This window comes from Oncorhynchus clarkii, chromosome 30, assembly GCF_045791955.1.
Source record: "Oncorhynchus clarkii lewisi isolate Uvic-CL-2024 chromosome 30, UVic_Ocla_1.0, whole genome shotgun sequence".
Classification (NCBI taxonomy): domain Eukaryota; kingdom Metazoa; phylum Chordata; class Actinopteri; order Salmoniformes; family Salmonidae; genus Oncorhynchus; species Oncorhynchus clarkii.
This window is the reverse complement of record NC_092176.1, coordinates 727173-998423: the sequence shown is the minus strand read 5'-3', so window position 1 is coordinate 998423 and position 271251 is coordinate 727173. Positions and strand designations below refer to the sequence as shown.

Here is a 271251-nt window from a genome sequence, read left to right as displayed (position 1 = left end):
CATCGAGGCCTCTGAGAATTAAATATTATCCTGAAAAACAAGTTCAGATTATCTAACATATCACACCTGGGGCAAAGCTTTTTAAACGTTCTCTAGCATTTCTCAGTCAGTGCGTTTCTATTCCAAGTCTAATTCCAAGTGTAAAAAACAAGCAGATATTATCAGATGGTGTGACATGTTTATTCTGAGGGAGAAGAAACCTACGTGTGTGATCTAACTTTACTATCCTTTTTGGTTCCAAAAGTCCTCACAAAGATAGTAAAAAATGACAATTCTGACAAGTGGGGACATTTCGCTGGCCCCCGAAAAGGAAATATGCTACTTTAGGCTTAGGGGTTAGGTGTAGTGTAAAGGTTACAGTTAGGGTTAGAATTAGGGTAGGGTTAGGAATTATGGTTACATTTAGTATTTTGTTTAGGGTTAAGGGTTAGTTTTAAGGAAAATGGGATTTTGAATGAGAATACATTTTTTGGTCCCCACTTGGATAGTAAAACCAACGTTTGTGTGTGTGTCCGTGTGTGCATACTCATTTGTGTGTCCGTGCGTACGTGTGTGTGAGTGTATGTGTGTGTAATATTTAGTAGGAGGCTTGAACTGCATCTTTAATAACGTTGTGACCTACTTCAGCACAGTCAATAGTTTCACCAACTGTCATATACTTTTGTTTAATAAACCATCTTAATGTCAATGACATGTCAGCTTTTTAATTATTCATGAGGAGATTGTCTGTCCCACTTATCTCTGCACCACTTAATTGAGCTTGAAAAACCCTCTCTGCACTTCCACTGTGACAGCCTTGACAATGGAGGCAGACACACTGTCAGACAAGAGGTAGTTGACCAAAGATCCCTGCCAGGATACAAACTGCAATAAGACCAGACTCCCTGCTGATACCTCTGGCTAGATTGCAGTAACCACTGTGCATACAGATCAATATTTTTTTATAGATCATGCAAATATAGACCATATTGGCACTAATCTAAATAGCTTTGCTTTATGTTAAACATTATTGACCATAATATTGGTTATCCCATTATGAAATGTAGTGTACAGTATTACACTATCTGGATGGACTCAATCTGAGAATTAAGTCTATTGATGCACCCATGCGTCAATCTAAAGTAACGTAATAAACAAATCCCCAGTCAAGAACATTCAGAGACTTGTCCAGAAGCCACTCCTGCGTTGTGTTGGCTGTGTGCTTAGGGTCGTTGTCCTGTTGGAAAGTGAACCTTCACCCCAGTCTGAGATCCTGAGTGCTCTGGAGTAGGTTTTCATCAAGGATCTCAAATCAAATCAAATTGTATTAGTCACATGCGCCGAATACAACAGTGAAATGCTTACTTACGAGCCCCTAACCAACAGTGCCGTTTAAAATAAAATATGGATAAGAATTAAATGTAATTAAAGAGCAGCAGTAAAATAACAATAGCAAGACTATATACAGGGGGATACCGGTACAGGGTCAATGTGTGGGGTTGAGGTAATATGTACAGTGGGGAGAACAAGTATTTGATACACTGCCGATTTTGCAGGTTTTCCTACTTACAAAGCATGTAGAGGTCTGTAATTTTTTATCATAGGTACACTTCAACTGTGAGAGACGGAATCTAAAACAAAAATCCAGAAAATCGCATTGTATGATTTTTAAGTAATTCATTTGCATTTTATTGCATGACATAAGTATTTGATACATCAGAAAAGCACAACTTAATATTTGGTACAGAAACCTTTGTTTGCAATTACAGAGATCATACGTTTCCTGTAGTTCTTGACCAGGTTTGAACACACTGCAGCAGGGATTTTGGCCCACTCCTCCATGCAGACCTTTTCCAGATCCTTCAGGTTTCGGGGCTGTCGCTGGGCAATACGGACTTTCAGCTCCCTCCAAAGATTTTCTATTGGGTTCAGGTCTGGAGACTGGCTAGGCCACTCCAGGACCTTGAGATGCTTCTTACGGAGCCACTCCTTAGTTGCCCTGGCTGTGTGTTTCGGATCGTTGTCATGCTGGAAGACCCAGCCACGACCCATCTTCAATGCTCTTATTGAGGGAAGGAGGTTGTTGGCCAAGATCTCGTGATACATGGACCCATCCATCCTCCCCTCAATACGGTGCAGTCGTCCTGTCCCCTTTGCAGAAAAGCATCCCCAAAGCATGATGTTTCCACCTCCATGCTTCACGGTTGGGATGGTGTTCTTGGGGTTGTACTCATCCTCCTTCTTCCTCCAAACACGGCGAGTGGAGTTTAGACCAAAAAGCTCTATTTTTGTCTCATCAGACCACATGACCTTCTCCCATTCCTCCTCTGGACCATCCAGATGGTCATTGGCAAACTTTAGACGGGCCTGGACATGCGCTGGCTTGAGCAGGGGGACCTTGCGTGTGCTGCAGGATTTTAATCCATGACGGTGTAGTGTGTTACTAATGGCTTTCTTTGAGACTGGTCCCAGCTCTCTTCAGGTCATTGACCAGGTCCTGCCGTGTAGTTCTGGGCTGATCCCTCACCTTCCTCGTGATCATTGATGCCCCACGAGGTGAGATCTTGCATGGAGCCTCAGACCGAGGGTGATTGACCGTCATGTTGAACTTCTTCGATTTTCTAATAATTGCGCCAACAGTTGTTGCCTTCTCACCAAGATGCTTGCCTATTGTCCTGTAGCCCATCCCAGCCTTGTGCAGGTCTACAATTTTATCCCTGATGTCCTTACACAGCTCTCTGTTCTTGGCCATTGTGGAGAGGTTAGAGTCTTTGAGTGTGTGGACAGGTGTCTTTTATACAGGTATACTTTTATACAGAGTTCAAACAGGTGCAGTTAATACAGGTAATGAGTGGAGAACAGGAGGGCTTCTTAAAGAAAAACTAACAGGTCTGTGAGAGCTGGAATTCTTACTGGTTGGTAGATGATCAAATACTTATGTCATGCAATAAAATGTCAATTAATTACTTAAAAATCATACAATGTGATTTTCTGGATTTTTGTGAAGTGTACCTATGATAAAAATGACAGACCTCTACATGCTTTGTAAGTAGGAAAACCTGCAAAATCGGCAGTGTATCAAATACTTGTTCTCCCCACTGTACATGCAGGTAGAGTTATTAAAGTGATTATGCATAGATGATAACAACAGAGAGTAGCAGCGGTGTAAAAGAGGGGGTGGGGGACATTGCAAATAGTCTGGGTAGCCATTTGATTAAGTGTTCAGGAGTCTTATGGCTTGGGGGTAGAAGCTGTTTAGAAGCCTCTTGGACCTAGACTTGGCACTCCGGTAACACTTGCCGTGCAGTAGCAGAAAAAACACTCTATGACTAGGGTGGCTGGAGTCTTTGACAATTTAGGGCCTTCCTCTGACACCGCCTGGTATAGACGTTCTTGATGGCAGGAAGCTTAGCCCCAGTGATGTACTGGGCCGTTCACACTACCCTCTGTAGTGACTTACGGTCGGAGGCCGAGCAGTTGCCATACTAGGCAGTGATGCAACCATGCTCTTTATGATGCAGTTGTAGAACCTTTTGAGGATCTAAGGACCCATGCCAAATCTTTTCAGTCTCCTAATGGGGAATAGGTTTCGTCGTTGTCGGTGATCAGGCCTACCACTGTTGTGTCAACTGCAAACTTAAGGATGGTGTTGGAGTTGTGCCTGGCTGTGCAGTCATGAGTGAACAGGGAGTACAGGAGGGGACTGAGCACGAACCCCTGAGTGGCCCCTGTGTTGAGAATCAGCGTGGCGGATGTGTTGTTACCAACCCCTACAACCTTGGGGCGGCCAGTCAGTAAGTCCAGGATCCAGCTGCAGAGGAAGGTGTTTAGTCCCAGGGTCCTTAAAGGCACTATGGTGTTGAACGCTGAGCTGTAGTCAATGAATAGCATTCTCACATAGGTGTTCCTTTTGTCTAAATGGGAAAGGGCAGTGTGGAGTGCAATAGAGATTGCGTCACCTGTGGATCTGTTTGGGCGGTATGCAAATTGGAATGGGTCTAGGGTTTCTGGGATAATGGTGTTGATGTGAGCGTTGACCAGCCTTTCAAAGCACTTCAGGGCTACAGACGTGACTGCTACGGGTCGGTAGTAATTTAGACAGGTTACCTTAGTGTTCTTGGGCACAGGGACTATGGTGGTCTACTTAAAACATGTTGATATTACAGACTCGGACAGGGACAGGTTGGAAATGTCAGTGAAAACACTTGCCAGTTGGTCAGCGCATGTTCGCAGTAAATTTGTCTGGCCCTTTGGCCTTGTGAATGTTGACATGTTTAAAGGTCTTACTGACATCGGCTGTGGAGAGCGTGATCTCACAGTCTTCCAGAACAGCTGGTGCTCTCATGCATGTTTCAGTGTTATTTGCCTCGAAGTGAGCATAGAAGTAGCTTAGCTCGTCTGGTAGGCTCGTGTCACTTGGCAGCTCTCGGCTGTGCTTCCCTTTGTAGTCTGTAATGTTTTGCAAGCCCTGCCACATCCGACGAGCGTCAGAGCCTGTGTAGTACGATTCGATCTTAGTCCTGTATTGACACTTGCCTGTTTGATGGTTCATCGGAGGGCATAGCGGGATTTCTTATAAGCGTCCGGGTTAGAGTCCCGCTCCTTGAAAGTGGCAGCTCTAGCCTTTATCTCAGTGAGGATGTTGCCTGTAATCCATGGCTTCTGGTTGGGGTATGTACGTATGGTCACTGTGGGGACAACGTCATTGATGCACTTGTTGATGAAGCCAATGACTGATGTGGTGTACTCCTCAATGCCATCGGAGGAATCCCGGAACATATTCCAGTCTGTGCTATCAAAACAGTCCTCTAACTTAGCATCTTCTTCATCTGAGCATGTTTTTTATTGATCTAGTCACTGGTGCTTCCTGCTTTAATGTTAGCTTGTAAGCAGGAATCAGGAGGATAGAATTATCGTCAGATTTGCCAAATGGAGGGCGAGGGAGAGTTTGGATGTGTCTCTGTGTGTGGAGTCAAGGTGGTCCAGAGTTGTTTTCCTCTGGTTGCACATTTAACATGCTGATACAAATTTGGTAAAACAGATATGTTTCCCTGCATTAAAGTCCCCGGCTACTAGGAGCACTGCCTCTGGGTGAGCGTTTTCTTGTTTGCTTATGGCGGAATACAGCTAATTCAATGCTGTCTCAGTGCCAGCCTCAGTCTGTGGTGGTATGTAAGGGAATACCCCCCTGAAATTGACAAAAATGAATGGCAACATATTGGCATTGGACAAACCATATTCACAATGTCCAATACCACCCATTGATTCATGCAAAGTATATTGCAAATGCCATATGGCAATTGCCAGTTGTAACACTTCAAAAATCCAAGTGCGCTCCACCAGGGTTTTTCATATTGTAAACAACTACGAAAAGTACAGATAAAAACTCTCTAGGTAGATAGTGTGGTCTACGGTTTATCATGAGATACTCTACCTCTTTCTTAGTTACCAGCTGTTATTACAATCGCCTACGAACTCTCAGAAGGTAGCCCACCCTCTGGCCCCTTTTTCTCTGCCTGCTCTTCATGCAAATCACAGGGATCTGGGCCTGTTCCCGAGAAAGCAGTATATCATTCAAGTCGGGCTCGTCAGACTCGTTAAAGGAAAAAAACGATTCTGCCAGTCTGTGGTGAGTAATCGCAGTCCTGATGTCCAGAAGTTATTTTCGGTCATAAGAGACAGTAGCGGCAACCTTATGTACAAAATAAGTAAAAAAATAAGTTCAAACAAAGCAAATAAACAAACAAAAAAACACAATCGGTTGGGGACACCTAATATAGTGACTTCCGGCGCCGAGAGAGATGGCCGCCTCGCTTCGCGTTCCTAGGAAACTATGCAGTTTTTTGTTATTTCTTACATTGGTACCCCAGGTCATCTTAGGTTTCATTACATACAGTCGGGAAGAACTACTGAATATAAGAGCAACGTCAACTCACCATCAGTATCAGGAATATGACTTTCCCGGAGAGGATCCTGTGTTCTGCCTTTCACCCAGGACAACGGATTGGATCCCAGCCTGCGACCCAAAATAAAGACGTCGTAAAAGAGGGAAACGAAGCGGTCTTCTGGTCAGGCTCCGGAGACGGGCACATCGCGCACCACTCCCTAGCATACTTCTCGCCAATGTGCAGTCTCTTGACAACAAGGTTGATGAAATCCGAGCAAGGGTAGCATTCCAGAGGGACATCAGAGACTGTAACGTTCTTTGCTTCATGGAAACATGGCTCACTCGAGAGACTTTAACGGATTCGGTGCAGCCAGCTGGTTTCTCCACGCATCACGGCGACAGAAACAAACGTCTTTCTGGTAAGAAGAGGGGCGGGGGCGTATGCCTTATGGTTAACGAGACGTGGTGTGGTCACAACAACATACAGGAACTCAAGTCCTTCTGTTCACCTGATTTAGAATTCCTCACAATCAAATGTCGACTGCAATATCAACCAAGGGAATTTTCCTCGATTATAATCACAGGCGTATATATTCCCGCCCAAGCAGACACATCGATGGCTCTGAACAAACTTTATTTGACTCTTTGCAAACTGGAAACCACATATCCTGAGGCTGCATTCATTGTAGCTTGGGATTTTAACAAGGCTAATCTGAAAACAAGACTCCCTAAATTGTATCAGCATATCGGTTGCGCAACCAGGGCTGGTAAAACCTTTTATCATTGCTATTCTAACTTCCGCGACGCATATATGGCCCTCCCCCGCCCTCCTTTCGGAAAAGCTGACCACGACTCCATTTTGTTGCTCCCTGCCTACAGACAGAAGCTAAAACAAGAAGCTCCCGCGCTGAGGTCTGTTCAACGCTGGTCCGACCAATCTGAGTCCACGCTCCAAGACTGCTTCCATCACGCGGACTGGAATATGTTCAGCATTGCGGCGAACAACAACATTGACGAATACGCTGATTTGGTGTGCGAGTTCATTAGAACGTGCATTGAAGATGTCGTTCCCATAGCAACGATTAACACATTTCCAAACCAGAAACCGTGGATTGATGGCAGCATTCACGTGAAACTGAAAGCGCGAACCATTGCTTTTAATCAGGGCAAGGTGACCGGAAACATGACCGAATACAAACCGTGTAACTATTCCCTCCGCAAGGCAATCAAACAAGCCAAGCGTCAGTATAGAGACAAAGTAGAGTCGCAATTCAACGGCTCAGACACAAGAGGTATGTGGCAGGGTCTACAGTCAATCACGGATTACATTACAAAAAGAAAACCAGCCCCGTCACAGACCAGGATGTCTTGCTCCCAGGCAGGCTAAATAACTTTTTTGCCCGCTTTGAAGACAATACAGTGCCACTGACATGGCCCGCTACCAAAACATGCGGACTCTCCTTCACTGCAGCCGACGTGAGTAAAACATTTAAATGTGTTAACCCTCGCAAGGCTGCAGGCCCAGACGGCATCCCCAGCCGCGCCCTCAGAGCATGCGCAGACCAGCTGGCTGGTGTGTTTACGGACATATTCAATCAATCCTTATCCCAGTCTGCTGTTCCCACATGCTTCAAGAGGGCCACCATTGTTCCTGTTCCCAAGAAAGCTAAGGTAACTGAGCTAAACGACTACCGCCCCGTAGCACTCACTTCCGTCATCATGAAGTGCTTTGAGAGACTAGTCAAGGACCATATCACCTCCACCCTACCTGACACCCTAGACCCACTCCAATTTGCTTACCGCCCAAATAGGTCCACAGACGATGCAATCTCAACCACACTGCACACTGCCCTAACCCATCTGGACAAGAGGAATACCTATGTGAGAATGCTGTTCATCGACTACAGCTCAGCATTTAACACCATGGTACCCTCCAAACTCGTCATCAAGCTCGAGACCCTGGGTCTCGACCCCGCCCTGTGCAACTGGGTACTGGACTTCCTGACCGGCCGCCCCCAGGTGGTGAGGGTAGGTAACAATATCTCCACCCCGCTGATCCTCAACACTGGGGCCCCACAAGGGTGCGTTCTGAGCCCTCTCCTGTACTCCCTGTTCACCCACGACTGCGTGGCCACGCACGCCTCCAACTCAATCATCAAGTTTGCGGACGACACTACAGTGGTAGGCTTGATTACCAACAACGACGAGATGGCCTACAAGGAGGAGGTGAGGGCCCTTGGAGTGGCCCACCGCCTGGTATGGCAACTGCTCCGCCCACAACCGTAAGGCTCTCCAGAGAGTAGTGAGGTCTGCACAACGCTCCGGGGGCAAACTACCTGCCCTCCATTATTGCTCTGAAATTCAAATGGTCCATGTGACCGGAGTCACTAGTTCTAGATTCCTGCTCGCTTTCAGAATCTCCCATTGACTCGGTATCTCCATTACACTCTTCTCCTATCAACGATGACCATAGCCTCATCGACTACTTTTTGAACTGCAGAGGATCCAGACTGCAGTTCTCTGGTCATCACTGCCCCCATCCACATCCGGTAGTGGGTTTGGTTTCATAGTTCTGTGTTACTGTAATTTAATTATACCAATATGTATTCATTAATTGAATTCCCTTAATCTATTTTATGAGAATTTGTAATATTCTTGTTTGCATAAAATAGACGGAGACCAGTCTTTTCAATAATAGGTAACCAAATTTATTCTCGGAGCGCGCTGCCACGTTACCACAAGCAACAGTTTATATACAATAACATGACGTCATTTCATTGCTTAACAGAATCCCTTCCTCTCGACCGGGACAAAGGGAACTTTAAAAGTTCATTCTGACCCCCCTGGCACATACACAGGAGACACAACTGAATTAACTTTTGACCACTCAACATTATCGATCACCACTTAGCTGACAGTTCTAACAGAAAACCTAGGAATGCACTCACAGCCTTATCTAAAACACCCCAGACCCCAGTTTCGTCGGTTCAACCATAGGTTAATAACTACCTTATCTGCTTACTTAATCCACAACCCATTCGTTTCTGCCTAGTTGGAATGGTGTTCATTAACTTGAATTACTCCTTGTTCGTGTCACACAATCCGTTCTTATGAACTCATATTGTTAATCAGATATAAGAAAACAGAGTATAAGTTTACTTAGTTACAGTTCCATTTAAAATGATTTGTTCAGTCATTTAATCATAATTTTCCTAACATTCTGGCATCTGCAAAACTCTCCTCTGAAAGGATGGAGGGAACGGTTGTTTCCTCTTCAGCCTCTCCAATCAGAAGAAAGTTCACAGGAAGTAAGAAGTTGCGGTGTACAACCTTGCTCTTGTCTGTGAAAGGGTTGATTACTCTGTAGATGTGCAGATCTGGGTTGCTTCAGCTGATTACATAGGCGGTAGATTCCCACACATCTGCCAATTTCCGTTTTCCCCGTTCTGTCTTGTTGGCTAAGAGAACTTTGTCACCGACCTCCAGGGTGCATCCTCTCACCTTCTTGTCATATTCTCTTGCCTGCTTTTTCTGTGCCTTTGATGTGTTCTTCTGTGTGACACGCACGGCCTCCTGAAGATCTCTTTGAAAGTCTACAAATTCGCTGTTACCCAAAACGGTCTCCTCTCTCAGAACACTTCCAAACATGGCGTCAACCCGGAAGCTGTGGGGTCCTCCCAAATATTAAGTAAAAAGGGGCAAACCCCGTCGTCTCATGTGCGGTACAGTTACATGCAAACATGAGAGTTTGTATCATCTGAGGCCATTTCTCTTTTGTCAATGGAGGCAAGGCTCGAATCGTATTCCCCAAAGTACTATTAAATATTTCTGTTTGTCCATTGCACATTGGGTGACACGGAGTTGTGTGAACTTTCTTCATTCCTGCCAGGTCCATTAGCTCTGATATCAGCTTGCTCTCAAAGTTGGCCCATTGGTCGCTTAAAAGACACTGAGGAAAACCGTAACGACAGAAAAAGTTGTTCCACAGTTTCTGGGCAACTTGTTTTGCTGTCTGATTTGTACAAGGGAAGGCATGAGCTACTTTGGTAAAATGGTCTGTTACTACTAGCATGTCAATACTCTCTCCATCCTTTCCTTCAGCCAACCAGAAATCGAAACAGACCAACTCTAGTGGCGCACTTGTCTTAATCAATTGAAGAGGAGCACTTGCCTCAAGTCTTCTTGAATTGCTCACAACACAGCGTCTACATCTCATGACAGTCTTTCGCCTGTTCATCCATACCAACCCAAAATAACCTCTTTCTGATGAGGTGTAAGGTTCTTGCTTGACCTTGGTGTGCAGCATCATCATGTGTTCCATTCAACACATCCACCTTCAGGGACAAAGGTAAAATGAACTGATATCTCTTCTTTACGGTTTTGTCCTTTGATTTCCAGTACAGTATTCCATCCTTGTATTCCAACTTCTCCCAATGTTTCAAACGTGTCTGCACGTTTACTGTTTCATGTTCTCTTTCACGATGTGATGGTCTCCGTTTCCTCTCCACATAATAGGTAGCACGAGCCAATGTCTTATCTACTTGTTGCATCTCTTTGAGATCTCCTAGTGAAAAAGCGGGGAGTGCTGGAAACCTCCCTGCAGCAGATGTTGGGATAGCTGCATCAGAGGGACAGTGCACATGGATATTACCCCCTTTTGGTACAAGTTGTTGTCTATGAGTGCCTTCATGTTAAGGGAATTTTTATCAATAATGGCTAACTATGTATACATTTCAATCAGGACTGACCAATCAGAATACTATTATATTACTGTATATGTATGAATTTTCTTTATAATCCTAGTACTGAATATGTGTGTAAATATAATCAAGAATTAGAACAATGACTGTCTGTTCCTTGGTAAAAATTAATGAACTTATAGCCAGACTGGCGAGAATGCTTATCTACACAGGCAGACCTTGGCTCTGTTCATAAATTATCTTAATAGGGAGAGACATGTGGGAAAGCTTGAGAACCATACAGCCATTGTACTAGTACAAAAACTAATGACGTCATTTTCAGTTTATAACCTGTGGTAAAATGTATCTTGGGCAGTACTCTCGAGAATAAACGCTGCTGGTTGACTTTTAAGACTGGTCTCTGTCCATTTTATACAAATAAGAGTCTTACAAATTCTTATGAATTGACAGAGTGTTTAATTTTAATTGGGTATTAAAACATAGAGGAATATAATTCCTGTAACACTTCACTTCATCACCAGAGACCTCAACAGCCTTTGCACCTTGATTAGACCCTGTCATGCCACTGTTTGGCAGGGCTTGACAATTCAGACAGCCGGGTATTAAAACATAGAGGAATATAATTCATGTAACAATTGGTCCTTCGAACGCCGGATCTAAATATCCTTCCCTGCCATCTAAAGGTAGTACGCCGAAAATCGTACACGAGCGGGTTGGGTCCCATTATTTAAGACCTGGCCTCTGAATTGAGGGTGAAAAGACCAGGCCGGTGTACACCCCAGACCGACAGGGACGGTGACTAGATCCAACGAACAGTGCTTTTCCCAGTCGGCGGCAAGGTCAGTAGCCTATATTCTCGTTTCTGGGGAGAAAAACTTAAGTTCTTTGATTTGATATTCTAAAATGTTTAGAATTGATCAATAATGGGAGCTTTGCTATTCCCACAGGGTTTTGTATGACCAACATACACTGGGTTTTGTATAACCGATATACACTGGGCAGGTTCGAAAATAACCTGTGGTAATGTGCACTACCGTAAATAAAATAAACTTAATCATGAGAGGCATGTTCGCCCGAGATTAAGAAGATATTAAATAGGTGCTGGGGGATAGGACGGTGATCTTGTACAAGTAGGATATTAACTAGGTGTGGGGAGACAGGAAGGGAATTCTATGCGGACAAGATAACTTAAATGGTCATTTGAATTGTGGGAGTATTGACCATCGTTCCGATTCAACAAATAGTACTGAAATATCCAAATGAGGAGGAGAGGGAAACCAACATCTAGAGGAATGGGATAAAAGCCAAATCTATAGACAAGAGGTTCCATGCGAGAGGGAAGCCTAAGAAATAGTGGCGTGAGATAACGATTATTAGTGTTCTTTAAAAGCCCTCTGACACAACCGGAAAATAAGATATTAACTAGGGATTTACGACCCCTGGGCTTATAGTTGTATAGGTAAGACCTAATATCTGATTCAACAGTCAAAGCTATTGATAAGGTTTCCATAAAGGAGAAAACACAAATAGAAATCCATACACATAGATACTGATAAATTACATAGCTACTAGACACGGCAAGGATTTATAAAATATGGTTAGCCTAGGCAAGGAAGGGAGCTGAGAACAAAGAGAATGGAAGGGCGGCGTCCAAAATCTGACTCAGACAAAGAACCTGAATAGAAGCTGATATTACTAAAATCGTCAGGAAGGGTTTAAATTAGGACTATTTTCTGGGAATTCTCGGTGCCGGAGTTTGCGACTACAGACAATTATAATAATTTAATTATTGGCGGGGAAACTCCATCATTTCAATAGCGGGACACTAAGTTTTGTATCTCAGCTTTGAAACTGATAGACTAAAATTAATTTTAGATTACAATTCATCTATTTGTATGTTTTGCCTGAAAAAATATGATCGCTAGTGTTTGTATAAGATATGAACTGAACGCTTAATATGTTGTTTAGATTGAATTGAAAAAAGAAGTCATTAAAAATAATGGCGAGACACTTTCGATGTAACACGCTATTTTTCCCAAAATGATCTGCTAGAATAATGTATTGAGATGGGAGTTGTATTTAAATAAATGTATCATAGAAGAGAAAGTCACCTAAACCTGATTAAATGTAGGGAATAACGGAGAGATACAATACAGTTTTGTGCTACCAGGATGTTATATTTTTTTATGAATCGACTGACATACGATAAATTTAGCACAGAACATGGTACGTTTAAATGTTAGGGTATAGAAAGTTGAGAAGTTTGGTTGGTTTTACTTTGTCGATAGAATTTAAAGCAGAACTCAATCTGAATAGGGAATATATATTTTACAGAGGCAGGCTGACTTGCAGCGTCATTTTACGTTGGCTACACAACAACGTTCCTCAGATTATGACAGAGAAAATGGGTTGTGGAATTTAGAGGGAAAATGTGTGCATTATAGCTTTGAGTTACTTTTCAAAAGTGGCTAATAGTTCCAAATACATTTTTTAAAAAGGAGCTGAATATCATAAGGATAGTCTGAAAAGATGCTACAGCTAGCAACAGAATTGCTAGGCGTTCCATTGGGCTATATTTGGCTATAATATAAGTAGGTAAGAATAGTTGAATCGTAAAAAGTTGTGATTGTTTCCCGAGTATTGATTTTTGGTTAGGTAACGCCAGTGAATTCGAACAAGAAGTAAACGTATTCTAAACATTATCTGTTTTCATTACGGGGAACAATGAAATATCTACAGTAGGGTATGGCTGGCTAGGAATGTCTTATTTTAAAGGGACAGTGCACGTTTATCACAGTGGTTTGAGTGTATGGCAGTGTATAAAATATTTTGGGGCGACAATTTGGAGGTAGACTGAATGAGTTACATGAACCATCGAGGGATTTAAAATGAATGATTTGAAGGGATTATCATAATTATTAGGTTTCGTTGTTGTAGTAAACGTTTGGGTTAAGGGGATTTCCCTGTTCCCAGAGACAAGATATCTTAAAGGGGTACACTCACATATGGAATATTAGGAGTTTTATTTTCTGAGTTTTAATTAGACAAGTGAATAATGTATTGGGAATAGAGTCGTAATTAAAATGCTAAATCAAAGACGAGACAGTTACTTAAATCAAATTAATTCTAAATAATAACGAAGAGACAATTACGATAGATTTATGCCCATCGAAATGTTCTTATAAATTTAGCGAATTGAGAGATGAGAGATGTTGATTGATGTTGTAAATTCTAATTCAGGATTCAACAGATGTGATAAATTAGGTTTGGTTTATCGAACCCGTACTACTGTTGCTGCAGATGTAACAGTATAAATTTAGACCGTCCCCTCGCCCATACCCGGGCGCGAACCAGGGACCTTCTGCACACATCAACAACTGACACCCACGAAGCATCGTTACCCATCGCTCCACAAAAGCCGCGGCCCTTGCAGAGCAAGGGGAACAACTACTTCAAGGTCTCAGAGCAGGTGACGTCACTGATTGAAACGCTATTTAGCGCACACCGCTAACTAAGCTAGCCGTTTCACATCCGTTACACAGACAGCCAACAATAATTTACAATTCACGAAAGTCGTTGCGGCTCGGCTCTAGGTTGAGCGCTTGTTGATGACATCACTCGCAAGGCACTTTTGTCGCCACAGAAATGATGTTGTGACTGGGGGAAATGGAGAAAATTATTTGCTGATAAAAGTGTTTTGTTTATTTGGTTACTGTTTATTGTTTATTTTAGGAGTTGATTTAACTTAATTAAACATTGTATTCTGGTGTGTTTAAGTAGGATTCCTTCTTCCGGGACGGATGGAAGTTATCTAAAATATGTAAATTGAAGGAGCCATGGGAGAATGCGTTTACATTTTTATTAAATATCTGGGATTAAATTACGGATTTCTTACACTGAGAAATGTACGACATTTGCGGCAGAGGGAAAAAGTAATACATTGGATAATAGTGTTATCAGGTTCATCTTAAGGTTAGGCAGAATACTGCCCCCTTTGGAGGAATTGCGTGCCCATAGTAAACTGAAAAAAAATCTGTCAAAAATTGCTAATATATGCATATAATAATTATCATTGGATAGAAAACACTCTAAAGCTTCCAAAACCGTTGGAATTATGTCTGTAAGTATAGCAGAACTCACAGGGCAGGCATTCTTCCAAACTAGTTTTGTGGTCATGAAAGTTGGGGCAACTTTGACGTGATCGCCCCCACCCTTCCCAACCAGCTATGGATCTGGGGACTTTCTATGTCTTCCACTAGATGTCCTCATTCAGTAGAGCGTTTAATAGTTCAAATCCGGCAAGTTTTGGCCCTATGGGAGTGAATTGAGTGAGTGCCGCGAGAAAATAACTGTGCGTTAGAGCGCGAATTGGTCCCAGCCATTCCTTTGTTCCAGCACTCCGGAGGAGAACTAACAATGACCGGTTGAATTGAAAATTGTTTTGTACGTTTAGAACATCCTAAAGCTTGATTCTGCACTTAGTTTGACCTGTTTAGTCAACATATAATATGTAATTTTGAAGTTTTGATGCGCAACTTTTCCGGACCAGAGGAAATTTTGGGTGCATTTCAGCTGATATTGTTAGCAGATGCTAATACAAAGACACAAGACTTGAAACCAAACAATGTTTTGGGTAAGTATGAACCCTTCCAGTACATTCTGAACAAAGACCATCAAAGGTAAGGGAATATTTATGCTGAAATTGTGTGTTTCTGTTGACTCCAACATAGCGGAGAAATATTGCTTATGTCTGAGCGTCGTCTCAGACTATTGAATAGTGAGCGATTTCTGTAACGTTAAAAAGAAATGTAACAAAGCGATTGCATTAAGAAGCAGTGTATCTTTCTAACTATATGTAGAACATGTATATTTAGTCAAAGTTTATGATGTCTATTTACGTTATCTTGCGGCGCTATCTATATTTTCTGCTGACATTTTTCAGTATTTTCTGAACATGAATTCAATGTAAATGGACATTTATGGATATAAATGGCATATTATTGAAGAAAAAAAAATGTACTGTGTAACATGTCCTATTACTGTCATCTGATGAAGATTTTCAAAAGGTTATACATTGACGTTGTTTAAAACTTATGGTTAATGATTTGAGATAAAGGGGAATTATCATTAGGTTTAGTTTATGTTTCACCTTTGAGTTTCTGAATCGAAGTAGCATAGTGAATGCTAGTTAGGCATTTTGTGTTCTTCTGGGAAAATGGGAGTTTTATTGTCTCTCTTTTAGATGTTTCCTGGGATTATAATCTTGGGGAGAGTGGATGAGATTGAGGCCATAAACGACCAAATTGAAAAAGGCCTGGAAGTTTTGTTTATTCATTAAGGTTTGCAAATATATACACATAAAACATTTGTTAGGACTACTTGTTTTAGTGCAAAGGTATTTTAAAGAGGCACGCTCACATATGGAACTTTGAGTTTTTATTTTATGAGTTTTAATTACACAAGTGAATTTTGATTTTAAGGATAAAGGGTTCTTTAATAGGTCTAATGTGGTATGGAACATGACTATAAAAGGGTGGTATAACCATTGACCAAGCTTCCATGGCTCTCCCAGTTGGTCTCATCAGCCACAGGGGGAGCCATTTGAATAATTAATTTGTGGTCATGGGACATACTGGTTTTTAAAGTAAATGTATTATAATGGAGTTTATAGTACTGCAACAGGAACAGAAATCATATTAATCATCGATAATAAATGGAGGTGGATGGTCCTTTGAGGTTTGGACAGGACACCGTATTAAGCCAATAGGGCAGGAAATTAAATAGAAAAATAAGTTTCAGTTCTTAGGGGTGATAAATTACTGTAGATAAGGTATTCCACACACTATGCAACATATATTAAATTATTGATGAAATTGATTTTAAGATTAATTCATGTTATTGTCAGATAAAATACTGTGGATCCCTGAAGGAAAAAGCTCATTAGTGTAGGAAGGATTTGATATGTTTAGCATTTATTTTGGCTTTGTTTGACTATTAGGTTTTTATTTAAATAGTATTACATTTGACGGGAATATATGACATCTGTGATGATTTAGGATTTTTGTTAGGATTAAGATATATTGATTAAGGAAATGTAAGGACTTTAGAGATTGCCACTCATAGACATGTTTTTTCTAAAATCAATGATGTTAAATAAAGTCAAACAGTGAGACGCTTAGTGGTATTTGAGAGATAGGAGAGAAAGGGGTTACTGTTTAAATCGGTAAATATATATATTTAAGAACATATATAAGTAGCACAGATACTTCTTAAAGTAGATAAGACACTTGACAGAGAATTGATACAGGATAGATATGAATGGATGCCCAAGGGAGAATTGGACAATTGGATTGGATAATGTCAGAATATAAGGATAATTTACTAATCCTACCTAAGTCATTATTTAGGGTAGATAAGGTTGTTACCTGGGCAGAGCCAGGTATCAAAAGGGGGATGGGTAAGTTTGTGGTCTAGGATAGGACACTTAGTGGCCTATTGGATAATAAACTATTAATAAAAAATAAATTAGCTAACATAGGCATAGAGGTTAAAGATATAATCAGATAAAACATATGAGAAACTGTTTGTTAACCAAGCCTGTATGTCCATGATTTTATGCATTACAAGTGAATTACAGGTGAAGCCACTCAATCCAGTCCCTGAGGCCTGTTGGGGGAGCCATACCAAGCACTCCTGGTGACTGCCTTCGCGGTGAGGATAGCCGAAAGAGCTCCCGGGGTGCGTATCACACATTGTGGGAGGGTAGGACACACTAACACTGTCGAACAATCACAGGAGTAAGAGAGGAACCGTGAACCCATAAGGTACGGGGGTCAAACTCCTTCTGAAGACTTCCCTAATACCCGACTTTTCCCCAGCTGTGAGCATTCATAGAAGTGAAGGTATGTCTCGGCCTCTTGCTGGTGATATGTTTTCTGGGAAAAGGGTGGGGCTTCATCGGAGGGCTGTTCGTCTGAGCTGTCTTATCGTGGGTGCCATATTCCTGATACAGCACGTCCCACCTGAGTATGCGGAGAGTGGTAATTTGACCCATGGTTTAGACGATGAGGATTTTGTTCCAAAACAAGCATAAGAGATCCCTAGATCTGGGTAGACAGGAAGTTAGAGTAGAGGTTGGGAAGGCTCTCTCAATGGAGTTTTATGTAGACAAAATGGGGTCTTTAACTACATGGCAGTCTAGGACTCTGAGCCATTATGGTATATATCGGTGCAGGTCCCCATGTTGGTCGTGGGGACAGGCCATAGCTCATTCGGAGAGAGAGGGCTATATGAATCCACTCACCCAGTATGGAAGAAGGTAGAGTATAGTGAAGGTGAGAGTTTTTGACTGTAATCCGGAGAGAGGGATCTATTGCATAAAGATACGCCTTACCCTTTAAAAAGTAATGAAAGAGCATCTAGGGTTATTGTATGTTGGATATGACCAGTTTTCGGTCGACACCCTAGTACGGTTCCGGGTAGAGGAGGTTAGGCCAGTATGGTAAAGCTGTTGACGAAAGCAGGAATGGCAGATAATGACAGTTACAGTTACTATTTATATCCACAGGTTCCCCTTTTAAATCAAGACTTCCTCCCTTTACAGTGACCGGAGGAGATTATTACCGTTTGGCCCGGTACAGTACTCTTGGGAAATATGTAGGGGAAGTTAGTACCTGCAATATTACCACTGACGAGACCATGTCTAATTTGATAGGCGGTTTGAACTCTGGGGATTTCAATAAGGTAAAGTGGGCCAGGGCTGACATTTGGAGGTTGTGTGGGGGAATGATGTCAGGGCAAGGTTTTACCGGCAGATTGGACAGGATTTATGCTCCCTTGTACATTTGGGAATGCCTTTTACACTCATTCAACACCAAGATATGAAGTTGGCCAAACGGGAGAAAATAAGTACTCCATCTGGGTCTTTTGACGAGAGAGTATATATTGATAACATTGGGGTTCTACTGGGGATACAAGACGTGTTCAAAGCAAGAAATCAGATCGTAACAGGATTAAGTTAAGAGTTAAGCATTTCCTGGTGGTCTACTCTCAATAAGAACATGGACTGGATTGATTATATTTATTATAATCAACAGCGCTTTACCAATTATACCAGAGATGCTATTAAAGGCTTGGCAGAACAGACTGAAGCAATCAGCATGATGGCTTGGCAGAATAGAATTGCATTAGATATGTTGTTGGCTGAAAAGGGAGGAGTATGCGTGATCTCCGAGACCATGTGTTGTATTTTCATCCCAAAAGACACAGCTCCGGACGAATCAGTGACCGAAGCCTCAGCTGGTTTGACCACCCTGGCTCACGGTTTGGCAGAAAACTCTGGGGTGGATACTTATCTGACTAATTGGTTTGATAGTACGTTTGGAAAATGGAAAAATATTATGATCACTGTGTTATGGGCTACATTCACCTGTGTGACTGTTTTAGTTTTATGGGGCTGTTGTCTAATTCCCTGTGTACGAGACCTTATTTCCAGGGCTCTGGAGAAATCGATGACACAACAGATGTGAGGGACGGGCCGAATACAAGTTCTGACCCGTGTAGTGCTGAATGCATGTCTACAGAACAAGTAGACGAATCTGGATCCTTCATTTGCGGGGAACTTATGTTTGATGAGACCATGTTTGATATTTAGGGAGGTTAGGTTGTATCTTGTTTCAATATTAGACTGTTTTAAAAAATATATATATATATATTTTTTTATGAAGATTGTAACGGAAATCCTGATAAGAAGAGTTATGATTCTAGGGCCTCCCGGGTGGCGCAGTGGTCACTTCATCACCAGAGACCTCAACAGCCTTTGCACCTTGATTAGACCCTGTCATGCCACTGTTTGGCAGGGCTTGACAATTCAGACAGCCGGAGCGTCTCTTGTATGTTCTCTGCTGTGACGTGTTGCGTGGTACCATCCCTGACGAACGGTCTGTGGCCCAGGTACAGTGGGGCAAAAAAGTATTTAGTCAGCCACCAATTGTGTCAGTTCTCCCACTTAAAAAGATGAGAGAGACCTGTAATTTTCATCATAGGAACACTTCAACTATGACAGACAAAATGAGAAGACAAAGTCCAGAAAATCACATTGTAGGATTTTTAATGAATTTATTTGCAAATTATGGTGGAAAATAAGTATTTGGTCAATAACAAAAGTTTATCTCAATACTTTGTTATATACCCTTTGTTGGCAATGACAGAGGTCAAACATTTTCTGTAAGTCTTCACAAGGTTTTCACACACTGTTGCTGGTATTTTGGCCCATTCCTCCATGCAGATCTCCTCTAGAGCAGTGATAATTTGGGGCTGTTGCTGGGCAACACGGACTTTCAACTCCCTCCAAAGATTTTCTATGGGGTTGAGATCTGGAGACTGGCTAGGCCACTCCAGGACCTTGAAATGCTTCTTACGAAGCCACTCCTTCGTTGCCCGGGCGGTGTGTTTGGGATCATTGTCATGCTGAAAGACCCAGCCACGTTTCATCTTCAATGGCCTTGCTGATGGAAGGAGGTTTTCACTCAAAATCTCACGATACATGGCCCCATTCACTCTTTCCTTTACACGGATCAGTCGTCCTGGTCCCTTTGCAGAAAAACAGCCCCAAAGCACGATGTTTCCACCCCCATGCTTCACAGTAGGTATGGTGTTATTTGGATGCAACTCAGCATTCTTTGTCCTCCAAACACGACGAGTTGAGTTTTTACCAAAAAGTTATATTTTGGTTTCATCTGACCATATGACATTCTCCCAATCTTCTTCTGGATCATCCAAATGCTCTCTAGCAAACTTCAGACGGGCCTGGACATGTACTGGCTTAAGCAGGGGGACACATCTGGCACTGCAGGATTTGAGTCCCTGGCGGTGTAGTGTGTTACAGATGGTAGGCTTTGTTACTTTGGTCCCAGCTTTCTGCAGGTCATTCACTAGCTCCCCCCGTGTGGTTCTGGGATTTTTGCTCACCGTTCTTGTGATCATTTTGACCCCACGGGGTGAGATCTTGTGTGGAGCCCCAGATCGAGGGAGATTATCAGTGGTCTTGTATGTCTTCCATTTCCTAATAAATGCTCCCACAGTTGATTTCTTCAAACCAAGCTGCTTACCTATTGCAGATTCAGTCTTCCCAGCCTGGTGCAGGTCTACAATTTTGTTTCTGGTGTCCTTTGACAGCTCTTTGGTCTTGGCCATAGTGGAGTTGGGCGTGTGACTGTTTGAGGTTGTGGACAGGTGACATTTATACAGATAACAAGTTCAAACAGGTGCCATTAATACAGGTAACAAGTGGAGGACAGAGGAGCCTCTTAAAGAAGAAGTTACAGGTCTGTGAGAGCCAGAAATCTTGCTTGTTTGTAGATGACTAAATACTTATTTTCCACCATAATTTCCAAATAAATTCATAAAAAATCCTACAATGTGATTTTCTGGATTTTTTTTCCTCATTTTGTCTGTCATAGTTGAAGTGTACCTATGATGAAAATGTCAGGCCTCTCTCATCTTTTTAAGTGGGAGAACTTGCACAATTGGTGGCTGACTAAATACTTTTTTGCCCCACCTCTCCTCACAGGCATCAAGTTTAGGCTTTGTCAGTATGTGAGTGAGTGGGTTATTATCTGTCAGGACAGTAAACTGGGCACCTTTTAGCCAGTGACTACATTTTAAACGCACGGCCCATTTCAATGCAAGAAACTATAGACAACGGGCTGGATATCTTGCTTGAGGTATTTACTAGCAAACGCAATGGGTCTAGTTTTACACTTGCCCTCTGGGATCTGGCTCAGAATAGCGCCTAGGCCATCAATTGAAGCATCAGTCGAAAGTATGAAGGGTTTACTAAAGTCTGGGTGAGCTAAAACTACAGCATTTATCACAGCTGCTTTTAACTCATCAAATACAAGTTGACACTCACTCGTCCAGTCTTCGGGTGTCAGCCTACCGGACGGCCTACTCAGTCTTGCCATTTTTATCTTTTCGTTTGGTTTTATGTCCCGCTGTTAAACAGCACAGTGGCTTGACAATTTTTGAAAACATGTTGATACAATAAGAGTAATAGTTCATCATTCCAAGAAATGACTGGACCCTCTTCAGTCCAGGATTTTTCCCATCCATCTCCATGAGATAAGTGGATGTCATTTCACTGATGCCCGTCACTTTTCCCTCGTCAGTCTGGATCCCCTTTTGAGATATCACATGGCCTAAGAATTTCACAGAACACCTAAGGAAGTGGCACTTCTTTTGGGCAAGCTTCAAGTTGTTGTTTGAGATTCTACTGAAAACCAACTCCAACCGTTCAAGTGCTTCTTGTTCACTTTTACCAAAGACTAGTAAGTCATCTAGATAGTTCTGAACCCCAAAGATTGACATCATCATCCTGGCAAACATAGCTGGGCTGTTGCAGAGGCCCTGAGCCATTCTGTTATATTCGAAAAGGCCAACTGGTGTGGAAACGGCTGTGTATTTACGATCTTCATCGTATATGGGAATATTGTAAAATCCCGATGTCAGATCCATTGTGCTGAATAGGCAGTTTCCACCCAATGTTGACCTCCACATCCAACGAGTCCTACAGGACAGGGCATTTTCGAGCTTTCAGTTAAGAGATGTTTTCGAAGCAATTAACTTAACATACAGGCCATTGAACCACTATTAGTTCTACTGATCATTGCACAGTCACTGGTGCATAGAACAGACTTTCATTGCCTGTTATTCTCCGAGTTCGTTGATATATCGCATTTGTGTAGCCTTGATTTTTCTCTTTGCAAACTCAGTAAAAAAAGAAACGACCTCTCACTGTCAACTGCATTTATTTTCAGCAAACTTAACATGTGTAAATATTTGTATGAACATAACAAGATTCAACAACTGGGACATGAACTGAACAAGTTCCACAGACATATATGTCCCTGAACAAATGGAGGGGGGGATCCAAAATCAAAAGTAACCGTCAGTATCTGGTGTGGCCAGATACTGACTGACTAATGCCCCATCCTTCGATGATAAACGTAAATCCGCGAATAGTCAGTGGAGAGCACTTTTTACCAGTCCTATCTAGTCCAGCGACGGTGGGTTTGTGCCCATAGGTGACGTTGTTTTCGGTGATCATTCGGTGGACATCCCTTACAACAGGCCTACAAGCCCTCAGTCCAGCCTCTCTCAGCCTATTGCGGACAGTCTGAGCACTGATGGAGGGATTGCGCATTCCTGGTGTAACTCAGGCAGATGTTGTTGCAAGACTGTACCTGTGTCGCAGGTGTGATGTTCGGATGTACTGATCCTGTGCAGGTGTTACACGTGGTCTGCCACTGCGAGGATGATCAGCTGTCCATCCTGTCTCCCTGTAGCACTGTCTTAGGTGTCTCACAGTACGGACATTGCAATTTATTGTCCTGGCCACATCTGCATTCCTCATGCCTCCTTGCAGCATGCCTAAGGCATGTTCACGCAGATGAGCAGGGACCCTGGGCATCTATCTTTTGGTGTTTGTCAGAGTCAGTAGAAAGGCCTCATTGGTGTCCTAAGTTTTCATTACTGTGACCTTAATTGTCTGCCATCTGTAATGTGCATGTTCATTAATTGTTTATGGTTCATTGAACAAGCATGGGAAACAGTTTTTAACCCCTTTAAAATGAAGATCTGTGGATTTTTACAAATTATCTTTGAAAGACAGGGTCCTGAAAAAGGGACATTTATTTTTTTGCTGAGATTATGAAGACAGTTCTATTTCAGGATCATTCATTTATAGGGGCTGAGTTTTTAGCTGCACCTTTCCCCTCAAGGTGCAGACCTATTAGTTTAAAGCTGGAACTTGATTTTATGGCCGCTGACCAACTGGTGCCTCTTTTCTAACCTACTGCTTTGTGGGAAGTCTATGGTTTGATGGCCAGGATTGTGACATTTGAAGCACATGCTGTCATTAAGACAGTGAGACCGAGTGGAGTGAGCCACATCTTTACATATAGCACATGGGAAGGAGGGAGACAGCTGTGCAGTTCTGCGGGGCCCTCTTGTGGTGGGGTGAGCAGAGTTTTGGTTAATAATAAACTGTTCTAGCAGTGTTACAAGTTGTCATTGTCAACTGATCATTGCTACTCAACTCCTTGAACCGCTGAGGTAAGGATGGGGCGCTCTGAGCTCTCCTCTGTTTTTTGGATGTCTTCCTGTAGTGTCAATATGTTTTGTTTCCCCCTTGTAGCACATCTGTCATTTTGGTGGCTGTCTATCAATTCCTGAACTTCACCCACTGTTCATTTCTCCTTAGGATTGCATCCGAATTCTGTGTACAGTTCATGATTGGGGCAGTGCTTCACAAACATCATGGCGACCGCATGACCCACGTCATCCATCTGTCTGCCCTGTTTTTGTAGACATTCATTAGCTAGATCTGCTACTCGGTTAAGGCGCACCCAGTAGTCTAAGCTACTCTCCTCGTTTCATAAAAATCTTGAAGCAACGTATTAGAGGAGATGGCCTCACCATAATGCTGTTTCAAAATACTGAAAATAACCTCAGGGTCTCTGCTGATGTTTACAAAGGGGTTACTGCGGATTCCTATCTTGACTAAATTCTTGGCCCTCCCCATTAACCGTTCCATGATTTAATGACCTTGCTCTGGCGTTTTGTAAGTCTTCATCATTTCCTGCCACTCATACACAGTACATATTTCTGTTCCATCACCTCTGAAAGTGGGTGGCTCACACATGTCAGATTTCATGAAAGTTTACCTTGGACCAGTCTGGCATGCACACTGGGATGGTGTCGGCGGCGACCTTGGATGGAGTGATATTACTGACAGACTTGAAACAATACTGTTACCAATCTCTTGACCCATCAGTTTGACCAAATCAAACATAACACTGCTGCGTATGGTATTCATGATCATTGGAGTGATTATCATCTCCATCACTCTGACCGGTTGTTTGATCAATAACATCGTCTTGTTCATTTACTGACGTTACACCAGCACTCCCAGAAAAGCTATGCTCTACCATTCTAGCTATCTGAGCCCCCCTACCAATACTGGGGGTAACAATATAACAGTTAACTCCCCTAGGTTGTAAGTCCTCAGTCACCATTAAAAGTGGTGGATCACCATTGGGCTTGACCAGAGTACCTGGATTTTTGGTGTGGACATGTTATTCATGACAAATATTTAAATCGACTGTCTCTTGAAGTTGACGGGAGTTGTGGTCCTCCTCTCTGGAGCGCTGCTGTATTCCCCGGTGATCGGCGATAACTGATCTTGGCACCAATTCTGTAACCAACTTCACATAGCCCCCCAGAAGGAAGGCACACGGACACCGACACTTCAGGTTGACTTGGTTTTTATCTGCAGAAAAATATATCAAACAGTGATGACAGGCATTGACAGGACGGTCCCAGCCACACGTTCACTGCTCTCAGAATATATCCACAAAGTGATCGTATAGTATAAATGCATTGTGTTTAGAAAATAACAAAAATACAGAAAAGCATACCTGCAGTAAAAGATATCAAACAGTGATGACAGGCATTGACAGGACGGTCACAGCCACACACTCACTGGTTAGGTAGTACACAATATATATTTTAGATAGGAGCAACAGTAATGATACATGCCCTCAATGTGAAGTGATATTATAATCCATAAATACAGAGCACAAGTACAACCCTTTTTGTTTTTTTACCCCTTTTTTCTTCCCAATTGATAGTAGTTACAGTCTTGTCTCATCGCTGCAAATCCCATACGGACTCGGGAGAGGCGAAGGTCGAGAGCCATGCGTCCTCCGAAACACAACCCAACCAAGCCACACTGCTTCTTGACACAATGCACATCCAACCTGGAAGCCAGCCGCACCAATGTGTACAGTGTTTCCCCCGACACCTGGCGACCTGTTCAGCGTGCACTGCACCTGGCCCTACACAGGAGTCGCTAGTGCGTGATGAGACAAGGATATTCCTGCCGGTCAAACCCTCCCTAACCCGGACGACGCTAGGCAAATTGTGCACCGCCCCATGGGCCTCCCGGTCGCGGCTGGCTGCGACAGAGCCTTGGCTCAAACCCAGAATCTCTGGTGGCACAGCTAGCACTGCAATGCAATTAAGGTAGTAAGAAAATAAACATTCACTTAATATTTTGATCAATCACCTGATAGCAATAGCTAGCGTGACATTACAGTGCACTGATTGACAGTGCTAGTCAGCTCGTCATTAACATGGCTAGCAAAGCCAGTAAAAACTTGGTTAACTTATCGAAATAGGCCTTAAATACATTAACGGTAAGATAAATATATACATAGTCACATTCACTATTGAATATGAACCCGTGTAGATTTTTTAACCGTTTTTAATGTAGACACGAACCTGCTCTCAGAATATCTCTCTGACTGAAGAGCAGGCAGACAAACTTGAAACCCGCTAGTTGTTCTTTCAAGGAAAATAATCCGATGGACCTCTCGTATTGCCAACGGCAGCAAATATTTTTATGAATTCGACAACACATAATGAAAGGAATCTTTATTTATGTCACACCTTTTCCTGAAGTGAATGGTTTCACCCACTACTCTACCCACGAACTGGTGTGTTCTTTGATATCTACAGGTTGATGGAAACTCTACATTTTCACTTTGTCACACAGGCATGCCAGCTAAGATAGCTACACTCAGAATAAAAAGCATTCCAAAAGTGTTGTGTCTGTCCCCATAGGAGATCCCTTTCTCGTTTCAGGTAGAACCCTCTGTGGAAAGGATTCTACATGGAACCCAAAAGGGGTTCTTCAAAGAGTTTTCCTATGGTTTTTGGGTTTCAGATAGCACTTTTCTCTCTGAGTGTAGACAAGCTAGGGTCTATAAAGCCTTGTTCGCATAGGTTCACATTGGCTCATTTAAAGTGACTCAAATGCAATTTGTTTGCATATCCGAATCGAATCTTTCCTGCAGTGAGAACAGACAAAAAGCACATGGAATTGGATATTTCAAGCCACATTTCACCCCACCTTCGTAGGTGGTTTGAAGTCAGATCCAAATCTGATTCCTAGACATGCGATGTGTGTCTGAATGGTAAAATACGATTTTTTGGGGCATGCTCTACATTTTTGGGGCATGCGCTACATTATATCATTCTGCTAATACAGGACTAGTAAAGGCCAAGTGAACTACTTTTGTGATTTTTTTATATTCAGATTTTTCAGGGGGTGCTGCAGCCCCCTCAACCCCTACTTCCCGCAGTTATGAGTCTATTCAATATCAAGCCAGGTTGGCAGCAAAAACGCATTTTAATGTTATTTTCACAGAAAATGTACAACCATATGTTTGTTAAAAAAATAACAAATAATTACTCAGATAAAAAACTGTATTGATTCTGAACACTCCCAAGTCCCAACTTCAGCAGGCAAGTTTCAATTTCCACTGAAGTTTCTAGCCACTAGCATACACTAGCTCGTTGGAAAGGGCTAAAAACAGAAATACGAGATTTGACTGCAGGAATGTCCACCAGATCTGTGCATTGCTCTACCATAAACCGCTTCAATGTCGTTTTAGAGAATTTGTCAGTATGTCCAACCAGCCTCACAACCGCAGACCACGTGTAACCACGCCAGCCCAGGACCTCCACTTCTGACTTCCACCTGCGGGATGGTCTAAGACCAGCCAACCGGACACCTGTTGTTTTGAACAACCAAAGAATTTCTGCACAAACTGTCAGAAACAGTCTCAGGGAAGCTCATCTGCGTGCTCATTGTCCTCACCAGGGTCTTGACGTGACTGCAGTTCGGTGTCCTAACCAACTTCAGTGGGCAAATGCTCACCTTCAATGGCCACTGGCACGCTGGAGAAGTGTGCTCTTCACGGATGAATCCCGGTTTCAACTGCACCGGGCAGATGGCAGACGTATGTGGCATGGTGTGGGTTTTCTGATGTCAATGTTGTGAACAGAGTGCCCCATGTTGGCAGTGGGATTAAGGTATGGGCAGGCATAAACTACAGACAATAAACACAATTGTATTTTATCGTTGGCAATTTGAATGCACAGAGATACCGTGACGAGATGCTGAGACCCACTGTCATGCCATTCATCCGCTGCCATCATCTCATGTTTCAGCATGATAATGCACGGCCCCATGTAGCAAGGATCTGTACACAATTCCTGGAAGCTGAAAATGTCCCACTTCATTCATGGTCTGCATACTCACCAGACATGTCACACATTGAGCATGTTTAGAATGCTCTGGATGGATGTGTACGACAGCGTGTTCCAGTTCCGGCCAAATATCCAGCAACTTCTCACAGCCATTAAAGAGGAGTGGGACAACATTCACAATCAACAGCTTGATCAACTCAATGCGAAGGAGATGTGTCATACTGCATGAGGCAAATGGTGGTCACACCAGATACTGACTGGTTTTATGATCCACATCCCTACAATTTTTAAAGCTATCCGTTTCCAACAGATGCATATCTGTATTCCTAGTCATGTGAAATTAGGGCCTAATGAGTATGACTGCTTTCCTTATATTGACTGATTTCCTTATATGACCTGTAACTTTAAAATATTGAGAATATTGAATGTTGAGTTCATATTTTTATTCAGTGTAGTAGCCTTGTGCAGGAAAATATGATGCTCATATTAGTAACAAAAATCTGGTAACTAAATATAGTAACGAGCAATCATTTGCTGTTAATGAGAAGAGCGAAAAACAATTCATTGTATCTTTGCATTCTGAAACAAATAGGCATATATTTCCTATTATTGATTTCATTTCAATGATCACTGCAGAATAAATTCCTCACCTTTTCTGGCCAAATTACCATGCGCATGTGCCTATTAGATTTTTTTGCATTGCATCTGACAGAGAGCGCTGTTTATAACATTCAGTAGAATTTAACAGGTGAACAGACAGTTGATATTTTGCATTGAAGTGTGTAGACTCCCACTGTAAGTAGGCCTACTGTAGATTTACTTTTTTTAACGAGAATTAGCGGGCAGTGCAGCATAGCCTATATACTCTAGGTTCGAGAAAAAGTAAATGCAAAACATTATTGAATTCAAACGATCTGTTTACAGGTTCACAACAATGTGCAATTGTTTGTGTCTGTCTGACGTTTAAATAGGACAAATGTCACTGCAAAATAAAAAAAATTGCCAACCCCTCCATAGACATTTGATCAAGTTTGCCATTATTTGTAAATTCCTTAGATACTGTCTTGTCATAATTCCAATACTTCCAAAATATACAGCAAATAAAGGCGTTGTCACCATAAAAGATGAACAATGGGCGCGTTTCAGGCGAAGTTATGACGCTTGTTCACGCGCGCAGAGTTTCACGACAGGTCTGATTTATAATGGGAAACATGTCTATGTGAATGGCGTGCGCCAGGTTTTAAAAATCTCAATAGGTTTGTGTGTGTGTGTAGTCTTTTCAGAATGGCACACGCAGATATTTAGTGTTCCATTTACACAATGATTTTGAACAAGGTCCCAGGTGCCTCGTTTATAAACCAGGCATAATTACAAAATATACCCCAACATGTGCATGTGCCAGTTTTCAATCAAAGGTCGGCATTTCTAATAATTGAACTTGACACGAGAATTTGCTCACCTCCCCGCAAACTTTAGACCAAGCGGTTGAAATATTGTATTGCAAGCTGGCAAGTATTTTGTGCAAAAGTGGGAAGATGAACAGCTTATACATTAAAACAAAGAACAAAATATTAACAAGAATGCAGCCATTTAGTGAGATGGGCAAAAATCTGTTTTATTTGTAGAAAATTGTATTTTCATAACCATTGCATAATATATTCCTCACATTTTCTGGATGTGATGGGTTCATATTTCCGAAGAAGCCATATTCTACAACAAATTACCATTAGCATCTCATTGAATTGGACCTAGTAGCCTTGTAAATAGATAAACAAATAGACCTTGCCTTTCAAGTCCTGCAATATCATAGGCAGCGCGGTTTATAATACCGGTATACAGTCGATTTTAACAGCTGATATTTTACATTAAAGTAGACCTATGTATGCTTTTGTAAGTACTGTAATAAAAATTGTGCCTGCCCTAAAATGTTTTAAAATTGCGGGTAGTCCATCATATTTAGGTTTGGGGAAAAGTCCATTGCAAAACATTACTGAATTCAAACGTTATACTTATGTTCACAGCGATTTTCCATAGATTTCTCGTTCAGAAACTGGCAGTCCTATTCCAGATTCAGTATAAATTTCTGCAAAAAAATGTAAACATTAAATAGACCCTTGTAGTTATGTATTATGTAAAATAATTTAGAGTATGGGTGATAGACTGACTGAATGATAGTCTATAGGATTGATGTGCGATAGGATCCCGACATCATTCCCTATTTAATCTCAGAGCCTATATCAAGGCAGGACATATAAAGACAATAATATATTGATAAACAATATTTTGCATGCCTTAGTCGAATACCAATAGTTCAAACCTATACAGCAAATAAAAGGCATTATTGTCACCATGGAAGGTGGACGGAGGGCGTTTTCAAGGCGGAGTTTTATAAGGTATGGCTTTAATGCTCGCTCACGCGCGCACAAACATGCGTATGTGTGGCGTGGGCCAAGTTTATAAATCTCTATATTTTTGTACGTGCGCAGACTTGTCAGAAATGGGGCACGCAGAAATGTCCTGTGACATTAATTAATTATGCAACGGTTATAAATGAGGCTCCTGGCAAGTCGTAGAGCATCTCCCAGTTAAAGGGCATCCTCCATCCATACAGGGCAACCCATTCTGCAAACAGCATCATCCTTTATGCGCCATCAACTACAATGATCAGAATGCATAGCACGGTTTCATCAGCACAACCACTGTTGGCGATACTATTTGAGCACAGTTAGTTAAATGTTTAAACGGTTTCAGCATATCACTTTAAATTGTCCCTTTATTTGACATTTTGCAAGAACTAGCTAGGTACTATACCAACGTGACTGAAAGATAGACTGCTTGTGCTAGCAGTCATTTGCTAGCAGGTCGCGAGGTGGCAATGCATGCATGCCATGATAAACCGACGAGAAGTGCATTTTTACAAGACAAGCTATGCAGTCTTGCTGTTATAAGCTAGTTACGTATATGTAATCTATATATTTATGTTGCTAGCATGGCAAGCAGTTGGCTAGCTGTGTTGTCATCTATTTCCAATTGGTGGCGTCACGTGAGTTGGCACCCGGATTTGAATCACCTCTTCCAGTTTAGAAACGCTTGCATATGTTACGTGTCTGGTGTAATTTGGCCGGAACAGCAATTTATAGGCCTATTGCTGTTTGGTAAAGCACTAGTTGAGTTTGCATGCTACTATGACCCTGCTTGTGGATCCATCCATGTCATATTGTTTACATGGCGTTGCTTTGTATCAATATTGACGATCTAGGTCACAGGTGTCAAACTCATTCTACAGAGGACTGTGTCTAAGGGTTTTTGCTCCTCACTTGTACTTCATTGATTAATTAAGGTCACTAATTAGTAAGGAACTCCTCACACCTGGTTGTCTAGGGCCTAATTGTAAGGAAAAACTCAAACTTGCAGACACTAGGCCCTCCATTGAATTAGTTTGACACCCCTAATCTAGGCCTATTTGCTTTAGGCTATATTGTAGCTAAGCAATATTGACCAGCCATTTGCTAGGCTATATTGTAGCTAAGCAGCTAAATGTGTGCGTCATGAAGCAATTACAAACGCTGTATGGTCTCCCAAATTCGGGTACATTTTAACGAGCTGGAACGAATTACAGCACAGTGGCTTTTTGTTTTTATTGTAATGCCATATTGCCTGAAACTATGGTTGGGCGGTATCCTTGTCATCTATGCATAGTCACGTTAATTAACTCTACCTACATGTACATACTACCTCAACTAACCGGTGCCCCCACACATTGACACTGTACCGGCACCCCCCATATATAGTTATTTTTTACTGCTCCTCTTTAATACTTGTTACTTTTATCTCTTATTCTTGCCATATTATTTTTAAGCTGCACTGTCGGTTAGGGGCTCTTAAGCTCGTAAATTACAATGACGCCCTTCCAAAAGGTCTCCTACGGGGTCTGGGATCAAAAATATAGGACAAAACATACATCATGACAAGTGAGACAACACAATACTACATAAAGAGAGACCTAAGACAATGTAGCATGGCAGCCACACAACATGGTAGCAGCACAAAACATGGTACAAACATTATTGGGCAGAGAGAGACAACAGCACAAAGGGCAAGAAGGTAGAGACAACAATACATCACGCAAAGCAGCCACACCTGTCAGTAAGAGTGTCCATGATTGAGATATAACTGTCTAGTTTGAGTGTTTGTTGCAGCTTGTTCCAGTTGCTAGCTGCAGTGAACTGAAAGAGGAGCTACCCAGGGATGTGTGCGCTTTGGGGACGTTTAACAGAATGTGACTGGCAGACCATGTGTTGTATGTGGAGGATGAGGGCCTCAGTAGATATCTCAGATAACTGGGAGTGAGACCTAAGAGGGTTTTATAAATAAGCTTCAACCAGTGGGTCTTGCGATGGGTATACAGAGATGACCAGTTTACAGAGGAGTATAGAGTGCAGTGATGTGTCCTATCAGGAGCATTGGCATGGAACGCTGTTTGGGTCATTGCGTGTCAAAAAGATACACGTCAAATAACAATATGTAAACTATATGCAAATGTTGGCCAATCACTATATGAAAAACTTCTCATTCATCATCACCAACAAATGACTAAGTCATGTCGAACCTTGAACATGACTGCTTTTTACATTTTGCCTGCGAAGTCCATCCACCTTTACAACCACCCCAGGAGGATCGGCTGGTTCAAAGGTAGGATTAATTCTGGTAGGTTAGGTAATACCTGACAAAAGTCAACATTAACCGGCACAACTACCTAGTAACGTTAGCTAGCTAATGATTGCAACAGCTAACGTTACCGTGGGGTGCGCGAGTATGGGCGGCGTCGACTATGCTGAGTGTCATTATTGTAACTTTTATAACGTTTGCACATGTCAGATTTCAATCGTTCAGGAGATGGAATATTGCTGGAGTCCAAAGGTGGCAAACCGGGAGAAGCGTCGCTGACCCTAACATCCTGCAGCTGAACAGGATAGGTACATTTTCCCTATATGCATGAGGACAGTGCTTGCTTTGTAAGTAAGCTAGGTGTGAATCTGTCTTGAGATTAAACAGACTTATTGAAGGTTATTTTACTGATTTAAAGATCATGGACTGTCCCCGTTCTATATTAGGATAATTTTTTATTAGATTTAAATAATGTTTCCATATCTCAGTATCTTTAGAGTATCCTGTGAGGCAGATCAAAGTGCCCTATGGTCAGGAGGAGAGCAGCTTCTTGAAGGTTGTCGGAAACATTCCCCCAAATGAATCCAAATGTGGAGGCCTTTAAGACAGACAAAAAAAGGATTGTTGTCAAGACAATGGAGGACAGAGATGGTGTGGTTGAATTGGTGGCTCAACAATTTGTCCAAGGGAGCATGCAGGTGGCCTTGGAGCAGTAAGTCAACTCTAGTCATAAATCTGTACAGAAGTTGAGTGAACGTCTTTCATCGGTACTCATACGAGTCAAGATTGTCACTGATGATCACATTTGCATTAAGATCGTTTGGACTCTTTCCCATTTCTCAGGTACTGATGAAAGACGTTCACTCAACTTCTGTTCTTCCGAGGTAAAATTATCTAGCTAGTTAACAATGGCTGCCTAATGTCTCAATGGTAAATCTGCCATCTCTGATTGCACCAGACTGCTGACCACAGACAGAAGAGATGGACTGCAACCATCAATAGCCAGGTAACGTTAACTTAATGTTAGTATCGGTGAATCGTTGTGACATATGAAATACGAGTGATAGTGTAATCAATGTGTAATAACTACGTAAAAAAATGAATGAGCGTGTTAATGTGATGTGGTCATATTCAGGTCCTGATTGGTAAAGAAGCTTATTTGACGTGTATCTTTTTGACACGCAAAGACCCAAATGGCATTCCATACATTGGTGGCAAATCTGATGGCCGAATGGTAAAGACCATCTAGCAGCTCGAGAGCACCCTTACCTGCTGTTCTATAAATTACGTCTCTGTAATCAAGCATGGGTAGCAACAGGTCGCAGTAACTCGTAACTATGACTAGTTCGTCAAACAACAACACAAAGGGCAGGAGTGATACAGCCTGGTTTGGCAGTTGATTGCTGGCTGATAATGTTAAAAACTTTGCCAACATATTTCTAATAATAAATCATTTTACAAAATCAGTTAATCATAGTTAGATATCAAGATTAGAGCAGGTAAAAATAGAGCATCTGAGATTTTAAAAATATGTTGTGATTGTACTGGTTGTCGACTTACTGATATCTCAGGGTTGTGGAGCTCATTGAGTAGTTTCTTGGCTTCAATAACCGCCTGGTAGAGCCTCAGTGAGTGACCATCACTGGCCACGAAGCAGGCACTGGGTGAGTTGCAGGAGACACCTGCAGTGGAAAAAACAATTACAACCTGACAGTAATTGTAGCTACAGGGTTTTCAAAGGTCAATCCACTGACTGTCTCCTTCCTTACCAAGGCAGTTGCTAGGGATGAGTGTGGGCAGCCAGGCTATGTTGGAGAAGGCGTAGGAGTGGAGAAGGTTTTTCCTGGCTAGCTCAGATATCCCTCCAGAGAAGGACAAGGGCTCCACCGGGTCCACCTTCCACAGGATGAGCTTGCTGTAAATGGCACTTCGACATGGCACCCAGGGACACCCGGCAGGGCCTGCCCCTGATGGGCTGGGAGAGGGCGGCCATGACACTGTCCACGTCGGGGGTGCGCATGGCATTGTGGTGCGAGGTGGTGAGGAGCAGGGGCAACAGGGAGTGGCAGGCCAGGTTGTTGAGGTGGAAGCAGTGGCCGCAGTAGCGCTACTTGTGCGACACGCTAAGAACGGTTGAGAAGGCCGACTCCTTGGCGAAGCTGACCGCCCACTGGTTCAGGGAGCCGTTTGCGTGCATGGCGATCATGAGCGCATTGGGGGTGAAGATGCTGAGGATCAGGGTGCTGGAGGCTGCCTTGCTCTGGCCGTTGGTGATGAGCCCCGAGGAGGAGTGGATGGCCAGTTCCACATTCTTGTTGCAGGCGTACATGACCAAGCTGCGGCTCAGAGAGTTGGCTTCGACCGTGGGAAGGCCACAGGAATCCGAGACAAAGGACACCTGTCACGGGCCAATGGAAACACATTTTCCAGTCAGTGCTACATTAGTTCCTCACAAAAATTCCTTAGCATTATTATGCACTGCGTTTTCCTCTGTAAAAAAATAAGAAATATTAAGGCAGCCAGCCTTAATAAACCTGTATGTCACTTAAATAGAGATTCCATCAGCAGCGTTGACTGCCGGATCAAGAGGCCCAGTCATTATACTGCAGAGAAATGCATCAAGGGAATTTCCAATTTCATATAATGTAACACTTAATTCAAATATACAGTAATTAACCCAGTGTCAGTGAGAATCCATTAAAATGGAAGCTGTACAATGCAACTGTTAAAATGAAATCAGTGTTACAGAGACAGCTAGTGTTGTTTTCAACATTGCATGTATAAAAAGACACGCAAAAGAGAAATTGGTCAATCGGTCACAGGGCACAATCAGTCACACCACATATACTACATCTAATTTATCTTCTATTATGATGGAGAAACCATAGGAGATGTCAGTTTTGCTCGTTTGCTGATGCAAATACAACATTGACAGAGTGCATCAGTCAAAGATGAAATGTATCGTTCTATTGTAATGTAAAACAGAAATGTCAGGTTGCTTTCCTAATGAAGGTAACGTACCTGGACCTGCCGGGGTGATACTCATCCAGCATGTCAACGTGCCACTCCAGCAGAGCCGTCCATGGGGTGTATACTGAACAGCATGTCTGCCCCTCTGTCTAGTTATCTAGTAGAATCTGCACCTGGTCCTTCACCGCTGCAGCAGGCAGCTGGACGGACGCCACGTTGGGTCCTCGTTCTGCCACACGTCTAGCAGCCTCCTCTACCTCCTGCTCATAATCAGACATACACACAGGAGAAAGCTCACAGCCTAGTCCTCATATCCACACCACTAAAGGGTAAATACATGATAGGCTTTCGCTTTCATTTTGGTAGAAATCAAACTGCTCTAGAATTCTAAAACTGTTTAGTTAGAATAGAGTTACGGATAACTTCTTGTCATTGTCAAACAATTTATCAAAAGAGGTATATTACACCACAACAAAAATTGCACTTTCATTTCAAGGTTAAAAGTTAATCATATTGGCCAATGCCTTTTTGAACGACATGTTGTGCAATCTGGTCAAGTGTGAGAATGCAGTCATTTAGAGCGCTGGGGTGTGTTCCCTAGGAACCAAGCAGAAGCAAACAGCCAAAAACAGTGAGGGACTAACCTGAACTTTTCCAATAAGAAAATGCTACATTTTATTCCAAAACGTTTTAATAGCGAAATGTTTTTCATTAAAAAAAATGTTTTCTATTGCATAACGTTTTGCACTAATGAATACACCGCTGCACGCTACCTACCCTCCTGGGATTATTATTTTTTTTTTTTAGTTGTGCTGCTCCATGCTGCCCCTGAGCTGCTGCAGGAACACCTCCATGGTTAGGGTGAGGTACAGCTCCTGGTTGTTGAGCCAGTGCACGGTGAAGGGCCCGCCAGGCTCCTCGTCATCCCACCCACACAGTGACGTGATGGAGGGCAGCAGGAGGATATCTGCACCAAACACACATATCATCACTAACTCTGTACAGTAATGTGTGTGTGTAGGGCCCAGTGTTAACCCTGGTCAGGTTACATTGCCAGGAAACACTTTAGACCCTCAATATGTGCAACGATGACTGATCCGTCAGATGTGCTTGTAAGACCAAGTCTAATCCTATTCTTAACCATTAAGTACAGTAGAGTTTGAAAGAGGCTGTTAAAGATACGTTTTATCCTAAAATGAACTGTTACGCAATGTAAACAATGCTACTGAACCTCTTTATTAATGGTGACAGTTGGTTTGTGTCTTGAATACCTGTGGCAGGGTTGATGCTGGCAGCGATGTGGAAGTGGCAGAGAGAGTTGGCATGGAGCATGCTGTTGTAGTGTGTGCTCTGCTGGTACGGGAGGCAGCCGTCAGGGAAGGCTGGGCCACACCTCTCAACAGGGCTCTGCACAACTCCTGCAGGTTCAACTGAGGCAAGAGACAAAATGGCTCCTAAGTAGGGCTCCCTCTCTTTGGAAAGCCAGAAGAACTAAAATAGTAGCTCTGATATCGCAGTCAGTGATTTTAATAAATTATTCTGCAAATGTCAGACTTTCATCACATTTCCATATCGATTTTTTTCCCCAATGTATTGTGTCTCTTGCTTATGTGTGTCTGCATTTCTGGCGAGGCGCATAACCATGTAATGACCACCTTCAAGTTTTGTACACCAGAAGTAATGAGGAGAGTGCATCCGATCATACAACTAGTTACTAGGTCACCTCAACAAAGGCCAAAATACATTAAGAAAAAAAAGAGCGGAGGTACAGTAATTCAAGGGTGTACTGTACAGAAACAAGGACAATTTTCTTAATGAAGTTCTCAAGGGCTGCAAATCCTGGAAAACAATCTTCCTGACAGATATCCAATTCATTATGCCCTTTAGCTCTAAGCAAGCTGCTCTCACATCTTCTCACCAGCCTGATGGACTATGAAGCTGCGCTGGAGACACTTTTCCTACCTCCAAGGTGTTCCTGCCCTGCATTTTTGATATGAGAGGGAGTCTTGTCGATTTGAGCATGTCGCTGTTCTGGCTGTTATTAACATGTCTGAGCGTGTGTCCGGACAGCAAGGTGGCACTGGGAAGCAGGGTCTCGGCCCACAGGCGACACGCACTGTCCTTACAACAGGTCAGTAGCATATTACCCACAGAAGCCCTGGAGGGAAGGGAAACACAGAGAATAGAGCTTTGTCAGATCAGGCATGGACAAACAAGGACAATATCAGTGCTTCTAAAACCTTTAATGATGGGTATTACTGTGGCATGTACTTGCTGGTCTTTCTCCAGAAGAAGCCTGTCACAGATCGTGGGTGGGCCAGGTAGACAAATGAGAAGTCCAGCTCCCACTGGGATTAAGTACACATTTACTACAAAGGCTAATGGCTATTTGAGTGTGCACTTAATGAGTCATGTGTTTCTCTGTAAAGTCTTTCCTTTAAAACAAACCGAGTGGCGCAGCAGTCTAAGGCACTGCATCTCAGTGCTAGAGGCGTCACTACAGACCCTGGTTCAATCCCAGGCTATATCACAACCGGCCGTGACCACATTAAAAATGTGAAAAACACGTTCTTATTCGAAAAGATACAAAATACACTTATCAAAATGGTTTGACCTGTGGGGTCCCAGGCCAGGTTGCGTTCTAAACTGCAAAACAAACTGTCCAATCGTCTGCCACTGGTAGCTCAGTTTCTATACGCGCACAAGCATTAGAACAATCAAATCCAAATGTTAATATCAACTCATTCGGAACAATAGATGTGTAATTTCCTTGCATATGTAGTATTTGAACTAATAGTGCAGTCATCAAGAATCAATGACTTCTTTAGAATCAATACAATTAGCACTTAGAGCTGATGCCCGGTCTTTCTGGTTCCATATTAAGCTGCAATCCGTCAGCAACAATGAAGAGGGGGGACATTTTAATCAACGTGAAGACATTGTTGCAGACCAATGTGGAGCATGAAGATGATCAAAGACGACAGTACTGAAACATGCATCAAAGAAATTAGTACATAAACTAGCCCAATTGTTAAGGAATCCTCAGATTGTTTTTAGCCACATGTTCAGGGAACCGAACAGAATAAAATCATACCCAAGGAACAAATATCCAAAAAGCATAAAAATGTATTGGGACCTTAGAAATGTCGTAATTGTACAATAAGCATTTTACCACATGCTAAATGTTTTGTCTACTTAGCATAATTTGAAATCTGACCAAATAAGTCACACAGATATGTTGGCCTAACTAATGACTGATCCAAATGAGGTATTTCCATGGCTATGCACAAAATTAACTACAGGCAAATGCTTACTTCCTTAGAGAATATAGGTTGTCTAACAGAATATTCCAACTGTCAGGAAGACTAAATGTCAGAGTATTGAGTCTGAGTCAGTTGTTTGTCTATTTATTGCTACATTGACAGATTAAGGCTCATGGGACAAAATTACGTATCAGGACCTTTTACGCCGTCTTTAGTCGCTGGCTGGGTTTGCTTCTGTTCCTTCATTTCCTTTCAAACAAACATTGACATCTATTGTCAGCGTAGACAGCCAAGCTCAATGACTAGTACATAACTGAAAATGTATTGTTAACCTAGGAGGAAAGCACAATGGATCCATGCAACATGGCATTTAGACAGATTTAAATGGGTTTCAGGCAGGCTTTGTGCAGTACCCCATGTATACTGGGCTATTTTATTTTTAGTCAGATGTTTTTTTTAAAATACATACAAAAAAGACAACATACACCGAGTATACCAAACAATAGGAACACCTTCCTAATATTGAGTTGCACCTCCCCTTTTGTCCTCGGAACAGCCTCAAAATCGTCGGGGCATGGACTCAATGGATACAAGGTGTCGAAAGAATTCCACAGGGATGCTGGCCCAAGTTGACGCCAATGCTTCCCACCGTTGTGTCAAGTTGGCTGGATGTCCTTTGGGTGGTGGACCATTCTCAAAACAGGAAACTGTTGTGGAAAAACCCAGCAGCGTTGCAGTTCTTGACACAAACCGGTGTGCCTGGCACCTACTACCATACCCTGTTCAAAGGCACTTACATTCACAAGCCATGTCTCAAGGCTTAAAAATCCTTCTTTAACCTGTCTCCCCTTCAGCTACACTGATTGAAGTGGATTTAACAAGTGACATCAATAAGCAATCATAGCTTTCACCTGGTCAGTCTGTCATGGAAAGAGGTGTTAATATTTCATATACTCAGTGTGCAGATGCACAGAAACATCAACGACATCACACCTGCACAGCCCCACCTGTTCTCACCCCCATCTCCAGTGCCTACACTACTCTATAACCACTTCCTCAAAGTGCACCATTTTGTTCCTCTTTGTTGCCCACACTTTCAATATTTAGATAATGAAGCACCACATTTCTCCATTGCCTTAACGATGGAGGATTGGTTGATTTCCAGTTAGGTATACATTTTCTCAAGATAGTTGATGAGTATCATCCAACCCATCGGGTCTCTCTGCACACTCATATGACATGTCTTGAAATCTGCAGACAAACGATTAAAAATAGCATTTACATTGAAACACTGACAGCCAACTTCCTAACTCCGCCGATAACGTTGCCTTTATAGCATTCCCAGAAGGCATAGATAGTTACTGTTAGTTTACACTTAAGACAAGACTGTCGTTATGCTGTAAAATGTGTGCATTTTGTTTCTTGTATAATACATTCTATACATATTTAATCCAGTTTAAACTGTACATTATTTCAATAGTTATGTTCCAACATTCCCCCCCCCCCCACCATCTTGTGCCAATCAGTTATTTTTAAGTCTTGGTTCCAATAGTTCATATTTTTTTTCTAAGAGGTTGTCAGTTGGATAGCCTCTCTGCAAGGTTTTGTATATCTTACCCATCAAATGAATATCATTTTCTGACTCAAATAGAATTCCCTCAAAATTGCGCTGATGTTGTAATGGCTGTTTGAAGAAGTGGACCAAAGTGCAGCGTGGTAAGTGTTCATGATTTATTAATCGAACTGACCACTGAATGACATTTCAGACACTTCTGTCTGGTGCAGACACAAAAACTACTCACAAAACACAGGTGGGAAAAGGCTACCTAAGTATGGTTCTCAATCAGAGACAACAATAGACAGCTTCCTCTGATTGAGAACCACACCCGGCCAAACACAGAGAAATAGAAAACAAAACATAGAATGCCCGCCCCAACTCACGCCCTGACCAAACCAAAATAGAGACATAAAAAGGATCTCTAAGGTGAGGGCGTGACAGATGTCCAAATGATTTCAAAATAAAATTGTGATATGAAACTTAAGTATTTAAAAAAAAATCTACATTGGTCAGTCCAAAATTGCATTTGAATTCTGTCATGGAAATACAGTGCCTTGCGAAAGTATTCGGCCCCCTTGAACTTTGCGACCTTTTGCCACATTTCAGGCTTCAAACATAAAGATATAAAACTGTATTTTTTTGTGAAGAATCAACAACAAGTGGGACACAATCATGAAGTGGAACGACATTTATTGGATATTTCAAACTTTTTTAACAAATCAAAAACTGAAAAATTGGGCGTGCAAAATTATTCAGCCCCTTTACTTTCAGTGCAGCAAACTCTCTCCAGAAGTTCAGTGAGGATCTCTGAATGATCCAATGTTGACCTAAATGACTAATGATGATAAATACAATCCACCTGTGTGTAATCAAGTCTCCGTATAAATGCACCTGCACTGTGATAGTCTCAGAAGTATACATCTATGGAAGATGGAAACAAGTTCATATGTGAGCACATGCAGATTTTCACTGACCTTTTTCAGCTCCATGTTTGGGGTATGTTGGCATAGCAAGCGCACTCGGATATTCAATACTGAATTCTATGTTAACATATTGTTCTATGTTAACATACTGCTCATAATAATGTCCAGAATAGAGTAAATGGAAGGGTATCAAACACATGGTTTTCATGCGTTTGATACCATTCCATTCACTCCATTCCAGCCATTACACTCCATTCAAGACAGTATTATGAGCCGTCCTCCTCTCAGCAGCCTCCACTGATCTAAATAAAAAGGTCAGCCATGCCATAATGTTTTACACTGTAGCCTAGCCAGTACGCCTTAAATTAGGCGGCACTACCACCAATTTTCCCTTGGGGAAGATAGTCTATCCTATTCTGTGCTTTGCAGCAGGGGAAGGAGACTCTGCTGCAACGTGTATTTGAGGAGGATCTCATTCTGGGCAGTGATTGGACAGATGCCACTCAGGAAGCTCCAGCTACAGACACTGGTAGGATGAGGAAACACACACTACTATAACCTTCACTTTGCTCTTGTGTCCCATCTTATTCAGTGTAATAAACGTGTGTGTTTGTTTTTCTCCTGCAGCCTCTCTGCCCGCTTCTTCCTGGTAGTGGTAGAGTTTACCCAGACTGGCAGGTCCCTCCTGCATATGTGGCATCTGCAACTGGCAGCTCTCCCAATCATTATGGGTGTGTACCAACAACTACACTCAAGGATTAATTTATATCTTAAAGCGTTGTGTGCAAGTCAGCTAGCTTTATCTTGGCTCCCAATTTTTGGCTTCCATCTGTTTTTGTGTGTCCTTACAGACGAGACCAGTGGTCCGCCTGAGAGGGCGAATGTAACCTCATCAACTCTGAATTGCTCCTTTAACTTTGACATGTTCACTTCCCCTGAGGCCCAGAAGAACAAGCCTTGCACATCCAACCTGCAGAGTGCCTGCCGCCTCACCCTGACCACTCACAGGCTGTACAGCTAGGAGCTGGCTCTTCCAGACGGTGTGAAAGTGATCAATGTCACGCCTTCAGCAGGTAAGAGAGAGCACTGTACCATAGTCACACTGCCCTTCACTCCTGTATAACGGGACAGTCCAGTTTGTTCCTCCATGGGAATGTAATCAACTCCCAAGGCGTTGGCTAATTCTATTGAATGGAACCAGTTACACTGAAATTGGATTAGTGTGGGGGGTGGTCTTAATTGCTAGGCTGGTGTTTTAACTGTAGATTTCCGGGTTCATATAGCCCAAGTCAATTGTATTGAGTGTTTGTACGAGCTTACCCATGAAGTGTGGCTAAACTAACTACCTAATTATTGTTCTTGTTTCAGGTCATCTGAGCGCATCCTCCCTGCAGCCGGCCGGTGGCGCTCCGTATCTCCTGGCCACGTTCTGTTCAGACGTGAAGGTGAGGTTCTGGAGATGCAGGGCGGCTGCAGTGGAGCCAGACGCCCAGGAGCTGACGTACATCTGAGATGAGTGGCCTCTGCTGGTGGAAGAGGGGCTAGGCAATAGCCGCGCCATTACTGTGCTGGGCACACCAGTAGAGCTCAGCTGTTGTCACACCAGCCGCATCGCAGTGGCCTACCGATACAAACCTAGCCCTCACCTAACCCTAACCACCTAAGTCATAAGAACCACTGGTCCGCGTAGGGATATTCCAGTGTGAGTCCACAGGCAGCTCCCACTGGGTGCTAGACAACAACATGAAGAGTGGTACCAAGAAGCTGAATCTGCAGAATAATAATCTGGACATCTACCTGCCCAGCGTTGACTGCCAGGGGACCTCTGGTAAGAGTCTGGTCCACCTGGACTGGGTCTCCAGGGAAGACGGCTACCACATTCTCACTGCAGGGATTGGTTCCAAAATCTACATGTATGGCCTGCTCTCTGGTAAACCTCCCGAGCTGGGACTCTCTGAGGGCCACAGGGAGTAGAGCTCCTCCCACCTGGTCCTACTGCGCTCCGCGGACCTTGTCTCCTCCGCGGAGGGCTCCCTGCCCATCCCCGTCTCCCTGTCCTGGGTGAAGGATGGCATCCTGGTGGTGGGCATGGACTGCAAGATGCATGTGTACACCCACTCCTGCCCTGGCCAAGTCCACGGCTCCCAACACCATCACGACAGAAATGGTCATGCTTCCATGACCAGCCTGACCCAGAAACTGAGTGCTAAGAGGACAGCTGCTGTTTGAGGCAGGGAACCACCTGTTCCCAACGCTGCTCCAATACCACCCGGTACAGCTGCTGGAGCTCATGGACCCGGGGACGGTCCTGCGGGCCAAGGCCATCCTCTCCCACCTGGTCAAGTGCATCGCTGGAGAGATCGTGGCCCTCAAAGACGATGACACTAACCAGGTGGAGCGTCTCCGCTTCCGCACCGGCGGCAGCACCACCAGGGACCCCAAGCCCTTCAGCAAGGGTGAGCGTTACTCAGAGATTGAGTCCATCACTCCACTGCCCTTGTACGTGCTGCTGGTGGCTGACGAGGACTGCTCTCCCAAGCCCAAAGACAAGGTGGCCAGCTTGAGTGGCCACGGGTCCATTCAGCCTACAATGAACTTTTCCAGAGCAGTGGGGTGTGTGTGGAGCACCTGGAGCCCATGGACAGTGACCAGGAGGATGGTGGTGCTAAGGTCATAGACCAGTCCCAGTACAGTCCCACCTTCTTTGGGCCCGGGCATGCCCAGGTCCTATCCAGCCACCTGCTCCCCTCCAGCCTGCCGGGTCTGACCCGCATGGAGCAGATGTCCCTCAAAGGCCTTGCCAACACCCTCACCACCACAAGCACCAGCATCAGGGCGAGTGCACAAACTGCCCTCCACAGTCCTTCTCTAAATAAATGTTGTTTTATGGACTAATATAAACCATATCTCAAAGTGGTGTATTTGTTTTACTCTGGTAGAAGGCCTGTGAGGAGAAGTACTGCAGATGGTAATGTTCTTTTCATTGACTAGGTGGAGAAACTTTGGATGAGTGCGGTCTGAAGTTCCTGCTGACCACCCTGCCCATTGCGCCCAGCTACTCCGACAAGGTAGGCAAGGCTGAACTCAACAGTATAGCATACAGCACAGTGGGTTTGATTCCTGCATGGGCCACCTATTCTGATTTAGCCAATTTATTGTGGGGTTTTCCCTTGACATAGTCAAATATACTAAAAAGACTTTTAAAAATATTTTCCTGAACCATGGGTCAGATAGACTCCAGATTTGGTAATAGACTCAATGATTTGGACTCTAATTGATTTGAGAATGGTTAGATGCGACATTCAAAGTCTGCCACGCTACACCACTAGATGGCACCGTATCACACAAGGGCTTTAAGAACTGACCCGATGGACATGGGGCCATGAAGTTTGGTATGTTAGCCTTATGTAAATCTCCTTAGAACATCGTTTCCCAAACTCTGTTTCCCAAACTCTGCCCTGGGGAATCCAAGGAGTGCACGTTTTGTTTTTTGCCCTTGCGCCAGTGGTGGAAAAAGTACCCAATTGTCATGCTTGAGTAAAAGTAAAGATACCTTTTAATAGAAAATGACTGAAGTGAGTCACCCAATAAAATATTACTTGAGTAAAAGTCTAAAAGTATTTGGTTTTAAATATACTTAAGTATCGAAAGTTAAAGTAAATATTTTCAAATTACTTATATTAAGCAAACCAGACTGCATAATTTTCTTTTTTTTTCAAATTTACAGACAGCCAGGAGCACACTCCAACATAATTTACAAATGCAATATGTGTTTAGTGAGTCTGCCAGATCAGAGGCAGTATGGATGTTCTGTTGATAAATGCATGAATTGGACCATTTCTGTCCTGCTAAGCATTCAAAATGTAACGAGTACTTTTGGGTGTCAGGGAAAATGTATGGAGTAAAAAGTACATTATTCATAAGTTGTCAAAAATATAGATACTCCAAAAAAACTACTGAAGTACTTTACAACATTGCCTAGCACTACACAGCTGATTCAAATAATGAACACATCACGCTTTGATTATCTGAATCATCTGTGTAGTGCTAGGGTAATAACCTTAATATGCACCCCTTGAGGTCCCCAGGACCGAGTTTGGGAAATGCTACCTTAGAGGCTGTGTGAATATAAAGTTACTGCAACCCATAGAGAATTATAGAGCCTCTAGCATGGGCAGTGCCATTGAGGGCTTCAACCATTTTAATGTAGTCAACTGGGTGGGACTTCCAACTTCATTGGAGCCATGTCCAACAGGGTCATCAGGAGGAATCAGCCAGTCGTGAGGAAGAAAATTGTCTACTTCAAAATGGAGATTGCTTCAAAGGTGCGGCCCATGTGCACAGACGCCATAATGGGATCTGTATAGGGATGCTTATTTTTATTTATTTGTATTAGCTGAAATCACTTTGGATAAATGACCATAATATTAGTATTATATGATCAAGTTTCAAAGTGTACTCGTCACGTGCACAGGATACGACGGGTGTACAACAGTACAATGAAATTCTTACCTTGAGAGCTCTTTCCAACCATACAGTGATAATAATTATAATAATAGAAAATTGAATACAAAAAAATAGAAGTAAGAATAAAAACCACACAAGAACAACAATGAGAGGTAAAGAAACATGAGAATGCAAGTATATACAGGTCAGTGCCAGTACCTTATTCAATGTGCAGGGGAACTGGAGAAGTTGAGGTGGGTATATAAATACAATGACAATAAAAAATATGTGAACCCTTTGGAAATACCTGGATTTCTGCATAAATTGGTCATAATTTGATCTGATCTTCATCCAGGTCACAACAACAGACAAACACAGTCTGCTTATACTAATAACACACAATTATACGTTTTGATGTCTTTATTTAACAAACAGTGTAAACATTGACAGTACAGGGTGGGAAAAGTATGTGAATCCTTAGATTTAATAACTGGTTGACCCTCTTTTGGCAGCAATAACCTTAACCAAATGTTTTCTGTAGTTGCGGATCAGACCTGCACAATGGTCAGGAGGAATTTTGGACCATTCCTCTTCACCAAACTGTTTCAGTTCAGCAACATTCTTGGGATGTCTGGTGTGAACTGCTCTCTTGAGGTCATGCCACAGCATCACAATCGGGTTGAGGTCATGACTCTGACTGGGCCACTCCAGAAGGCGTATTTTCTTCTGTTGAAGTCATTCTGTTGTTGATTTACTTCTGTGTTTTGGGTCGTTGTCCTGTTGCATCGCATCAACTTCTGTTGTGCTTCAATTGGCGGACAGATAGCCTAACATTCTCCTGCAAAATGTCTTGGTAAACTTGGGAATTCATTTTTCCGTTGATGATAGCAAGCTGTCCAGGCCCTGAGACAGCAAAACAGCCCCAAACCCAGATGCTCCCTCCACCATACTTTACAGTTGGGATGAGGTTTTGATGTTGGTGTGCTGTGCCTTTTTTTGTAAGTAAGTAAGCAAGTAACAGGAGTAATAGTGCCCAGTAGCAGGATAAATCAAACAACCGTAGCTCCTGAGGCCTGGTGCTGTGTAGACTTGTGTGATGATGGATTGTCTGATAACCTGTATTTGGTTCTCCAGGCTTGTCCACCTATCAATACGCCTGGGCTTTCAACTCTGAGGCTGAGGAGGAGCTTCTCAACATGCTGCCTGCCCTGCAGAAGGGAGACCCCACATGGCCTGAACTACACGCCATGGGCGTGGGCTGGTGTCTCAGGAGCACCAATAAACTTAGGCGGTATATTGAAAAGGTGAGCACAAGTGCTTTCAGAAAGTATTCACACCCCTTGACAATTTCCACATTTTGTTCCAGCCTCAATTTAAATGGATTAAATTGAATGCATGTGTCACTGGCCTACACATAATACCCCATAATGTCAAAGTGGAATTATGTTTTTTAAATGTTACAAATTAATTTAAAATGAAAAGCTGAACTGTCTTGAGTCAGTAAGTATTCAACCCTTTGTTATGACAAGCCTAAATAAGTTGAAGTTAGAATTTGCTTAAGTCAAATAAGTTGCATGCACTCACTCTGTGCAATAGTGTTTAACGTGATTTTTGAATGACTACCTCACACATACAATTATCTGTAAGATCCCTCAGTCGAGCACCCACAAAGACCAGGGAGCTTTTCCAACCACAAAGACCAGGGAGCTTTTCCAATGCCTCGCAATGAAGGGCACCTATTGGTAGATGGGTAAAAATAAAAAAGCAGACATCGAATATTCCTTTGAGCATGGTGAAGTTAGTAATTACTCGTTGGATGGTGTATCAAAACACCCAGTCATGACAAAGATACATGTGTTCTTCCTAAATCAGCTGCCGGAGAGGAAGGAAACCGTTCAGGGATTTCACCATGAGGCCAATGGTGACTTAAACTTAAAACAGTTAGCGTTTAATGGCTGTGATTGGAGAGAACTGAGGACTGAACAACATTGTAGTTACTCCACAATACTAAGGTAAATGAGAGTGGAAAGAAGGAAGCCTGTACAGAATAAAACATATTCCAAAAACATCCATCCTGTTTGCAATGAGGTACTAAAGTAAAACTGCAAAGAAATTAACTTTATGTCCTGAATAAAAAGCATTATGTTTGGGGCCACTTTTTGTATTTTCAAGCATGGTGGTGGTTGCATCATGTTATGGGTATGCTTGTCAGCGGCAAGGACTATGGAGTTTTTTAGGATAAAAATAAAGGAAATAGAGCTAAGCGCAGGCAAAATCCTGGAGGAAAACCTGGTTCAGTCTGCTTTCCAACAAACACTGGGAGACATTCACTTTTCAGCAGGTAAATAACCTAAAACACAAGACCAAATATATAAACTGGAGTTGTTTACTAAGACGGCATTTGAATTAAATCGGTTTGAATATCTATGGCAAGACTTAAATGGCTGTCTTGCAATGATCAACAACCAACTTGACAGAGCTTGAAGAATTTTGAAAACAATAATGTGCAAATATTGTACAATCCAGGTGTGCAAACCTCTGACTTACCCAGAAAGACTCACCGCTGTAATCGCTGCCAAGGGTGATTCTAACATGTATTGACTCAGGGGTGTGAATACTTATGTAAATGAGAGATTTCTATACTTAATTTTCAATACATTTGCAGAAATGTCTGAGAGCATGTTTTCAATTAGTCATTATGGAGTATTGTGTGTGTGTGTGTGAGAAGAAAATAATGTAATCCATTTTGAATTCAGGCTGTAACACAAGAAAATGTGGAATAAGTCAAGGGGTTTGAATACTTTCTGAAGGCATTGTACATCTTTATATATGTAATTATTGATTGATTGTCCTACTTTTATATCTCAAAGAATAAGGCAAAGTCCGGTTTTGCTGCACTACTGAATTCAGTATTGTAAATGAGCGTGTGTGTGGAATGACCTATATACTTTTTTTTATACCTCTGTTATTCATCAGGTAGCAAAAGCATATTTTCAAAGGCAGAGCGATCCTCTGGACGCCGCAATATTCTCTCGCTATGTAAAAGAAAGCGGTGGTCTGGGGACTGTTCAGGTAATGTCTTTGAGAAGATTTTGAATATCATTCCCCAAAACTCCTGACAAGATTGGAACAATTCTTTCACATTATAGAAAGTCAGTCAAATGACAACTTGTGTTGTTCTATCAGGGTCTAAGAATAATGTCAAAATGACAGCTTTCTTTAGCAACAACTTCAGTGAGGACCGGTGGAGGAAGGTTTCTTTAAAGAACGCCTTCTCTCTGCTGGGGAAGCAACGCTTCCAGCACTCTGCATCCTTCCTTCTACTGGCAGGCTCCCTCAAGGATGCTGTGGAGGTAATAATGTCCTCATATCGCTGTAAGCAGATAGATATATCTGTAGTGTGCTTTTTCATAATTTTGTATTTTTTTTTCTTCTTAAACAGTAATAAAAAATATGTTTTTGAGCATTTTATGCAAATTATGTCTTGCCAGGCCAAGGGTAGAGCTGACCTTGTTGGATATTCCTGATGTTCTGCTACTGCAATTGCTTTCAACACAAATGCTGGGTGGGGGTTGGCTTGCCTTGTTCAGGTTGGCCTGGAAAAGATGCAGGAACTGCATCTGGCCAAGGTGATCTCCCGGCTATACGAGTCTGAGTTTGAGACGTCCTCCACCTACAAGCGCATCCTGCAGAAGCACATGCTAGGCCAAGCCCGCCAGCTGCCTGACCACCAGGACACTTTCCTGTCCTGCGCAGCATGGCGGAGGACTACAGCCGGCCACTTCTCACTCTGCTTGATAAGCCTGCTGCCCTAAACCCAGGCTCCTCCTAGGCTGGCCACACCACTCAGTCTGGTAGTAGTCGGAGAATTATATTTTTCAGATTTGAGGTTCAATCATTTTGTCAGTTATTTTGAGGTTAATTAATGATAGAGCTGTGGTTTGCAGGTACCTCGTCCATGTCTCCCTGTAACCCTGAGGTTTTCAACTTCTACACCTACCTCCGGACACATCCGCTACTGCTGCACCGCCTCACCAAGGTTGGTCTGATGGCGGTGGGCCGCATTGCCCACTCCATCAGCCTGGTGGAGAGGAGGCTGTTCTTTACGGCAGCCTACTCTCACATGCAGGCCGGCTGCCCTATGCTGGCTATGGAGGTCTTCTCCAAAATGCCCAAAGTCCTCAAAAGATCCATGGGACAGCGACAAGGAGGAGAAGGACAATTATTATGAACCGAAGGGTTTGGCCATGAAAAACACCAGCACTAATAACAACTGCAGCGTCTTCCAGGACGCAGTCTCTCCGTTGACGGAGACACCACTAGAAGAGGACGACATACTCATGCCCTCAGGGGACATCCTGGCCAAGTTCACGGGGTACGAGCTGGACAGGGGGAAGCTGCGCTATCAGCTGTGCCAGTGGCTGAAGAAGGAGGTGGTTGCCCTGCAGAGGTGTTGCAGCTACAAGCCCTGCCTGCTGGAGCTGGCCCAGGGCATGGCAGGACCAGGGAGAGAGGAGGCCCAGGCCCAGCCTGGAGAGGTCCAACACACTCGCAGATACTGGCTCCAGAGCAACCAGCCTCTCCTGCCCATGTTCCTCAGTTACTGCAGCCTGCACGGCTCCCACGGGGAGGCTTGGCCTCTGTGCACATGGAGCTCATCCTGCTACTGCAGGAGTCCCAACAGGTACAGCACACACAATGTATGTTGTAATTCTTACACATAGGCTACATGTTGTCAATCGTATCATAAATAGGAACAAATTGATGCCATATCTGCATACTAGTGTCTGCATATCTGCAAACCCTTCAAACAAAAAACTACGAACACAACTAAGAAAGAGGCTCTTGCATCTCAGTACTTGACAGCAAGTGTCAGAGGAGGGATAGGGAGGAAGAGTAACTACACAAACACTAAAGCAAAGAACCATAACAAAACTAAAGTGTGTTGTTTAGTCTGAGGTTGGTGTTTGCCTTAAAGCAGCAAACCGTGGTTTCCAGGGTAGCTGTGGTTTCATGTAGCTGATCGGTGCCATCAATGACATCTCCAGTGTGTGGCTGTGTGACAGGCGGGGCTGATTTTGATTCTCAGCTCTCTTCCCTTCTGAGAGGCCTCGTCTTACTTTTAGGGAGATATGGAAAAATATGATTTGTGTCACAGACACCAGGAACACACACACTGCTCTCCTCGGAAGTCTTCGTAACATCATACCATGACAGGAACTCCTCTGACTCGACTGTCTGAGATTACTTACTTTTTCTTTGACATCAAAGCAGAAAGTCTCTGATCTGATGCGTGAACCGCAGTGTGGTAGCCAGCATGGAATTTATTAGCAATTTTTATTTCCAAGCTTGAGAGTTGTTTATGATGTTCATTCAGTTTATGTATTTTCTTTGTAAGTGTGTGTGTGTGTGCTGATGTGTAATGATCGTTAGGAACAGGAGGGATCAGACCAAAACGCAGCGTGGTAAGTGTCCATGTTAATTTTAATAAATAAACTGAACACTGCAATAACAAAAAAACAACAAAACGAAACAGTTCTGTAAGGTGAAGACACACAAAACAGAAAACAACTACCCACAACCCATAGTGGGAAAACAGGCTGCCTAAGTATGATTCTAAATCAGAGACAATGATTGACAGCTGCCTCTGATTGGGAACCATACCAGGCCAAACACCTAGAAATATAACACACAGAACCAAAACATAGAATGCCCACCCCAACTCACGCCCTGACCAAACTAAAATAGAGACATAAAAATGGATCTAAGGTCAGGACGTAACATGGTCTTCATTCATTCGCACCACGCAACTCTATGTCCACAGGATGACCATGTCCAGAAGCCATAGCCTCCTACCTCCACCACGGCTCCATCCCACTCCTGCTGGCGTGCACTGCCAGCGCTAAAACGGTGGTGACCAACCCCATCGTCCATCTGACCAACCTCACCCACGATATCCTGCACACCATCAATGCACTGGACTCCCCACCATACCCAGACAACAAGGTCAGACACATTCCTATACACCCCCCAAGGCTATCATGCACTTTATTGAACTACACACAAAGATCATGTTAGTAAATTGGAGTAGTAATTGTGTCTTGTCCCTTTTGGTAGTAATGTGCTTTAAATATGAGAACAGGGGGGGAAAAAATTGTCTGAGCGTTTGAGTTTAGATTTTGTGATGTAAAGATCAGTGATTGGGTGAGTTGGCTGATTGGAGGGAGTGTTCCACTGATCTTAATGTATCTGTATGAATGTATATGTATTAATTCCTCCTGCTCTTTCAGATCTATGTGATGCACACACTTGCAGCCTCACTGTCTACCTGCATATACCAGTGTCTCTGTGATGGCCACAACTACAGGTGAGTCTAGATCCTAACACCCACCTCTTTGCTCTGTGCACTTGATGTCTGTACTAGAACGGTACATAACCATGAGCATGCTGGGAAATGCACATTAGGCAACATTTCAGACATTTGAGCTACACAGTGCATCTGATTTTGAGAATCTACCTGTCGCAACACATTTTTTTGAGATACCTCCAAATCAGGAATTTCGTAAGGACACATATCCCACAGTATGGCATGAAGCCAAATAGTCTTACATTAGATAGCTTGATCCTTGTCAAACCCCACCGGGGACGGTCCTGCGGGCCAAGGCCATCCTCTCCCACCTGGTCAAGTGCATCGCTGGAGAGATCGTGGCCCTCAAAGACGATGACACTAACCAGGTGGAGCGTCTCCGCTTCCGCACCGGCGGCAGCACCACCAGGGACCCCAAGCCCTTCAGCAAGGGTGAGCGTTACTCAGAGATTGAGTCCATCACTCCACTGCCCTTGTACGTGCTGCTGGTGGCTGACGAGGACTGCTCTCCCAAGCCCAAAGACAAGGTGGCCAGCTTGAGTGGCCACGGGTCCATTCAGCCTACAATGAACTTTTCCAGAGCAGTGGGGTGTGTGTGGAGCACCTGGAGCCCATGGACAGTGACCAGGAGGATGGTGGTGCTAAGGTCATAGACCAGTCCCAGTACAGTCCCACCTTCTTTGGGCCCGGGCATGCCCAGGTCCTATCCAGCCACCTGCTCCCCTCCAGCCTGCCGGGTCTGACCCGCATGGAGCAGATGTCCCTCAAAGGCCTTGCCAACACCCTCACCACCACAAGCACCAGCATCAGGGCGAGTGCACAAACTGCCCTCCACAGTCCTTCTCTAAATAAATGTTGTTTTATGGACTAATATAAACCATATCTCAAAGTGGTGTATTTGTTTTACTCTGGTAGAAGGCCTGTGAGGAGAAGTACTGCAGATGGTAATGTTCTTTTCATTGACTAGGTGGAGAAACTTTGGATGAGTGCGGTCTGAAGTTCCTGCTGACCACCCTGCCCATTGCGCCCAGCTACTCCGACAAGGTAGGCAAGGCTGAACTCAACAGTATAGCATACAGCACAGTGGGTTTGATTCCTGCATGGGCCACCTATTCTGATTTAGCCAATTTATTGTGGGGTTTTCCCTTGACATAGTCAAATATACTAAAAAGACTTTAAAAAATATTTTCCTGAACCATGGGTCAGATAGACTCCAGATTTGGTAATAGACTCAATGATTTGGACTCTAATTGATTTGAGAATGGTTAGATGCGACATTCAAAGTCTGCCACGCTACACCACTAGATGGCACCGTATCACACAAGGGCTTTAAGAACTGACCCGATGGACATGGGGCCATGAAGTTTGGTATGTTAGCCTTATGTAAATCTCCTTAGAACATCGTTTCCCAAACTCTGTTTCCCAAACTCTGCCCTGGGGAATCCAAGGAGTGCACGTTTTGTTTTTTGCCCTTGCGCCAGTGGTGGAAAAAGTACCCAATTGTCATGCTTGAGTAAAAGTAAAGATACCTTTTAATAGAAAATGACTGAAGTGAGTCACCCAATAAAATATTACTTGAGTAAAAGTCTAAAAGTATTTGGTTTTAAATATACTTAAGTATCGAAAGTTAAAGTAAATATTTTCAAATTACTTATATTAAGCAAACCAGACTGCATAATTTTCTTTTTTTTTCAAATTTACAGACAGCCAGGAGCACACTCCAACATAATTTACAAATGCAATATGTGTTTAGTGAGTCTGCCAGATCAGAGGCAGTATGGATGTTCTGTTGATAAATGCATGAATTGGACCATTTCTGTCCTGCTAAGCATTCAAAATGTAACGAGTACTTTTGGGTGTCAGGGAAAATGTATGGAGTAAAAAGTACATTATTCATAAGTTGTCAAAAATATAGATACTCCAAAAAAACTACTGAAGTACTTTACAACATTGCCTAGCACTACACAGCTGATTCAAATAATGAACACATCACGCTTTGATTATCTGAATCATCTGTGTAGTGCTAGGGTAATAACCTTAATATGCACCCCTTGAGGTCCCCAGGACCGAGTTTGGGAAATGCTACCTTAGAGGCTGTGTGAATATAAAGTTACTGCAACCCATAGAGAATTATAGAGCCTCTAGCATGGGCAGTGCCATTGAGGGCTTCAACCATTTTAATGTAGTCAACTGGGTGGGACTTCCAACTTCATTGGAGCCATGTCCAACAGGGTCATCAGGAGGAATCAGCCAGTCGTGAGGAAGAAAATTGTCTACTTCAAAATGGAGATTGCTTCAAAGGTGCGGCCCATGTGCACAGACGCCATAATGGGATCTGTATAGGGATGCTTATTTTTATTTATTTGTATTAGCTGAAATCACTTTGGATAAATGACCATAATATTAGTATTATATGATCAAGTTTCAAAGTGTACTCGTCACGTGCACAGGATACGACGGGTGTACAACAGTACAATGAAATTCTTACCTTGAGAGCTCTTTCCAACCATACAGTGATAATAATTATAATAATAGAAAATTGAATACAAAAAAATAGAAGTAAGAATAAAAACCACACAAGAACAACAATGAGAGGTAAAGAAACATGAGAATGCAAGTATATACAGGTCAGTGCCAGTACCTTATTCAATGTGCAGGGGAACTGGAGAAGTTGAGGTGGGTATATAAATACAATGACAATAAAAAATATGTGAACCCTTTGGAAATACCTGGATTTCTGCATAAATTGGTCATAATTTGATCTGATCTTCATCCAGGTCACAACAACAGACAAACACAGTCTGCTTATACTAATAACACACAATTATACGTTTTGATGTCTTTATTTAACAAACAGTGTAAACATTGACAGTACAGGGTGGGAAAAGTATGTGAATCCTTAGATTTAATAACTGGTTGACCCTCTTTTGGCAGCAATAACCTTAACCAAATGTTTTCTGTAGTTGCGGATCAGACCTGCACAATGGTCAGGAGGAATTTTGGACCATTCCTCTTCACCAAACTGTTTCAGTTCAGCAACATTCTTGGGATGTCTGGTGTGAACTGCTCTCTTGAGGTCATGCCACAGCATCACAATCGGGTTGAGGTCATGACTCTGACTGGGCCACTCCAGAAGGCGTATTTTCTTCTGTTGAAGTCATTCTGTTGTTGATTTACTTCTGTGTTTTGGGTCGTTGTCCTGTTGCATCGCATCAACTTCTGTTGTGCTTCAATTGGCGGACAGATAGCCTAACATTCTCCTGCAAAATGTCTTGGTAAACTTGGGAATTCATTTTTCCGTTGATGATAGCAAGCTGTCCAGGCCCTGAGACAGCAAAACAGCCCCAAACCCAGATGCTCCCTCCACCATACTTTACAGTTGGGATGAGGTTTTGATGTTGGTGTGCTGTGCCTTTTTTTGTAAGTAAGTAAGCAAGTAACAGGAGTAATAGTGCCCAGTAGCAGGATAAATCAAACAACCGTAGCTCCTGAGGCCTGGTGCTGTGTAGACTTGTGTGATGATGGATTGTCTGATAACCTGTATTTGGTTCTCCAGGCTTGTCCACCTATCAATACGCCTGGGCTTTCAACTCTGAGGCTGAGGAGGAGCTTCTCAACATGCTGCCTGCCCTGCAGAAGGGAGACCCCACATGGCCTGAACTACACGCCATGGGCGTGGGCTGGTGTCTCAGGAGCACCAATAAACTTAGGCGGTATATTGAAAAGGTGAGCACAAGTGCTTTCAGAAAGTATTCACACCCCTTGACAATTTCCACATTTTGTTCCAGCCTCAATTTAAATGGATTAAATTGAATGCATGTGTCACTGGCCTACACATAATACCCCATAATGTCAAAGTGGAATTATGTTTTTTAAATGTTACAAATTAATTTAAAATGAAAAGCTGAACTGTCTTGAGTCAGTAAGTATTCAACCCTTTGTTATGACAAGCCTAAATAAGTTGAAGTTAGAATTTGCTTAAGTCAAATAAGTTGCATGCACTCACTCTGTGCAATAGTGTTTAACGTGATTTTTGAATGACTACCTCACACATACAATTATCTGTAAGATCCCTCAGTCGAGCACCCACAAAGACCAGGGAGCTTTTCCAACCACAAAGACCAGGGAGCTTTTCCAATGCCTCGCAATGAAGGGCACCTATTGGTAGATGGGTAAAAATAAAAAAGCAGACATCGAATATTCCTTTGAGCATGGTGAAGTTAGTAATTACTCGTTGGATGGTGTATCAAAACACCCAGTCATGACAAAGATACATGTGTTCTTCCTAAATCAGCTGCCGGAGAGGAAGGAAACCGTTCAGGGATTTCACCATGAGGCCAATGGTGACTTAAACTTAAAACAGTTAGCGTTTAATGGCTGTGATTGGAGAGAACTGAGGACTGAACAACATTGTAGTTACTCCACAATACTAAGGTAAATGAGAGTGGAAAGAAGGAAGCCTGTACAGAATAAAACATATTCCAAAAACATCCATCCTGTTTGCAATGAGGTACTAAAGTAAAACTGCAAAGAAATTAACTTTATGTCCTGAATAAAAAGCATTATGTTTGGGGCCACTTTTTGTATTTTCAAGCATGGTGGTGGTTGCATCATGTTATGGGTATGCTTGTCAGCGGCAAGGACTATGGAGTTTTTTAGGATAAAAATAAAGGAAATAGAGCTAAGCGCAGGCAAAATCCTGGAGGAAAACCTGGTTCAGTCTGCTTTCCAACAAACACTGGGAGACATTCACTTTTCAGCAGGTAAATAACCTAAAACACAAGACCAAATATATAAACTGGAGTTGTTTACTAAGACGGCATTTGAATTAAATCGGTTTGAATATCTATGGCAAGACTTAAATGGCTGTCTTGCAATGATCAACAACCAACTTGACAGAGCTTGAAGAATTTTGAAAACAATAATGTGCAAATATTGTACAATCCAGGTGTGCAAACCTCTGACTTACCCAGAAAGACTCACCGCTGTAATCGCTGCCAAGGGTGATTCTAACATGTATTGACTCAGGGGTGTGAATACTTATGTAAATGAGAGATTTCTATACTTAATTTTCAATACATTTGCAGAAATGTCTGAGAGCATGTTTTCAATTAGTCATTATGGAGTATTGTGTGTGTGTGTGTGAGAAGAAAATAATGTAATCCATTTTGAATTCAGGCTGTAACACAAGAAAATGTGGAATAAGTCAAGGGGTTTGAATACTTTCTGAAGGCATTGTACATCTTTATATATGTAATTATTGATTGATTGTCCTACTTTTATATCTCAAAGAATAAGGCAAAGTCCGGTTTTGCTGCACTACTGAATTCAGTATTGTAAATGAGCGTGTGTGTGGAATGACCTATATACTTTTTTTTATACCTCTGTTATTCATCAGGTAGCAAAAGCATATTTTCAAAGGCAGAGCGATCCTCTGGACGCCGCAATATTCTCTCGCTATGTAAAAGAAAGCGGTGGTCTGGGGACTGTTCAGGTAATGTCTTTGAGAAGATTTTGAATATCATTCCCCAAAACTCCTGACAAGATTGGAACAATTCTTTCACATTATAGAAAGTCAGTCAAATGACAACTTGTGTTGTTCTATCAGGGTCTAAGAATAATGTCAAAATGACAGCTTTCTTTAGCAACAACTTCAGTGAGGACCGGTGGAGGAAGGTTTCTTTAAAGAACGCCTTCTCTCTGCTGGGGAAGCAACGCTTCCAGCACTCTGCATCCTTCCTTCTACTGGCAGGCTCCCTCAAGGATGCTGTGGAGGTAATAATGTCCTCATATCGCTGTAAGCAGATAGATATATCTGTAGTGTGCTTTTTCATAATTTTGTATTTTTTTTTCTTCTTAAACAGTAATAAAAAATATGTTTTTGAGCATTTTATGCAAATTATGTCTTGCCAGGCCAAGGGTAGAGCTGACCTTGTTGGATATTCCTGATGTTCTGCTACTGCAATTGCTTTCAACACAAATGCTGGGTGGGGGTTGGCTTGCCTTGTTCAGGTTGGCCTGGAAAAGATGCAGGAACTGCATCTGGCCAAGGTGATCTCCCGGCTATACGAGTCTGAGTTTGAGACGTCCTCCACCTACAAGCGCATCCTGCAGAAGCACATGCTAGGCCAAGCCCGCCAGCTGCCTGACCACCAGGACACTTTCCTGTCCTGCGCAGCATGGCGGAGGACTACAGCCGGCCACTTCTCACTCTGCTTGATAAGCCTGCTGCCCTAAACCCAGGCTCCTCCTAGGCTGGCCACACCACTCAGTCTGGTAGTAGTCGGAGAATTATATTTTTCAGATTTGAGGTTCAATCATTTTGTCAGTTATTTTGAGGTTAATTAATGATAGAGCTGTGGTTTGCAGGTACCTCGTCCATGTCTCCCTGTAACCCTGAGGTTTTCAACTTCTACACCTACCTCCGGACACATCCGCTACTGCTGCACCGCCTCACCAAGGTTGGTCTGATGGCGGTGGGCCGCATTGCCCACTCCATCAGCCTGGTGGAGAGGAGGCTGTTCTTTACGGCAGCCTACTCTCACATGCAGGCCGGCTGCCCTATGCTGGCTATGGAGGTCTTCTCCAAAATGCCCAAAGTCCTCAAAAGATCCATGGGACAGCGACAAGGAGGAGAAGGACAATTATTATGAACCGAAGGGTTTGGCCATGAAAAACACCAGCACTAATAACAACTGCAGCGTCTTCCAGGACGCAGTCTCTCCGTTGACGGAGACACCACTAGAAGAGGACGACATACTCATGCCCTCAGGGGACATCCTGGCCAAGTTCACGGGGTACGAGCTGGACAGGGGGAAGCTGCGCTATCAGCTGTGCCAGTGGCTGAAGAAGGAGGTGGTTGCCCTGCAGAGGTGTTGCAGCTACAAGCCCTGCCTGCTGGAGCTGGCCCAGGGCATGGCAGGACCAGGGAGAGAGGAGGCCCAGGCCCAGCCTGGAGAGGTCCAACACACTCGCAGATACTGGCTCCAGAGCAACCAGCCTCTCCTGCCCATGTTCCTCAGTTACTGCAGCCTGCACGGCTCCCACGGGGAGGCTTGGCCTCTGTGCACATGGAGCTCATCCTGCTACTGCAGGAGTCCCAACAGGTACAGCACACACAATGTATGTTGTAATTCTTACACATAGGCTACATGTTGTCAATCGTATCATAAATAGGAACAAATTGATGCCATATCTGCATACTAGTGTCTGCATATCTGCAAACCCTTCAAACAAAAAACTACGAACACAACTAAGAAAGAGGCTCTTGCATCTCAGTACTTGACAGCAAGTGTCAGAGGAGGGATAGGGAGGAAGAGTAACTACACAAACACTAAAGCAAAGAACCATAACAAAACTAAAGTGTGTTGTTTAGTCTGAGGTTGGTGTTTGCCTTAAAGCAGCAAACCGTGGTTTCCAGGGTAGCTGTGGTTTCATGTAGCTGATCGGTGCCATCAATGACATCTCCAGTGTGTGGCTGTGTGACAGGCGGGGCTGATTTTGATTCTCAGCTCTCTTCCCTTCTGAGAGGCCTCGTCTTACTTTTAGGGAGATATGGAAAAATATGATTTGTGTCACAGACACCAGGAACACACACACTGCTCTCCTCGGAAGTCTTCGTAACATCATACCATGACAGGAACTCCTCTGACTCGACTGTCTGAGATTACTTACTTTTTCTTTGACATCAAAGCAGAAAGTCTCTGATCTGATGCGTGAACCGCAGTGTGGTAGCCAGCATGGAATTTATTAGCAATTTTTATTTCCAAGCTTGAGAGTTGTTTATGATGTTCATTCAGTTTATGTATTTTCTTTGTAAGTGTGTGTGTGTGTGCTGATGTGTAATGATCGTTAGGAACAGGAGGGATCAGACCAAAACGCAGCGTGGTAAGTGTCCATGTTAATTTTAATAAATAAACTGAACACTGCAATAACAAAAAAACAACAAAACGAAACAGTTCTGTAAGGTGAAGACACACAAAACAGAAAACAACTACCCACAACCCATAGTGGGAAAACAGGCTGCCTAAGTATGATTCTAAATCAGAGACAATGATTGACAGCTGCCTCTGATTGGGAACCATACCAGGCCAAACACCTAGAAATATAACACACAGAACCAAAACATAGAATGCCCACCCCAACTCACGCCCTGACCAAACTAAAATAGAGACATAAAAATGGATCTAAGGTCAGGACGTAACATGGTCTTCATTCATTCGCACCACGCAACTCTATGTCCACAGGATGACCATGTCCAGAAGCCATAGCCTCCTACCTCCACCACGGCTCCATCCCACTCCTGCTGGCGTGCACTGCCAGCGCTAAAACGGTGGTGACCAACCCCATCGTCCATCTGACCAACCTCACCCACGATATCCTGCACACCATCAATGCACTGGACTCCCCACCATACCCAGACAACAAGGTCAGACACATTCCTATACACCCCCCAAGGCTATCATGCACTTTATTGAACTACACACAAAGATCATGTTAGTAAATTGGAGTAGTAATTGTGTCTTGTCCCTTTTGGTAGTAATGTGCTTTAAATATGAGAACAGGGGGGGAAAAAATTGTCTGAGCGTTTGAGTTTAGATTTTGTGATGTAAAGATCAGTGATTGGGTGAGTTGGCTGATTGGAGGGAGTGTTCCACTGATCTTAATGTATCTGTATGAATGTATATGTATTAATTCCTCCTGCTCTTTCAGATCTATGTGATGCACACACTTGCAGCCTCACTGTCTACCTGCATATACCAGTGTCTCTGTGATGGCCACAACTACAGGTGAGTCTAGATCCTAACACCCACCTCTTTGCTCTGTGCACTTGATGTCTGTACTAGAACGGTACATAACCATGAGCATGCTGGGAAATGCACATTAGGCAACATTTCAGACATTTGAGCTACACAGTGCATCTGATTTTGAGAATCTACCTGTCGCAACACATTTTTTTGAGATACCTCCAAATCAGGAATTTCGTAAGGACACATATCCCACAGTATGGCATGAAGCCAAATAGTCTTACATTAGATAGCTTGATCCTTGTCAAACCCCATTCAAAAAGGGTCGGTCTCTAGACTGTATGATGTGCTACAGGCCCACATAGAGGTATCTACAGACACCATTAAAAGGGTCGGTCTCTAGACTGTATGATGTGCTACAGGTCCACATAGAGGTATCTACAGACACCATTAAAAGGGTCAGTCTCTAGACTGTATGATGTGCTACAGGCCCACATAGAGGTATCTACAGACACCATTAAAAGGGTCAGTCTCTAGACTGTATGATGTGCTACAGGCCCACATAGAGGTATCTACAGACACCATTAAAAGGGTCGGTCTCTAGACTGTATGATGTGCTACAGGCCCACATAGAGGTATCTACAGACACCATTAAAAGGGTCGGTCTCTAGACTGTATGATGTGCTACAGGCCCACATAGAGGTATCCACAGACACCATTAAAAGGGTCAGTCTCTAGACTGTATGATGTGCTACAGGCCCACATAGAGGTATCCACAGACACCATTAAAAGGGTCAGTCTCTAGACTGTATGATGTGCTACAGGCCCACATAGAGGTATCCACAGACACCATTAAAAGGGTCGGTCTCTAGACTGTATGATGTGCTACAGGCCCACATAGAGGTATCCACAGACACCATTAAAAGGGCTTGGGAACAAGAACTTGGGCCAGAAATCTCAGATGAGGACTGGGTAGAAGCTCTCAGGAATATAAACCACAGTTCAGTGAATGCCAGACACAACCTTGTACAGTTTAAGGTGATACACAGGTTACATTACTCAAAAGTAAAACTGCATAAAATATTCCCGGACACCTCACCACTGTGTGAGAGGTGCAAGCAGGATGAAGGGACGTTGACCCATTTATTCTGGACATGTCCTAAGTTACATGTTTACTGGGCTCTCATTTTTGATTATTTATGTAGAGCCTTTGATAGAGTTCTAGCCCCAGACCCATTGACCGCTCTGTTTGGTACAGTTGATGGGAATAACCACGAAGGGAAAGCTGTCTCTCTTTGTACTCTATTAGCCAATTTTGGAAACTGGAGACTGTAACCACCTTTGAAATGTGGTTACGGGATTTAGGGAATGTAATACATATGGAAAAGATTCGATACAATACCTCCAATAGAAGTCCAATGTTTTACAAAATATGGCAGCCGATACTGGATAAATGGTCTAGTCCCGCTTCATAACTGGGTTGACGATCTGCTGCTACTCTGTGCTGTACTCCACTCAATATTTATTTTTGGCTTAACTACACTGCTTGTAATGACTATGCTGTCTTCTTATACATGTACCACCTAATAGGATTTTGTTTTATTTTGTGTATGTGTGAGTTAAGTTTTGTTTTGTCCTCTAAATTGGCTATCCCATTCAACAGTACAATGAATGTCATTGTTAGTATTGCTGTCTTTTTTATTTGATTTTTTATTGTAAAATAATAAACATATTATTAAAAAAAAGAGAATCCACCTGTCAGTGTATGTAATAATTATCATAAAAATATATAGTTCTGTTATCTGATCCTAGAACAGCAGTTCTGCAACAAGGAAAACGTGTGTCAAGTTAGTGAAGATGCTTTATTTCTTACTCGTCTCGAGTGACATTATTGAAATAGGACCCATGTTATTTATTTATTTAACCTATATTTAGCTCGAGCCCATGTGACCAGTCTAATGACATGTGACCAGGGCTCGAGAAGTGTGATTTTAACCACCCCAAATTAAAATGCTTACCTTTTTTAATGATTTGATATGCCAACATGGGTCTACTTTAGGACATAGGTTTAAAAGGCTAATAAGAGTAGCCTACTACTGAAATAGATCTGTCAACTGAACCATACATTTGCATGGCCTTGTTTCTATTACAGCATATTGGATGACTATCATTCATATTCCATTCACCCAGCTCAATGTTACATCGATAGGTTTAGGCTACTACAATGATACTCAAATTTCCCCTGTACCCATCATGACGTTGCTACAACCTAGCCTATGAATAAACGTTTATAACATAGGTGTACAGATCGATAGACATTTTAGTAATCAAGGTGACAGACATTGACACGTTCAATAACGCCTTGAACACTCTTGGCTGCATCTAGCTGATCTAGGGTGTAATCATTAGTCCAACAGTTGCAAACAAGAGTTTCTATTGGACAAATTCCGGTATGTCTATCTTCGTTCCGTTTGCTTCCGTTTAAGAAAGTTTTTCATCAGAACCGGTGGAATGAATGCACCCTTGATCATACGCAAACACAGTTCACTTTAATAGCAGCCTCATGATACCTGATACCTTGGATCGTTGTATTCTTTCTCGCATATACACACTTCCCTCTCACTTTTTCCCTCCGCTTTTTCCCTCCGTTTGTGGACTTCAGTGCATAACATATCAGCTTCCTGTGACCAGGCGGAAAAACCTTGCAAGCCAAACCATATCATAACCGCTAACCACTACACACAACCTACATCTTTGTCACCATATTACTGTCATAGTTCTAGTAGCTATGTTGACTAACGTGTTAGTAAACCCCCTACAATCCTTTTTGTGCAGTACAGTGTAAAGTCAGCAGCAAGCAGTCTAGGAGTTACAACGGTGTGCCCCGATGGAAATTAATTAATAAAACCAAAAGCTTACCTTGACCTGGAAGAGTTCCAGTGTTGTATAGCCAGCTAGCTAACATAGCATCCCTGTCTGTTTGAGCTGGTTGTTAGAGTAGGCTAAACTAGCTAGCTGCATTTGTTAGCTAAGTATGTGAACGTTTTAAAAGATTCTAGCTCTCTTGCTTCTCCATTTGTAATAATAAATGTATTTGTTCAAAACTGTTGTCTTTCTCTCTTGAGTCAACTACTCACCATATTTTATGCACTCCAGTGCTAGCTAGATGTAGCTTATGCTTTCAGTACTAGTTTAATTCTCTGATCCTTTGATTGGGTGGACAACATGTCAGTTCATGCTGCAAGAGCTCTGATAGGTTGGAGGACGTCCTCTGGAAGTTGTCATAATTACTGTGTAAGTCTATGGAAGAGATGAGAACCTAGGTTATGTATTGAAGTCAATGTACCCAGAGGAGGACAGAAACTAGCTGTCCCCCGGCTACACCATGATGCAACCCTACAGAGCGCTGTTGAGGCTGCTTCAGACCTTCAAGGCAAAATAGTGTGTTTTAATCAATTATTTGGTGACATGATTATATTTAGTATAATTTCCACTGCCTAGTTGACTTGCGTATTGGCTACAGCCTCATGTCCACACACACACACACGCTCGCGCACAAGGGATATGCCAGAAAATGTAGCCAAACTTGAATGAGACTTTTTTATTACATAAATATGTTAAACGCCAGTCATGTTAGACCAATATAATGCAGAATAATTAACATTAACGTCTAAAGAATTGATTCTGTTCACATACTCCAGGCACGTTTCGTTCAGATCAAATGGTCACGAGTGGTGAGAAAGACAAGTGCCTATTGACATCACCCACCTTGCAATCTGAGTGGAGGCAGTCAGCATTTTTAAACTACACTGAACAAAATATAAATGCAACATGTAAAGTGTTGGTCCCATGTTTCATAAGCTGAAATAAAAGATCCCAGAAATGTTCCATACGCACAAAAAGCTTATTTCTCTCAAATTTTGTGCACAAATTTGTGTTACATCTCTGTTAGTGAACATTTCTCCTTTGGAAAGATAATCCATCCACTTGACAGGTGTGGCATATCAAGAAGCTGTGCAGAATTTGGCGGTATGTCCAACTGGCCTCACAACCGCAGACCAAGTGTATGGCGTTGTGTGGGTGAGTGGTTTGCTGATGTCATTGTTGTGGACAGAGAGCCCCGTGGTGTGGTTATGGTATGGGCAGGCAAGCTATGGACACACCCATTGACACACACACACCCATTGATTCTTAAAGAATATAACCCAGAAATTCCTCATAAGCTTAGTTCAACAGTCATACACCATCACAACCCAAAATATAAGCTTATTTTACGCCAATGTTTGTAAATCATGATATAAAATATATAATTTTGATATCATGGATGGTCAGTCCTTGCATCCAAAGCTCTGTCTATGAATTTGAGAGTGGGCACATTTCTCCTACCCCATCCTTCAGCTTTTTACAAAAACGGGGGGCGGGAGTGGCCTTTGTTTCAACAGTTGATTGCTGCTTTTAGGAAACTGGGCTCTGATCTGTTGCATCAGCCTCATTCATTTAAAGAAAAATGTACAGCGGTTGTATGAATTGCCCTTGGCATTTCAAGCTCACAGATCTGTAAATGAGTAAGTACTTTGTTTTGAAGTGTGCCCAACAGTTCCCCCTCACGTGTGTACAATGAAGCAATGCAGTCAGACTAAATTAGCTTTTTCTAATGTAACACTTGCTTCGTGCTAATGCTTTCGAATACACCCACAACAGTCGTGTTAAGAGGTTTGTCAAAAGGTTCACTCTAAAGTTAACCCATAGTCGATGATTCCGTCTGGCGAACATCTGAACATTTTTGTTAGAAGTACGCTGGGCTTTTTATATTGTCACGCCACAGACATTTTCACAGTTCATTCAATCTGCTCTGTCCACCAAAAAAAGCCTGTAGACTTGTGAAATCAGTGTAATGTTACAGCAAACGGCTCTTTTCATGCAAGCTTAGAGGATTTAGCAGGTACAATGCACTATAATAGGCCCTTCAGGATAGCAGTGTTAGCAATTTTCCCCCTGTAAGAAATGGAACTCCTCTGCCTCCATCTCAGTCCCAACTCATTTAATATCTAATGAAGGTTCTTTGATGTCAGAATACACTTCTGCGCTTTATCTATACTGTAGCTTCTGAATTCTTTATTGTAACCAGAGGGTGAGCAGCACTGTATTTGTATTTAATAGTGTTAAATGGATCAACACTTGACATTTGCCTCCGGCCATCTGCTGTGCAAAACTTCTCCTCATTCAGATAAGATTAAACATTTACAGTGTGCTCCATATACAGTACCAGTCAAAATTTGGACACCTACTCATTCAAGGGTTTTTCTTGATTTTTACTATTTTATACATTGTATAATAATAGTGAATACATCAACACTATGAAATAACACATATGGAATCATGTAATAACCAAAAAAGTATTAAACAAATCAAAAGATATTTGAAATTCTTCAAAGTAGCTAACCTTTGTCTCAATGACAGCTTTGCACACTTTTAAAACTATAATTTTGATATCATGGATGGTCAGTCCTAGCATCCATAGCTGTCTATGAATTTTAGAGTGGTTACATTTCTCCTACCCCATCCTTCAGCATTTTACTTAAACCAGCTTCATGAGGTAGTGACCTGGAATGCTTCCTTCACTCTACGGTCCAACTCATCCCAAACCATCTTTATTGGGTTGAGGTCGGGTGATTGTGGAGGCCAGGTCATCTGATGCAACGCTCCATCACTTTCCTTCTTGGTCAAATAGCCCTTACACAGCCTGGAGGTGTGTTGGGTCATTGTCTTGTTGAAAAACAAATGATAGTCCCACTAAGTGCAAACCACATGTGATGGCGTATCACTGCAGAATGCTGTGGTAGCCATGCTGGTTAAGCGTGCCTTGAATTCTAAATAAATCAGTGTCACCAGCAAAGCACCATCACACGTCCTCCTCCATGCTTCACGGTGGGAAGCACACATGCGGAGATCATCCGTTCACCTATTCTGCATCTCACAAAGACACAGCGGTTGGAACCAAAAATCTCAAATTTGGATTCATCAGACCAAAGGACATATTTCCACCAGTCTAATGACCATTGCTCTTGTATCTTGGCCCAAGCAAGTCTCTTCTGATTATTGGTGTCCTTTATTTGTAAATATTTTTTTGCAGCAATTCGACCATGAAGGCCTGATTCACGTAGTCTCCTCTGAACAACAGTTGATGTTGATGTGTCTGTTATTTGAACTCTGAAGCATTTTTTGGGCTGCAGTCTGAGGTGCAGTTAATTGTCGATTTCTGAGGCTGGTAACTCTAATGAACTCTAATCCTCTGCAGCAGTGGTAACTTTGGGTCTTCCTTTCCTATGGCGGTCCTCATGAGAGCCAGTTTCAATATATTGAATATATTTTGATTTGTTGCTTACTACATGATTCCATACAGTATGTGTTATTTCATAGTTTTGACGTCTTCACTATTATTCTACAATGTAGAAAATAGTAAAAAAAAATAAAGAAAAACCCTTGAATGAGTAGGTGTCCAAACTTTTGACTGGTACTGTATGCCTCATCACAATTCTCTCGAAGATTTGTGTACAGTTCCTTGGATTTCATGGTATAGTTTCTGCTCTGACTTGCACTGTCAATTGTCGGTACTTATATGGGCGTTTCTTTCTAAATCATGTCCATATATAGACAAATTCCAAATCATGTCCAATCAAATAAATTTACCACAGGTGGACTCCAATTAAGTTGTAGAAACACTCATGGATGATCAATAGAAACAGGATGCACCTGAGCTCATGTCACGTTCTGACCTTTATTTAGTTTGTTTTGTCTTTATTTAGTATGGTCAGGGCGTTAATTGGGGTGGGCAGTCTGTGTGTGTTTTTCTATGTTGGGGTTTTGAGTTCAGCCTAGTATGGTTCTCAATCAGAGGCAGGTGTCGTTAGTTGTCTGCTTGAGAATCATACTTAGGTAGCTTGGGTTTCACTTTTGAGTTGTGGGTGTTTGTTTCCGTGTTTGGGCCACACGGTACTGTTTCGGTTTTGTATGTTTCAGGTTTATTGTTTTGTTCCAGTGTTCAGTTGTGGTTTTGAGTAAATCAATATGGACACTTACAACGCTGCGTTTTGGTCCGATCCTTACTTCTCCTCAGACGAAGAGGAGGAAATCCGTTACAGCTCAATTTCGAGTACATTTTTTCATATTTAAATAAATAAATAAATAAATAAATAAATAATACTGTGCATTCACAAAGTATTCAGACCCCTTGACTTAATCAACATTTTGTTACATTAGCCTTATTCTAAAATGTATTAAATAAATTCAAAAATCTACACAGAATATCCCATAATGACAATGAACAGGTTTTTAGAAATGTTTGTAAAATAAAAAATATTTTAAAAAAATATGTCTTTTTTTACAAACATTTCTAAAAACCTGTTCATTGTCATTATGGGGTATTCTGTGTAGATTGAGGATTTTTGTATTTATTTAATACATTTTAGAATAAGGCTAACGTAACAAAATGTTGATTAAGTCAAGGGGTCTGAATACTTTCTGAATGCACAGTATTACAATCTATGGTGAGACAGCGTCGAGTCCCAGTCCTTGGCTCCAGTCAGCGCTGTGTTCATACTGTTCTCTGTCTGGCAGTGTCCTCTCAAACTTTGTCTCTCTCTGGCATAAGTGAGGACTTCCATGCTTCCATGACGACATCAACACCCTCCACGGCACCACCCCCTACACCCACAGCAGCCCAGGGATGCCCATCAATATGCCCTGGCTCGGGAGCCTGCAGATGGGGAGAGGTGCTGCTGTGGTGAGGCACATGGTGCCTTTGCTCTGGTTCCTTGTTTTTACCACTGATATACAGCGTAACACAATGCAGTAAATTCTACAAATTCTACATTACCAAAAGTTTGTGGACACCTGCTCATTGAACATATCATTCCAAAATAATGGGCATTCATATGGAGTTGGTCCCCCTTTTGCTGCTATAATAGCCTCCAAAGCCAGGCCTAATCACCCAACATCAGTGTCCGACCTCACTAATGCTCTTGTGGCTGAATGGAAGCAAGTCCCTGCATAGATTGATTCTAGGCCAATGTCTATTGTGATATACACTGAGTATACCAAACATTAGGAACACCTTCCTAATATTGAGTTGCACCCCCCTCAGAACAGCCTCAATTTGTCATCCTCATTCCACAGGGATGATGGCCCATGTTGACTCCAATGCCTCCCACAGTTGTCAATTTGGCTGGCTGTTCTTTGGGTGTTGGACCATTCTTGATGCACACAGGAAACTGTTGAGCGTGAAAAACAAAGTTCTCGCCTTATAATAAAAGTGACAGCCATTGAAAAACACTGGTAGGTGAATTTTTTTTTTTTTTTTTTGGATGGTTTGTCCTCTGGGTTTCGCCTGCCATATCAGCTCTGTTATACTCACAGACAGAAACTTTAGAGTGTTTTCTATCCAAATCTACTAATTATATGCATATCCTAGCTTCTGGGCCTGAGTAACAGGCAGTTTACTTTGGGCACGCTTTTCATCCGGACGTGAAAATACTACCCCCTACCAAAGAGAAGTTAAAGAAGATGGTAGGTATCAACCATTTTGTTCTAGAAAAATAATGGTACTTCTGAAATGTCTGGAAGAGTTACCATTGGAAGAGTTACCATTGCTTTATCAGATGTTCTCTTTCCTCCAAATTCACCAGCCCCCACGATAAACAGTGTGTACTGGTTGTAGAACACCAACCCTTTCCCACTGTACGTGTGGACTGTGGAGAAAGACAGCTATGTTGTTCAGAGTCACCAATAATGAGAAATTATAAAGACCTTCCACACGACAAGTAGAGAAAATGTTATTTCAGCTTTTTCTGAAACAATCTCTAGATTGCATATATTTGATTACCTTCAATTCTTAAATTCCTCCGCTATTTGTTTAATTAATCCCACCGAGTCATTTCTCTGCTCATCTCATGCAACCCTGTGGAACATCAACCAAAAATAGTTATTCTCAATATATACCTCAACAGAAGCTCAACACAATTTTTCACTCTAATTGTCAGGGAAAAGGAAGAGTAACACAACTAACCATCCAGGAGAATGACTGCTCCAGATCCTTTGACTAACACATCTTGCGTCTGTAGCCTGAAAGGTCAGATTTCCTGCAAATGCAGACAAAACTATTTCAAATCACAGGCTTTTGTCAGCAGAAAATTATGTTGTGCTTAGAGATACTTAGAATCTGTATTGGGACAGACCCAATGTGGGTAATGGAAAAGCTCCAGCTACTGCTCTCCATGCAACAACTGCGAGAGAGTGACAATATCAGAACGAACAAAGGTGAGTTCATAGATAATTACATAGTGGTTTCAGTTAGTATTTCCCATTCCTTTTCAAGCAATAGAACATTTTAAGCTATCAAAATGCATGATTTACTCACTGAATGAACTGTGTGCAAACAGCAACACCATTAGTGTTATTCAGTGTGTTAAACCAATAGATGGTTGCCAATACTGTGTCGGATGAGTGTTTCCTTGAGATTTTGGTGAGGTCAAAGTTGAGTCCAGGCACAGAGCCCAGCCCTACATCATGGCCGCCTGGGAGGGGATGACACCGAAGGTAGGCAGACAGCTGAAGCCCTCGTGGCCCTCACACAGGAACTTGAGGTGGTCGGGTCGTACAGGATGCACTGAGCTTGGGAGTAGCTGAAGGATGACTCTGGAAGCTTCTGTCCCACTGCCTCCATCTGAAGGGGAAGCACAGCTAAAATCAGCACAATATGAAGTGATGTTACACATCATTGCCTTTCGACAGAACCAGACCCTGTAGGCCAGCTGGAGACACACTGACTGACATCAGCCAGAGAGAGTTTGACTTGGCCACTTGGCTTCAGAAAGACACTCCAAACAGACAAACATGTGTCTTTGAAGACATTGGTCCACGGTAGGAGACCACAGAGCATCATTATGGGGCCATCTGTCACCAACAGGCACAATGTCACTTCATTCCAGCCCAGTACGGTTGACCTCTCCACTCACAGGACTGATCCCGGATGCAGCAGTGGTGACAATAGCGCTGATGGGGTTGGGGACGGTTCCTGACCGCACCTCCACCAACGTGGCCAGTGACTCTTAACCGGCAACAGGGAAGAGAGGAGACTAATTACAATCACTCAATAAAGCTGTTATTGAACAAAGTACTCTTATAAAAGGCACAAATAAAGAGCACTACAAAGTCATGGTAATGAGGCACTCTTTGGGAGACTTCTACCCCCATGCTGCTGCTGCACATCCAAGGGCAAGCCGAGGGAGAGAGAAGAGGGAATAATGATGAACACTTGCCATGTTCTTGTCTCTGCCTGACCCCTAAGGCGCACTGCACCGCTAGATACTAAACTGTACTTTTCCCTTTGTTCAAAGATGGGGGGACTGGTGGTGGTGTAATTTACATTCCGTGTCATAGCAGCACAAGCCAATGTGTTTGTTCACTGGAAAGCTAGCTTGTTGTCTCTTTTCTCTCATCGGTTTGTGCACTGATGCTCCTCTATCTTTGTTTACACTGCAGCATACTGTTTAGAACTTGGACCTTCTCCCATGAAATCAGTTTCAGTACAGTGCCTCAATGGTTACAACATCAAAAGAGTTCTGGCATTCACTGCAGGCGGAATATTATTCTGATGTTTGATCTAAATCTAGCTATTAATTTTCTACATTTTGCACTATTGTTTGAAAAAACGTATGTCGGTTTGAATTGAATGGCAATTATCAGTAACATATCTGGCAGAGGCAAAATATGGCGTAGGTGTTATGGGCTGTGTGAGTTTGTTACCACTGATGTTGGCAGGTTTGGTGGCATTGGTGAAGTCACAGATGTTGTCCCACTGGTGTCGCACTGCCTCAGGAGACATGCTTTGGTTCTTGTGCCTAACGATGTGGCCCTGGGAACGCTCTTATCGCACTACACACACACGCACATTTGTGGAAATTGAATATTGTAGAACAATGCAAATACTCCCAAAGGAGAATAATAAATTCTACATACATTTTCCAATCCAGCCAGCCCCAACCTGAACAGGGAGAGAACATCAAAATAATAATCAGTAAACATTCAGAGTAAGACGAAAGGCATAGTAAACATGTGATACATTTCTCTTACAAACCTCAATTTTCTTGACACTGCTCATGAGACAGCCATAGAACAAGGGGGAAATGTATTCGGCTTTCAAGGACTCCAAGAGATCTATGACAGAAAAAGTATAGTAGTTAGTTGCTAATGTTATGACATGACAGAGTATACAAATCATGATGTTAAGCTAGCCCTTTGTTTTGATATCAAACATGTTATTGAATCTGTCTCTTAAACTCTAGGGAAATCAAGGTTACTGACATATGGGACAATATCACACTCGACTTTCATACTGGGTATAACAGGACATCATGTGGCAGATACCAAGAAGAAAATCACAGATGCCAGTCTGCCAAGCAGAGGCATCAAAACAATCTACGACGCCTCAGTAAATGCTCAATCCACAAATCAACAAGGTCATTTTTTCAGTGTATGATTGATTCATCTCTATTTACTCATTTTGTGCGTGCATTTGTTTGACAATAGCAGGTGACTTCAAGTATCACATTTACATGTCGATATTAATTGTAACACATGTAATATTGCATAATTATGCAACAGATCAACTCAAATCATTGAGCCTTAATAAGATGACAGTAATGTGTGCTGCTCAGCCTGTGTTTAGAGCCGTTTCTCAGGGACTCCTCTGACCTGGGGGCATAACAGTCTCTGTGAGGCACGAGCCCGCGGTCGGGGTGATGGTGTTGTAGTGGATATTGTGCTTTTGACCCTCGATGGCCAGGGTATTGGCCAGTCCCAGCTTCGCCGCGCTGTAGTTCGCCTGGCCAAAATTGCCATAGATGCCAGCAGCCAATAATGTCATAACGATCCTGGGCACAGACAGGGCACCATAAAATGTCAGTTTAATTCAGTGCGACAGTGTTGAATCAATGTGCCACGGCTGGTGCAGTCACGCAGCAATAACAAGAAAACACAATATGACACAGCAACTGCAAAGAAATCAGACCACTTCACTGCCTGCCAAAAGTCAACAACGATCACAAACAAAACACACTTAAAGGAAGGGCCCACCTGTGCCAAAACCTGCAACAGATGTTCAAAGCTATATGCTCTATAGGCAACCTTATTCCTGGAGTGCCGCAGGTACTGCAGGATTTTGTTCCAACTAAGCACCACATCAGGGGTGCATTCAGTTTGCTTTAACAATTGCTACTCTACGGTACGGTTTGTACTGAACGACACGTTTTCCCAAAACATTCTTGTACGTTTTTGGAAAAAAAACGGCGATACGTTTACGCCGTTCGCTGGGTGTGCCGAGTTGTGGCTTGAAGCAATGTGTGACGTATTTAAAGGGCAGCAGTACATTTTGACCCCACAACCCAACCCGGTTATTCAACTGGTCCTTCAGTACAGCACCGTTTCCGATCAATTGAACATTCTATTACGTTTTTAATGTACTGAACACAGCCCTGACCAACTGAGCTAATTGATCACTTCAGTGATTGCCTAAATTCAACACACCTGGTCTTCCAGGTCGGGTTAAATCAAAAACATGACGTGTCTGCAGCACTCCAGGACCAGGATTGCCTAGCCCTGCTCTATACCCTACACCTGTCATTGCCTATTTGCTTTATGAAAAGCACATTTTTTAATTTTTGTAATTTTTATTAGGATCCCAATTAGCTAATGACGTAACGCTAGCTAATCTTCCTGGGGTTAAGCACCAATTAACAAAACATTGCAAACAACCATAAATCAAGACTTCAAACATTCAACAAGTAGACAATACAGACCATTAAAATACCTGACAGGAAACACATTTAACATTCAGTTGATGCTTTCTATTTCCTGTCCAGTCATAGGGTCTATCGCATTAGATGTTCTTTTGTTTTTTTCTTGAAGGTGGATTTACTTTTTCCCTGGGAAATATGGATTGGTAAAGAGATCCATTCAGCTATGGTTTATATAAAACTTTAGATTTAAGGCAATTTGTCCTTGGCTTGGGTTGTCTTAGCTGCCCTGAATTTGCCTGTCTGGTTTGGTTGTAATGCGTGTTGCTAGTATGTACTAACTGGCTAATCAACCCATAGGCACTCGATTGAATAGGTGGCAGCAATATGGTGAGAATTCAAACCAAGCATTCAGAAGGCAAGATTAAGCATTTGCTATGTTGCTTATGCCTATCCCTACAGGAGTGCCTAGGGGGTAATTTGGATTTCAGCAGAGGATTCTGCTCTATTTCATTTTAAATAGGCAACATGGTGCTGTGTCTGACCCTTGACCTTTACTGTACAGTACATTACCTCCCAAACTTCTGGTTCTTCATGTGGTTCCAGACAGCTCTAGTGACCATGAAGGAGCCTCTCAGGTGAACTCTATGGAGGAGATCTGAAATACAGGGAACGAATGTTGCATTAAATCAAATTGTATTAGTCACATGCGCCGAACACAACAGGTGTAGACCTTACAGTGAAATGCGTACTTACGAGCCCCTAACCAACAATGCAGTTTTAAAAAATACAGATAAGAATAAGAAATAAAAGTAATGATCACTATGTGGTGGTTATTTTGATCTAGGATCAGTTTTGCCTTTCAGATCCTAATGAATAAGGTGATATGGACAGGGGGGACCTAAACATAGATCAGCACTCCTACTCTGAGACACTTTATGGATACAGGACCTGGTCAATCTCATTACTACTTAGACCGTAACTATATTTGTCATTCAATTCTCTATTCTATTTGAAGCTACACTGTTGGTTAGGGGCTCGTGAGTAAGCATTTCACTGTGAGGTCTACACCTGTTGTATTCGGCGCATGTGACTAATAACATTTGATTTTATTGAATTATTTATAACTTGTCAGAAATGGCCAGATCAACTAGCCCATGTCAGCTAAAGTTTTTTTTTCTTCGTTTTTTTAGCCCATAGATATTGTTGTAATTTCTTTGTCACTCAAAAATCACATGAATACACATTAGACATGGGAAAAGTGTATAGAATTGCAATTTGATTTAAAACTGCAACATTTTCTTTGCACCATGACAAAATGTGTAGAATTGCAAGAAATAAGCTTTAAACCTGCAAAATTCTCTCCCCCAACAAAAAGGGAGTGAACGGTTTGTGCCATGAACTGTACTTGTGCTCATAGAAATAGATGTGGCGCATGCTTGCACTCACAGGGGGAGGAGTGGGATGTTCCCCAATGCTGGAAGGGGGGCCCAGAGTGAAAAAGTTTGGGAACCCCTGGTCTACAGTACAATGCCCTGGTAGTTTCAATGAGGGTGGAAAAAAAACATAAGGAGGTGTAATTGGACACTGGAAGGATGGAATTTGAAACTGCATCAAGGCTCTGTAATACTGTCCTTAAACATGTAAACTGCCTACATAGCCATGAACTTAGCCTCAGATTCCAGGCCTCCAAACAGGATTCAGAAGGATGGCCACACGAGACTACCTTGAACCATGTGTAAAATTTAGAATGAAGGAAGATAACTAGGTCCAAACTACCCACCATAGTTAGCCACTGCTTTGCCTCCGTTGGCTTTTATCTCTTCATCGACTTTATCAGCAGCGGAGCGCTTCCCTCCCCCTTTAATATCTCTTCCAAGGTCATTAACCGTGTGTGGAGAAGAAATTTTGCGCCTGGTGTAATATTCTTACACTCAATAGTAAATTGCGACCGCTAATGTTGCTTATGCCTGGAACCGGCGCTGACTTTAATAGAGTACCTTCAGAAAGCATTCACAACCCTTTACTTTTTCCACATTTTGTGTTACAGTCTGAATTTAAAATGTATTAAATATACATTGAGTCACTGATCTTCACATAATACCCCATCATGTCAGAAGTGACATTTGGTTTGTAGAACGTTTTAGAAATGAATAACAAATGAAAAGCTTTAATGTCTTGATTCAATAAGTAACGGTATTGAGTTTCCTAAAAATCTACAAAAAACCGTAGAGACCCATTCGGCTTAGGTACTAAAATACAGGGAGAACTCCAAGTACTGATGCCATGTTGTGCAATGCCGTGTTCAGGCATGAACTCCGCCTCACTGCAGAGCTTCGCTCTCTTTTTAGGATTCACTCGATAGGCATGTTGTTTGATTAGGGCAGAGTCTGAAACGTCAATGTCATGCTTTAGTATATTTGTCTGAGTTGGCACATCTGAGAATAAACCCTGATATTCTAAAAGCAGTACAACAATGTCGCCTTTTTCTAACAGCATATACAGTTGACCGGGGCAGCTCTAGCAGGGCAGACATCTGACAAACTGACGTGTTGGAAAGGTGGCATCCTATGGCGGTGCTACATTGAAAGTCACTGAGCTCTTTAGTAAGCCCATTCTACTTCCAATGTTTGTCAAATCAAATCAAATGTATTTATATAGCCCTTCTTACATCAGTTGATATCTCAAAGTGCTGTACAGAAACCCAGCCTAAAACCCCAAACAGCAAGCAATGCAGGTGTAGAAGCACAGTGGCAAGGAAAAACTCCCTAGAAAGGCCAAAACCTAGGAAGAAACCTAGAGGAACCAGAATATGTCCAGTCCTCTTCTGGCTGTGCAGGGTGGAGATTATAACAGAACATGGCCAAGATGTTCAAATGTTCATAAATGACCAGCATGGTGAAATAATAGTAATCACAGTAGTTGTCAAGGGTGCAACAAGTTAGCACCTTAGGAGTAAATGTCAGTTTGCTTTTCATAGCCGATCATTAAGAGTATTTCTACCGCTCCTGCTGTCTCTAGAGAGTTAAAAACAGCCGGTCTGGGACAGGTAGCATGTCCGGTGAACAGGTCAGGGTTCCATAGCCGCAGGCAGGACAGTTGAAACTGGAGCAGCAGCACGGCCAGGTGGACTGGGGACAGCAAGGAGTCATCATGCCAGGTAGTCCTGAGGAATGGTCCTAGGGCTCAGGTCCTCCAAGAGAGAGAAAGAAAGAAAGAGAGAATTAGAGAGCGCATACTTAAAATTCACACAGGACAAGACAGGAGAAGTACTCCAGATATAACAGACTGGCCCTAGCCCCCTGACACAAACTACTGCAGCATAAATAGTGGAGGCTGAGACAGGAGGGGTCAGGAGACACTGTGGCCCCATCCGATGATACCCCCGGACAGGGCCAAACAGGCAGGACATAACCTCACCCACTTTGCCAAAGCACAGCCCCCACACCACTAGAGGGATATCTTCAACCACCAACTTACCATCCTGAGACAAGGCCGAGTATAGCCCACAAATATCTCCACCACGGCACAACCCAAGGGGGGGCGCAAACCCAGACAGGAATATCACGTCAGTGACTCAACCCACTCAAATGACGCACCCCTCCTAAGGACGGCACGAAAGAGCACCAGCAAGCCAGTGACTCAGCCCCTGTAATAGGGTTAGAGGCAGATAATCCCAGTGGAGAGAGGGGAACCGGCCAGGCAGCAAGGGCGGTTCGTTGCTCCAGAGCCTTTCCGTTCACCTAGGACAGACTACACTTAATCATTTGACCCACTGAAGAGATGAGTCTTCAGTAAAGACTTTAAGGTTGAGACCGAGTCTGCGTCTCTCACATGGGTAGGGGCGGAACGTGTAGGTATGTACGGCAGGACCAAATAAGAAGGATAGGTAGGAGCAAGCCCATGCAATGCTTTGTAGGTTAGCAGTAAAACTTTGAAATCAGCCCTTGCCTCAACAGGAAGCCAGTGTAGGGAGGCTAGCACAGGAGTAATATGATCACATTTTTTGGTTCTAGTCAGGATAGCAGCCGTATTTATCACTAACTGAAGTTTATTTAGTGCTTTATCCGGGTAGCCGGAAAGTAGAGCATTGTAGTAGTCTAACCTAGAAGTAACAAAAGCATGGATTTTTGCAATGTTACGTAGATGGAAAAAAGCTGTCCTTGAAACAGTCTTGATATGTTCGTCAAAAGAGAGATCAGGGTCCAGAGTAACGCCGAGGTCCTTCACAGTTTTATTTGAGACGACTGTACAACCAAGATTAATTGTCAGATTCAACATAAGATCTTTGTTTGTTGGGACCTAGAACAAGAATCTCTGTTTTGTCTGAGTTTAAAAGTAGAAATGGAGATTGCATTGCTGTGGGCTCGATTTTATACACGATTTTATACACCTGAATTGCCTAGTTAAATAAAGGTTAAAAAAAGGATAACTATTGGGTGTTTTGTTTGTGAAGGTAGTTTCAACACAAATGTGTCAATACAAACCCATTTGCAAGAACTGCAGCTTTCTCAACAGTGAGATCATTTTGCTTATAAATGTAGGTAGCAACCCTTTTGTGAAGGCAATTCTTGAACTGCTCAAGAAGTATGAGTGTCTTTAAATCCTAAAGGTCCTTGACCTCTTGAGAACCACACCACCGATCAAAAAGACATGCTTGTTCCCCTTGCGAACTCAACATGGCTTTGTGATTTTGTTTGACAGAAAACTACCACGAGTGTATTTTGAACACTCAAATATCTGGGTACAGGAGAGCTTCTAAGTAGGTGATTAGAGCGACTATCATACTCATGGGAAACAAAATCCCGGACGAGCCCCCATTTTGTTACGTTCCCACAAGACAAATCCCAAATGTCGCTCACAACAAAGGGAGCAGATACCTTTATAAAACAAATGGACCTCAGGATCTCATCACTGTATTTCTGTGCATTCAAATTGCCATCGACAAAATACAAATTGTGTTCATTGCCCATAGTTTATGCCTGCCCATACCATAATCGCACTGCCACTCTGTTCACATCGTTGACATCAGCAATTCTCTAAAACAAACATTGTGGAAAACCCTACATGTGAGATGCTAGATAAATGTATCAAGGCAAATGGTAGAGAAATTAATGTTAAATTATCTGGCAACAGCTCTGGTGGACATTCCTGCAGTCACCATGCCAATTGCACTCTCCCTCAAAACTTAAGGCATCTTTGGCATTGTGTTGTGTGACAAAACTGCACATTTTAGAGTGGCCTTTTATTGTCTCCAGCATTAGGTGCACCTGTGTAATGATCATGATATTTAATCCGCTTCTTGATATGCCACATCTGTCAGTTGGATGGATGATCTTGACAAAGGAAAAAATGCTCACTAACAGGGATGTAAACAAATGTATGCACAAAATTTTAGAGAAATAATATTTTTATGCAGATGGAACTTTTCTGGGATCTTTTATTTCAGCTCATGAAACATGGGACTAGCACTTGCTGAACATTTTTGTTCAGTGAAATTATTTTATATATTTTCTTGATACTTCAAGGGGTCTTAAAATTCAAAATCAAATAGCAACATGATCCTTGGCATGCTATTCTTAAAACAATTCCATATAGCCTTAGTAGCAATTCCATATAGCTTAGTAGAGCTCTGTGAGAAAGAAGTCCACAGCTATGGGGGCAGACGTTTTGATCAAGAGATATGCAAATTTTCTCTAACACTAAAGGACTGTACATTTTTTATAATCAGTGGTGTAAAAAGTACCCAAAAGTCATACTTGAGCAAAAGTAAAGATACCTTATTAGAAAAGGACTCAAGTAAAAGTGACCCAGTAAGTCACCCAGTAAAATACTACTTGAGTAAAAGTCTAAAAGTATTTCGTTTTAAATATACTCAAGTAAATGGAATTGCTAAAATGTATTTAAGTATCAAAAGTCAAAGTAAAAGTACTAATAATTTCAAATTCCATATATTTATTTACGGATAGCCAGGGGTACACTACAACATTAATTTACAAACAAAGCATGTGTTTCGTGAGTCTGCCAGATCAGAGGCAGTAGGAATGACCAAGGGATGTTCTCTTGATAAGTGTGAGAATTGTACCATTTTCCTGTCAAAATGTAACAAGTACTTTTGGGTGTCAAGGAAAATGTATGAAGTAAAAATTTAATTATTTTCTTTAGGAATGCAGTGAAGTAAAAGTTGTCAAAAATATAAATAGTAAAGTACAGATACCCTAAAAAACAACTTAAGTATTACTTTGAAGTATTTTTACTTAAGAACTTTACACCACTGTTTATAATGAGGGATACCTGGAGAAAATCTGACCTCTCTGAAATGAAAATGTATGGCCCTCCCTTCAGTGAAATATATTGATGTGGATTTTCTTACACAGGGACACTCAACGTCAATCTTCAATCAATCATTGTTTATTGTTAGCACGCAGGAAACATTCCAACAAACTTGATGCACCATAGTGAATGTCTGTCAGGAGCTCTAATGGGGCAGTCCTATTAGTTATCTTATATACTTACACAGAAAGTGATATTTGCATGATTTAGCTTATTCATTATTCATAATAATTTATCAGTAACGTTTTGTTCATGTATGTGACAGATCAATACTTCATGAGGCTTCTTCTCTCTAAGCTGAGAACTTGAAACTTGAGATATCTTTCATTCTCAAAACAAGGATCTGAGCGTACTGCCAAATTGCAGATACTGATAGTGAGGTTTCGCTCAGTCAGTCACTTGCCTGAACACAGAAAACGGTTATTAGAAAAGCACAAACATAAAATGTTCCATCACAATATTGTCATGGAAATTCAACACAGGTCAATATTAAATTAATCAAATCAAATCAAATCAAATGTATTTATATAGCCCTTCGTACATCAGCTGATATCTCAAAGTGCTGTACAGAAACCCAGCCTAAAACCCCAAACAGCAAGCAATGCAGGTGTAGAAGCACGGTGGCTAGGAAAAACTCCCTAGAAAGGCCAAAACCTAGGAAGAAACCTAGAGAGGAACCAGGCTATGTGGGGTGGCCAGTCCTCTTCTGGCTGTGCCGGGTGGAGATTATAACAAAACATGGTCAAGATGTTCAAATGTTCATAGATGACCAGCATGGTTGAATAATAATAAGGCAGAATAGTTGAAACTGGAGCAGCAGCACAGTCAGGTGGACTGGGGACAGCAAGGAGTCATCATGTCAGGTATTCCTGGGGCATGGTCCTAGGGCTCAGGTCAGTTGAAACTGGAGCAGCAGCACAGCCAGGTGGACTGGGGACAGCAAGGAGTCATCATGTCAGGTAGTCCTGGGGCATGGTCCTAGGGCTCAGGTCCTCCGAGAGAGAGAAAGAGAGAAGGAGAGAATTAGAGAACGCACACTTAGATTCACACAGGACACCGAATAGGACAGGAGAAGTACTCCAGATATAACAAACTGACCCCAGCCCCCCGACACATAAACTACTGCAGCATAAATACTGGAGGCTGAGACAGGAGGGGTCAGGGGACACTGTGGCCCACTCCGAGGACACCCCCGGACAGGGCCAAACAGGAAGGATATAACCCCACCCACTTTGCCAAAGCACAGCCCCCACACCACTAGAGGGATATCTTCAACCACCAACTTACCATCCTGAGACAAGGCTGAGTATAGCCCACAAAGACCTCCGCCACGGCACAACCCGGGGGGGGGGGGGGGGCGCCAACCCAGACAGGATGACCACATCAGTGACTCAACCCACTCAGGTGACGCACCCCCTCCAGGGACGGCATGAGAGAGCCCCAGTAAAGCCAGTGACTCAGCCCCTGTAATAGGGTTAGAGGCAGAGAATCCCAGTGGAAAGAGGGGAACCGGCCAGGCAGAGACAGCAAGGGCGGTTCGTTGCTCCAGAGCCTTTCCGTTCACCCTCCCACTCCTGGGCCAGACTACACTCAATCATATGACCCACTGAAGAGATGAGTCTTCAGTAGAGACTTAAAGGTTGAGACCGAGTTTGCGTCTCTGACATGGGTAGGCAGACCGTTCCATAAAAATGGAGCTCTATAGGAGAAAGCCCTGCCTCCAGCTGTTTGCTTAAAAATTCTAGGGACAATTAGGAGGCCTGCGTCTTGTGACCGTAGCGTACGTGTAGGTATGTACGGCAGGACCAAATCAGAGAGATAGGTAGGAGCAAGCCCATGTAATGCTTTGTAGGTTAGCAGTAAAACCTTGAAATCAGCCCTTGCTTTGACAGGAAGCCAGTGTAGAGAGGCTAGCACTGGAGTAATATGATCAAATTTTTTGGTTCTAGTCAGGATTCTAGCAGCCGTATTTAGCACTAACTGAAGTTTATTTAGTGCTTTATCCGGGTAGCCGGAAAGTAGAGCATTGCAGTAGTCTAACCTGGAAGTGACAAAAGCATGGATTAATTTTTCTGCATCATTTTTGGACAGAAAGTTTCTGATTTTTGCAATGTTACGTAGATGGAAAAAAGCTGTCCTTGAAATGGTCTTGATATGTTCTTCAAAAGAGAGATCAGGGTCCAGAGTAACGCCGAGGTCCTTCACAGTTTTATTTGAGACGACTGTACAACCATTAAGATTAATTGTCAGATTCAACAGAAGATCTCTTTGTTTCTTGGGACCTAGAACAAGCATCTCTGTTTTGTCCGAGTTTAAAAGTAGAAAGTTTGCAGCCATCCACTTCCTTATGTCTGAAACACATTCTTCTAGCAAGGGCAATTTTGGGGCTTCACCATGTTTAATTGAAATGTACAGCTGTGTGTCATCCGCATAGCAGTGAAAGTTAACATTATGTTTTCGAATAACATCCCCAAGAGGTAAAATATATAGTGAAAACAATAGTGGTCCTAAAACGGAACCTTGAGGAACACCGAAATTTACAGTTGATTTGTCAGAGGACAAACCATTCACAGAGACAAACTGATATCTTTCCGACAGATAAGATCTAAACCAGGCCAAAACTTGTCCGTGTAGACCAATTTGGGTTTCCAATCTCTCCAAAAGAATGTGGTGATCGATGGTATCAAAAGCAGCACTAAGGTCTAAGAGCACGAGGACAGATGCAGAGCCTCGGTCCGATGCCATTAAAATGTCATTTACCACCTTCACAAGTGCCGTCTCAGTGCTATGATGGGGTCTAAAACCAGACTGAAGCATTTCGTATACATTGTTTGTCTTCAGGAAGGCAGTGAGTTGTTGCGCAACAGCCTTTTCTAAAATTTTTGAGAGGAATGGAAGATTCGATATAGGCCGATAGTTTTTTATATTTTCTGGGTCAAGGTTTGGCTTTTTCAAGAGAGGCTTTATTACTGCCACTTTTAGTGAGTTTGGTACACATCCGGTGGATAGAGAGCCGTTTATTATGTTCAACATAGGAGGGCCAAGCACAGGAAGCAGCTCTTTCAGTAGTTTAGTTGGAATAGGGTCCAGTATGCAGCTTGAAGGTTTAGAGGCCATGATTATTTTCATCATTGTGTCAAGAGATATAGTACTAAAACACTTGAGCGTCTCTCTTGATCCTAGGTCCTGGCAGAGTTGTGCAGACTCAGGACAACTGAGCTTTGAAGGAATACGCAGATTTAAGGAGGAGTCCGTAATTTGCTTTCTAATAATCATAATCTTTTCCTCAAAGTTCATGAATTTATCACTGCTAAAGTGAAAGTCATCCTCTCTTGGGGAATGCTGCTTTTTAGTTAGCTTTGCGACAGTATCAAAAAGGAATTTCGGATTGTTCTTATTTTCCTCAATTAAGTTAGAAAAATAGGATGATCGAGCAGCAGTAAGGGCTCTTCGGTACTGCACAGTACTGTCTTTCCAAGCTAGTCGGAAGACTTCCAGTTTGGTGTGGCGCCATTTCCGTTCCAATTTTCTGGAAGCTTGCTTCAGAGCTCGGGTATTTTCTGTGTACCAGGGAGCTAGTTTCTTATGAGAAATGTTTTTAGTTTTTAGGGGTGCAACTGCATCTAGGGTATTGCGCAAGGTTAAGTTGAGTTCCTCAGTTAGGTGGTTAACTGATTTTTGTCCTCTGGCGTCCTTGGGTAGACAGAGGGAATCTGGAAGGACATCAAGGAATCTTTGTGTTGTCTGTGAATTTATAGCACGACTTTTGATGATCCTTGGTTGGGGTCTGAGCAGATTATTTGTTGCAATTGCAAACGTAATAAAATGGTGATCCGATAGTCCAGGATTATGAGGAAAAACATTAAGATCCACAACATTTATTCCATGGGACAAAACTAGGTCCAGCGTATGACTGTGACAGTGAGTGGGTCCAGAGACATGTTGGACAAAACCCACTGAGTCGATGATGGCTCCGAAAGCCTTTTGGAGTGGGTCTGTGGACTTTTCCATGTGAATATTAAAGTCACCAAAGATTAGAATATTATCCGCTATGACTACAAGGTCCGATAGGAATTCAGGGAACTCAGTGAGGAACGCTGTATATGGCCCAGGAGGCCTGTAAACAGTAGCTATAAAAAGTGATTGAGTAGGCTGCATAGATTTCATGACTAGAAGCTCAAAAGACGAAAACGTCATTTTTTTTTTTTGTAAATTGAAATTTGCTATCGTAAATGTTAGCAACACCTCCGCCTTTGCGGGATGCACGGGGGATATGGTCACTAGTGTAGCCAGGAGGTGAGGCCTCATTTAACACAGTAAATTCATCAGGCTTAAGCCATGTTTCAGTCAGGCCAATCACATCAAGATTATGATCAGTGATTAGTTCATTGACTATAATTGCCTTTGAAGTAAGGGATCTAACATTAAGTAGCCCTATTCTGCCAAAGGGTCTGAGGAGGGAGTCATGACCGTCTCCCCCTCATATCGCTTCCCAGCACCTACAGGAACAAATTATTGTATGAAACAATATGTACAATTCAAGGCGGTCTCCAGACTATGCATTTTTCCTCCAACAATATTTTTACCCTCCGTGAACGCTTGCAAAAAAAAAGGTGACCCTCCCCTATACCCAAAATAATAATTTTTACATCAAGTGGATAGCAAAGGACATGCCTACCATTTACACTCACTCAGCCTACAGCGAGATTATTTGTATTGTCAAACAACAGACAAGCATCGATGTTGATGTCACCAGAATAAGACCCTCGATATTTATTGGAAAGGGCCATCAAGCTCATCATCTTGAACATTCACAATCATGTAACGTCCATAATCTGTAGCCAGATAAACTTAATGCTTTCCCGAGTCATAGTGGTAGGACCACACAACATATCATCTCAGGATGACACGTTTACTTCGATATGATGGCTATTGTATCAATATTTGCGCATAAGTGTTTCCATTGACATTTCTCATATAATTCATTTTACCCATTTAAAAAGATGTCACCTTGTCTAGAGTACTTAGTTTCGTTCACATTTGGAAAGTTTACCGAAAATGTTTGTTTCCATCATGCCTGTCATCACATTTTTTTCCCGACATGTACTTTACTTGCGTAAAAAAGGTTGGATGGACACCTGGTTATTGTCATACTGAGATCAATCTGGTCTTGAATTCAAACAAACAATAGCCCAGGCCAATGAAGGGACACACATACTGTACAATATTAGGAGGCAATATATATATATATATATATATATATATATATATATATATATATACATACATACAGTGTAGCAAAAAAGTATTTAGTCAGCCACTAATTATGCAAGTTCTCCCACTTAAAAAGACGAGAGAGGCCTGTAATTTCCATCATAGGTACACTTCAACTATGACAGACAAAATGAGAGAAAAAATCCAGAAAATCACATTGTAGGATTTTTAATGAATTTATTTGCAAATTATGGTGGAAAATAAGTCAATAACAAAGTCAATAACAATAACAAAAGTTTCTCAATACTTTGTTATATACCCTTTGTTGGCAATGACAGAGGTCAAATGTTTTCTGTAAGTCTTCACAAGGTTTTCACACACTGTTGCTGGTTTTTTGGCCCATTCCTCCATGCAGATCTCCTCTAGAGCAGTGATGTTTTGGGGCTGTTGCTGGGCAACACAGACTTTCAACTCCCTCCAAAGATTTTCTATGGGGTTGAGATCTGGAGACTGGCTAGGCCACTCCAGGACCTTGAAATGCTTCTTTCGAAACCATCCTTCGTTGCCCAGGCGGTGTGTTTGGGATCATTGTCATGCTGAAAGACCCAGCCACGTTTCATCTTCAATGGCCTTGCTGATGGAAGGAGGTTTTCACTCAAAATCTCACGATACATGGCCCCATTCATTCTTTCCTTTACACGGATCAGTCGTCCTGGTCCCTTTGCAGAAATACAGCCCTGAAGCATGATGTTTCCACCCCCATGCTTCACAGTAGGTATGGTGTTCTTTGGATGCAACTCAGCATTCTTTGTCCTCCAAACACGACGAGTTGAGTTTTTACCAAAAAGTTATATATATATATATATTTTTTTTTTGTAGTTTTTAATTTTTTTTTACCCCTTTTTCTCCCCAATTTCGTGGTATCCAATTGTTGTAGTAGCTACTATCTTGTCTCATTGCTACAACTCCCGTACGGGCTCGGGAGAGACGAAGGCTGAATGTCATGCGTCCTCCGATACACAACCCAACCAGCCGTACTGCTTCTTAACACAGCGCGCCTTCAACCCGGAAGCCAGCCGAACCAATGTGTCGGAGGCTGCACCGTGCACCTGGCAACCTTGGCTAGCGCGCACTGCGCCCGGCCCGCCACAGGAGTTGCTGGTGCGCGATGAGACAAGGAAATCCCTACCGACCAATCCCTCCCTAACCCGGACGACGCTAGGCCAATTGTGCGTCGCCGGTTACGACAGAGCCTGGGCGCGAACACAGGGACTCTGATGGCACAGCTGGCGCTGCAGTTCAGCGCCCTTAACCACTGCGCCACCCGGGAGGCCCAAAAAGTTATATTTTGGTTTCATCTGACCATATGACATTCTCCCAATCTTCTTCTGGATCATCCAAATGCTCTCTAGCAAACTTCAGACGGGCCTGGACATGTACTGGTTTAAGCAGGGGGACACGCCTGGCACTGCAGGATTTGAGTCCCTGGCGGCGTAGTGTGTTACTGATGGTAGGCTTTGTTACTTTGGTCCCAGCTCTCTGCAGGTCATTCACTAGGTCCCCCCATGTGGATATGGGATTTTTGCTCACCGTTCTTGTGATAATTTTGACCCCACGGGGTGAGATCTTGCGTGGAGCCCCAGATCGAGGGAGATTATCAGTGGTCTTGTATATCTTCCATTTCCTAATAATTGCACCCACAGTTGATTTCTTCAAACCAAGCTGCATACCTGTTGCAGATTCAGTCTTCCCAGTCTGGTGCAGGTCTACAATTTTGTTTCTGGTGTCCTTTGACAGCTCTTTGGTCTTGGCCATAGTGGAGTTTGGAGTGTGACTATTTGAGGTTGTGGACAGGTGTCTTTTATACTGATAACAAGTTCAAACAGGTGCCATTAATACGGTTAACGAGTGGAGGACAGAGGAGCCTCTTAAAGAAGAAGTTACAGGTCTGTGAGAGCCAGAAATCTTGCTTGTTTGTAGGTGACCAAATAATTATTTTCCACCATAATTTGCAAATAAATTCATAAAAATCCTACAATGTGTAGGCTACTAAATACAATTTCCAGTGGCACACTGACGCACCTAAGAGGAAGATGAATCCATAGCTTACTCACGGCGATGGCTGATGCGCTCGTAGTGGCAATAGATGAGCTTCAGTACTTTGAAAAACAGTGCTGCTGTGAGCTACAATTTGGAGTTGTTGAGAAAAAAAAAATATATATATATATACACACACACAGTGCCTTGCGAAAGTATTCGGCCCCCTTGAACTTTGCGACCTTTTGCCACATTTCAGGCTTCAAACATAAAGATATAAAACTGTATTTTTTTGCGAAGAATCAACAACAAGTGGGACATAATCATGAAGTGGAACGACATTTATTGGATATTTAAAACTTTTTTAACAAATCAAAAACTGAAAAATTGGGCGTGCAAAATGATTCAGCCCCCTTAAGTTAATACTTTGTAGCGCCACCTTTTGCTGCGATTACAGCTGTAAGTCGCTTGGGGTATTTCTCTATCAGTTTTGCACATCGAGAGACTGAATTTTTTTCCCATTCCTCCTTGCAAAACAGCTCGAGCTCAGTGAGGTTGGATGGAGAGCATTTGTGAACAGCAGTTTTCAGTTCTTTCCACAGATTCTCGATTGGATTCAGGTCTGGACTTTGACTTGGCCATTCTAACACCTGGATATGTTTATTTTTGAACCATTCCATTGTAGATTTTGCTTTATGTTTTGGATCATTGTCTTGTTGGAAGACAAATCTCCGTCCCAGTCTCAGGTCTTTTGTAGACTCCATCAGGTTTTCTTCCAGAATGGTCCTGTATTTGGCTCCATCCATCTTCCCATCAATTTGAACCATCTTCCCTGTCCCTGCTGAAGATAAGCAGGCCCAAACCATGATGCTGCCACCACCATGTTTGACAGTGGGGATGGTGTGTTCAGCTATGTTGCTTTTACGCCAAACATAACGTTTTGCATTGTTGCCAAAAAGTTCAATTTTGGTTTCATCTGACCAGAGCACCTTCTTCCACATGTTTGGTGTGTCTCCCAGGTGGCTTGTGGCAAACTTTAAACGACACTTTTTATGGATATCTTTAAGAAATGGCTTTCTTCTTGCCACTCTTCCATAAAGGCCAGATTTGTGCAATATTGTTGTCCTATGGACAGAGTCTCCCACCTCAGCTGTAGATCTCTGCAGTTCATCCAGAGTGATCATGGGCCTCTTGGCTGCATCTCTGATCAGTCTTCTCCTTGTATGAGCTGAAAGTTTAGAGGGACGGCCAGGTCTTGGTAGATTTGCAGTGGTCTGATACTCCTTCCATTTCAATATTATCGCTTGCACAGTGTTCCTTGGGATGTTTAAAGCTTGGGAATTCTTTTTGTATCCAAATCCGGCTTTAAACTTCTTAACAACAGTATCTCGGACCTGCCTGGTGTGTTCCTTGTTCTTCATGATGCTCTCTGCGCTTTTGACGGACCTCTGAGACTATCACAGTGCAAGTGCATTTATACGGAGACTTGATTACACACAGGTGGATTGTATTTATCATCATTAGTCATTTAGGTCAACATTGGATCATTCAGAGATCCTCACTGAACTTCTGGAGAGAGGTTGCTGCACTGAAAGTAAAGGGGCTGAATAATTTTGCACGCCCAATTTTTCAGTTTTTGATTTGTTAAAAAAGTTTGAAATATCCAATAAATGTCGTTCCAATTCATGATTGTGTCCCACTTGTTGTTGATTCTTCACAAAAAAATACAGTTTTATATCTTTATGTTTGAAGCCTGAAATGTGGCAAAAGGTCGCAAAGTTCAAGGGGGCCGAATACTTTCGCAAGGCACTGTATAAATAAAATTTAAAAAATTAAATAAAAAAAAAAAAATATATATATATATATATATATATATATATATTTATATATATATATATATTTATTTTTTTTTAAATTTTATTTATTATTACATATATTTTTGCTAGAAAGGAAAAGTAGAGCTCAAAACAGGTATTCCTCTGCTCCACCTGCCCTGAATGACGGGTCGCCACTGGATGTAATCGTTATTATATTAAGTGGTATTCACTCCTTATTAATGGCAAATGGCTGCATTCTTGTTCATATTTTTTCCCAGTTGTTTATGAATAAGCTTTCCATCATATTCCATCACTTTTTGCCACTAGTAGATGTGTGTACGCATGCTCTAACGTTTGCTGGGAGGTGAGCACATTCCCATGTCAAGTACATTTTTTATAAATGCCAACTTTGCGTGAAAAATGTGCGTGCGACAGTTTGGGGTATATTTTGTACATACTGTACACAAATAAATGACGCCCCAGGTGATCTGCTTCTGCGGCGCATGCGCGGGTGTCATGCGACTACAGCTCTAAGCGCAGCGGTATAGAGACTGTTCTCTCCCCCGACGTCGGCTACCAAACAACACCATGGAGGCTTCGATGAAGATGCAATGTGAAAATGGAATGATTTTCACTTGTCATTTATTCAGTAATGTAACTGCAGTTTATGAATTTAACCTATACTATATCGGACTGTCGTTGTATAGAATATAAATATATTTTTGAGAGAGAATCTGATCAACGGGGATGCCTGGCGCAGCAAACGGACCGCTATGATTAGAATATTGGGCATGGATTGGATTGCTGTGTTCTATCCTATTTACCTTGTTCCTTATCATTCTGTTATCATGCTGGACCTGACTAGGCATGTTAAAAAGTGTGAATTTGCAGTGCTTGCCACAAGGAAATGTTCAGCATTTTGTTTTTGAGAAAATGTGAAAGGTAACAGTGGAATGATCATGAGCGACTGTCGACAAACACCTCTTCAGTATATGTTTCTTAAAGATAATATTATTTTCGCTATGCTCTTTTGCGCAGGCGTGCTCGCCGGGACGCTGTCACTGCACTTCACAACATTCTTGCGTGATGTAGCCTATAGGAATGTGAAGAAAACGGAGCAATAAAATGCATCGACAAAATGGTCTTGCTTCGCCGAAAGGATTTATTAGTGATCCTTAAAATACATTGTGCCAACGAAGAATGTCAGAGACATCAAATGCAGAATCTTCTGAAGGAGTAGTCTCCAAAGTGAAAGTAAAAAAGCAGATCAAGACAATCATGAAGGATTTGGAGAGCATCCTGGGAGACTTGAGGGATGTGGCCAAAGAGCTCAAAGAGGTTAGTGGAATAGGTTTCCTTATGTCTGGCTTAGGTGGCTTTTAGGCTGTTTGAGATGAACATACATTGTTTCTTTATGTCATGCTGGTATGGTTAGGCTATTGTTTTTCTGTTGATGGGGAGCAAAACAAGCTTGTTCTATAATAAACATCTGAAGGCTCATATATAAATAATTAAGTCCAGGGCCTACAAACATTGCATTGGCCTATCATATGTGACAATATATCTTATCAGTGAACATGAAATATATTTAGGACAGGTTGTCTCTACGGAGGATGACAACGTAGCTGCGCCTTGTTGCGCATGCTTTGATTTAAGCTCACAAATTAATCATGATTAATTGTTCATCTTGAAGTTCCCCGGAATGGTGTTGCATTTCATTTCATCATCGTAACACAGTCTAGCCTAGGCCTACTGTTTCCATGAGATTTGTCTCCTGCCAAATTATACAGCAGCTCATCAGCACCTTTTTACAATATCCGAGTTTTGTCAGTGCTGTCATTGGGTCCAAGTTATTTAAGCTGAATAACAATTGCAATTTTACTGCATTTATTCATTCATCTCACGCTTTCTTTGTTTTCTTTTAAATTCCACACATTGATCATAATAATCCTTGTTGGCTACCATCTTCCATAACCCGCAGTCTAACGTGCTTTGACATGTGGATGTTGTCAACCTATATGCTTTTGTAAGAACAGAGCTGTCCAGCCTGCTGAGGCTGAAATACTCATTCCTATCTGACAGGTTGTCACTTGGATAAGACCTACTTACAAGATTTTTCTTACATCCTGTATTAAAATGGATATACGGCACACGTGTCCTCTGAAATAATAGTCCTCTTTCAACCGTTTCAACGAGTATTTGAATGGAATAGTAGCAGGGTCAGTGTGTTCTATTCAGGGAAGCATACACAATCTGTCAGTCTAACAACACTGCTAAAAAAACCAACCTAGAGGGTTGTCAATATCAAAGCCAATATTTCAGTAAATCCCATTCTACTGCAACTCACACACTATACTGGCTGGATTCAAGTCTATGTTTAAGGGGAGCTGAACCCAGATGCTTGGCACGGAGAGAGAATCAACATGCCCTACAGCATGTGGCACTGGATACTGCGACTCTTTTTTTTTTTGTGGCCCACTAAATGATCAATTTATGACTGTGCATGGAGATTTCACTCTAAATGAGCTTTTCGCACCAGCCTCAGTTTAACATTTCATGAAATTTAGATATGCGGATATTACTTCAATATTACTTCAATGTCATGGTTTGGCAAAGTATTGGCTGCCACTGTAATGTGAGTAGTAAAATGTTTTAATGATATGTAAATCATCTCCATAGGTCTTAATAGGTATTATGTCAGTTATGGATTACAAAGTCATTTCAGACTATCCCTAATAGTTTTGAACATTGTGTCTTTTGATGCATGCATCTCAGTAATAAGGGTTGATTTCTAGTCAGAATTAGTAAAGATACCTAAGGGAAGATGAAGTTATTCACTACGAAGAGATGTCTTTGCAATTTTCACTGACTATGTATATTATTATCATCACCTCAACCATGAATGTATGGAAGGCAGAGTATGTGCTTTCAGCTATTTCAATTTAATATGTCCACTATGTGTAAGTGCATACACACAGAATTAATTATTATCTAAACAAGTTAGTACTGCTAATTCATAGCCAGAGGGTTCCACTTCTGAGTCTGAATACAATTTGGTGGGTTGTGTGGGTAGTTTCCCCTTACCTTACAAATACATAATGAATCAGACAATATTGTTGTGTTGCAAGTGAATCTGGCTTGAGATTACAAAATGTTAAAAGTTATTATAATAATGTATTATTTTAATAGCCAGGTTGCACATCAACAAGTGCTTCATACAGTAACATTTTGGCTGCTGCTGTATTTTGTACTCTAATAGTCTGTTACTTTGATGTCTGTCAAGCTAAATATAAGTACTGTCCATGATAGCTCTTTTTCCTTTCTACTGGTGCAGGTTGTGCATGAGATCGACTCCCTCACGTGTGACCTACAGCTGGAGGAGGCGATGACGGACAGTTCCAAGACAGACACCCTGAACAGCAGCTGTAGCAGCAGCACCACCACAGCCTCCAGCATTGACAAGATCAAGATCTACCCTGACGACGCTATCTTTAGGCCCCCGTCTGTCATCCCTGCTGTCCTGACTGTGCTGAAGAAGCCCCACCCTCCTCTGCCGCCTCCCAGGCTGACATCTATCAAAGCGGAGGAGAACAACAAGAATCCTCCATCAGGGAACCTACTAGCCAAGGCTAATGGGACTCTTATGCGCAATGAAGTTTTCACAGGGAAGCCAAACAGAGACTTATTGTACTGCATCTCAAATAGTATTCCAGAGAAAGGACGTACACCCATGCCTTTGCTACGGCATGAAGAGAGCAAATGCCACCAGGCCACCAGGGAGCGGGTCCGATTCAGTGAAAAGGTCCAGTATCACGGGTACTGCCCTGACTGTGACCTGCAATATGACGTCAATAACACAGATATACACTTACAGACAGAATTGACTGAAGAAATGAGCCATGTCCATCAGTGTTCCTCCTCCTCACCACCACCCCAGCTCCTGTTGGAAAATGGCGGCCTCAGCGTCAGCCATAGTTTCCCTCCTGCAAACTTGCCTTGTGTGCCTCATACTAACCCTTCCTTGAAACCACAGAAAACCATCCTCCGAAAATCAACCACCACAACGGTTTGAAAATCAACCACCACAACGGTTTGATGTTAATCGCCCTTAATTAAACATTTCAAAATTATAGTGTTCTATTTCTATTTTACGAGCTTTCTACTCCAGTCAAACGTGGATTAATCTAAACAATGAGAGAGAAAAAATTACTATGCACAAGGAGAGAATGAATGGTGAGTGAGTGCCAACCGACAACTGTCCTTGGAGTGTAAGGGGGTTTGGCAGGGTTGGGTTGAGAGTAGTGAATTTAAATTGACTCATATTTTTGAAGCGATTCAGGAAACAGGAAGCTGTGTTAGAACATGTTATTAATTTATGCTTTAGGTTAAACAAGAAACCTAGCTTTCCTCAAATCCGTCCGCTGCCCAACACACTTTCTGACAGTATGGCAATGAGGTCATACCTTTTCTCACTCAATATCGCTCCACTCTCACACTTCACTTGAAGGATACAAATACTGAGCTTTATTGTATGCGCAATTTTTTTTGTTAATTGGCCACAAAATCAACATTTTGCAATAGTCATCTCAGTCTCTGGATTTAAACCCCATTGACAACCTATGGTTTGAATTGAATAGGACCATCCATATGAGCAGATGAAAGATATCAAGGATCTGGAAAGATTCTCTATGGAGGAATGGTCTAGAAAGCTTTCTAACGTGTTCTCCAATCTCATAAAACATTTTAGAAAAAGGCTGTGTCGTTATCCTTGTAAGGGGAGGGTGCCTAGAGAATTATAAACAGGAGTGCCAATACATTATGACCCCTATCTTTTTGAGATTTGTTTTTATTTCTTGTTCAACAAAATGTCTTTCTGAGCAATTGTATTCGTATATAAATACATACAATGCCTTCAGAAAGTATTCAAACCCCTCAACTTATTCCGCATTTTATTGTATTACAGCCTGAATTGAAAATGGTTAAACGAAGCAAACACATGTCCACCCAGCTACACACAATACCCCCATACTGACAAAGTGAAAACATGTTCTTAGAAATCTTTGGACATGTATAGAAAATAAAATACAGAAATCTCACTTACATAATAAGTATTCACACCCCTGAGTCAATACATGTTAGAATCCCCTTTGGCAGCGATTACAGTTGTGATTCTTTCTGGGTTAGTCTCTACGGGCTTTGCACACCTGGATTGTACAATATTGGCCCATTTGTTCTTTTCAAAATTGTTCAAGCGCTGTCAAGTTGGTTGTTGATCATTGCTAGACAATCATTTTCAAGTCTTGCCATAGATTTTCAAGCAGATTTAAGTCAAAACTGTAACTCGACCACTGTCTCCTTGGTAAGCAACTCCAATGTAGATTTGGCCTTATGTTTTAGATAATTATCCTGCTGAAAGGTGAATTCACCTCCCAGTATCTGGTGGAAAGCAGACGGAACCAGGTTTTCCTCTGGGATTTTGCAAGTGCTTAGCTCCATTCCATTAAGTTTTGTTTATTGTGAAAAACTCCCCAGTCCTTAACAGTGACAAGCATGACACAGCCACCACTATGCTTGACAATATGGAGAGTGGTAGTCAGTAATGTGTTGTATTGGATTTGCCCCAAACATAACACTTTGTATTCAGAACAAAAAGTTTGATTTGCCACATTTTTTGCAGTACTATTTTAGTGCCTTGTTGCAAACATGATGCATGTTTTGGAATATTTTTATTCTATACAGGCTTCCTTCTTTTCACTCTGTCAATTAGGTTAGCATTGTGGAGTAACTACAATGTTGTCGATCTATCCTCAGTTTTCTCCTATCACCATTAAACTCTGTAACTGTTTTAAAGTCACAATTGGCCTCATTGTGAAATACATAAGTGGTTTGCAACTGAGTTAGGAAGGATGTCTGTATATTTGTAGTGACTGGGTATATTGATACTCTCCAAAGTGTAATGAATAACTTCACCGTGCTCAAAGGGATATTCAATGTATTTTTTTACCCATCTACCAATAGATGCCCTTCTTTGCGAGGCATTGGATAACCTACTTGGTCTTTGTGGTTGAATCTGTATAGGTGTTGAATACTTGACTCAGGACATTTCATTTTTTCATTTTTAATTCATTTGTAAAAATGTAATTTTGCTTTGACATTATGGGGTATTGTAGGCCAGTGACAAAAATCTAAATTAAATCTATTTAATATTCAACACAAAAAAAAAAGTAAAAAGTCAAGGGGTGTGAATACTTTCTGAAGGCACTATAGCTCAGTTTTTGTATAATTAATTTTATACAGTCTTTTTTGCTCATCTTTATCAAGGCTGCCAATAATTAGGGACCTGACTGTGTATAACCATTCATCAGATGTTGGTATTTTGGTCTTAATTGAATAGAACTGTAGTCAAACAGTCATACCCATGTGTGTATGTGGTAGGGCTTTACTATGTCATTATGCCATTCAAAAACGTATGAAAGGGTATGAATTCAAAGACATTTAGAACCTAAAATGGTTATTTTACCCTTTCCACAGAGGGTTCTACAGGGAACCCGAAAGGGTTCTACCTGAAACCAAAAATGGTTCTCCTATGGGGACAGCCAAAGAACCCTTTTGGAATGAATGAAATTAGGCATACCCTGGAGGTGGATGGAAATAGGGCTACCTCCTACTAGCAAGGCTTCTAATGAGCAGGACTAGGCTATTACTGTGCTGTTAGCAATCTTTCATACTGCCTTTGTACCATCATAAATGTTGACAATGCTCTAAAACCAACATGGACAAGCAGCGTGTGTTTGAAATGTGTGTGTGTGTGAACAAAGACAAAAGGTGGGGCATGACATTTTATGTTGATGTGACTCAATGCATGATCTCTTTGCTCTAATGGACAAGCTTACTAACTGCGTTCACCATTTAGATAAGGATTTGTGCTTATTCAAGCATTTAAAAAATTAGGAATGCCATGAAGGACATAGCAATGTCAGCCCCGCAGGCTTGTGCGCCTGGTCACATTGATGAGATTAGTAGAAACATTTTATTCTAGAGAAATCAATGTATTTACCTTCATCAAGAAGTACAGTGCTATTGAAAACTAAATAGGCATACCTGTAACACAATTACAGTACTGTAGTGCCAATCAACAATTACCTATCATATTCTGCCATATGTAGGCTGCTACTACAGTGCTAGACTAAAATTGTTAATATACTCATCATGTATCAATGGGCTATGTCTTTCTTTGCTTCCTCAATCAAAATAAGATGAAAAGACATTAAACAAAATGAAATGTGAAATATGGCAAGACAAATAATACAGTTTTGTGCCAGAGGCTTTCCATCTATAATGGAGATCTCAAAAGGTCATTACGATACAAAAGAGTGCTGCACTACATTATCAAACATCAGAGTGCTAACAATACATCTTGCACGTTAGGTATGGATGCTCTGTTAGATTAGTCCCCCTACTACCATATTTCACATAGGAATGGTGGAAAGGCAATGTCCTCTTGCAGTCGTTTGTGTGTTTGTGAGCGAGAGAGCGAGAGCATGAGTTTGAGAAATGTTGTTGTGAAGCAAACTTAATCAGAGATTATTATGCCCCTTTGCAGACTATTAAAAGCAGAGGCATCAGCTGCATCTCCTTTTTTTAAGGGAAAACAATATTACAATTTGGACTTGTTTATCACAGCTATGGTGACACAGCTGTCCAGATATACACTCACGAATTTGTCAAGTGTAAGAATTGACCAAGAGGCTATGAGGAATGTATGAAACCACACACGTTTAGGAAATACAGTTAGGCCTTTTATGTCACCCCAAAACTTTGTCAGCCCAATCTTCAATCCAAGTACAAAGCATTCAAGTTGACCAACATCTGTGAGTTACAAACTGTTAGGTTCCAACAACATACAGGATTATTGATGTTGGCTATTATTCTGTTGCTGCATGCGCATGTTTTATAAGAGAATGTTCTATTTTGTTCACTCTTTTGCGATTAGATGAAAAAAAAAGGTGTAAAATGCAGCCCCGAATGCTCGGAAAGGAATTGTGCAACAATTTCTAAAAAAAGAAATATTTGAATTGTGGTCATGTTCTTTTTTAATCTGTTCATTCCCATAGCTGCGGCTGTTTATGCAAGTTCAATTGCATTTCCCTCTTATTGTCAGAATGCTCATATGCATGTTTTCCTTGTTTCCCCTGCAGGTCCTTCTGGTTAAGAGTGGAAACAACCTTCACTGACATTAAGCTGATCAACTTCAGTTCAGCATACAGTCACTGAGAACGATGCTCCCTACCTTTGACAGAACATCCCCCAGAACCCCCGAGCCATGGCCAAATAATTCATCCTCACAGAGAGAGAACATTGGAAGTCCTCAAGGCATAGTCTTACTCACAGAGAAATATGGCAGAAGTTTAAATGTAATGGAAAAATAAGATGAAAACATTTTGTCCAAGTGGTAACTGGTTCATTTACAACTGAAATTAAGATTTTCTGTTTAGTCATAGGTTAAACTGATGTCCCCAGCATTTGGAGAACTCTTCCAGGTGGAAGTCTACTCAGTCTCAACTTCTGTTGAGAGGGCAAGAGAGAGAGAGAGCGCGAGCGAGAGAGGAAAAAAAACATGATCAATATTTTAAAGCCATAATTTGAACAAGAAAAGACCCACTCAGTTACAGTTTTTTGCTCTGTGAATTGTGCTATATTTGCCTTGAAAATAACATATTTGACATAAACATCCAGTGAAATCTGGTAATCTGCAGTGACTGCTCTGAAGATAGAAGCCGCAACATGGTCCTCTAACATCTATACTGTAGTAGGGTGTGAAAAACATACAGTAAATGTGTCCTTTTGCAAATCCAACATACAATATGAGGCAAGTTGAATGGCTCAAAAATTGTAATGGAGGCTGGTCACTCATTTGTGTTCAGAATATGTTGTGTATATTGAAATCTATGTTCAATGTCATGCAAGTTACTTGTAAAGATATGGCATACAGCTTTAAACAACTCTCAAAGACAGAATCATTTGCATCAAATTGTATTTGTATATATTTAGAGTAATTTTCTACAGAGATTTTAACAGAAATTCTAATATTTTTTATATTCCATGGGATGAGAGTAGTATTTTGAAGAAGACTGTCATACTTTTGAAATACATTTATCTCTGCAGGGCATATGTGGAAATTATATTTCTATAGTGAAAGAGTATTTATATAGATTTTTAAAAACATGTTATCGTTATGTTTTAGGGGTGTAAAAAAAAAAGTGTAGCACATGAAAGCAAACTAGATTAAACCAAATACAGTACATTGTTGTGCTCAGAGGAAGCATGATGCTGAATGAATGCACGACTGATTCTTCCTCCACCTCATCCTGTCATCACTGTGGTCTCCTATGCATTTACTGGAGAGGCTGTTGAGACATGCTGCCCCTTCCACAAACTGGAGTGCACCTCACTTTTGCCCACCCTTAGCTGATGTGGACTTTGTGACTGTGTGTCCTTGTCTCTCTGGACCACTAATGACTTTGCTTTGAAGAGGATGGACAAAACAAACTTTGTCAATGACGTGTCGGGAAAACAATGTATATGTCCACATCTTTATGAATAATTTGCACTTTGCACTTATGTTAGTCTTTAAACTTTGTGGACTTTAATACGTGAATTACAGAATAATTTCAAGTATGTGTGTTTATTGTGTTGATTTGACATTTCAATGCCTGCTTTTAAAGCTTTTTGAAAGGTCAATGACCTACAGTATATCATCCTCTATAGGTCAAATGAAAAAGGAACTATTACTGCAAGCTACTACAATGTCATTATCTCACTGTCAGTGTTCACTTTCTAGAAGTGTAAAAGGAGAGATGCTCTGGGAAACCCAATTCCAAGTGAGCAAACATAAGAGGCAAAAGGAAGAAAAACAGAATAGATATTTAGTATTGCATGAACCATGAGCTTGTGTGATCCATCTACTGTCCCAAGTAGACCTTCAATGTAACTTCCAATGTATAGCCCGTGAATCTGCACGGACCCGGGTCTCACTAATGAATTCGTACCACACCAATCTTAGTTGAATATTTATTTACTAAAAAGCTAAAATGATGATAAAAGATAGACAAAACACATTATAGGCTATTGATTAGAACTTAGTATAACAGGCCAACACACTGTGGCGCGTGTTACCCACAATGGGAATTTCAAAAGAGAGAGAAAAAAAAGTACACAAGAGAAATATACATTTGGGTGAATTTGTCAGCTATGCTATTCTAACCCTTGCCCCAAACTGCCACTCTTATGGGTCAGAATATAATGATGTAATTACGTGGGAATGATCTCAGAGGATTCTCTGAGTGGACCGTTCCGCTGTTCGATGACGCACTTCTCCTGCGCACCTCCCTGCTCGTCCTCCTGATGTCAGTGTCCTTTTCGGCTTAGGAGTCTGTTCCCTCACCCTTTTCTCTGGAAGGGGTCTTCTGAGGACAGACAGCTCTGTAGCTCAGAGCTCACAACATAGGAATGAAACCCTTTAGACGGTACCCCAGACAGGGCCAACCAGGCAGGATATAACCCCACCCACTTTGCCAAAGCACAGCCTCCACACCACCCGAGGGATATTAACAGACAACCAACTTACAACTCTGAGACCAGACTGAGTATAGCCCCTGAATACCCCCTCCACCTCACCTCATGAGCCCGATGGGGCACAAAACCAAACAGGAAGATTACGTCTGTGACTCAACCCACTCAAGTGACGCACCCCTCCTAGGGATGGCATGGGAGAGCACTAGTAAGCCAGTGACTCAGACTCCGTAATGGGGTCAGAGGCAGAGTCCCAGTGGGAGCCTTCCAGGCAGAGACAGCAAGGGCAGTTCGTCGCTGCAGTGCCCTGCCGTTCACCTTCGCACCCCTGGGCCAGACTACACTCAATCATAGGACCTACTGAAGAGACGAGTCTTCAGTAAGGACTTAAAGGTCGAGACCGAGTCTGCGTCTCTCACATGGATAGGCAGATCATGCCCTGCCTCCAGCTGTTTGCTTAGAAAGTCTAAGGACAATAAGGAGGCCTGCGTCTTGTGACCGTAGCTTACGTGTAGGTATGGACGGCAGGACCAAGTCGGAGAGATGGGTAGGAGCGAGCCTATGTAATGCTTTGTAGGTTTGCAGTAAAACTTTGAAATCAGCCCTAGCCTTTAACAGGAAGCCAATGCAGTGAGGCTAGCACTGGAGTAATATGATCAAATTTTGGGGTTCTAGTCAGGATTCTAGCTACAAAGTAGCCTATGCTTTCCTGGCAGAATATCATGATTCTTAGCATCAATCCAGTGGCCATTTGTTTTGCAAACTCATCTCATGTGCGCTACAGAAACACAGCTAACCGAACAGTGCAACGTGCCTGCACACTTGAATTAAATGGTAACTACTAAAAAAATCTACATTTCTTGTTTTTTTTTTGCAGACCTCAAAAGTGGTCTTGTGATGTGATTCAAAACCTGTTTGGGATAGGGGGCGGTATTTTCATGTCCGGATGAAATTGTGCCCAAAGCAAACTGCCTGCTACTCAGGCCCAGAAGCTAGGATATGCATATAATTGGTAGATTTGGATAGAAACACTAAAGTTTCTAAAACTGTTAAAATTATGTCTGTGTATAAACATAACTTATTTGGCAGGCGAAACCCCGAGGACAAACCATCCAGGAAATGTTTTTTTGAGGTGACTGTTTTCAATTGCTTTTCTATGGGAATCTAGATTTCTGAGGCATCTGGTTGCAGTTCCTAGGGGCTTCCACTAGATGTCAACAGTCTTTAGAAAGTGGTTGATGATTTTCTTTTGAGTAATGAAGAAGTATGGCTGTTCAGAATGAGTGTCGAGTCTAGTGTACTCGTGTTTGGGGCGCGCGACCTAGCGCTTGCTCCACTTTCATTTTATCCGCTATTGAACACGGTTTATTCCTTCTTAAATTTTATCGATTATTTAAGTTTTAAAATACCTAAAGTTGTTTGAAATGTTTGGACCAAGATTACAGGGAATTTATTAGATAATGTGTAGTCAGGTTGGGCGAGTTGGAACCAGTATTTTTCTGAATCAAACGCGCCAAATAAATTGACATTTTGGGGATAAAATGACGGAATTAAACGAACAAAAGGACCATTTGTGATGTTTATTTGAGATATTAGAGTACCAACAGAAGAAGATCTTCAAAGTTAAGGCATTAATTATATCGTTATTTCTGAGTTTTGTGTTGCGCCTGGCGGGTTGAAATATGATTGTCATGTGTTTGTTTGATGGGGTGCAGTCCTCAGATAATAGCATGGTTTACTTTCACCGTAAAGCCTTTTTGAAATATGACAGGGTGGCTGGATTAACAAGAAGTTAAGCTGTATTTTGGTGTATTGCACTTGTGATTTTATGAAAGTAAAATTTTCTAAAAATGCATCATGAATTTTGCATTCTGCAATTTCACCAGATGTTGTCGAAACGTTCCGCTAGCGGAACCCCTAGCAGTAAAAGGTTTTAAGCATTGTTATGAACTTGTTGATTTGAGAGCAAAAGTTTGGAACCACCAAGACTCTTCCTAGAGCTGGCCGCCCGGCCAAACTCAGAAATCGAGGGAGGAAGAGCCTTGGTCAGGGAGGTGACCAAGAACCCAATGGTAACTCTGACAGAGCTCCAAAGTTCCTCTGTGGAGATGGGAGAGCCTTCCAGAAGGACAACCATCTCTGCATCACTCCACCAATCAGGCCTTTATGGTAGAGTGGCCAGAGGGAAGCCCCTCCTCAGTAAAAGGCATATGACAGCCCGCTTGGAGTATGCCAAAAGGCACCTAAAGGACTCTCAGACCATGAGAAACAAGATTCTCTGGTCTGATAAAATCAATATTTAACTCTTTGGCCTGAGTGCCAAGCGTCACGTCTGGAGGAAAGCTGGCACCATCACTATGGTGAAGCATGGTCATGGCAACATCATGCTGTGGGGATGTTTTTCAGCGGCAGGGACTGGGAGACTAGGAAGGATCGAAAGATGAGCAGAGCGAAGTACAGACGGATTCTTGACGAAAATCTTCTCCAGAGCAATCAGGATGTAGTGGATTAAGATGAATCCAATTCAAAAAAACATATCTTTTAACTGACAGATTTTATGTTTTTTATTTTTTATTATGCTAATTAGAATTCCGCGGGGGTGTGGACATCAACTTTAGTCTTATTTCAAACCAACTTGCATAAACCTGAAACGGACCCTTACCTTAAACCTAACCTTAACCAAACCCTTAACTCTGACCCTAACCCTTACCACATTTTTTCAAATAAATTCTGTCCTTATAGCCTTTTCCAATTGACACACTCCTCGAGCACTTATCCAGTTATTGGTCTTCGGATTAAGGAAGGAGACGAGAGGCCATTGACTTCCATTGAAACAGAAAAAAATTGGGAGTGGGATGTTGACCCCCAGAAGTCCAATGTCTCGTTTCCTCTTCTGTCTCTGGCTTCAACAACACTGCAAGGTATGATAAAAAACCCTGATGGACATGGGACAACTGTCATACCAAATTTAAAATAAATAAGATTTTTAATTACCAACGTAGCATAAAGTAGGCTACCCTGTTTTACAGTGAGCAAACTGCACTTTCTGAAGTTGGATAATTTTTACTGTCTGGACCAAAAACATTTAGCTATGCAGATAGTATGGGCAGCAAATTAAAGTTGTTGTGACCTTTGTCTTTTTTCTACTTTCCCTGATTGGATTGACTAGCTAACAATGGGGTGTATTCATTACGCTGATTATGTGCCTAGCATACTCCCTTAACTATCTACTACTAACAGTAGCTCTAACCATAACCATAACCCTTATTCTAACCCTAAACGTAACCATTGCCCTAGCCTTGTCCCTTACCCTAACCTTTATTCTAATTCAGCATAATCCCAAATGCGGTCCTGGGGACCCCAAGGTGTGCATGTTTGTTTTTTGCCGTAGCACTACACAGCTGATTCAAATAATCAAAGCTTGATGATTAGTTGATTATTTGAATCAGCTGTGTAGTTCTAGGGCAAAAAACAAAATGTGCACCCTTTGGGGTCCCCAGGACTGAGTTTGGAAACGCTAGTCTAATCTAAACTAAGCCAGCTAAACCAGGAAAGGTTAAGATAACATTATACCTGAAACATTCATGTGTGAGTCGAGAGTGTAGCTACAGTATACCTCCACTGCATATTGGGTGTTCTAGGCAACAACAAAAAAGCTGTGGTGTGAAATTATAATTTGTTTCTGAAATGACAGTAACATTTTGCAGTATACTATTTTCTGTTTCAACTCCAGCAGAAGGCGAGAAGAGGGATGTTGAATTCTGAGCTCCAAGGCTGTTGTTGTGAGGTTAAACTGGACTGTGAAGGATTCACTTACTGGATATGAGATAGACCTATGAGGATACCCCTCGTCTACATCCAGTCTTTGACACACCAATTGACTGGAAATGCTGTTAAATGTAAAAGCACATTTTTGCACTCTAGCCCTGTAGTAGCCTAATACTTAAAAAATGCATCACTGAAAAGACTTGTCTGAACATGTGAAAGTTACTGTATGTGGCAGAGCACTCGCCTTCACCTGCCCAATCATATTACGTCAATGTGATTAGTCTAAGTGGCTCTAGCTAGCAGAGACCGTTACAGTCACCTCTTGCATGACCCCAGGCATCTCGTAAACAAATCCAAATAATTCAAGACGTTGCACTACACTACTTGTAACCTACAAATGGGTAGATAGGGCGTTTGTTTACAGTAGTCTAATCCTAGACGCCTCTAAACCGTATTGTGAAAGATGTTTAGCTAAATAACTAATACATAATCTCATTGGTGAGTTTGACTAGTAACCAGATGCTGTATTGTACTTTTTACATTTTTATTATGGATTCCCCTGTGGAGGGAGAGTAATGAAGCTGAACGAATGTAGTGTGGCTCACTATGCCACCTGCGTCGCCGCCAGACATGATGGGCTTTCTGTTCAAGAAGGGGGAGTGGAACACAGCCTACCACAGGCGCTGGTTCATCCGGAAGGGCAACATGCTGTTCTACCTTGAGGAGTGTGAGAGCCAGGAACCCATCGGTGTCATCGTGTTGGAGTGCTGCACCGTGATGCTCTGCAAGTCAGCTGAAGAGCTCGCCTTCACCATCAAGGGGAACAGAAATGGGAACAGGGGGGGTGGAGCGATGTGGTCAGGCCTCCGCCTGTGCGGCCGCGCAGTGCGGGTGCGTCTCTCTCCTGAGTTTTGCTTCTCCACATGGTACAGAAAATAGGTTGCTGAACTGAGGGTGTAGTGGCTTCAGAGCTAGTTAGGCGCCCCTCCCTCCCACCTCACAGCCCAACATTAGAAAGGGTACTTGTCACCTCGCACAAATTGTTTCACCCCAAAATACCTTGATTTTAATGTCAGAGAGTGTGTCCTTGTAATTCCAAACACTGTCTTGGGGCAGTCTGGGAAGCTGGCTGGCTTGCTAAAAGCAGCACTTTCCTGGTAGTTTTAGCTGTCATGGGCCATTGGTAATATGATGTGTTGTCATAGGACTTTACTGTCACTTAATTTTATATAAGACTATTGTATTTCAAAGAAAAGCTTTGTATTTACATATTTCTAGTTATTTTTTTTATTTTTTTTATCTTAAACTACAATAGAATCAACTATTTTATCACGTTTTATATCATTGTTGTTTTCTACCATTTTTCTATACACAAAGGATGACTCCTGAATGTTACTGAATTGAGTATATCTGACAGATGATAGAAATCAGTATATCGGTATGTACAGTACCAGTCAAAAGTTTGGACACACACACATCAAGGGTTTTTCTTTATTTCACTATTTTCAACAAAATATAATTTATATTTGAGATTCACCCTTTGCCTTGATGACATCTTTGCACACTGTTGGCATTCATGAGGTGCCTGGAATGCATGTCAATGAACAGGTGTGCCTTGTTAAAAGTTAATTTGTGGAATTGCTTTCCTTATTGCGTTTGAGCCAATCAGTTGTGTTGTGACATGGTAGGGGTGGTATTGAGAAGATAGCCCAATTTGGTAAAAGACCAAGTCTGTATTATGGCAAGAACAGCTCAAATTACTTGAAGACATGAAGGTCAAGCAATCCAGAAAATTTCAAGCACTTTGAAAGTTTCTTCATGTGCAGTCGCAAAAACTATCAAGCGCTATGATGAAACTGAATCTTCTGAGGACCGCAACAGGAAAGGAAGACCCAGAGTTACCGCTGCTGCAAAGGATAAATTCATTAGAGTTAACTGCACCTCAGATTGCAGCCCAAATAAATGCTTCACAGAGTTCAAGTAACAGACACATCTCAACATCAAAAGTTCAGAGGACTGCATGATTTGCTTCAATTTTTTTTGGTTACCATGTAGTTTTCATAGTTTTGATGTCTTCACTATTATTCTACAATGTACAAAATAGTTACAAAAATTAAGAAAACCCCTGGAATTAGTAGGTGTGTCCAAACTTTTGACTGGTACTGTACTATGTTGAAAATATGCATTTTATGATGTTTTACCAGAAGTCTTGAAACGGGGACCATTGAAGAATGAACACGGTTTCATTAATTATTTCAACCACAATGATTATGCTCATGTTATGGATTATATATTTTGGAAATTGTTCTCTCTCTGCTTGCTTGTCTGTGCATTATGATTTTCCTCCCAAACATTGACGATTCGACACACAATATTGGTCCGTCTAATAATGACAGTGTACCCTCTGCCTTCATCTCTGTTTTTGCCAAAGCCACAACCCAGTGCAATTTTGTTAATTTGTGACATTTAGCCAGATTTAACGCAAAGTATTATCATTAGTACCTTTAAAAAATACATATACAGTGGGGCAAAAAAAGTATTTAGTAAGCCACCAATTGTGCAAGTTCTCCCACTTCAAAAGATGAGAGAGGCCTGTAATTTTCATCATAGGTACACTTCAACTATGACAGACATGATGAGAAAAAAAAAATCCAGAAAATCACATTGTAGGATGTTTAATGAATTTATTTGCAAATTATGGTGGAAAATAAGTATTTGGTCAATAACAAAAGTTTCTCAATTCTTTGTTGTATACCCTTTGTTGGCAATGACAGAGGTCAAACGTTTTCTGTAAGTCTTCACAAGGTTTTCACACACTGTTGCTGGTATTTTGGCCCATTCCTCCATGCAGACCTCCTCTAGAGCAGTGATGTTTTGGGGCTGTTGCTGGGCAACACGGACTTTCAACTCCCTCCAAAGATTTTCTATGGGGTTGAGATCTGGAGACTGGCTAGGCTGGCGAAGCCACTCCTTGTTGCCCGGGCAGTGTGTTTGGGATCATTGTCATGCTGAAAGACCCAGCCACGTTTCATCTTCAATGCCCTTGCTGATGGAAGGAGGTTTTCACTCAAAATCTCACGATACATGGCCCCATTCATTCTTTCCTTTACACGGATCAGTCGTCCTGGTCCCTTTGCAGAATAACAGCCCCAAAGCATGATGTTTCCACCCCCATGCTTCACAGTAGGTATGGTGTTCTTTGGATGCAACTCAGCATTCTTTGTCCTCCAAACATGACGAGTTGAGTTTTTACCAAAAAGTAATATTTTGGTTTCATCTGACCATATAACATTCTCCCAATCTTCTTCTGGGTCATCCAAATGCTCTCTAGCAAACTTCAGACGGGCCTGGACATGTACTGGCTTAAGCAGGGGGACACGTCTGGCACTGCAGGATTTGAGTCCCTGGCGGTGTAGTGTGTTACTGATGGTAGGCTTTGTTACTTTGGTCCCAACTCTCTGCAGGTCATTCACTAGGTCCCCCCGTGTGGTTCTGGGATTTTTTCTCGCCGTTCTTGTGATCATTTTGACCCCACGGGGTGAGATCTTGCGTGGAGCCCCAGATCGAGGGAGATTATCAGTGGTCTTGTATGTCTTCCATTTCCTAATAATTGCTTATTGAGTTATGCAGTTGATTTCTTCAAACCAAGCTGCTTACCTATTGCAGATTCAGTCTTCCCAGTCTGGTGCAGGTCTACAATTTTGTTTCTGGTGTCCTTTGACAGCTCTTTGGTCTTGGCCATAGTGGAGTTTGGAGTGTGACTGTTTGAGGTTGTGGACAGGTGTCTTTTATACTGATAACAAGTTCAAACAGGTGCCATTAATACAGGTAACAAGTGGAGGACAGAGGAGCCTCTTAAAGAAGAAGTTACAGGTCTGTGAGAGCCAGAAATCTTGCTTGTTTGTAGGTGACCAAATACTTATTTTCCACCATAATTTGCAAATAAATTCATTAAAAATCCTACAATGGGATTTTCTGGATTTCTTTCTTCTAATTTTGTCTGACATAGTTGAAGTGTACCTATGATGAAAATTACAGGCCTCTCTCATCTCATTTTTAAGTGGGAGAACTTGCACAATTGGTGGCTGACTAAATACTTTTTTTTTGTTTTTTTGTCATGTAGGACAAGGAATAACGAAACGATTTGTGACCTGGCTATACAATACTCTTGTATTGATTTCTTCTAGAGAAGGATGGACTGTGAGGCTGAAGGTGGTGATACAGATGTGATTATGACTAACCCTCATTGTTGCTGGGTGAAAGATGATCAGTTGTAATTTACTATTTTTTTTATTATTATTACATCAATTTCTCTGGCACTAGGAGATCATTTTTGTACTTACTGATTATATACCTAGTTAATTACATGATATTTGGAGTATGTCAAATTATCGGATGAGACATTGCAAATATCTGTTAAGGTCCCTCAATCGAGTATTACATTTCAAGCACAAATTCAACCACAAAGACCAGGGAGGTTTTTCAATGACTCGCAAAGAATTGCACCGATTGGTATATGTGTAAAAAAAAAAAAAAGCAGATGCTGAATGTCCATTTGAACATGGGGAAGTTATTAATTACACCCAGTCACTACAAAGATACAGGCATCCTTCCTAACTCAGTTGCTGGAGAGGAAGAAAACTGCTCAGGGACTTCACAATGAAGCCAATCGGGATTTTAAAACAGTTAAATAGTTTCATGGTTGTGATATGAGAACTGAGGATGGATCAACAGTATTGTAGTTACTCCACAAAACTAACCAACAGAGTGAAAAGAAGGAAGCCTGTATAGAATACATATATTCCAAAATCCTGTTTGTAACCAGGCACTTAGTGTCACGCCCTGGTCGAAGTATTTTGTGTTGATCTTCATGTATTGGGTCAGGCCAGGGTGTGGCATGGGGTTTTTGTATTGTGGTGTGTTTTGTCTTGGGGTTTTGGTGTGTATGTATTGGGATTGTAGCTAGTGGGGTGATCTAGCAAAGTCTATGGCTGTCTGGAGTGGTTCTCAATCAGAGGCAGGTGTTTATCGTTGTCTCTGATTGGGAACCATATTTAGGCAGCCATATTCTTTGAGTTTGTCGTGGGTGATTGTCCTTAGTGTCCTCTGTGTTAGTTTGCACCAGTTTAGGCTGTTTCGGTTTTCACATTACGTTTATTGTTTTTGTAAAGTTCGTGCTTCTTTATTATTAAATAAACATGGATTGCAATAGCCACGCTGCATTTTGGTCCGATCCTTGCTACACCTCCTCGTCCGAGGAGGAGATAGAAGAAAGCCGTTACACTTAGGTAATACTGCATAAAATGGAGCAAGGATGTGCACTTTTTGTCCTGGATACAAAAGGTTATGTTTGGGGCCAATACAATACATCACTCAGTATCACTCATCATATTTTCAAGTATGGTGGTGGCTGCATCATGTTATGGATATGCTTGTCATTGGCAAGAACTAGGTTTTTAAAAAAAGGAAAGGAATACAGCAATAAGCACAGACAAAATGTTGTCTGCCTTCCAATAGACACTGGGAGACAAATTCACATTTCAGCAGCATTAACCTAAAACAAGTCCAAATCTACACTGGAGTTGCTTACCAAGACGACATTGAATGGTCCCGAATGGCCTGGTTACAGTTCTGACTCAAATCAGCTTGAAAATCTATGGAAAGACTTCAAAATGGCTGTCTTGACTCATACTGTTAATACTTACGTAAATGAGTAATTTCTGTATTTCATTTTCAATAAATTAGCTAACATGATATGAGCAGGAGATACAGAGGAACCTATAAGTCACTTAAACAAATTTTTAAAAATATCTTATTTTATCCAATTGTTTGTCCTCGATTTCAGTGTTTAAATTAATACATTTATGTTGGACAGATTCTCTGTTGGCTGGAATACCTTTTTGAGGGTACACTGATGCCAGTTTATCTGTGTTGGCATTGGCATGTCTGTAGAATGTTTGTGAATAAAGATGGGTGTCCCGCTAGCGGGACAACTTCCTGTGAATCTGGAGGGTGCGCAATTCAAATGACTAATCATAAAAATTATGGATATTAAACATTTAGGAACAGACAAGTGTCTTATATCGGTTAAAAGCTTAAATTCTTGTTAATCTAACTGCACTGTCCGATTTACAATAGGCTTTACAGCGAAAGCATACCATGTGATTGTTTGAGGATGGCGCCCCACATCAAAGTAATTTTCCACCAGCACAGGTAGCACAAATAGCGATTAAATATTCACTTACTTTTTGAAAAAAATCCTCTTTGTCCAAAGGGTCCCAGCTATAACATGTAGTTTTATTATGTAACATCTTCTTGATATCCCAAAAAGTCTGTTTAGTTGGCGTCGTTGATTTGAGTAATCCACTCGTTCAACATGCCAAGATAGGAATGCAAAAATCTTCCCCTAAACTTTGTTTCAACAAGTCAAAATACGGTTCTATTTAATCCTCAGGTACCCTAAAATGTAATTAAACTATAATATTTCATACGGAAAGAAGTATGTTCAATAGGAAAATGATATTAGCAGGTCCTCTTCCTCGCGCGCTTGAATTTCCAAGTCTGTATCCCTGTGGTATCCCTGTGGTAAAACATATTATTCTTTCTCATTTTGGGAGAAACAAGCCTGAAACCTTGAACATTGAGTGCTGAAACACAGTGGAAGCCATAGGAATTGCATCCTGCTAGATTTCAGAATGTCCCTTTACTTTCCATTGTAAGAGCATGGGCTCAAAATAAAAATGTCAGTTTGGTTTTTCTCCTACCATATAAATTGGGTTATAGTCTCCTACATTATTTTAACATTTCTACAAACTTCAAAGTGTCTTCTTTCCAATGGTACCAATTATATGCATATCCTGGCTTCAGGGCTTGCGCAACAGGCAGTTTACTTTGGGCACATCAGTCAGGCGGAAATTGAGAATAAATTAATGTGAGTTAGGAAACATAAATGCACGGCTTGAATCAAGATCTGGTGACGAGTCCAGAGGGGACAATAGGAAATCAAAATATTTTACTCCACCAGATGTCGCTTCAGAGAAATGCCTAGGTGAATTCCTAAATTGGGGTATGAAAGCTGTATGGAATGGGTGAATATTATAAATTGTATGGCCAAATCTACAACAAGACAATTCGTGTTTTTATTTATTAGTGTTATAAGGATGTAATGTGTTGTTTTTTAACACTAAACTTTAAGTCTAACATGATAGTCTAAATAATAATTCAAATAACTTAACATACAGCATTGAATAATTTCTTTAACTTTATTCTTGCACATTTCACTTGTTCTGTTTCCCCAACATATCAATACGAAATTAACTTGCTTTATGAGCTACTTTAAATAATTACATTTATATTAAATGCATAAGCTTGCCTAATCTACTGGGGGTGAAACCCAGTGCTTGACTTGGTCTGAAATAAGTGCTGGCAGGGGCACAACTTTGGTTTTAGAAGTGAGAGGGGATCCCCACGTCCCCAGTGAAAGTTGTGCCCCTGGGTGCTGGTACTAATTTTGGGTGCCAGCACTGCACTAAGGTGCAGGAGAGCCACAATACTTTTGAGCTAATATTCTGTAAGTGGGACAGGAGCTCAAGCAGTAGAACATTTTAGGTGCCGGTACTCAGCTCCAGTGTCCTCCTGCCCAAGTCAAGCACTGGTGAAACCTGAAAACATGCACTCAGACCACAGCAATTTTGACAGCGGAAATGAGGCCAACTTTTTTCCATGTAGAGTTTCATCTATGTGAAGCCAGAAAAGCCAACCAACAGCTGGCTACAAACATGTCCTTATCTCTGTGATATGCAAAATAAAAGTCCTGCGAATAAACGGCATACGAACGTCATAGTATTGGAGTATTTTATGTTACATTCTCATTAAACATGATTATATATAGGCTATACGGGTCATTTCACCAACAAGATGCCTTTTGGGTAGTGTAATTTGGTCAAATCATTTTATTTTACCTAATTTTAACATTGTCAATCAATCAAATGTATTTATTAAGCCCTTTTTACATCAGCCGATGTCACAGCATTGTCATAAAGAGCACATGTTGAAATTCATAAAAAAGCATTTCTTCCCATCTCAAGAGGTTTCAAATTAAGAACAATTACTATAGTAAGTGTCAATTAAAGTAACAGGGTTGAAGTTTTCATCTTAAATCAGCCATAACTCCCCTTCTGACAGGTGGAATGGACGCTTCTTCAACATAATGGGCTATTTGAATGCAAGCTTCACAAAAAATGTGGAATTGTTAAAACATGTCTAGCCTATCTATCTATGGGTATCAGGTTTGACATGTTTATGCCCGACCTGCTCAGTTTTCCACCACAAAACACACGGAAATGGCCAAAAGGAGTAGAACCAGCTCACCTGCTTTCACACTATGATTTGACTACTTATTAATTAATGTTCAATGTTTCTTTTGAAAAAAACGAATTATGATTTTTTTCCCCCACCATATTAAAATGAGGGTTGACTTTAAAATGAGCGACAAACCTAAATTAATCACTAATCATGTGAAACAAATAATCTTCAGTAATGTCAAAGCAACCAAGTAACTAACTAGGGCTTTACAATTATGGTGAAAGCCTGGGGCCATTTTTTGGTTAAGTGGTTTAAAATCTACCTAGAAGTCCATAAAAACTGGAGGGACATGTCAAAATGCTGACAGTTGTGGCTGCTTTGCGTGATGTATTGTTGTCTCTACCTTCTTGCCCTTTGTGCTGTTGTCTCTGCCCAATAATGTTTGTACCATGTTTTGTGCTGCTACCATGTTCTGTTGCTACCATGCTGTTGTCATGTTGTGATGCTACCATGCTGTGTTTTCATGTGTTGCTGCCATGCTATGTTCTTGTCTTAGGTCTCTCTTTATGTAGTGTTGTCTTTCTTGTCGTGATGTGTGTTTTTTGTCCTATATTTTATTAAAAAGTATATTTTTAATCCCAGCCCCCGTCCCCGCAGGAGGCCTTTTGCCTTTTGGTAGGCCGTCATTGTAAATAAGAATTTGTTCTTAACTGACTTGCCTGGTCAAATAAAATAAAATAACATTTGGCCCATGTAACAATGTAAAAATATATATATATTTGAAGAGGGGGGGGGGGGGGGGCCTCTGAAATGGCCCCAGATTATCCGGCCCTGGATTTTTCCATGGGCTTGACACAGATATCATTTTCGTTCTCTATTGAGTTTTCAGTGGAGGCTGGTGGTAGTAGCTATAGGAAGGCGGGATCATTGTATTGGCTGGAATGGAATAAATTGAACGTTATCAAACACATCAAACATATGGATTTGTTTGACAATATTTTTGAATCCTTTCCATTTATTCCATTTCAGCCACCAGCCTCCTCTGAGTTAGATACTGATTATGCAATAGTAAATAAAATAACTATTTCACCAGCAATTATTTCACCAACAATTTATAAGAATGTCTGAAATGTCATTAATGAATCGTTAAGAATTCACAATTAATTTCACTGCCGTTTGTACTTTTTCTTTATTTTTTTATTTTTTTTCTGTCTGATATCAGCTGATGTACGAAGGGCTATATAAATACATTTGATTTGATTTTGATTTGATTTAGGTCCGTACTTTTATTTTGAAGGTGTTGCTGGAACGTCACCCGGAACTGATCACCACGATATTGCTAATGTTGCTGGTGTCACATCAGTCAATTTCCTTCCTGAAAGTTTGTAGCCTGTTGCACGCATTCAAAATGAGAGAGAAAGCAACGGGCTTTTGGGCATGCAGGTACATTTTAAATACATATTTATTATTATTTACCGAGGTTGGTTTTAGTTATTATAAATGTTTCTCAACGCATATGGGTTATGCTACGTCACATTTTTGGTACGTCGTCGTGCTACGTGTGCTCATCCAACAAAATAACAGAGAACGTAAGTATGTTGTCAAGAGCCGTGTCAAATTTGGTCTTGTTTCTGTAGTGCTCAAAACATCAATCGTTAGAATAAGTGTCATAAAGAATATGGTGGCTTGCTTGTAGTTAGTTGTTCAGAAAGTATTTTCGGGAAAGGTTGATAACGAACTCCAAATGTGTTTTACTGTTGATAGCTATCTAGTGTACTTTTCTGGATGACATTTAAAGAGCTGTCCTCTCCATCACTGAGGCGAGGACTTGTTGCCACTACTTTGGGTAGTTTCTTGCAAAGCATTTTGATAGCTAACTAGCATACTTGTTCTCAGAAAGACTACCACGTTAGACCACGAACTGGATTTATTTATTTAGTTAGTAAAACAGCCAACCTTGATGAATGGTGATGTAATACTGTTTTTACTGAAACACAATACCAGAAACATTACACCAGGGCACGTTCAGTGCAGTTCTGTAACGTTATAGTTATGTAGAACTCATTTCCCTCTGACATGTTCAATAAGGAATCATTTCGATTTGTAACATTTGCCTAATGAACATGTCGTAAATGGACATGGTGCTGTCTGAACTCCAGGGTCGCATTCAGAAGGGTGAAATATAGTGAACTATGCAGATAGACATGGCATTTAAAAAAACTCAGCTGGCACAATTCTTACTTGTCAGGCATACATTTGCTTGCTAGAAATGCGTTTTCTTCTACATTTTGTTTATCTGAACGCTCTACAAAATCTTGCCCTGTTAAACAAAATTTTGCAACGGTGAAACCTACTGAAGATAACCAAGCAGCACAAAATAGCCTACACCCATCCTCCGGTTGCTCAGAGGGTGGTTGTATACTGTGCTACTGCACAAGCCTGTCAATTTCTTAAAATAGGTCACTTGCTGCTTGGGGTCACATACAAAGATCAGTGACACACAAAGATCACACTTGGTATCTGATCCAAACTTAATATCCCTTGGGTTGGCTTGGACTGGCTAATCAGCGTCCTCCCAAAAACTATGGGTGGGCTAAGGCTGGATTTTCTCTCCACTAGAAGTAGACTACTCCGTAGAGGCTCCACAGCCACTGTGAATTCACCACACACTGCGCAGAGGGCTCCTCTGCTTTGATGAAATGCGGAATTTCTAGGCCTAATTATGCAAGCAACAGTGATATTTCACTAAGGAGAACGCTTGGTGAAGTGCAACCCATTTATTTATTTTTGTCACATACACTGGATAAGTACAGTGGAATATGTTCTTTTACAGGGTCAGCCATAGAAGTACGGTGCCCCTTGAGCAAATGGGGGTTAAATGCTTGCTCATTGACAGGTTTTTCACCTTTGTTGGCTCGGGAATTCGAAACCACGTTTCGGGATACTAGCCCAACACCACTAGGCTATCAATGGTTGCATGCCACATCATCGACTGACATTTCTATAACATTATGCAGTTAGTTGGTACTTAAAATACCTATTTAGGTGTTGTAAGATCTGTCTGGCGTCAGCAACGTTTAAGCATAGGAACCCCAGTCTTAGCTAGAAAACTCAAGTTGGCAAATGCTACACTTTGGATTACATTTGGTCTTCTGATTGGTTGAAGGTGAACTGACATGACATGAACACGACATTAAACTAACTGACTATTTTTGTAAAAAATCTGAGCGATAATCAGTTTGGATACCAGGCTATACCAGACCCACCAAACATGAGCAAATATACAGTGCATTTGGAAAGTATTTAGACCCCTTGACTTTTTCCACATTTTGTTACGTTACTGCCTTATTCTAAAATGCATTAAATTGTTTTTTACCTCCTCCATCTACCCACAATACCCCATTAACGACAAAGCAAAAACAGTTTTTTAGAAATTTTAGCAACAAAGAAAGATAACATTTACATAAATATTCAGACACTACTCAATACTTTGTTGAATCACCTTTTAAGCTGCTGCTACTCTCTGTTTATTATCTATGCATAGTCACTTTAACTCTACATATATGTACATATTACCTCGACTAATCGGTGCCCCTGCCCATTGACTCTGTATCGGTACCCTCTGTATATAACCTTGCTATTGTTCTTTTACTGCTGCTTTTACATTTTTTGTTCCTTTTGTTTCTTATTTATTACTTACTATTTTTTTACTTCACACTTATTTTTCTTAGAACTGCATTGTTGGTTAATTAAGGGCGTGTAAGTAAGCATTTCACTATAAGGTCTACAGTACACCTGTTGTAAACTGGTCATCTCTGTATACCTGTCGCAAGACCCACTGGTTGATGCTTATTTATAAAACCCGCTTAGTCTCACTCCCCCTATCTGAGATATCTACTGCAGCCCTCATCCTCCACATACAACACTGTTCTGCCAGTCACACTCTGTTAAAGGTTCCCAAAGCACACACATCCCTGGGTCGCTCCTCTTTTCAGTTCGCTGCAGCTAGCGGCTGGATGGAGCTGCAACAAACAACTGGACAGTTTTATCTTAATCTCTTTATTCAAAGACTCAATCACGGACTCTCTTACTGACAGTTGTGGCTGCTTTGTGTGATGTATTGTTGTCTCTACCTTGTTGCCGGTTGTGCTGTTGTCTGTGCCCAGTAATGTTTGTACCATGTTTTATAGGTGCTACCATGTTGCGTTTCTACCATGTTGTCATGTTGTTTCTACCATGCTGTGTTTTCATGTGTTGCTGACATGCTGTGTTGTCTTAGGTCTCTCTTTATGTAGTGTTGTCTCTCTTGTCGTGATGTGTGTTTTGTCCTAATATAAATTGTCCCGATCCCCGCAGGAGGCCTTCTGACTTGCCTAGTTAAATAACATAACATTTGGCTCATGTGACAAATAAAACATTTGATTTGATTTGAAGAGGTTGGCCTCTAAAAGTAAAGATCAGTGGTCACACCCCTCCACACTTGGTATCTAATCTGAATATCCCTTGGGTTGGCTTGGACTGGCTAATCAGTGTTCTCTCAAAAACTATGGATGGGCTAAGGCTGGATTTGCACTCCACTAAAAGTAGACTACTCTGTATAGGCTCCACAACCTCTGTGAATTCACCACACACTGCACAGAGGGCTCCACATGGAGATTTCAATGCATGGCAGAATTTGTAGGCCTTATTATGCAATCAACAGTGATGTTACACTAAGGAGAACTCTTAGTTTCACCTCAAAGAAAAGTGGAAAGTGTTGTTTTACAGGGTCAGCCATAAAGTACGGTGCCCCTTGAGCAAATCGGGGTTAAATGCCTTGCTCATCGACAGGTTTTTCACCTCTGTCGGCTCAGGAATTCGAAACGGGGAACTTTCGGGTTACTGGCCCAACACCACTAGGCTACCAATGGTTGCATGCCACATCATCGACTGACACATTTCTATGACATATTATGCAGTTAGCTGATACTTAAAATACCTATTTAGGTGTTGTAAGATCTGTCTGGCATCAGCAACATTTAAGCATAGGAACCTCGATCTTAGCTAGAAAACTCAAGGTGTCAAATGCTACCCTTTGGATTACATTTGGTCATCTGATTGGTTGAAGGTGAACTGACATGACGTGAATGCTGCATTAGGCTAAGTGACAATTTTCTTTCTGAATTCTATGTTAGCACGACTCCTAATTTGATCTTGCTAGTTATCTAAGTAAGTGGCTGAATTAATAAGTTTGACAGGGCATCATATTAATATGGTGTACAAGGCATCGTATTGGGTTAGCTTTCTGCAGTGTTTGAGAAGTCAATGTCCTTTGGATGAGTTCTGTACAGCTGCCACTGCTATCTTGATTTCCTTGTGTTTTTTTCTTCCGTGTCTGATCCTCCCCTCCCCCTCTTCTCCAAGCAGAGCAGTAATTTGTATCTATTAGGCCTATAGGCTACTCATCTGAAAGCTCACACATTTCACTGTAGCCTAACCAATAACCTAAAGGTCAACATATTTATTCTATGGAAATGTTGCTTAACTTGTAGCCTAGGCCGGGCTGCGTCATGTTTAATTATAGAATATCTGTAGGCCTACTTGAAGCACAATTTCTGCCTAACTTTTAGGCTTGTTGAGCAATTACAAAAAGCAATATCATCATATCCTATTTTTAGGTCAAGTTGATATTTTCTAAATAGCAACTGACATTGATTGGCTTTATTAATTTTTGCGTAAACTGTGAGCAAACTGTAAAAATGCAGAACTGACAAACGTTTCGTACAAAATAACAAGAAAACAATTAACACATGGCAAACATAATACAAACACTTAAATATATAATAGGCTACAGAGCATTTCTTCTCTTGATGGGAAATCTGTATTTAAAAAAACCCAGATTACAATAGATTTGAGCTACAGTGAACTCTTTTTAGCTTATTTTCTGTAATAATTTTCAGCACGGGACAGCTCCTGTAACGACAGTTAAGTTCCACTTTGTAACAAGTACACTGTGTGGTGTTTTGGGAAATGGTTGTGACATCGTCAGACATTGACTATTAACGATGCATCGTAAAAATAATGTGTAAGGGCCTCCCGGGTGGCGCAGTGGTCTAGGGGCTTTTTTGTGCTTATTTCTGGGATCATTTTATTATAGCTCATGAAACATGGGACCAACACTTTACATGTTGCGTTTTATATTTTTGTTAAGTATTCACACCCGAGTCAATACATGTTCGAATAACCTTTTGGCAGCAATCACAGCTACACTATATATACAAAAGTAGGCGGACACCCCTTCAAATTTGTGGATTTGGCTATTTCAGCCACACCTGTTGCTGGCAGGTGTATAAATTTGAGCACACAACCATGCAATCTCCATAGACAAACATTGGCAGTAGAATGACTTTAAATGTGGCACCGCCATAGGATACCACCTTTCCAACAAGTCATTTCGTCTCTGCGAGAGCTTCCCCGGTCAACTGTAAGTGCTGTTATTGTGAAGTGGAAACGACTAGGTGCAACAACGGCTCAGCCGCGAAGTGGTAGGCCACACAAGCTCAGCACTCGGCGGTCCTGTTCTGTAAAGCGTGTAGCGCGTAAAAATCGTCTGTCCTTGGTTGCAACACTCAATACCGAGTTCCAAACTGCCTCTGGAAGCAATGTAAGCACAATCACTGTTTGCTTCATGAAATAGCCCGGCAGCTGCACACAAGCCTTATATCACCATGCGCAATGCCAATCATCAGCTGGAGTGATGTAAAGCTCGCTGCCATTGGACTCTGGAGCAGTGGAAATGCGTTCTCTGGAGTGATGAAGCGCCCTACACCAATTGGCAGTCCAATGGACTCATTTGGGTTTGGCGGATGCCAGGGGAACGCTACCTGCCTGAATGCATAGTGCCAACTTTAAAGTTTGGTGGAGGAGGAATAATGGCCTGGGGCTGTTTTTCATGGTTTGGGCTTGGACCCTTAGTTTCAGAGAGGGGAAATCTTAACGCTACAGCAAACAAAGACATTCTAGACAATTCTGTGCTGGGAAGGTCCTTTCCTGTTTCCTCATGACAATGCCCATGTGCACAAATAGAAATGGTTTGTTGAGATCTGTATGGAAGAACTTGACTGAGCACTGACCCCAACCCCATCAAACACCTTTGGGATGAATTGGACCGCCGACTGTGAGCCAGGCCTAATCGCCCAACAACAGTGCCCAACCTCAATAATGCTCTTGTGGCTGAATGGAAGCAAGTCCCCCACAGCAATGTTTCAAAATCTAGTGAAAAGCCTTCCCAGCAGAGTGGAGGTTGTTATAGCAGCAAAGGGGGAACCAATTCCATATGAATTTCTCATGATTTTGGAATTGATGTTTGACAAGGAGGTGTCCACATACTTTTGTTCATGTAGTGTATGTTTCTTTTTGCGTAAGTCTAAGATTGCACACCTGGATTGTGTACTGTTTGCCAATTATTCTTTAACTTCTTCTAGCCTTGTCAAATTGGATGTTGATCATTACTAGACAACCCTTTTCAAGTATTGCCATAGATTTCAAGCAGACTTTAAGTCAACTCCAAGCAACTCCAGTACAGATTTGGCATTGTGTTTTCGGGTTATTGTCCTGCTGAAAGGTAAACTAATCTTCAGTGTCTAGTGAAGCAAATTTTCCCTCTAGGATTTTTCCTGTGCTTAGCGCCATTCCGTTTCTTTTTTATCCTGGGAAAACTCTCCTGTCCAAAACAATTACAAGCATACCTATAACATGATGCAGCAACCACTATGCTTGAAAATATGAGGAGTGGTACTCCGTAATGTGTTGTATTGAATATGCCCCAAACTAGCATTTTGTATCAGGACAAAAAGTTAATTGCTTTACTACATTTTTTTTCTTCATTACTTTAGTGCCTTGTTGCAAACAGGATGCATGTTTTGGAATATTTGTATTCTGTACGCTTCATTCCTTTCACTCTGTCAATTAGGTTAGCATTGTTGAGTAACTACAATGTTGTTAATCCATCCTCAGTTTTCTCCTATCACAGCCATTAAACTCTGTATCTGTATCGTGAAATCCCTGAATGGTTTCCTTCCTCTCCGACAACTGATTTAGGAAGGACATCTGTACCCTTTGTAATGACTGAGTGTATTGATACACCATCTAAAGTGTCATTAATAACTTCAACATGCTCAAAGGGAGATTAAAAGTCTGCTTTGTCTATTTTTACCCATCTACCAATGGGTGTCCTTCTGTGCGAGGTATTGGAAAACCTCGCTGGTCTTTGCTGTTGAACCTGTGTTTGAAATTCACTGCTCGACTGAGGGATCTTCTAGATAATTGTGTGTGTGAGGTGCAGAGACGAGGCAGTCATTAAAAATAATGCAACATGTGACATAAGCACATTTTTACTCCTGAATTTATTTAGACTTGCCATAACAAAGGGGTTGAATACTTATTGACTCAGGACATTTCAGCTTTTCATTTTTAATTTGTACAAAATTTAAAAAACGTTCCTCTTTGACATTATGGGGTATTGTGTGTAGGCCAGTGAAAAAACATCAGTTTAATCCACTATAAATTCTGTCTGTAACACAGCAAAATGTGGAAAAAGTTAAGGGGTGTGAATACTTTCTGAAGGCACTGAAGATATAGTATAGGCTACAAAATAAACATTCCAGCAAATAGGCTGACCACACCGCTCGCGTTGCAAAATAAATCTAGGAATCTTTGTTATTCAATTATTGCACCCACACTGCTTGCGCGCGTCTGCGTTGCCAAGGGCTAAAATAGAAATTATTCCTATTTCTGACGCAGATCGCTCTGCAAGTCCTGCCTCTCCCATCTCCTCATTGGTTTTTATAGAAGCAGGTACCCACGTGCTGTCTCCTCATTGGTTATACCCACGTGGATGATTGAAAGATGAACTGTGTTGCCAGTCGGTGTATTAATACTATGAAAGTTTAGATGCCAATTACCATATAAATTCAAAGATGAAAAAGCCTTGAAGGAGGAGAGATGACTAGAAATTATTTGGTTGACCGTTTTATGTGTGGATTAATTATCGGAGTAGAGCTAACTAGCTAAATTGCCATAAATGTTTAATGCTTTTCGACCTGTCCCCAAATTAATGACATTGGTTCAGAGTTTGTTTTGATATTTTAACCTGCATGTCGTGATCGCATTTGGCGTAGGGGGACAAAATAAATGTATTCACGATGGTGCACAATGGTGCACGCGCGCTGCCGGTTTGGTTTCCGTGGGACCCGCCCAATGATGAAGATGAAGCATAGGCTACTCACCGGTGATGGCCGATGTGCTTGTGCCAATATCTCAAGATAAGTTACTTTGAAAAACAGTGCTTAAAATGTTTGTTTTTGATTAATCTTCTCTTTTCAGCAGTAGGCATTTGCATTCCAAATTGCGATTGTATTTAGAAATTTGTGAAAGGCAAACTGACAGCTGCAATCAACCATAAAAATATAAACCCTAGATGGCAGTCCCCATTCAAATCAGGGCTGGCAGCCATTGCTAGTGTACCCATGAGTTTAACAGTCCGTGTCAGGGTTAGAGGTTCCAAAATCCTTCTATGGATTATACAGTTGAAGTTGGAAGTTTACATACACCTTAGCCAAATATATTTAAACTCAGTTTTTCACAATTCCTGACATTTTAATCCTGATAAAAATTCCTTGTCTTAGGTCAGTTAGGGTCACCACTTTTTATTTTAAGAATGTGAAATGTCAGAGGGCATGATTTATTTCAGCTTTTATTTCTTTCATCACATTCCCAGTGGGTTAGAAGTTTACATACACTCAATTAGTATTTGGTAGCATTGCCTTCAAATTGTTTAACTTGGGTCAAATGTTTCAGGTAGCCTTCCACAAGCTTCCCACAATAAGTTGTGTGAATTTTGGCCCATTCCTCCTGACAGAGCTGGTGTAATTGAGTCAGGTTTGTTGACCTTGCTCGCACACACTTTTTCAGTTCTGCCCACACATTTTCTATCGGATTGAGGTCAGGGCTTTGTGATGGCCACTCCAATACCTTGACTTTGTTGTCCTGATGGCCACACAGTTCTAGTTTTGTTTCATCAGACCAGAGGACATTTCTCCAAAAAGTACGATCTTTGTCCCCATGTGCAGTTGCAAACCGTAGTCTGGCTTTTTTTATGGTGGTTTTGGAGCAGTGGCTTCTTCCTTGCTGAGCGGCCTTTCAGGTTATGTGGATATAGGACTTGTTTTTACTGTGGATACAGATACTTTTGTACCTGTTTCCTCCAGCATCTTCACAAGGTCCTTAACTGTTGTTCTGGGATTGATTTGCACTTTTCCCACCAAAGTACGTTCATCTCTAGGAGACAGAATGCATCTCCTTCCTGAGTGGTATGACGGCTGCGTGGTCCCATGGTATTTATACTTGCGTACTATTGTTTCTACAGAATAACGTGGTGCCTTCAGGCATTTGGAAATTGCTCCCAAGGATGAACCAGATTTTTTTTCTGAGGTCTTGGCTGATTTCTTTTGATTTTCCTATGATGTCATGTGGAAAAATTACTTGTCATGCACAAAGTAATGTCCTAACCGACTTGCCAAAACTATAGTTTGTTAACCATAAATTTGTGGAGTGGTTGAAAAACGAGTTTTAATGACTCCAACCTAAGTGTATGTAAACTTCCGACTTCAACTGTATTCTATGGCCACAATGCATCAAGCTGTTCTATATTAGGTGTGAGTGCTTCCCAAATTGCGGCCTTCCCGACTTTAAGTGCTCGTTATAAAACTTAATCCACAGCCAGTTTTTGAGAAGCTATTGTTCCTCTGTTGCTAAATTATGCTCTCTGGTGTAGTAATTTGAATTATGTTATTTATTTCTGTTTAGACACGAGTAATATCATTTTGTGGGAAATATTTTTTTGGTCTAATTTTGCCCAAATTATTTTAATTTATCATTAGCCCCAAGACCCCTACTTCACGCTGCTATGCTTTTGATTCGAACAAAACCATCCGTACCTATTTGCCCGCTGTAGAAGTGCTCAGAAAGTGACTTTTTGGACCTGAATGGCAGAACATTCGCGGTCCTCAATGTTGACCCATTTTACATACCCCACTGTACTATGAGACATCCATATATTCATCAATGGAAAATATAAATGTTTGAGAGTTGATATCATTTAAAAGCTTATAAACCGGCTTGTCAAACTATTGTATAATTTTCCACATAAAAATGTTTTTAATAAAAGTATGTAATTTGTTTAACCTTTTAACGTCAATTAGTGCCTATTTTACATCATCTAAGGTTTTTGTGTTGTACCCGCCATCAGCTGAGACAACATGCTCATGTTTAATAAATGTAAAAAATGTCAACATTCAAGATGGTTGGAGGGCCACACTTTGGATAATGTTTTATTGAATGGAATATCTGTTTTTAAATTATACTGTCAATCCTCCATAGGAAACCTATGGAAATATAGATAATAGAATATACATGACAATTTAACTTGACATTCAATGGTAGGTGGACCGGCAGTCATCTTTGTGGTAGTAATTAGAAGTAAGAATGTACATTTAAATATCAATGGTTATATCAAGATAATCCATCCACCTGACAGGTGTGGCATATCAAGAAGCTGATTAAACAGCAGGATCATTACACAGGTAAACCTTGTGCTGGGGACAATAAAATACCACTCTAAAATGTGCAGTTTTGTCATGAAACACAATGCCACAGATGTCAAGTTTTAAATGAGTGTGCAGTTGGTTGTTGACTGACTGTTGTCAGATAATTGAATGTTAATTCCTCATTTTGGAGAATTTGTCAGTACGTCTCACTGTTCTCACAACCGCAGACCAAGTGTTACCACGCCAGCCCAGGACCTCTACATCCGGCTTCTTCACCTGCGGGATCATCTGAGACCAGCCACCCTGACAGCTGATGAAACTGTGGGTTTGCACAACCAAATAATTTCTGCACAAATTGTCAGAAACCGTCTCAGGGAAGCTAAAATGGCTGCTTGTCGTCCTCACCAGGGTCTTGACCTGACTGCAGTTTGGCGTCGTATCCGATTTCAGTGGGCAATTGCTCACCTTCGATGGCCACTGGCACGCTGGAGAAATGTGCTCTTCAGGGATTAATCCCGGTTTCATCTGTACTGGGCAGATGGCAGACAGCTTGTATGCCGTCGTGTGGGCCAGCGATTTGCTGATGGCAATGTTGTGAACAGAGTGCCCAATAGTTGCGCTGTGGTTATGAGCAGGCATAAGCTATAGGCAACAAACAAATAGCATTTTATCGATGGCAATTTGAATGCAGAGAGATACTGTGATGAGATCATGAGGCCCATTGTTGTGCTATTCATCCGCCACCATCACCTCATGTTTCACAAAGATAATGCACGGCCCCTCTCACATGGGTCTGTACACAATTCCTGGAAGTTGAAAATGTCCCAGTTCTTCCATGGTCTGCATACTCACCAGACATGTCACCCATTTAAGCATGTTTTAGATGCTCTACAGCGTGTTCCAGTTCCCGACAATATTCAGCAACTTTGCACATCGATTGAAGAGGAGTGGGATAACATTCCACAGGCCACAATCAACAGCCAGATCAACTATATGCGAAGGAGATGTGTCGCGCTGCATGAGACAAATGGTGGTCACACCAGATACTGACTGGTTTTCTTATCCACGCCCCTACTTTTTTAAAAGCTATCTGTGACCAACAGGTGCATATCTGTATTCCTTGTAATGTGAAATCCATAGATTAGGGCTTAATTTATTTATTTTGATTGACTGATTTCCTTATGAACTGTAACTCGGTAAAATCTTTGAAATTGTTGCATGTTGCGTTTTTATGTTTGCGTTTATATTTCAGTGTAAATCCAGGAAATTGTTTGAGTTCCTTCTGTGCGTCTAAAGTATAGCTACATTGTGTTGGGCTGAGCTTGCATTGTTGTGCGTAAAGCATGTTGAAGGACTGGGGATTAAGAGTAGACTTTATGGCTCCTCTGCCAAAGAGGAATCAACTATACTGGTAACGTACCCAGAAGCTACTAGAGAGGTAAAGAAATGCTCCAGTTGCCAATACAATATACTCCACTAGTAGCCTATACTATAGTTTACGACCACTTTAGATTATTTCTTTGTATGGACAAAGAGTTGACACAGAGAACTGAACACAGCCTACGTATCCCATCCCTTTCCTACATAGCCTACACCAATATGATGTCGTTGCTGTATGTGGACTTCAAGCTGGCTGGTGTGCACTTCAGCTTCCTCTCTGGCTCAGGGTATTGAACTGTATGGGAGCTGGCTCCCACAGTTTCCAGGCTAGTCTAGGGGTAGGGTTTCTGTTGGAGCTGGTTGCCAGGGCAGGGCAGGGTTTCCTGTTCCTGAGATTGCTGCCCAAGCAGAACTGGCCGCTAGAGTTATCTTTTGTCTCAGTGAGTCTGCCACCTGGGTTCGTTCCCTCCCTCCCTCAGAGACCCAGGCCATTTTGTGGCTTTTACATACTTCTCTGTGTGCCCAGCTTGTCAGTGTTTTCTTCTTTCCTGAAAACTCCTTGTATTCAAACACCAAACTAGTGCAATATGGAGAATCAACAACAGAATTTTGGATTGGATTCAAGTTATCGTGTGATAACGGGGGATTGACTACTTTAACAGTTACTTATGTAGCCAAAGAATAGAGGGAGGTTTCTCTTGCTAAAAACAGCCTTAGTAAAACAGTCAACTTTATCTCTGTGTCATGGTATGTTCAAGGTGAGTGTTTGTCATCTGCCCGGGATAAACTCTTTACTGGGCCCACTGCAGCAGGCTTGAGGATGTAAACAAGTCAGTGAGGGCTCTTTTGTCTTCTCCATGCCCTAAAGTAACCGCCGTTCCCACCGGGGCTAACAAGAAACACTGTAGTGTGTGTGTGTGAGCACAGATATGACCTCAGATATCTAAATAGGTCCGCGCTGCAAGAGGGCATCCACTAGGGCTGATAATATCACATGATGACACTGCTGTGTATGTGTAGGGTTGTCTCTGCTCTGCCTCTGGTAAAACATGATGGCACAGTGAGTATGGACTGTTGGTGACCCAGGCAGGAGGGTTTGGGTAGTGTCACTGGGCACACGGCTGAGCCCAAAGAGAATGAGTCCGCCAGGGCAAGGCAGGCACACTGGAGGAGAGGAAGTGTTTGTTGCAGTGCTGGAGGCTGCTGAGTCATGACTGAGCTGGCTACGCTGATAGAAACAGTGATCTAGGGGCCAGCGACAGGGGTGGGAGTGCCAGCGGGAGCATGCGTACAGGGGTTTTGGGTGGGGAGGAAGGGTAGTGGGGCATTGATGGTTGGTGACGCAATATATCTGGATGCTACCTATGCCTCTGACACACATTGAAGTGACGCCTCAGACTCCTATACATTATATAAAAAACATGGTTTGTTAGTAAGCCAAAACAGAAAAAAGTGGGGCACTCAGTCAAATTTAGGTTAGAGATTTCAGTCCAAGAGACCACACTGTTTTTTCCCCCCCTCCATGCATGGCTGGGCCACTCCCCCTGATTCTGTGGTTTCTGTGATCTGTTGAGAAAGGTTCGCCCCCACTTCCTCTAGTAGACCTTACTCTGCTGCGAAGGTATGTAACGAGGAAATTATTGTTTAATACACCATGTAAGTGCGTAACTCCAGCATTGGGTTGTGTTGCTTTTTGATGTTGGGAGCCATGTTGAAAAATAAACCCTAGTCAGAGATTGTCTTTTGAAAAAAATTCCGTTCTCAGAAGGGTCATTGAATGTCTCTATTTTGGTGAGATGGATGCATCAGTCTATTGACCCATTACTTAAAGGAAGCGTCCAGTGATTTGTTTAATTTCCTTATTCCGGTTAAAATGTGTATGAGAGTAGAAAGCTGAGGTTTGATCACTGCACCCATTGGTAAGGCAACTGGTACGTTATCTCATTTGATTGAAAAAATGCCACAGCATGTGACCTTTCGGTTATTGAAGGCAGTTGGAGACTTAGACGTTAGACTTTTTTCCACAAAAGCAATGAATTCTGGCTAAAACCGTAAGGTTTATACAATATCACAATTAAGCTCAGAATGTTGGCGTTTCATAGGCCTTGGTCTTCTGTCTCGAGGGAGGGAGAGGCCACAGATGACTGCCTAGTGTGTGTGTATTGGCAACAGTAGTCTACAACATGGGCTCTCGTCTTGAAAAAGGAGAAGCCTCAGTTGTTTGCAGCATCCATTGAGAAATGCTAAAGCCAACTTCCTCTATCTGCACTTCATTCACTGTCACATTACTGTATTGGCTCCATTCATGTGGCCTTCTTCCTCTGTAAAGAATATGAAACTGATTTGGACTTAATCTAATCAGGTTTTATTGTCCCTCCTTTTTAGTAACTCAGGTTTATATTTTTTTATTGAACCTTTTATTTAACTAGGCAAGCCAGTTAAGAACAAATTCTTATTTAAAATGACGGCCTACACTGGCCAAACCCGGACGACGCTAGGCCAATTGTGCACCGCCCTATGAGACTCCCAATCACAGCCGGTTGTGATACAGCCTGGAACCCCTCTAACACTGAGATGCAGTGCCTTAGACCGCTGCGCCACTCGGGAGTTGAGGTGTAATGAAGTTGTTCTCAAGGTAGGCTAGCAGGATACTTTTTCCTTATGCTTGCTGAAAGCAAGAACACTAGACATCTCACCCTCTTTTTATTATTTGCATTTCAATGGTCATAGAAGTACATAGACTTACTTTGCTACAACAATTACTTCAAGACTAGCAAGCACACACTTATTTTTTTATTTTTTTTAAGGATATATGCTTTAATAGCTTGACTGAGGCTACTTTATATGGAAATAAAATCAGAAATCTGCTCTCCTTTCCAAATGTCCGACTACGTGTTGTGTATCATACCATACCCTTAGACTTCCAAAGGTCTTGGATTTTGGGTGCACAGAGGTCCTTAATGATAGTTGAAGGTTTTAAGTTTGATTTGAATAGGCCTTGGATCTATATCAATAGATTTTTTTCAAATGTAAGTGAATGTATTAAAATGGCCCCTATTAATAATACATCTCTTCCCTCCCCTGTCCCCCCAACACCTTTTTAATTTGTAGTGATTCTCAGCTGTGCTGGTTACTGCAATGAATGGTGACACTATCCATCAGGCGACAACCACAGCTTCCATTGCAGCACCGTGTGGCTGGAGGGAATTCTGCGAGTTGCATGCCATAGCCACGGCCCGGGAACTAGCCAACCACTACCGTAACTTTGCCAGGAAGAGGCCAGAGCATGATGTCATCCCACCGGACAGCTTCTCCAAGCAGTTCAGCGAGCTGTTCCAGCAGCACTTCCACAGCGAGGTGGCCGAAAAGATCCCTACATTGGCCCCTTCACACATAATGGGCCAGCTCCGCATCACCTCCTCCTCCGGGGTGCAAGACTACCGGGAGGCGGGCCAGCCTGGCGCCCCGGCCCTGTTCACCGTGCTGGACCCAAAGCCGAAGCACGGGGTGGTGGAGCATCCCCTCCAGTGTTCATCAGCCAACCCAGGGGTGCGAGCTCGAACTCCCGCCCGGAGCCACAGCCAGGAGGAGGTGTCTGTGTCGGAGCGGCGGCCTGTGTCTGAATGGTACACCCCCACCTCACCCTCCTCCGCTGCTGCTGATGTCACACACTTCTCTGTCAGCCAGATCAGGCAGAGCGTGCGCTGTCTTCTTAAGGAGCCCCTGCCCCCACCTCAAGACCTGCTGTCGAGAGGGACGGGGGACAGGGGAATAGGAGGGACTCTGGACGAAGTGACGGCCTTATCGTTGTCAGCGTTGACTGTGAACCCCTCCCCCGAGACCACTGCCTCTGCCTCGTCCATGGCGGTCCACCTCCTCGACCGTCTGGCCAGCAGGTTTGGCAGCAGGCAGAGTGTGAAGCGCGGGCCGCAGGCTGCGGGCAGCTGCAAAGAGGGGCAGCTGAGGTACCTGGTGGTTGACGACACTATCTCGGACACGCAGCATCGCTGGGAGCGCTGCCGCCTACTGGTGAGGAAGATCAGAGACGGCCTAGCAGGAGAGAGGTTCCAGCTGGAGCTCTATGACCCCCCCAAGGTAAAGACCCCTGGTCCCAGCTGATGAACTGGGCTCTCCCCTTCTACTATCACATTAATCTGGCTCTTTCTGATGGGATTTTATTGAATTAAACTGGGCTTCACCTATTATTGGCAATTGCTGCTGCAAGAGCACTGATAATTTGGAAGTGATGTTTAGGTTGCTCTACCTAAACTCGCTGTCAAATACAGGTGATCTAAAGCTTGACATAAACATTTCAGTTCAGCTGGCATGGTCCTTCTCTGAGCAGTAACCATATTGGGCTCTCATCGAGTGTTAACTTTGTAACTACAATAGATGTACCCTAAGGGGTACTATAGACACACACATTAAGCACATTGCTTATATTTACAACAGCAGTATAGCCTACCTAGCTGGCATGAAAATAAACCGCGGGGAAAAGTGTCCTCCATTCGCTATTTAAGTGCATAGATGACATCCCACTGACCTGGTTTCGATACAGGTGCATGATAATGGTCCATTCTAAATCAAAACAACTTTCACACATAAACTTAGCAAAAAAAAGAAACGCCCTCACTTTCAACTGCGTTTATTTTCAACTTACACTTAACATGTGTAAATATTTGTATGAACATAACAAGATGCATAAACTGAACAAGTTCCACAGACACGTGACTAACTGAAATTGAATAATGTGTCCCTGAACAAAGGGTCAAAATCAAAAGTAACAGTCGGTATCTGGTATGGCCACCAGCTGCATTAAGTACTGCAGTGCATCTCCTCCTCATGGACTGTACCAGATTTGCCAGTTCTTGCTGTGAGATGTTACCCCACTCTTCTACCAAGGCACCTGCAAGTTCCCGGAAATTTCTGGGGGGAATGGCTCTAGCCCTCACCCTCCGATCCAACAGGTCCCAGACGTGCTCAATGGGATTGAGATCCGGGCTCTTCGCTGGCCATGGTAGAGCACTGACATTCACGCACAGAACGAGTAGTATGGCTGGTGGCATTGTCATGCTGGAGGGTCATGTCAGGATGAGCCAGCAGGAAGGGTACCATATGTGGGAGGTGGATGTCTTCCCTGTAACGCACAGCGGTGAGATTGCCTGCAATGACAGCAAGCTCAGTCCGATGATGCTGTGACACACCGCCCCAGACCATGACGGACCCTCCACCTCCAAATCAATCCTGCTTCAGAGTACAGACCTCGGTGTAACTCTCATTCCTTTGACGATAAACGCAAATCCAACCATCACCCCTGGTGAGACAAAACCGTGACTCGTCAGTGAAGAACACTTTTTGCCAGTCCTGTCTGGTCCAGCGACGGTGGGTTTGCGCTCGTAGGCGACGTTGTTGCCGGTGATGTTTGGTGAGGACCTGCCTTGCAACAGGCCTACAAGCCCTCAGTCCAGCCTCTCTCAGCCTATTGTGGACAGGCTGAACACTGATGGAGAGAGTGTGCGTTCCTGGTGTAACTCGGGCAGTTGTTGTTGCCATCCTTTCCCGCATGTGTGATGTTCGGATGTACTGATCCTGTGCAGGTGTTGTTACATGTGGTCTGCCACTGCGAGGACGATCAGCTGTCCGTCCTGTGTCCCTGTAGCGCTGTCTTAGGTGTCTCACAGTACGGACATTGCAATTTATTGCCCTGGCCATGTCTGCAGTCCTCATGCTTCCTTGCAGCATGCCTAAAGCACGTTCACGCAGATGAGCAGGGACCCTGGGCATCTTTCTTTTGGTGTTTGTCAGAGTCAGTAGAAAGGCCTCGGTAGTGTCCTAAGTTTCCATAACTGTGACCTTAGTGTCTTAACGACCGTTCCACAGGTGCATGTTCATTAATACAATGAAGATTTGAGAAGTTATTTGGATATTTACTAATTATCTTTGAGAGGTTCCTGAAAAGGGACGTTTCTTTTTTTTGATGAGTTTATATTATTTAGTATATGTAAAGACAAGATTAAATCACAAATAGTCTAATATTAGCCTATTAGTTGTGAAATACATATCACTTGTGAATGATGCCCAGCATAAGAAACAAAGCCTTTTTCTGCAACTTTTTCTAATCATAGTCGCACACCCTATGTAGCTTTTGATACAAATATTATTTAAACAAAAGGGGTCCAAATAACTGATTGAAATGTAAAGCGGATTAATGAGTTTACAAGGGGTGTAGAGCCTAAGTGGCATACATACACAGTGCGTGAGTTTCAAGTTTGTGGAAGATAATTTTCACCATATAAATGCATCTTTAAACTAAAAGCATTACATGCATAATTGCATTTGCGGTCACTTTTGACAATGTTGTTTTGTGCTAATGGAACTTTTGTGCTTATAGCCTACTACCATGCGTGCATTGCTGCGATTATAATGTGAATAAATAGCTTAGTTTATAGTTTATAAACATTTTAAGCTAAACATTCTGATCTGTTGCGTCAGCCACAATGCTTAAAAAAGTTTTTTTGATGCTAGTGGTTGTATTAATTTGGGATCTATGGCTCTATCGCATGCCACAACTGTCCCAGACTATGTTTGGACTATTTAGAATAGAATAGGTTTACCTTTTGTACTATGGGGGATAGTAGATTGACATACAGTGCTTCGAAATACTTTTAATTCACTGTATCACTATTCCATTGGGTCAGAAGTTTACATACACTAAGTTGACTTTGCCTTTAAACAGCTTGGAAAATTCCAGAACATGATGTTGTGGCCTTAGAAGCTTCTGATAGGCTAATTGACATAATTTGAGTCAATTGGAGGTATACCTGCGGATGTATTTCAAGGCCTACCTTCAAACTCGGCGCCTCTTCAATTGACATCATGGGAAAATCAAAATAAATATTACTGCCATGAATGAGAAACGCATTTCAGTATATAGTTTCCAAGAGAATCTTTGCTACAACACATCATTTTCAAGATGTCAACAATTGCTTCAGGGAAAGTCTGAAGAATTACATCTCAGAACAATCACACAATGTGGTGAATTCACTATCTTCTGAAGCGAATATACGGTGCATCAATAACCATCACATCCAGATTTTATGGATGTTACGGATATCAATACGCTAAAAAATTATACTGATAATGAAAAGAGAAACCAATTATAGACCATATAAAACTTTGATAGAAGGTTAGCTTTACAGAGAAAATTTCAAGATCTGATGTAAGGTGCATTTTTGACAAAACCTTTTCCTAAAAATACTTTATGAATGTTACATTGCTTGTCCCAGTTGTTTCAATCTCATCTTCATAACTAACACTGGGGGACAGTGTGGAAAAATGAGTTCTGTGAGCCCTTTCTAAAAGCCATGAAATGTGATTGATTGACAAATACTTTTTGAGACTTGACATCCTACTCTGTAATGGTCTAAATTCATACAATTTCCCAACTGAACATTTCAAATGAAGTCTGAACTCTAACAAAAATACATTTTTTTTTTAAAGATACATTTGACCATGGTTTCATTTGAAAATGACTAACTTTATTTGTGGATGCTCAGGTTGACTTTCCCACGGAATTGCCACAATGGAAAATACTTTTTATACTACCAAACCTCATCGGCCATCTGTTTTTTGTTAGGGCCTATACTTCAAACTCACAAAGCAACATGCAGCGTTAATTTCAGTCACACTGCATACCACAACTAAGCATCTGAAAATGTAGCCTAAGCCAGTGAAAACAGTTACTCAATTAGACTCCCTCAAGAGTTACAGGAAACATAATGAGTGATGAAAAAGACATGCTTTAGTACTCAGAATAACCCTCTCTGCCTTGTTCTTTTTAATCAAAGTTAAAGCTACGCAAATTTGTTACTGTTTTCTCTTAGGCTATCAGTATGCACACCAGTGAGTTTCTTGTTTCGGCCTAGTCACTACATCGTTATGGAACCAGGAATGTGAAGTGACTCAAACCTTGCATGAAATTGTGGGAATTGTTCCACAATTTGCTATTGGGGAAATGTTTTTCTGCTTTTTAATATAGTATTTATATAATGTAATATAGGCCTATTTCCATATGCTTATGTCCTATGATATTATATGAACTGATATTGCAATCTAGGCCTAGACTATTTGGTAAAAAAAACAACATCAATTTGAAGAGAATAGATAACCAAACTAGGGATGCAAATTTCTGTCAATGTTGGTTCCGACGAACCAACCCTCATTAACTGATCAATAAACTGTATTTTTTTCCCCCTCAAACAGTAAAATAAAAAAACATGCTATGCATACATACAAGGAACTGACATTTTTCATTAAGAGCTTAATGAAAACATGGAATAATGGCAAGCCTATTGTCTTAAATGCTATAGCCTATTATTGAACATGCAAATGCTGTAATGAAATCTCATCGACGGGGCTGTAGTGGAGCAGGTTGAAAGCTTAAAGTTCCTTGGTGTCCACATCACCAACAAACTAACATGGTCCAAGCACACCAAGAAAGTTGTGAAGAGGGCACGGCAAAACCTATTCCCCCTCAGGAGACTTGGCATGGGTACTCAGATCCTCAAAAGGTTCTACAGCTGCACCATCGAGAGCATCCTGACGGGTTGCATCACTGCCTGGTATGGTAACTATTCTGCCTCCGATCTCAAGACACTACAGAGGGTAGTGCGTACGGCTCCAGTACATCACTGGGGCCAAACTTCCTGCCATCCAGGACCTCTATACCAGGTGGTGTCAGAGGAAGGCCCTAAAAATTGTCAAAGACTCCAGCCACCCTAGTCATAGACTGTTCTCTCTGCTACCGCAAGTCTAGGTCCAAGAGGCTTCCAAACAGATTCTACCCCCAAGACATGACTCCTGAACATCTAATCAAATGGCTACCCACACACCCCCCACCCTTTAAGCTGCTGCTGCTACTCTGTTATTATCTATGCATAGTCACTTTAATAACTCTACCTACATGTACACTTCCGTTCAAAACTTTGGGGTCACTTAGAAATGTCCTTGTTTTCCATGAAAACATACATAAAAGGAGTTGAAAAATAAATAGGAAATATAGTCACGATATTAACAATGTTATAAATGTTTTTTATTTTTTATTGAAATGGTAATTGTGTCCTTCAAACTTTGCTTTTGTCAAAGTATCCTCCATTTGCAGCAATTACAGCCTTGCAGACCTTTGGCATTCTAGTTGTCAATTTGTTGAGGTATTCTGAAGATTACACCCCATGCTTGTTGGATTGGCTTGATGAGCACTTCTACGTACCATACTGTCTAGCTGCTCCCACAACAGCTCAATAGGGTTGAGATCCACTGACTGCGATGGCCACTCCATTATAGACAGAATACCAGCTGACTGCTTCTTCCCTAAATAGTTATTGCATAGTTTGGAGCTGTGCTTTGGGTCCTGTTGTAGGACACAGGGTATGCCTGTGAGTGATGGCCTTCCTTTTTCAAGATCCCTTTTACCCTGTACAAATCTTCCACTTTATCACCACCAAAGCACCCCATTGCCTCGACCATGCTTGACAGATGGCGTCAAGCACTCCTCCAGCATCTTCATTTTTTCTGCGTCTCACGAATGTTGTTCTTTGTGATCCGAACACCTCAAACTTAGCTTTGTCTGTCCATAACACTTCTTTCCACTCTTCCTCTGTCCAGTGTCAGTGTTATTTTGCCCATCTTAATCTTTTCTTTTTATTGGTCAGTCTGAGATATGGCTTTTTCTTTGCAACTCTGCCTAGAAGGCCAGCATCTCGGAGTCACCTCTTCACTTTTGACATTTAGACGGATGTTTTGCTGGTACTATTTAATGAAGCTGCCAGTTGAGGACTTGTGAGGCGTCTGTTTCTCAAACCAGACATTCCAATGTACTTGTCATCTTGCTCAGTTGTGCACCGGGGCCTTCCACTCCTCTTTCTATTCTAATTAGAGCCAGTTTTCTCTGTTTTGTGAAGGGAGTAGTACACAGTGTTGTACAAGATCTTCAGTTTCTTGGCAGTTTCTCACATGGAATAGCCTTCATTTCTCAGAACAAGAATAGACTGACGAGTTTCAGAAGAAAGTACTTTGTTTCTGGCCATTTTGAGCCTGTAATCGAACCCACAAATGCTGATGCTCTAGATACTCAACGAGTCTAAAGAAGGCCAGTTTTATTGCTTCTTTAATCAGTACAACAGTTTTCAGCTGTAATAACATAATTGCAAAAGGGTTCTAATGAACAATTAGCATTTTTTAAATTATAAACTTAGATTAGCTAACACAACGTGCCATTGGAACACAGGAGTGATGGTTTCTGATAATGGGCCTCTATATGCCTATGTAGATATTCCATTAAAAATCAGCCGTTTCCAGCTACAATAGTCATTTACAACATTAACAATGTCTACACTGTATTTTTGATCAATTTGATGTTATTTTGGGGCGGCAGGTAGCCTAGTAGTTAGAGCGTTGTGCCAGTAACCGAAAGGTTGGTGGATGGAATCTCTGAGCTGACAAGGTAAAAATCTGTCATTCTGCCCCTGAACAAGGCCATTAACCCATGGTTCCTAGGCCGTCATTGTAAATAAGAATTTGTTCTGCCTAGTTAAGCTATTTTTTTTTCCATTCAATTATTATTATTTTTTTTCAAAAACAAGGACATTTCTAAGTGACCCCAAACTTTTGAACGGTAGTGTACATATTACCTCAATTACCTCGACTAACTGGTCCCCCGCACACTGACTTTATTATTATGTTTTTTTGGGGGGTATTTTTCTTACTGCATTGTTGGTTAAGGGGTGGTAAAGTAAGGTATACATACAGCTGTTGTATTTGGCGCATGTGCCAAATCAGATTTGATTTAATGAAGTAGCTAATAAAATGTCATTTTCAAGCACTTGCCAAAATGCAATTCGTGGGAAAACACCTTTCTAAACAGCACCACTCATGCGAGCGGTTCCATATGTGACAGAGAAATTGCCAAAATTGCAGTTAGAAACTTAGAGGGGGAATCTAATAGCAACAACCAGGATGGGTTGCTAATATGATTAGGATTGTGCCTTTTGGCTTTTGGACAACGAAAGAAAGTTGATATGAAAACCAATAGAACAGGGGAGAAATGCTGGTTAACTTCTCTAGGGTAGGGGGCAGCATTGGGAATTTTGGATGAAAAGCATGCCCAAATTAAACTGCCTGCTACTCAGCCATAAAAGCTAGAATATGCATATAATTAGTAGATTTGGATAGAAAACACTCTGAAGTTTCTAAAAATGTTTGAATGATGTCCGTGTGTATACCAGAACTCATATGGCAGGCAAAAACCTGAGAAAAAAATCCAACCAGGAAGTGGGAAATCTGAGGTTTGTAGTTTTTCAGCTCTTCACCTATCGAATACATAGTGTCTATGGGGTCACATTGCACTTCCTAAGGCTTCCACTAGATGTCAACAGTCTTTAGAACCTTGTTTGATGCTTCTACTGTGAAGTGGGGGCGAATGAGAAGGGAATGAGTCAGAGGTCTGCCAGAGAGCCACGCGCGTTCACGCGATAGTTAGCTTGAGTTCCATTGCATTTCTGAAGACAGGAATTCTCCGGTTGGAACATTATTGAAGATCTATGTTAAAAACATCCTAAAGATGTATTCTATACATTGTTTGACATGTTTCTACGAACTGTAATGGAACTTTTTGACTTTTTGTCTGCACCTAGTGATCGCGCGTCACGAATTTGGATTACTGGGCTAAACGCGCGAACAAAAAGGAGGTATTTGGACATATGATGGACATTATCAAACAAAACAAACATTTATTGTGGAACTGGGATTCCTGGGAGTGCATTCTGATGAATATCATCAAAGGTAAGTGAATATTTATAATGCTATTTCTGACTAATGTTGACTCTACAACATGGAGGATATCTGTTTGGGTTGTTTTGGTCTCTGAGCGCTGTACTCAGATTATTGCATGATGTGCTTTTTCCGTGAAGTTAAAAAAAAATCTGACACAGTGGTTGCATTAAGGAGAAGTGGATCTAAAATTCCATGCATAACAGTTGTATCTTTCAGCAATGTTTATTATGATTATTTCTGTAAATTGATGTGGCTCTCTGCAAAATCACCGAATGTTTTGGAACTACTGAACATAACGTGCCAATGTAAACTCAGATTTTTGGATATAAATATGAACTTTACGGAACAAAACATACATGTATTGTGTAACATGAAGTCCTATGAGTGTCATCTGATGAAGATCATCAAAGGTTAGTGATTCATTTTATCTCTATTTCTGCTTTTTGTGACTCCTCTCTTTGGCTGTAAAAATGGCTGTGTTTTTCTGTGACTTGGCTCTGACCTAACATAATCGTTTGGTGTGCTTTCGTCGTAAAGCCTTTTTGAAATCGGACCCTGTGGCTGGATTCACAACAAGTGTATCTTTAAAAGGGTGTAAAATACTTGTATGTTTGAGGAATTTTAATTATGGGATTTCTGTTGTTTTGAATTTGGCACCCTGCGGTTTTACTGGCTGTTGACGAGCGTCTCACGTACCCTAGAGAGGTTAACGGCATGAGGAAGTCTATAAAATAATTGCCGCGACATTTCTACGGTTGGATTTCTGCATGGCTAATTTCAAGCAAGGTAAGACATTCCTCGTTGAGGTAAAGTAAAACGTTCAGGTTTCAAACAAGTATACTGCCTCAAGCTCACATTGTATTGGTGGGTGACGCGCTGATTGCCTGTTTACTGTTGACTATAGCCTATGCACTCGAATGGGAGGCGCACTTTTATTTACGTGTTGAGATGGAGAAATAAAAATAATGTATTTTTAATCGTATCCATCAAAACAGTTTGAACACGCAATTGCGTTTAGAATTGTTATTTGTTGCGCAATGACCGGGTTTATAAAAGCAGGTTTCACTCCAGTACCAGCTTTTTGAGGAGCAGCTCTTGCGCTGTCTGGTAGGTGATAGGCCATTCCGCTCCTCAAACTAGACTCTGTGTGCTGTGCACCATGTGATTAAGATACGGCGACGAACGAAAATACACATGCGCCAATTTAATTCCACTAAATTATGCAAATTAACCTATAGACCGATAAGCATGACCGGTCCAATGTATTTTCAGCAGCTAACTGATTAATTGTTAACCATTTAACATCCCTAAACCAAACACCATATTTTCTGGAATGTATAAATCAGAACACCTGCTACTAGCCTACCGCACACAGACAAATGAAAACCAACTCAACTGGCTCTAGTACAGAGTTCATAATCATCCAAAGAGGTGACTAGACACTGCAGTTTCAGTTTTCATCACTCGGGTCTCAATATCAAACCAACTGTTTTTCTCTTACCAGGGTCCTGTTTCTCAAAAACCCTAAGCAATTTGGCAACCTTGAAATGGTAGAATTATGTAGGCAAAAATAATCTATACATTTAGTTTGCTTGTTCCAGGCAGGCATAAAGGCATTGCCAGTGTATTATCTGCTACATAATATGCCTACTAGACCTGAATTCATTAAAATGCCACAATTTTCATTGTATGTGCTATAATTACATATTTTTTGTTCAAGCTTAGTAAGGAATCAAAGGCTAGCCATTGTATGGGAGTTGACACTACGCATATTATTGTGTATGTCCACATGTGAGAGAGAAACAGTTCACACACCGACAGTGACTGTGTGCAAAGGGCAATGTGTGGTTAATTAATGTTGCTTTTAAATGTGCTTATTGAGATGTATGGCTTTCCGCCATTTAAAATGTGTCAGTGGCCTCCTTAAGTGTAGACTGGCAAGTGTCCTCCGGTGGAAATAGATCTGAATGTAACGTGCCATGTTTCTATCAGAATTGTAGCGCAGTAAAATTATCCTGATAATTTTGCACATAACACCCAAGCTGCCATTTTGATAATGTATGTTTTTGTGATTTTAAACTAGGAAAACCTGATGTCACTGAAATAGTATTTAAATGTCTTTTAGCAGCAGCGGTCAAGTAAACGGGCAATGCTGATGCTGGATGTCAAAACAATGTGTATTTGATTGACCTCTGCTCTTTTAAAAAATACATTACATTTTAACACTTACTGTGAGTGGAGGTTTTTGTTTTGTTTAGTTAGTCTCACTTTCAGGCTAAACCATTTCCCAAAATGGTCAAATCAGTCCATTCTCCATGCGCTGACCTCCGGACCAAAACGCTGCTCTCTTACCAATAATCTTACTATAGGTCTATACAGTACATTCGGAAACTATTCAGATCCCTTGACTTTTTCAACATTTTGTGTATGCACGTGCATACGTTTAAGTTTGTGCGTGTGTGCGTGCACATGCGAGCACAGAAGCAAACAGAGGTAAGGAGGACTGGTAAAAGTGGGAGACTGTGAGTGTACACTCCAGACATTTGCTCTCCCTTGTCTTTGTCCACTGCTGGGCACAGAATGAAACATGTACAGACAGCTCTGCAGTTTTGGCCTCTGACCGGAGCTCCTAAAATAACAGGGACTGGCCCCGGCAAAACAGGCCCAGAGGTGCAGCACCGATAAAGCTGCCTTCGTGGCTCAGGGGCTTAGTGGTGGTGTGTCTGGCTCTGTCTGTCAGTTGGTCTGTGTACACTGGCCCTGGCTCTGTAAAAAGCTATTCAGGCAGATCAGTCAATCACACGGGTCCACTCATCTTGTGTACAGGCTAAAGACTGTAAACCACACACAGTACCATGTCTCACACACACAGGGGGGTAGGGGCACACAGCCAAAGAGAGGGGAGGCATAGACAGAGTGATAGGGGAAAGAAAGGGGAAAGGTAATTTAAAAGAGAGAAAATGACCAGAGACTGAGGGAGCAGAGGAAAGGGGTTGCAGAGACAGAGGTAGGCTAGATGAGAGACAAAGCTCCCCTTAGGGGCTTTCCACAGGCAACTCTGCAAGATCACGTGCACTAGCACTGTGGTTACAGGTCCATCACAGAGCGATGAGCATTGTTGCCCACAACACACACACACATCAGCGAACTAGTGTTGCACGGTATACCAAAACGTCTTTATTTTTTCGATACTAGAACATAAATGGTCTTGTACTAGAATTTGTGTTAATTTCTTTACTTATGTCAAATGTGTCTCACGGATCCAGACAGTCTATATCAGTGCAGCCGACCACTTGTTCCTTGTTATAACGCGCACTCTGCCTGCTCCACTTACACATGCTAGCCTGTTGCGCCATTGTTTAGACGGCTTGTTGCGGAAGCTTCTGTAGGCTGGTGTCCTTGAGCAACAAAATCAAAACTATTCGCTTTCACCAAAATATAGTTTCCAGTCAACAGAGGCATATCACATATCTCTAGGAACGATTTGACATGTTGAATGTGTCCTTCACTATCAAACAAGCATTTTAAAACATGTTTTTATCCAGGGTCTCCCATTTTATGCCTGTGGGTTGCCTTTGTAGTCCCTTCTAGACCACCCAGTCATGCGTGAGTAAGGTACAAGGTAATCTCCCACTTCTACAGACAGAAAATGGGGTTTAAATGCTTATTTAACAGTGAAGGACACATTCAACACGTAGAATCGTAAGTATTTTTCCTAAAAGATACTGATTATGCCTCCGTAGTACTGGAAACTTTATTTTGGTGAAACTGAATAGTTTAGATTTCATTGATCAAGGACGCCAGGCTACAGAAGCTTCCGCAACGAGCCATCTGTAAACAATGGCTCGTGAAGCAAGCTAGCCTGCACTGGGAGTCGGGCTGCATCATGTTAGCTCCCATCATGTTCTACGTGTTGAGTCACGATAATCTACTCTTGTGCACTCTGGACACCTCTAACGATCATCAGTTATCTAATGGCCTGGTACTCAGGGCTTTATTATCCCTCTAACCACTCTGTCATAAATCCAAATACAGTTGAAAATCACATTAAAACGGTTAACTCACATCACTGTGATTGATCAATTTGAAGAAAGATGTTCAACATGGTCATTTTGGATGTTGTTTCAAAACCTAACACATATGCATATTAGAGCTTATGCATACGCTAAGGTGCATTCGGAAAGTATTCAGACCCCTTTACTTTTTCCAGATTTTGTTACGTTACAGCCTTATTTTATTTTATTGATTTAAATTGTTTTTTCCCCTCATCAATCTACACACAATATCCCATAATAACAAAGCAAAAACAGTTTTTATTTTAGCAAATGTATTAAAAGTTAAAAACTGAAATCATATTTACATACAGTGCCTTGCGAAAGTATTCGGCCCCCTTGAACTTTGCGACCTTTTGCCACATTTCAGGCTTCAAACATAAAGATATAAAACTGTATTTTTTTGTGAAGAATCAACAACAAGTGGGACACAATCATGAAGTGGAATGACATTTATTGGATATTTCAAACTTTTTTAACAAATCAAAAACTGAAAAATTGGGCGTGCAAAATTATTCAGCCCCCTTAAGTTAATACTTTGTAGCGCCACCTTTTGCTGCGATTACAGCTGTAAGTCGCTTGGGGTATGTCTCTATCAGTTTGGCACATCGAGAGACTGACATTTTTTCCCATTCCTCCTTGCAAAACAGCTCGAGCTCAGTGAGGTTGTATGGAGAGCATTTGTGAACAGCAGTTTTCAGTTCTTTCCACAGATTCTCGATTGGATTCAGGTCTGGACTTTGACTTGGCCATTCCAACACCTGGATATGTTTATTTTTGAACCATTCCATTGTAGATTTTGCTTTATGTTTTGGATCGTTGTCTTGTTGGAAGACAAATCTCCGTCCCAGTCTCAGGTCTTTTGCAGACTCCATCAGGTTTTCTTCCAGAATGGTCCTGTATTTGGCTCCATCCATCTTCCCATCAATTTTAACCATCTTCCCTGTCCCTGCTGAAGAAAAGCAGGCCCAAACCATGATGCTGCCACCACCATGTTTGACAGTGGGGATGGTGTGTTCAGGGTGATGAGCTGTGTTGCTTTTACGCCAAACATAACGTTTTGCATTGTTGCCAAAAAGTTCAATTTTGGTTTCATCTGACCAGAGCACCTTCTTCCACATGTTTGGTGTGTCTCCCAGGTGGCTTGTGGCAAACTTTAAACAACACTTTTTATGGATATCTTTAAGAAATGGCTTTCTTCTTGCCACTCTTCCATAAAGGCCAGATTTGTGCAATATACGACTGATTGTTGTCCTATGGACAGAGTCTCCCACCTCAGCTGTAGATCTCTGCAGTTCATCCAGAGTGATCATGGGCCTCTTGGCTGCATCTCTGATCAGTCTTCTCCTTGTATGAGCTGAAAGTATAGAGGGACGGCCAGGTCTTGGTAGATTTGCAGTGGTCTGATACTCCTTCCATTTCAATATTATCGCTTGCACAGTGCTCCTTGGGATGTTTAAAGCTTGGGAAATCTTTTTGTATCCAAATTCGGCTTTAAACTTCTTCACAACAGTATCTCGGACCTGCCTGGTGTGTTCCTTGTTCTTCATGATGCTCTCTGCGCTTTTAACGGTCCTCTGAGACTATCACAGTGCAGGTGCATTTATACGGAGACTTGATTACACACAGGTGGATTGTATTTATCATCATTAGTCATTTAGGTCAACATTGGATCATTCAGAGATCCTCACTGAACTTCTGGAGAGAGTTTGCTGCACTGAAAGTAAAGGGGCTGAATAATTTTGCACGCCCAATTTTTCAGTTTTTGATTTGTTAAAAAAGTTTGAAATATCCAATAAATGTCGTTCCACTTCATGATTGTGTCCCACTTGTTGTTGATTCTTCACAAAATAATACCGTTTTATATCTTTATGTTTGAAGCCTGAAATGTGGCAAAAGGTCGCAAAGTTCAAGGGGGCCGAATACTTTCGCAAGGCACTGTATGTATTCAGACTCTTTACTCTTTTTGAATGCACTGTATATGCATAGGCCTATATAAGTCCAAGCCCCAAAAAACGTAATTAAAATGATTGTCCCCTTATACAAAGCACAGCCTACCGCATATTACACATGGCAGAAACATTTTTTTTTTAATTTTTTTTTTGGTACAGTTAGCCTATAATTATAGTGAATTTGTATTTGCTTTTTGAATAGAATAGTAACATAGTTAGTTAATAGGCTGACATATTAGCTTTAGCTACAGAATATCTTACCACCATGCATTTCCATCTTCTCTCCTCTCTCCTTTCCTTTTTCCAGTGAGAGAGGGGCTTTCAACAAATATGTTTAGTTGTGAAAACATGTTACTTTTGATGTTCCCGAACAGATTTCACTTGCCCAAACACTTGTGGCTGCAGGAACAGGGTTGGAGAGCCCATGGCATACAGAGGTTGGGAGGAATGTCACGTAGCGAAATAACCGGAGTAGCCTACCCAACATGAGTGAAAAATTAACATGCGCTAAAGTGGTCTCCATTCGCTATTTGAGTGCATATTAAATCAAAACACACTGATCTTCTACCAAATCAAACCCACCCCAACCCCCTCCCATGCTCTAACAGAGCACCAACCCAAAATCAGACTTAAATGAGGCATGATATACAATGAGCAATATTATCAAATAGTAAAAATAATATTATTCAAAGTTTAAAAATGATACATTCTAATTTGGGTTGGTTTATGGAGTTGTGAAATTAGCTGGGTCCATGTCTTCTACAAAGGATAGGATGGAGTAGTGTATTTTCTCTAGCTTGAGATGTTGCATAGCTTACTTTTCAAATGGTTAAAAGTAGGAAGAAACCATCCTTCCACTTAAATGCCAGCATGTTGCCCATAGAACTGTTTAACCTCTCTTGGGTAGGGGTCAGTATTTTCACGTCCGGATGAAAAGCGTGCACAAAGTAAACTGCCTGTTACTCAGGCCCAGAAGCTAGGATATGCATATATGGTAGAAACCACTCTAAAGTTTCTAAAACTGTTAAAATTATGTCTTTGAGTATAACAGAACTGATATGGCAGGCGAAACCCTGAGGACAAACCATCCCACAAAAAAAATCAGCCTTCCACTGTTTCCAATGGCTTTCATGTTTATTATGAGGCAAACTCCTCGCAGATTGCAGTTCCTAGGGCTTCCACTAGATGTCAACAGTCTTTAAAGAGTTTCAGGCTGGTTTTTGGAAAAATGAGATAGAAGTTGTAGTTTTTCTAAGTGGCTCCCATTTTGGCTGTAGTGTTTCCATGCGCGTGAGTGAAAGCGCATTCTTTGTTATTTATCTCCGGTAATGAACATACTATTCTCCGTCTTAAATTGTATCGTTTATTTATGTGTTAGGGTACCTGAGTTTTGATTTTATAAACGTTGTTTGGCTAAGTTTATTGGTAACGTTTGGGATTCATTTTGTATGCATTTTGAAGAAGGGAAACCGGTGGATTATTGAATGAATTACGCAGCTAAACTGAGTTTTATGGATATAAAGAACGACTTTATCGAACAAAAGGACCATTTGTGATGTAACTGGGACCTTTTGGAGTGCCAACAGACGAAGATCTTCAAAGGTAAGGCATTTATTATTTAGCTATTTCTGACTTTCGTGTCGCTCCTGCCTGGTTGAAAAATGTTTTAAAGGTTTTTGTATGCGGGCGCTGTCCTCAGATAATCGCATGGTGTGCTTTCGCCATAAAGCCTTTTTGAAATTTGTGACTGAGAAGGATGGAGTGTTACACCTATTTATTGACTACAGAGGACTCAATGATATCACCACCAAGTACCGCTACCCTCTCCCGTTGGTGACGGCAGCCATTGAACAGCTCATCGGGGCCTGTCATCCGCATCTGGGAGGGGGATGAATGGAAGAAAGCTTTTAGCATGATGTCTGGTCACTATCAGTACTTGGTGATGCCATTTGACTTAGCCAATGCTCCGTCAGTGTTCCAGGCATTCGTCAACAAGGTGTTCCCGGTACACTCTTGGACTCCAGGTGGTTGTGCATATTGACGACATCCTGGTCTACTTGGCTACCTTGGAGGATCACATCGCTCACGTCCGAATAGTCCTGGAACGCCTCCTGGCTAACTACCGTTTGTCAAGACGGAGAAGTGCCAGTTTCATCTGGAGGCTGTCTCCTTCCTAGGCTACCAAATCAGCCCGCAGGGGGTGAAGATGGACATCAAGAAGGTAGATGCAGTCAGGTCATGACCAGTCCCAACCACCATAAAGGGGTTACAACGGTTTTTGGGATTTGCCAACTTCTACTGTCGTTTCATCAGGAACTTTATCTCCATTGCCGCTCCTCTCACCTCTCTCCTCGAGTGGTCCCTGTAGGTTGGTGTGGAGTCCATCAGCTGACGAGGCATTCCGCCTACTGAAGGGACATTTCACCTCTGCCCCGTTGCTGAAATGTACAGATCCCACGATACCCTTTGTGGTGGATGCTTCTGTGGTGGGAGTGGGGTCAGTTTTGTTTGAATGACAAGGTTATCACAAAAATTGTATCCGTGTGCGGATTACTCTAAGAATATGTCCCCTGCCGAGAGGAATTACGACGTTGGTGATCAAGTGCTCTTGGTGGTGAAGTTGACATTAGAGAAGTGGAGACACTGGCTTGAGGACGTCATCCTCACTGACCATCAGAACCTGGGGGGTACGGCGTTTGCTGTCGCTGGTTTACTAATCACCGGTCCTACCCTGCGATAATCCCTGCGATAATCTGAGTCAACAAAAGTCAGAAATAGCGTTATAAATATTCACTTACCTTTGATATTCATCGGAATGCACTCCCAGGAATCCCAGTTCCACAATAAATGTTTGTTTTGTTCGATACAGTCCATATTTATGTCCAAATACCTCCTTTTTGTTTGCGCGTTTAGTTCACTAATCCAAATGCACAAGGCGCGAGCACAAAGTCCAGACGAAAAGTCAAAAAAGTTCCATTACAGTTCGTAGAAACATGTCAAACGATCTTTAGGATGTTTTTATCATAAATCTTCAATAATGTTTCAACCGGACAATTCCTTTTTCATTAGAAAGGAAAGGGAACGGAGCTCGCGCTCACGGCCGTGCGCGATCAACAACTAAAGGCTTTCAGCTGAGGCACCTACTGTGAGTGGTCCTATTCTCTCCCCTTTCACAATAGAAGCCTGAAACAGCGTTCTAAAGACTGACATCTAGTGGAAGCCTTAGGAAGTGCAATCTGACAATTTACACTGTATATTGGATAGGCAATCATTTGAAAAACTACAAACCTCAGATTTCCCACTTCCTGGTTGGATTTTTCTCATGTTTTCTCCTGCCATATGAGTTCTGTTATACTCAGACATCATTCAAACAGTTTTAGAAACTTCAGAGTGTTTTCTATTCAAATCTACTAATACTATGCATGTCCTAGCTCCTGGGCCTGAGTAGCAGTTTACTCTGGGCACGCTTTTCAACCGAATGTGAAAATACTGCTCCCTAGCCGAAAGAGGGCTTGGGAGAGTTAAGGGAATCCAGATTGTGCGACTTTAATAATGTGTAGATATAATGGTTCACTTTAAAAATAGAATCTAGAAGGGAGATAGGTGGGCGTGAAGGGAAGTGACTAGAGTATGAAGAGGCCTACAATTGCGTAGTTTTGTATCTAAAGAAATGGGATCTAGGAATATCAAACTTTTGTAGTAACTTATCAAAAGATGCAAAAGTCATATCAATGAACAAGTTGTTCAGTGAGGAGATCCCTTTCCCAGCCCAGATATGAAATGACCGGTCTAATAATGATGGAGAGAACATATGGTTCTTTAATAATGGAGCAGATTTTTAAAAAATTCCCTGTGACCAAACAATCGCCTGAACTGTTTCCAGATTATTTTGAGAATGTTTCACAATAGGGTTTTTGGTGTATTTGGAAACAGGCTGAGCTAATGCAAGTTTTGAGCAGAGTAGGGCAGCAGGGCCGCAGGATGAGATTTCCAAGGTCATTCATTTCAGGCCTGTAACATCTGGGATTTCTGTCAGCCAATATAGAATGATTCTAATATTAGCTGCCCAGCAATAGTATTGAAAGTTCAGAGGTGCTAGACCACCCTGAGAGCGAGATCTCTGCAATACGCTCTTACGTATCCAAGGGTTTTTCTTGTTCCAGATAAAAGCAGATATCAGTTTATCTATGGAGATAAAAAAAAATTGTCAGAAAGATAGGAATGCATTGAAATAAGTATAAAAATGTAGGTAATACATTCATTTTAATTGTTAATTATTCCGCCCAAAGAAGTGTTCAAGTTTCTGTTTCTGTGTTTTTTAAATGTATTTTTTATTTTAACCTTTTAACTAAGCAAGTTAAAATTCTTATTTACAATGACGGCCAAACCTGGACGATGGTGGGCCAATTGTGCGTCGCCCTATGGGACTCCCAATCATGACCGGATGTCATACAGCCTGGTATCAAGGGAAATTGGCTTTATAGAGATATTTTAAATTGTGTGTGACTCAAATTCCTAATTATTGAAATTTCTGTGTAGTGACTCTGAAGGGCACATGACTAAAATAAGTTTTCATGGCATAAGTATTAATAGGCATCAATTCACTTCTTTGTAGATTAACCTTATACCCGGATATTTTATCAAATGTCTTTAGTAGAATCTGGATGTCTGGAAGACCAGTTAAAGGGTCAGACATATATAATAGCATGTTATCTGCATAGAGTGAGACTTTATGCTCTAAGCCCCCTCTTCAAATACTTTTGATAGTGGTGTTATTACGTATTGCTATGGCTAAAGGCTCAGGGATAGAGGACAACCCTGTCTTGTTCCACGTTGAAGTTTTAAATATTATTATTGTTATTTGTGCGCACTGCAGCCATGGGAGGGGTAAAGAATTTTGATCCAGGACATAAAATTGGGACCGAATCCAAATTGTTTGAGAGTATATAATCGATAATCCCACTCCACTTTATCAAAGGTATTTGAAGGCATCAAGTGATAATATCTCTGGAGTGTCAGATGAAGAGGGATTATGAAGTATATTGTAAAGATGTCTGATGTTGAAAAAATAATGATTTAAAAAAAAAAAAATCTATAATGGAGGTAAGTACTGACTCAAAACGGGAGGTAATCATCTTAGAAAGTATCTTTACATCACAATGCAGTAAAGAAGTTGACCTAAATGAACCACACTCAATAGTTTTTTTCCCTTTTTCAGAATAAGTGAAATACATGCTTCTCATTGTTGAGGGTAAAGAGTTTGAGGAGAACGATTCCTCAAGTACGGAAAGCAAGAGGAGAGTTGATCTGAGAATTTAGAAAAAAACAAAATTAACTCGGAAATCTGTCAGATCCAGGGGATTTACCACACTGCATAGATTTAATTACCAACACAATCTCTTCTACAGATAGCTGCTGAATTAGAAGAACAGTTATTTCAGGTTCAACTGTAGGAATATCTAGGTTCTCAAAGGTGTCGAGTAAGGTGGCATTACCAGCTGATTCCGAAGTGTATAATTGTGAGTAAAATTTATGAAAGCATGAATTGACCTCTAAATGATCAATACATACCCAGCTTGTCAGTTATCTCAGGTATGGTTTGATTTGCAGCTGGTGTGCGAGCATTTTCCCTGATTTCTCTCCATGTTCATAAGTTTTGTATCGAGATTTACTAATTTGATTTTCGGCTTGTCGAGTTGAAAGAAGATCCAACTCTGTCAAACATTGTTTTAGTAAATCTGCAGATGGAGAGTGGGAATATGCCATATCCAAATCCAATATTTTTTTGTCAATTCTCCTAGGCGTTGAATATTGCACTTCCTTAATCGCACTGTACGAAATAATTTGTCCCCTTGGATAAGCCTTCATTGCTTCCCATACTGTTGTAGGAGACATTCCATGGGTTTGATTAAGCTTGAGAATTAGCTCAATTTAAGATGAAATAAAAGCAACCAAGGTTTCTTCTGATTGCAGGAGTGAGTTAAGTAGAAGTAGTTTCATAGTAAGGGGAGAATGATCCGAAATGACTATAGCTTGGTAATCACACTCAGTGATAAGTGGCAGAAATCTATTGTCTAGGAAAAAGTAGTCTATACATGAAAGGTCTAATGAACTGGTGAGAAAAAATAATACTCCCTTGCTATGGGATTGTGGAAACGCTAAGCATCAGATATGCCGTGTCTTAAGAAATGGCTAATTTGTGGATACTGTGTTTGATGAAGATGATACCTTAGGAGAGCTATGATCCAGATTGGGCGACAATTCATATCACCACCCAGTATTAGGTGGTGTGTGTCCATATTTGGTAATCGAGAAAATGCATTTGTGCCGAATTAACTGTTATCCTAATTTGGTGCATAAATGTTAGCTAAGATAACAGGTGTATTATACAGTCTTCCTACTACAATAATGAGACGGCCTGCTGAGTCTGCCTCTACACTTGACATTACGAATGGTATGTTTTTACTAATTAAAATGGTGACTCCTCTAGTTTTAGAATGAAAATTGGAATGATATGATTGACCGATCCACCCTCCTTTTAAAAGAGAGTGGTCGAAAGTGCAGAGATGTCTCCTGAAGAAAGATGATATCTACTTTAAGGTGATATGATTGAGAAAGAACCCTTTTACGTTTCACTATGTGATTTTAAAGATTTAACATTCCAGCTAGCAAAAGTGTCCCTCCAGTTGTCCCTCATGAGGTTAGGCCTGGCCATGTAGAGTCAGGTGGGGAAAGGATAGATGCCATATTACAAGAATAACTGATCCAATAAAAATGTTTCCAAAAATAGCAAATAAAAAAAAAACTAGTTGAAGAATTAAAAACAAAAACAAAACAATACTCTGAAGCCTGGTATGAAAAAGAAAACCCACCCTGGTCTCCTTATAGAACAAGGAAACTGCTAATCCCCACGCAAAGATATCCACACATGATGTGCTTGTAGTGGAGAACACTAAACCTAACGAGTAGAGAAGCCCGCTGAAATAGTGAAGGATTTTAAACAAGTTGCGCATAATAAACAAGAGTTATTTACAACCCAAACTAGGCTATTTTAAAAGCAAGTATAAAACATTTTATAAATCGCATCACTAGCAGCAACGTCTTTAAAGAAATACTTTGTGCTTTTTTAAATTGAATTTTAAACCCTCCCCTAACCTGGATGACGCTGGGCCAATTGTGCGCCGTCCTGTTGGACTTCCTGGCCACGACCGGTTGTGGCACAGCCCGGGAATGAACCCGGGTCTGTAGTAATGCCTTAGACCGCTGCGTCACTCGGGAGGCCCAATAGAACTGTGCTTTATCTACCCTGGATACGGGTACCATTGAGAAATAGAAATGAGCAGCCCATGGTAATTAGGGATGCACAATATATCAGTAAGCATATCGGAATCGGACGAGATTAGCTAAAAATGCCAACATTAGCATCGGCCTGATGTCTGTCTAGTTTAAAGCCGACGTGCAAAACCGATGTCAAAGCTGACGTGCATACCTACACCTAGGTAGATGTAGTAATGACGTCACAAAAAATATAGCTCTACACGTGCAACACAGCATTCCTAACCTAGCCCACAATGTCTGCTGTGTGGACCGAGCAACAAGACAACAAGTCAAGCAGTCATTTGAAAGAGTAAGACAATTTCAGCGAGACAACTAAAATGCGAAATCCATTACCGGAGTTACACAGTATTGTTGAAATGCACATCCATGAGCTACTGCTATTAGCTTCCATTTGGACCAGCGATGTCAGCCCCATGAGCATGCAGAGTCTGACAGCAGAACGTAGCCTTATGCATGGGAGGCTAGGAGCTATTTATGTGTTCTAGGCCTATAGCAGGGGTACTCATATACAATTTCAGATGGTCCTGTAATACAAATTTCCTATGTGACAACAATGTCCGGATGCATTGTTATGTATCGGCATAGTAACAAACGCCCACCTTCGCAACCCATGAGACCCCAAACACCCTTCTTGTTGGCAGAGAGAAAAATGTGCATTTTCAAAGCACATTTCCTGTAATTCTAAAAATGTTCCAAGTTTTATGTGTGTTCATATGATACCAGGAGGCGAATCCTGACCGAATTGTAAAAATAAAATAATAGCTGTATCACTCAAAATAATCCCATATAAGGCTTATTCCCTGTTAGCTTCTGATAGCTAATGATAATATTGCACAAGATAGGCCTATTTGAAACATTGCCGTCTACTGGCAGCATTTTACATGTCAGATTCAGAAGCTAGAAAAGCCCATTTGAAAAAAAGCTTGATTAAACCCATTAGATTTTTGCCACATAGAAAATAAAAAAACTAAAATTAGATTTGCAGTCAGTTTCAGTAGCCTATAGTTTTTATTTCAGTTTACTAAATTGGAAAAACAATCTTAGATTTTATTTTAAGTTTTTGTTTACTAATAATAACCTTGATACACACACACACACACACACACACACACACACACACACACACACACACACACACTGTTTTTCAAATCCATCGGTTACAGACTCATTTTCAGCCGGCTTCATTTACCACTTCAGGCTACTTTTCATTTAAAAGTTTAAATTCACTAGTACGTCGAGTCCTCTCCCGCTAGAATGAACGAAATGCATCTTCTGGTAATCTATTAAAGCGAGCAATGACAGGGAAACACTGCAGAGAGGAAGGTTTCACTCTCACCAAAATCTGTCCAAAATAAGCCCAAGCGTTTCTATGGGCTTATTTTGGACCTAAATTTCTCACCTGCCTTCTCGCCTTTGGGACAACAACTCCTATTGTTAGGGCGGCGACATGAGTATCTCGTCATTATACTGTGCAGTCAAATTTCTTTACACTGATGGAGAGAGCATGATCCTCGTGAATTTGCTCGCCCCATGTAAGTAATGTAAGTGGTAACGATGAGTCGAAATCCACAAAGGATTTCCCAGGTTTCCTTTCCTAGGATGTTGGGGCTTGCCAGACCGTGAGTGACACTTCTCGTCAGTCAGCGTAGACTATCGCATCGGTGAGAAAGCCATTCATTTGTCTCCTTAAATTGTATAGGCTACTGTTAGGCCTCAACTTTTTGGTGATTATCTGTAGATAAATTATGAAAACACCTAATGAAGATGGTGAATAATCACTAGGAACAAATAAATGTATTGAAAATTATTTAATTTGCCCAAGATAGATATTTCCTGAAGAGACAACGAGAATGCCCGTCTGTGTGCAGTGCGAGCGTCTATCACTTTGTGTAGCGATGATGCTAATTCAAACAGTCTTCTGGTAGATGGAAAGGCTTTCACAAAAACCTTCTCAATTAAATGTTAACTACCAAGTAGCCTATGGTTACCTGGCAGAATATTATGATTATTTTCATCAATCCAGTGGGAACTTGTTTTGCAAACTCTACGATCAAGGGTGCTACAAAAACACTGCTAAAAAACAACCTCTGGCTAGGTGTGCACTTGAATTAAAGGGTAACTACACCCAAAAATCAACATTTCTCAGATTTTTCCCAGTGTTCTCCTGATGGGGTTTAAGCATTGTTGTGGACTTTTTAAAAAACAACCAAATGCAATGTTCTGTTATAAAATCACAAAAAAGGTACTTATTTTTCATAATAATGTGGGCTATTTACCTCATATTTCTGTTTCAATAAAATACATAATTTGAAAAACAAACATCATTGTGGCACTTCATATCTTGCAGTATAACTATAAATAAGGCTTTAATCTCAAGAGAAGACAGGTTCAATTTTTTATGTTCTCTTACTTAGAAAATAGTCCTGATCATATAAACCTAGACCTGGACAATATTCAAAACTACTAGCAATACACTGAATTCATAAATGTTCTTCTTTCTACACAGTAACACAACAAAAAATATAGTTTTTACAACTGTTTGAAGCTGGTGGACCAAAACCTCTGTTTGAAACTGGTGTAGAAATTGTATTTCATCTTATTAAACAATATTTCACAGCAATTTAGATGGCACAATGATTTCCTACATAATAAAGAGCTTGTTTTCTCACAAACTGAAATTGAGCGTGCAGTGTAGAATTTTAGCAACCAGGAAATGACAGAGCGTTTTCCACTAGATACGTAGCCACAAAGTCACAACAGGTTTCCCAGTTTGACAACAGATTCCGGTCCTGCGTGAGAAATCAATAGGCGAATATCATAGCCAATCATTCCACTATTAGCGGCAGATATATTCTGGACATTTTCTGAAATTGCAATGCAAAAATTCTAGAAAATCCTATGTGTAGAACCTTTTAATGCACTGTAATATCTATTATTACCATTTAATTTGAAGATACTTGACACAAATTCTAATAGAAAAATAGGGTCTATTCATTTCTGTTGACCTCTGTCGCTTTGTTTCCCTGGCACACATTGAAAGTCGGTGTCTCTGAAATGTTTCCTAGAAACCTGTCATTTCTCAGTTTTACCTCGGCCCCGCTGTCCCCACATCCTTGCTGATGTCATATCTCGCTAGATCTGATTGAGAGCTTTATCACCATTCTATTCGCTGCTGTTCCCTTTAGAGACTCCAGAGAACAGCACTCTTTTCTGTGACACTTCTGAGGATGTAGGGTTTGAAAACATGCTTCACCATGAAGAATGCAAAGCATCCATGCTGAAGCTGATTAGCAAGCACATAGCCTAGTGTCCCAGAGGCCATGGGTGGATGTGGTAAAGGAAGTATTCTAAACGTGAACTACCAAATTCTCAATAACCTAACCTAATGAGTTTGTCAACCAAATTAAATCTAAATCAAATGTGGCATATGAAAATAAAATCCCCTTGTATTGTGTGTGTACTAATAGCGGAGGGGAACATTTGGAACGTCTCTAGAGACAGTTCTGATGATGACGACAACCCCGGAGTCAGCGGAATGTTAGAGCAAAGCAGGCTTGGAGTCCTGCCCTGGGTGGACAGTGACAGCGGTCTTGAGCCTCTTAGGGGATAGCGGAATTCTGGGTGAGGGGGGTGTTGTCATGGAGACGGCCTGAGAATGGGACCCTGGGAGGCGCTAGGGGACCCCAAACTTCCTGTGTCTCCTCTCTGGTTCAGTATGACTGTGGGGGTGGGTCTGAACAACCAATATGTCTTTGTTTAAAGGGATAGTTCACCCAAATTACAAAATTACATTTTGGTTTCCTAGTCTATTACATTGCATTTATTTGATATAGTGATTTTCATTACAAACAAGAATCTTAGTCTATGGACAAGGTGTGATGACAGCAATACGTGCTTTAGTTTCCCTGCTGCCACTGTTTCTAAATGCTAACGTTTTAGCATTTGTAACACACATCCCATACGAGTCATGGGACCAATATAAGCATTTTCTGCGCATGTCCAAATCATCAGAAAGTATCTCAAATGTATTGTGAAGCTCACCAAAGTCACTTATAGATGATTTGAATATTGTTTTCTTTTTTTTTCAAATATTGGTCCCATGACTTGAATGGGATTTGTGTTAAAATGTTGGCGTTTGGAAACAGTGCCAGCCACCGCCAGGGAAACTAAACCAAAGCATGGATTACTGTCGTACCTTGTACGTTGGTTTCCTTACGCCGTAAGCAGTTTCTGTCGGTTTGTAATTTGGGTGAACTATCCCTTTAAGTGCACAATGTTAAGGTCTACAGCTGACACCAACACTTTTTTGTGTTGTCTTGTAAGTTGAAGCCTGTACATACAGTATGTGTAGCCTAAGTTTGTTTGTGAATGTGTAGATGAAGTAGGCCTATAGGCTTACTATGTAGGCATAGGCTTATTATGTAGTCTAACTCACGCATGTTTGGGTTTGTGAATGTGATCGTGTGAGTATTTGCTTTGCCACGTGTCTGGGTTAAATTGGCAATTTCCTCAAACCACAATATCAAATGTTATGTTTGTGTGTGACTGAAGCTGAAAGACAGATGTGATAGGCCGACGTGCACTCACTTGTCTCTCAGCGTCATATTGAGTGGCTTTCTGCAGTTCAAACAACAATAAAAGGCACCCCACCACTGTTTTGGTACGCAGCTGATCTCTGATGTGCAATGTGGTTGGGATGGGCGCTGACTGAGTAGCATGAGACCCCCGTTCTGCATGTGTGCTGTTCGCTGTTGTCACCCAGTAATTTCTGCTTCGCATCAAACTCTTGATTTGTGTCACATCTCTTACTGCCTACACCATGTTCTATTTCCTCATCACTTGTGGCTTCACAGGCTCAGAGCATACCTTATGAAGTACACAACAATGTACTAAACAAGCTTGGAAACGGACAAACAGTTTTGATGCGTCGTGTTTACAATCGAGGAGATGGTGTCTGGCATTTCAAAGTAGACAGCTACAGTAAGGGCAATTCCACGGTAACAGAGTGATGCTGTTCAGTGGAAATTGTTGAGAGTAGTCCTTGTGCATAGACATTAGTTTTCAAGTGCTCACAGGCTTCTAATGTCATCACCCTCACAAAGCCTTCCTGTCACGTACTCTTAATACATCAGTCACATGTAGCCTCTCTGGTGTTCTTTCCTGTTTGTATTAAAGGTTGAAGAGTTCTGGAGTTTTTCTTTACGCTAGCATGCCATGACCCCTACCATCTCTGATTGTTCTGAAATCGTTTCTGTATTTAGAAACCGATAATATTAGCATTCCTGCTAAATTGTTTTATTGAACATTCATTTAGATATCTGAGAAATTAAGCTTCATGATTGCACCCAAATTAGCCCTTTTAATTTATAGGATTAACATAATATTCAAGAAATATAGTACCAAACATCTGATTTCCATAAGACGAGGAATCCAATAAAATAGTAAAAAACCACCCACACATCCTACCCCATCAACCACTACACAGTATTCAGTTCAGTATGTCTGACAAGGCCTTGTTATGGATCTGCGGATTGAAGTATTGCTTCTTCATCCTTTGTAATGGATTCCCTGTGAATCTGGTGATGCTTTTTTCCCCCTGTTGAGAGAAATGAGCTGTTTGAAGTTGCTTGCTTTATTTACCATGAATTACTGTGAACTTTCAGACTAGATGCCGCTGTTCCCGCTACTGCCACATCCTTTTATACATTTTGCTGGTCTCTTGTGTTGATTAAATTATGGATCACAATATTTTCTTTGCAATTTTGGATTGAAAACCAATAGCTTTTGCTCATGATGAAAAGCAATTGTGTGGTGATCTTCACAAGTCAAGCCAGTCCTCCATGAAAGCAATTCACTCTCTAGTGGTCAAAACAAACAAAACATCACCAGATTTAGGGCTGTGGCTGTCGTGATTTTTTTTCCCAGCAGGTTATTGTCATGCAAAAGTCCACTGGTCTCACGGTAATTGACCGTTAATTAACAAACACCTTTAGCATAACTAGGCCTCCACACACATAAGCTGCTGATGTGGCTTTTTTGAACATCTACAACCAATTTAATGTACACCATCACAATAAATCCTTTATTTTAGTCAGGTCTAAATTAACAACATGATGCGAAGAAATTGTATTTCAGGTGAATAGAATATGAGTTGGCCTACTGTAGGCTTATGGAATCTGGCTATGCACCATGCCATAGGCTGTATGCTTATAAATCCTGTGCTATTGTTTTATTTTATTTTAATTTTAATTATTTTAAAGAGGAATATAATTGAACTTAACTGAATAAAATATAAATTATGTGTTTCCTGTTATGTAGCAAGTGCGCATATTGAACGTAAATTTGATAATTTGAAACCGGTCCTATATGCTAGATTTAGTTATTTGGCAATTTTAGTTGTGAATGATTTCAACCTTGGAATGTCGTAGAAATCAACCAACTATATGGGCTATGTGGTGGGACAGTCTGGCATTCTCTGGATTTATGCCGCTTTCAAAACAACTGGGAACTCTGGGGGAAAAAAACAAGTTTGAGTCATGATGATGTCATTGATTTTCAGGTTGTAGTAGCTCCAGAAAGAGGCCAGATTTACAATTCCGAGTTGGATGACCGTTCAAAATGTATTTTCCCAGTCAGAGCTCGTTTATTCCTTACTTTCCAGTTTTCTTAAACTCACTGAAGTCAAGTTTTCGCAGTTCCAAGTTAACAGTTGTTTTGAGCGCAGCACAAATCATGCTTCATTGACAGCATGGCCAATGTTGAATGTTTATCATTTTAAAAACTTGGAAAAGAGCCCCTTAATCCCAGATTTGGGACCACACAGCCACTTTCACTGATTCCTTCCAAACCAATTATTGTTGAATTTGCAATTACCAAATTATTGTGTTATGTTGATGTCCAATGGCCGATGAGCACCAATCCGTTTTATCTGCAATTTAAAAAGGATTTACCAGTAGATTATCAACTTGATTCATGACGATGACTGCTAGCTAAGATTTTGAAAGTATGATGTTGACATGATCAGTCCAATCAAAGCTACTGTACATATAACGTGATGTGATGTCATTTTTCAGTGGCCAATGACTTCTTGGATGGGCACTTCTAATGTAACTCTATGGCAGCACCCAAGGGGCTAGAATTTTTTGAGGTCTATCCTTAGACTTGGCAGGGATGTAGTGTCCCCATGAGTTACAGAACACTGAGCCAATCACGCCGCACCGTATTTTCTGCTGGCTTGCCCCACCACCACAGAAAGCACTGAAATAGGCTGAAACACCTTCATTTTGGAGCTTCCTTACTCAAGGAAACAAAAAAGAGACCATGTTTGTAAGCGGCTTTATTAACCAAATAATATTTTTTTATACATTGTTTGCAAACTGAAATGTGACACGTACTAATGCCAACATAATATGCAAAACAGGCAAAAAATGTGGAGCTCAAAACAGGTGTGCCCTGAATGACGGGTCGTCACTGGCCATGCGTAATATGCGGTAGGCTATGTATTATGTAACTGCACAATCATCATTTTTATTCAGGTTTTTTATTTTAGGTTTAATGCATATGATTATTTGTTTTTAATTGATCATCACCTTAGAAAGCACTGTCCATTTCGTTGTGTTAGGCTTTGAAACAACATCCACAACAACCATGTTTTACATTGTTTCAACCTACTGTTCATCTTATTTCTTCAAATTTATCATCACAGTGAGGTGAGTTTTACAAGTATGATAGGCCTACTGTTTTGATACGTGTTTGATGTGATTTTCGATATAATTTGCATTGATGTCAGAGTAGTTAGAGGGAGAATTGAGCCCTGAGTACCAGGGCATGATGATAGTTAGCAAGTTGAGTACTACCAAAGCATGTCCATAGTGCACAAAAGGAGATTATGTAACTCAAAAGTCACGTGGAATTTTACTGCATTCATGACTCATGACTGCTGGTGTGGTGATAATATGATCACAGCAACAGCCCTAACCAGATTTACAGGGAATACATTGCAAAGGATGAAGAAGCTGCAGCCCTGTACTTATTGTCAGACATAAAGTATACTGAACTGATAGTGGACATACAGTACACTGGTTTTCGGGGTGCGATTGGCATGGGGTGTGGGGCAGCTGTCTGTGGATGGCTTTTGATTCATTTTATTGGATTCTTGGAGGTCTTAATCATTGTTAGGAAGAATTATGTTTTGAATCCTGTGGAATCAATTATCTTAATTTCTCTTATATTTCTAACTACATATTTTTTGGGGGCGCAATCTGAGATGGTGAGGGTTGGATATTCCTACCTTTTTTTGCCAGTCTGTTCTACTTGTTTGACAGTGTCAATAGCTATTGATCTTTCTTGCTCTTATCAATCAACAAACACTATGTATACATAAGTATTTGGACACCCCTTCAAATGAGTGCATTTGGCTATTTCAGCCGCAGCCGTTGCTGACAGGTGTATAAAATCGAGCACACAGCTGTAAGTGCTGTTATTGTAAAGAGGAAACGTCTAGGAGCAACAACGGCTCAGCCACGAAGCACACAAGCTCAGAGAATGGGACCGCCGAGTGCTGAACGCGTGCAGCGCGTACAAAATCGCCTGTCCTCGGTTGCAGCACTCACTACCGAGTTCCAAACTGCCTCTGGAAGCAACGTCATCACAATAACTGTTTGTCGGGAGCTTCATGAAATTAGTTTCCATGACCGAGCAACCGTACACAAGCCTAAGATCACCATGCGCAATGCAAAGTGTCAGCTGGAGTGGTGTGAAGCTCGCCGCCATTACACCCCCGGTGCAGTGGAAACGTTTTCTCTGGAGTGATGAATTACGCTTCACCATCTGGCAGTCCGACGGACAAACCTGGGTTTGGCGGATGCCAGGAAAACGCTACCTGTCCCAATGCATAGTGCCAAATGTTAAGTTTAATGGGAGGAGGAATAATGGTCTTGAGCTGTTCAAGCGCTAGGCCCCTTTGTTCCAGTGAAGGGAAATCTTAACGCAGCATTCTAGACGATTCTATGCTTCCGACTTTGTGTCGGAAGGTCCTGTTTGGGGAAGGTCCTGTTTCAGCATGACAATGCCCCCATGCACAAAGTTAGGTCCATACAGAAATCGTTTGTCGGTTGGTGTTGAAGAATCTTACTGACCTGCACAGAGCCCTGACCTCAACCCCATCGAACACCTTTACGCTGAATTGGAACGCTGACTGCGAGCCAGGTCTAATCGCCCAACATCAGTACCCGACCTCACTAATGCTCTTGTGGCTGAATGGAGGAGTCCCAACAGCAATGTTCCAACATCTAGTGGAAAGCCTTCCCAGAATAATGGAGGCTGTTATAGCAGCAAAGTGAGGACCAACTTTATATTAATGCCCATGATTTTGGAATGAGATGTTTGACAAGCAGTTGTCCACATACTTTTGTTCATGTGGTGTGAACTGACAGTTCGGGGTTAATGGTTACTTGGATTGTTGATACTTGACAAACCTGTCGGGTACATTAGTTTGAGTGTCGGTACAAAGGCTCGGCGTTGTGCTGTATCGTGGTTATTTGTGTAGGCCAATTTATCATGGCTGGTGTGTGTGTTTGCCTATGTTTAGCGTGTGTGTGTGTGTGTGTGTGTGTGTGTGTGTGTGTGTGTGTGTTCAGCATTTGGTATATATTACCTCCATCCTCAGACTCAGCATGGTGGATGGGACAGGTTACATGCCCACCGGACTGTTTAAAAAAATAATTAGACAAAATATATTTTGGACTTTTTGGAGTGTGTGTGGAAGGTAGGATGATGGAGTTGGCAGAAAGAAAAGCTGTGTGTGTGTGGGCACGCACTCATTTGTCTGCTTTTTTGTACACACTAGTTAAGTCAGTCAGTTAATAATTTCTTCTCAGACTTCTCCCTAAAGCTGTTTGGATGAACAATGGCTCTGTGTTATTAATTTATACTAAGACTCATGAGGAAAGGAAACGAGGGGGAAAGGAATCTCCTTTTGATGTGCCCAACCTGTCTGTGATTATTCCAAATGGCACACTATTCCATATGTAGTGCACTAGGGCCAGGGCCCATAGGCCACGTCCCAAAATTAATTCACCATATAGTGGATAGGGTGCCATTTGGGATGCATCCATAGACATTCCTCCCGCTCACACACTGTCACATTTGCATAGGGTCACACTCATCTGACTCAGCCTTCTGAAATACACCTCTTAGGGCCTGAGTGTTGCGCCAACTGTGCTTTGTTATGCTCTGCTGTTTGATCCTCATTTCTAGGATTTATTGTAAAGGAGGGATTTTAGGGATCATCTACAAAAAATAATGGAGATCTAGGCTTAGTAATTGGCTGTAGAGTGAGGAGATGTACATTTTGGGTTATGCCTTTCTGACTACACCATATGCAAATCCAGTACATATTGTTTCCACCCACCCACTCTCTCCAAGGTACACCTGCCTTCACATAGCATAAGGTTTCCTCATAACGAGGTGACTGGGGTTGATATCACATGCACTTCATCTATCCCGGCAGCCAGCACGTGGAACAGCTCACACATGACACACACAAAAGCCTAGCTATCAGCACACAATGAGCACCTTCTGCTTTCTTTCCCTCCACCCATTTGCTCTGGAAAGAAAGCGATGAGATTCAATTTGGAAAATGGTGAACTCTCCTCCTCTCGTCTCCTTTCCTCCTTCTGAGCTGGGCTGGAGAGTGTGTTTCGTGAGCAGTAGCCTTCCTCCAGCCCACTCTCTGGGTCTCTCCAGTCTGAACAGGGCCTGGTGCTCAGCCCAGAGAGCTCCACTGAGGGACGCTCCAGGGTAAGAGCCAAGCTGGACTTTCAACAGCAAAGACTCATACACACAGGCACACATAACAGTGCCTTGCGAAAGTATTCGGCCCCCTTGAACTTTGCGACTTTTTGCCACATTTCAGGCTTCAAACATAAAGATATAAAACTGTATTTTTTTGTGAAGAATCAACAACAAGTGGGACACAATCATATAGTGGAACGACATTTATTGGATATTTAAAACTTTTTTAACATACAAAAACTGAAAAATTGGGCGTGCAAAATTATTCAGCCCCCTTAAGTTAATACTTTGTAGCGCCACCTTTTGCTGCGATTACAGCTGTAAGTCGCTTGGGGTATGTCTCTATCAGTTTTGCACATCGAGAGACTGACATTTTTTCCCATTCCTCCTTGCAAAACAGCTCGAGCTCAGTGAGGTTGGATGGAGAGCATTTGTGAACAGCAGTTTTCAGTTCTTTCCACAGATTCTCGATTGAATTCAGGTCTGGACTTTGACTTGGCCATTCTAACACCTGGATATGTTTAATTTTGAACCATTCCATTGTAGATTTTGCTTCATGTTTTGGATCATTGTCTTGTTGGAAGACAAATCTCCGTCCCAGTCTCAGGTCTTTTGCAGACTCCATCAGGTTTTCTTCCAGAATGGTCCTGTATTTGGCTCCATCCATCTTTCCATCAATTTTAACCATCTTCCCTGTCCCTGCTGAAGAAAAGAAGGCCCAAACCATGATGCTGCCACCACCATGTTTGACAGTGGGGATGGTGTGTTCAAGGTGATGAGCTGTGTTGCTTTTACGCCAAACATAACGTTTTGCATTGTTGCCAAAAAGTTCAATTTTGGTTTCATCTGACCAGAGCACCTTCTTCCACATGTTTGGTGTGTCTTCCAGGTGGCTTGTGGCAAACTTTAAACAACACTTTTTATGGATATCTTTAAGAAATGGCTTTCTTCTTGCCACTCTTCCATAAAGGCCAGATTTGTGCAATATACGACTGATTGTTGTCCTATGGACAGAGTCTCCCACCTCAGCTGTAGATCTCTGCAGTTCATCCAGAGTGATCATGGGCCTCTTGGCTGCATCTCTGATCAGTCTTCTCCTTGTATGAGCGGAAAGTTTAGAGGGACGGCCAGGTCTTGGTAGATTTGCAGTGGTCTGATACTCCTTCCATTTCAATATTATCGCTTGCACAGTGCTCCTTGGGATGTTTAAAGCTTGGGAAATCTTTTTGTATCCAAATCCGGCTTTAAACTTCTTCACAACAGTATCTCGGACCTGCCTGGTGTGTTCCTTGTTCTTCATGATGCTCTCTGTGCTTTTAACAGACCTCTGAGACTATCACAGTGCAAGTGCATTTATACGGAGACTTGATTACACACAGGTGGATTGTATTTATCATCATTAGTCATTTAGGTCAACATTGGATCATTCAGAGATCCTCACTGAACTTCTGGAGAGAGTTTGCTGCACTGAAAGTAAAGGGGCTGAATAATTTTGCACGCCCAATTTTTCAGTTTTGGATTTGTTAAAAAAGTTTGAAATATCCAATAAATGTCGTTCCACTTCATGATTGTGTACCACTTGTTGTTGATTCTTCACAAAAAAATACAGTTTTATATCTTTATGTTTGAAGCCTGAAATGTGGCAAAAGGTCGCAAAGTTCAAGGGGGCCGAATACTTTCGCAAGGCACTGTACTTTAGACACACACTGAAACTGAGAAGGAGAGGCACGCACACACAACCTGCATGTCCCAGTGAATGTGCGTTTCCCACTAGTTCCTCCACCATCTGGTACCCCTCTCCATCCAGTTCTGGAGCTCTTGTCAGAGAGATCTGTAGAGCAAAAGGAAAACATCAAAACAGCAATAGATACAATTCATGCAACCTAATATTTCTACTCTCCAAACCAACACAAACTTAACCTCCTCACCACAAGCACTGACTAAAATGGTCCTGACGAACGAAGATGTACGTAAAGCAGAGGCAAACTCTAGCTTGAAACTCCTCTTAATGTGGCACAAACACACCGGTATGACTTATGTGGCGTTTTAAAGGGAGTTCCGTCAATGTGGTGTGTTACTGGAACAGAGTGTTGTTTGAGGGGTCTAGAACATGACATGCTGTTTCAATGTCTTCACTCTCTCTGTCTCTGTCTCTCTCTCTCTGTGGGTGTGTCCATCTTCCAGGGCTCTAGTCCCAAACTGACAGTTCATTGTGCAGACATCCTGGAGATCCGCCACTGCAACCGCCTGGAGATGCCCGACAACATGAACACGTTTGTTTTAAAGGTGAGGAGGAGACTCTCCTCCCCTGCTAGTGATGCTGATCCATCTTCCTGCCTTGTGTCGTGTCCCTCGCCATAAGAAAAGTGTATACGCGCAAGCACACACACACACACACACACACACACACACCCTCTGCCAAACTTGTCTGTTTCTTTCCATTCCTGTTCTTGAAGGTGTGTGTGTTCATATTTCTGTGTGTGTGTGTGTGTGTGTGTGTGTGCATACAATCTCCTTTACCACTAGTTTTGTCTCCTCCAGGTTAATCACTATCCAGGTAGTCTCATATTTGAGACGGAAAATAACCAGCAAGTCAGCTCCTGGACAACAGAAATTAAAGAATGTATCAACAGGTGAGGGACACGGCACACTGTAATGTTATCAGTACACTAGTTATTTAACATGCTACTCTCCCTCCCCATCTATTTTGTATTTTCTTCATCTAGCTTTATTCCGTGTGTGTGTGTGTGAGCGTGTTTCTCTCTGTGTGTGTGTGTGTGAGCGTGTTTCTCTGTGTGTGTGTGTGGGGAGGTATGTGCCGTGTGAAAGAGGAAGTGTGGGGGAGGTCTGAGTCTCAGTGGGGGAATCTCAGGACCTTTCTCATTTCTGCAGATGTCTGGAATTCTCCATCTCGCTTCCCCTCCTCAGACTCTGGTTTTCAGTCCAGCATGGCTTCAGCTCTGCAGCCCCCATGCCCCAAGGCCTTCAACACACACACACACAGATTTAAAATGCTAATCTTCTTGCTAACGGTTGGACTCCCTTTTATTGGGGCGCCAAACATTAAACTTCTATCTCAGAAGGCAGTGCTGTATTTGCTAGACTATCACAAGCTAGCTACTGTAGCTGTCGGAATTGCTGACAAAGGCTAATGAATGCGTCAGAGGTACATTTCTCTTATGCAGTACTGACACAGTATGGTAACACTTTTGTCATCAAAATGGACACCCTGTAAAATGGTTGAAGTGTGCAGGGAATGGTGAGCTATTGACCCTGATAGTGCTGTCATTTCCTATTTCGGATGATGGGATCGTGCTCTCTATCCATGGCATAGCTGCGCTTTCAACATGTATGTTATCAAGCTGTTCCAAATCAGGCAGTTAGTCACAGTACACAAGATTGTACTCAAGATTGTATGAGTGTGCACATTCATGAGTTTGCTCATGTGTGCATCTATTTTTAGTGTGTGTGTGTGTGTGTGTGTGTCTTAGAGAAATATATAGAGGCTTCGTCTTTCTCCTTCTGGGTGGAGGACCTGTGAATATGTATGAGGAGGAAAAACTCCCTCTCTCACTCTCTTCACAGACAGACAGTGTGTGTGATATTGGGGGTGGAGTGGAGGTATCACGTACAATAACACTAGCATTTTCAAGATTTACTGTAACAAGACATCCTTCCTGACAGAGCCCCGACGCTTTTGTGTGCCTCCGTCCTGCTGCTTCCTGTAGACTTGATGGCCCCCATCCCTCTCTCCCGCTTCCTCTTTCTTTCTTTCTTTCGTTCTTTCACTTCTCCCCTAGTGTAACCACAACTCCAAAGCTCCCGTTTGTGGTTTATATGATTGAATAAGCAGATTGTTGGATTAATATTGACCTAGTGTGATATAAATGTTTACTTTCTTGTGAGTAATGCAGTATCTTTAGGAGAGGCCAATGCACATACTGATAGGATGCATGGGGAGTGAGTAGCTCCGTTTTGTACCCTCAAAACTGTGATTCTATGTAGAAGTTAGACAATATCGTTTAAATTAAGCCTCTAAAGTCAAAAGATCAATATATGCCCAAGCAACTGGAGGAGAGTAAGCGGTCGGTTATATACAGCCACGAACCAATCTGTGTTAAGCGACGCCAACAAGCCATGGCTTCCGTTAGAGGAAAAGACAAAGAACAACTTGGAGATGCAAATGAGAGCAACGAACGGCTAAAGGATATCCAGGAAAACATAGCTGAAATGCTCTCAACGCTCCCCAAAACAAGCAAACTATTACAATCTGTTGTTAAAGAAGTAGATTTACTCAAAAGGAAAGTAGAATCTATCGTCAGATATGCATATGCAGGAGGAGCGTGGACGAATAGGACAACAAAAATGGCCTTCTGGAAACAGAAGAACTCTAAATATCTTCACATGGTATGGGAACACAGAGGATGGCGTTCACAAGTGCTGATGAAGCCCTGAACAGGCTGCAGTAAGCCTTTCCAGTTGAAAGAGAGCCCAATGCCCTGAGGAGGAAGAAGCAGAAAAAAGAGATAAGCACACTAGGCTACAAACAATGATGCCCACGACCATCTTATCGTAAATTGAGAAAATATTATTTCCCTCTCTCCCCCCCATACAATCTAGACTCCATTGTCTCCAAGTAACTGTTCTTATCTAGGAAGTAACAATATAATTAGTCAATGCCAATGAGATACATGGTCATTGAAAATACATGAAAAGACAATATTAAAAAGGAATTGTAAACCGGGTGCTTCGAGCCCTGAATCTGGATTGGCTGAAAGACATGGTACATCAGACCGTATACTATGGGTATGACAAAGCAAATCGTGTTACTGGTCTAATTACGCTAGTAACCAATTTATAATGGCAATAAGGCACCTCTGGTGTTTGTGGTATATGGACAATATACCATGGCTAAGGGATGTACCCAGGCACTCCGCGTTGCACCGGGCATAAGAACAACCCAAATACCACACCTCATCGGGCCTCATTGCTTAAATATAGCATGTACAGGTACCAGTCAAAAGTCTGCATACCTACTCATTCCAGGATTTTTCTTTATTTTTTACTATTTTCTACATTGTAGAATAATAGTGAAGACGTCAAAACTATGAAATAAGACATATGGAATCACGTAGTAACTAAAAAGGTGTTAAACAAATCAAAATATATTTTACATTTGAGATTCTTCAAAGTAGCCACCCTTTGCCTTGATGACAGCTTTGCACACTCTTGGCATTCTCTCAACCAGTTTAACCTGGAATTATTTTCCAACAGTCTTGAAGGAGTTCCCACATATGCTGAGCAACTGTTGGATGCCTTTCCTTCACTCTGCGGTCCAACTGATCCTTAACCATCTCAATTGGGTTGCGGTCTGGTGATTATGGAGGCCAGGTCATCTGATGAAACACTCCATCACTCTCCTTGGTCAAATACCCCTTATACAGTCTGGATGTGTGTTGGGTCATTGTCCTGTTGAAAAACAAACCAGATGGGATGGTGTATCGCTGCAGAATGCTGTGGTAGCCATGCTGGTTAAGTGTGCCTTGAATTCTAAATAAATCACAGACAGTGACACCAGCAAAGCACCCCCACACCATAACAGCTCCTCCTCCATGCTTTACGGTGGGAAATACACATACGGAGATCATCGGTTCACCTACATGCGTCTCACAAAGACACTGCAATTAGAACCAAAAATCTCCGGTTTGAACTCCAGACCAAAGGACAAATTTCCACTGGTCTAATGTCCATTGCTTGTGTTTCTTGGCCCAAACAAGTCTCTTCTTATTATTGGTGTCCTTTAGTAGTGGTTTCTTTGCAGCAATTTGACCATGAAGGCCTGATTCACACACTCTTCTAAATAGTTGATGTTGAGATGTGTCTGTTACTTGAACTCTGAAGCATTTATTTGGTCTGCAATTTCTGAGGCTGGTAAACTCTAATGAACTTATCCTCTGCAGCAGAGGTAACTCTTCATGTCTTAAAGTAATGATGGACTGTCGTTTCTTTTTGCTTATTTGAGCTGTTCTTACCAGAATATGGACTTTGGTCTTTTATCAAATAGGGCTATCTTCTGGGGGGAAAGCATATGGTTGTCGAACACTTAACCACATCTGCTGACAATCTCTTTTTCTTGCAAGAGTTACATTTTTTTTTTAAAAGAGAGAAATGTATTATTTAAAGAGGAGCTGGATTGGAGAGGCCCATGCTGCCACCTACTGTAGTAACAGTAGAGGTGTACGCATCCTGATAAATGAGAATACATGGGAATGGTATGAAGTCCAAAAGTTATGGTCGGACCTAGAAAGTTAGCTGAACAAAAATGTAAATGCAACATTCAACAATTTAATTTTACAGAGTTGCAGTTCATATGAGTAAATCAGTAAATTGAAATAAATGAATTAGACACTAATCTATGGATTTCACATGAATGGGAAAACAGATACCTTTAAAAAAAAATGGGCCTCACAATGGGCTTCAGGTTCTCGTCACAGTATTTTTGTGCATTCAAACTGCCATCGATAAAATGCAGTTGTGTTCATTGTCCGTATCTTATAACTGCCCATACCATAACCCCAACGCCACCATGTGTCACTCTGTTTACAATGTTGACATCAGCAAACCGCTTACCCACACGATGCCATACACGTGGTCTGTGGTTTTGAGGCCGGTTGGACATACTGCCAAATTCTCTAAAACAATGTTGGCGGCGGCTTATGATAGAGAAATTAACATTCTCTTGCAACTGCTCTGGTGGACATTCCTGCAGTCAGCATGCCAATTGCACACTCCGTCAAAACTTGAGACATCTGTCGCATTGTGTTGTGTGACAAAACTGCACATTTTAGAGTGGGCTTTTACTGTGCCCAGTACAAGATGCACCTGTGTAATGATCATGCAGGTTAATCAACTTCTTGATATGCCACACCTTTCAGGTGGATGGATTATCTTGGCAAATGAGAATCGCACACTAACACGGATGTAACCACAATTGTGCACAACATTTGAGAGAAATAAGCTTTTTATGTGAGTATGAGAAATGTCTGGGATCTTTTATTTCAGCTCATGAAACATGGGACCAACACTTTACATATTGCATTTATATTTTTGTTCAGTATACAATGTACACTTACTTTTAATCCATCTGTCTGCATATTTCAAGACATGGCATATGGGGTTGTCGTGAGATACCCAATGGGCTAAATCCCTAGCAAACACAGGTGATTAATCAAATTGCATTCTATACTGAAGATCATGATTAGGTGATTATTGGAGTCAGGTGTGTTAGCTGGGGCTGAGGCAAAACTGTGACACCAATCAGGCACTCGAGGACTGGAATTGCCCACCCCTGGGATAGACGATTCTCTTCTCGTCACTCATCTTGAAAAGATGTATCAATCAGTCCGCCATCATTAACACAATGGAAAAATCTAATTATTTATTTACATAGTACATTTCAGCCTTGTGCAGTTGATGGCAGCGTCATGTCAAGAAGGATGGGCTAACATTTTAGCCCAGTCTGGATTGGCTGCTGCTAACTGAAGTCCTTGTTTATTACACAGGTCTGGCAGCGTGGATTTGGAGCTCCTAACCTACCCTGTGGACAATGCTGCGATGGCCAAACGGAGAGGGAACTCCGAGTCAGGGAGTCAGGGTGGGTGTCAGGGACAGGAAGGGTCGGACCCCAACCTGGAAGTGTGTAACAATTAATATCTCAGGATGATATTGTATCTTTATGTTTGAAATGATGCTGTAGTGGTTGGCCCAGTCACTTGTAACGGTTTGAGGAGTTGTGGGTATGATTCCTGCATGGGCTGCATGTATATCTTATGAACATTCCGGCAGGGCGACAGGTAGCCTAGGGGTTAGTGTTGGACCAGTAACAGAAAGGTTGGTGGTTTGAATACCCGAGTCAACAAGGTAATCAGTATTTTGTTGATTTTTCCCTTGAGCAAGGCAATTAACCCAAATTTGCTCTATACGACTATACTACACCATACTACTATGGCTGACCCTGTTAAATAACAAATTTCACTGCAACTATCCAGTGGGTGTACCCCCCAAAAGATGAGCTATTTGTGGATCAAAGGGTCTGCTAAATGACCATGTTACATTCTATTCTTACACTTCCCTTGTTGTCCCCCCACTAGGAACTGCGACCTATGCCCTCTCGGAGCAGGTGTTCCATAAGACTGACCACTTCCTGTGTTCATACCCCTGGTTCCACGGGCCCATCTCGCGGGTCAAGGCGGCCCACCTGGTCCAGAACTTGGGCCTGGAGGGCCATGGAGTGTTCCTAGTGAGGCAGAGTGAGACTCGCCGCGGAGACTACGTCCTCACCTTCAACTACCAGAGCAAGGCCAAGGTGGGGTGCACACACCTTGGATCTACCATAGGTTCTAGAAGAATACCTTCTTAGTTTTTGATATCATGAAGATGTCTGAATAAAAGCATCATTGACATTGTTGTTCATGTCGATGTATCTCCCTCCGCCTCTCTCTTTCTGCAGCACCTGCGTCTGTCTCTAACAGAGTGGGGTCAGTGTAGGGTGCAGCACCTGCGCTTCCCATCCGTCATGGACATGCTCAGTCACTTTCGCCTCTACCCCATACCCCTGGAGTGTGGCACTGCCTGTGACGTCACCCTCTCAAGCTTCGTGGTGGCTAACTCCCAAGGTGAGCCCTCGTCACTGACCCCTGACCTACACTGGACACAAAACACCCGCCCCCACCAATACTTTTGAACTTAGGACTACTGCTAACACTTAACTTTACATAAATGTATTTTTTTTAAAAATTGCACACAAAGAAAATACAATTTTATTATAGATATGCCATAAACAACTACTTGGATATAAATTATATGGGAATCCGCACAGGATGTGCAAGTGAAATCCTTTATGTCAGCATAAATAATGTTATGTCATTGTGTCCTCTCTCTCAGGTCAGATCTCAGCGGCTGTTCTGGTTCCCTTCTCCCTGAACTGCTGGAGCTCCGAGCCCAGCCTGGCCCACTGCAGCCCAGCCATCTGCCCCAGCCTGCTCCCCTCAGCAGGCCCCTCTCCAGGCCCCCTGCCCCAGCCCGGACACCCTCATCTATACACCGCTCCCCTCCCAGACCTCCCCACCTCGGGTCCCCTGCGTCGGAGCGAGTCGGTGGGCCGCAGAACCCTACTGCGTCACCCCAACCCCCACCCACCCTTTACTCAGCGAGACTCCGACTACGAACTGGAGCCAGACAGGGGCCGCAAGCGGGCCATCGACAACCAGTACATGTTCCTCTGACCGGCCGACTCCCTTTCTCCCTGTCACAGCCGGCCCAGAGGTCACCGCAAAACTCCAAGCAAGTGCCAGATGGACTCATGAGTGAACGTGTATGCCCAAGTTGAGGTCTGTTTCATGGTGGGGGTGACAGAGTTCATTATGAATGTATTTTTAGGAAAGTGTTTAATATTATATGATTATTCTCATTTTATAAAGCGGATGTCGTTGTTTTAAGGGATGTTGCTACATGGGAGTGAGTGGCACTGATGTGGAAGGTCTTCCCTCAGGCAGGGGAGCGGGGCACCCTCACTGCCTCTCCCTCCCCTTTAATAGGGGTCTGTTTAAGGGCCCTGAAGCGTTGTGCAACACTCCCTCCCCTCCACACACACACTCTATTTTATAGTGTATTCTAATGATACCCTGTGTATTTGAAATGCACACATTCTGTGCATTGTGTATTTTAATTCGCTGACTATTTTTGTTGGAAAACCGAAGGTGTTGAAAAAGGAACCTAACAAACTGTGTGGAGCCTTCCATGTAGGTTTGGTTCAGTCTCACTGTTGGGGTATGTATTGACGTTAAACCTCCCGAGACGGGACTGAACAAGGGAGTTAACCCCATAAAGAAAGAGGTCGGGAGGGGACCCACCCTATTCTAGAATCCCTGTTCCCCTCCACAGCCTCGACTCTCAAGCCCTGTGCACAACTCTTATATAACACATTTCACACAATGTTCGTGATATAACACTTTGTCTGCCCAAACATGTTTACACAACCATTGTGCAAACATGTTTACACAACCATTGTGCAAAACTCTGTTGTATCACAAGCATTGTACCTGTATTGTACAACTTGAATGTGTATGGGGCAAAATATTAGCATGTTAATTTCCTGTTAGCATTAAAGTCCTTACCTTCATAGCATTAACTTCTTTCATCTTAACATTGTTCTCTCCAGCTCTATGACTCAAGGACAAAGCTGGACCTTTCTGAAGGCATTTGTTTTCTGCTAGTTAAATGTTTCCCTTCTATGGCTTCTTAATCAGCGAGCTCTTGAAAGAGACAAACGTCACCAAAGAAAATGTGAGGAAAAGACTGCACTCCCTTGCTTTTACTAAGGACCCTCGTGTGCATGGCCCCTTAACACATTTTATGTAAGCAACCGTTCTGGTGTACATTTTTGTTTATTAATTAAACTTTCTTTAACATACCAGTACCCATCACTTTTCCTGTATGGACATCTTCTTTCCCTTGCCTAACACTAACTTAGCAGTGAAACCTTAATCATTGAGTTGTACAGCTTACCCCCTAGAAGTCCTACAGTATTTATGGTCGTTTATTTCTTATCATAGAAATGCTCAAAGGCATGTTGATTTCCTTTTTAAATGACCAGGACATCGACTTGCCCTGAAAGGAGAGGTCTTTTTCATTGCATGACCCAGCTAAAAATCAAGGAATTTTACAATCAGGTACCTTCCGATATTGAAACTGACTTTGTCAAAGGTTAGACAATTGCAGGCAAGTATGGTTTGTTTTCTGTGCTTAAATTGAAACTAATCCCAAACCCCAATCTGTTCTGCAAATGCGTAAGGAAAGCAACGGTATCATTGACTTATCAGTCCCTTTGACCTGTAGCCAGAAAGACTGTGCCTTGCCTGAAAACTGCTGTTGCTTTGAACCTCAGGGCGTGATGTGTTTGAACTTAGTGCAATAAATGAGGTATTTCCAATAATATAGCTTAATTAACCTGTACATTGTCTTTGCACTCAATCATATTGGGAAAACAAATCACACCAAGAGTTCTGGCAAGCTTAGTGCATTCCACTACTGTAGACAGGTGTTGAAGAGTGAGCAACACCAGTCTGTCTGCACATATCACGTTAGTTTTATACTCCAAAATGGCCCCAACGTACCTCAGGCCCATGTATTAGAACATTTATTTTGCCCGGTCAGTCAAGCAATCTGACATTGTTCAAGTTCAACTGATTTAATGTGTCTTCTCAATACTGTTATGTTATGTATTCGCACTAAACATTCCATTAAACCAAAGCTTTCCATCTGTCAATCTTTGATCAATTGTTACATTTCCTTAAGTTATAAGCATTCTAAGTTATATCAACTGTATATTTGACTTTTGAAAATATAAAGCTAACCCCCAAAAAATGTACCTACAACAGCATTTGTGACTATGAAAAAGCTTGTTTTTCTGCAAATATTACTTTGACAGGTCTCTGACGTATAAAACAGCATTGTATGGCTCCTGCACATAGCCCTATAATGCTTTCACCGGTCTAGTCTTTTCAGATCTGTGAACAGAGGGGGCTGGGGTTCAAATAGAACTGGGATGTGAAAGTGAGTGAACCAAGAGACGTGTGAAACATGAGCGTTGTTTATACCTGGTGGCAACCTGCATCCTGATCTCATTCACATTCTGCTGACATTAAGACCAGTATAGACTCACCTCCAGAAGTAGTCAGGGATACATTGATTTGTTAAATGAAAGCAGTGGGCAGAGCTTAGTGACAGGTCAGGGGGTGGAGTTTACAGGTGAGCGTCAAATAAAGGCCTTTAAGGATGGTAGGTTGGAGGGCGATAATTATTCTAAATGACTTACTGAGCAGCCTTATCTATGCTGGTGCAGTGTACTAGGCTAGGTCACAGGTTCTAATCTCGCAGATGATTTTTTTTTTAAGGATGGTCATATACCACCCTCTAAAATCAACGGGATAGGGACCAGAAAGTCACAAATTCTTGCCGATGCCCGTTCTTACATGTGAACCTTGCTTGGCCATTTGCAACTGACTTTGGACCAATTTAACTACAATGCATATTTACTGGAAATTTTAATTGTAATTCGTATCTGTCAAAGCCACTGACAAACATATCCCTAATTTTTTTTAGACATCAATGAGTGGCATTACAAAATTAACACTTGATTATACATAGAACGCAAAAACACACAAGACTGCCAATACAGCTCTGTTTAAAAAAAAAAAAAGTTTATTTTTCCCCCAAATGTTTTATATTATTTATATTATCTACAAAGTAAAAGTTACATAATGGTCAGGTGAGAAGTGGGATCACTTTAGCCATCATAATTAATAATGTTTGTCCTTTAGGCCAAACTTGTTATTAATTACAGGGAGATTTTAATTAGTTTTAGTTTGGTTAAAACCTGTTCTGAAGTCTTGAATGCAGCAGCTGTTAAACAGTAACACTGTTTAAGTAGGAAGAATTTCCATATCAAGGTGCAGATCATTATCTTTCTCTCAATTGGCAAGCTGAATCAGGTTTCTTAAAAAGGTGTGTGTGGGGAAGAGAGAGGGTATCCTTTGTTATTAATCAAACTCTTAATAAAACCTCTCCAATGCAACAACCTGTGGAACATTCTTTATGACTGGGAGAGGAAAGCATGTGTAGTAGCATGACGAGAGATCTGCGTCAAGACCCTTGAAGAGAGCGAGGGCTGGATAAGGGGTCCATGTTCTCAGTAGCACCCTCCACAGCTGCTACTGATGGTGCTGTTGCACTGGAGGGACACAAAACGGAGGAAATCAGTGAAATTGGCCAGTCGTGGTTAGAATATTTATCATCAAATCAAATGTGAAATGCTTACTTTACAAGCCCTTAACCAACAATGCAGTTCAAGAAAGAGTGTTAAAATATTTACTACTACTAGGAGGAGGGGGGGGGGGGGAGGAGGAGGAGGTGTAAATGTGTGTAAATAGTCCGGATGGCCATTTCATCAGTTGTTCAGCAGTCTTATGGCTTGGGGGTAGGAGCCTCTTGGTCCATAGCACTTATTACAAGAATTTCAGCTAAATGTATCATTAACGATAAGGCTGGGGAAAATTAGATCAAACATTGACGTGATGAACAAACATATTTGCCCCAATTTAATACTTGGAAGTGTGTTTAGTTGAACAAGCAGTACAGAGACATATGTCAGGTGATTCCCGCCCCCGAGGCATATAGGGATGGGGTGATGTACCTTGGGGGTGTGCCAAGTAAGAGAAGTGTGTAGTGGAGGACACTGGGATGGGGTTGAGGGCATTCTGGGAGAGTTGGGGGCCGCCTGGCTGCTGGGTGGCCATCAGCATCATCTGAGGGTGGCCAGGGTGGGAGGGAACCATCCCAGACTGCATATGGGCCTAGGAGGAAGAGAAAGCGAGAGAGAACATTAGTAGAAAGAGATACATACAACTGTTACTGACTCCATAAAAAGGTTGTGTTTTTGTTCCTGGGACCACTAACCTGTTCATATAGTATGTACTCAGAGTGAAGTGAAGGGCTTCTGAAGGTGGAGCTCACCTGCTGCATGTGGGCCATGTGGGAGGGGTTGTAGCCGTGCTGCATCTGCTGGGGGTGGAGGTAGACGGCCTGCTGGGCCGAGGGGAAGCTGCCCTGGGGGGACTGGGGGTTGGTCCCCGGGGTCATGGATGGCGGGGTAGGGGCCAGGGCCTGGTACATCTGCTGCTGGGGCTGGTTGCCCATGTGCAGGGCCTGGGCGGCTGCAGCCTGGTGCTGTTGGACGGGGCTGGGAGCCGGGTGGTTTCCCCCATGCTGCCCGCCCTGCTGGGCCTGGCCTGTGGGCGTGGCCGAGGGTTGGGGGTGCTGGTACTGCTGCGGCATGGGGCCTTGTGACACTGGAAGCACAAAACAAAGACTGGGTTATTGGCATGGACCAGATTGAATGTAGAGTGTTTGCTTTACCACAATAAAGTTATCTAAACGTACATATATTTTTTTTTTTACTGGGATGAGTATGCAACGCTATTACAAATCTCTCAACTTCCGGTCCCTGAACATAAATTATGTAGCTATTTTTTGTTCTGGGTGCCAAGATAAAGTACACAAAGACTAAACAAAGTGACAATAGAGTGACACAGAGGGGGGTGGGGGGCGTTGCTTACCATACATGGTGTGAGTCTGCTCGCCATACTGGGTGGTGGAGGAGACTAGCTGGCCGGGCTGGCCGTGGTTGGGAGGGGCCATCATCCTGGCCTGACTCTGCATCACCGGGCTGAACACATGCTGAGCCTGGGGGGGCACACATTGCTTGTGCCCTATTCACAATACACTGCTAATGACTTAAAGGCATACATGCCAATCTTTTGTGATACCTTTATGGACCGTGGAAAGCTGTGAGTCGAGTTGTAATTTTGGCAGATTGTTACCTGTGACTGGTAGTGGGGCATCTGCTGCATCAGTTGCTGGCTGGTAAACTGCTGTGGGCTGCAGGTGAAGTACTGGGCTGAATAGGTGGGGCTTTGGGCTACAATGGGCGGCCCCGCGGCTTGGGCTGGGTGCATCATTGTGGGTGTGCCCTGGGGGTGGTGCTGGTCTGACCTCTGCTGGGGCATGTTGGCTACTGCAGCAGCCAGTGGAACACAACATCCAGGATTACAGGAAAGTTGAAGTTGGAAGTTTACATACACTTAGGTTGGAGTCATTAACACTCATTTTTCAACCATTCCACAAATGTCTTGTTAACAAACTATAGTCTTGGCAAGTCGGTTAGGACATCTACTTTGTGCATGACACACGTAATTTTTCCAACAATTGTATCACAATTCCAGTGAGTCAGGGGTTTACATACACAAAGTTGACTGAGCCTTGAAACAGCTTGAAAAATTCCAGAAGATGATGTCATGGCTTTAGAAGCTTCTGGCTAATTCACATTATTTGAGTCAATTGGAGGTGTACCTGTGGATGTATTTCAAGGCCTACCTTCAAACTCAGTGCCTCTTTGCTCGACATCATGGGAAAATCAAAAGAAATCAGCCAAGACCTCAGAAAAAAACATTTAGACCTCCACAAGTCTGGTTCATCCTTGGGAGAAACTTCCAAACGCCTGAAGATACCACGTTTATCTGTACAAACAATAGTACGCAAGTATAAACACCATGGAACCACGCAGCCGTCATACTGCTTAGGAAGGAGACGTGTTCTGTCTACTAGAGATTAACGTACTTTGGTGGAAAAAGTTAAAATCAATCCCAGAAGAACAGCAAAGGACGATGTGAAGATGCTGGAGGAAACAGGTACAAAACTATCTATAGCCACAGTAAAACTAGTCCTATATCCACATAACCTGAAAGGCCGCTCAACAAGGAAGAAGCAACTGCTTCAAAACCGCCATAAAAAAAATCCAGACTATGGATTACAATTGCACATGGGGACAAGGATCGTACTTTTTGGAGAAATGTCCTCTGGTCTGATGAAACAGAAATAGAACTGTTTGGCCATAATGACCATCGTTATGTTTGGAGGAAAAAGGGGGATGCTTGCAAGCCGAAGAACACCATCCCAGGGGTGGAAGCATCATGTTGTGGGGGCGCTTTGCTGCAGGAGGGACTGGTGCACTTCACAAAATAGATGGCTTCATGAGGAGGGAAGATTATGTGGATATATTGAAGCGACATCAGTTAGGAAGTTACAGCTTGCTCGCAAATGCCTCTTCCAAATGGACAATGACCCCAAGCATACTTCCAAAGTTGTGGCAAAATGGCTTAAGGACAACAAAGTCAAGGTATTGGAGTGGCCATCACAAAGCCCTAACCTCAATCCCATAGAGAATTTGTGGGCAGAACTGAAAAAGCATGTATGAGCAAGGAGGCCTACAAACCTGACTCAATTACACCAGCTCTGTCAGGAGGAATGGGCCAAACGCACTGTGGGAAGCTTGTGGAAGGCTACCCGAAACGTTTGACCCAAGTTAAACAATTTAGAAGGCAATGCTACCAAATACTAATTGAGTGCAAGTAAACTTCTGACCCACTGGGAATGTGATGAAATAAATCACCCTACTATTATTCTGATATTTCATATTCTTAAAATAAAGTGGTGACCTAACTGACCTAAGACAGGGAATTTTTATGAGGATTAAATGTCAGGAATTGTGAAAAACTGAGTTTAAATGCATTTGGCTAAGGTGTATGTAAACTTCCGACTTCAACTGTATGTGCACAGCCTTCTTAAATTCAATATTAGTCTACAATACTGAATTTACCCTATATACATGGTCTCCAAAAGCACTGTTAATCAGAGCAGCTCCCCAGCAGTTCGCTTCCCAGCAGACTAGACAGCAATATCTAACACCGCTACGACCCCATGCAGGCCAGGTGTTAAACTAAAAATGTACCTGCACACGTGATCTTATTCTCTTTTGACTCCATCCATTCGAATGTGTGTCGGACATACCCAGATGCTGAACTGTGCAATTAGTGAAGACAGGGACAGACAGCATTGGCAGTGAGCATTCTCACCTTTACCTGGTCTGTAGGGCTTGGACTGGCTCACCGTCATATGAGGCATCTGGACATGGTACATTGCTGGAGACTGAGAGATGAGATCAGAAGCAAACGTTTAGCCAACTGAAACCTTCCATTGATTCTCCGACCCCCACCCTTTCAACTTTTGACTCCCTTCTCATCCACCCTCACTCCTTGTTCACAGCATGCCGTGTGGACTTGAAGTGAGAAGAAAGGTTGGCTGGGTAATTTACCTTAGGCCACATGGATACAGTGCAGCTGTCCACCAATGGGTTCCAACATAGCCCATTTACTAACCTGGATGACCATGCACTTCTTATTCTATATCTATCTGCAAACATTAATGAAGGCTTATCAAATAAAGACGTGAGAATTGCTCTGCATTGTGTCAGTGTTTGTAAACTCTGAGCAAGAATGGCATAATACTAGTCATATTATTCTAGGCCTGGGAGAAAGAGTAAGAATGTCACTTAAGAAAGCTGTTAAAACAAGAATGAGGTTAAGTTCTTGATAACTATTGCCAATTGCAATAACAAATTGGCAAACCAACATCTGATGAGACATATTCAAGCAAGCAAAACATCTCATACGGATTTTGGCAAAAAAGGTAAGAAACAAGTAGATAGCTTAAGAAATGCACGAACCTTCCAGATAATGCTTTTCTAATGGAGAGAGAGGAAAGGGAGAAAAGAAAAAAAAAGAACCATTCTTTAGTTGCTCGTTTTTTTTCTTTAACCAGAAATAATTCTCTGAACTCAAATGACCGATGTTAGATTACCAACAATTTCTTATAGCAAATTCAAAACCAAAATATATTTTAGAACATTAAATCACTTAGCAACAGCGACTCCAGAGAAATCACAATCACACCATTATATTATTTCACAACAGATTAACTTGTCTCACAAACTGCATTCACTCAGAGCTCTATATTACTTCCAACTACCCTATAACAAAACACTTATCTTCAAGGCTACACAAAAGTTTAAAAATGAGAGATTCAAGTCAGAGAAAACATTCATTCAACCTCGACTTGAACCAACCTAAAGACTCTGGAAATGTCACAAACCAATATAAACAAGCAATAGGCTACTGTACATGACTTCACACACGATGAGTTTATGGCTGTGGAATGGTGAAGACCGGTCAAAGTGGGGAATGGTGAAACGGTGACCAGACAGGCCAAAGTGTGGAATGGTGAAACGGTGACCAGACAGGCCAAAGTGAGAGGAGAGAGCCTCTAACAAGTGCATGCCACAACTGCATATCCAAATTCAGCTGGACCACACAAATACACCCCCCCTTCCTGTTGCATGATACATTCCTTGCAAGGAGAGAGATGCAACAGAGAGGAGAGAGAGATATGACGGGAAAGGAGGCCAACTAAATATTTTAGAACACTCATACATTTTCCTTGCTGCTTAGGAACTCTGCATGCCAATCATGAACCAATTATCATTCAAGGGTATGTCTGAGCTTCCACAAGTACTCTTCTGAGCTGCAGAGGCATGCAGGTGGGATGGAGAGTGTGTGCATGTGTCTCACCTGAACTCCAGGGCTGACTGGGGTCAGAGGGTACATCTGGGGGAAGCAGACCGTCTGGCTGTAGACTTGTTGGGGCTGCTGCACCACGATGGAGGGGCTGGGCTGGCCCTGTGGCCGCGGGGGGGTTGGAGTGGTGGCCGGTTTGTGCTGCAGGCCACACACACACACACACGACAGGGAAACTCTATAAAAGTCACTACAGCTTAAAAAGGAATGTCTGTCAAGTGGCAAAGTCAAAAAGCAGGATGAGAATAGTTACTCGGGCAGTCAGACAACTAACCTGAGTATTGAACACCCTGGGTTTGAACTCATGGGCATTAGGATTGAGAGTCGACTTTATGATTTGACTGCGGACCGGGAAAAAAGAACAGTTAAGAGAAAATCATTTTTTCCCTCAACGTGAGCAATCCCTTGAGTTCCAGGATGATACATTTTTCGCTGGTCAGTTGTCTTTTTGAGCCACGTTCCGTTATTTGTGCTTACCCTCAAAGAGGCCCATTCTAAAACACCAACTCAAATAGAAATAATGGGAGCAAATACGTGGCCATGACACTCACTCTTTGACTGGCTCCTTTTCTTCTTTGTCCTCAGGCTTGGCCCCTCCGCTGAAGGTGGGTGCAGACGTCTGGACACCCTGCGAGGTCACGTCAGGCCCCCTCTTCTGCTCCGGGGCAGGACAGAGGGTAGAGGAGGATGGTGCTCCAGGGCTGCCTGCCTTGCTGCTCCCGGTGGGGGCCACGTTGCCCTCCTCAGACCACTCCAAACCCTTGTCCAGAGGAAGCTCCTTGGGCTTCTCTCCCGCGGCATCTGGTGGAGGCTTGGTCATCTGCTCAAACTGTGGATCTGGGTTCGAGCTGGACTGCAACTGAGCGAGAGAAAGAGCGTTTTGATCGCAAGCCGAGAGTAAGTCAATACGACTAGCAATGAAGAATTGGTAGTTAGCTATCCACGAAGAATTGACAGCATAATATTTGTTTTAGGTTGGTTGGACAGGTGTCTTTTATACTGATAACAAGTTCAAACAGATGCCATTAATACAGGTAACGAGTGGAGGACAGAGGAGCCTCTAAAATAAGAAGTTACAGGTCTGTGAGAGCCAGAAATCTTACTTGTTTGTAGGTAAACAAATACTTATTTTCCACCATAATTTGCAAATAAATTCATTAAAAATCCCACAATGTGATTTTCTGGATTATTTTTCTCATTTTGTCTGTCATAGTTGAAGTGTACCTATGGTGAAAATTACAGGCCTCATCTTTTTAAGTGGGAGAACTTGCACAATTGGTGGCTGACAATACTTTTTTGCCCCACTGTATCTTGTAAAGTTTCTATTGCCATTGTCCTGGCAGGAAAAAGGTTCAGTAAATGGTGAGGTGCAGCCAGTGAGAGGTAATACAGCAGGGAGGAGTGCGAGTGCCTCTCAAATGTAGGTTGTCCACCCACTCTGCCCACTCTGAAAATGCACTATGGTGATTAAATGTCACATCCTTATGTTCTAAAATACATTTTACCAAGACAAATATGATTAACCATGTTCTGAATCGTTCAGTGGGGTCTTTCATTAAGAGCCAGTTTGCGCTGTTCTGTGAAGGGAGTAGTACACAGCGTTGTACGAGATCTTCAGTTTCTTGGCAATTTCTCGCATGGAATAGACTGACGAGTTCCAGAAGAAAGTTCTGTTTCTGGCAATTTTGAGCCTGTAATCGAACCCACAAATGCTGATGTTCTAGATACACAACTAGTCTAAAGAAGGCCAGTTTTATTGCTTCTTTAATGAGCGCAACAGTTTTCAGCGGTGCTAACATAATTGCACAAGGATTTTCTAATGATCAATTAGCCTTTTAAAATGATAAACTTTGATTAGCTAACACAATGTGCCATTGGAACACAGGAGTGATGGTTGCGGATAATGGGCCTCTGTACGCCTATGTAGATATTCCATAACAAAAATCTTCCGTTTCCAGCTACAATAGTAATTTACAACATTAACAATGTCTACACTGTATTTCTGATCAGTTTGATGTTATTTTAATGAACAAAACATGTGCTTTTCTTTCAAAAACAAGGACATTTCTAAGTGACCCCAAACTTTTGTATTTCATAACCTAATATATCCGATAATAAGCACCGAGCTCTGTTGCCATATCTGTGCAGGTTTCGGGCGAACAACTTGAGAATTTTACATGTTGTGGTGGTTGTCGTCTTTAAAAAGTTGTTTTAACAGGTTACAAAAATAAAAATTAGCATAACACGAGCTGAATTCAATAGAAAAGGCTTTGAAAATAAAAAGCTTGTTGTATGCTCAGCATTCCGTTGACATCTCACAGAGATCCGCTTGTTTTTCTGAGAAATATATATTTTTAATGGAATTTTAAAATATGAAAAGCATATACTAAAATACTACATCGTCTCTCAAAATTGATATCCATCTTACCGCTATATTGTTTTATGTCCTGCGGAGAAGATGACGAGTTCAACAGGAAAGTGAGCCTGTCAGGTAGTCAGTAGCATTAATTCTTGCACAGAATCCATTGATTTAGTCACCCAAACTCTTGCCATCCTACAAGGGTAAAAACTTTTGAACAGATTATGAAAGAGACATGAGGTTTGGACCATAGCATATCGATTGCGCAACCAGGGGTGGAAAGACCTTGGATCATTGTTACTCTAACTTCCGCAACGCATATAAGGCCCTGCCCCACCCTCCTTTCGGAAAAGCTGACCACGACTCCATTTTGTTGATCCCTGCCTACAGACAGAAACTAAAACAAGAGGCTCCCACGCTGAGGTCTGTCCAACGCTGGTCCGACCAAGCTGACTCCACACTTCAAGACTGCTTCCATCACGTGGACTGGGACATGTTTCGTATTGCGTCAGATAACAATATTGACGAATACGCTGATTCGGTGTGCGAGTTCATTAGAACGTGCGTTGAAGATGTCGTTCCCATAGCAACGATTAAAACATTCCCTAACCAGAAACCGTGGATTGATGGCAGCATTCGCGTGAAGGACAATACAGTGCCACTGACACGGCCTGCAACGAAAACATGCGGACTCTCCTTCACTGCAGCCGAGGTGAGTAAGACATTTAAACGTGTTAACCCTCGCAAGGCTGCAGGCCCAGACGGCATCCCCAGCCGCGCCCTCAGAGCATGCGCAGACCAGCTGGCCGGTGTGTTTACGGACATATTCAATCAATCCCTATACCAGTCTGCTGATCCCACATGCTTCAAGAGGGCCACCATTGTTCCTGTTCCCAAGAAAGCTAAGGTAACTGAGCTAAACGACTACCGCCCCGTAGCACTCACTTCCGTCATCATGAAGTGCTTTGAGAGACTAGTCAAGGACCATATCACCTCCACCCTACCCGACACCCTAGACTCACTCCAATTTGCTTACCGCCCAAATAGGTCCACAGACGATGCAATCTCAACCACACTGCCCTAACCCATCTGGACAAGAGGAATACCTATGTGAGAATGCTGTTCATCGACTACAGCTCGGCATTCAACACCATAGTACCCTCCAAGCTCGTCATCAAGCTCGAGACCCTGGGTCTCGACCCCGCCCTGTGCAACTGGGTACTGGACTTCCTGACGGGCCGCCCCCAGGTGGTGAGGGTAGGCAACAACATCTCCACCCCGCTGATCCTCAACACTGGGGCCCCACAAGGGTGCGTTCTGAGCCCTCTCCTGTACTTCCTGTTCACCCACGACTGCGTGGCCACGCACGCCTCCAACTCAATCATCAAGTTTGCGGACGACACAACAGTGGTACGCTTGATTACCAACAACGACGAGACGGCCTACAGGGAGGAGGTGAGGGCCCTCGGAGTGTGGTGTCAGGAAAATAACCTCACACTCAACGTCAACAAAACTAAGGAGATGATTGTGGACTTCAGGAAACAGCAGAGGGAACACCCCCCTATCCACATCGATGGAACAGTAGTGGAGAGGGTAGCAAGTTTTAAGTTCCTCGGGAAATACACATCACAGACAAACTGAATTGGTCCACTCACACAGACAGCATCGTGAAGAAGGCGCAGCAGCGCCTCTTCAACCTCAGGAGGCTGAAGAAATTCGGTTTGTCACCAAAAGCACTCACAAACTTCTACAGATGCACAATCGAGAGCATCCTGGCGGGCTGTATCACCGCCTGGTACGGCAACTGCTCCGCCCACAACCGTAAGGCTCTCCAGAGGGTAGTGAGGTCTGCACAACGCATCACCGGGGGCAAACTACCTGCCCTCCAGGACACCTACACCACCCGATGTTACAGGAAGGCCATAAAGATCATCAAGGACATCAACCACCCGAGCCACTGCCTGTTCACCCCGCTATCATCCAGAAGGCGAGATCAGTACAGGTGCATCAAAGCTGGGACCGAGAGACTGAAAAACAGCTTCTATCTCAAGGCCATCAGACTGTTAAACAGCCACCACTAACATTGAGTGGCTGCTGCCAACACACTGACACTGACTCAACTCCAGCCACTTTAATAATGGGAATTGATGGGAAATGATGTAAATATATCACTAGCCACTTTAAACAATGCTACCTTATATAATGTTACTTACCCTACATTATTCATCTCATATGCATACGTATATACTGTACTCTATATCATCGACTGCATCCTTATGTAATACATGTATCACTAGCCACTTTAACTATGCCACTTTGTTTACATACTCACCTCATGTATATACTGTACTCGATACCATCTACTGTATCCTGCCTATGCTGCTCTGTACCATCACTCATTCATATATCCTTATGTACATATTCTTTATCCCCTTACACTGTGTATTGTGTATAAGACAGTAGTTTTGCAATTGTTAGTTAGATTACTTGTTGGTTATTACTGCATTGTCGGAACTAGAAGCACAAGCATTTCGCTACACTCGCATTAACATCTGCTAACCATGTGTATGTGACAAATAAAATTTGATTTGATTCGTTTTCTTAGAGGATTATCTACACAATTAACATTATTTTACCCATTGGTAAAAATAGACGCTTTTGATTGGACACCCTATCCTAAATGTAATATTTGATGCATTATCCACATAAGAACATTCTCAAGAGAACGTCTGCTGAGAATGCACTCAGAACATGAGGGGAGACAGTAGTATGTATATTGAGAAACACCGTAAGATTCTTTGTGACAACTTCTGTATTTTACTGTCAATACTTCTTAATGAAGGAAAGTGACACTACAATAAATGCCTGATAGTGAGGACACTTAACTTACCCTAAAATCAACACTACATTTCTTTAAGTTGTCTATTTGTTTTCTGTGGTCCGGTGCCATGGAGGGGGGTCCTGCAGCGAAAGAGAAATAAAGAGAGAGAGAGAGGAGACATCGATAATTTCCCCGCTACAGTTTCATTTGAGACTTTGAAATATAATCTTCCTAAAAAGTGAGCTGTGTCCATGCTGCAGACCTTTAGAGAGGGGTCTGCTGATACTAGGGGGACTCTCCAGGGGCTTCATGTCCTCCTTGTTGGCCGTAGGGGAGTTCTGTCTCGTCTCCTGGACCCGAGACTCTTTTGCTAAAATCGAGGGAAGAAAGAGGAAAAGAGTCATCCTCAGTTCTATCGTCGAGTGCGGCTGCTTTGCTTCGGACGGTTTAGCCTGAGCTACTTAATCACAGCAAAGGGGAGTCACAATTTCACCATTGTGTATCAACTCTTCCCAAAATGTTCTACGTATAAAAATGTTTAAGAACAGTCTGCATGGATGTGGAAAACAGACTTACCCTCTGAGGGAGTGGCGGCCATATCCCGGGCAGGGCTAGCAGCAGTGGGTGATGGGGCTGACTGCGTGGTAGCAGGTTCTACGGGGGTGGTCCCAGTCTGGGCCAAGGGGAGGGAGGAAGGGCCAGGGGAAGCCCCGCCCATGCTGTTCTGCCGAGGGGAGCGAGGCCTGTGTGCTTTAGGAGAGAGTAACGAACGCTGTTAACTGAAAGTCACACAGAACTACATCCCTTGCACTACATAGCCTTCACAGCTACAATACACACACCTAGTATGACCATGCAGTGGCTATTTGAGTAACATTTCTGTACAATCCAAGCTATTTTGTCAGGGGGTACCATTCCCATCCCAATCCTGAGAGACAGAGTGGTCTCTTACCTCCGCTGACCACGGAAGACCAGGTGCCACCGGAAGAGGTGCTGCGGGTTGGAGGGGGCACAGGCACCTCTCCTGGAGCATTGTGGGGCATGAAGTCTACTCCCGGAGGGACTCTACCCCCAGGGGGAACTCTGTGGGTGCGTGGGGTGCGCTGTGTCTTCGGTGACATCCTGGGAGGGCCTGGAGGGAGAGAGATTGTCGTGAGACATCACATCATTTAGATAGAAGCGGAGGTAGGGACTGCAATCATCCATTAGTACCAGTAGTGCTCTGTCTGTTGGACCAGGGATAGCCAAAGGAACAGGTTAAATTAAATTAGCTGTGGGCCTCCCAAGTGGCGCAGCAGTCTAAGGCACTGCTTTGCAGTGCTAAAGACGTCACTACTGACCCAGGTTCGATCCCGGGCTGTGTCGCAGCCGGCCGTGACCGGGAGAACCATGAGGCGGTGCACAATTTGTCCAGCTTCATCCGGGTTAGGGGAGGGTTTGGCCGGCTGGGATGTCCTTTTCCCATCGCGCTGTAGTAATCTCATAGCAAAGGGTCTGAATACTTATGTAAATACATTTCTTTTTACGCATTTGCAAAATTGTATAAAAACCTATTTTCACTTTGTCATTATGGGGTAGTGTGTGTAGATTGATGAGGAATTTTTTTTATTTATTTTTTTTAGAATAAGGCTGTAACGTAAAATAAAAAAAGGGCAAAAGGGAAGGGGTCTGAATACTTTCCGAATGCACAGTATTAAATGTATTTTCTAACATTTTCACGATGGTAAAATGTTTTCAGTGTAAACCTATTTATTTTTCTATAAAATCATCTTTGAGAACAAACAACCACCAGTATAAAGAGAATCTAAAATTCCCAAAATGTTGTGGAATCAGGTCCCCATTGATTTTGTTATAATATTTGAGTCACTCAGATAGCAAGGCATAAGCCATGGCAAAATGTGTAGAATTCCAGGAAAATTGCTTTTAAACTACAATTTCTCTCAGCCCCAGACAGAATGTGTAGAATTGTATGAAATTTGCTTTAAAACATATACATTTGTCTCTGCACACAAGAGGGCCTCAAATTTTTCGGTTGGAGACCGCACCATTGGCCATGCCCAAACACCCCCCCCCACCCAACAATAACTGTCACCACTGCTGAAAAAAAGTGCTAGGGGAAACACTGATCATGAATACATACACCATATTTACATTCAACAATACAATGGCCATCAATTCACCCAGTGGATATAAGCACTCACCAGTCTGCCTGACAGCAAGACTTTCACTAGTTTCTGGCGGTTTCAATGCCACACATGGAGGTATTACCGGTGAGTGAGACACACAGAGACCCAGCCCCCTGGAGAGACTGCCATGAGTGACCAACACCACACACAATTTACACTACAATGCAATCTGTGTGAGTTGAGGAGAGGGAGAGAGCGAGAAAGAGAGCACGAGAGAGAAACAGTGAGTGAGGGGAGGAAATGTAGAGGTAGGGTGAAGACAAAAACACACAACAACAACAAAACATCTCAAAGTCCAAAGCTGTGACTCAAAAGCAGTGTCAGGAGATTAGTGAGCGAAACACTACGAGAGTAGCACAGCTAGCCCAGTGTCAACTTAGTTCAGTGAGCCCAGCGGTGCATGTGGCTCTGTGTTCGCCACTCTGTTGGGAGGGAGGTAGCTACCTTCGGAGGACATGCGTCTATTGGGCATAGTGGAGACGAGAGCTGGAGCGCCGTGAGCGGAGGGGTGAGACGAGGGCCGGGAAGCCCGCGAGGGAGGTCTGGATGGAGGCCGGGTGGGTGTGGTCACCCTGGTTGGGAGAGAGGAGGGCCCTGACTGGTAGCAAAAAGGAGGACGCAAGGAGGGAGATGGGCAGGGAGATGGCCACGAGGTAGTACCTAATAGGGACAATTGAGAAAGCAAAGAAAGACAAAATATTAAATAATGACAAATAATAGGGAGAAGTGGTAAATAGGAGGGATGAGGTCTATGAGGAAAAGGAGGGTGATTCAAGGAAAGGCGGAGAATGGTTTAGGTAGAGATAGAAACAGCATAGCAAAGAAGAAAGAACTCCTGATTTTCTGATGAAAACGGTATAAACTTAAATGGTCAAAGAAACTTAAGCAGGTGCAGAAAAAGAAGTTTCAGGAAGCGAAACTCAATTGACATTCAAATTGTTAATGTGGGACGAGATGCATGTAATGAAGGTTTTTTTGACAAGAGGATGACCCATGTCCCTGAAACGCGAGGCCAAACCCATATGGGCCAGTTTCGCAGACACAGATTAAACAAATGCCTGGACTAACAAGCACGTTCCATGGAGATATTCATTGTCAAAGGAAGGTTTCACATTTTTAAACAAATCACACTGCAGGATTAAATTAGGATTAGTGTTTTTTGCGCTTTGCACAGTGCTTATTCTGTGTCAGCATAACCTGAATCCTACAGGTGAAAATCTTAACTAAAATGTTGCATTTCGGGAAAAGGAAAGGATTTATATTCAAGAAAAACTGTTCTGAAGACTGGTAAGCATACCGGTGAACTGAAAACAAGGAACGCTGAAAACTAGCGATTGGGTAGATTCAAGAGTCTGAGATGGACCCATGCAGGGACAGCCAAAGCGATGTCCACACAACTGCCCTCTAACTATAAGATGCCTATAACAACCCACTCAGGGTGAGAATCTCAATTGCATTTCCTTGATTCTTCATGTTCTCTCTCCTCACCTCCTCAAATCATATCAAATTGTATTGGTCACATACACATTAACGCAGACGTTAATGCGAGTGTAGCGAAATGCTTGTGCTTCTAGTTCCGACAATGCAGTAATAACCAACGAGTAATTGCAGTAGATGGTATCGAGTACAGTATATACATATAAGATGAGTAATGTGGGGTATGTAAACAAAGTGGCATAGTTTAAAGTGGCTAGTGATACATGTATTACATAAAGATGCAGTAGATGGCGTACAGTATATACATGTGAGATGAGTAATGTAGGGTAAGTAAACATTATTAAGTAGCATTGTTTAAAGTGGCTAGTGATATATTTTTACATCAATTTCCATTATTAAAGTGGCTGGAGTTGAATCAGTGTGTTGGCAGCAGCCACTCAATGTTAGTGGTGGCTGTTTAACAGTCTGATGGCCTTGAGATAGAAGCTCTTTTTCAGTCTCTCGGTCCCTGCTTTGATGCACCTGTACTGACCTCACCTTCTGGATGATAGCGGGGTGAACAGGCAGTGGCTCGGGTGGTTGTTGTCCTTGATGATCTTTATGGCCTTTGTGACATCGGGTGGTGTAGGTGTCCTGTAGAGCAGGTAGTTTGCCCCCGGTGATGCATTGTGCAGACCTCACTACCCTCTGGAGAGCCTTACGGTTGTGGGCGGAGCAGTTGCCGTACCAGCCCGACTGGATGCTCTTGATTGTGCATCTGTAAAAGTTTGGGAGTGCTTTTGGTGACAAGCCAAATTTGTTCAGCCTCCTGAGGTTGAAGAGGCACTGCTGCGCCTTCTTCACGAAGTTGTCTGTGTGGGTGGACCAATTCAGTTTGTCCGTGATGTGTACGCCGAGGAACTTAAAACTTACTACCCTCTTCACTACAGTCCCGTCGATGTGGATAGGGGGGGTGCTCCCTCTGCTGTTTTCTGAAGTCCACAATCATCTCCATTGTTTTGTTGACGTTGAGTGTGAGGTTATTTTCCTGACACCACACTCCGAGGGCCCTCACCTCCTCCCTGTAGGCCGTCTCGTCGTTGTTGGTAATCAAGCCTACCACTGTAGTGCCGTCCGCAAACTTGATGATTGAGTTAGAGGCGTGCATGGCCCTGCAGTCGTGGGTGAACAGGGAGTACAGGAGAGGGCTCAGAATGCACCCTTATGGAGGATCAGCGGGGTGGAGATGTTACCTACCCTCACCACCTGGGGGCGGCCCGTCAGGAAGTCCAGTACCCAGTTTCACAGGGCAGGGTCGAGACCCAGGGTCTCGAGCTTGATGACGAGTTTGGAGGGTACTATGGTGTCAAATGCTGAGCTGTAGTCGATGAACAGCATTCTCACATAGGTATTCCTCTTGTCCAGATGGGTTAGGGCAGTGTGCAGTGTGGTTGCGATTGCGTCGTCTGTGGACCTATTTGGGCGGTAAGCAGACTGGGATAAGGATTGGTTGAATATGTCCGTAAACACACCAGCCAGCTGGTCTGCGCATGCTCTGAGGATGCCGTCTCGGCCTGCAGCCTTGCGAGGGTTAACACGTTTAAATGTTTTACTCACATCGGCTGCAGTGAAGGAGAGTCCGCAGGTTTTGGTAGTGGGCCATGTCAGTGGCACTGTATTATCCTCAAAGCGGGCAAAAAAGTTATTTAGTCTGTCTGGGAGCAAGACATCCTGGTCCGCAACAGGGCTGGTTTTCTTTTTGTAATCCGTGATTGACTGTAGACCCTGCCACATACCTCGTGTCTGAGCCGTTGAATTGTGACTCTACTTTGTCTCTATACTGACGCTTAGCTTGTTTGATTGCCTTGTGGAGGGAATAGCTACACTGTTTGTATTCGGTCATGTTTCCGGTCACCTTGCCCTGGTTAAAAATCAGTGGTTCGCGCTTTCAGTTGAATGAGAAGGTCAGAGGTCCCTCCCCTCTGACCTCATCTAATGAGAAGGAGGCGAGATGACAAGGAATCAAGGAAATGGCTCCCGAGTAGTGCAGCGGTCTAAGGCACTGCATCTCAGTGCAGGAGGTGTGCGTCACTGCAGTCCCTGGTTCGAATCCAGGCTGCATCACATCCGGCCATAATTGGGAGTCCCATAGGGCTGCGCAGAATTGGCCCAGCGTCATCCGGGTTTGGCCGTCATTGTAAATAAGAATTTGTTCTTAACTGACTTTTCTAGTAAATGGTAAAAAAAAAAAAAAATGCAATTGTGGTTCTCCCAGGTTGACCTGACACGCATACTTCCTCTAGCTTTGACAATAGTGCCATCTCATTCTCAGTCATTGTGGTATCATTATTGTTCTGTGCTCTAGGGTACAGGGGGTCCTTACCTCCGTTGACAACCCGCTGGTCGGCTCCAGAACTGGGGCTGTAGTCATGGGGACCTGGCCGCGGAGATCCGCTGCTGCTCTGGACCAACTTGGGGGAGTTCTGACGACCCACTCCCCATGACATCCCCTCTCTGTTCCTCTGGCCCGGGGGAATGTACTTGTTTTCTCTATGAAGAGATCAGAGACCCAGGTGGACAAGTTACAAACTAATGCAACTGCCACAATGTCAAAGCATAGTTGTGAATTGGTGGAATCCTGCAATAAACCTACAAGCTCTCTTCTGAAATGTCCACAATGGAACAAGAGCTTGAAGACACTGCAGTATGCTAACCCTTCATGACTAAAGGGACGAGTTACGAGTGACGTCTGAACATGGCTGTAGAAACCCTTACAACCGGCATTTTTCCTAGTGGTTAGAGTGTTGGGCCAGTAACTGAAATGTTGCTGGATTGAATCATCGAGCTGACAAGGTAAAAATCTGTTGTTCTGCCCGAGCAAGGTATTTAACCCACTGTTCCCGGGCGCCGAAGACGTGGATGTCAATTATGGCAGCCCCCCGCACCTCTCTGATTGAGAGGGGTTGGGTTAAATGCGGGAAGACACATTTCAGTTGAATGCATTCAGTTGTACAATTAACTAGGTTTCCCCCTTTCCCTAAAGTGTTGGTTCCATATTTCATGAGCTGAAATAAAATGTCCCAGAAATGTTCCATATGCACAAAAAGCTATTTCTCTCAAATTTGGTTCACAAATGTGTATACAATGCAGAGAATTGAATGTTCCTTTCTCTACCATAAACCGCCTACAACTTTGTTGGAGGATTTGGCAGTACGTCCAACCAGCCTCACAACCGCAGACGCGTATGGCGTTGTGTGGGCGAGCGGTTTACAGAAGTCAACGTTGTGAATAGTGTCCTTATGGTGGCGATGGGATTATGGTATGGGCAGGCATAAGCTACGGACAACACAATTGCATTTTATCGATGGCAATTTGAATGCACAGAGATAGAGTGACGAGACCCTGAGGCCCATTGCCCTGCCATTCATCCGCCGCCATTACCTCATGTTTGAGCATGACAATGCACGGCCGATCGCAAAGATCTGTACACAGTTCCCGCCAATATCCAGCAACTTCACACAGCCATTGAAGAGGAGTGGGACAACATTCCACAATCAGCCTGATCAATTATGCAAAGGAATTGTGTTGCGCTGCACGGACTGGTTTCTGATCCATACACCTACCTTTTTTTAAGGTATCTGTGACCAACATGCATTTCCACTCATGTGAAATCCATAGATTAGGGCTTAATTTATTTATTTCCTTATATCCTACTTGCACATCATCATCTGCTCATTTATCACTCCAGTGTTAATCTGCTAAATTGTAATTCTTCACTTCTATGGCCTATTTATTGCCTACCTCCTCATGCCTTTTGCAAACACTGTATATGGACTTTCTTTTTTTTCTACAGGGTCATTGACTTGTTTATTGTTTATTCCATGTGTAACTCCGTGTTGTCTGTGTCACACTGCTTTGCTTTAAATTGGCCAGGTCGCAGTTGTAAATGAGAACTTGTTCTCAACTAGCCTACCTGGTTAAATAAAGGTGAAATAAAATAAAATAAAAAATATGAACTGTAACTCAGTAAAATTGTTGTTTATATTTTTGTTCTGTATAACTATGTTGAACTCCCCTCCCTCAGAGAGACCCACCTGTTGAGTGTGTGTGGCTCCCGCTCTCCACGCTCTCCCTTCTCTCCGCGCACCACAGCTGAGTACTTCTCCTCCTCGGTGCGCTCGTCGTTCTCCAGGGCCACGCGGGCCTTGTAGGTGGTGCTGGCCTCAATCTCCTGTGCCAGCTGGGCTGCCCGTGCCTCCCGCTTCAGGAACTCCTCTGAGTTATCCCGCTCCAGGGCAACACTGCATGGGGCAACACAGCACAGGGCAAACCATAGACACACACCCGTCCCCAAACACACAAACAAAGCTAGGTGGGTGCTACACACTGGTAGTGGATGAGGCGAGTTCCTCCTTGATACACTTGACTGTGCCTGTATGACGCATGAGTGGAATGAGAGAAGCAAGTGCTGCTTACGTGTAGCTAGACAGGCTGCTGTCGTAGGTCGACAAGATGCCATACTGCTCTTCGTTGTACTTGAACATGTCATTCGGGTCCCATCCATTAGACTGGAGAGAGAAGAAAAAGAGAGCAGAGTTTTTTGGTCAGATGGCGTAAACTGATGGTGAGTAGGGAGTAACAGCGTTTTGCTACGGTGTGCAGTAATGAACACACCCCGGTACATGCAGAGCACTAAATGGAAAGCAATACCACGTCTGTGTCCAGGGACTCCAGGCTGCCTGAGACAACGTGCTGCTGCTGCTCCCCTCCATCCCACGGCTCCAGGTCCTTCTCCTTGTGCTCCCCGTTGATTCTGCCGCTCACCGCCGTATCCGTGAAGTTGTCTACATGTTACATCACACATTCACATTTATATACAGTAGACAGACACGCATGCAAACAGAGGGGCCAAACAGCGGATGGGAACCACATACACGCACAGCGCAAGTGCACTCTCTGCTTTGGCAGTGACCATGTCAGGTTAGCCAGTCACAACCCAGAGGTAGCAAAATCAAAGGGTTGACATTAGGGAGAATGAGTACAGAAATCAATGAGGGTAAGCAACAGCAAAAAGCATGCACTTAGATTGCAGTCATGTAGGATGAAATATTTGACTTATGGCCTGCCTGGAAATGGGATAAGGCAGAATTGAATGACTAAGCAAAATGAATGTTAGAATGCACAAGCCAGACTCTTATAATTGAGATCAGAAGAGAAAAGTGCCATATTTCAGCACAAATCTTTGCGTTGTACACTGGTGTAAATACTTTGATGTTTCAGTTGCATTTATTCATTAGATTCGTCCAAATCACGCTTTGTTTTTCTAAAATCACCCCTCTGGCTTTACTTCGAAGAATAAAGCTCTTTAGAGAATAACGAGACTCGGGTGGGGTACTGGTGGGTCCTCCATTGAAATACAGTCTGACTGAAACAAGTTCAATATGAGGATTGTCCATTAGCAGAGTTTGCATTTCCGCAACGCTTTAGAGATATGACAGCTTAGTCCCTTTCAAAATGATAATGTGTCAACAAACAAAAGTGCAAGAGCAGAAAACAGACATATTACCTGTGTCGGTAGAGACTACACCCATTTGAAGAGAGAGACATGGAAGAGAAGGTCAGTGGAGAGAAGACAGGTAGCCTAAACCTAGCCTACCCCTAGGGTTCCCAACCTTTTTCCTAAAGCACCACCTTATGTTGAGGTTTCCATTCCAACCACTTAGTTATGTTTCTTTCCTTTTCAAACCAAATGGGTTACTGATAAGGTTACGGGTTAGCTGTTCAATATGGCACATGGCCATCACGTTTTGGAGATATTGTATGCATCTACAATGATTGGCAGACCTGTGCAAGCCTTAACATGTGGCATTTGCCGTTTGTCAGCTGGAAACGGTCGGCTAGAACAAGAACACCGATTCAAGATCAGATCCCTAGACACTCAGGAATGCTTCAGAATTGGAAGTGGGGAAGCCCTGATCTAACCCATCTTTACTTCACACAGTGCCACGTCACTAGTTGATTTGATTACAATGCTAACTCCCAGAAAGAGTATCATAGTTCACTGTGAAGTGTATGGGCCCTGACAGGTTTAGAGGTGATTTATGGTGTAGTCAGAAAGTATTCAGACAATCCATTTTAGAAAAAGTAAAAAAAGGTCAAATTATTTTCTTCCTCATCAATCTACTACACACAATAGCCCCATTATGACAAAGTGAAAACAGGATTTTAGAAATGTTGGTTAATTTATTAAAAATAAAACTGAAATATTCAGGCCCTTTGCTATGAGACTCAAAATTGAGCTTAGGCGCATGCTTTTTCCATTGATCATCCTTGAGATGTTTCTACAACTTGATTGGAGTCCACCTTTGGTAAATTCAATTGATTGGACATGATTTGTAAAGGGACACACCTGTCTATTTAAGGTCCCACACAGAGCAAAAAAAACAACAACAAAAAACAAGGCATGAGATTGAAGGAATTGTCCGTAGAGCTCAGAGACAGGATTGTGTCGAAGAAACATCATGCTGTGGGAATGTTTTTCAGAGGCAGGGACTGGGAGACTAGTCAGGATCAAGGGAAAGATGACCGGAGCAAAGTAGAGCGAGATGATCCTTGTTGAAAACCTACTCCAGAGAGCTCAGGACCTCAAACTGGGGCGAAGGTTCACCTTCCAACAGGACAACAACCCTAAGCACAATCTTTGTATTGGCCAACAAATAAACATCTATTTGTGCATCCAGTCAACTTTAGGGGACAGTGACAACCTGGAGTGTAAAGGTCTTGACAGTAGGCCTTACTTTTACTGGCAAAATTGAGGTCCACGTCTCTGAAGTGCACCACCACCACGTCAGAAGCCTTGAAGATGATGCTTTCCACAATGTCTTCCTGTCGCGGGCCCTCGCTGGGTTTAGGGATCTTCCTGTGGGCTGCATCTAGGACCAGGTCACACTGGGTGGACAAAGAGTGGTGAGAGCTAAATCACTTACGGTTGTAAACGCTTGTGTTCGCCTACTTCCTGGAGCAAATGCATGGTTATGTTTTACATTTTATTTTGGTTTTGTGTGCTTGACGTGAGATTATGACCACTGTCCGTAACTGAGCCATGCAATGCATTTATTCTGAATGAATTAACGACAATGCTGTTAAACTTGAACCTAATGTAGGCTAAAGCCCTATTCGCACGGGACTAATTACTATAGAACGTTGGTTATGTAATAATTACCCCAGCATATCAGTTTCTCCAGTGGATGATTCAGACAGGATTTGTTTTAACCAAACTACCCCTGTAATTCTCCCCCCCCCCATTCACAATTGACCATTTTGACAGAAGCCTGGAGGCTCTTCTAGGCGTGAAGATATTTCAAATATAGACCTAATGACCTTCAGAAAGTCTAAATAATAATGTATATCAATAAGATCCATGAACCTTCAACTTTTAAAAGAGAACTAGGAATAAAAGAGCACTAGGAATAAAAGAGCACTAGGAATGTTAATGACAAAACAGATAATTTATCTGTAGGCTATGTGCATAGCAATTTGTTTTAAGCATCAATTTGTTCCCATGTTCTTACCCAAACTGGGTGCTGCACTTGTTAAACTCTAAATATCCCTCAAAACACAGGTATGACAATTTGCATAGGATACTGTACGTGTTATCAGAGAACTCTAGAGTTTGCTGTAGGTTTAGGGCTGTGATAACCTTCCTGCCAAGTAAAAATTACTGACATGGCAGATTCGAACAGGACAAAAATGACAGTTGTGGTGATTTGTGCTCGTGCACATAATTACATTACTTGAGCTCCCCCAGTAAAACTTATCCCATCCGAATAGGGCTTAAGGTCCAGTTTTTTTTGTGTGTAAGCCTCCTTTTTTATTACCAAGAAAGATTGAATATGCTGGACCTCAGGTTATAGAACACTGCTCCAGCCACAACAATGAATTGACTTGACACCTAATAGGGAAAAGGACGGAGCAGTATGTATTCCACTGTGGTGAATGTTGAAGAGTTGCCATTGTTTTATGTGATCCTCCTCCTTACCTCTGGGCCATATGTTTTGAACACTCCGTCATAAACCAATCCATTTTTAACCTTCAGTTCGCATTTTGATCCCTGAAAATTAGAAAAACATTTTATTTTCATACACATGAGTTATACTGTTTTGTTTAACTCAACTATGACCTTTGCCATGATATTATGAATAACTCCATTGGCAGTCTGAACAACACATTTTAAAGACATACTTACTAGTCAAAGTTATGGAGCATGTTTTTAAACTTCCCGCTTTGGGCTGGATGTGCCAATGTGTAGTTCATACTAGGGCTGGGCAGTATACCATATACCGGTATTGATGCACGGGCTGGATTGGGTTTTTACTTGACCTTGTATAACGGTATTTCAATGTTTGGTTTGTTAAATGTCTTATGCCACTCCGTCCTGTGCAATAATGTCCGTTTCCCTCTCTCCTTCCAAACACCAAGCCCCGCCGCATGTCACTCAAGGAGAGCTGTTTATTGCGCTACCACCAGAGATGGAAGAGAAAGCAAGACATCCCACTCGCTGTTTTTTTCTGGTTCAATGAAAGTAAATGAAGTAAGTAGACCAGCTGTTATTGCATTGGCGTCTATGGGAGACCCACCCCGTTAAGTAGACCGGAACTGACCTTTTGCTCTCAATGGTAAACAACCTGAGTGAATTATCTTCATTTGTCCACCATCTTTGCTACCACACCGAGTCACAACAACCACACACAGTGAGTCTGCATGGTCAATGAATGCAGTGAAGATGCAATGCTGCAGATGGTGACAATGCTGCTATCCACAAGCGTTCTGTAAGCACAATATTTGTTTGTTACTGTCTGTGAACAGCTAGTTTGTCTTTTCTTAGCGAATTGTCTAAAATAAATATTGTTAGCCACTAATGCTAATCGCTAGTTAGCTGGCTAGCTAGCTAAATGTACTTAGTCAGAGCAAAGGTAGCTAGCTAGCTAATACATCCCGATACCAGTACTGGTGTATGCCTAGATCAGTTTGTGAAACGGTACATTCTAAATCGAAGAGGAATAGGCAAAGCATTAATATTTTAGCAACAATATGAGACATTTAATGTAACATTAGTGTCCACTTGTCATGTATTGTCATGTTGTGTGTTTCTGTCCTTTCCCTTCACCCTGTCTCCCTCTGCTGGTCGTTGTTAGGTTACCTTTTCTCCTCCTCTTTCCCCCAGCTGTGCCTTGTCTCCTCCTAACTACCCATTCACCCCGTTTCCCACCTGTTCCCTTTTTCCCTCTGATTAGGTCCCTATATCTCTCTCTGTTTTTGTTCCTGTCCTTGTCGGATTCTTGTTTGTTGTGTTTCATGCCTGAGCCAGACTATCGTCATGTTTGCTGTAACCTTGTCCTGTCCTGTCGGAATCTGCCGGTCTATCTGAGCCTACCACAGTTTGGTTATTAAAGAAGCTCTGTTTAAGTTAGTTCGCTTTTGGGTCCTCATTCACTCACCGTAACAGAAGAATCCGACCAAGAATGGACCCAGCGACTTCGGATCCTCTCCACTCAGCCGTCGAGATCCAGGGAGCGATGCTAGGCAGACACGAGCAGGAATTGTCTGCTGCTCGACATGCCGTTGAGACCCTGGCCACCCAAGTCTCCAACCTCACAGAACAGGTTCACCATCTCCGCCTCGATCCACCGGCCACTTCCAGGGCTTTCGAATCTCCGGAGCCCAGAATCAATAACCCGCCGTGTTACTCTGGGGAGCCCACTGAATGCCGCTCGTTCCTCACCCAGTGTGATATTGTGTTTTCTCTCCAGCCCAACACTTACTCCAGGAGCACTGCTCGTGTCGCCTACGTCATATCTCTCCTTATTGGACGGGCTCGTGAGTGGGGCACGGCAATCTGGGAGGCAAGGGCTGAGTGTACTAACCAGTATCAGGACTTTAAGGAGGAGATGATACGGGTTTTTGATCGATCTGTTTTTGGGGAGGAGGCTTCCAGGGCCCTGTCTTCCCTATGTCAAGGTAATCGATCCATAACAGACTACTCTATTGAGTTTCGCACTCTTGCTGCCTCCAGTGGCTGGAACGAGCCGGCTTTGCTCGCTCGTTTTCTGGAGGGTCTCCGCGCAGAGGTAAAGGATGAGATTCTCTCCCGGGAGGTCCCTTCCAGCGTGGATTCCCTGATTGAACTCGCTATTCGCATTGAGCGACGGGTTGATCTTCGTCACCGAGCTCGTGGAAAGGAGCTCGCGTTCTCCGTTGCCCCCCTCTCCGCATCACTACCATCTTCCTCTGCCGGCTCGGGAGCTGAGCCTATGCAGCTGGGAGGTATCCGCATCTCGACTAAGGAGAGGGAACGGAGAATCACCAACCGCCTCTGTCTCTATTGCGGTTCTGCTGGTCATTTTGTCACTTCATGTCCAGTAAAAGCCAGAGCTCATCAGTAAGCGGAGGGCTACTGGTGAGCGCTACTACTCCTGTCTCTCCTTCAAGATCCTGCACTACCTTGTCGGTCCATCTACGCTGGACCGGTTCGTCAGCTTCCTGCAGTGCCTTAATAGACTCTGGGGCGGAGGGCTGTTTTATGGACGAGACCTGGGCTCGGGAACATGACATTCCTCTCAGACAGTTAAGGGAGTCCACGGCCTTGTTCGCCCTGGATGGTAGTCCTCTCCCCAGGATTCAGCGTGAGACGCTACCTTTAACCCTCACTGTTTCTGGTAATCATAGCGAAACCATTTCTTTTTTGATTTTTCGTTCACCTTTTACACCTGTTGTTTTGGGCCATCCCTGGCTAGTTTGTCATAATCCTTCCATTAATTGGTCTAGTAATTCTATCCTCTCCTGGAACGTCTCTTGTCATGTGAAATGTTTAATGTCTGCTATCCCTCCTGTTTCCTCTGTCTCTTCTTCACAGGAGGAGCCTGGTGATTTGACAGGGGTGCCGGAGGAATATCACGATCTGCGCACGGTGTTCAGTCGGTCCAGGGCCACCTCTCTTCCTCCACACCGGTCGTATGATTGTAGTATTGATCTCCTTCCGGGAACCACTCCCCCCCGGGGTAGACTATACTCTCTGTCGGCTCCCGAACGTAAGGCTCTCGAGGATTATTTGTCTGTAGCTCTTGACGCCGGTACCATAGTCCCCTCCTCCTCTCCCGCCGGAGCGGGGTTTTTTTTTGTCAAGAAGAAGGACGGGTCTCTGCGCCCCTGCATAGATTATCGAGGGCTGAATGACATAACAGTTAAGAATCGTTATCCGCTTCCTCTTATGTCTTCAGCCTTCGAGATCCTGCAGGGAGCCAGGTTTTTCACTAAGTTGGACCTTCGTAACGCTTACCATCTCGTGCGCATCAGGGAGGGGGACGAGTGGAAGACGGCGTTTAACACTCCGTTAGGGCACTTTGAATACCGGGTTCTTCCTTTCGGCCTCGCTAACGCTCCAGCTGTCTTTCAGGCATTAGTCAATGATGTCCTGAGAGACATGCTGAACATCTTTGTTTTCGTTTACCTTGACGATATCCTGATTTTTTCACCGTCACTCCAGATTCATCTTCAGCACGTTCGACGTGTCCTCCAGCGCCTTTTAGAGAATTGTCTTTTTGTGAAGGCTGAGAAGTGCACTTTTCATGCCTCCTCCGTCACATTTCTCGGTTCTGTTATTTCCGCTGAAGGCATTAAGATGGATCCCGCTAAGGTCCAAGCTGTCATTGATTGGCCCGCCCCTAAGTCACGCGTCGAGCTGCAGCGCTTTCTCGGCTTCGCGAACTTCTATCGTCGTTTCATCCGTAATTTCGGTCAGGTGGCAGCTCCTCTCACAGCCCTTACTTCTGTCAAGACGTGCTTTAAGTGGTCCGTTTCCGCCCAGGGAGCTTTTGATCTCCTCAAGAATCGTTTTACATCCGCTCCTATCCTTGTTACACCTGACGTCTCTAGACAGTTCGTTGTCGAGGTTGACGCGTCAGAGGTGGGCGTGGGAGCCATTCTTTCTCAGCGCTCCCTCTCTGACGACAAGGTCCACCCATGCGCGTATTTTTCTCATCGCCTGTCCCCGTCGGAACGTAACTATGATGTGGGAAACCGCGAACTGCTCGCCATCCGGTTAGCCCTAGGCGAATGGCGACAGTGGTTGGAGGGGGCGACCGTTCCTTTTGTCGTTTGGACTGACCATAGGAACCTTGAGTACATCCGTTCTGCCAAACGACTTAATGCGCGCCAGGCGCGTTGGGCGCTGTTTTTCGCTCGTTTCGAGTTCGTGATTTCTTATCGTCCGGGCTCTAAGAACACCAAGCCTGATGCTTTATCTCGTCTCTTCAGTTCTTCAGTAGCCTCCACTGACCCCGAGGGGATTCTCCCTGAGGGGCGTGTTGTCGGGTTGACTGTCTGGGGAATTGAGAGGCAGGTAAAGCAAGCGCTCACTCACACTCCGTCGCCGCGCGCTTGTCCTAGGAACCTTCTTTTCGTTCCCGTTCCTACTCGTCTGGCCGTTCTTCAGTGGGCTCACTCTGCCAAGTTAGCCGGCCACCCTGGCGTTCGGGGTACGCTTGCTTCCATTCGCCAGCGTTTTTGGTGGCCCACCCGGGAGCATGACACGCGTCGTTTCGTGGCTGCTTGTTCGGTCTGCGCGCAGACTAAGTCCGGTAACTCCCCTCCTGCCGGCCGTCTCAGGCCGCTTCCCATTCCCTCTCGACCGTGGTCTCACATCGCCTTAGATTTTGTCACCGGACTGCCTTCGTCAGCGGGGAAGACTGTTATTCTTACGGTTGTCGATAGGTTCTCTAAGGCGGCTCATTTCATTCCCCTTTCTAAGCTTCCTTCTGCTAAAGAGACGGCACAAATCATCATCGAGAATGTTTTCAGAATTCATGGCCTTCCGTCAGACGTCGTTTCGGACAGAGGTCCGCAATTCACGTCTCAATTTTGGAGGGAGTTTTGCCGTTTGATTGGGGCTTCCGTCAGTCTCTCTTCCGGCTTTCACCCCCAGTCTAACGGTCAAGCAGAACGGGCCAATCAGACTATTGGTCGCATCTTACGCAGTCTTTCTTTTCGCAACCCTGCGTCTTGGTCAGAACAGCTCCCCTGGGCAGAATACGCCCACAACTCGCTTCCTTCGTCTGCGACCGGGCTATCTCCTTTTCAGAGTAGCCTCGGGTACCAGCCTCCGCTGTTCTCATCTCAGTTCGCCGAGTCCAGCGTCCCCTCCGCTCAGGCTTTTGTCCAACGTTGCGAGCGCACCTGGAAGAGGGTCAGGTCTGCACTTTGCCGTTATAGGACGCAGACTGTGAGGGCTGCTAATAAGCGTAGAACTAAGAGTCCTAGATATTGTCGCGGTCAGAGAGTTTGGCTCTCCACTCAGAACCTTCCCCTTAAGACGGCTTCTCGCAAGTTGACCCCGCGGTTCATTGGTCCGTTCCGTATTTCTCGGGTCATTAATCCTGTCGCAGTTCGACTTCTTCTTCCGCGATACCTTCGTCGCGTCCACCCGGTCTTCCATGTCTCCTGTATTAAGCCCGTTCTTCGCGCCCCCGCTCGTCTTCCCCCCCCCCCCCCCCCCCCCATCCTTGTCGAGGGCGCACCCATCTACAGGGTCCGCAGGATTTTGGACATGCGTCCTCGGGGCCGTGGTCACCAGTACCTCGTTGATTGGGAGGGGTACGGTCCTGAGGAGAGGAGTTGGGTTCCCTCTCGGGACGTGCTGGACCGTGCGCTGATCGAGGATTTCCTCCGTTGCCGCCAGGTTTCCTCCTCGAGTGCGCCAGGAGGCGCTCGGTGAGTGGGGGGGTACTGTCATGTATTGTCATGTTGTGTGTTTCTGTCCTTTCCCTTCACCCTGTCTCCCTCTGCTGGTCGTTGTTAGGTTACCTTTTCTCCTCCTCTTTCCCCCAGCTGTGCCTTGTCTCCTCCTAACTACCCATTCACCCCGTTTCCCACCTGTTCCCTTTTTCCCTCTGATTAGGTCCCTATATCTCTCTCTGTTTTTGTTCCTGTCCTTGTCGGATTCTTGTTTGTTGTGTTTCATGCCTGAGCCAGACTATCGTCATGTTTGCTGTAACCTTGTACTGTCCTGTCGGAATCTGCCGGTCTATCTGAGCCTACCACAGTTTGGTTATTAAAGAAGCTCTGTTTAAGTTAGTTCGCTTTTGGGTCCTCATTCACTCACCGTAACACCACTGGGAAACACTGACCAACACTTTGATTCCTACCCTGTCACAATAGCCTCTCCTTGGCTTTTTCATTTTATGTCATGTCAAACACTATATTCAGTGTCCACTATATTCCAAATGTTGGTTAAAGTTTCATTGAACAGTATTTAACAATTAGAATGGAAAAAGCCTAATTAAAAACCCTTTGACTGTATTTGTTGCCACCAATGATTTATATATACACAATTGTTTTATTTATTTTACTAAGCAAGTCAGTTAATTAAGAACAAATTCTTATTTTCAATAACGGCCTAGGAACAGTGTGTTAACTGCCTTTTCAGGGGCAGAACGACAGATTTGTACCTTGTCAGCTCGGGGATTTGAACTTGCAACCTTACTAGTCCAATGCTCTAACCACTAGGCTAACCACTAGGCTAGCCTACTGAAGGGGGTTACTATTTTGAAGCCACCGCACCTCCATCTTGGCACACCCCCACCCTTGTAAAAAATATTTTGGAAGCTATAGAAATGAATTTACTCATGTCCACTTGTTTTTTTCCCATGTCTATTACATTAGACACATTAAAGCATACTTTTAAATTACATTATGTGAGCAACAAACACATTTCCTTTAAAGTATATATTTTTTTAGAAGTTACTGTCACCACTACCACAAAGAAATACTTAGGGAAACATTTAATTTTGTCCTTGAAATACTGTAGAATTCCATATTGTTTTTCTGAGGAGAGCCAATATGGCCAACCGGTGGCTTCAAAGCCTCATTGGCCAAAACATAGCATCAACAATCCTGGGTTTATATATACAGTGGGGCAAAAAAGTTTAGTCAGCCACCAATTGTACAACTTCTCCCACTTATTATTTTCATCATAGGTACACTTCAACTATGACAGACAAAATGAAAAAAAAAAATCCAGAAAATCACAATGTAGGATTTTTTATGAATTTATTTGAAAATTATGGTGGAAAATAAGTATTTGGTCACCTACAAACAAGCAGGATTTCTGGCCCTCACAGACCTGTAACTTCTTCTTTAAGACGCTCCTTGGTCCTCCACTCGTTACCTGTATTAATGGCACCTGTTTGAACTTGTTATCAGTATAAAAGACACCTGTCCACAACCTCAAACAGTCACACTCCAAACTCCACTATGGCCAAGACCAAAGAGCTGTCAAAGGACACCAGAAACAAAATTGTAGACCTGCACCAGGCTGGGAAGACTGAATCTGCAATAGGTAAGCAGCTTGGTTTGAAGAAATCAACTGTGGGAGCAATTATTAGGAAATGGAAGACATACAAGACTACGGATCGATCTGGGGCTCCACGCAAGATCTCACCCCGTGGGGTCAAAATGATCACAAGAACGGTGAGCAAAAATCCCAGAACCACACAGGGGGACCTAGTGAATGACCTGCAGAGAGCTGGGACCAAAGTAACAAAGCCTACCATCAGTAACACACTACGCCGCCAGTCACTCAAATTCTGCAGTGCCAGACGTGTCCCCCTGCTTAAGCCAGTACAGCCTGTCTGAAGTTTGCTAGAGAGCATTTGGATGATCCAGAAGAAGATTGGGAGAATGTCATATGGTCAGATGAAACCAAAATATAACTTTTTGGTAAAAACTCAACTTGTCATGTTTGGAGGACAAAGAATGCTGAGTTGCATCCAAAGAAGACAATACCTACTGTGAAGCATGGGGGTGGAAACATCATGCTTCAGGGCTGTTTTTCTGCAAAGGGACCAGGACGACTGATCCGTGTAAAGGAAAGAATGAATGGGGCCATGTATCGTGAGATTTTGAGTGAAATCCTCCTTCCATCAGCAAGGGCATTGAAGATGAAACGTGGCTGGGTCTTTCAGCATGACAATGATCCCAAACACACTGCCCGGGCAACGAAGGAGTGGCTTCGTAAGAAGCATTTCAAGGTCCTGGAGTGGCCTAGCCAGTCTCCAGATCTCAAACCCATAGAAAATCTTTGGAGGGAGTTGAAAGTCTGTGTTGCCCAGCAACAGCCCCAAAACATCACTGCTCTAGAGGAGATCTGCATGGAGGAATGGGCCAAAATACCAGCAACAGTGTGTGAAAACCTTGTGAAGACTTACAGAAAACATTTGACCTCTGTCATTGCCAACAAAGGGTATATAACAAAGTATTGAGATAAATAAGTATTTGGTCAATAACAAAAGTTTTTCACCATAATTTGCAAATAAATTCTCATTGTGTCTGTCATAGTTGAAGTGCTGTTGTTCTGGGATTGATTTGTACTTTTCGCACCAAAGTAAGAAAAGTACAAATCAATCCCAGAACAACAGCAAAGGACCTTGTGAAGATGCTGGAAGAAACGGGTACTAAAGTATCTATAGCCACAGTAAAACAAGTCCTATGTCGACATAACCTGAAAGGAAGAAGCCACTGCTCCAAAACCACCATTAAAAAAAGCCAGACTACGGTTTGCAACTGCACATGGGGACAAAGATTGTACTTTTTGTAGAAATGTCCTCTGGTCTGATGAAATAAAAATAGAACTGTTTGGCCATAATGACCATTGTTATGTTTGGAGGGAAAAGGTGGAGGCTTGCAAGCCGAAGGATACCATCCCAACAGTGAAGCACGGGGTGGCAGCATCATGTTGTGTGGGTGCTTTGCTGCAGGAGGGACTGGTGCATTTCACAAAATAGATGGCATCATGATATAGGAAAAATGTGGATATATTGAAGCAGCATCTCAAGACATCAGGAAGATAAAGCTTGGTCACAAATGGGTCTTCCAAATGGACAATGACCCCAAGCATACTTCCAAAGTTGTGGCAAAATGGCTTAAGGACAACAAAGTCAAGGTACTAGAGTGGCCATCACAAAGCCCTGACCTCAATCCTATAGAACATTTGTGGGAAGAACTAAAGGCGTGTGCAAACAAGGAGGCATACAAAACCTGACACAGTTACACCAGCTCTTTCAGGAGGAATGGGCCAAAATTCACCAAACTTATTGTGGGAAGCTTGTGGAAGTCTATCCAAAACGTGTGACCCAAGTTAAACAATTTAAAGGCAATGCTACCAAATACTAATTGAGTGTATGCAAACTTCTGACCCACTGGGAATGTGATGAAAGATAAAAAAGCTGAAATCACTGAAATGTCAGAATAATAGTACATTCTGAAAATAAAGTGGTGATCCTAACTGACCTAAAACAGGGGGTTTTACTGGGATTAATTGTCAGGAATTGTGAAACTGAGTTAATGTATTTGGCTAAGGTGTATTTAAACTTCCGACTTCAACTGTATGTGATGTAGTACGCAATTTTCGAGGACCCTTTTGTTTCATGAGCGTTACTTTCAGAACTACTGACTAAAAACTATACAAAAGTACCAGAGAATCATTTTAAAACAATGAGTAATCACACATGGCGTAATTATTGCAAGTGCAGATTTGGTGGACAAACATGTGACTATTGCTTGCTTGATATGCAATACAATGTGGGGACAACTTCCATATATAGCTTGCTCTGCCTCCTCTGTCTATGGAAATGTGTCCTCAGTTTGGTTTTGCCAGCCTTGATCATGTATAAAGTGATGGGGGGTAGCTAAGAATAATAAGAACAGGAGGGTACATACCACTACTGATGTCAAGACATGGACCATCCTCATGTTTGCATATACACCGTTGAAGACAACCTGAAAGACAATTTTTTTTTTATCATAGAATTCAAACCCGAGAGCCCAAAACAAAATAACTCCAAAGAAAACATCTGCACTCATTGTGGACAAAGCCTGTGACAAACCGAGCAACCGAGTCCGTACCACTGTGCGGTTATTTTTTCTCTCATTAGGAAAGAAACCAATAGTAAATAAGATACTGTTCAATTTCACAATCTAGGCTCTCCCCCAACTTCACCTGCCCAATACAAATAAATGGGATTGAAAAATGTAAAAAATTATTAAACTTAACTTACTGCTGCCGAAGTACCTTTGGTACTATGCCGTCCCCTGAATAAAGAAAAAAATAATGGTCAATATCATTTGTCATTAGGGCAAGTTTTACTAGAAATATGGCCTGCTCACTAGGAGTGCAGTGGTTACTTCACTTTAGAACAAACACACAACAATTTCCTTTTGGATTAGGAAATATGTGACTTGAATTACATTCATACTAGACCCCCGCATATGATGAGAGCTTCATTGTATATTATATGCATGGGTCTGGACTCCAAAGTGAAACATGACCAAAAACACAAGCATCGCTGGGACGTACTGTAGTCCTGCTAATAGTTCACTGTCAAAATAGACTGAAATGCTGCTGAAATCAAGCCCATCGGGTTAACAGTAGTTCTTACAAATGTCATCTTTCAAGGGCACAATTTTACATAAGCAGCAGCGACAACGCCAAGGTTGAAAGCCCGTCGTCGGTCTCTAAATTCTCTTTGACCCAAAACCCCCTTATCTCACTCGCACGCACCCACTTATTTTACAACTTCAGAATGATTGCAACACTATTGCTGTGATTGTGGCTTCACAACAAAAAAGGTAGCAAGCTATTGAAGGTAGCTAGGCAATTTTTTTCCTGCAATTGTCGGTGCCAAAGCGTGGAAAAACGTTGCTTAGAAAGGTGGTGGTATCCAGACATAGCCTTGCTACATAATTGGTAACGGGACTTGTGATTCTCCATACCCGTTAGAGCACTTGTCAAACTCATTTCACAGAGGCCGAGTGTCCACTGCTTTTTGCTCCAACCTTGTACTTGATGAATTAAGGTCACTAATTCGTAAAGGAACTCCCCTCACTTGGTTGTCAAGGTCTTAAAAACAAAAACCCACAGACAGTAAGCCCTCCGTGGGACAAGATTGACACCCGTGTTAGAGGTTCGCTAATGAAAAGCCTCGCAACTGTTTTCCAACTGTTATTGGCGATACTTTCTTTGTTCCCGATTCGGTGACCAGTTGCAGTTGGTTTTACAAAATCCAGTGAAAACTCAGCAAGATATTAAATCCACATTTTGCACAGAGTGAAGTTCCCTCACCATTTTAGCTGCCAGACAACTTGCATTTCCCAACATATTTGCAGGAACTAGTCATTTCCAGATGATGTGGACACAACAAAGACGATACAGCAGGGTTCCCCAACTGGCGGGCCACATTTTATTAGGCCCCTCAAGTTTTCTATTGGACATAAGTGTAAAAACACCAGCAAATCAACTCGAAGTGATAAGAATTTTGGAAATCTGTTCCAACGTATTCCCATGCATAGACATATGTGCTTGTATACAAATGTAAGCAAGGTTTGAAATTATTGTTTTTTGTTTGGGAATTTTTACGTTCAATTTGCAGTCTACATATTATTTGTAATCATGTTCCGGACCCCCTGACTATCCTCTCCAGGAAAAATAAGATTTTTTTTTTTTTTTTTTTTTTTTTAAATCGGCCAGCGGCTGAATCTAGTTGATGATCCCTGCAGTACAGTATGAAGACATCACGAAACTGCTTCTTCAATAGAAGCGATGTCATGGCAACGTTAGCAAGCATGGCGCATAGGCAAAAACACATCAACGGGTCTTGCGGTCATTTCGTGCTGAGCTGCGCATGTGCAGGCCATCAAATGAAAGGCACTCTTTCAATATAAATTAGTTTGACAAAAAAATGAAAACATGCGTTTGTCACTTTCACAAGGTTGTTGTACTGACAGGTTCAGTTACTTAAGACATTTGCTCGAATCTAGGTTTTGCCTATTGAATTAGAGAAAATATGAACTAGAGACTAATTTTTACTTCTCCCATTTACTTTCCAAACCCGTCTGGTCTGTTGAGTGCGCTTCTCGTGACATGTCCCTGAAAGTATTGCGATGTTGCGCCAAAGATGGTGGATAAATGAAGACAGTTCACTCAGGACAATAACCATTGAAAAAAATGGTCAGTTACTGTCTGCTTAACGTTGGCTATTCCATAGATGGGTTAGGTGACGTCATAAATTATGCGCAAGCTTCAATGGGGCATTAGTCCATGAGTTGATGTTATTCTGGATGGCCAGATAACTACCAACATTGACAAACTGCCATGTGGAAAATTGTAAGTGACTCATTTCAGCTAGATTCATCTTGTTTTTGACTGATTTCATGTCAATGCTAATATGGCTAAAATCGCTAGCTAACAATGTATGAGAGACGTTCTCATTGTGAAAATGTATTTATGTTTTCAATAAACATTGGAGAAATATAGTTTACATGTTGGCAACCATCTAAGCCAGCCCAGTCTGTTTTGCCCCATAGTTGAGCAGGCTTCGGTTTTGTTAAACAACCAACCAACCCTTCAGTGAACACCAACGTGATAGCAGCTAGATCTGGCCTACTTATAAACTGAAACACATTTATATAAGTATTTAGACCCTTAGTACTTAGTTGAAGCACCTTTGGCAGCAGTTGCAACCTTGAGTCTTCTTAGGTATGACGCTACAAGCATGGCACACCTGTATTTGGGGATTTTCTCCTATTCACCTCTGCAGATTCTCTCAAGCTCTATCAGGTTGGATGGGGAGCGTTGCTGCACAGCTATTTTCAGGTCTCTCCAGCGATGTTCGATCAGGTTTAAGTCCAGGCTCTGGCTGGGCTAATCAAGGGCATTCAGAGACTTATCCTGAAGCCACTCCTGCTTGTTTTGACTGAGTGCTTAGGGTCATTGTCCTGTTGGAAGGTGAACCTTCGCCCAAGTCTGAAGTTCTGAGCGCTCTGGAGCAGGTTTTCATCAAGGATCTCTCTGTACTTTAATCCATTCATCTTTCCCTTGATCCTGACTAGTCTCCCCGTCCCTGCCGCTGAAAAACATCCCCCAGCATGATGTTGCCACCACCATGGTTCACCGTAGGAATGGTGGCAGGTTTCCTCCAGACGTGACACTTGGTTTCATCAGACCAGAGAATCTTGTTTCTCATGGTCTGAGTCTTTAAGTGACTTTTGGCAAACTCCAAGCAGGCTGTCATGTGCCTTTTACTGAGGAGTGGCTTCTGTCTGGCCACTCTACCATAAAGGCCTGATTTGGTGGTGCTGCAGAGATGGTTGTCTTTCTGGAAGGTTCTCCCATCTCCACTGAGGAACTTTGGTCACCTCCCTGACCAAGGCCCTTCTCCCCCGACTGCTCAGTTTGGCCAGGAGGCCAGCTCTAGAAAGTCTTGGTGGTTCCAACTTCTTCCATTTAAGAATGATGGAGGCCACTGTGTTCTTGGGGACCTTCAATGCTGCAGACATTGTTTGGTACCCTTCCCCAGATCTGTGCCTTGACACAATCCTGTCTCAGAGCTCTACGGACAATTATTTGGCCTCATGGGTTGGTCTTTACTCTGTCAACTGTGGGACCTTATATAGACAATTGAATTTACCACAGGTGGACTCCAATCAAACTGTAGAAACATCTCAAGGATGATCAATGGAAACAGGATGCACCTGAGCTGAATTTCGATTCTCATAGCAAAGGGTCTGAACCTTATTTAAGTATCTGTTTAAATGTTTTTATAAATTTGCCAACATTTCTAAAAACCTGTTCTCACTTTGTCATTATGGGGTATTGTGTGTAGATTGCTGACGATTTTTTAACTTATCCATTTTAGAATAAGGCTGTAACCTAACAAAATGTTGAAAAAGTCAAGGGGTCTGAATACTTTACAAAGGCACTGTAGATGACAGCACGTTACACAGTGCAAACAAAACATATCTACCCACATGCAAGAAGCATATCTCACTCTGTACAAAACATGGATTTCATATCTTTGTGTTTTTGTTGAACCAAGGACATTTCGAAGATACTTTTTTTTGCCAAATCGAGAACAAAGGCGGCATCACCAAGAACAGATTAGTTTTAAAATCTATGGCAGCGTATGTATAGGGCTTTCTTGTAACACCCAGTATGAAAACATATACTGAACAAAAATATAAACCCAATATGCAACAATTTTACTGAGTTAAAATAAGGTATTCAGTCAATTTAAATGTAAAAAATTATGCCCTAATCTATGGATTTCACATGATTGGGCAAGGGCCCAACCACTTGGGTGCCAGGCAAGGCCAATCAGAATGAGTTTTTCCCCCCAAAAAGGGCTTTATTACAGACAGAAATAGTCCTGTTCCATCAGCTGACCAGGTGGTCTCAAACGGTCCCACAAGTGAAGAAGCCAGATGTGGAGGTCCTAGGCTGGCGTGGTTACACGTGGTCTTTCGTTGTGAGGCAGGTTGGACGTACTGCCAAATTCTCTAAAACAATGTTGGAGGCAACTTATGGTAGAGAAATTAACATTCAATCCACTAACAGCTCTGGTGGACAAACTTGAGACAGCTGTGGCATTGTGCTGTGACAAAACTGTACATTTTAGTGGCCTTTTATTGCATATAATGCCAGGTGGATGGATTATCTTGGCAAAGGTGATATGTCACTAATAAGGATGTAAACTAATTTGTGCGCACAATTTTAGAAAATATTTTGTACAGATGTAACATTTCTGGGACCCTTTATTTCAGCTCATGACACCAACACTACATGTGCATTTTATATTTTTGTTCTGTATAATTATCACATTGCTGATTGTTGCAAAACGTTTTGCAACAAACCATTTACTCAAAACGGAAACTCAAAGAGTTTCTATTGGACAAAATCAGGTAGGTCCCTCCCAGTTTCGTTTGCTCCTTTTATTTTATGGTTCTGAAATGGTAAACAGTTTCCGTAATGAATTACACCCCTGGCTTACAAATTGGTAGCTTGAAATAGCCGACTTATCCAATAATACCATTTGATGCTGATACAATGGCATGAATTAATGGTAGTCTGCTAACGTAGCCTAAATCTAGTGAAGAAGTTAGTTATGTAGTATATACGTTTGATTAGTTGCTGTATATACAACCTCTTGTCACAGGGTTATTCTGTGAAGCAATTGACACAGGACACAAACCAGCAACCACTGCTAGTTTATTAAATGTTCTCAATACTCGTTAGCTACTAACAAACAGATGAAGCTACCAAAATAACTAAGTACCGCAATACTGCTGGATTGTGTGTCAGCATGATTCGTAGGCCTAATTTGCTAGCTGGCTGGCTAAAAACTTGACCACCACCAACGACGTAGTAAGCAGTCAGGCCCCACTGAAATGTGCATTCACATAACACACGTTTTGACGTTTATCGCGGAAATGTCAACTCCTGTAACTACGAGCATAATTAGCTTATGTTCATTTTCAAACGTTGGCATTATATTTGCTAACTAAAATGTCGACTGAATAAATCACCGACCTGCCCAAATTCTGTCGTCCGGCCCCAGCGGCAGCACCACCGCCGGGTTTGCGATTACCACCGGCCTGCTTCATTGACATTATCCCATAAACGACAACGTTTGCGGTGTGTTCCTAATATCTCAAAAACACTATACACTGTAACCAAATGATGAAAAGATAATGTTAGGCTGAGTTAGCGAGCTAGATAGCGGTCATTAAAAAAAGCTAACGTCAACTTGCTAGTTTAGCTACTCGCGCATGTGATTCAAAACCTTAGAGAGCCTTGCTAGCTATTAGCTTATTTAGCAAATAGCAGGCTAGCTAACGTATGTGTAATGCCTATTAAAATAGAACAGTTAGCTATCCTCTTTAAAAATAAATGACTTGAACCTCCAGTCAATTTATTTTTCGATTTGCTCAAACGGGATTTTCAGCTATCTCCGATTCTCTCTTCGTTGCTAACAGCGAAAGGAGCAGGTATAACGTACGCCGGCTTCTTCTTCTTTGAGGTTTGTTGGCAGACTCCGCTCAGCGTATTGTCGCCACCTACTGTACGGGGTTGTAAAACATCCCCAAAAACAAAAGATGTCATACATCTACTTTCCAGGCACAACCTGTTAAATCAAACACAACCTACGCCATCTGCTTGCGCATGTCATGATTAACTGATCATGCCCTCGAAGCAGGTGTTTGTTGGATATATTGTTACAGGGCAAACCGTGACAATATATTCAACAAACACTGGCTTCAAGGGCATTATTTACTTTTATACAACGGGTTACCAACATATTCAAATGATGATCGACATATTTTCATTAAACGTTATTTTTCTCAATTTATTCGCACTAGTTCATCTTTCCACAATATATAGTCCCGACACAAATCTAGGGGCGTAGGCCGTCATTGTAAATAAGAATTTGTTCTTAACTGGCTTGCCTAGTTAAAAAAAAATGAAGGTTTGATAAATAAAAAGAGACGCGACGCAGTCGTTTGTTGTTTTTGTTATGTATCTATAGACGCGACCCAGTCGTTCGTTCTAACTGTTCCGTTGCCATAAGGACTGACTGGCAACGTTCTTATCCCTTGCTTGCTAACTAGCCAACTACGGCTAATTTACAATCATGTCAAAAAGTGCAGCCAGAATAACAGCAAAGTATTTTTGCAATTGCATTTTTTTAAGCTGTTTTCGAGTTAAGATTTATTTGGAAACATCCATAACAATGAGTTTATGATGTGCGACTTTGCCTGGCAGAAAAAAATGTGCTCTCTTGTCAGGACACAGTTCAGACAAAATAAAGACAATCCATGGCGTTCATTTGAGCTGATTTTAATAAATTAAACCATACATTCGCGTTGTTATCCACCAACAGCTGACGTAGCTATAGCTACTTATTGTGTCACATGTATGTACATTCCCCTGGATTGTGCATTGGTTGAAATATCTGCTACTACTTCTGCTGCCTTGCTTCAGCCTTTTGGGTGTTGTGCCGAAAATCTCCCCTTGACAGAACCCCCCTTCTAATTTCCTTAATTTTGTGGCTATTCAAATACTTTGTGTGGCACACATCAGAGTCAAATACTTTATAAAGAACAAACGTCATAATTAATGTATGTGTGTTATATTAAACATAGAGGAGGGAGTAGGGCGGCACTTTGCCGGGGACGGCACCGGGTGACCCCGGTGCGGGAGAGCGCTGAAGAGGTGGGGTTCGCCCAGGGCGCCAGACAAGCTAGAACCGCCACATACACTTGAAACAAATAGCCAAAACGAAAACTGCAGACAAAAATGCTTTCTGCTACTAAAATCAGTGAAATGTAGGCTAATCTGACAACGGGGTGAAGAGCAGAAATCTCAACTAGCAAGCAAGTCGCAGCAATGAAGAACGTGGGGATTCTTTGAGATGGTGCTGCAGTGTTCTCTGTTTTCGGCCAGGATGTTGCTTCAGCGTTTTCTGTCTGTCAGTGACGGACGCCTGTAGATATAGAGCGAACCTTCGTACCGATGCCCACTCACTGACATAATTAAATCAGGTTTTTATTTTATTAACTTGTCACATGCGCTGAATACAACAAGTGTAGACCTTACATTGGAATGCTTACTTACAAGCCCTTAACCAACGGCGCAGTTCAATAAAGAGTTAAGAAAATAAAATAATAATAACGAGGCTATATACTGACAGGCTATACGAGTGTTGTGTTGTGTTGTTGTTGAGTGTGGTGTTGTGCCGAAAATCTACCCCTGACAGAATCAACACCGGTACCGAGTCAATGTGCGGGGGTACAGCCATTGACCAGTTTCTGGACTGTGTGGTCCTGATGCTGGGATTTGTATATGTAATTGTTCACAGACTATCAATGCCAAAAGAAACGGTGCAGAGGTAGCCTTAAAATAACATACGATATATGCATGTTACGTACCGGACAGACGGCTAGCCAGCTATTCTCAAAATATTGGATTACCAATTTGAGCGGTGAAGTCTCAGTTTGCAGCACATTTTCACGTGGATGTATATAGACTGAACAAAAATATAAATGCATCACGTAAAGTATTGGTTTCTTTATCTGAGACAAGTAGCCTAGTGGTTAGACTGTTGGACTAGTAACTGAAAGATTGGAAGATCAAATCCCTGAGCCGACAAGGTAAAAATATGTTGTTATATTCCTGAACAAGACAGTCAACCCACTGTTCCTAAACTGTCATTGAAAATAAGAATTTGTTCATAACTGACTTGCCTAGTTAAACAAAGTAAAAGATGCTAGACATTTCCACTTTTTTTTTTATCTCAAGTGTTGCATCCTTCCTCTGCTGCCTCAACAGTTTATACATTTTTATAAAACCTTTTAATCCAGCCTTTGTGGTTTGGAAAGTGTAGCGACTATTATTGCTTTGATTTATTTATCAAACAAACGGGGTTTTGGAAAAGTAGGTACTTTTCTCAAAACAATCCTATCTGGTGGATGTAAAGTGTAATTTTTTTCTACACATGGACTTAGAGCTTGATACTTCAGACAAGGAAAAATGATGGACAGCTAATTAAAATAAGAAAATACCTTTATGAATTATGAAGCCTTTATATGCCTTTTTTCAATACATAATTATTTTGTTTTTATCATAAAATGTGACTTTATCGACCAAATAAGTTGTTCTCGGCAATTATCCAAAAACAACTCCTAAAACACCATTCCTTACCCAATAAGCTGAACAGGTGTAATGAACGCATGTAAAAATGTGCCCTTAACACACGTTCTAATCACCTGTAAATGAACACTGAACAGGTGTGCATTTACCTTAGGTTGTTTTTTTAGTCTTTTAGTTTGAAATGGTTATTCTTTTGTTGTTTTTATCCTATTATGTTTCTTGTGTAGTAAATATTTTTGTTTTTAGTTTCATATTTCTTTCCTGTGAAGTAAGTGCATTGTGTTGCATTCATGTCTGAAATGTGCTCTATAAATAAAGCCTGATTTGATTTATTACTTTGTTCCAGAATAAATGGGCTTTGGTTCAGGTTCTTCCTCCACTGCAGCTTCCTCAACAGTTTATTAATACCTTTGTAAAAACAATATTTTCATCCAGGCTTTGTGTCTTGGAAAGGGTAGTGACTATTAAAACATTAATATAATGAAACAGATGGTTTTGGAAAAGTAGGTACTTTAGTCAAAACAACCCCATCTAGTGGATGTATAGTGTCATTAGAATGAGTAGGAAATCACTATTCAAGCTGGAGGAACATATTGTTTCTATAAAAGAATGAATAAACGATGGAAGGGATTTGTTTTCACATGGCCTTATAGCTTGTAACTTCAGAGGCAAAATTGTTGAAGTATAGAAATTAAAAAAGATCAACTGTATTCGTGGCGTTGAACTCTAGAATGGCATTACTTGTCATCAAAAGGAACCTGTAGCGCAGTTTGTCAGTTGGACCCTTTTCTGATGTCAATGACAACAGAATTTGGTTTTATTACTCACAATAAAAAATATTAATAATACATTCTGAATTAACAAAATAAAAATAGCATAAAAAAAACACAAAAAGAGCCAAATATGGATTACACAATGATTAAAGACACAGTATGCATCCCAAATGAGTCCATGGCCCAGAGGGCCAAATTTCACACATTTTCCCATTTTGGCGTGGCAAAATTTAATGACAATTTTCATGTCTGTGGGTTATGTTTTGGTCTGATAAGCACATTTAGCTACCTAAAGTGTTTATCACTGGCATTGGTTATTTGGACCAACATAACTGAGGATATGCAATGTAATGTTGTATTATCAGGGAACAATCATAGCAAAATAAGGCAATTGATATGTTATTAACTTGAGGTATGAAATAATGTATAACATAATTGGAATGTTAATGACATCTCCATGGGTCCATCTTGGGGGATCAAAGGTCATACCTGTGTGCATTTTTGGGTATATTGATGAGACAGAATGGGCAGCATTGGGATGTGCTTTATTATCACGTCGTACCATAGATGATATCTACACCAAACTTCCCACAGAACACAGAGACCCATCGGAAAAGTTTCATAGAGTCATTATAGATTTTAATATTTTCAAGTTGGCCCCCATCCATTTCAATGTGGAAGAACTAGATTTTTCAGGGCATAAAATAAGATCAAATTCTTATTTTCAATGACGGTCTAGGAACAGTGGGTTAACTGCCTTATTCAGGGGACAAACGACAGTTCTTTACCTTGTCAGCTCAGGGATTTGATCTAGCAACCTTTTGGTTACTGGTCCAACACTCTAACCACTAGGCTACCTGGATGAGAGATGTCAGGGGTGCGGGGCTAGACGTTACACACCCACTATAGTGTTACAGTGCATCCTACCCGTGAGAGAAATCCCAAACAGTGCAGCACAATTACTCTCATACTCATGTCTCCCATAGCATTGATACAGAAACAGACGACTGCACGGACATGGATACACATGCACGCACGGACCCACACATACACACACATACACACAGAGTAGAACATTGAGGCACAGGAAGTGACTAATATTATACTAGTCAAAGGAAAGACTGACAGTGTAATAGAAAATTAGCTTGAGCGTTTGTTCCATATGATTTCAATCACTTTCTGACTGCAACCCTTTTGATTTAAACAAAACCTTAAATGCATGTTTGCCCATGGTGGAAGTGGTCAGAAAGTGGCTTGTGCCATCGGTTGAGGCACAACACTGCCACAACACAAGTCCTATGGAACGACCCTGAGGTGAGTCAGAGGAACAATTTGATTAACACAGAACACTGCAGGTAATGAAGCATGAACTATACTTACAGAAACCCAACAACAGGGTTGCTACAGATAGGACAACACAGTCTCAACAGAGAGCTGGGAATTATGTTTGAGAAAATCTCCTGTTGAAAATGTATTTTTGTGTTTGCAAAGACAAAATGAGTTTGTGATTTACCTCTTTCTGAATTCCAATGACATAGAACGTTTTCCCTTCAAACTTCAAATTGCTGGAACAAAATTCATATTTGTGTAACACATACAGCTAATCCAAAACCATGATGACAGACTGTATGATAATCCTCTTGACAACATAATGAACCAATGCCAATATTCATGAAGTCCATACCAGCTCATCCAGTAGACTCCTGCCAAGACTCTACTGTATTACATCCAATCTCACTCTGCAGTACTGTACAGTGTACTGTAAATGCATGGTGACACTGACTCAGGCTTAAGCCACAGCTGCAGTTCATTCCTGAATTAAAAGGTCTTTATGACACAAGCAGAACAAATAAGTGAATAATCAAACATAATAAATTAAATATCTCCTTTAATCAGCTTAGGTCGATTTGATACCCTGGCTGTTACCCGTTCAAACAGTGAGTCACAGAGAGGATGAGAGGGAAGCAGAGGAACACCGTCTCCATCACAACTGTCACGTTCTACTCATTAAACCTATCAGTCCCAAGACCCAAGCAAAAATGGGCTTTTCATTTACGTCCTGGGAATTCCTATTATCTATGTAGAAGAACCCATTGCCTTCAAACTACTCTTGTGTAGTTTGTGGGCGTCATAGATCAAAACATGTTACATGTGCATGTCCAGCTTTTCATAGATAGATTTTAATAGTTTTAGCTCAAACCATTCGGACTACAGATGTTTTTTTTTTTAAGCCCCGGGCCCTTTCAGGATCCATCCACCCTTGTCTCACAAATGCAGCTCTAGCTCAGCTCCCATTAATCAAACAGACTACTGATTGGTATCTACGGATGCAGAAGACATAGACAAAGCCAATGGTACAGCCCAGAAGTCTGTAGCTCAAACATACCAGCGTTATGGTGGGACTCATTGAAAATAAAGGTGAGCGTTTGGGGGAGAGGTGGTGGGAGTTACCTTGCAGGGGTGAGGGTCCACTCTGTACGTCTCTAGAGTTTGTGCTCTCTGGAGGAGACGAAGCTCAGTTAGCAGCAACACTGCAGGTGGGTACTACACAATGGGGTTATAGCGGGCAGTTATTACTCCAACACAAGTGCTTTGTGTTTGAGGTGAGTGCTACATAAACACAAATCATCTCTATCATGACTTAATGTCTGAGTAATATAACAATACCGTTGAAATATATTCTAATGTTAGCTTTACATTTCTCTTGTTTTCGTTGGCCCAATGTAAGCCCGTCCCTAGATTGCCGGAGGTGTTGCTCAGCATCTTGCATTTGGACTAATGACAGTCTGCTTAAAAAATGAATGGGGCACCATCCTTTTTACATGGATGATACATTGGAGATATATATACATGCCTGGACTATTTACATTTTGGGGAATTTCTTGTATAACGGGTTAAAGTTATGTATCCCAACCCTTATGTAATATAGTGACAAAACTAGGACCTGCCTTGTTGATAGTGTTTTTAGGAAGGCAGAGCAGCACTTTGTTATGGACATACTTCTCCCCATCTTAGCTACTATTGTGTCAGTATGTTTTGACCATGACAGTTTACAATGCCTGGACTATTTACAATCCAGGGATACTCCAAGCAGTTTAGTCATCTCAACTTGCTCAATTTCCATATTATTTATTACAAGATTTAGTTGAGGTCTAGGGTTTAGTAAATGTTTTGTTCCAAATACACTGCTTTTAGTTTTAGAAATACTTAGGGCTAACTTATTCCTTGCCACCCACTCTGAAACTAATTTCAATTAAGTGTTGCAGTCATTTCAGTCACTTTAGTAGCTAACATGTATAGTGTTGAGTCATCCGCATACATAGACACTCTAGCTTTACTCAAAGTTAGTGGCATATTGTTAGTAAAACATTTTTTTTTTAAACAAGGGGCCGAAACAGCTACCTTTGGGAATTCCTGATTCTACCTGGATTATGTTTGAGAGGCTTCCATTAAAGAACACCATCTGTGTTCTGTTAGACAAGTAACTCTTTATCCACATTATAGCAAGGGGTGTAAAGCCATAACACATATGTTTTTCCAGCAGCAGACTATGATCGACAATGTCAAAGCTGCACTGAAGTCTAACAAGACAGCACCCACAATAATTTTATCATAAATTTCTCTCAGCCAATCATCAGTCATTTGTGTGAGTGATGTGCTTGTTAAGTGTCCTTCCCTATACGCTTACTGAAAGTCTGTTGTCAATTTGTTTACTGTGAAATAGCATTGCATCTGGTCAAACACAATTCTTTCCAGAAGTTTACTAAGGGTTGGTAACAGGCTGGTTGGTCGGCTATTTGAGCCAGTAAAGGTGGCTTTACTAATCTTGGGTAGCGGAATGACTTTAGCTTCCCTCCAGGCCTGAGATAACACACTTTCTAGTAGACTTAAATTGAAGATATGGCAAATAGGAGTGGCAACATCATCTGCTATTATCCTCAAAAATGTTCCATCCAGATTGTCAGACCCTGGTGGCTTGTCATTGTTGGTAGACAATCATTTTTTCACCTCTTCCACACTGACTTTACGGAATTCAAAAGTACAATTCTTGTCTTTCATAATTTGGTCCGATACAGTATACTTGGATGTGTAGTGTCGACGTTTGTTGCTGGCATGTCATCCCTAAGTTTACTCATCTTGCCAATGAAAAAGTCATTAAAGTACTTGGCAATATCAGTGGGCTTTGTGAAGAATGATCTATGATTCCTACCTGACATGATGACTCCTTGCTGTCCCCAGTCCACCTGACCGTGCTGCTGCTCTAGTTTCAACTGTTCTGCCTTATTATTATTCGACCATGCTGGTCATTTATGAACATTTGAACATCTTGGCCATGTTCTGTTATAATCTCCACCCGGCACAGCCAGAAGAGGACTGGCCACCCCACATAGCCTGGTTCCTCTCTAGGTTTCTTCCTAGGTTTTGGCCTTTCTAGGGAGTTTTTCCTAGCCACCGTGCTTCTACACCTGCATTGCTTGCTGTTTGGGGTTTTAGGCTGGGTTTCTGTACAGCACTTTGAGATATCAGCTGATGTACGAAGGGCTATATAAATAAATTTGATTTGATTTGATCTGATTCAATGAATGATGGCTTTTTCCCCCAACATTTCTTTATATAATTCTTTATATAATTTATCTTTATTTCATAGTAGAGTTTATTTTTATTTAATTTAGTCACATGATTTCTTAATTTACAGTACGTTTGCCAATCAGTTGGGCTGCCAAACTGAATTGCCATACCCTTTGCCTCATCCCTCTCAACCATAAAATGTTTCAATTCCTCATCAATCCAAGGGGATTTAACAGTTTCTACAGTAATTTTCTTCATTGTTGTGTGCTTATTAGTAACTGGAAAAAGCAATTTCATAAAGGTGTCAAGTGCAGCGTCTGGTTGATCCTCATTACACACCATAGACCAGCAAATATTCTTCACATCATCAACATATGAATCACTACAAAACGTATTTTTGTATGACCTCTTATACACTATATTAGGCCCAGTCTTTGGAACTTTGGTTTCCCTAGATATGGCTATAATATTGTGATCACTACATCCTGTGGATGTGGATCCTGCTTTAAAGCAAAATTCTGCAGTATTAGTAAAGATGTGATCAATACATGTTGATGATTTAATTCCTGTGCTGTTTGTAACTACCCTGGTAGGTTGACTGACAACCTGAATCAGGTTGCAGGCATTGTTTTTATCGATGGTGACAGCATAACGATGGTGACAGGTGTGTGCCATAATGAGCAGCCTGGTGACCTAGAGGCCGAAGAGGGAGCACACGTGACACAAGCAAGTTATTGACTTCATGGACCTTGTTTCTCAGGCTGCATATGTGCTATTTTAACACTTTTATGGGATGCTTGATTGTTTTTAATGCTTTGCTGGGGAGATTATCAGAAGTAGACTTACTCATGTTATTTATATTGGAGCTGATTGTGCAGGGTGAGCTGCACAAAGTGGTCTTCCTACTAGGGCACACCGCCTCAGTGCTAACAGTGTAACTCTGGATCATAGGCTCATGATTACTGCATACAATAGCTGTAGGATAAACAGAAGTATTTGGTGCAATTAGGGGTACATAAATTTAGTTATTTACATTGTGTTTGCCAATGCCCCTAGGATCATGTACATTTGATGCAACATTATGATGACTCATTGTCACAATTGTAGGGATTAACTGAGCTGGTCTTAGATCATTGAACAGTCATTGTTTCAACGCACCCTTGAAATGCGTGGACAGAGTCCAGGAGCCAAGATGATTTGGATGGACTCCATCATTCCTGTAGAGCAGGGGTGTCAAAGTCAAATGGACGGAGGGCCAAATAAAAAAATCAGCTACAAGACGAGGGCCGGACTGTTCGAATGTTCATTGAAATTTTTTTAAATGACGCATATAGTCTAGTGAACCTAATTGAACCTACTGAAAACCTAACAAATATATTACAATATGATCAGATAAATAAAGCAATATTTTCTTATGGCTCTGTCAGTAATCTTTAATTTTCAACAGACACAAAAGACAAATTTCCTTTATATAAATATCCCCATAACATGAACATTAAATGAAAGAAACCGGTATTCAAGGCACCATCAGTAGACTATATTTTCTATTTTAGCAAAAGTGGGCTAAATTTACTTCAAAGAAAAAACAATAATAGCAATTTTCTATCATCCACTCAACTGAAATATTTTTAAAATATAATTGGATTGAAATACAAAAAAATAAAGTGCAAAAATCTATTAATCAAAAACAACACTTTGTTTAAGGAGAAGTAACATGCAGTGAAAACAAATATTCAATTTTAACTTTTAAACTTGAACTGAGTAAAAACTCTAAATATGTGATTGCACAGTAATGTTCACTTGTTTGAGGTTGAGGGTGATACTTGGTGGTGTCCCATCTTTTCCACAAGTTCATCAATGTTCGGGGTAAGGCTCTGAGCTGAAGAAATCCTCAGAATTGAGTGGAGGTGTTCAGCAGTAAGTCGACTTCTGTGTGATGTTTTGTTCAGGTTCATCAAAGAAAACAGTTGTTCACACAGGTATGTGCTGCCAAACATAGACAACGTTTGAGCAGCCTGGATGCGCAGCTGGGGCATTGTGCCGGGGAGGAAACGGGCGAACTCCGCAGCACCCACTGCCGCATATTTTGCCCTCAGTGCATCATTGCATTGGAGGTCAATCAACTCCATTTGGAGGTTTGGTGGTGAGCTTTCCACGTCAACAGCAAATGGGTTACCGAGCAGTTCCAACCTGCTTTTTTGTGCTTCAAAGTCAGCAAATCGGCATCGAAAGTCAGCGGCAAGCATACCTATTTTATCAGCCAACTGTGTGCTCGGGAACGCACTGGTAGAGAGCTTCTCTTTCATGGTCTGGCAGCTGGGAAAGTGGCTCAAATTTTCTTTCCGCATCTGCGTCTCCCACAGAGTCAGTTTGGTTTTAAATGCCTTCACTGTACTGTACATATCAGAGATGACACGATCCCGACCCTGCAGCTGCAAGTTTATTGCATTCAGATGACTCGTAATGTCACACAGAAAAGCCATTTCACACAGAAACATTTCGTCTCGGAGTTGTGTTGTGTCTTTCCCTTTGCTGTCCAAGAACAGACAAATCTCCTCACGAAGCTCGAAACATCTTTGAAGCACCTTTCCCTGGCTTAGCCATCGCACCTCTGTGTGATAAGGCAAATCACCATGCTCCGTTTCTAACTCCGTCAGAAATGCCTTGAACTGGCGGTGATTCAAACCTTTGGCTCTGATAAAGTTAACTGTGCGCGTGATGATGCTCATTACATGCTCCATTTTCAAGGCTTTACCGCACAACGCTTCCTGGTGTATGATACAATGATAAGCTGTCAGCTCACCTGTCGCGTTTTCCTCTTGCATCTTTTCCCGTATCTTCGCCACCAGTCCGCTCCTGTGTCCACACATCGCAGGTGCTCCGTCGGTTGTCAAACCCACGAGTTTTTCCCAAGGCAGCTCCATCTCATTTACACATCTTGACACCTCTTCATACAAATCATGCCCCGTAGTTGTGCCATGCATAGGACGTAAAGCCAAAAACTCCTCTGTCACGCTTAGGTTGGAGTCCACTCCGCGGATGAAAATTGACAACTGGGCAATGTCAGAAATGTCGGTGCTCTCATCCACAGCCAAGGAATATGCAATAAAATCTTTTCCCTTTTTCACAAGCTGCTCTTTTAGATTGATGGACAACTGGTCTACTCTCTCGGCAATGGTGTTTCTGCTCAGACTCACATTTAAAAAGAGTTGCCTTTTTTCTGGGCAAACTTCGTCACAAACTTTAATCATGCAGTTTTTGATGAAATCCCCCTCCGTAAATGGCCGGGCTGATTTAGCGATCTCTTCTGCCAAAATAAAACTGGCCTTGACAGTTGCGTCCGCGTGTGTGTCCGCGTGTTTCGTTTCATAATGTCGTCTCAGATTATACTCTTTCAGTACCGCCACACTTTCTCCACACAGAAGACACACAGGTTTTCCAGCTACCTTCGTGAACATATACTCCGACTCCCACCTTGTTTGAAACCCCCGGTTCTCAGTATCCACCTTCCGTTTTGCCATTTTTGATGGGTATCTGAAAGTTAATTTTACTGTGATGCTGACGACTGCTGTGCCAATAAATATTGAAATGAAGCAGCCTACTGCTCGGTGCGTCACCTTTGCATTGTGGGAAATGTAGTATTGGTGCGTGTAAAAGATCTGCGGGCTGCCGGCTTGCTGCGGGCCGGTTCTAATAATAAATCAAGATCATCCCAGGGGCCGTAAAAAACCTTCTTGCGGGCCGGATGTGGCCCGCGGGCCTTGACTCTGACATATGTGCTGTAGAGTATCTTCTGTTTCCAGAAGGTGTCAAAATTATCTACAAAAGTGACTCTAGTTGAGCTACAGTAGTCCTTTAGCCAGATGTGTAATGCCAGCAGTCTGATTCATCTTTCACAACTGCGGCCCAACAATGGTACTGGACCTATAATGATTGACCGTTGTTTGTAGTCTTTTAATGCTGAAATCAGTTCTTTAAAACCAATTTTGAAATGTTTCAAGTTAGCCCTCCTGATGTCGTTTGACCCCCCCACATGTATTAAGTCAGTGTCAGCTCCTGGCATCTGTAATAGAACAGTGGGAAGCAGCCTTGTGATGTCCTGTACTCGTGCTCCTGCGTAGCACAGGGTTTTTGCCTTGGGAACTGAGATGTTTCTCACCATAGAGCTGCCTAAGATGACAGCTGGTGATATTGAATGGGCCGGTCTCTCAGGCAGCCTCATGGTCTGATGAGGGTGGGAGCTCCGAGGATCTGAACCCGAGGTAGAAACCACCGGAGAGGGAGACAGAACCAAGGACGAAGATGCAGGTACCTCCAGATCCCATCTTGGGAATTGGAAGCCCCCAAGGAAGATGACGCTGGAACCTCTGGATCCAAAGCTGTTTCTGGTCTGTGTCAGATCCGGGCTCAACATCTCCATGGAGACCCCCGTTACCAGAGGACGCTTTCTTCTACTTCCACGGTGAGTGACGTCCAGTTGAAGTTGGAAGTTTACATACACCTTAGCCAAATATATTTAAACTCAGTTTTTCACAATTCCTGACATTTAATCTTAGTAAACTTAGTAAATTAGGTCAGTTAGGATCACTACTTTATTTTAAGAATGTGAAATGTAAGAATAATTTTAGAGTGAATGATTTATTTAATATTTTATTTTTCATCACATTCCCAGTGGGTCAGAAGTTTACATAAACGCAATTAGTATTTGGTAGTGTCAGGAGTTCACCTAGGGGTGATGATAGGGGCTGTACAAAATGTTTGATGTATTATAATAATTGATTATGCTTATGTTGTATTAATTGAAGGGGAGGGGTTATAAGACCCCGCCCTCCTTACATTTATAGGCTCCTAGACTACAGATTAACAATATATATGTTTTCATTATAGAGGTTTTGTATTGTTCCACAGTTGTTTTCTGGTCTCTCTGCCTCTTATAAATGGACCCCTCTGAGTGTGACTGATACAGGACTCTGCAGGGGAGTGTAGGGGATAAGAGACTAGTCAGACATTCCACAATAAATCAACTTTTGGGAGTGGACATTTGTTGCCTAGGCCTTAGAAAACACTGGAGCTATTGTATATCTCTTGCAAGTTTATATAGCTGTGTATGCATGGGCTTGGTCTGGAGAGTAGAAGGTAATGACGTATGCAGTGACATCACAAGGGTTGGATATCGGGTTTAATAAAATAACTTGGGACCTTTTATATTTTGCAGAACTTACTCGGAAACATGCGTGCTATGTTCCTGGTGTCAACTTCTGTCTGCAATTGCATTAACAAAGGTTTTTTAATTATTTAATTAAAGATATTGACAAGGAACAAGGAAACTAACCCCAACAGTAGCATTGACTTTAAATTGTTTAACGAGGATCAAACGTTTTGGGTAGCCTTCCACAAGCTTCCCACAATAAGTTGGGTGAATTTTGGCCCATTCCTCCTGACAGAGCTGGTGTAACTGAGTCAGGTTTGTAGGCCTCCTTGCTCACACATGCTTTTTCTGGTCTGCCCACAAATTTTCTATCGGATTGAGGTCAGGGTTTTGTGATGGCCACTCCAATACCTTGACTTTGTTGTCCTTAAGCCATTATGCCACAACTTTGGAAGTATGCTTGGGGTCATTGTCCATTTGGAAGACCCATTTGCGAGCAAGCTTTAACTTCCTGACTGATGTCTTGAGATGTTGCTTCAACATATTCACATCATTTTCCTTCCTCTTGACGCCATCTATTTTGTGAAATGCACTAGTCCCTCCTGCAGCAAAGCACCCCCACAACATGATGCTTCCACCCCTGTGCTTCACGGTTGGGATGGTGTTATTCGGCTTGCAAGCCTCCCCCTTGTCCTCCAGACATAACAATGGTCATTATGGCCAAACAGTTTTAGTTTTGTTTCATCAGACCAGAGGACATTTCTCAAAAAAGTACGATCTTTGTCCCCATGTGAAGTTGCAAACCGTAGTCTGGCTTTTTTATGGCGGTTTTGGAGCAGTGGCTTCTTCCTTGCTGAGGAGCCTTTTAGGTTATGTAGATATAGGACTCGTTTTACTGTGGATATAGATACTGTTGTACCTGTTTCCTCCAGCATCTTCACAAGGTTATTTGCTGTTGTTCTGGAATTGATTTGCACTTTTCGCACCAAAGTAAGTTAATCTCTAGGAGACAGAAAGCGTCTCCTTCCTGAGCGGTATGATGGCTGCGTGGTCCCATGGTGTTTATACTTGCCTACTATTGTTTGTACAGATGAACGTGGTACCTTCAGGTGTTTGGAAATTTCTCCCAAGGATGAGTATATACAGTGCCTTGCGAAAGTATTCGGCCCCCTTGAACTTTGCGACCTTTTGCCACATTTCAGGCTTCAAACATAAAGATATAAAACTGTATTTTTTTGTAAATAATCAACAACAAGTGGGACACATTCATGAAGTGGAACGACATTTATTGGATATTTCAAACTTTTTTAACAAATCAAAAACTGAAAAATTGGGCGTGCAAAATTATTCAACTCTAGGGGGTTAATTTAACACTAGTGTTTACTTTCCCATCATCCTTTTCATAGTGCATTTAGTCATTAGATGCCTTTCATTCAGATAAGTGTTAGGAATGTCTGACACCTTACCTATATTTCAGCACAACTGAACAGAACAGGATATTTAATTTAAAAAATCTATTCAATCGCATGGTGTTATTGTTACTTGACTGAGTTCACTTCAATGGATGTGCTATCTTATCCAGACCTGCTGTTTCACTCACACTCTCACACTGCTGACCTGTTGCCCCTTCTATAACCATTGTGCTTATTATTTGACCCTGCTGGTCGTCTATGAACCTTTGAACATCTTGAAGAACGATCTAGCCAAAGATTTTCATAACTAACCCAAGATAGACCAGAGCCTGTCGTTTCCAATGGGAGCAAATTAATCATAGTGGGCAGAACAAGCAAGGAGGTGGGCAGAGCCAAGCACGATCTAGCAAGATCCTATTGGTGTTATGGAATGCCTACACTGTGAAGTGTGCATGTCCAATAACTAAATTCGCCCTTGCCCTTCTTATAAACAACGCAATAAAAAAAAAACTTTGGCAAAGGGTTGTCAGGATTTAGCCAGGGTTGTTCCGGTTTTTGCCACTACATGCCCCCATTGTGCTTTTTGACCCTTTTGTTTTCGTTTGTTCCCAGTTATTATTTGCACCTGTGCCTAGTTTCCCTTGAATGTATTTAAACCCTTAGTTTTCCTCAGTTCTTTGCTCTGTGTTTGAATGTCAGCACCCAGCAATGCTGTGAACATTTGTTGCTCCAGTTGGACTCTCTTATGGTACTCTGTTTTTGTTCCCGTTTATTTATTTTTTGATTATCTTTTGAGGCCTTTTCTGCTGTACTTGAGACCTTGTGGATTTATATTTTTGCCTGAAGAACTTTCCTTTTTACTTTATTAAAACACTGTCTCAAGTACTGCTGTGTCTGCCTCATCTTCTGTGTTCTGCCGACTATTAGTGGCTCAGTTTGCTAAGTGACTGGTTCTCACACCGGAGACCCGAGTTCGTAACCGGGTCTTGACAAGGGTAACGTCTTCAAAACGTAGTTACTCTTTTTGTTACAGATTCTAGTATTGGAAACAGAAAGCTCTAATTGAAATCAAATGTTTCATCAGGGAGAAAAATTGCAGAATGTCGGCCAAAATCCATCTCGCTTTCACAATCATTATAATGAATGTCGGACCAAGGCGCAGCGTACGTATAGTTCCACGTTTATTAAATGAAACAAACAATAAAGAGTAACGTGACGCAAATGCAGTGCTCACAGGCACTAACACAAAAACAAGATCCCACAAAACACAGTGGTGAAATGGCTGCCTAAATATGATCCCCAATCAGAGACAACAATAAACAGCTGCCTCTGATTGGGAACCATACCAAGCCAACATAGAAATACATGCACTAGATCACCCACCCTAGTCACACCCCACCCCACCCCAACCTAACCAAAATAGAGAATAAAAAGGCTCTCTATGGTCAGGGCGTGACACTCGCTCCATCTTCTCCCACTGCCAGCCACTGGGCTTCCTCTCATCACCATATTTGGTACTGAGTGAAAACGCCAACCAGATGCTTCACATTTATATATCCGGGGAAATATCTGGCTGATTGTTCTGTCTATGATATAGCGTTAATGGCCATGTACTCTTATAATCTCCACCAGGTACAGCCAGAAGAGGACTGGCCACCTCAGAAGAGGACCCTGGTTCCTCTCTGGGTTTCTTCCTAGGTTCCTGCCTTTTTAGGGAGCTTATCATATCTCTCAGCATGCTTTGTTGTAGGTAGATTTGTGTTGAATAGTTTGTTTTAATATCTATGTTTCCTCATGCACATTGATTGATTAATTGATCTTATACTATACTATGATAAAGAACTTACATTTTAAACTAATCCAATCTGTAAGGGGTTGGATTTATTGCACCCGCTACTGAGATGGTTGTTCCAGTTAAAATGGTTTAGGTAGTCTTGATTGATGGTAATGTCAACATAGCAGTCAGTCTTAGTGTAGGTTCTGGTTTATAAAATATTCCCATTGTTGGATATCCTTCCTCCTGCTAGTTTATGATAGGAATGACAAATTGCATCACAAACCAGTGCATTGTGACTTGCATGGATGATAGCCCATGTGTATAATCTATTTAGGCTTCAGTACATATCTCACTTTCTGGCATTTTGATTTCCGCATTGGGTGTGATTTCAGTGCCAAACAGGAGCAGAGTAAGGACGGGACAGGGGGAATGGAGACAGGGTCAGAGGTTGTAGTTCACAGGACACAGAATGTGGCCACAGAGTCAGATGGTGTAACCAGAGGGTCAAAGAAGTGTGTGGTACTGCAGGGTCTAACAGGTAGTGTTATTGGGGGGACGTCTCTGGATCTGAACCCCGTCTAGAGCCTCTGAGCAGGCTTCCCTACATCACCCCACTGCCCTGCCTTCACATGGAGCTGGTGCTATCCCCTGAGCCACAAGAGGATCCCAATGACCAAACACAGTTGCTTGGCCTTGACAACCTTCAGGCAGCACAGACTACCAATACTTCCTCGTCCTGTGGGGAAAGATGGTGCTTCCATCAGTGAGAGTTTGAAAGACAGACAGCAGTGACAGAACCTGAAACACCTCAGTGGACAGAGACACTATCCTACGGCTGCCGGGGTATGATCCTTTATCCAGAGTCCATGACCTCATATTTTCACCTGATACAAGCGAAGGGGCCTGGGGAGAGAGAGAGGACAGATTTTTTTGTGGTGGATGAGGACCCTAGAAAAGGCCTTGAGGGAACTAGAAGTATCATACCTGATGGATCATCTAGTGTCATGCTAGAGGGGGAACGTCTAGATTCGGGAGCCAGCGGCCAGGTATCAGAGGACATGAGTGTGTATGAGGAGTACCTGCAGTGTGTGTCCTGTTTGGACCACCTCAGAAATGGGCAGAACCAAGCACCTGCTGACGTCATGATCCTACCTGCGGACCAAAGGACTGATCTGTCTAAACGATCTGTGAGGGCTCCTGCTGAGCTGCTGGTCGCTGAGCAACCTGTCCACCAGAACATCCCCAATGAGGGGAGAAGTGCGTTATTCATGAATTCAGAAGTGAAGAACAGCAGAAGTATGGGTCTAATAAAGGATCCTTATCCTATACATGCATTATATACATAACACATACTTTACCTACTGATGACATACACAGTCAGCACATAGAGCACTTACCCTGCATACACTTTCCAATGTAAAGAGACATAATATTGTTCTTTCTTTGTCTTCGGTCAGTGTTGCAGCCCAAGAGCAGCGTAGGTCAATTTGGTGTCCGTGGTTAAGGCTCGTGTCAAAGGTTGCAGTCGTTCCTCGAGGTTCTGGGAAAGGTCAAGCCTCTCCTGGTCATCCTTCACTGAGAAGTGCTGCCATGGTAACATCTATCATACTTACGTCAATATCCTCTCAAACAACCAATATGTTTGTGTGTAACTGAGGAATAAGTTATTGGTTGTTACTTGGATTTGTATTAATAGCAATCAATGACATCAAATTAAGTATGGTGAAATATAAGTGAGTATTGGCACCTTTTTGATTCCACGAAGAGCAAGAGAGATAGCCATGTGGTGAGTATCACTCACATGGAGTTACACTGCCCTCTATAGTCTGTCAGCGGGACAGCACCTTTACACAGAAAGACAGCTGCAGGGGTGTATTTTTTTAGTTGAACCTTAATTTAACTAGGAAGGTCAGTTAAGAACAAATTCTTATTTCCAATGACGGCCTAGGAACAGTGGGTTAACAAGGTTAACAACGCTGTTCATAATGACAGATTTTTATTTTGTCAGCACGGGGATTCAATCAAGCAACCTTTAGGTCACTGGCCCAACGCTCTAACCACTAGACTACCTGCCACCCCATTAGACCACCACATAGCAAACCGTAGTGTTGTGTTGTTGAATTAAAGAAGTAGTCGTGGTTCTCGTTTAACTGGCTTTAATAACAACTCATACTTTCCTAGGTTTCACAGTTCAAAGTCATTTTCATTATCTCGTTCTAGTCACATCTTCATCACAATAACAGGTAGGTAATCTCACGATAGTCCAATCACTATACTGCATCCCTTACCTTGTTAAATTTAAAATCCACTTTAAAATCCACTTTCACAATACAATTATATTCCTGTTTCTAACATTTATGTTACAATAGCAATTTTCTTTTACATTCAAAAGATAACTACTTATATTTTATATAAATTTAGGCAAAAATTGAAAAAAAAGGGCTGCAATCCCGTTAACGGGATGATATGAGACTTCTACTGTGTTGTGGGAGTACAGTGAAAGTACAGGGCGCCACATTCAAAACATCAAAAATCTCATAATTAAAATTCCTCAAACATACATGTACTGTATCTCATACCATTTTAAAGCTTATCTTGTTGTTAATCCCACCATAGTGTCCGATTTCAAATATACTTTACAGCAAAAGCACCACAAACGATTATGTTAGGTCACCACATAGCCACAGAAAAACACAGTCACAAAAACCACAAATAGAGATAAAATTAATCAATAACCTTTGATGATCTTCATCAGATGACACTCATAGGACTTCATGTTACACAATACATGTATGTTTTGTTTGATAAAGTTCCTATTTATCAAAATATGAGTTTACATTGGCATACACTAGTTCCAAAAACATCCAGTGATTTTGCATAGCCACATCATTTAACAGAAATACTCATCATAAATGTAGATGATAATACAAGTTATACACATGGAATTATAGATATACCTCTCCTTAATGCAACCGCTGTGTCTGATTTCAAAAAAAGTTTAAGAAATAAGCGAACCATGCAATAATCTGAGACGACGCTCAGAAGAATTAGTCACAATAGCCGCCATGTTGGCGTCAACATAAACAAGAAATTACATGATACATATTCCCTTACCTTTGATGATCTACATCAGAAAGCACTCCAGGAATCCCAGGTACACAATAAATGTTTGTTTTGTTCGATAATGTCCGTTATTTATGTCTAAATACCTTATTTTGTTAGCGCGTTTGGTATACATATCCAAACGCTCATTCTGGTCAGCGTTAGGTCAGACAAAAACTTCAAAAAGTTATATTACAGGTCGAAGAAACATTTCAAACTACACTGTAAGTACAGAATCAATCATTATGATGTTTTTAACATATAGCTTCAATAAAGTTCCAACCGGAGTATTCCTTTGTGTCTTGATGAGCAATGGAACGCAAGTGGATACCATGAGGAATGCGCGTGATCAGAAAATGGCTGACTGCCAGACACCTGATAGATTCTGCTCTCATTCACTCCCACAACACAGTAGAAGTCTCATTCAGATTTCTATAGATGGTTGACATCTAGTGGAACCCCTAGGCAGTGCAACATCATTAATATCTCAAGGGGATTTCATTGGGAACTGTGGTGAATACATACAAGCTCAGATTTCTGACTTCCTGTTTTGATTTTAAATCAGGATTTTGCCTGCCAAATGAGTTCTGTTATGCTCACAGACATCATTCAAACAGTTTTTAGAAACGTTAGAGTGTTTTCTATCCAATACTAATAATAATATGCATATATTAGCAACTGAGACTGAGGAGCAGGCCATTTACTTTGGGCAATTTATTCATCCAAGCTACTCAATACTGCCCCCCAGCCATAAGAAGTTAAGAGGTTTTAAAGTTTCAACAGCAATTTTTCTGTGATTCTATATGAACAAAATTTAACAGTTAAATTGAACATTTCTGTAACTCTTTTGATACTAATCTTATATCAGTTCTTTGATTTCAGACATTTTTACATTACCATGTCCTTGATAATGTCCATGTCTCACAACTCTACCACTTCTGGTAGTCACTTGTGATTCAAAGTTTTCCAAAGAACCATGAGATACTTCCACAGATGGGCTGTACTGAGATGTCTCAGCTTCTAAAGATTCATTATTCACACGTAAGTCATTTGCAGGTTCTGGAATGCTAAACTCAAGTCGGAAAGGAGTGTGTCGAAGGTGACATTCCTTATGGGTCTAGCCATAGTGTGCTCACTAGTTCAAATTAGTTGTCTGAGGTTTGTCCCAGTAATACATAGCGTTTGTCTCTGAACTTGGTTTACAACTTTCCATTCTCCATACTTACAATGTCTTCAACAAGTGTCAGTCCTCTCTTGGAATCCTTGGAAGACTTTCCTCAGTCTCTGTTCCAGTTCACTAGACAACAACATTGTCCATGAAGCAAACTACAACTTGTAATCCACATAGCATAACGTCCATGGCTTTCTGGTAGGCCTCAGATGCGATTGATAATCTGAAAGGAACTTTCTTCAATCTGTAGCATCCTCTGTTGTTGGGTTTCTTGATTCTAGTTCAATTTGCCAAAATCCTTTTCTCGCGCCCAGTTTTGCAAACACTTTCGCTCCTTGCATTGCTTGCAGTATACTGTCTACTGTGGGAACTGGGTGTCGTTCTCGTATGACAGATTGGTTCGGGTCTCAGCACAAACTCTGACTTATTTTGTGTCTTTCTTTGGAACGAGGAGAATATTGGAAATTCATTCTGATGCTTCATTCACTTCTTCGATGATATCATCATCTAACAACTTGTCTAGTTCTTGATTGACAGCTTCCAGCATTGGATAAGGAACGCATCTCAGGCCTTGAGCTACAAGGGCTATTTGCTTATTCACCATAACCTTGTGACTGTTTCCAATGATATGTCCAAGTCCTTGGAAAAATGACTCATATTCCTGTGCTAGCTGCAGAAATCTGCCTGGTGATTGCTCTACTGAATTTACTTTATCTCTTGTGCTCAGTATTTTCAAGTCAAACATGTTTTCCTTTACAAGTGTTAGGTTCTTATTTTTCAGAGTAAATAAATCACGGACACTAGAGAAGCTTTAACCAAGTATAATTCTTCCCAAAGGATCGGTACAGCTGTAATTCAGACAACCCAACATTTCTTCCATCACAGGCATATATATTCCCCTTAAGACACTCCTCCTTCTCTCCAATCCTTACATGTTATGGTTCCACAGGAAAAGGGTAGTACACCTTTATTACTCACTTCAGGGGATCTGACCTCACCTCCTGACCTCAACCCCCCCTTCACCTAGTCCACAGATGTCCATCTGTCTCCCCTATAGCAATCCTTTGGGATCCTCCCGTCCACCCAGCACATTCCTCAGCCACTCTGTCTTTCTACAGATCTCACTCCTTAATATACTATGCGTCTGATCTATCATGTTTTTAATATCTCAATGTTCAAAATTTCAAATCCAACAGTAGCAATGCCTCTGCATTTTGTCTGATCACAAAGCTCTGGCCTTTTGTTTCTCTTTTATTCCACACTAACTCTGCATCGAAGTAACCTACACACTGTAGTGGCGTAGTCTGAGCATAAGCATAACTTTTTCTTAGTCTCTTTAAGTTCCATTCCTGTGTGGCAACGGTTCTCTTGAACAGGGCTTCTCCGATGAAATTCCTTCCACTGCTTGTATCAATGCTCATGTTCAGCTTTGTCCATTGACTTTCACTGTTTCTTTCCCCTCATGACCGATTGAATACACAAACTTGTCGGATTCAGGTTTATTCACAGCTCTAACTGGTTTGTCAGTTTTAGCTTAGTCTCTGTCTTTATGTTTGTCACCTTGCTTTTGTTCTTTTGTTCTATTTCTTTTTTCTATAGACCCTGGCAAAATTGTCTGTTTTCTTACAGACAAGCATTTAGTTGCATTAGCTCCACATTCAACTGCTTTGTGTGTTGTCAGTCCACATCTGTCAGTCCACATCTGAAACATTTTGTGCCGCTATTGCATTCCTCTGTATCAGTGCTTTTGTTTCCATTTCGTGCTCTACCGCTCTGTTTATTAGCATTTGCACATCCTCAAATATAATAAACAAGACTGTCTTTAGCCTGCCAAAATGATTAGAAGGCACTTTTGATTCTGCCTGTGCTGCTTCAAATATTCTAGCAACGGTGAGAGCTCTTTGTAGTGCTAACCCTTCTTCCTGCAGCAATTTATCTCTGTCTTTTGTATGCACATTTTTCCACTAGCTGATCCCTCAACACATCTGACTCCAGTACATCAAACTCACATGATTTAGCCAGTTCTCTTAATGCATTCACATAAGCATCAATAGTTTGTCTTGAGCCTGTACTCTTTGTCTGAACTTGTGCCTTTCCAACACCACATTTCTCTGTGGTGTAAAGTAGGCATCAAGCACAGCTACAGTCTGTGCAAATGTACCTTTTCTCCCAGTAGATTGGCGAATATTCTCTGCACTGGTGCTCCAATACAACGTAGCAATGTAGCTTGTCTTACCACGTTCGTGGCTCCTCCGGTTCCACTGGCAATTTCAGAGAAATAAGATTCCATCCATATTTTATTTTCCATGTACATGTCTGCTGCTCCGAGATTCAATGGAATTGGCCGGTCTAACAGATCATAAGCCAGAACAGGCAGCTGCGGTGCCGGCGCAGGTGGTGCTTGTTGTTCCAAGCCAACCTTTTTTTTGGGGGGGGGGGGGGGGGGGCATTTGAATGTGTTATCACAAGCCCGTCCTCCCCAATTAAGGTACCACCAACCTCCTGTGCTACACATAGCAAAACATTTTTGCAACAGAAAACATTTTGCAGTGAAAACTGGCATTTCTTATTGGACAAGTTCAGGTTAGTCCCTGCCTGTTTTGGCCCATTTGATTCCATTTGGTTCCTAGTGAATATACCCCTGGCCTGACCTCAAGAGATACTGTAGACAGACATATTTTCTCCTTTGGCTGCCAGCTCCCCACTCAGCAGGTGTAGTGTCTAAACGGAAGTCCCTACCTGAACATTCCTGCTGTAGACGTAGACCACCCCCATAGCCCCCTCTGGGTGAGCAGAGAACAACTCCTACACTAGATTACTGATGCAAATTAAATTGTATGTGGAACCTGTGAGATGGATTGTCACGATTTGTGACTTGGTGTGACTTGTTGGTGGCTACTTGTGATTTTAAGAATATATCTTAACGGTTATACTTTACATTAGGTTATATTTTATAAAGAGTTTGTAAATGGTTTATAAGACATTTTTGTAGAATAAATAGTAGTTTGTTTAGTTTATAGATACTTTATTATTGAGTAGTAAATAGATGACACACAAGTTAAATAATCACTGATTCATAAACAATAAACTAGTTCTAAAACCCTTTATGAAGTATAGAGTGTAAAGTTTCTAGCACAGTAATTCATTAACAAGTTAAATAAACCACTCTTGTTATAACTTTAAGTGAAAGTCACCACAGTCATTACAGAACCCAGTTCCTTAGATTGTAAAGTTATACAAGAATCATGCACAAAATGTCATGCAGTGCAAAAAAAGGTTGAAGAACTCAAATAATACATGTTATGTTTTTGGGAAAACCTAAGATCTTGGTTTGAAATTAATTTCGACCCTCACAACCTAGTCATAAGACTCTTCCCGGATTAAGACAGAAAGAGATCCCACTTGCGCCCACCCTCCCACACACTCACACACTGTAACGTCTGCTTCCAACTCACACTCTCAAACACGTAAATCCCCTGAACGCAGCTCACTTTCCAGCCCACTTTCCAGCTCACACTCTCAGTCACATAGATCCCCTGAACGCAGCTCACTTTCCAGATCCCAATCACCTAAATTCTGATCACCTGTTCACACACCTGTATGTCATTATCACACACTATTTAGTTCAGTTCTTTGCACCCCATCAATGTGAGGTATTGTTTGTTTTGTGACACACTTCTATCTGGAGTGCTGTTTTTCCTGTAATTTAATCCTCCTGTGTATGATAGTTTTTGCCTACCTCACTAACGACTCCTTATGCCTATTCCCTGCCTGTACTTTAGCCTATCGGGTTTCCTGTTATCAACCTATTACCTGATCTCCCGGACAACGTTATTAGCCTTTTCCCTGCCTTTTTGGACCCCCTGTGTATGACCTTCTGCCTGCCCCTGGACCCAGCTACCTGCCTCCTCCTGTGGTCCTTTACAAATAAACACCTTTTTAATTTTTTTTAATTTCACCTTTATTTAACCAGGTAGGCTAGTTGAGAACAAGTTCTCATTTGCAACTACGACCTGGCCAAGATAAAGCGCAGCAATTTGACACATACAACAACACAGAGTTACACATGGAATAAACAAAACATCCAGTCAATAATAAAGTAGAACAAAAGAAAACAAAAAGTCTATATACAGTGAGTGCAAATGAAGTAGATCGGCAGAAGATAGGCCATGGTGGCGAAGTAATTACAATATAGCAATTAAACACTGGAATGGTAGATCGGCAGAAGATGAATGTGCAGGTAGAGATACTGGGGTGCAAAGGAGCAAAATAAATAAATAAATACATTATGGGGATGAGGTAGGTAGATAGATGGGCTGTTTACAGATGTGCTATGTACAGGTGCAGTGATCTGTAAGCTGCCCTGACAGCTGGTGCTTAAAGCTAGTGAGGGAGATGCGAGTCTCCAGCTTCAGAGATCTTTGCAATTCGTTCCAGTCATGGGCAGCAGAGAACTGGAAGGAATGACGACCAAAGGAGGAATTGGCTTTGGGGGTGAGCAGTGCTGCTCCTGCTGGAGCGAGTGCTACGAGTGGGTGCTGCTATGGTGACCAGTGAGCTGAGATAAGGCGGGGCTTTACCTAGCAGAGACTTGTAGATAACCTGTAGCCAGTGGATTTGGCGATGAGTATGAAGTGAGGGCCAACCAACGAGAGTGTACAAGTCGCAATGGTGGGTAGTGTATGGGGCTTTGGTGACAAAACGGATGGCACTGTGATAGACTACATCCAGTTTGTTGAGTAGAGTGTTGGAGGCTATTTTATAGATGACATCACCGAAGTCGAGGATCGGTAGGATGGTCAGTTTTATGAGGGTATATTTGGCAGCATGAGTGAAGGATGCTTTGTTGCGAAATAGGAAGCCGATTTTAGACCTGCTGCGCCCTACGCTTGAAACCAGCTCTCTGTCTCCCATCGTGTTCATTACACACACACACAGCTTTTTTGTAAAAAATTAAGCAGAAATGGTGCAATGATGGTGAAGCTTTGATGCTTTGTATCTCTATCACTCATGTCTAATGTAAAGAATTTTGTTTATCTTCAGGCACTGCGGTGAATACCAATGCAAACAATATTCCTGTGCCGGCGGGTCTCAAAGTGCATTCTTCAGAGTACCATATTTAATTTCTGACCATTATACAGTCAAACAGTTGAGCAGTGGTTATGTATGCCAAGCACTGTGGGTGGGCGTCATCCTCCAAGCCTGACTATTTTTTATTTTTTTATTTTACGAGGCAAGTCAGTTAAGAACAAATTCAATGACAGCCTACCCCAGCCAAACCCAGATGACACTGGGCCAATTGTGCGCCGCCCTATGGGACTCCCAATCACAGCCAGATGTGATACAGCCTGGAATCGAACCAGGGTCTGTAGTGATGCCTCTAGCACTGAGATGCAGTGCCTTAGAACGCTGCGCAACTCAGGAGCCGCACTATCTACAGGTGTTGCGGACTGTCAATCACCTCAGGTGTGCTAGAGTAGGTTTTCAATGTCAAGCCTCTCTGGAAGTGAAGTTAACCCATCATCCACTACACCAACTTATTGCACTCAAGATCAGTTAGAGGAAGAGATCTAGAAATGTAAATGTAATAATGTGAAGGAATTGTGTACACGTACATGGATGTACACCACTGTTCAAAGGTTTTAGAACATCTACTCGTTCAAGGGCTTTTTCTTTATGTTTACTATTTTCTACATTGTAGAATAATAGTGAAGACATCAAAACTATGAAATAACACACATGGAATCATGTAGTAACCAAAAAAGTGTTAAAACAAATCAAAATATATTTAATATTTCAGATTCTTCAAATAGCCCCCCTTTGCCCTGATGACAGCTTTGCACTTTCTTTGCATTCTCTCAACCAGCTCCATGAGGTAGTCACCTGGAAAACAAATCAAAATATATTTTATATTTCAGATTCTTCAAATAGCCCCCCTTTGCCCTGATGACAGCTTTGCACATTCTTTGCATTCTCTCAACCAGCTTCATGAGGTAGTCACCTGGAATGCATTTCAATTAAAAGGTGTGTCTTGTTAAAAGTGCATTTGTGGTAAAGGGGTAAACAGCCACCCAAGGTAAAGGGTGGCTGTTTGAAGAATCTAATATAAAATATATTTAGATTTGTTTACCACTTTTTTGGTTACTACATGATTCCATATGTGTTATTTAATAGTTTTGATGTCTTCACTATTATTCTACGATGTGGAAAATAGTAAAAAATAAAGAAAACCCTTGAATGAGTAGGTGTTCTAAAATTTTTGACCGGTGGTGTACACACATTTGCATATTTCAGAAATGCTAGCCGAGTCTACACTCTCAGAAATAAAAGCTTAGATTTGTTCCTAAAGGGCTACAACTGCTTGTCACTGGGGTGGTACCCTGTAAGGTCCATAATTGTACATAATTGTACCCCTGATAGTACATTTTTCCACAGGTACAAAAGCATGCTTTTTTGCCTTTATATACTACCATGACAGTGACAAAGACGTTTGTTAATTGTAAGTGGCAAAAATTTACCTCTACCATAGACCACTTCAACTGGTACAACACATCCACTCACGAGTGGTCAAAAAAGTACTACCTATCTAAAAGCCATGGCTTATTGGAGGCATGGCTTTTAGATAGGTAGTACTTTTTTGGCCACTTGTGAGTGGATGTGTTGTACCAGTTTAAGTGGTCTATGGTAGAGGTACATTTTTGCCACTTATAATTAACAAACGTTTCCAATATAATTTCCCAGTGTACATTGCCTTTTCGAGTGAATTGTAGAGTTACCACCTATGGCTATATTTATTAGTGGAAGTTTCTGTACATGGTTGTTGAATTAATTCATTTTCAGTCTTGTGGCCTTCACCAAGTGAGTTTCTAGGCTTATATTATCATTATCATTCAAATTAAACTCTTTCTGACGTTACGTATCTCATAAGGCCTTATTTTGTGGCCTAGTTTTTCCCTAATACATTGGTCTGAAACAGGCCACTTTAGACTTGCAAAATTCCGGTAACTTAACCAAAATTCCAGAATTTTTAAAAATCCTGGTTGAAGGGCAATTTCGTTGCAGATTTGAATTAGGGCCTATAGCGGGTTATCTGTGTTGTTGGGTGGTTCTTGGCTGTTCACAGGTCTTGTTGTGCCTCCCCACTGACTTCCTGGTGCCCCCTGCTGACTTGGTGATGGAATGGGGGATGCTGGGAGGAGTGAAAGTGGTTTGAAGGGTCTGGGTGTGTCTGGACTGAGGCTGACTGGTTTTCTGATGTGAGGGATCAGGGCAGGAAGGGCTAAGGGTGGTGGATCTGGATCGATATAGAGAAGGGGGGAGGTCCCTCATAGCAAAGGGTCTGAATACCTATGTAAATAAGGTATTTTTTGTATTTAAAAAAATGCTAACATTTGTTTTTGCTTTGTCATTATGGGGAATTGTGTGTATATTGATGAGGATTTTTTATTTAATCTAATTTTGAATAAGACTGTAACATAACAAAATGTGGAAAAAGGGAAGGGGTTTGAATACTTTCTGAATGCACTGTATATACATACATTTATAAATATTTATCTAATTAGTCAAACCATTAATCAACCATTAACAAATGTCTCATAAATAGTCTTATAAGTTGACAATAAATTATTTTACAACTGGTTTATAAGTACATTAGTAGTACATTATGAATAATTTACAAATTGTGAACATCAAACGCTTTGTTAATGATCTTAAATCATTCATAAATCATTTTAAATAACGTTTTATATTCACGAGCACAAGTACAATGAAATGCCTTTCATGCAAGTTATTTCCCAACAGTGCCGTAATCAATATCGGTAGTACTATATAACAAAGTAAAGTAGAACAAAAACACGTGAGAAATAGAAATAAGAAGAACATGAGAAAGCAAGTAATCTAGAACCCTCTATGTAGGGTTCTTCAAAGAAACCCCTGTATATGGTTCTGCCTAGAACCCTCTATGAAGGGTTGAACCAAGAACCATTTTATCATCTAAAGTTTCCACTTTGGACTGTCAATAAAGGGTTCCACCAGCCTTATTAGCCTTCAAAATGTAATTATGTATGACAATACATTACATATGTCATATGGCCTTTATTTGAGGGCCTCATTATACCCTAACCCTAGTTTACAGACCACATCAACCCTTGCAGGCCTGAAAACCTTGGGTTTCAGGACACTGTATTAGGGTAAAACTCTTAAAATAAACTTGTTGTATTGTGTTGAAGAATTTATTTTTAATGATAGTGTTTGGCTTGAAATGAAAATTCCTGAATGCAACAACCATGTCTCTGTCACTAACAAATACAGTACAGTTTAGTTCAGTAGAGTACATTAGAGCCAAGTAGGGCACAATAATGTTCGTTAACTGTATTGTTGAATACTTGTTGTTTAACACATTGTTGAATACTCGTTTCTGATTAGCTAGAAGGGTATTCTAGAATGGTCATAAAACTCACTTAGATAATACCTTTGAATATACAGTAGCAGCAATACATGGTTATAACATCTATAGAAAAGACAGAAATGCCCACGGGGTTTGTGCTGCGGTTCAAATGGGGCTGCGGTTTAAAAACCTCTACGCAGACGACACCATTCTGTACACTTCTGGCCCTTCTTTGGACACTGTGTTAACTAACCTCCAGACGAGCTTCAATGCCATACAACTCTCCTTCCGTGGCCTCCAACTGCTTTAAAATGCAAGTAAAACTAAATGAATGCTCTTCAACCGATCACTACTCTGGACGGTTCTGACTTAGAATATGTGAACTACTACAAATACCTAGGTGTCTGGCTAGACTGTAAACTCTCCTTCCAGACTCACAATAAGCATCTCCAATCCAAAATTAAATCTAGAATCGGCTTCCTATTTCACAACAAAGCTTCCTTCACTCATGCTGCCAAACGTACCTTCGTAAAACTGACCATCCTACCGATCCTCGACTTCTGCGATGTCATCTATAAAATAGCCTCCAACACGCTACTTAACAAATTGGATGCAGTCTATCTATAGAATAGCCTCCAACACGCTACTTAACAAATTGGATGCAGTCTACCACAGTGCCATCCATTTTGTCACCAAAGCCCCATATATTACACACCAATGCGACCTGTACGCTCTCGTTGGCTGGCCATCGCTTCATACTCGTCGCCAAACCCACTGGCTCCAGGTCATCTACAAGTCTCTGCTAGGTAAAGCCCCGCCTTATCTCAGCTCACTGGTCCCCATAGCAGCACCCACCCGTAGCACGCGCTCCAGCAGGTATATCTCACTGGTCACCCCCAAAGCCAATTTCTCCTTTGGCCGCCTTTCCTTCCAGTTCTCTGCTGCCAATGACTGGCACGAAGTTATATTTCTTAAACTAACCACATTGTATTTAGGACAAATCATTCACTAAACCTTAAACCTCAACTAAATATTGTAATGAATAATGTGGAAATTGAGCAAGTTGAGGAGACTAAACTGCTTGGTGTAACCCTTGTAAACTGTCATGGTCAAAACATATTGATGCAAAGGTAGCTAAGATGGGGATAGGTCTGTCCATAATAAAGTACTGCTCTGATTTCTTGATATCGCTATCAACGCAACAAGTCCTATAGGCCCTAGTTTTGTTGCACCTGAACTACTATTCAGTCATATTGTCGTGTCACTTTTTTTTGGTGTGCCAGGACCATTTCAACATTTTCAGACCACTAAACAACTATTGATTTAGAAGCACAGAGTAACTGCAAGTCGCAAAGTAAACAGGAGTTGCCTCCACTATTTTAGCACCATTTCATATTCAGTAGTTCAACATCAACAAATCACTTCTGCTTAGTCTAATACAGTGACAACTAAAAGATACCAAAAACTATTTAGTCCAATCATCGTAAGATAAATATGATGTGGCTGCGGTTCGGATTTCTGTGTGTGTGTGTTGGTGTGTGTGTGTGGGGGGGGGGGGAATTTGTTCGTGCAAGTAGAAAAATATGTTGAAACTCCAATGCCATCCTCCTCTCTTTCACGCTGACAAAACGGTTTATCGCTCTGTCATACAGTACACGCTTTTATTTTTTGTTGTCCTAGGCTACCTGGCTAAATGCTTGCTCGCTATCCTAACTTCCATTCATGGGCAATGTTAGCTAGTTAACGTTAGCTTTCTACCTCTAGCTACATATCGAACTTCTATCCTCTCGGGCCAGGGGCACAACAATGTATTTTCTCCTGGTAAGTGTGTGCTTTAGTATTGTTTTCTTTCCTTATAGCAAAGTAGAGTGTAGGTAAGGGATAAATCCTGATGTTCTGTATGTTACCTTGAAAAATTAACAGACCTATACTTGACTTCTTTACTGTACACTACTGTGCTCTACTGTATTGTACTGTACTCTACTCCATTATTAGGGGCGTGGCTTTCAGATAGTTATTTTTTGCCACCCATAAGAGGAAATGTAATTCCTGTTAATTTAATCTGTAGATATGTGTGATGTAAATAAGCATGTATTCATGGGTGCCAAGGGAAGCCAGACTTCCCCAAAACTTTTACCAAGATAAAAATACAAAAACAATTCATCTTTCATCTCTGTGCTTTATAATTTTCCTTCAATTAGCAAGAGGCTGAATGTATCTCACCAGAGAAAGCCTCCGAGAGATCGAAACAGGGCCCCTCTGTCTCTCTACGTGTAGGCCATCTATCTCATGCTGTCTGGTCCAAACGAGTATGATGTTATTGCCGCCAGTAGCATTGAATGGAATGCAAGGGAATCCAGCCAGCCATTTGGCCTCCCTTGATGGAAAAAAAGTATAAAACAATGAGTCAAGTGTTGAGCTAAACTGAGCGAGCTCAATTGTGAACGGTCCTGGCGCACCAAAAAAAAGTGTTAAGGGAAGCCAGCTTGGATTTAGGGTCAAATCACATTGAGAGCAAACATCAATGACAGAAACAACTTGAATCTCATTGTGTTCTTGTCCTCCGGTGACTAGCTAGCTAGCTAAAGTTGTCCCTTTCCTAAATTAGCCACGGATGGAGATAGGGATTTGGACTTTTGGTTTTACTTAATTCTCCGACCTGATTATAACAGCAATTCTGATCCAACCATTAATTAATACATTGTTGGCATACCGAGTGGCGCAGTAGTCTAAGGCACTGCATCGCAGTGCTTGAGGCGTCACTACAGACCCGGGATCAATCCCAGACTCTGTCACTGGCCAGCCGTGACCGGGAGACCTATGAGGTGGTCTGGCCCAGCGTTGTCCGGGTTAGGTTAGGGGAGGGTTTGTCCGGCCGGGATTTCCTTGTCCTATCGCGCTCTTGTGTCGGGCCGGCGCCTGCAAGCTGACTTCGGACGCTAGATGGTTTTCTCTGACACATTGGTGCGGCTGGCTTCTGGGTTAAGCGAGCAGTTCGGCATGACAGGGTCGTTTTTCGGAGGACATATGGCTCTCTCAAGTCCATAGGGGAAATGCAATGATGGGACAAGACTGTAACTGCCAATTGGATATCACATAAAAGTACAAAAAAGTACAAAAACTATCATACATTGTTGTGCCCCTGGCCTGAGAGGACGGAAGTTCAATATGTAGCTAGATGTGGAACGCTAATGTTAACTAGCTAACATTGCTCATGAATGGAAGTTAGGCTAGAGAGCAAGCATTTAGCCAGGTAGTCTAGGACAACAAAAAATAAAAGCAATAGACCGTTTCGTCAACATGAAAGAGAGGAGGATGGCATTCGAGTTTCTCTACAAGTAGAGTGAGTCAACATATTTTTCTACTTGCAGGAACTCACACACACACACACACAAACACGCACTAGGAAATCCGAACCGCAGCCACATCATATTTAGCTCACAATGATTTGAAGATGTTGAAATGTTGAAGATGAAATGGTGCTGGAATAGTGGAGGCAGCTCTTGTATCCTTTGCGACTTGCAGTAACTCTGTGCTTCTAAATCAATAGTTGTTTAGTGGCCTGAAAATGTCGGCAAAATATTAACTTGCCAGACCATGCTGTCTGTTACATCCAATATGCTTTGTTGACTAAACCGGACAGAGGTTGCTATTCGGTTTTGTGATAAAACAAAGGTCTCGTTGAATTTATTCTGCCACTGTGTCTTCTTATTGTCTCTGGCTTTAAGCCTGTATATCAGGGTCGAAAGGCATGTGAATTAACGGGTTATAGAGCAAACAACACAATTATCACAACACATAGGTTGTAATATGGGCTTTTTTTCAGGCTGCTGCATAAAAGATTAATATGCAAGGGAGATATGTATACTCTAGCTAAGAAAGCAATATTAAGTGTATGTTGTGTAGTAAGCTGTTAGTAGCCCATGTGCCTCACCGTAATAATTTGGTCTATTTTCACCAACGCGGTATTGTAAACACATTGTTCGTGGCCCGGTTTGTGCTTGTTTGCAAACTTTTTTTGTACAGCTTTGACAGTGGTACTGATAGTAGTGGTGGCACTTGGCTTGCACGTGCAAATTTAGCACACACAACATTCTATAATATAATTATGTTATTTGACGTGTTAAATTAAAAGCTTATTTAACGCATCAAATAGTGTTATATGACGTATATCTTTTTTGGCACGCAAAGACCCAAACTGCGTTCAATGTGCCCCACCCTAATAATTTGGTCTATTTTCACCTCTTAATTTTGCCTACTGTTCTAACTTGGTAGTGCACATGTAGCCTATAACCTGTTTTAGAGAAATGGAATCATTGAATGTTGTAAGAGCTTTCGTTGTCTGTTTATAGTCCCCCTTTATTTATCCTACGGTTCTGACTTTGTGTACGGGGAGAATACTGTAAGAACGGCCCATGTTCTGAATTCAGTCGCTGTACATTTCAAAAGTGCTGAACAAATAGTTATATTGACGATGTCCGTCTTCGTCGCTCATTAATGTCTTAATCAAAATTACGGATTGCCTCTTATCCGCTTGTCGTCCCCTTATGCCATAGTGTGTACATCTCAATTATCAGTAGAAACCACATTTGTTTAAGCAAGTCAACCATATCAGCTATGTTTTTTTTAAAGGCAGTAAATGAGGCTGAATGAACTGTTTCGCTGCCAGACAAGGCTGCGCTGAACGTTATAGCAGTGGTAAGGTGTTGGGACTCTGCTGTTGAAACAGCTTTATATAGGCCCTAACAGTTTGTGGGCACCGTATGTCACCGTTTAGGGTTGTGTTGTGTAGTGGCTTTGCCGGCATGCATCACACATTTTTGGTTTGTTTGCCCCACCAACATGTGCATGCTAAAATCGCCACTGAGCTTTATCCAATTGGTCATCTATTTACTTACTCAAAGTATCATACAAGTTTTTTTACATGCTGCTTGTTACTGAAAGTTTCCCATGTTCTCTGGCAACCAGTTAGACAGAAGGGGGTATTGTTCTTCAAGACACTCTCCATGGAAACAGTTTTTTTTAACTGTTTAGATGTGTTTAGTTTAGTCAACGGATTACAGGTAATTCTGTACCTGGTTGGCCGGATGCCCGGCCCTTGTTTGTTTTGTGCCTGTTCCTCTGGAAGTCGAGAGGTGAGCCGCTTCAACAGCCGCGCGTACCCAGCCCCTCTCCACCCGTCCATCTGGCAAGAGACCCGGAAAGAAGACTTGACAAAACGACACTATAGGACGACACATTAATACTGTTAGCCCAAGGCGGTCAAAGTCGTCCAGGAGAGAATGAATAACAACTTCATTTTTTGTTTACCTTTTTTGTAACTTGATAAGGTGTTTGACAGTGTAGAAAGACTTGGCTAAAACGCCAGACTTGAAGGAAGTTCGGGAAGATCGTGGTGAAAGGAATTGAATTGATCAAAAACGTTCTGTTATAATTGGTCATAGTGGTCTGTTCTCTGGGTTGTTGTTTGGTGGGGCTTTCCACTCCACACTAAACCATGTCTTTACCAGCCATGGGTATGAACCGGCAGAGTCTCTGCTCGCTCTTTCACGCTTGTGATGTGGATAATTCTGGACGGATTGAAAAAGACGAGTTTTTCCAAATCTGCTCAGAGCTCCTTGTCCCGCCGACGGAGAGAGAGCACATATTCTCTAAACTGGACATCGACAGAGACGGGACAATCAATCTAGCGGAGTTCATTAGCGGCTTCCACCGGATCTCTGAGCAAGTGTACCGAGGGGACATGGAGAACAAGAGCTGGGGAGTCTCCTCTCAGGCCTGGGAAGATTTCCAGACCCGACTAGGGGACCATGCCCGGTTCATACCCAGGTCAAGTATGGAACACATTACAAAACAATCGTACCTGCTCATTAATAAACTTTTGATTTACATATTGTCCAAACGTCGTAGGAATGCATGCGTAAAACAGTTTCAATGTACATTTGAAGTGTAACCAATAGGCTACAGGTTCTCCCCTTATAATAGATTCACAATATATATATATATATATATATATATATATATATATATATATATATATATATATATATATATATCAAATATTCATGTACTATTGTAGTGTTTTAATTCAAACTTTTTGGCTATTCCGGTGTCAACATTTCTCCCACTTGTATTAGCCAGATGTGGTTTACACCTCTATGTGTATGCACGTGCATTCGTATGTGTACTCAGGTCAGTCTAGCTTTTGGATGAAATATATCAAATATCTCTAAGATCACCAATAGAAACCCTTGCTGCAACCTAACCCTGAAAGAATGAGCGAGATAAAGGAAAGAAGGAAAGGAAAGTATCAGTGTCCTATGACAGGTTTTGAAATGAGTTCCCATTGAGCAGTTGTCCTGGCACCCCTCTAGGGCTGGCATGGGACTGAGCTGTGCCCTGACACGCTACCATGGAGGGGACATTGATTAACACAGTGATTCCATGTTCCCCATCATGTCTTAAATAGACCTCATTATGACTGTTTGATCACCAGCTTCACCAGCTGTAGAAAGTCACCCATTGGAACTAACATCTTAGCTTGTTTCTTTGAAAAAGGGCAACTCCTGGGGCCCTCCATTAGTGATGGTTTTCCAGTGCTGTGGATCAAATGTTCTTATTATTGTGTGATAGAACAGTCATGTCTGTACTCAGTAGGCCTACATCCACCAGGGTTCAGATCCAGAGACCAAGGTCACCATACTATTTTCTATTCTCCTGCCCATAGAAGAGCCATGGGTGGAGTAGAGCAGGGGTCAGTAATGGTACCACTCCTAAATAGTTATAGTTTAAGAATATATTCGAAGCAGGTGTGTTATTACACAACAAAGGAGTGAGGTTAGCTAAAGCAGAAACTCAGGCAACCAGCCTAGGGTATAGCTGGAGGCCTGGGGATATAGCCAATACTCTACAGTCATAGACAAACAAACAACTTTTTCAATCCTCTCACTGTAAAATATTATGTTTATTGGTTTTTGATAGTGTCATTATTAGTAGTAACAAAAGTATTTAGCATTTCTTAACTTTAAACATTGCATTGAAGAAGGTGTTCCCTCTGTAAATCCTGGATTTTAAGATCCGGGCGTGTACTAGTGACACTGTCTGTTTTGACAGTGCTGTTGACTGTAGGACAGTGAGTCTATATGCTCAGGGATTATAATATGGTCACCTTGTTGAAGGCACACACACACACTTTAGATATCTCTACCCATCTGACCCAGTTGAATGAGCCATGAATGAGTTTCTTAATTAGGCATAGATTAACATGTAAAATAGCTCTACAAGAAGCAACATTTAAATGTAAATGTAAGTACCTGAATAGATATCAGGTAAATACTGTAGCCTACATAGGTATACAGATTAGAGGTCGACCGATTAATCAGAATGGCCGAAAAATTATCGGCATTTTTGGACACCGATCATGGCCGATTACATTGCACTCCACGAGGAGACTGCGTGCCAGGCTGACTACCTGTTATACGAGTGCAGCAAGGAGCCAATGTAAGGTGCTAGCTAGCATTAAACGTATCTTATAAAAAACAATCAATCTTAACATAATCACTAGTTAACTACACATGGTTGATGATATTACTAGTTTATCTACCTTGTCCTGTGTTGCATATAAGCGATGCGGTGTCTGTTAATTTATCATTGACTCACAGCCTACTTCGCCAAACGGGTCATTTAACAAGCGCATTTGCGAAAAAAGCACTGTCGTTGCACCAATGTGTACCTAACCATAAACATCAACGCCTTTCTTAAAGTCAATACAAAAGTATATATTTTTAAACCTGCATATTTAGTTACTATTGCCTGCTAACATGAATTTCTTTTAACTAGGAAAATTGTGTCACTTATCATGCTTTCCGTGCAACAGAGTCAGGGTATATGCAGCAGTTTGGGCCGCCTGGCTCGTTGCGAACTGTGTGAAGACTATTTCTTTCTAACAAAGACAGCCAACTTGGTCAAATGGGGGATGATTTAACTGACTTGCCTAGTTAAATAAAGGTAAAAAGAAAACACAATCGTTGCATGAATGTACCTAAACATCAATGCCTTTCTTAAAATCAATACACAGAAGTATATTTTTTTAAACCTGCATATTCAGTTAAAATAAATTCATGTTAGGGCCTCCCGGGTGGCGCAGTGGTTAAGGGCACTGTACTGAAGCGCCAGCTGTGCCATCAGAGTGGGTTCGCGCCCGGCCGCGACCGGGAGGTCCGTGGGGCGACGCACAATTGGCTTGCAAACTATCACGGATTAGCTGCAAACTGCCGTGTGTGTGACGTGAGCCTACCAGATGAGCTAAATGCCTTCTATGCTCGCTTCAAGGCTCGCTTCAAGGCTTCAAGGCAAGCAACCCTGAACCAGCTGTTCTGTGTTCTGTGTTCTGTTCTGTCCATAGCCAATGTGAGTAAATCTTTTAAACAGGTTAACATTCGCAAGGCTGCGGGGCCACATGGAATACCAAGACCCGGACTGAGAGCATGCGCTGACCTATCCTTGACCTGGTAATATCAACTTGTGTCAAGCAGACCACTATCATCCCCGTGCCCTAGAACGCCTGCCTTCATAGCCATGAAAAGCTTGGAAAGGCTGGCTCACATCAACACCATTCCAAACACCCTGGACCCACAGATACACAGATGATGCAATCTCTATTGCACTCCACACTGCCCGCACTCACCTGGACAGAAGGAATACTATTTAAGAATGCTGTTCATTGACTACAGCTCAGCATTCAACACCGAAGTCCGCTCCAAGCTAATCACCAAGCTCAGAGACCCTGGGACTGAATATCTCCCTCTGCAACTGGATCCTGGACTTCCTGACGGGCCTCCCCAGGCAGTGAGGATAGGAAACAACACACCCGCCACATTGACCATCAACACATGGGCCCTTCAAGTGTGTATGCTTAGTCCTCTACTGCTGTACTCCTTGTTAATCCATGACTTCCTGGCCGCGCATGACTCCAACACCATCATCAAGTTTTGCTGATGACACGACGGTGGTCGGACTGATCACAGACAATGATGACGCTATAGGGAGGAGGTCAGATACCTGGCAGTGTGGTGCCAGGACAACAACCTCTTCCTCAACATCAGCAAGACAAAGAAGCTGTTCGTGGACTACAGGAAATGGAGGGCCAGCATGTCCCCATCCACATCGATGTGGCTGTAGTGGAACAGGTCGAGAGCTTCAAGTCCCTCTGTGTCCACATCACTAAGGAATTAATGTGGTCTACACCCACACAGTTGTGAAGAAGGCACAACAGCGCCTCTTCCCCCTTAGAAGGCTGAAAAGATTTGGCATGGACTCTCAGATCCTCCAAAAGCTCTACTGCTGCACCATTGAGAGCATCTTGACTGGCTGCATCACCGCTTCGTACGTTAACTGCAAGGCATCTGACCGCAAGGCACTAGAGAGGGTGGTGAGTACGGCCCAGTACATCACTGGGGCTGAGCTCCCTGCCATCCAGGACCTCTATACCAGGTGGTGTCAGAGGAAGTTTAGACACACCTACTTATTCTACATTGTAGGATTATAGTGAATACATCAAAACTATAAAATAACTCATATGAAATCATGTAGTAACAAAAAATGTGTTAAAGAAATCTAAATATATTTTATATTTGAGATTCTTCAATGTATCCACCCTTTGCCTTGATGACACCTTTGTACACTCTTGTCATTCTCTCAACCAACTTCATGAAGTAGTCACCTGGAATGCATTTCAATTAACGGGTGTGCCTTGTTAAAAGTTAATTTGTGAAATTTCTTTCTTTCTTAATGGGTTTGATCCAATCAGTTGTGTTGTGACAATGTAAGGGTGGTAAAATACCAAGTCCATATTATGTCAAGAACAGCTCAAATAAGTAAAGAGAAAGGACAGTCCATCATTACTTTAAGACATGAAGGTCAGTCAATCAGAACATTTCAAGAACTTTTAAAGTTTCTTCAAGTGCAGCCGCAAAAACCATTAAGCACTATGGTGAAACTGGCTCTCATGAGGACCGGCACCGCAAAGGAAGACCCCGAGTTACCTCTGCTGCAGAGGATAAGTTCATTACCAACCTCAGAAATTGCAGCCCAAATAAATGCTTCACAGAATTCAAGTAACAGACACATCTCAACATCAACTGTTCAGAGGAGACTGTGTGAATCAGGTCGTCATGGTCGAATTGCTGCAAAGAAACCACTACTAAAGGACACCAATAAGAAGAAGAGACTTGCTTGGGCCAAGAAACACGAACAATGGACATTAGAACGGTGGAAATCTGTCTTTGGTCTGATGAGTCCAAATTTGAGATTTTTGGTTCCGTCCACTGTGTCTTTGTGAGACTCAGAGTAGGTGAACGGATGATCTCCGCATGTGTGGTTCCCACCGTGAAGCTTGGAGGAGAAGGTGTGATGGTGTGGGGGTGCTTTGCTGGTGACACTGTCTGCGATTTATTTTGATTTCAAGGCACACTTAACCAGCATGGCTACCACAGCATTCTGCAGTGATACGCCATCGCATGTGGTTTGCGCTTAGTAGGACTATCATTTGTTTTTCAACAGGACAATGACCCAACACACCTTTAGGCTGTGTAAGGGCTATTTGATCAAGAATGAGAGTGATGGAGTGCTGCATCAGATGACCTGGCCTCCACAATCACCTGACTTCAACCCAATTGAGATGGTTTGGTATGAGTAGGACCGCAGAGTGAAGAAAAAGCAGCCAACAAGTTTTCAGCATATGTGGGAACTCCTTCATGACTGTTGGAAAAGCATTCCAGGTGAAGCTGGTTGAGAAAATGCCAAGAGTGTGAAAGGCTACGAGGCAAAATATATAGGCCATACACCACATATGCTACTGCTCCACATACTCTGCTGCTACACATCAGTCTATTATCTATTCGGTCTATTATTTACTTTACCCCTACCTATATGTACATAGCTACCTCAATTACCTCGTACTCCTGCACATCGATATTGGTATTCCCTGTATATAGCCATGTTTTTTTTACTCTTTATTGTTATTTGTTATTTGCTGGGTATTTTATTCCTTGTCATTTAAAAAAAAATGCTGCATTGTTGGAAAAGTAAGCATTTCACCGTTAATCTACACCTGCATGTTGTTTCATGAAGCATGTTACAAATAAAATGTAGCTGTTCTGTTCCAAATATACTGTAGCTGTTCCAAATGTGTTTTAGATGAAAGGCCTTATGCTGTTGTAAGTAACTTGTATTAACATTCCTGTCTGTCTGTCTGTCTGTCTGTCTGTCTGTCTGTCTGTCTGTCTGCCTGCCTGCCTGCCTGCCTGCCTGTTCGTTTGTCTGTCAGTTAGTCCATCTATCTGTCTGAATGCCTGTCTGTTGTGTCTGTAGGAATGAGCAGGCAGCCACGCTGTACCAGAACATCAGTATGACAGAGCCCAGGATGGTGCCTCAGTATGAGAGAGTCATTATGAGCTTCACAAGAGAGATCAAGCAGCACAATGCTGAGATGGAGAACCTGGCCCTGGCTGTGAAACGGTACTAACACACACACGCACGCTCACACACACACACACTCACCGACAACCGCAGTTTACTTAAAACCCACATACTGTACATACACTGTACACATGCAGACATTCTATCATACCGTACACGTCCTCAAATACAAATGGGAAGTTTGATATTTTAAGTAGAAATTGTGCACCAATATTGAATTGTATAAAGCCTGTTATATTAAATGAAGTGCTCTTTAATTTAGACCACATGGATAATACAATAATTCCAATTTTTATATGAATGAAGGCTTGCTAATGTGCCATAATTCTGCATTTTGACATGTTCCTCTATCAACCCTGTGTCATTATAGGAAGATTTTTTTTACCCACTTAATGCCCAAATTTCCATCGTTTATTTGATTACACTTCTCCAAAGGCCACAGATATAATAAATTCAGTTACAGTATTATGTTTTATTTCTGCTCAGAGCCCATGACCAAGCCGCCATGCAGCTCAGCGAGATGGAGGAGGAGATGGATCAACGCATCCATGCAGCTGAGAACAACACACAGCAACAGGTGACACATACACACACTTGCATGATTGTCAATTCTAACTTTAGAAATGATGTCCATGTTGTCATGCGATCTGGGCAGGTTGTGTTCCTACAGGGTTTAGCCACTGATAAGAAGGGTGGAGCTCATCTCTTCACTCATGCTAAATAGAGAGGACTTGTGATCAAATTACTCATTAAACCTCAAACAATCCTCGGCTGTGTTGACGTCTGATGTGTCAAGCTGTTATCATATCTAGATTCTATATACTGAGTTTATTTATAATCATTTGTTAAAAGTAACTCCAGTGGGATGTTGACGGAAAATGTCCGGTTTCCATACTTCCATGGAACACTCCTATTCCTGGAATCTCTCATTCCTCTACTCTGGGAACAGTCTTATCTCCCCGTGTGTGTGTGTGTGTAGTTATGTACATTATGTAAGTGTGCTACATCAGCTCTGTTTGTTGTGCAGCTGCTGTATGCTTAGTCTAAGAAAAGCACCCACACCTAGACTCACCAGTGTAACAGTTAAGGTGTATCCAATCAGAAAGCAATCTACTACTTCAGCACTCATGCAGACCTGCCAACATGCACGCATTTTGCGTACCAAAATGTTGGCCATGTATGCAGGTACGAAATCCAAATTAAAAAGTATGTAGAAATGAATAGGGCCTGATTTTATTTATTTATTTTTTACATTTGAATAAAAAATGAATCCACTGAGTAAATCTAACGTCTCAATTCTCGAGCTGAAACACAGAGACATGTACGGAGTTGGAGGTAAATACATCATTATTCCACGTAGCTACCCTGTGTGTGCCCCTCCTCCTGTTTGTTGTGATGCTGAGTTTGCCGACTGTCAGATGTACGTAAACACGTGGACAAATCCCTGTGTTGTGTGTTGTGGAAAGGTTGTTGTTTAATCGTTTCAAGCTAACGTTAGTGAACATAATATGGACATTCAGTGGGCTCTAAAGTGCCAGCAGTTCACTCACATTTGCAAGTGAAAGAAATGAAATGCAAAAAACGAAAAGTAACTGGTCGCATTTGTGTGAGTGGGATATACATTTAATTATGCGTCTCATTAGTTGTATTTTCCATGTAACATTACAAGGATCACGCAACCTGATAACTATAATTATGATCCACATCACAAAAAGCATTACAAAAGTATAATAAAAAAGAAATATAAACATATTGGCATTAAATGGAGTCGGGAGTTTAGAAGAATGTCCGGTATTAGCTATAGAGACCATGCTTCTAAAATGATTTGAGATTTTATCAATTTCGAAAGTCTGATGTATGCGCTGCAGGGCAATCCAATTGGCACCTTTACATAGGCTGAAACACCGGACTCTTCTAGCGAACAGGTACAGATTCCCTTTTCTTTTTATGTTATTATGGATAACATGTTCATTTGATACTGATGCTCTGATTCAAACATTTGTTATTTTTATCATATCAGAGTAATAAAAAAAACATGTTTTATCGTGGATGAGACGTTTGTACATTCTTTACCTAAACAAATAACTTGTTATTAATAATAATAATTAATAATAATAATTAATAACTTGTTTTTTTTTTAACTCAAAGATTAAAGGCCCTTTGTGTGATTTTGTACCATATGTGTAGATGGAACGCTGTCAAGAAAGAAAGTATACCAACCTTTTATAGGCTTGATTTGGTTCAAGTGCTACAATTGCGATCAGACTCACAAACAGCTTGTGACACGAGCATGCGGGGAAAAGAAAACCCCAATTGGGTGTTCTGCGCGAGTCTACTACTCTACAAAGTTGGACAGGGTTGGCAGGTCTGCTCAAGTTCCTTGATACACCCGGGCCCCCTCCACCTGTCACCCAAACTGCCCTAAAATAGCACAGCTCAAACTCTTATCAGTGGAACGTAGAGGAGTGATACAAAAGAAGTACAAACAAACACAAGCATACACATGCACACACACAGAAGAACACTACCGTATTCACACACACACAGAAACACACATGCATGCACATACACTGTGCCATTTGATTTGGACAGTAGTTGGGTGTTTTGACAGTAGCTGTATCTGTATGTTGACAGTGTGTGAACATTTGATGATGATGTAAGACATTAGAATTGTGTCTTGTATCCTTGTGGAGGCCATAATAGATGGGATGCTGCTACACCGTGTTCTATTCTGTTATCTGTAGGAGGCCAAGAGGACTGAGGCAGCTCTGAATGAGCTGAAGAGACACTATGAGTCTGAGGTGTGTGAACTGCAGCACAAGCTCCAGAAGATGCAGCTGGTGAGTTTACCATTCGACTATTCATCACTTATACTGTTCCACCTAGTACACGCTAAAGATATCCTTTATATTGTAGGTGGTGTGAAATAAATATAAACTTTTCCAATAAAGTCTGAAACTTGATACACAGTTTGGGGCCAAGTTTCATGCTGTTAATGAAAAAGTAAACAATTAACCAATAATGTGGCATCTATTGCCTGGACGACTACTCTAGCCAATCACTCCTGTTCACCCACTCAGCATGTTGGTTCATTGGTTCATGAACATGTGAGACATCCAATCAGATTAACTCAATCACAATTGAATGAAATCCATCTATGCTGCTATCTGCGCCATTGAATATTGTGATTCACTGACAGCAGGCAGCGATGTGTGTTAAAGGTGTCTACTCCCTCCTCAGATTGAAGACCAGTACAAGAACATCAACATGAAAGATGAGTCTTCAACCCTGAAGAGAAAGATCAACGAACTGACTCTGGTGAGATGGGTCTTCCTGCTAGGCCTATATCACTCTGAACACATCCTTTAACTCTCTTCCATTTCCTGATCTCGCTCTTCTCTCTCTCTGCCTTTACCTCTCTCTCTCTCTCTCTCTCTCTCTCTCTCTCTCTCTCTCTCTCTCTCGCTCTCTTTCTTTACCTCTCTCTCTCTTACTTTACTTTACCTCTCTCTCTCTTCTTTTCCTCTCTCTCTTTCTTTACCTTTACCTCTCTCTTTACCTTTACATCTCTCTCTTTACCTTTACCTCTCTCTCTCTTTACCTCACTCTTTCTCTCTACCTCTCTCTCCCTTTACCTCTCTCTCTCTCTCTCTCTCTCTCTACCTCTCTCTCCCTTTACCTCTCTCTCTCTCTCTCTCTCTCTCTCTCTCTCTCTCTCTTTCTCTCTCTCTCTTCCTCTCTCTCACTCCCTCTCTCCCCAGGAAAACCAGCGGTTGAAGCAGGAGTTGATGCAGTCTCAAACTAACATAGCCTTCCTTCAGAGTGAACTGGCCTCTCTGAAGAGTGATCTGACAGACCACAGCATCAACTCTGAGCGGTGAGAAACACATGCGCACACACACACACACACACACACACACACACACACACACACACACACACACACACACACACACACACACACACACACACACACACACACACACACACACACACACACACACACAGTTACTGTATCATGGGTGTTGGACATCACTTGTAAAATGCCTTTCAAATGTCATCATGTATTACATAATCAGTGGTAATCAGGGGTCACTTAGAAATGTCCTTGTTTTTGAAAGAAAAGCACATTTTTTGTCCATTAAAATAACATCAAATTGATCAGAAATGCAGTGTAGACATTGTTCATGTTGTAAATGACTCTTGGCTGCTCCCTCCCCTCCCTGGGGTGGTAACATGTTTCCAGACTTGGAACAGGATATCCTAGTGTGACTTCACACTCAGTCTCACAACCTGGTTACCTGGCAACCAGTCTCACACTTCGCCTTTCCAGTCAAACTAAGTTTGTGTTGTGAATGTGCCGATTCTTTGAGACTGTTGAAGTGTCTGCTTTTGTCTGCATTATTAGAATGTACATTCTCCTGTTTTGGATAATTAATGTATGTGTTTTGAGAGTGTGTGTAGTATGTGTTATTGTAGTTTATGTAGTATGTGTTATTGTAGTTTATGTAGTATGTGTTATTGTAGTTTATGTAGTATGTGTTATTGTAGTTTATGTAGTATGTGTTTTTAAGGGGGGATTTGTAGTATGTGTTATTATAGTTTATGTATTATGTGTTATGAGTGTTTATGAAAGTGTATGTATTATTTGTGAATGACTGTTTGTATGTGCAGGGATGAGGCGATGATGAGAGACTTCTCTGATGAGAGGGAGAACCTGGAGCGACAGATAGAGATCCTACAGTAAGTCTGGCCAATCATAGTGCTTGTCTGACACATAAACAGGAACGCTGACAAACGCTCACCTAACCCACAAACAGGAATACTTCAAAACTCACAACTTGATGTTACATCGAGTTGCCTGTAAACTGAGGAACATGAAGTTGTAAGCCTTGGGAGTTTTGTGAGTCTTAAAGAGTTTCTGTTTTTGAAAGCCTCAAAAGTCATTTTGAGAAGACCTGCCAACGGCTCTTTTGATCACCTCTTCCCGTTCTTATCCTCTTCTCTCTCCTCTGTTTCTCTCCCTCTCCCCTCTCTCCTCCTCTGTTTCTCTCCCTCTTCTCTCTCCTTTGCTTCTCTCCCTCCTCTGTTCCCCTCTATAGAACAGCCAACAGGAAGCTCCATGACAGTAACGACGGGCTGCGCAGTTCCCTGGAGAACACCCTCAGCAAGAGCAATAAGGTGAGGTAGACAACCACATAGCTATGGTAACACCAGCATGCTCTCTCTCTCTTGCTCTCTCCCTGCCTCTTATCTTTGTTCTTCCACCCCTCTTTGAATTATCTCCCTATCCCACACCCCTTTTATCCTCCTCTTCCCATCACTCCCTCTCTCTTTCTCTCTGATCTCTCTGCTTTTAACGTCAGAGTTGAATCTCTAATGCCAGTCCTAAGGGCTTGTCTGTTGGAGAAATCAACTGAGCCATGTTTGAGGCAATGACAGACAACAACAAAAACAACGGCAACAACAACATATTTCAGTCTTGACCCCTAACTCACTCTCCTCATAACCTCATAACTTCCACTCTGTCTCACACACTCTCATCGAACGATAATTCCTATACTCACACATAGGGTTCAGTACATACAGGTCAGTGCACACTAACGTGCGCACACATAAGTGTATGGACACACACCCAAACATTAACAAAAACACACCCACACACACACACAGTGACCCAGACAGTTGTGACAGTGATGTTGTGGTTGTGTTTCAGCGTGGTAGCAGTGCTTCCCCAGCCAGCACCATTAGCAGGAGGAGCAAGAGTATCTGTTACTCATCTCCATACCGCGACAGGTAAGACAGAACTGGACTAGCAACAGCCTGCTGGTGTGTTTGTGCAGACAGAGTCCAGATAATATACTCTAATACAGGTACACACTGCACACGTACATGTGTATGTTCAAACTCAAGTTTATGTACAATTATTATCAGGTGGAAGATTAGCACTGGACATGTGCATGTTTGCATTGTATACTCATAGCCATCCATACAGGACTCATAGCCATCCATACAAAAAACATCACAGTCTATGTTCTAGCTTGGTTGTTGGAGCTAGCTTAGTTGTACGGTGGTTCCTCCTTTAAAGTTGTGTCATACTGCAGCACACCTTGCGGGCAGAATTCTCTGGCACGTTATTTAATTGTCAGCCATTTTTTCTGTTAATGCAAGTCAGTGCTAGTTTGACCACCAGACGGCATCTTTGAGAAGCATTTGATAGTCTTCCATATTGGCATTACAAGAGCATTTAAATTCTCTAGGGTAGGTGGCAGCATTCAGAATTTTGGATGAAAAGCATGCCCAAATTAAACAGCCCGCTACTCTGGCTCAGAAGATATGATATGCATATAACTGGTACATTTGGATAGAAAACACTCTAGTTTCCAAAACTGTTAAAATAGTGTCTGTGGGTATAACAGAACTGATTTGGCAGGCGAAAACCTGAGAAAAATCCATTCAGGAAGTTTTTTTTTTTTTTTTTTTGTAGTTTTCTATTCAATGCCATTACAGTATCCATTGACTTAGGACTCAATTTGCAGTTCCTATGCATCAGTCTTTATAAATTGTTTCATGCTTGTATTCTAATAAATGAGGGAGTAAGACCAGTCTGAATGAGTGGACGTGTCACAGAGCTTTTTCATGCGCAATCCCGAGAGAGTGCATTTCTTGTTTACCTTTTATATTGACAACGTTATTGTCCGGTTTAAATATTATAGATCATTTAGGCTAAAAATCCTCAATGAGGATTGAATATAAACATCGTTTGACATGTTTCTATGAACTTTATGGATACAATTGGGATTTTTTTGTCTGCCTGTTTTGACTGCGTTTGTGCCTGTGGATTACTGAAGAAAACGCGCAAACAAAACAGAGGTTTTTGGATATAAAGAGACATTATCGAACAAAAGGAACATTTATTGAGTAAATGAATGTCTTCTGAGTGCAACCATATGAAGATCATCAAAGGTAAGGGATAAATTGTATCTCTATTTCTGAGTTTTGTAACGCTTCTGCTTGACTGGTTACTGTTTGTAATAATTTGTCAACTGGGCTATGTTCTCAAATAATCGTAAGGTATGCTTTCGCTGTAAAGCATTTTTAAAATCTGACACCGTGGTTGGATTCACAAGAAGTTAATCTTTAAACCTATATAAAATATGTTTTGTTTTCTGAATTTTTATAATGAGTATTTCTGTATTTGAATTTGGCGCTCTGCAATCTCACTGGATGTTGGCCAGATGGGAAGCTAGCTTCCCACATACCCTAGAGAGGTTAAAACCTTTTTTGTAATAACATAGTATATGGGATTGATTTTAAGAAATTTGGCTTAATTAATTTGATTAATATTATGGAGTTTCTATTCCACGAAAAACGAAACCCCCAGGGTTTCCGTTAGTATGGAATGGAAAATATGGTGCTGTACAATGTGACATTCGGGTTAGGCTACAGCATAAGAGGATTGGAGGATTCTAAATTCTTTGCCTTCATTAGACAACTTTGTTCCAATATTTCTGTAAATCAGTTATATTTATTCCGATAGTAATTCGTTATGGATCCATAACTAAATAAACATCAGCATTTTGAAAGAGTATTTTAATCATTATTTTATTAACGAAAGCATAAAGATGCTGATGAAGAAATACAGTACTGTACAGTATATGCTTTTACATTTGGATAATAAAGCATTTAAGCATTTTGAAGATATAAGCCACCTGCATTTGTTTATTAGGCTACTGTGCAGTCTGACAAGTAAACATAGCCTACATTACATACTGTAGTAAACATGGGAAAGTGCCTAATTCCTTACATAAGGGAGAACAGGCCATGTCCAGACTTTCTTAGAAACCTCAAGTGCTCAATAACTCTGTCTTTAATGCTTTTTCGGATTGCATCAGTCATGGATAGACACTTCTGAGACACAGTATTAATGATGAACCCCCGGAGGTTCACTGGTAAGCCACATTTGCCTCGTGATCCATCCTAGTTGGTATTCTGTGCCCACTCGTGGTATCTCTCTTCGGTTACACATCCTTGGAATAGCAGAACAGCATAACGGTCCGGCCGTCCCTTGCTGTGCCTGGTGAGCAGTTGGTCAAGTTCTGTTGTCAGAAGAGGAATGGAAATGTCAGGGTGAAACAACGACCTGACGAACCCGCCACGTATGTTGACTCTGCCTGTCGAAGGTGGAGTTCCAGAGCTCACAGGTGTGCATGTCATGGATTTCCATCTCCATCTCGTTCCTCGCCATTTTCTATGCGTCATTCTCCACCTGACTCTCCGCCAATGCCGCCTGACTCTCCCCAAATGGCGCTCATTTCAGTTGTGGTCGTGGAGCTGGGTGGAAACGAGACTAAAATGTTGTTTAAATAAACATCCACATTTGAATGTCTTTTTTCTCTGTATTTTATTAACCAACGCATAAAGATGTTGATGAAGAAATACTGTACTGCTGTTTTGAGTTAGAAATGTAACACTTTAGTGTACTTAAGCATCGAATACATGGCAAGTTGAGGGATTTTCACAACAGTAGCCGGGCTATAAAAAGTATATTGTCCTGCTAATAGGAAACATTTGCATGATGGGCTGCTACATTTGCAGGACACCTGCTACAGTTGTGGAGACAAAGCATCTTGTTTACATTCTTTATTGTAACCACAATGTCACAAATCATTTGTATCTACCATTCCAATTACTTTTAGAGTTTGCGATTTACAAATGTGTGCTTTTCATTATTAGTTACATTGTTTAAGTTTGAACGATACTTTTTTTCTTTAAATGATTGTTTTATGTCGGATGCTACATTTTTGACCAGTTGCCACTGGTCAAAAATTGTAAGTAGGCCTAATAAAAAATGTGTCTGTTAAGTCTCATAGCCTACCTCAGCGAGTTAAGTTCTTTTATATTGGTCCAGGCTTCGAAGAAATAGACTCCAATTAATTAATGTTGTTTGTAAAGTCAAATTAAAATGAAGATTATTGTTGAAATGAATTGATTGACTGGTGTAGGTTTTCTCCATCTGTTGGTGTGCAACACTTGCATAACAAGCTGGCTATATTGTCAGCACTAGCCACTGTTCACATCCTATTTATTGCGCTGCAGTTACCGCCAGTAGTTTTTTAAATTGAACCTTTATTTAACTAGGCAAGTCAGGTAAAACAAATTGTTATTTACAATCACGGCCAACACCGGCCAAACCTGGATGATGCTGGTCCAATTGTGCACCACCCTATGGCACTCCCAATCACGGTTGCCTGTGATACAGCCTGTATTCAAACCAGGGACTGTAGTAATGCCTCTTGCATTGCGATGCAGTGCCTTAGACCGCTGTACAGTTGAAGTCGGAAGTTTACATTCACCTTAGCCAAATACATTTAAACTCCGTTTTCACAATTCCTGACATTTAATCCTAGTAAAAATTCCCTGTCTTAGGTCAGTTAGGATCACCACTTTATTTTAAGAATGTGAAATGTCAGAATAATAGTAGAGAGAATTATTTATTTTATCTTTAGTTTCTTTCATCACATTCCCAGTGGGTCAGAAGTTTACATACACTCAATTAGTATTTGATAGCATTGCCTTTAAATTGTTTAACTTGGGTCAAACATTTCGGGTAGCCTTCCATAAGCTTCCCACAATAAGTTGGGTGAATTTTGTCCCATTCCACCTGACAGAGCTGGTGTAACTGAGTCAGGTTTGTGGACCTTCTTGCTCGCACACGCTTTTTCAGTTGTGTCCACAAATGTTCTATAGGAATGAGGTCAGGGCTTTGTGATGGCCACTCCAATACCTTGACTTTGTTGTCCTTAAGCCATTTTGCCACAACTTAAGCATGCTTGGGGTCATTGTCCATTTGGAAGACCCATTTGCGAGCAAGCTTTAACTGATGTCTTGAGATGTTGCTTCAATATATCCACGTCATTTTTCTTCCTTCTTCAGCTTGCAAGCCTCCCCCTTTTCCTTCAAACATAACGATGGTCATTATGGCCAAGCAGTTCTATTTTTGTTTCATCAGATGAGAGAACATTTCGCCAAAAAGTACCATCTTTGTCCCCATGTGCAGTTGCAAACCGTAGTCTGTCTTTTTTATGGCGGTTTTGGAGAAGTGGCTTCTTCCTTGCTGAGTCTGTCTATATAGGACTCGTTTTACTGTGGATATAGATACTTTTTTACCGGTTTCCTCCAGCATCTTCACAAGGTCCTTTGCTGTTGTTCTGGGATTGATTTGCACTTTTCGCACCAAAGTACGTTCATCTCTAGGTGACAAAACGCGTCTCCTTCCTGTGCGGTATGACGGCTGCGTGGTCCCATGGTGTTTATACTTGCGTACTATTTTTTGTACAGATGAACGTGGTACCTTCAGGCGTTTGTAAATTGCTCCCAAGGATGAACCAGACTTGTGGGGGTCAACAATTTTTGGCTGATTTCTTTTGATTTTCCCATGATGTCAAGCAGAGGCACTGCGTTTGAAGGCAGGCCTTGAAATACATCCAGAAGTACACCTGCAGTTGACTCAAATTATGTCAATTATTTGAAGCCTCTAAAGCTATGACATCCTTTTCTGTAATTTTCCAAGCTGTTTAAAGGCACAGTCAATTTAGTGTATGTAATCTTCTGACCCACTAGAATTGTGATACAGTGAATTAATCTGTCTGTAAACATTTGTTGGAAAAATGACTTGTGTCATGCACAAAATAGATGTCCTAACCGACTTGCCAAAACTATAGTTTGTTAACAAGAAATTTGTGGAGTGGTTGAAAAATGAGTTTTAATGACTCCAACCTTAGTGTATTTAAACTTCCGACTTCAACTGTAGATACGTGTGTAGGTACAGTTTATGTAGAAAGTTTACATACACTTACCAGCGACGGGTGGCATAATGTCAAATTTGTCATTGGAACCACTCGAAATGATTGGTCATATAAAAACCTTCTGACCCAGATGCATAATGAGTGCTCTAACTCCCCCCCCTGCGGTGGTCTGGAGCAATGAAGCTGTGATTCCGGGGAACCTCTTAAGTCGATGAACCACTGTAGTGAGGAAAGGTTTCTGTTTCGAGTAGCCTGTGTGGATGTTGAGAATGACAGGAATGCCTCTGTCTGTCTATACTGTCCCAGGTTCTACCAGGCGGGTGTGGATGGTGTGGATGCGGACGGAGACCTGCTGGGCCTTTGTGGAGGTGAAGGTGGTAGGAGTTCCCTGGGGTGTCGGCGGCCCAGTCTGGACACCCTAGCCCTGGCTCTGTGTGACCCGGCCATGCAGGTAAAACGCAGCAGCGAGGTAGACAGCCTGCCCGAGAGCTCCCTAGACAGCGGCATGTCCACGCTGCGTGGCTCCAACAACGAATATGACTCTGAGCAGGAGGTGAAAGGGCACGAGGAGGAACAGAGGGTGGCAGGGAACACAGACAGCCTGGCGGGGGGCCACTCTGACAATGACGTAAGACACATAAACATACAGTAATACACATACACACACACTACACCATACACACACACAAGCACTACATACAAACACAAACACACACACATAGACTATGCCAAAGTACACACATACATGTACGCACTATACGCACACACACAGACACATGCTTATTACACACACAGACACTCAAACACACACACACTTTACAGTAATGCACAACACACACACACACACACACAAATACATTATACACTCATCGTCATCCACTTGTACTACATACACTTATTGTTACTGATAACGCTCATTATGTATTGATGTTAATACGATAGTGTTAATGTGTCAGGTTGCAGAAATGCGGGATGAGATGGTGTTTGGATCAGACAGTGATTCTGTCCTGGACTGGAAACCTTTGGAGTCAGTCAGCCGGACCAGCTCTGGAGCGTCCACACGCAAAGCCCTCTCTGCCATCACCAATGAGGTACAGGACAGTGGGCAGTGGTGTGAGAAGAGAGGAGAGTGTAAATCCTGGATTGTAGAACTAAAATAAAAGCTAATTTGGAGCTTTAAAACCATTTTAAAAAGAAAGACACTTGGCGGAATTACTTGGTTAGCAGGCAGACGTAGTAGAAAACACTTGAGCGTAAATGGTTGACTTAGTTCAGGAGAAACTGTTGATTGTTGACTATGCATGACAAGTGAGTTAACATCATTCCAGTATTATGACATGGTCCGGTACAATACAGTCAAGGTGTGCCTTTAACCTCTTTCACTTTCTTTCTTTCTCTCTCGCTCCCTCTCGTGCTTTCTCTTCCTCTCTCTCTCTCTCTGTGTCTCCCTCCCCCTCTCTCACCCCTCTCTCACCCCTCTCTCTCTCTCTCTCTCTCTCTCTCTCTCTCTGTGTGTGTGTATAGGGTAAAGAGAAGGAGTCAGCTGACCTGGGCTATATGACATCAGAGAAGGCCTACAGGGTGGTGTTGGCTGGCGATGCAGCGGTGGGCAAGTCCAGCTTTCTGCTCCGCCTCTGCAAGAACGAGTTCCGAGGAAACACCAGCGCCACCCTGGGTGGGTGTGTCAGCGTACCTGTGTTAGCTCTCACCTGCTTACAGTATCATTATATCCACACATTACTTTTGACTGTAAATGGTGAACAAGGAGTTCGTCTAGCTGGACCGCTCGGGCTCGGTTAAGCACGCTTTCACACTACTTTCCCCAACACAGCTTGGCTTGTGAAGTCTCCAAAGGTTCTATTTTTTTATTTGAATTTTTTTATTTAACCTTTAATTTAACCATTGAGATTTCAAATATATTTTTCTAGAGCGTCCTGGCCAAGATAGGCAGCACCAAGTCATTACAAAAATTACAAACAAACAACATGAAAAACTACAAGTGATTCATCAGTGATTTAAAAATACCAATCGGGACAAGTTCTTCCAGTTTAAAAGTATTTTGTAAGGCGTTCCAAGACGATGGCGCAGAGTACATAAAATCCCTTTTACCAAATTCAGTTCGGACATTTGGAACAGTTAGCAGGATAAAGTCCAGCGAACGAAGAGAATACCCACCACATTTCTGAACAATAAAAATGCAGAAATAAAAAGGTCGTAAACCCAAAATGGCTTTGTAAATAAAAGTATACCAGTGACTGAGCCTACGAGTGACAACCCTGGTATACAAAGTGCCGTGGTGCATAGAGGTTTTGCAGTTTAAAATACATCTCAAAGCGCCATGGTAAAGGGTGTCAATTGATCTCAAACACTGAGCAGAAGCATTCATATATAGAATATCCCCATAGTCTAGTAAAGGCATAAATGTAGCTGATACTAGCCTCCTTCTGGCTTCAAAAGAAAAACAGGCCTTATTCCTAAAATAAAATCCCAATTTCAGCTTCAAAGTGGTTGAATATGCAATTTAAAAGAGAGGCCGTCATCAATTAAAATTCCAGGATATTTATATGAGGTTACAATCTCAATCTCCTTGCCCTGACAGGTAGTAATAGGTGAAAGGTTCAGAGGTCTATTTATTGCTTTAGAAAACACCATTAGTTTAGTTTTGTCAGTATTGAGGATAAGCTTCAATCTACACAAGGCATGTTGATCAGTATAAAAAGCAGTTTGCAAGTTCTGGAAAGCTTTTGTAAGAGACAAGGCACAACAGTAAATGACAGTATCATCAGCATAAAAATGAAGTTGTGCATTTTGGACATTTTTGTCTAAATCATTTATATAAATAGTGAACAAGAGAGGACTAAGTACAGAACCATTAAAGACAGACAATTTAACAGACATAAGCCCATCAAATTGAGTGCACTGAGTTCTATCAGACAGATAGTTAGCAAACCATGCAACTGCATGCTCTATCCCATGGTGCTAGTCAAGTATGCATGCCTAGTTGCCTGGGACAGATATAGAATGTATATTTACAGTGCCTTGCGAAAGTATTCGGCCCCCTTGAACTTCGCGACCTTTTGCCACATTTCAGGCTTCAAACATAAAGATATAAAACTGTATTTTTTTGTGAAGAATCAACAACAAGTGGGACACAATCATGAAGTGGAACGACATTTATTGGATATTTCAAACTTTTTTAACAAATCAAAAACTGAAAAATTGGGCGTGCAAAATTATTCAGCCCCCTTAAATTAATACTTTGTAGCGCAACCTTTTGCTGCGATTACAGCTGTAAGTCGCTTGGGGTATGTCTCTATCAGTTTTCCACATCGAGAGACTGAATTTTTTTCCCATTCCTCCTTGCAAAATAGCTCGAGCTCAGTGAGGTTGGATGGAGAGCATTTGTGAACAGCAGTTTTCAGTTCTTTCCACAGATTCTCGATTGGATTCAGGTCTGGACTTTGACTTGGCCATTCTAACACATGGATATGTTTATTTTTGAACCATTCCATTGTAGATTTTGCTTTATGTTTTGGATCATTGTCTTGTTGGAAGACAAATCTCCGTCCCAGTCTCAGGTCTTTTGCAGACTCCATCAGGTTTTCTTCCAGAATGGTCCTGTATTTGGCTCCATCCATCTTCCCATCAATTTTAACCATCTTCACTGTCCCTGCTGAAGAAAAGCAGGCCCAAACCATAATGCTGCCACCACCATGTTTGACAGTGGGGATGGTGTGTTCAGCTGTGTTGCTTTTACGCCAAACATAACGTTTTGCATTGTTGCCAAAAAGTTCAATTTTGGTTTCATCTGACCAGAGCACCTTCTTCCACATGTTTGGTGTGTCTCCCAGGTGGCTTGTGGCAAACTTTAAACAACACTTTTTATGGATATCTTTAAGAAATGGCTTTCTTCTTGCCACTCTTCCATAAAGGCCAGATTTGTGCAATATACGACTGATTGTTGTCCTATGGACAGAGTCTCCCACCTCAGCTGTAGATGTCTGCAGTTCATCCAGAGTGATCATGGGCCGCTTGGCTGCATCTCTGATCAGTCTTCTCCTTGTATGAGCTGAAAGTTTAGAGGGACGGCCAGGTCTTGGTAGATTTGCAGTGGTCTGATACTCCTTCCATTTCAATATTATCGCTTGCACAGTGCTCCTTGGGATGTTTAAAGCTTGGGAAATCTTTTTGTATCCAAATCCGGCTTTAAACTTCTTCACAACAGTATCTCGGACCTGCCTGGTGTGTTCCTTGTTCTTCATGATGCTCTCTGCGCTTTTAACAGACCTCTGAGACTATCACAGTGCAGGTGCATTTATACGGAGACTTGATTACACACAGGTGGATTGTATTTATCATCATTAGTCATTTAGGTCAACATTGGATCATTCAGAGATCCTCACTGAACTTCTGGAGAGAGTTTGCTGCACTGAAAGTAAAGGGGCTGAATAATTTTGCACACCCAATTTTTCAGTTTTTGATTTGTTAAAAAAGTTTGAAATATCCAATAAATGTCGTTCCACTTCATGATTGTGTCCCACTTGTTGTTGATTCTTCACAAAAAATACAGTTTTATATCTTTATGTTTGAAGCCTGAAATGTGGCAAAAGGTCGCAAAGTTCAAGGGGGCCGAATACTTTCGCAAGGCACTGTAGATGGTAATGGGATTGTCTTTTGGAGTAGTGTGTTTGAACATCCTCTTGTGTTGATCCTCAGGGGTGGACTTTCAGATGAAGACTCTAGTAGTGGATGGAGAGCCCACCCTACTACAGTTGTGGGACACAGCAGGCCAGGAGAGGTGTGTGTGTGTGTGTGTGTGTGTGTGTGTGTGTGTGTGTGTGTGTGTGTGTGTGTGTGTGTGTGTGTGTGTGTGTGTGTGTGTGTGTGTGTGTGTGGGCACGTTTTACTATATTTGTGAGAACAAAAAGTCCTCACAAGAATAGTAAACCAACAAATATTCAGAGAAGTGAGGACATTTTGGTCCTCACTTGTAAAAAGGCTAGTTTAGGGGTTAGGTTTAGTGTTAGAGTCAGGGTCAGGGGTTAGTGAGAGCTGTGTGTGTGTGTTTGCATGCATGCGTGTGTTAGTGAACATGTCTATTTCAGCCAATCTATGTAGTGGTGCTCTGTTAACCTCCATTCCTGTGTGTGTGTGTCCTAGGTTCCGCAGCATTGCGAAGTCGTACTTCAGACGAGCCGACGGGGTCCTCCTGCTGTATGATGTCACCTGTGAAAAGAGCTTTCTCAACGTGAGAGAATGGGTGGACATGATTGAGGTAGTAATAATTTATACAATACATTTTTACATACAATTGATATGACACTTTTCTAAGATGCTCAATGCACTTCAAATTTTTTTATTTTTTTTATTTAACTAGGCAAGTCAGTTAAAAACAAATTCTTATTTACAATGACAGCCTACCGGGGAACAGGGGTTAACTGCCTTGGTCAGGGGCAGAACGACATATTTTTACCTCGTCAGCTCGTGGATTCGATCCAGCAACCTTTCGGTTATTGGGCCAACGCTCTAACCACATATTAAGGTTCAAATTCACCCTATCCGCCACCAATGTGTAGCACACATCTGGGTGATGCCACGGGATGTAAACATTTTGGGATTAGAATGACTGTGAGAAAGTCGGTTCGGGTGACTTTTAAAATGACATCCTACTCCAAAATGAATGAATATAAACATTTAAAAGATATGGCAAATATAAATCAAACTGGATGGACATCAGAAGTAGAAGAAGGCCAGGGTTAAAAACAAACCAAATATAACTATTGTAAATAGATTGTGTCTGTAAAATGTGTATAGTATGTATAAGCTGGAAGTAGAAGCCTAAGTGTTGTTGTTTAATAGTTTACTCCAATTAGGGGAGCGGTGGTAGGGTTTGCGGGGAATAATAAAGGAAGGTATATTTTTTTTAAGTGTGTATGTATATGTATGTATTTTTATATATATGTACATGTGTGGGTATGTGTATGTATATATATAGATATATATATATATATATATATATATTTACCCCGAAAATATATGGGGTATTGGAAACGATGCAGAAAATTACATCGAAGGAAGCAACAATCTATCCGCAATATTAAAGCTGATTCACCCTAAAAATAAAAAAAACATTTAAAATGTAATTTCCCCCTACAGAAATGAACCCAATATAACAATAGTCCATATTATCAGGGAGGTGTGCTATTTGGTAATCATTATTATCACCTGGTGTAGCCCACCTGATGCAGCATAGTGGCTATAAATAATTAGGCTGAGGATTGCCGATTTACCCCATTGGGCTAATCATTAACCAGATCACAAACTCTAAAGTCTAAACATTAGGCTATCATGTTGCTAGTTATAGCAACATCCCACTGGGCAAAAACTTGTTGAAGCAACGCTGTGTCCATTTCATTGCAGTGTTGAGTTGTGTGATAAGTGTGTGCATCCCAAATGCTTTTGACCAGAGCCATATGGGCCCTGGTCAAAAGTAGTGCACAATAATGGGAATAGGGTGCCATTTGGGACGCACTCAGTTTTGAGTTTTGGATAGCAGTGTTGTTGTGTTTGTTGTCAGTGTTGTTGGCCTGTGTTTTAACCTGCTGTCCATCTGTGTCCAGGACGTGTCCCAGGATGACATTCCCATCATGCTAGTTGGAAATAAGTGTGACCTGAGGGAGCAAGCGCTACAGGACAGTGTCACCTGTGTCCCCACCAGCTTCGGAGAGAAGCTGGCCATGGTGACCACTCAACCCCAACGTCTTACTTAAACCTTTACATTAGTTACATTTACATTTGTCATTTAGCAGATTATTTTATCCAGAGGGATTTACAGTCACGTCTAGTTGTACCCTAGAATATAGCCTGGTCAGGTCAATGTATGGAACTTCAGCCTGATTTGAGAGTTGCGTTGTTTGTTTCCTTTCAGACATATAACGCCCTCTTCTGTGAGACCAGTGCTAAAGACGGATCTAATGTCATAGAGGCCGTGCTGCATCTGGCCAGGTAAGAAATACCGGATCCTAGACATCTCTGTTTTCTCTCTCTGCTAAGTGATTTACCTGTAAATGTGTTGCTCCTTAGAGTACTCTCTGATCTGACTGAGTTGGATACTTTTAAATATTTTTTTCCTGGACCAAAATGTAGAACAACATGTAAAGTTTTGTAACGCCTTTAACTCTTTCTATTTTATTATTCTCTTTTGTTCTCATTCTCGTTCTCCTCCTCCCCCCCCCCCCCCTATCAGAGAGATGACCAAGCAGGTTCATGGGGATGAGAACCAGGAGTCTGTGACTAACCTCTACAGAAGTCCCAACAAGAAGATGCCCACTGTCACCTGCTGCACAGGATAAGAAACCACACAGGAACACTACTAGAGTAACCAAAACTCAGCACCAGAGCAACCACAGCAACAGAACACCACAATACAAGAATACTGTCAGCAAAGACAGAACAAGAGAAAAATGAGACTTCAGAAGAACAGAACACAGGAGAATCCAGTCAGAACACTTGAGTACCATAGCACTAGAATATCAAACAGTTGATTTTCTCGTATGAGATCAACTGTGCTTGTTTTAAGCTGTGTGTGCATGCGTGCACGATTATGCAATTATATGTTTGCATGAGTACATGTGTGCTTGTGTTATGCATATGTATTTGGCTTTAGTATTGAGTCCTTTGACATCATTCACATCATGGTTAGTAGTGAAGTCTAATCTCATATGCTGTTGATTGTCTTCTTATGAAGCCTCTGTGTTGAAGCCATGGTCATTTGTATTGCAGATAGCTATTGTATATATCAATGTACAGGTAGTGTCTGAAAAGTACCATGTACTGGCAAATTATATTCTCAACAAGTCACTAGAAAGCTTGGGATAGCAGCAATTTACATGACAGATATGATGAGGAGAGACAAATGCACGTGATAGGTGGTGAACAGGAGGGTGGGGAAACGTTATTTTTACAATGGAATAATGATCTTATTAGCAAGCTGTTTATTGCTAAGGGATAAGGCGGAGGGAGGACCTACAGTTTAGTAGATATAAATATAGAATGTCCTTCTAGTTCTGTGATAGTAGACACAGTAGTGTCAGAAACATCCTCCATGTACAACATTTGTGATAAAGAGTAACAACTGCATGTCAAGGAAGGAGTGTCATGATTGTCAGTTGAATTCTGATTGTAGGAGCCAAGAGCAACATCTGGAGAGAATGATGTGATTGGATGACCGTGGGAGGAGCAAAATGTCAAATGTATGAATGTGGTGTGAATGAATGGGGCACATTTTATTTCTGTGTGTATATTGTAAAATATTGTTATCATTAATATATTATGTAATGTTAGACTTGCCATTTGGACCTCTCCTGGGTCACTAATGATGTCACTGTGAGCCCACACCTGTCTGTCTGAGCCCTCTGTGTGGTCATACTCAAAGCGCTTTCCTAAAATGTAGCATGAACAAAACCCAATGTGATATGACTTCCCTTATCCAGGCAGAGTCTGACAGTATATTTCATGTTGAGGGCATGGAATATAAAATAAGTTATAATATAATTTATCTGGAGTGTTATCTACTCTCTTGCTCAGTCACACACACGCATACACAAACACACACCCCAAATGTCCACAGAGTCCACTGACTGGGGAAAATAAATTAAACAATCAGATAACTTCTTAAATTTGATTTGTTAGGACACCCATGTCACCCATATTCCCTGAGCATTTTTACGAGGAGCTGCAGCATGTGCCAGCATTTATTCAGGCCATTTGTGTCTGGAAGTCTGGCACAGAGCCCAGCCCCACCTCCCATTAGTTTACATTTTCATGAGCTTGATGA

At 42.0% G+C, this 271251-nt stretch overlaps 4 protein-coding genes and 2 pseudogenes across 19 annotated transcripts; 4 read left to right on the top strand and 2 right to left on the bottom strand.

The window, feature by feature from the left end:
* Positions 1-41127: 41127 nt before the first annotated feature.
* Positions 41128-68410, top strand: LOC139390194 (dmX-like protein 1; annotated as a pseudogene).
* Positions 68411-68773: 363 nt separating this feature from the next.
* On the bottom strand, positions 68774-75150 carry LOC139390193 (peroxisomal multifunctional enzyme type 2-like; annotated as a pseudogene).
* A 14218-nt stretch (positions 75151-89368) lies between these two features.
* LOC139390097 (protein Largen-like) lies at positions 89369-98493 on the top strand. 3 transcript variants are annotated; one of them, XM_071137245.1, is made up of 3 exons: positions 89369-90153; positions 92150-92905; positions 97014-98491. In XM_071137245.1, the coding sequence occupies exons 1-2, from the start codon at positions 90016-90018 to the stop codon at positions 92885-92887; spliced, it is 876 nt and encodes a 291-aa protein (XP_070993346.1). In that variant the 5' UTR covers positions 89369-90015; the 3' UTR covers positions 92888-92905; positions 97014-98491. The 3 variants fall into 3 exon arrangements, 2 of the variants coding, with proteins under 2 accessions (XP_070993346.1, XP_070993345.1); XR_011629464.1 differs by having other exon boundaries at positions 89371-90153; positions 92150-93048; positions 97014-98493; XM_071137244.1 differs by lacking the exon at positions 97014-98491 and having other exon boundaries at positions 89874-90153; positions 92150-93085.
* A 14320-nt stretch (positions 98494-112813) lies between these two features.
* LOC139390133 (SH2B adapter protein 3-like) lies at positions 112814-173017 on the top strand. Of its 3 annotated transcripts, none has more exons than XM_071137321.1 (8): positions 112814-112902; positions 127536-128519; positions 162574-162675; positions 162931-163022; positions 167952-168043; positions 168540-168754; positions 168899-169064; positions 169333-173017. In XM_071137321.1, exons 2-8 carry the CDS (start codon positions 127563-127565, stop codon positions 169671-169673), a joined length of 1965 nt encoding a protein of 654 aa, XP_070993422.1. In that variant the 5' UTR covers positions 112814-112902; positions 127536-127562; the 3' UTR covers positions 169674-173017. The 3 variants fall into 3 exon arrangements, with proteins under 3 accessions (XP_070993422.1, XP_070993421.1, XP_070993423.1); XM_071137320.1 differs by having other exon boundaries at positions 112829-113048; XM_071137322.1 differs by lacking the exon at positions 112814-112902 and adding an exon at positions 123344-123365.
* LOC139390131 (ataxin-2-like) lies at positions 172944-211127 on the bottom strand. Of its 9 annotated transcripts, none has more exons than XM_071137311.1 (25): positions 210671-211127; positions 205365-205398; positions 205027-205086; positions 195296-195367; positions 194055-194205; positions 192824-192838; positions 191968-192101; positions 191734-191825; positions 191352-191558; positions 189641-189807; positions 186286-186501; positions 184608-184787; positions 184232-184405; positions 183918-184025; positions 183725-183795; positions 179027-179334; positions 178750-178816; positions 178470-178616; positions 177569-177586; positions 176919-176991; positions 174828-175021; positions 174564-174690; positions 173905-174296; positions 173642-173801; positions 172944-173179 (listed from the first exon to the last, which is right to left on the bottom strand). In XM_071137311.1, the coding sequence occupies exons 1-25, from the start codon at positions 210748-210750 to the stop codon at positions 173160-173162; spliced, it is 3267 nt and encodes a 1088-aa protein (XP_070993412.1). In that variant the 5' UTR covers positions 210751-211127; the 3' UTR covers positions 172944-173159. The 9 variants fall into 9 exon arrangements, with proteins under 9 accessions (XP_070993412.1, XP_070993417.1, XP_070993413.1 ...); XM_071137316.1 differs by having other exon boundaries at positions 173962-174296; XM_071137312.1 differs by having other exon boundaries at positions 176925-176991.
* Positions 211128-241752: 30625 nt separating this feature from the next.
* On the top strand, positions 241753-270968 carry LOC139389805 (ras and EF-hand domain-containing protein-like). 4 transcript variants are annotated; one of them, XM_071136768.1, is made up of 17 exons: positions 241753-241950; positions 251500-251646; positions 252094-252184; positions 254352-254447; positions 254848-254925; positions 255369-255484; positions 256282-256350; positions 256710-256788; positions 257324-257403; positions 262722-263043; positions 263372-263506; positions 263940-264090; positions 267132-267213; positions 267576-267690; positions 269036-269155; positions 269344-269420; positions 269662-270968. In XM_071136768.1, exons 2-17 carry the CDS (start codon positions 251537-251539, stop codon positions 269765-269767), a joined length of 1827 nt encoding a protein of 608 aa, XP_070992869.1. In that variant the 5' UTR covers positions 241753-241950; positions 251500-251536; the 3' UTR covers positions 269768-270968. The 4 variants fall into 4 exon arrangements, with proteins under 4 accessions (XP_070992869.1, XP_070992868.1, XP_070992867.1 ...); XM_071136767.1 differs by lacking the exon at positions 241753-241950 and adding an exon at positions 243340-243472; XM_071136766.1 differs by lacking the exon at positions 241753-241950 and adding an exon at positions 244192-245958.
* The last annotated feature ends 283 nt before the right edge of the window (positions 270969-271251 follow it).

What these genes read in the sequence shown, in the direction of transcription:
- LOC139390133 (XM_071137321.1), top strand. Translation starts at nt 127,563, where the DNA reads ATGAATGGTGACACTATCCATCAGGCGACAACCACAGCTTCCATTGCA. An exon ending in AGCTCTATGACCCCCCCAAG is followed by an intron (nt 128,520 to 162,573) that starts GTAAAGACCCCT and finishes TCCATCTTCCAG; the next exon opens with GGCTCTAGTCCCAAACTGAC. An exon ending in CGTGGTGGCTAACTCCCAAG is followed by an intron (nt 169,065 to 169,332) that starts GTGAGCCCTCGT and finishes CCTCTCTCTCAG; the next exon opens with GTCAGATCTCAGCGGCTGTT.
- LOC139390097 (XM_071137245.1), top strand. Translation starts at nt 90,016, where the DNA reads ATGTCAGAGACATCAAATGCAGAATCTTCTGAAGGAGTAGTCTCCAAA. An exon ending in TGGCCAAAGAGCTCAAAGAG is followed by an intron (nt 90,154 to 92,149) that starts GTTAGTGGAATA and finishes CTACTGGTGCAG; the next exon opens with GTTGTGCATGAGATCGACTC.
- LOC139390131 (XM_071137311.1), bottom strand. Translation starts at nt 210,750, where the DNA reads ATGTCAATGAAGCAGGCCGGTGGTAATCGCAAACCCGGCGGTGGTGCT. An exon ending in AGCAGCCTGTCTAGCTACAC is followed by an intron (nt 191,559 to 191,733) that starts GTAAGCAGCACT and finishes TGCCCCATGCAG; the next exon opens with TGTTGCCCTGGAGCGGGATA. An exon ending in GCAGACTCACACCATGTATG is followed by an intron (nt 174,297 to 174,563) that starts GTAAGCAACGCC and finishes TTGTGCTTCCAG; the next exon opens with TGTCACAAGGCCCCATGCCG.
- LOC139389805 (XM_071136766.1), top strand. Translation starts at nt 245,627, where the DNA reads ATGTCTTTACCAGCCATGGGTATGAACCGGCAGAGTCTCTGCTCGCTC. An exon ending in AGCTCCAGAAGATGCAGCTG is followed by an intron (nt 254,448 to 254,847) that starts GTGAGTTTACCA and finishes CTCCCTCCTCAG; the next exon opens with ATTGAAGACCAGTACAAGAA. An exon ending in GCCGTGCTGCATCTGGCCAG is followed by an intron (nt 269,421 to 269,661) that starts GTAAGAAATACC and finishes CCCCCCTATCAG; the next exon opens with AGAGATGACCAAGCAGGTTC.